The sequence below is a fragment of the Podarcis erhardii genome (assembly GCF_964252035.2).
Source record: "Podarcis erhardii genome assembly, chromosome: 8".
Lineage (NCBI taxonomy): Eukaryota > Metazoa > Chordata > Lepidosauria > Squamata > Lacertidae > Podarcis > Podarcis erhardii.
Window position 1 is genome coordinate 46,978,473 of NC_138499.1, and position 235,147 is coordinate 47,213,619.

The 235,147-nt window shown below is 41.3% G+C and overlaps 3 protein-coding genes across 8 annotated transcripts; 2 read left to right on the forward strand and 1 right to left on the reverse strand.

Moving 5' to 3' along the window:
* The first annotated feature begins 1,500 nt into the window (after positions 1-1,500).
* Positions 1,501-16,328, forward strand: ABHD3 (abhydrolase domain containing 3, phospholipase). The gene is made up of 9 exons (XM_081874946.1): positions 1,501-2,467; positions 3,738-3,901; positions 6,411-6,593; positions 7,760-7,805; positions 12,127-12,239; positions 14,176-14,349; positions 14,529-14,577; positions 14,666-14,831; positions 15,504-16,328. The coding sequence occupies exons 1-9, from the start codon at positions 2,321-2,323 to the stop codon at positions 15,680-15,682; spliced, it is 1,221 nt and encodes a 406-aa protein (XP_081731072.1). The 5' UTR covers positions 1,501-2,320; the 3' UTR covers positions 15,683-16,328.
* A 2,495-nt stretch (positions 16,329-18,823) lies between these two features.
* ESCO1 (establishment of sister chromatid cohesion N-acetyltransferase 1) lies at positions 18,824-38,915 on the forward strand. Of its 5 annotated transcripts, none has more exons than XM_081873567.1 (12): positions 18,824-18,901; positions 19,916-20,121; positions 22,848-22,952; positions 23,056-25,088; positions 25,732-25,843; positions 27,987-28,053; positions 30,279-30,393; positions 30,979-31,110; positions 33,724-33,813; positions 35,749-35,889; positions 36,722-36,909; positions 38,073-38,915. In XM_081873567.1, exons 4-12 carry the CDS (start codon positions 23,058-23,060, stop codon positions 38,218-38,220), a joined length of 3,024 nt encoding a protein of 1,007 aa, XP_081729693.1. In that variant the 5' UTR covers positions 18,824-18,901; positions 19,916-20,121; positions 22,848-22,952; positions 23,056-23,057; the 3' UTR covers positions 38,221-38,915. The 5 variants fall into 5 exon arrangements, 4 of the variants coding, with proteins under 4 accessions (XP_081729693.1, XP_081729694.1, XP_081729692.1 ...); XM_081873566.1 differs by lacking the exon at positions 18,824-18,901 and adding an exon at positions 18,913-18,928; XM_081873568.1 differs by lacking the exons at positions 18,824-18,901; positions 19,916-20,121 and adding an exon at positions 18,909-18,928.
* Positions 38,916-39,256: 341 nt separating this feature from the next.
* Positions 39,257-208,730, reverse strand: GREB1L (GREB1 like retinoic acid receptor coactivator). 2 transcript variants are annotated; one of them, XM_081873563.1, is made up of 35 exons: positions 208,594-208,730; positions 190,442-190,522; positions 133,631-133,730; positions 122,582-122,738; positions 122,235-122,432; positions 107,013-107,189; positions 103,838-104,014; positions 101,841-101,975; positions 95,246-95,377; positions 92,894-93,031; positions 91,536-91,679; positions 89,285-89,422; positions 85,277-85,462; positions 82,452-82,775; positions 79,761-79,889; positions 77,650-77,784; positions 75,591-75,788; positions 74,407-74,587; positions 73,197-73,389; positions 65,746-65,879; positions 64,659-64,998; positions 60,247-60,362; positions 58,487-58,731; positions 56,122-56,675; positions 55,197-55,299; positions 54,359-54,514; positions 54,073-54,212; positions 52,253-52,414; positions 50,514-50,718; positions 49,447-49,612; positions 48,749-48,976; positions 47,207-47,348; positions 44,768-44,968; positions 44,170-44,308; positions 39,257-43,261 (listed from the first exon to the last, which is right to left on the reverse strand). In XM_081873563.1, exons 4-35 carry the CDS (start codon positions 122,733-122,735, stop codon positions 43,098-43,100), a joined length of 5,934 nt encoding a protein of 1,977 aa, XP_081729689.1. In that variant the 5' UTR covers positions 122,736-122,738; positions 133,631-133,730; positions 190,442-190,522; positions 208,594-208,730; the 3' UTR covers positions 39,257-43,097. The 2 variants fall into 2 exon arrangements, with proteins under 2 accessions (XP_081729689.1, XP_081729690.1); XM_081873564.1 differs by lacking the exon at positions 101,841-101,975 and having other exon boundaries at positions 65,746-65,882; positions 122,570-122,738.
* Positions 208,731-235,147: the final 26,417 nt, after the last annotated feature.

Here is a 235,147-nt window from a genome sequence, read left to right on the forward strand (position 1 = left end):
TACAAAATGTCCCAGGTGCAATCTCCAGTTTAAAAAGATATCTAATAGCAAGTGGTGGTAAAGACCTCTGCCTGAGATCTTGGAGAGATCCTGCCAGTCTGTAGACCAGGGGTAGCCAAAATCAGCCCTCCAAATGTGGAAGAACTCCCCATAAGTTCCAGGCAGCACAGAAAATAATTGTGATGAGAGATGTAGTCTGGAAGACACCAGATTAGCTGTCTCTGCTGTAGAACATACTGGTCTGGGTAAACAAATAGCCTGACCTGGTATTTTTATTTTTTCTATTTATTTCATAAAATTTATATACTGCTTGATTGAAAAAAAAATAGCAAACAAACTTCCAAGTGGTTTATTGTCTCCAGCAGGGGGAGCTAACATGATTACAATGGTACCTCAGGTTAAGTACTTAATTCGTTCCGGAGGTCCGTACTTAACCTGAAACTGTTCCTGAAGCACCACTTTAGCTAATGGGGCCTCCTGCTGCTGCCACGCCGCCGGAGCACGATTTCTGTTCTCATCCTGAAGCAAAGTCCTTAACCCGAAGCACTATTTCTGGGTTAGCGGAGTCTGTAACCTGAAGCGTATGTAAACTGAAGCGTATGTAACCCGAGGCACCAATGTACTGTATTTCCCATTCTGTCTGGAATTGATGGGTGTTGAGCCACAATGTGTGGAGGACCCCATGTTGACAGCCCTACCCACTTGAGAGTTGGCCACAGTTGGCTCTGGCCACTTGGCCCTGTGGACAATACCCAGCCAGATGGACCATACCTACAGTGGATGCCTACGGAGTTAAATTTGACTCTATATAAGGCATTTTCCTTGTTCCTACGTGCTTGGGGGATCATAGGCGCCGACTCCATGGGGCCTGAGGGGGCCCGAGCCCCCTCAAAAATTCGTTTGGGGGGCTCTGCCCCCCCAATAATTTAAGAAAATTATTAGTTATATTATGCTTTGTAAAATCACTCCTGAGGGAGAGTTACTTAGCGGTTCTGAGGAGCCGCTGTTGTTTCGGCAGGGGAAAAACCGCCGCCCGCGAACCGCCAAGCTCCCTCTCTCTCTCTCTCTCTCTCTCTCTCTCTCTCTCTCTCTCTCTCGCTATGGCCAAGGAGGAGGAGAAGCCCTTCAGCCAGTCTATGGCCGGAGGTTCATCTACAACCGCCAACAGCGGCGAGTTCCTGGGGCGAACGGCCAAGAGCTGGGGTGAGGAGGGCGGGCAGGCGAGCGAGCGAGCGAGCAGGGAAGGGAGGGGAGGGGGCGGCCGGCACGAGGGGCGGTGGGAGGCGCGGCGCGGCGGGCACTTGCCTTGCCCACCACGCATCTCTCTCCTTCTCGGTCTCTCTCCCTCCCTCAGCTGGCGAGGGGGCCACGAGGCGGGCGGCAGCAGCAGCAACGGGCCGGGAGCGGCTCTTAGAAAACTTCCCGGGGCAGGACCCCGGTATGGGCCACCCCAATATTTTTTATAAGTCGGCGCCCCTGAAGTCGACGCCCCTGTGGGGGATTCCTGCAGCCATCTGGTTTGCTTCTGTAAAAATCTGAGTCCTGGACTAAATGGATAATTGAGGCATTAAACTGTTAGGCATATGGTACTTTCAGTGAGACTGCCAAAAATCCTGATAGCTGAAAGGCACGGACAGTACTGAAAATGGGATTTGAAAATCATTAATCCGTGAAGAGATCAGCCACGCAACCCTGCAACTTCTTGCAGACACGTCGATTTCAATGTCCAGAATAACCAAAAGCATCAAAGCTAATATTTGGACAGAGGTCTTTCCAGTAGCTGCCAATGTTGTTTTTTTAGCGCGTGTGGCCTCCGCAACAAAGGCCGATCGAGCCACGTCCCCAGGAAACGGATAGTGTCCGGATAACCAGCGTCACGGCCTGGTTGCCACGAGCAGCTTACCCCCAATTCAGCTTCGACGTTTGCAATCGGGATAAAGGTCGGTCTGCACAGAGAGGAAGGAGGGCCAATCAATGCCCGCGTCCTGCCGATTGCCAGAAGGCCGGCTCCAGCCTCAATGCCCACCCATCCTCCCCAGGGAGAGAAGGGGGAGCGAGGGCGGAGCAGCGTGTCCCGCTATGCCCTGTGGCGAAGCAGCGACGGAGGCGGAGAGCTTCTTGCTGCTGCTGGTGCTGCTGCAGCCGCTGCAGGTGGCTGCTTTTCTCGGATCCTTCCGGAGGGGGCGCTATCCTGCTTGGGCTCAGCCTCGACGGCAGCAGCAGCAGCAGCAAGACCACCAGCATCCTAGGCGTGCCGCGCGCTTCCCCGGGGCTGTGATGTAAGCTGCGGCCGCGCAGCTCGGCGGCGACTTCTGGAGAGATGAACCTGCAAGGGCTGACCCGCGGGGTGTCCTTCTATCTGGAGAGCCGCGTCCGGGAGGGGCTGCTGGCTTCCGGCGTCGGGTGGTCCCTGGTGCTGTGCTTCGGGGCCGCTTACGCCTGCTATTACCTCAGCAGCATCGCCAAGGTAGGGGGGGGGGGGGCTTCTCGCGTCCCTGGGGAAGCGGGGCCGACCCCGGCCAATGGAGGAGGGAGCCGCAGGAAGCGGAAAAGGCCAGCCGAGGTCAGCGCCAGGCTAAGCCCATCTTTGAAATAAGCAGGGCTATTGTCCTTGGCTCGCCTCGCGTGCAGAGGCAGCGGAGGGAGCCTTTGCAGCGCGCGGCGCCCTATTGCAGGTCGATGGCTGCTGGACTAGTTTGAGGGGCGGGGGGGGGGCGTCCCTTTTCGTTTTCACTGGGAAGGAGTGAAATGCAGGTCAGTTTGACTTTGAGTTCCCCGCTGGCTGGGCAACCTGGTGCTTCGGAATTGCGCAGCGCATATTCCAGGTGAAAAGCAAGGTGGAAGGGGGGGAAAGTGAAATGTCAAACCTGGGGTAAAACATGTAGAATTATATACACTGTTTTATACAAACAATCACACTTTACATGAGGAGTTGAGGTCTCCTTCAGGATGTGTATAGTTTTACTTTTGCCTCCTAAGAAGAACCCAGCTGGAGCAGAGAGACCAGAGGTCTAGCTAGTTAGGGACCTTGTTTTGCCAACCCAGTGCCTCAGGGAACCTCCATTCTCAGGGCAGGAAGGCAGTAGCTCCTCTCCTCTTCTTGTTCCTCGGCAAGGAATACTCAGTTGAACCTGTGGGTTGCATCTGTATGCTTCATGACTAGTAGACATTGATAGACCTATCCTTTCACAACACCTCAAATAGTTTGTGTAAAAGTACATTCCGTGGTGACAAACTCATGAGTCGTACAGGCGTTTTTCAGGATTCACAATTCAGCTGAGTGCAGCAAAAGGCTGTCAGTGTAGAAAACTACACTGGCAGAAAATGGCAAGTGGGCTATTTGAACTCATACGGGCAGTGTGTTTCCAGGCTGAAGCCCCAGAAAAAATATTCTCTCTCTCATTGCCACATTCTAGATCAGAGCCCCAAACTGTGGCTTGAGCTTTACCCAGGTGGCCCACAACATGTCTGTAATAATACAATTGGTGGTATGGGTTTCTGTATAATTAGGAAGTGATGAAGGGACATGTAAAGTGAGGCTGTAGTAAATTAGGAAGAACGTTCTGTGAAAATAAGTTTTTAGGAAGAACCTGAAGAAGGGGAATAGCTTGAGCAAAGAATGGATCTTGCTCCACCAAAGCCATGAATAAATGTAAGACTGCAGTATGATGTTCACTTACCCAGGAGCAAGTCACATTGAACACAGTGCCAACACACTTGCCTTTTTCTCGCTTTAGAAACCTCAGCTGGTGACTGGCAGCAAAGGCTTATCCTGTTTCCTACAGGACCATTGCCCTGTGGTGACAGAAACATACTATCCCACTGTGTGGTGCTGGGAGGGCCGTATTCAGACTCTCCTTCGCCCTTTCATCACATCTCGACCATCTGTGCAATACCGGAAGTAAGTGCCTCTGTCCTTCGAAACCTTTCTTCTGTGAATTATTTACGAAGGTTCAATCATATTCTTTATAGATTGGTTCTGTACTGTTACCTCTAACATAAGATCTTAGTGTGGTGTACTGTGCTACGTTAGGCCCCTTCAGGAGTTGCCTTCCACATGTGTTGGGTGGAAGTTCAGCTTGAAGGGGAAAACCTATGCACATTTAGCTGAATGTGCACAGTCAGGATTCACAATCGCACAGGTTCCACATTGCATAGACAAGCCTGTATGCATTCAGCCAAAATGCCCATGGGGGTGCATGGAAGTCTGAGGGCAGAGCTGGTACAAGTGGAGTCATTGGGATGGGGACGGCACATATTGCCCTGCCCCACCCCTCTTCACACCATTATGGAACATGTGGAAGGTAACTTCTGAAGGAGTAAGTGTATTCATACATATATGAGAACTGGCCACACTTCTGAGCATCATATGTTATTGTAGCTAGTGTCTTTGAGGCACTTCCAGTATCCTGAAGAGCTAGTCTGTATGCACATGACAAACCTCTGGGCTCGGAAAAGGCATCAGACTGGTGGAAGGCCGTCTATTTTCTAAGGATCCCTGAGAATTTGCTGTAATTCCAGTTAAGTGGGAAGTTTTACTTTCTATTTAAGGGGTCTCTGATATTTATTTAGCATGGGAATAAATGGCTCTTCCATTGTTAACGGGGATGTGGGTGCAAAAGAGCTATGTAACAAGAGCCCACTTGGCAACAGAAGTTTTTCCCACACATTTAGTTCATACAGTATTCTGTTGGAGAAAGCAGACCTAAAACTGGCTACTAGGTTTCCTTTTCAGAGCTTTTGCACTTAAGCAAAGTGGTCAGATGTTTGCTCCTCAGTAGTGGTACACAGCAGCTGCTAGACAGAAGCAGCACAGATGTTTTTATTTTGGCATCTTAGTCATGTGTTTGCTCACACTGTTCTGCTTATGCAGCAGTAAGTTTTTAGAACTGACTTAATAGTTTCACCTTGGTTGCCCTTTTTTGCTACTGTACATTAAATTAATGCATATAGAAAGATGTTCAATCATTTTTTAAAGAATTGCAGACAGAGAAGCAAAGCAGATTTTTTTTTACCTCCCTCTCCATCCCTATATGTGCTTACTCACCTTAGTCTAACCAAGGAGTCCACTTGATGGACCTTGACCTGCATGCGTGAATGTCAGGGAACTGACATCAGAGCGAGAGGTGGAGGCAAGGCTCCAAAACGATGCAGGAGAGGGAACCAGCAGGGGGGAAGGAATTCAGCGTAACACCAGTAGAGAAGAGAAGGAGATGGAGGATTTGGAGACAGGGCTCCAAGACCCTTCACCAGAGACTAGTGGGGAGAGCGCTGACACGCCTCTGCCTTCCCCTTACTTGTGCAGACGAGTTCCGCGCAGGGAAAGTAGGAGGAGACTTGGCGTCAAACAGCTCTTATGCTGGAAGAGGTTCAAGAAACGCCCACTGACGGATTCTGCAAGTGACTGACCGGCCACGGAGTGTGGGCTGTCAGCCAAGGCACGGTGAGCCAGGCAATCTAACCGAAGTTGAAGACAACTTACGCACAAGTAACCCTTTACAACCATTACAGTGAACTAGATGCACAGCCACATGCATGCCTGAATGCAGATGCTCTCTGTCTGCACTTCATGGTTTTCAGCTGAATGTGCATTTGGATTCATGTTCTGGAGAGGGAAGCATGTTTGAAAGTGTATCTGAACGCATCTTCCACAAAAAGCAGTGTTATCCAGTTAGAGCACATCTGATTTAGACCTACTGTTCTTGATCTAGCCAATGAACTATGCATGGAAACCTGTTTCCTTGTGTGGATTTGATCAGGTTGGCTGACTCCATGAGACCAGTTCTAATGACAGCACATGCAGTTTCAGGAAACCAGGAAGCACCTGCTGCTCTAACAACTGCCACTGATCCTCCTCACAACTTGAGAAGAAGAGCTTCAGCAGGTTTCCTGTGGAGACTGGGCTGTGAGATTGTGCACCTTAGGGCATGGGTTGAGGCTAACACCTGACTTGAGCCATTATTGACATTGCAAGGGGCATTCCATCCCACAGTTTAAAGGATCTGGGAAAGATAATTGGGCTCTCAGCTGCATATTATCCCGGACCAGTTCATTCCCCATTTTAAGACCCAAGCTGAAGGAAACAAGTAGCCAGCTGTGCCTTGTCTTCCAGCCAGCTGGTTGAGGCCTCATGCCTGCCTGCTATTTTCTGCTGCCAATGTTTGGAGACAGCATGGAAGCAGTGTGAATTACAGCCCTGACCCCCCCCCCCCATTTTTTTAAGCAACAACACAACTTTCTTGCATACCTTGAGGAGTTGTCCTAAGGTGGGGCCTCTTTTTTCTCCCATTCTCCTACTCTCTGTGTCCACCCATGAAACATCTGATTAATGAATGGGAGTGAAGGCGGTAGAGTTATTTTTTTCCCTTTATTGTTGTTTTTGCAAAGCTAATCATTGTTGGTTTTTCCAGTGAGCTTATTACAGCAACCGATGGAGGGCAGATTTCACTGGACTGGTTTGACAATCATGATAGCATTCATTACCCAGATTCCAGCACCAGACCCACTATCCTCTTGCTGCCTGGCCTCACGGGAACTAGCAAGGAATCCTACATTCTCCATATGATTCAGGAGAGCAAAACACTGGGCTACAGGTAAAAGCAGTTTGGCTTGCTAATGTTTCTGTTTTAACCACTCGGATTAAATCTGCACAAGCAGGAAGCCACAATCATATGTAGCGGGTAGAAGAGTAGCACAGACAGCGCTTGGAAACACTTTTTATCCCTTTGTTGGCCCTGACTTTCCATCCACCAGATCTGCCACAGGCTCCTTTGGTAGCTGTCTCTGTGACCTACTTCCAGTCTCCACTACCACTACAGAAGACCATCTCAAAGATGGTTCCTGACGTGTTGGGAAACTTCAATCAGGGATCCATGCAGACTTAGCTTGACTACGGTAAAGAACTGGTGACTACCTTAGCATAGTGGCAAAGAATATGAGCTGTGAAGTCCCTGGCTGAAATCTGACCATCCATGAACTCTGTTAGTGGACCTAGGCAAGTTACTGTTACTTAGCTTCAGTCTGCCAACCTATCGGCACTAAGAGCATCTTAGTAATAATAATGAACTACTTGGCAAGGTTTACTGAGGTTATGTATGTGAAACACTTAAGGAAAGGTCAGTATTAACCAATACCTCTGCTTGTGTAGTTCAGACACCCCAGAAACTAAATGCAGGAGTATGGAAGACAGGGCAGGAGTGTGTGTGTGTGTGTGTGCGCGCGCGCACGCGCATGTATGTGCAGAGGGTGGTGTATTCACGTTGCCCTCAATGGTCCAAGCTATCACCACACAGGCATAAGCTTTTGTGGAAGGAAGGAATTGGTCTCAGAGGATGTAAGCTCTGTGATGCATGTCCACCAAGCCAAATCCATCACAGTGAGAGAAAGGAAAGGGGAGAGGGAGAGAGAAAGGTTTCTTTCATCAGTGAGGGGAACTTGCCCTTCTCCACCTGGGGATGGGAATTGTTTCAAAGGATTGTTTCAGTAGAGGCAGAGACTATTACATCCCAATTCCATACCAACATTCCTTTCAACAGTGAGGAAGCATTGCTGTTTTACTCGCCCTCCCGCCACGTTAACACGCTCCCTGTTTATATGTCATACGTTTGTGCAAAACAATGTGTATGTTGATGTCCCTGTTTTGAATAATTGGCAACTCTATATTTTTAAACTGGAGCAGCTTTGAAATGTACGGATCTTCACATCCAAAGACACACAGGTTAACAGTTCTGGTAAACGGTGCTCTTCTGTTTTTTTAAAGGTGTGTGGTTTTAAACTATCGAGGAATTGCTGGTGAAAATCTCTTGGTAAGAATTGCTCTTAAATTAAGTAAGAACACTGAGCAACCATAATGTTAGCATATAGCATGGGTGCGAATACCTGCAAGCATGCAACACTTCATAAGCAATTTATGGTTAATTCCATCTCTGGGAGGGTTTGTTCCTCATTGACAATTGTGCCTCTTTATCTCATACAATGCAAAGATAAGAAAATAAAACAGTAAGTAAATGTCATATGAATAAGGAATCTACATCATTCATTCATTCATTCATTAAATTAATCAGTAATTTTTCATGTTTTAATTGCGTTTAATTAATCTACTAAATGATTTACCTACATAGAAATTTCTCTAACTTGGAAAACAAAATAAGGACTTCCAGATTTGTAGATTCAATTGAAACATTACTGGAGGTTTGTGCAGCGAACCCCCATAAGGAGGCATGGACAGCTGCCAAAGGAGACACTAGTTCCAGGCTGGCGCTTTGCGATAGTCTTGACAGGAGGAGGAAGTGGAACGTAGAAGCGCTTCTACCTATCACTTACTGCAATAGATGGTGTTGAGTTGTAAGGCCTGGTGGTTGTCATGCTGGGGGCAAGATGAGGCTAGTGTCAAGGTCTGGCATGTTCAGGCAGCTGCCAGGCTTCAGATCTATGCTGAAAAAGGCCCAAAGTTTATCCCTGACCCTGCCACTCTGTGGCCACTCTTCTTGCTCGCTACGCAGAAGGAGAGGATAGAAGCTGCTCCTTGTCACTTTCTCTTGTTGCTTGATTGCTTGCCTAAATGGTGATGGTAGGAAAGAGGAGGAGGAGCTACTGCTGTTGCTTGCTTTCTCTCCTCAAGGCAGCCGTATGGAGGGCCAGTCCGCACATTCTTGCTTCCATCGCTCCTCACTCACACACCCAAAGTGTGCAAGTAGTGATGACAACAGGGAGCAGCTCCTTGGTCACTGTTGGTGACAAATGGGCCAGTGGACCCAATCCCACTTCTGTCCAGAGGGGGAGAGGGCAGGTGGGTGAACAAACAGAGACTGCTGCTCCTCACTATGGCCTACATGTTCACTTACCCATTGGCTCTCTAGACAATCAAGCAGGATGTCAAGAGATGAGATGCTCACTCAAGCGTTAGGAGAAGCTCATCAAAGGCAACTTTTGCAGCACCCCAAAACCTAAACCCAGCTCTGGAAGTAGGTTTGAAGGCAACGTGTGGAGATGCAGAAGCAGCCTTCCCTACTTGTTCGGATCAGTGACCAAACAATTTTAGGGTTTGCGAGGATTTAAGGTACCCTATAAGCCCACACGGTCCTTCTGCCTTCCTTCATTTAATCTGCCTCCCCAGAAGGTGTGGAGATGCACATTCAGTGCATCCTTCCTATCTCTGCAAGCTACAAGGTGCTGTGGGCTGAGGTTGTAGAGGGGGATGATAAAAGGGTCAAGCTCACGTACCATTGCTGCTCCATATACTTTTTGAAAGACGTATCTTTTACTACCACTTCAGATTTATGTATTTTTGTGTTTTCATACAATAAACCCACAACTTATGTGGGGGTTATGTTCTGGGGATCGCGCCTAAAGCCAAAATTGTGTCTAGTCCAAACCCATTGGGTTCAATGGTGGGTGAGATTGCCAAAGTCATTCCCCCCAGAACTCCTTTTCCATCCCTTTTTTGCCACGTGTGTAAAGCTGAATGTGCACAAGTTAAATACACTTAAGATGCGGGCTTAATATACTGTAAACAGCCCTGTGATTCTCAGATGAAGAGTGGTATAGCAATTTAATAAATAAAGTGAAATAAATTAATTTATCTTTTCCCCAGTAGCAACTAAGAAGATGGAGGAGTTCCCCCCCCCCAAAATGAGGAGTCAGTGAGAAGTTATATAAATGATTAAGGTCTTGCTAGCCTCTGGAGAGGATTTTTGCATGTGAAACACAGTGTACAGTTTTACACATTTAACATGCTGGTTTCAAAGTATGAATAATACATTCTCATAATGAAAAATGTGAGAATCCATTTTTAGCATACTTCTGGAGATGAATGTACAAAGCAGTTTTGTGGCACACCAAGCCCTTTTTGATTATATTTCAGATGAAGTGAAAAGATCTTTTGTTTAGCTGTACTTTGTGAAATGCCGTGTAATCGGCTTTGCCTGTTTAAGCAATAAAAGGCTGTTTTCCTCTATAAACAGCTGCAGTTGTAACTCGTCCAGTGTAGAATTTTTAGCATAATGATATAAAATCCAGTCATAATGGTTCTGAAGCGGTAAACAAGAAATGAGTTATGACAAGCACAGGCACATGCAAGTAAGTTATCTTAATCCTCAGAGCACAAATTTTGACAAACAATGCATTTTTAAAGAACTAAATTGCAAATAAAATACCAGAAGATTAATGGTGCAATGCTACACACGTTTACTCTGTCCAGCGTGGCTTGCTTCTAGTTAAGCATGCAGAGGACTGTGGCTTAAGGCACACTTTCCTAGTGATCAACCCCATTTAACCAAGTGGAAATTCTGGGGTAACATGCTTAGAATTGCACTGCATATTGTCAAGCAAAGTAAGAGATTTTTTTCCCTAATTAAATAATTTAAAGGAAGCTGAAATTTTAATGTTTCTGCTACCTGCGAGTTTAGCTTGTAGAAGAAAACAGCAGTGCAATCATATACATGTGTACTCAGAAGTAAGCCTTGCTGTTTTATTAATGTCATCTGGCGGGCAAAACTCCCATTGAGTTCAGTAAGTGAGTATTAAATTGCAAGTGTAGAGTTCAGCCTAAAACATCTAATGGGGCCAGTCTGAAGAGTCATTGCATTGAAAAATCAAGGTTTCTCCCTTTTACTTAGGAGTCAGAGGCTGTTCTGCGCACCCATCTGCACTGAGCACAGTTCCCTTTTAGATAGATTGTATGTGAACTACCCTTAAAAAGAAAATGCTATGCCGAAGTATTCCAAATTTTGTTGATTTTGTAGCTCATCTTGTAATGGACTGTGATGGATGGAGTCAGAGGGAAAAGAAGGCAGAGCAACGGAGACAACATCAAGTGGCCGTGGTTTTAACCCATCAAATGCCAATTATTAGCTGTAGGTCTTCATTTCAATTTTCAGCTAAGCTGTGGACTCACTGCTTAGGCTTGAGTGTCCCAACCCAGCATTTGCTGAACTAAAGAGGAAGAGGCAGTTAATCAGCCCTGAATCTGCATATTATCCACCTGCATGCCCCTCTCCTATCGGCTTCGCCTCAGCTTGACTCATTTTGTTTGTTTGTTTGTTTCAGACAGAACCCAAAAATTAAACACTTCTGGCATTTATAGGGGAGAATTTGTGAGTGTGAAAGGGGTATCCATGCTCCATTTCCCCCGGATGTTCAAGTGCCTCCTGTAGGGTATGGAAGCCTGTGCTTCCCTCTTAATGTCTAAGCTCTAAATTCTTTTTCATGAAAACACAGCATAATAAACTTGCTTGCCTTTCAGATGCCATAAGATTATTTGTTATTTTAGGATCTAATACCTCTTAAGCTTCACCCCTCCATCTGCATAGTAAGAATAATAATGCTGGCTTGCTTTAAAAGTTTGCTTAGAGAGGACTGTTTGCAATATTTTGAGCTTTAAAGAAAAAAAACACATTGTTTAAATATTAAATCATGTTATATGATCATTATAATAAGTCATCATGGGATACCAAGCAGTAGGCGTCAGCACCCTTACAACTTCATTGTTCCACAGGACAAGTGGGGCAGGTCTATGCTACCTTGCTATGGCAGCAGCAATCCAGCTGAAAGCTTTTATTGGTTTATCCTAGGCTGTGGTACAAAGTGCCTTTAGGAAGTGGTACAGATGAGTTACCCACATTCTCCTTTTCTGTACAATTCCGCACTGTGCAAGAACTTTGTGCACAATGGTTTTAGTGAAGATGGCTCTTGCCAGTGTTGCTATGCTTCTGTACGCTGTTACGGTACTCTCAATCAACTTGGACACCAGTGCAACAGTTATTGCATCTAACTGTGTGCACTGATTTGTAACTGGGCTCCTAAGCCTAATTACAAATATACATCTTTTGTAGAATACATTTCCTTAACATATTGTGAGCTTAGTAGGATTTAATTGCTTTGCAAAAGTTATAGTGTAACGGGAAGAGGGAGTTTGTAAAATTTTAGTAGTGCTGCTATTAATACTAAAAGTGAATGCACTTGAAATCTTACCTCATTGAATATCAAAGCTTCTAAAAATGTCATTGGCGCCTGTGTTAATCTTTTTGTATTATATTGCTGTATCAACCAACCTGGTGCTGTGTTGGCCTTGGCTGAAAGGCAAAACAAGTGTTTATTGTCCTCTTTCCCACTTTTGGTTTCTTACAGACCCCAAGGACTTACTGTGCTGCTAATACAGAGGATTTGGAAACTGTTATTCATTATGTACACAACTTGTACTCCTCAGTTCCGTTGATGGCAGCAGGTGTTTCTATGGGAGGGTAAGTATTTATGCAACATAAATCCCAGTAGTGTAACTCTGTGGTCATTAGAAACCAATTTGCAAAGGCCCTCAATAAAGATTCTGCATACACAGCACAGACTCCATGGGAAATGTACTAAGTCTAATTTTCCATCATGTTTCTACTTCTTCTTGAAAGAAAGTTTTACAGGGGAAGAGTGATTTTTCTCACTGAACCTTCCACATGATATGCTTTTGTTTACCATAATCACTTACAAGTTTATTTGCTGGAACTGATGGTAACTCTCAGAAAACAAGTGACAATAATTGACATACATGACTAGTGGGAGCTATGTTTGAACATTTAAGCAGCATTTTATTTATAAACCTCAGACCTGAATTAAAGGCATCTGCAGGATAGTAATCAGTATTTTATTATTACAGTATATACATCTTGTGTGATTGCAAGGATATGATTAATATAATTAATATAACCAGTCTTCAGAATTGTGGGATGTGACCTACATCTTTTGATACCATTTATTGTTTTGGGCCAGTCACATTCCTTCTTGTTTGGGTTTGATTATGGCAGTTGGCTTACAAGTCATTATCATAGGGTTGTAGTACCATGAGGGAGAGATGCTTTGCTGCTTACCTGAGGCAGTCAGCTCTGTGTAACTGTTTATATTCCTTAGGGATTTGGTTATTGTTAGTAGGAGACTTCTAAGACATAAACACATAATCAGAAACCTTGTACACTAGTCTGTTTGTTTATCAAAGAATTTGTATAAAATTGTATAAAAGATTTGTATAAAAGGGAGGCAGCAAAGAAATGTTTTCTTCCCCTACATTTTTATTTGTTTTATTGTGCATATGAACCATCAGCTGTAAACTGGAACACATTTATCCTTACCCAGACTTTGTCGTTCTTCAAAAGAGCGGCACCAGGCCAGCTAACACTAAAAACTTTTACAAGACCTTTTCAGACATCATAGGGAAGCAAAAATGTTTGCCACATACAGTCTATATTGTATACACAACCTTACACATACAGTAAAATAGCCCCAGAGGAATGACAAAAATTGCTGCTGATGATACTAATATGTTAGTCTCGCAGAAGCAACAAAAAAACAAACCCTGATTGGCTGTGATCTATCTTTTGCCTGTAGAATGGGCTGTCCTTCCCGTTCCTTTACACTGTAACCCCAGTGCCTTTGAAAAATTGATCCTGAGGTGGTGGAGATATTGGGGATAGTGTGGAGTATAGTGTTAAGTTGTGGGTGAACATATCAGACAACACAGCGATTCTTCAAACAGCTCTTCTTTATTCAGAGGCCAGAACAGAACTGAGCTGAAGGGCTCAGTCAGCCTGCTTATATAGAGCTCCAGTACACATAATTGTAACAATTTTCTAAAACTATCCAATCACTGAACGTCACTTTCGATCCTTCATTTGCATAACTATCTACAGTATCCCCCTGCTGGCCCAGGGTAAGAACTTCAGTACATAACATACAGTGTGGCAAACTATGGGAGGAGCAGGAAGTAGGCAGAAATTGCATCTCCATTTGCATGAGTTTTTTTTCCATAGGTCCCTACTTGTGGGAATAATATTGTTGACTACCAAGCAGAATTTGGGCAAGAAATACTGCAGTAATATATCCAAAGCACTCAGGGAAAAACACACATACGCTAATACCCACAACAGCTTTCTTCAGATTGAGTCAGATATCAATCCAGTGAGTTCAGGTAAACTTTTCATTTAGTTGGTTGAAAGTTTCAAGGTTATTATCCTTACCATAAGCCATGATGGAAGCATATTAAAATGTTTGGCCCCACAATGCCATGCACATGATGGCTAGTATTGCCTTGACTAGTTTCAGCGCTTCGTCTCCTACTACAGATGTTTAGGACTGAGGTATTTTCATTTGTGATTTCTTCTTCTTTTTACCTATTTGTTTATCTCTTGTTTGTAGCATGCTCCTTTTAAATTATTTGGGCAAAACTGGCAGAGAAACACCACTGAAGGCAGCTGCAATTTTTTCAGCAGGATGGAATGTTTTTGAATCTGCAGACTCACTGGAAAAGCCAGTGAACTGGCTTCTCTTTAATTACTACTTAACCAGCTGTCTACAATCTTCAATTATTAGGTGAGTCAACCTCACATCTATTGTGAAAGACCATAATATATTAGTATGAAATTCAGGTTCATTGCCAGTCATGTCAAATATGTTATGGTGTGTTAAAGGAAGCAGTACCCAAGCGAAAGCTATCATCTTCGGCTATTTTTGCTCATGTGGTTACTCTCGGATCTCTATTTATTTTACAGACATCGGGAAATGTTTGATAAGCTGTTCAATATGAACCTTGTCATGAAGGTATGAGGGTTAGCCATTTGTATTTCACTTCATGTTTTTATTTTTACTAACACTTACATAAATCCTTTACTTGAATTCTGTACTTCAGGCTAAGACCATTAGGGAATTTGATAAGCAGTTCACCTCAGTCATGTTTGGCTACCCTACAATTGAGGATTACTATGCAGATGCTAGTCCATGCCGTAGACTGAAGAGAATTGGAATTCCAGTGTTGTGCTTAAATGCTATGGATGATGTCTTCTCACCAAATCATGGTAAGTTTTTTCCCCTTTTAAGAAGATGCTGTTGGTTGACCTCAGCGATTGAGTTGTGTCTGAAATAGAATGAGAAGTTAGTACAGAACTGGGTGTGCAGTGTAATTTTCTTATGGTGTTCCACTCAACGCACATGTTGCCAAATATTGCACCAATAAAGGGTATATAATAATAATAATTATGGGCGGCTTACAGAATATCTAAAAACATAATGAAAACATCAAGCCTTAAAAACCTCCCGATACAGGGCTGCCTTCAGGTGTCTTCTAAAAGTTGTATAATTCTTTATCTCCTTGACATCTGAAGGGAGGGCATCACTAGCGAGAAGGTCCTCTGACTTCATAGTCAGAAAAAGAAGCCTTACATAAAGCATGTGTCATAATTCTTGATTTTTTGTTACTGTGTAACATCTCTGGGTGGCTCTATTTTTAATTATGTAAAATGAAAATATAACCTTTAGCAACCCAGAACCCCAGACTTTTGTACGTCATAGCTCAGTTAAAACTTATATTGCCAAAACTGGTCTTCATAAAATTGATCTTTTAAAGCTGCATTCTGCTGACAGCAGAACTGCACTTCACCAAAAACATTCATTGTGTTATAGACTGAATGATAGTTATGAGAGAGAAATGTTGGGATGGGAGCTTATACTTTGTTCCCTTATTTCTTTAGCCATACCAGTAGAAATTGCAAAACAAAATCCTAATGTGGCTTTGATTCTTACTTCTTGTGGAGGCCATATTGGTTTTCTGGAAGGACTGTGGCCAAGAAGATGCACATACATGGACAGAGTCTTCAGACAATTTGTTCAAGCTGTGTTTGAGCACGGAAGCAAAATCCTTAACATATAGCAACTTATCAGAACCATGACTGCAGCACAGCGGCATATTATGATCAGGGTAACGAAGCTTAATGCACACGATTTAGCAAATAAGCCAGCAAATGGATGAAATCCATTATTAGGAGCGAAATATAGTTTGCTTTGATAATTTTGCAATATAGTTACTTTTTTATTTTAACATGCCTTATAAGAATGACCTTAAATAAAAAGAATACTCTGCACACATTAAATTGCACTTAACCAAAACCATGTAAGTAAACCAATAAAAATTACTCAGGTTTTTTATTTATTTAGATAATTTATTTAGGAATCTTGCATACTTGTTCACATGCACATAACATTCAAAACCATGACTCTATTGTAATACATGAAGTGGGCTTGTCTCTAAGGGCACTTATGGAGGAAATGCTTTAGGAAGATTTTAAAAGTAATGCAAATAGGAGTTTAAAAAGCCATCATTAACTTTAGCCATGGGCTACAATAGCATTACAGCACTTTAGACCCTATGGGGATTATATGTACTGCTTTTTCATTTATGTTGATGCCATATATGTCTTACTTTTTAAACATTGTTAATTAACTTAATAACATTTATATTTATACCAGATGTTTTATGTTGAAATGCAGAATGGAAATAAATTACATTTTTAAAGAAACATATTCGTTTAATTTTCTGTGCAATAGCAGGTAAAGTTTGTATGTAAAGTATGTTTCATAGAAGGAAAACTAAGCTTCTCATTAGAAAGATTAGGAAATATTTAATACAAAGTATAATTGCCCCAGGCTGAATAGCATCACTGGATTATTTTCAGTCTCACTCTCCATCCCACTGGGAATAGAAACAGTTTCAGGAATAAATGTAAATATTTTTCAGGAGGTTTTGAATTTGAGACTATGCCCTGGAATGTTTTCTTACTTTGTCCCTCCACTGTTTCCTATGTAGTGGAGTAATATTCAAGAATGATCTCCTCCTGAGTAAATACAGCCCATTTCCCACATTTCCAGATACACAAATTCTTCTATTCGTATCAACAGAATGGAATAGTGAAGCAATACAAGTAAATTTGCTTCCTTCTACACTGCTGTCTAAGGCACAGTTCCACCTCTGGTATTCTGCTGGACAGCCCATACAGAGGACTTAACAGGGAGCTAAAAGTTGTTTGCGGTGGGTGAAGGAGCAGGTGTTGGCCCATCCCTCTGCCCCATCCCTATTATCATGAATTATCATGCATCATCCCTAGTTTCCTTGTAACAGATTCTGAAGCTTTTAAACCTGCTTCTTCTCCGCAGCAGAATGCACTGGTTGCAAAATCAAGCAGCATGTGGCAGAGATATCAATTATTCTCTAAAACAAGTTATTAAATAATCCTCTTACTAAAATAGTCCTCATAAACCAGCAGCTGCTGGAAGTTTTCATTCACTGACTCCCTGAACAGTGCTTTAGAAACAAGACCTCAAAAAAAGAGTCTGAGAATGTATTGTCTTGTTAATATGATGACAATGAAGAATTTAAAGCCAGAAAACATATGCTCAAAAGCCTTTCATATAAGATACTTTGAAACGGAGTCATACTGCTTAATTCTAAAGTTAACTTGATTATTGACAGATTTTGGATGAAGATTTCCATCCTACATCCTACAAGACTTACTTTCAGTTTGAGCCTTGAAACCAATAAAGCAGACTGTTGCTATTCATTTCTATAGAAGCAAAAGTGAAGTAAAAAAGGTAAAGGGACCCCTGACCATTAGGTCCAATTGTGACCGACTCTGGGGTTGCGGTGCTCATCTCGCTTTATTGGCCGAGGGAGACGGCGTACAGCTTCTGGGTCATGTGGCCAGCATGACTAAGCCGCTTCTGGCGAACCAGAGCAGCGCACGGAAATGCTGTTTACCTTCCCGCTGGAAGTCCTATTTATCTACTTGCACTTTTGACGTGCTTTCGAACTGCTAGGTTGGCAGGAGCAGGGACCGAACAATGGGAGCTCACCCCGTCGCGGGGATTGAACCGCCAACCTTCTGACTGACAAGTCTTAGTTTCTGTGGTTTAACCCACAGTGCCACCCACGTCCCTAAAAGTGAAGTACATTGACTTAATTGGGACTTTTCTCCAGGGAAAATCGATTCAATCCTTTCTTGGGTTAGAAGTCTAAGTGAAATTGGTGGGATTATCAACTGTATGGGATTATAACAGAGTTGTGTGTTATGGGGACATTAGCATTGAAATACAGTACAAATTCAGTTATCTTCCCAGTATTGCCAAATCAAGAAATTCAGTAGTTTTCTATTATAAAAAATACTTTCTAAAACCAGAACTGTTCCCAAACTACTTGCTTTGTTTATAAAGTTACTTATGTTTATAATTCTATTCATGTAGTGTTTTCTTAATTCTCAGTATTCAAATACTGCACTACAAACAATCCCCAACCTTTTTTCAGTTCTACCTACTTTGTAGGACTAAGAGCACTGCTATGCCATTCGTTTGACCTGTTCCCCCCCAGGGCACAATAAATTGCTAAGTGATTTTAACACTAACCAGAAAATAAAGATAAATCTTTTCGTATACAGCATTCCTTACACACGTTTTCCTGGAGTAAGCCCCTTTAAACACTACATTTTCTTGACGAGAGCAGTAAGAGGTCGCTGTAGTGCCACAGTCTCTTATCGGTGGATGGAGGGTACAATTCCGTTATATAAAAAGGCTTACAGTATATAATTGCGAATTTAATTCTCTCTAGTGCCTGCCCGTATGAAGCCGAAGCTAGAAAAGAGAAAGGCGTGGGAAGACTCAGGGTTTGCAGACGTGTGTGTATATATATATATATATGAGGTTTGCAGATGTATATACATATACATTATACGTATGTACGCCGGGACCCCAGGCTCCCACAAGGAACAGTCCGAGTGTGCACAGTGCATTTGGAACACCGAGCTTTGGAGGGAGATGAAAAGGAACGAACAGCCACCCGAACAAGACAACTGCCTTCAACTGCTCATGCGCAGGTGCTTCTTAGAAAGCTCGTCGCCGGATATCCGGCCCAGACGCTACGAGGCTTTTCGGGCAGCAGTAAGCGTGACTGTCAGGTGTCAGCTGGCAGCGCTTTGGGGGCGGGACTAAAACGGTGTCTTCGCAAAGGGAGGCTAAAGCAACAAGACTTTCCCGCCGCCATCATACTTCTGGTTTCTCAACGCAGTCTTTCGACTCCTTCGGCAGTAGGCGGGGCTGGATTTAGGTTTGACGAGGCCCTAAGCTACTGAAGGTAATGGGACCCTTTATATGTCCAGTTGCCTTTTGTCAACAACAAATTGTCGTTCTATTTTGTGTTGAATATATGCTATATGGTAATTTATGGACCTAATAGGTATCTAAAGCCATTTGCACATGCAGAATGTAGGCCCCCTATATATAGAAATGAGCAAACCAGTGATATTTTAGGAAGCAGGCTAGCAGGCAGGGGCCATTACTTACTACACAACACAAAACACTGTTGCTGTATGTAGGTTTTATTTTTTACCTTATATTTTGGAAATGTACCTCCAGGGTTTTTTTCCTTTACATTTTTTGGGGGCCTCCAAGTGAGTGGGGCCCTAAGCTATAGCTTGTTTAGCTTATACCTAAATCTGGCACTGGTTAGGGTAAGAATGATGGAGGTACACTGGGCAGCGGATGGTTGTGCTCAGGCGGCCATAACCCACTCCTCCACAACAAACAATACTTTTTCTTGATTGGTTACTCGAACAGAACTCTGGGGTTTGGAAATAGAACTGACTCTTGTCGGGTGCAGTAGAAGGCAGATAAATGGTTTTTGCATTAATGCAGCTGGGTGGTTATTTCAAAAGAAATAAACATTTTCCTTTTTTTCAAAAAAACAAAAACACTCAGTGCGCCTGGTTCTTGTGAGGCAGTTGGCGGAAATCAGTGGAACACTTTCGCCCGGCCTTCCTCTAAGCCGTTGCTCTTCAGTTGTTGCTTTTTGGCAAGGATATAATCATTTCCCGGAGTCAAAGACAGAATTATTTCAAAGCAGTGCAGCGAAAGGAGGGCTCGTAACCTTTCACTCTTGAATGGGTTTTTCATAAGTAAATAGAAGTTTCGCTTCCTTGCCCCGCACATGGAGGATTGTGAGCGCTGTAATCGGGAACCGGAGATCCTCCTGGAAAGCCATTCTACGAGTGCCCTTGGGCTGGCGTGATACCCGGATATGAGGAGGCGTTCTAGTCGCTTCCCTTTTCTCTCTCTCGCTCAGTGTTATTCGGCGCCGGCCGGGTGACATGAGGAACCTGCGCGGGTGACACCGACGCGGCCTCGAGCGGAGCCCTCCCCCTCCCCGCGCCACTTTGTTCGCGCGCGCCGCCGCCTCGCCTGCCCACCTGGCGCCACGGCCCCAAAGCGCCTCGTCCTGGGAGGGGGCAACTCGGCCGCCCGCCGCCGCCGCCTCCTCCTCCTCAAGAGGTAAATGACAATCCTCCTGCCCTTCCTCAAGCAGCCGGTGGGGAGGGGCGGGGATAAAACCAGAAAGAAATATACGGAGGCTGTGGCCTTTCCCCGCCTGAGTCTCCCTCTCCCTCCCCCCTCCCCCCCCGAACCCCAGTTCGGCTATCGGGACCCCGAGAGAGAAGGAAACCGACGGGGGTGCGCCCGTTTCTCGACTATGGGAATTTTGGCTTTGTTGGAAGCGCCTTGGGGAAGAGGAGCAACGCCTCCCCCCACTTATCCCCCCCCCACGCCTCAAAACACTCCTTACATTCTTTGTATTTGCCAGCTCGACTCCCCTTTCTTTTTCCCATGGAGCCCCGAAGCGGTGCATAGCGGATTAGGGATTTCTGGTGTCAATAGGCAACATGGGCTTGGGCTGCAGTCTTTTAACTACGGACTTAGAAGGGAGCCCCATTCAGTTCAGTGGGGTTCGCTCGCAGGTAACATGGCCTCCCTCCAGCTCCCCGCTTCTCTCCTTCTCACGGGCAAATCTGGCTATTGTTCTGCTAGGTACTAGCCAGGGGAGGGGAGGGGGAGAAGGGAAGTGGCACAAAGCCACTTCTTTGGATGTGTTAAACTTCTTTGGATGTGCTAAATCGTACCCATTGCGTTGATAAAGGAACTGGTTTGGCAAGCTCCTCTTTAAGACAGCACAACCCAAGATTTTGTAGGAGTTCAGGATATCACCTGAACTGACCACAAACAGTATCCGATGTTGTGTAAGTGGCACTTACTTCACACAACAAGATTTTGCCTTCCTCTTCTCGCAGCCCCCTCCCCCTATCCCTCTGGATCAGATTTTAAGGGTTTGTGGGGAGATGAGGGAGAAATCATAGAATTGTAGAGTTGAAAGGGACCACAAGGTTCATCTAGTCCAACCCCCTGCAGTGCAGGCTTCTCTTTGCCCAACATGGGACTCAAACGCACAACTCTGTGATTAAGTGTCTCGTGCTCTACCGAGTGAGGGAAGTTACGTTGTACAAGCGGGGTGGCTGTGTTGAATACAAATCAAAGTGTGTGTATGAAAGATACAATATAATGTCCATATGAGGCAATTGATGATGATAATGTTTATAATGGGCATAAATCCATGGCCTTGTGTACAAAACCTGGCCTTTGGTACAAGTCACAGTTGGGGTAGTGTGGGCTTTTGTGATAACAGGTAAAGGTAAAGGGACCCCTGACCATTAGGTCTGGTCGTGGCTGACTCTGGGATTGCGGCGCTCATCTCGCTTTATTGGCCGAGGGAGCTTCCGGGTCATGTGGCCAGCATGACAAAGCTGCTTCTGGCAAACCAGAGCAGTGCACGGAAACGCCGTTTACCTTCCTGCCAGAGTGGTACCTATTTATCTACTTGTACTTTGACGTGCTTTCGAACTGCTAGGTTGGCAAGAGCAGGGACCGAGCAACGGGAGCTCACCCCGTCGTGGGGATTCGAACCGCTGACCTTCTGATCGGCAAGTCCTAGGCTCTGTGGTTTAACCCACAGCGCCACCCACGTCCCTGTAGCCATAGGCAATATTGGAATCGCTAATGCTCCAGAGATAGCTTGATCCAGGATTTGAGAAGGAAGCTTTATGTGACTTACTTTTCAGTTCAATCTGAGATATGCTAGCTACAGATTTAATTACACAACACAAACATTACTTCTTCTTCTTCTTGTTGCTCCCACCACATACCTGTTTGCCATTGCTCTGTGCACTTACAGGAACTATTTGTTTCAACTATCAAATAAATACTTGCTATGAGAAAAAACCAGATACATATTGTTATCTGTCTATCTTGATCCACCATGCTGCCAGATAGCTAAAGTAGCTCTAAAGATATTAGAGATAACCAATTAGGTTTCCCCTCAGTAGTACATATACCTCTCACACATCCTTTTTTTAAATAAAAAAAAGTTTAAGGAAGTTTGTACTTGTTCTCATTTCTTGCTATTGTAATTAAGAGAAACTTACACAGGAGACAAATTATCAATTTTTCCTCTTAAATATGGTGACACTAATAGTTTGAGTCTATAGATTTGTTCCTGATCAATCAGTGGTAAGAAAAACATAGGTTTCAAAAGGAGACTTGATAACACACAGTATTTCCCCCCCCCCCAAAGCATGTGAAATGGCAAAAATAATAGAAATTTCAAAATAACTTGTGCACGGTAAAATGGCATTATTAGAATCTGAAGTAGAATAAGGCCTGGAGGAGTCTGAGATGGTTAGAAGGAATGCTTATTCTTAAATGTTGATGCTCTTCAAGACAAATCCTGTTAAAATTTCATTTACTTTAGAATAATTAGAATCAAATCAAGAGTGCAACATACAGAGCAGCTTGAAGCTGAGTCAGGCAAGGGAAGGAACCTGTGATCTCCAACTCCCATCAGCCTCAGCCAGCATGACCAGTGGGTCAGGGATGTTGGAACTGTAGTTTAACAACAGCTGGAAGGACAACAGCTCACCATCCCTGGAATAATTTTGTGCCCTATTTAATTTGCATAAAATGTGTATATTATTTATTACCTGAAACTCTTGCTTATTTGATATATGGTTCACAAAATATCTGCAGCTTCCCATAGAATTAGAAAACTAGTTGAAAATTTGAACGCATGTTCTTGGAAATAAGTTTCACTACTGTAATGAAATACGACTGAGGGATAACTGTAAAACACTGTCATTTCCAATAATATTTTGTTGTTTCTGTGTTTATAGGAGATATGTAATGCTCTCCTTGGATGCAAATTTATAAGGAATGTGTTTTTCACAGATCAGCACATTTCTTCAGCTGAGACAGAGTTTATTTATAAAGCAGTACCTGTGAGTAAGCCATGTCATCATGTTAAACTTTGCATTTAAGTTCTATTTTTTGCAGAAATAGTTGGAAATACTGTATAAATGACTTAATACTTGTCTTTTTCAGAAATGGCAGCACAGAAAAGAAAATCTGTGCTGGTAGAACCCCCTGCTAAGCGGCAGAAACTGGATAAGAATAGTAAATCAGTATCAACTAGCAAAGGAAAAAAAGTGCTTCATGCCAAATCAAATAAAAATACTGTGTTGAAGAAAGAAATGCACAAAGTCTCTACAAAAACTAACAGGACAGCTGTCAATAACTCCATAAACAGATCCTCTAAACCATCCTCCCAAACTAAACGAGCACAGAAGTATTCCAGACAGACTTCAAATGAATTAAAGAAGAAAAGTTGTAAAGCAGTACGTGTGAAACAAACTTCCCTAAAGCCTATAGGAAAATTATCTTCTACGAAAGCATCCCTAAAATCTTCCAAAATAAACCATGGTAACCATCTGAGCTGTACAAAGCCTTCCTCCAAACGCACTTCTACAGGGAAGGAAAAATCCAGTGCCGTCAAAAGTAAGACTTCTCGTGAAACCAAGAAGAAAAAGAATTCATCTGCAGATATTAAAAAGTGTTCTACTGAAGCTCTGTGTAATAGACGTTCAGCATTGCACAATAGAGCTACTCATAAGAACTTGTCCTCTGAATCAAAATCAAGGGTAGAAAATTCCAAAAAGGGTAGAACTACTAAAGCCACTAAATTCCTTAAAAGTAACAAGGTTAACTTTGAGGTTCAGAATTCCAAAAAATCTTGTGCAAAAAAATCAGCTTCTCAAAGCATTGAACAGATGCGGACTAAAACTTTCAGTGATAAAAAAGCTTGTGAATCTGACAAAGGGAAAAAAATTACAAGGTCAACAGATACTAATTCTAAAAAAAGTACTGTTAGAAATACAGAAGAGCAGTTGCATGTCACAAAAGCTAAAGATGTGTCTTGGAAGGAGACTGTGCAGGATGTTCCTCAGTCACAACCTGCTGTTTCACATGATGAGCATCAAACTCGAAGATCACCAAGATTGCAGCAAGCATCTAATGTGCCTACCATATCTTTGCGCAGCAGAAAAATTGAAGGAGGACGTGCTTCTACTCGAAAGCAATGCACCCAGATGAAAAAACAGGTTCCATGTATTAAAAATGAAAAGCTGGACTCTGTCCAGCCAATAATGGAACAAAAAATCATGAAAAGCGATGAATATAATAATGGAGAAATAGAAATAACAAGTTTTGAGAAAATTGATTCTCTGAAACAGAAAAAACATGAGGTGGGTTCTAAAATCCGTGATTTGACCACATCTGAAGAGAAGGTAAGAGAATCAAGAAATAATCCTGACTCTAGCCTTCAAGAATCTACTAATGGATCTGTCAACACAACTTCCTGCTCTGTGACATCAACATGCAGGGTAATAAGTAAAGAAAAGGAATCCGTGCACAGAAATGGAAAAATCAGTGTAAAAGCAAAGAGAGGTTTTTCAGACTCTCTGAGTCAAAAACCTGCTTATCAACCAGAGGATGTGATGAAGTCAAAAAAGATTAGCATTCTTGAGCTATGTGAGGAAATTGCAGGTGAGATTGAGTCAGACACTGTGGAAGTAAAAAAAGATCATCCTAATGCAGAATATGGAAAAGAGGAAGAGAGAGATACTGTAGTGGAGTTGCCTCAGATTGCAGTATCTACTGAAGAGGAAACTAATCAGAACTCTCAGTGTAAGCGATTTTTCCCCAGCAAAAAAGGAATGTCTGTCAAATGTACTGTGAATGGCAGACATAGTACTGCAAACAAAAACTCTAAATGGACCAAAATAAAATTAGCAAAGGTTAATCATGTGAACCAAAGTCCTTCAAATTCCTCAAGTACTCCAGCGCTTGGTTTGTTAAAGTGCAATATTCCAGAGAAACAACAAGAAGCAGTTGTAGAAATGCACCTTCCAGAAGCCCAGAGGAAACAGGTACACTCAGAGGACAATGGTAACAGAGCACATGAACAGAAGTTAAATATACCTTGCTCTAAAGGAATCCAGGCTAAAGCTAGGGTGGCTATAGAAAATGGTCTCTCTACCCTAAGCCAGCACCATGGCCCTGAGCCAGCCCCAGATGAGGTAATCAGTTTTTAATATTATTGTATGATGATTGCACACATTTTCAGCGTCAGATTAGAAATGTTTTGTGAGGCAGTTTGTGCAGTTACTTTAATATACCATGGTGCAATCTGCTTAAAATGGGTCATTTCATCCCATTACTGCTACTTTTTCTAAATCATGTGAAAAAGCTATTCTGGCCAATTTCACTTTAAGCAGGTGTGCATGGTTGGCTGCCCATAAAATCTTCTAGTACATCCATTGTTGTTTTACAGTACAACAGAAGCTTTCCAAAGCTTCCCTTCAACAGCAAAACCAGGCATCTCTGCAGTGTACCACAGCATAATTGTTTTCTGTGGTCAATAGAATCATGTGCAGGGCAGCACCAAGTGCAAAAAGTGGTCCACAATATTTTTGCCACTAGACTTTTTAAAGCTAATTTGTGTAATTCAGTTACTAAATAACGTGAATGATCGTTGCTTCCCAAGTGCTGTACTTTTTTTGTCAGTATTGGATCTATTGTCAGATTGCTAATATAGTAAATTTATATGGATTTATCTAATATGGTCAATTCATACAGGTTTTTCTAAGTCTGGTTTGGTAAGACACATGACACATAGTGGAATAATTTGTCTAAAATGCTATGTTTCAATATTTTCTTTAGGGCTTCAATTTACATTTGGACTCAAGTCCAGAAAGTACGCCAAGGAAAATAATTACAGCACAGTCACCAGTGAAGGAAGTAAAAAAAGAAAGAGCAGAAATAAAACCTCAAGGTGAATCTTAAAATACAAGTTCCATACATTTTCACAACTTTATAACATCTTATTTGTGTGAATTATCAGTAGCTGAATTACAAGTTGTATTACAGGAAGCTCTTGATGGATTTGTTCATAAAACTGTAGAAGCAGAAATTGGAAAAGGCACCGTGTATCATCCATTCCAGCACTATGCCCTTGACAGGCTAAGCTGAAAGTATCATGGCAGCTGACGACAGCTCATGGGTCTCAGGCTCTCCTTGCACGAATTACATGCAAATTTCCATGTAAATTGCTCCATATGTCCTGCAAGGGAGCCAAGTGCCCCAGATCTTTAGGGCTGGACCATCAACATGATCCAAGCACTGTTTCAGCCTGCAGCTGTGACTTTGTGGTGGTGGTGCAGAGGTGGCAAGGAGCAGCGCATCCGGCCTCAACTAGGAAGGAGAGCTGTAGCAGCACCAGATTATTATTATTATTTATTAAATTTCTATACTGCCCTACACCTGCAGGTCTCAGGGTTGTTTACAGCATAAAATCGCAATATAAAAAAACAAATTAGGTAATAAAATAAAAGCAACCCAATAAGCTCCAGTTGGCTTCACATTTTCAGGGCAGCTGCAGGGCCACAGTGGGTGTTGCAGAGAGAGACCTCTTGGTCAGCAAGACCCTCTGACCTTTTGCTGTTGAAAATAAAGAGGTAGAGTTAATCTAGTCCAGAAAGGAGCTCAGAACTGTGTAGCTAAGTAATAATGACTCGCTTGGAGGCAAAATGAGATTGGTGTCATACCAAATAAACCTTAAGCCATTTATACGTGGAAGAGCAAGCCTAAACACAATCATGTGCTGTGTGCGTGAGAAAATATGAATGTATGTGTGAATGGCCCTACCAACCACTAGTCCAGGCCCTAACCATCACTGGCTTTGGCCATGCTGACTAGCATGTGATTGCCAACTGCGCATCCACAGTTGTCCTTGGGAACGAAAGGGTTGCCCACCCTTCCAAATAATGACATGCAGCAGTTTATCCCATTGTTCTTATTTACCAAGTTCATATTTCTTTGAATGGACTCCCTGGTATGTTCAAAATTTATTCGTATCAGACTGTGCTATTGCTGACTAGACTACTGCTTTACCTTAGTATATCACCTTAAGTATAATGCTGGTCTTAGTACTACATATTAAGCACTAAGCTCTCCTCCCCCATCGTTCTGCCCGGACACTGAGGTCCAGCTCTGAGGGCCTTCTGGCGGTTCCCTCACTGCGAGAGGCCAAGTTACAGGGAACCAGGCAGAGGGCCTTCTCGGTAGTGGCGCCCGCCCTGTGGAACGCCCTCCCATCAGATGTCAAAGCAATAAACAACTACCTGACATTCAGAAGACATCTGAAGGCAGCCCTGTTCAGGGAAGTTTTTAATATGTGACATTTTAGTGTATTTTTCATCTTTGTTGGAAGCCGCCCAGAGTGGCTGGGGAAACCCAGCCAGATGGGCGGGGTACAAATAATAAATTATTATTATTATTATTATTATTATTATTATTATTATTATTTGGCTACATACTATATACTGCAATTCTTGAATCATTATTAGAAGTGCTACTGTGTTGGCAGTTGTTCCTTAATGTTTGAGTCATACAATAGTTCTGACTAGCTTAGTGTTCTCTACTTTCACGGGAGCTATCTTGGTGAAGCTTCGGATTACGTCTTTCTTAGTCATGTTGCCTGGGATTCTTAAGATTGGAGGTGCCAGGGATTGAATTTGGCATCCTCTGCATGAAAGCTCTCCCACTGATTTCTGCCCCCTTCCATTTTTTTTCATATGCAGACCACACATAGCAGCTGTAATGGTTCCTATTGCGTTCAGTGTACAGTTCAAGGGATTGTGTTTGACTGTTCTGAATCCAACATTGCATTTGGTTACAAAAGTTCTTTAGTGGCCAGATATAAACCTTCAATAATATAAAAATGTATGTTGTAAGGCAAAATTACTCAGAAAATTGATTTATTTCAGGTTAATATTTGTATTTTATTTCTGCATGTCTGTCATTCTCTGCCATCAAACAGATAAAATCTCAAATACTGGGTATACATGGGATATTATATATATATATGTATGTGTGTGTGTTTGTGTAAGTAAATTAACACATTCATTCCTTTATAGATGCAGCTCCCAAGCAGTTGGTTCGGACTCTGTTCACAAATAAAACCTCCGAGACAAATGAGAGCAGGTATCAATTAGTTGCATTGCTTGTTGCCTTTGTTCCTGCAGTGAACCTTTTAAAGCTTGTATTAAGTCCTTCTCACCACAACTAATAGAATCATAGAATTGTAGAATAGTAGAGTTGCCGGGGATAACAAGAGTCATCTTGTCCAACCCCCTGCGATGCAGGAATCTTTTTGCCCAGCGTGGGTCTTGGATCCACAACCCTGAGATTAAGATTCTCATGCTCTACTGACAGAAGCTGTTGATGCAAGGATACCTTCCTTTTTGTATTGCGCTTGGTTTTGAAAAAGAAACTTTTAAGTGGCTGCAGATCCTGTATTTTCAGGCCTCTAAACTCATGGGTATGCTTTCCTCCTGGCATGATCAGGCTCTGCCAAAACTAGTACTTCCCCCTGACATTCCTATGAAGACTCTGAAACAAATATTGCTGCTACCCATACTTTTTCTTATGCAAGCCTTGGTTCTTGCCATACGCTATTCTGTATATCAAGTAATTAGAGGTTTCAAATGTTAGAGGTTGCTATCTTTTTATTATTGAAGTATTAAACTTTTATAGACTTAGTTATGGCTTCCAATTAGCTTAGAATCATAGAATCATAGAGTTGGAAGAGATCACAAGGGCCATCGAGTCCAACCCCCTGCCAAGCAGGAAACACCATCAGAGCACTCCTGACATATGGTTGTCAAGCCTCTGCTTAAAGACCTCCAAAGAAGGAGACTCCACCACACTCCTTGGCAGCAAATTCCACTGTCGAACAGCTCTTACTGTCAGGAAGTTCTTCCTAATGTTTAGGTGGAATCTTCTTTCTTGTAGTTTGGATCAATTGCTCCGTGTCCGCTTCTCTGGAGCAGCAGAAAACAACCTTTCTCCCTCCTCTGTGTGACATCCTTTTATATATTTGAACATGGCTATCATATCACCCCTTAACCTCCTCTTCTCCAGGCTAAACATGCCCAGCTCCCTTAGCCGTTCCTCATAAGGCATCGTTTCCAGGCCTTTGACCATTTTGGTTGCCCTCCTCTGGACACGTTCCAGTTTGTCAGTGTCCTTCTTGAACTGTGGTGCCCAGAACTGGACACAGTACTCCAGGTGAGGTCTGACCAGAGCAGAATACAGTGGCACTATTACTTCCCTTGATCTAGATGCTATACTCCTATTGATGCAGCCCAGAATTGCATTGGCTTTTTTAGCTGCCGCATCACACTGTTGGCTCATGTCAAGTTTGTGGTCAACCAAGACTCCTATATCCTTTTCACATGTACTGCTCTCAAGCCAGGTGTCACCCATCTTGTATTTGTGCCTCTCATTTTTTTTGCCCAAGTGCAATACTTTACATTTCTCCCTGTTGAATATTTCTCCCTTGTTAGCTTATTGAATATAAATGCAGTTATTCCTTGTGGGAGTTGTATGCAATTTGTATTGACTGAAGTCCTGAGTGATAATATAATTAAAAGATTGCTATTGAGAATTCAAATGTTCATAACTGTATGCAACCATATTGTTAGGATAAGCAGGACATGCTGAACGGTGCCCTCTCTAAATAGGCTCCACTATACTTCTTCATCATTCATAGTAAGGAAAGCCCCCCCCCCCATTTCCCATAGATATTTCTGATAGTCTGCCATGCAAATGACATATTAAAGAGAAATCATTCCTCCTTGCCTGAGTTTCATCCCAACCCCACCATTTGTCCATGTCTTTTTTCCTAAGGCTACATTTCCACCACCCTTGAGGACAAATGGGAAGCTGCATAGAACAACCTCCATTAATGTTGTACTGCTTGCACAACCCACTGTGAATCATAGCATGGTAGTAACAGACACTAGTGCAGCCTCCCAAACCCAGCAGGCTGGCTTCTCTCACTGAACTTTTAGAAAGCCAGTAAGTTCCTTAAGGCTCAAGGGAGAATCATGATGGGGTTGGTCAGTTGGGTGGTCACCTGGAAGCAATTCTTAGTTGGCCAAGCAAGTGGTTATTTACAATCCTGGTCTATCAAATGAGTGTAGGATTTGCACTTGTAGATTTTGCTTGTTCTTTAATATGAACCATATTTTTTCAACAAAGCATAGCTAAAGAATTTTGAACAATTAAAGATTTTTTTTTGCATTAAAGTAGGTTCCAGTTACTTCGGTTTAATATTTGCATTTTTAGCTGAATTTAAGTTCATATTAAAATATATAGAGAAATAGGCAACATTTTGTTCATTTGAACTATTTTTATACTTAAAGGACATGTTTGCCAAAGATTGCATTAGCATCAAAATGTGGTGGTTTCCTTTCATCTGAAGAACATATTCAAAAACCAAAAGATGTAGCAAAAGATAGCGATAAGCAGCTGATCATTGTAAGTATTTTATGTTCTTCTTGTGCATAATTTTAATCAAAATACATTGCGTCCAACTAAGTTTCACACAGAGTAGACCCATCGAAATTAATGAACCTAAGTCTACTTTGCGTAGGACTAGCGTTGGCTACAACCCACTGACCAAATACCCACCCACCAATGTCATGGATGGCGCCCACTTTTATTCCTCCTAAATACATTGATGGTTATTATTTAATTATATAAGGAAATGTAAAGTGCAAATTTGGGGGTTTGGTCACAGAGAGGAAAATAGTGCCTTGTACTACTGACTCTGGGAGCCCAGATCACTACTGACAGGTATTGTTCCAGGAGTGAACAAAATAGAAACTCACCTCCATACTCTCTCACACATCAGCATTTTGCTGGTTTGTGTATGAAATACAGAATTCAAACAAATCACTTGATTGAGAAAATCTTGTCCTCATACTAATGGAAAGTAGTGTAAATTTGAGCAAGAGTCAGCAGGGGTTCATGTTTTTGTAAACTCCCTTTTGTGTTAAGAAACTTTGTTTAATGTGCGTATTACTGCTCCTGAATGAGCACTATATTTACTTTTTAATATAGGATGCAGGACAAAAGCGATTTGGAGCCATTTCCTGCAACATTTGTGGAATGCTCTATAGTGCTTCAAATCCTGAGGATGAAACTCAACATCTACTCTTCCACAACCAGTTCATAAGTGCTGTAAAATATGTGGTAAGAACATTTCTTTAATATAACATTGTATGCTTTGGAGCTTTTGCTATAGATTAACCAGAACAGCATTTACTGCTGGATATAGACTATTTAATAATTACCCTTAAAAAGTGTAGGCAAGTGTTAGATCCATTTAAATGTGTTTTTGAATGCTAGTCAGTTATCAATGCTAATTCATCATACTTTTTCAATGCTAATTCATCATACTTTTCAAGTGCTTTTTTCTGGTCCTGGTATTTTTTCCTATGCATCAATACAGTATTACAGTATATGACTTAGCACTCAAAAATGGACTAATTTAGTCAGTAGTTTCTCTATTTGCATAAAACTGTAAATATGTGTAAATTAGGTATGGTCATATTTTCAAGTAACTTGGCTAATAGAAAATGCTAAACTTTGCATAGTCTGACTTTTAATTTCAAAAATTGCACACCAAACAAAACTGCTGTTAGTCTAAACATAATATTCCCCTGTAACTTCCATTAAAGTCAGGGAAGTTTGTTTTCTTTATCATACATGTTACCTTCCGTACATTGACATTGATAAGACCTCCAGGACAACTGAACTGAATTCACCAAGCTACTTAATTTATATATGACACAAATTCAATCTTTGGTTCAAATCTAGCTTGGGATATAAGAATCTTTTGTATATCATTATAGTTGTACAATTCGCAGTCATATAATTTTTAAAAGAAGTAATCATCCGCAGATATATCACAACATTTATAGTTAAAAGAGAGGCTATCTGAAAACGATCGGGCCAGTACTTGTTGCCTACACAAGGTAGTTAAGCCATTTTAGCTTTTTAAAAAACTTCTGCTCTCCAGGGCTGCCTTCAAAATGATCACAGCATAGCAATTGATATTACTAATAAGGCTCTTGTTTCTAGACTCTTTGATTGTATGAAAGTACAGGACTAAATTGTTTTTTTTAATGACTGATATAAACTGAAAGCTAAATTAAGGGTGCATGTTAGAGGTTTTTTGACCCAGAAATGGAGCAATAGCCCCTGAAGTTGGCAAAGCACGGGCTTCTGTGCTCATAATACCTGGTCACAGCTAGCCACATTTTGAACTAACTGCAGTTCCCAAACTGTCTTTGGAGGTAGCCCAATATGTGATGCATTCCCTTGTCTAATCTTTTACAAATTCTACCCTCATTTTGTGATGCCCTGTATCGCTATTAGTAAGGGAGAAATAAATCCAAAACTGGAGATGAGAATGCATATTAGTAGACTTTGAGGAAGTTTTTTTGAATATTTCTGGGTTTCTAAAACTGAAACCTACCTTTTGAATAGGGTGGAATAGAAATCTAAATACCTTGATGAAATGAATTCTTACTGCTAGTGCTGAAAAGGATCTTCATCTGGTAGCAGTGGTTAGTTGCTTTAGTACATTATTATTATTATTTGTTTGGAAAAAAGCATGTAGTACTGAAAACAACAGTTCTAGATTATTATTTTTAAGTACCGGTAATGTTTTAAATTTAGAAGACAGCATATCTTCCAGGCAGTTCCCCTTTCTCCCTCCTTCAAAGTGTTTTGTGTCTCAGATATACGTCACTTAGGCTAGAGAAATATACCATAACTTTCTGCATCCTTTCTGAGCAACATAAACTCTAATTTCTGGCTAAGTCCCATCTTAATAGACTTAAGTGGCTTTTTGTTTTGTTTTTCCATGCAGGTACTGCTCATTAATCACCATCAGTGTGGATCTGAAGAAGACTTAATTACCTAATTTTTGAGTATGTTTAACTTCAGATACACACAGCATAGCAACTTATCTCTTTAGGTTCTTAGAAGGTAGTTATTCTTTTTATAGCCTCATTTTTGTGACTATGATCGTTATGACCAGTTACAAAATGAATGATTCCGTATTTGAACCATTGCATGCCACTCAGTTCATGGAAAACCTCCTGGAGGTCTTTTGCATGCCAAGATGTTAAAATGTAATATTTTGTATTTATGGAGGTAACAATGTTTGTTAAAGAAACTCAGTTTTTAAAATCTGCTCATTTCTGCTCACTAGAGACTAGAATGCACCCACCTGCACATATAGTTGCTCTGCTTTGGTGTTTGGGGTATTGGCTCCGATAACCAAGTAGATGTACCAGTTCTCAGCTAATTTGTCTTAGAGTTGTTTGGGGCAACCACAGAAAAAACGAGAAAAATTCTGAAGTATTAAAACACTTTGATGGTGTTAATATGAATAAATTCAACAACAACCCAATTGGGTTTGTTGCCTACTAAACAAGATGCAGATTTTAAGGGTGTGCTTAGCGCTGCGGTAGGGGAAAGTGAAGTCCTGTTGTACAAGCAGAAATCCATTCCTCTTACATATAGATCATTTTGCATAGTGCTACAAGGAATAGTGAATAGTGCTGGTTCGCCAGCTGCAGCTTCGTCACGCTGGCCACGTGACCTGGAAGTGTCTTCGGATGGCGCTGGCTCATGGCCTCTTGAGCGAGATGAGCGCGCAACCCTAGAGTCGGACACGACTGGCCTGTATGGGCAGGGGTACCTTTACCTTTACAAGGAATAATAGTTGCGAACATTGGGTTAAGCAATGTAAAAGTGTCTATTTAGTCAAGTATTTATTATGTGCTTTTTTAGGGCTGGAAAAAAGAGAGAATTTTGGCTGAGTATCCTGATGGCAAGATAATAATGGTACTTCCTGATGATCCAAAATATGCACTAAGAAAGGTAGAACAAACCTTTAAAAAAACCTCTATTCTTTTCTTTGTTTTTTTCACATGAGCAAATAGCTTAGTTAAGCATTTGTATGAACTTGGCTCATAATTTCAGGTACATTTAACAGGTTGGTTCCTGTGTTAACATTAGCTGTCTGTCTCCTAATCAGCACACAAATCATCAACCAGAAATACCTGTTACTAGTAGTGTTATTTTAGTGCTCTCTTTTTGGGTCTATATGTAGATTAGAGAAACTTGAAAATAAAGTGAATGCATAGGGGCTGACTGTTTGTAAACCTTTTCCCGAGATTAAATATCTGTTGCCTTTGACTATCCACATGGACCTGTGGCATGTAAAGGTACAGATATAATAGATATGAATGGTCCAGTTATTTTTGATAACATCATGTTTGCTAAAGTGCCAGGCCAGAGCTTGTTATTGAATAGAAGTAGATAATTATCCTGACAGGCCACTGCTGAGCTCTGGAAGGAAAAAATGTAGGAAAAAATTTCTAGCTTACAAGGCCAAGCTGGAACTTACTGTACTCTACTGTAGAGGCTACTTTTTTGATCAAAGAAAGCAAAAACCTGCAATTGAGGTGTGATGTCTTTCCTCCATGGAAGAAAAACATGTCAGAACTTGCAGAGAAGATCTGAATGAGAAATAGACTCCTGAAATATAACCACTCTTAGTACTGATTCTAAGGAACTAGGTAGGAAAGCATATTAAACAGCCTTGTCATAGGCAATTATTTATTTCCTGAAATTTTTGCAAGCAGGAGGTTTCCTAAAAGATGAAACAATAAAATCACAACCATACTTTAAAACCTACAAAAGTGAAAATACTAAAACAGATTAAAATTGCCTCATAGGAAATATGCAGGGTTTGTGCAAGCACAGTGCCTGAATGTAACAGGATCTCTATTGAGCGTAACTGAACCCTTTCTTCTAAACCAGCCTTTCTCAACCTGGGGGTCCTCAGATGTTGTTGAACTACAACTCCCATCACCCCTAGCTAGCAAAGCCAGAGGTCAGGGATGATGGGAGTTGTAGTCCAACAACATCTGGGGACCCACAGGCTGAATCTAAACCATCTTTCTCACTGGTGTGTGTGAAGTGGTGTACACACAGGAACTGTACCAGGCCATGTCAGGAAATAGAAGGCACATCTGCCATATCCCCATCTAGCCCACCTCATTTGCCAAATCAAGGAAGAGGAAGCATCAATATTGCTTTCCTTGACTGAGCAGATTGGGTGGGAACATGTGTCTAAGTATCCCTGGGCATGCATGCCAAAGAAAGGAGTGGGAAAACAGGGATCCTGTGGCTTATAGCTGACTGACTGTGAAAAGACAGCATTCCTGGTGGAGTACATTGAAGCCATTTCCTTTTTAAATGTTTAGATTCTTCCTAAACCTGTAGTTGAAGTTGTTATGTTTTGGAACTTTTTTCCTAGATGCCGTTATTCACTGTATTAATCAGCTAAAGCTGATTGCTTGACTAGTGTGGCTCATTTTCATTTTGTTAATGGCATTTCATGGCATTTCTGAGTTCAATATAACATATAATCACTTGATAAATATAAGTATGTGGCAGGGCTGAAACTCATATTCCCAGAACAATGAACAGCTTGCTTTGGAGTTCTGTTGAGTTACTGTAACAGGGAACAAGGCAGAATTACTGTTGTTCATATGTCCCAACTGTGGGTGGTTATTTTTAAAATAAAAAGTTTCCAAAGTTCCTTTTAATATTTCAGCAAAGACACATATTGATTTTTTTTTGCTCAGTAACAGAAACAGTCATTGTTCTTTTCCAAGATATTCATTGTTGCACTTACTTTTCTTTATTTCTTTACATATTCTTCAGTAGACCTAGAACTTATTTTTTAAAAATCTTTTTTTACTTCTGAATATACTGGGTATAATTATATTATGCAATTTTTGGCAGGTTGATGAAATCAGAGAGATGGTAGATAATGATCTGGGATTTCAACAAGCTCCTCTTACATGCTCCAGAACTAAGACACTGTTATTTATTTCTAATGATAAAAAAGTAACAGGATGCTTAATCGCCGAACATATCCAATGGGTGAGTAAGGCTGTGTCCAGAACAAGTTTCTTCTTCATTCATTGGGTGGTTTTTTTAAGATCTCTTCATTAATGTAGTATTTTCTGTGGGTAGGCCATACTATAAAGAGCATTATTTGCAAGTGGCTCAGTCTTCTGAGTTATGTTGAAGGCTGGTTTTTGGCTTTTGTTCTGTTTTTAAACTTCCATATGCTTCTTGACATAGATGGCAGTAACCCTTTCTGTAATGGGCAATGTGAACTGTTTGCGGAGGGAAGGAGTAGCATATGGGAACTGTTTTCCTTTATAAAATGGGCTGTTAGCTTTATGCCTGAAGCAATCTGGAATGTCTTCTGTAAGTGGGTTTACTCAGAATTCTGTCTGTCTGTTGCAAGCTCCAAGCTGCCTGAAGACAATGTTCTCTAGTTCTGCTCAGATATCATAAAGAACATAGCTGAGGGGTGTTTTTTTAATGAGGTATTTCCTTCTACCCCCAAAAAACACATCCGAATGAGGGATACTGTCAAGATGAATTACATGCTGGCCCAGCTGGTCAGAGGACAGACACACCCTGGGGGGGGGACTGGTACAGACCATATACCCTAATTAACTTCTAAAGTTCCACATTTTAGGGAGTGACTGTTGACTCTAGCAGACGATTTCTCAGTTTGAAACATGAAAGCTGCCTGCTTTTTGTACTTTTGCTTGTAATAAAAATGGCAACGGTGTGACTGTACAAAATTCTGAAAGGAGGTAGTAATGAAAACATCTATAATAGACAAGTTCACCTTACATTAGCTGTTTTAGTGCACTTTGCATTGGTAAAGTATGCTGAAGCTAGGTTTGTTCTCTAGGGATACAGAGTTATCGAAGAAAAGATACCAGAAGTTAGTTCAGAAAACGAGAAAGTCACCTTTGAAAGGCAAAAGGCTTGGTGCTGCTCAACGTCTCCTGAGCCTGCTATCTGTGGAATTAGTCGCATCTGGGTGTTTAGCATGATGCGTCGGAAGAAAATTGCTTCTCGGATGTTAGAATGTTTGAGGTAAATATTTATTTTGTATTTTAGTATGAAATGTGTTAAGTATAGGACTGGAGTCCCTATCATGGTGCCTGCAGGCACACATACACCATCCCTGATAACCACGAGGGGATCTCAGTCCTTAGAAACAAACAAAAACTAGTTGGTTGAAGGCTTTTTCCACCTCTGCTGTCTGTTAGGAATAGTTCCACTTTCTTTGGCCTCTGTACAGGGTTTTAAAATGCCCTACAATCTTTGCCCTTCCCTTCTCAATTCTAGCCAGAGGTGAGGAGAGAATGTGCTGCGGTGGATGTGTCAATAAAGAACAAAAAGATAGAGTGTTTGTGAAAGGGAAGAGGCAAGGCACATTTTTAGCAGCAATAACCACAGGGGTTCCCCCCGCCCCTTCTGTGGGGAGGGAGTGGGAGCTTTTTGGATCTCCTCCCCCAAAAAAGTCCCATAAGAGAGGGCTGAATGACTGGGGAGCAATTCTGTAGTTCTCTCCATCCAAATAAGCCACAGGCCTCAACAGCACCCCACAGCTGTGGCTTTCCCAGTTGGGTGGACGTATCTTAGAGTGTTGGATAGACTATTTTTACAGAGCAGTTCATGGACCCAAAGCCCAGTTCCTCATGATTTTCACAAGGTACCAGCTGAAAACCAGCATCAAATCACAGATCGCATTGATGTCCTCCAGATTTGTGGAACATGGCAGATGCTGTAAGGGGTAGATTTTGGAGGAGGAAAGGGGGAATCTCATTCCACTCTTGGGCAGGACACAGCTGAATAGTGCCCAAAATATTTAGCATTTTATATAGTCATTTGAATACTCTAATATTCTGATTTGTGAAGCACTTCAATCTAAATAAGCATGCTTGCAAAACATAAGTAAATAGTCAGCCAGTCACATCTTTCACTTTATTTGCTATTATTGGAAGCCTTCTGTTTTATTGTAACTATAAGTCCAGAGAGTAGATAGTCATATTTCAAAAGTTGTGTGAACTGCTATAATTTCTCTTCTTACCCTCTCCTCCGGTCTTTAAAACTGCTTTTTCAAAAACATGGAATAGTGTGGCATTTGATGGTGCCAGTTGTTTCACTTGATTGATGGGGATTATTTGATCAAATAGCATGGTACCCGTATATGTTATGTTAACGCTATTCCTTTTTAAAATATCTTTAAACAGGAGTAACTTTATATATGGCTCATATTTGAGTAAAGAAGAAATCGCATTTTCTGATCCTACCCCTGATGGAAAACTGTTTGCAACACGGTACTTTGGTACTAGTCAGTTCCTGGTATATAACTTTCTCAGTGGACAACAACCTGCTTAGAGTGGAAATTTTATAGCAAAATTATTGCCCAGCTGCAGACAGAGAATGGGGCACTTCCTAGCAGTTAACTCAGGAGTAGTAACAACCAAAATGTGGTTGCTGTATTTTGTTAACTGTAAACAGTACAAAAAGTAGGGTAATTTTTTTTAAAGGCTATTTTTATATAAAGAATGTATTATATCTATAGTAACTTAGTCATGTTTACATGCAGTATATAATTGTTCATAGTGGACTGTCAACTAGTGCAAGAACTGTGGTCGCCTTTAAAGTACATTTTGAAGTTCACAATGAAGTAATATACCAGGGCAGTGACAGCATTTCTTTTCAATAAGAGCCTATACATACATATCATCGCTAAAAGATGTTCTACAGCATGACATTGTTTAGTTTCCGTATACACTTTGAATGGAAAATAATGTTTTAAAAAAGACAGTGTTCAATAGATTAGCCTGAGGAGGAAGCCCTGACTTTTTTCAGCAATAGCATACTTTTTTTGTGGACTTCACTTTGATACTTTATCCAAAATCCCTCCAATTTCAGAGGGTGCATATGTTGAAAAACTGCTGTGGCCTTTCTTGACCTGTATATAATGTAGATTAAAAGTAAAGTATTTGATAATTTTAAAATAATGTACTAATGCTCAGTAAATTTAATCAATGCCTTTGATATGGTTGAATATTAAAAGTTGATTGAAACACTAGTCTGATTATTATATCAACATGATGGGGTGATTACCAACTATGCTAGCTAAAATGTTGAAGACCTAATATATCAGGTTCCTAGTGTCACTATGGAAATTTTCAGTCTAAAATGAGACTGACTGACAAGAGTCTATCTCATTTCCAATAGTAGCTGGTGAACTACTTCTAGGAATCCCTACAACATGTAGGCATCGCAGCTCAAAACACCACTTACCTTTACATTGTTATTGTAACACTGGAAACACAGATTTAAAAAGTGCTACTTTTTCACCAAATAAAAGTTTGATGGCAGGAGATTTTCCACAATTTTAAGAATAAGACAGACTCTTGAATGGTAATGTGATAACATTAATTGAATTTAATGAAAGAACATTATAAACATACTATAGCCACAATTGCAGACAATTTCAATTCAAACAATAAAATGTGAGGTAGACTGGCTAGTGAAGCTAAATTCACCAAGCTTTGGTTAAGAGAATTTTACATCAAGGATTGCTTCAGACCTGATGAACTTCTTACACAGAGAGACTATGTACCCCTACATAGAGAAAAAGCAGGCAGACAATGCAGAGCAACATATATGATGCCTACAACACAGATTTGTTATATATACATATATTGTAACAAATCTGACATGGGATAATCACACTTATGGATTTACAGTTTGCATACCTTTCACCCTAGAAATAATTACCAGTATAGGAAATTGGTCAGGAGTGAAGCAGTCCTAAGAAAAATATTTAAACCCTTTTCAGAGGTAACACAAAACAACTGCATAAATTACAGATATGAGTGATTTGTTTTATAATTACAGATTACATTCAATATTAACCGGTGTCTTAACTACTTATATTTGACAAGTCTACCGGTAAAATAATGCTGGCCTCTTTAATACATTCATGTCACTGCCTTGCTGGCAAGGCTTGTAACCAAAATATTAGATTGTAGCATCTGGTATCTTTTCCTGATGTACTGTCCCGTAAAATCATTTAGAGAGCTTGCATTATTAAAGCATATGGATGTCAGTAATTAATTTCCGAATACATTTCAGCTGGAATTCAACCAAAACACTTATTTCTTTGCCTAAGTGACAATGCTTTGAATGTGCTCTTGTCCAATACAGAAAGAAAATAGATGTAACCATAATCTTTCTACACAAAGCATTCCTCAATATAACAAGAGTAGTTGAGCTTCTTTACTTCCAACAATGATTTAAAATATTTCTGCACGTGTTGGTCAGTGGAGTGCACTAGTAAAAACCCTAACCAAAAACTGCATAAGTGGGGTAGCAATGTGAGGGACAAGAGCTTCAGGCAGTTACTTTGAACTAATACTACTGAAAACCATGTTCAGAAAGCAGTGTATCAAGTAAGGATAAGAATATGCTGTCAAGGAGATAGTACATTTTTCTAGGTAGAGAATATAGTGCTTAGAAACTGATACCCATAAACACAAACTGTTCTGAGATGGTATGTAGACAGTCTGCTACAAATATGGCCAAAAAACCCTGATTGTGTGAAAAGGCGCTTAGCCTCCAAGTTCTCAACTTACACATATTCTTGTACCTCTTTACCAAGGGTCTAATCACTCTCAGCACATGGAATTTTAAGAACTTAGTGCAAACATCATATATACAAAGATTTTTTGAAAGATTTTTTATCTGCAAAGTTTGCATTAAAATGGAAACTTTCATAAATTCACCTTATGCGGGTATTAAGTTCAGCCAACGAAACCAGAACAAGACCCTAAAATGCCAGTAATTCTACATGTGTCTTAATAGGCTACACAGTGAATACACCAGCCTTGTAGTTCCTAACTGCAGTTCTTACATAACCTCCTACCAAATAAAAATTAAGGTACTCATTAAGTATAAGGCAGATTTTTTATGGGCACAAAAAATCCCAAATAACCTACACTAAAGTAAACAATCGTTCATTTGAAACATGCTACATTTACATAAAGCTATAATAAAATGAACAGGTATGAAAACCATTATTTTCCCTTTCAACTTCAATCAATATATTATGCTTTTCATTATTTGTAAACAGCTTTTTCACAAGGTTAAAAAGTTGTACAATTAACACTTTTGTTCTAAATGCAGTTTGGCAGGTGCTTCTTAATCGACTTTTTGTGTTCTTAATTATATTTAGATCATAATAAGTGTAATGCACCGAATGAAATTCTCACTAACAAGATGAAAACGGGCTGCATATAAAATATTGGTGACAAGAAAAAGTGTAAGAATGGCAGTGAAGGAAGAACCACCACAAAGCGTAACTAGGAAAAGCTGGAAAAAGCAGAGTAGGAAAAAGGAAGTGAATTCTATCCATAAATGTTAACTGCATTATGAAGCCCTGATTGTACCGTACTCATTTAAACTCTCAGCATATTTCACAGCACAAAGTGCTGGTATAAAGAAACCCACTCTTAAAACAATTCACAGCCTATTTTAAAATAGTGTTATTTTAACACCTATCTAATTCAAACAAAGCACAGAGCTTGATCCAGTTAAGCACACGCATTCAGTACCTACAGATGAAAGAAGTCTACGGGCCCCAGCTGAGTTCTGCTGTACCTGTTTCCATCAAAACAAGCATGTACTGAGGCATTACAAGGGCACTTGCAGCGACAGGAGATCTGTGCCCACCTCCCGTACCCCCCCCTTCTATTTCTGTGCCTTGTATGCTACTTACGTTTAGGACCAAAAGGAACTTGTATGGTGCAACAGTAAGAATATGGAAAGTGCTCTCAGACTTTCCATTCCTTCCACTGTCTTTTCATGCTACCTGTTTATGCTGTTTATGCCCATGTGCTTGCATTGGGGAGTTGGGAAAACAGCTATATTGAACTCAGTGGAACACAGGTGCTGGAGTTGTGCTCCATTAGATCAAGCCCTAAATAGTTAAAATGACCTGGCCAACTTTTCCAGGTGTGCTTAAGAACTTTATATATTTATTTATTTATTTTTGTGTATGTATGTATGTATATAAACACACAGCTCCTGCTGTTGGTCCCAATTCAGTTAGAAGTTATTTTAATGGACTTTATGGCTCTCAGAACTTGTGGCTCAGCTTGCTTCAGCCATTAAATACTTCACGCTTCTGGTCTATGGTTCGTCTGTTTTTCATGGGTTAGTAAATGCTTTCCATAAAAGCACACATATAGCATTCTCTACCCAACAAACTATAGAGAAAGTTGAAGCAAGCGAGACACCGACTGCAAAAAGAAATAAAGGAACTTCTGCTGTGTGAGAACAAGCTAGGAGGCTGATTTGTCACCTCAAAATGATTTCTGATAGTACTGAGGATTACATCATTTTGGTGGAGTTTAAGCACACCGATGAGACAATATGCATAAGCAGGCTGGTTGTCAAGATTGATCCATGTGCAGAAATAGGTTCCTGCACATGGCTTGGCATGCTACCAGAGAGAAAAGGCTCATCACCTACTGAGTTGAAGATCTTTCCATTCAGACCAATATTTCACCCCAAAAGGTGAAATAACAGCTGCTCTGACAAACCAGCATGTGCACACAATGCCTGCCTTACATTCATCAATTTGTTCAGGCTTATGTAGTAAACTTTAACTTTTGTGGAAATTTTGCCAAAAGTTTCAATACATATAAAATTACAAACCTTAAGCTAACACTGCACAGAAAGTGAACAAAAAATAATCTTTCAAACACACAATTCTAGGTTACTTTTTGTCTTTTCAAACCCCTGAGTTATACCGTACCAAAAGTACAGATATGAAGAGAAATGGACAGCATTCCTCAGCATATTATCTTCAAATAATTCCACATTCTTACTGCGAACCGCATGTAACACATTCAAGCTGACAGATGCCAAAAGTCTGTTTAATTCTCCTCCTTTAGCATAGTATAAAGCGATCAGGAGAACTTGCCATCCACCAAAATGTTATTCTCCACATCATGGGTCATCATGGGTGTGCCATTATGTAACAGTGACCCATGAGGAATCAACTTGAATCAATTCGCTTTTCAGTCATAAAAAATAAAGTCTGGGTTAGAAATTTGGGGGACCTTTAAGAGTAGTGAACATAAATATTGGTTGCACTTTGCTCCACAGTGATTGTACTTTCAAAGAAAGGGGGGAAAAGACACAATCCGACTTCTCAGGTTCTGTTCTTTTCCTTTTCCATTTGTTTCCTCTCAAACTTATATATGGCGCCCAGTCAGAAAATAGAGTGGCTTATCATCGCTACTATTAGCAGTCTGAAATTCATCTCTCAGACGAAACTGCCATTCATCTTCCAGCTCCAGACGGACTATTGTTTGCCGCAAGGAGCTCCTGTCTTGGCAAATGACACACAGGGTTGCACCTTAGGTTAAAAAACAAAGGACAGTTTATACCACCATTTCATTTCCATGTTTGTTTGTTTTGTTAATTTTCTGATATCTCTCCCTCCTACTTGGAAAAATTACATATACACAAGGTATGCACCTTTCCCAGCCTAATTTCACTGTATACAGTACACAGCACTCCTTCAACCCACGTTTTTCAGATTTCCACTATCCCCTTCAGGAAACAGCTTTCAGGTTCTACTTCCTAAGAAAGCCAAAAGCCACCACACTGTTAATCACAAGATTGCCCATAATATGCCACTAGTGATAATGTGATGTTTCTTCAAACACGGTCTGTCATCGTAACCTGTGAAACGATCAAGCTCCAACAAGGTGGAACTGCTTTTCCAGTTGCAACTAATGACAAGTCTTAAATGGGAGTTAAGTAACCATATTATACCTAACATTAAAAGGCCTAACATGCTTTTTTACTAATATTTTACCATATTTGTAAGAAGAATTCCCACTTCACCTTTAACCAGGCGTCAAAAGCAAGTGGAACAATCAAATGTTTTTTCTACCCTTAGAAAAAAGTACAAAAAGGTAGTTACAAGTAACGAAGCAACTCATATTAACTAACTCACAAAAGGGATACTTCCTGAGTTGCCAGGAGATTGTGCTTCCCTGGATGTGTCTGCAATGGATTTGGCTTGCAGAGCCTCGATATTCCCACCAGTCTTTTAGGCTCCTGTCAACTACCATGGTTCCCAGTTCTAAAAGGCCCCAGAGAAAAAGGAAGCAGGCCTGGATGGTGATATCACCTGCCATTACACTGTGACGAGCTTTATAGTTCCTGCATGTAATGACAATGCCATCCCAATCTACTCTGCTAGAAAACCATTAAGCAAGCACTAGACACAAAAGGTCAGAACAGAAATCACATTACCTTTCAGGAACTTGAACCTCTTAAGAAAATCTGCTCCTACAAAGGAGTCGCAAAGATACAGAAGTAGTCCACTGAAAAATACCCCTTCACAGTTGACATTGACAGAGTGCGGCCGTGAACTGACATAGCAAAGAGCTACCTAAATCAGAAATGAGAAAAAATGGTTATATATGTTTGAGTTGTTGTTTTTTCTTTAAAGTTTTATGCTCTAACTTACCAACAGGAACATCACCACAACAGTGGTGGACTAACACTCTGAATAAATTGCAGTTACTACCCCCAACATCTAAACAGTCAACTCAGGAGTAACTGCATAAAATAAAATAAAATAAAATATTGAATGAATCCACAAAAAATGTAAAAGCATCATCCTGCCTACGAAAGGGCAGGAGTAGAAATGTATGAGCAATGTAATGTCAGTTTTCATGGGTCCCCGCTTGTAGCAACTGAATACAACAATATCAGTATATCAGCAACATAAACGGAAGCTAATGGCCTAAGAAAATCACGGCACAGTTGCCTTGCCATCTTCTGTTTTTTAAATGACTGGAATCCCCCCTTCCAAAGTTGATTATTGGTAAGATTCATAGATACATACTTCAGGCCCAATGTTCAGATAGCAGTCAATCGCTAATACAGGGTTTCTGAAGTTATGGATAGCCTTTGGGAAAAGCTTGTATGTGGCGTGTTGAAGAAACTTTTCCAGGAGGAACTGAGCTGGAGCTGCCAAGAGTGTGTGCTCACTGTCTGGAGCACAGACATACTGAAGAGGCATTATGGGAGTCAAGCTCTCAGATACCTGTGAAGGAAATATATATATATATATATATGTAAAAGTGGAATGTAATGAGCAGCATCTCAATCACCAGGCCTGAGGATAATGTGTGCCAATGCCAAACTTGAGAAGAATCATAAGACTTGAAGAACACTTACTCTCAGGAGTTTTAACAAGTTTTTCATTACTTCTAGCTAATACTAGAGGCCTCCATGCAGCTACATTATGCTCCTCAGAAGCATGTACTGACTTGCTATGAACAGGTGCGAAAGCAGCACACAAAATATACACAGCTACAGTATACACTAAATATAACTAGTTGGATATTTTCGCATTTATGTGCCCAATGACTGGCAGCAGAGCAGTGGTTAAGATAGTACTTGGGTGCCAGGGTGGGAAGACTGTGGCCATGTCATTTGAGACCAGGCAAGGTAGAAAAGGCCAGAGTCCATTCTGAAGAGATTTCTTAACTTCTCTTGTTGCCCTGCTGCACAATGGATATTCTGCTACATATGACGACTACACAGATGGGAAGACACCAGTAAGCTGTGTGCTATTGGGGAGTAGTCAGGAAGTGAGTGAGGACAGCCTTGGAGAGCAAAAAAGAGGCTCAAGAAGCAATGGTTTAACAGGCATGGCCAAACTTGGCCTACCAGATGTTTTGGGGCTACAATTTTCATCATCCCGGACCACTGGTCCTGTTAGCTAGGGATGATGGGAGTTGTAGTCCCAAAACATCTGAAGGGCCAAGCTTGGCCATGCCTGGTTTAGGATGTATGGGGAACAGAGGTCTAGTATGCACACATAAAGGTCCTCAAAGGCTCATACCCCCTTGATGTATCCCATCTTTAGTAGCTTAATCCTGTTGACAGGGCCTTTGTTGTCTTTTAAGCCATTTGCTTAGCATTTTTAAATTAACAGACTACAACATAAGAGATGCCTCACTGTTATATTATTCCCAGAGTCCTACTGGGAATGCCACTATTAATTAAAAAGAGAGAAAATACAAAAATGAACAAATTTAGTTTCAGAATGATACATCACAAACTAAGGCCAATGGAAATATGTAAATAAAGGTAAAGAACCCCTGGATGGTTAAGTCCAGTCAAAGGTGACTATGGGGTTGGGGCGCTCATCTCACTTTCAGGCCAAGGGAGCTGGCATTTCTCCACAGGCAGCTTTCCAGGTCATGTGGCCAGCATGACTAAACCACTTCTGGCGCAACAAAACACCGTGATGGAAACCAGAGCGCATGGAAATGTCGTTTACCTTCCTGCCGCAGCGGTACCTACTTATCTACTTGCGCTGGCATGCTTTCAAACTGCTAGGTTGGCAGGAGCTGGAACAGAGCAATGGGAGCTCACCCCGTCGCGGGGATCTGTACCTTCCGATTAGCAAGCCTAAGAGGCTCAGTGGTTTAGACCACAGCACCACCCGTGCCCCTAATATGTAGGAAAGGGGTGAAAAACCTAGGTTCTCCAGATATTGTTTGCCACCCCGATTTAGGGTTATATGGGCTCATGACATGCTATAAAGACACCTCCCCCCCCCCCCCGCCCTACAAAGGTCCTTCCCATTAGCTTCCAGCACCACCAATGTGCTCACAGACAGAGCACAAGCAGTTAGGAATCAGTGTTTGGGAGGACAGAAACATGCTCTTAAAACAATATGCCAACATGAAAGGAAACACCTTGAATCATCAAGTTTCCCCCAAACAGGTGTGTGCCTGCCTTTATCATTCACCTAAAACTGATAAAAAAGGTTATGACTGGAAGCCAGGATTTGTATGCAGACCTGGATTACAGTTTCAAGTATCAAATAGATTAGTATACACAGGAGTCAAATAATGCATTTTAATTCTTGCAAGTTATATTTGCTCCCCTGCAAACCCCTAAGAGTACATTATTAGGAGGCCTTAATAGCCAAGACAGCTTCCCCTTGAGATAGCTAATCACTCAGCTATTAAAAATCTTCCCCCTTCATCAGTGATTTCACCACAAGCAGGTAGTATGCCCCTGAAGGCCAGTTGTTGGGAATCACAAGTGGAGAGAAATCAATGTTGCTGTTGGGTCCTCCTGCTTGCGGGCTTCCCATAGGCATCTGGTTGGCTACTGTGAAAACAGGATACTGACCAAGATGGAGCCTGTGCCTGATCCATCAGAGTTCTTCTTTTCTTCTTATGAGGTAAAATGAAACTGTTGTCACTGAAGAAAGCAAAGACACTGTTTTGTTTTCTTCTTGTTGTTCAATGATGCTACTCACCATGATTTTAGGCTTAATGGCAAAGTCCTTTTGACCTCCAACCTGGATGTGTTTCTTCATGAGGCTGAAGTTGTTAAAGCAACAGATAAGCAGGCCACTACTGTTTGTTCTCAGATTAAAATCTACATCTTCACAGAAATACCTAAAAAATGGATACAGATTTACTTAACCGGTCATGTATTTGTTAAAGTCACCGATTTCTAGTTCATGGTACGCACCTTCTGATTATATTGAGACCAACTCTCCTATAATACTAGATTGCAACAAAAACACTTATCTGCAATTGTTGTTCCTCATGAATGGCCTTTGCAGTCACACATATAGATGGCTCACCTGACTAGTGACCTGGAATTTCTTAAAGGCAACAGCACACACTATATGTATTCCCCTCCCCTACCAGGTGGTAGCCTGAGACAAGAGAGGATTTTTATAGGAGGAAGGAATAACATGCTTTTGTCTCAGGTTACCACCTGGACGCTGCCCAATATGGAAAGTGGGAAGAATGGAGAAAGGGACAGCACCATAGAAGCATGTCTGCAGGAGTTAAATTCACTCTTTTCTTGAAAAAATAGCATTTCTGCACTAATATATTTATATTTAATGTATTACATCTAAAGCCCAATTTTCCTCCAATCAACTCAAGTCTACATACATAGTTCTTTATCCTTCCCTTTTATCTTCAGGCCAAGAGACAGTGACTGGTACTACCTATATGGCTGAGTGGGGATTTGAAAGTGGGCCTCCCCATGGCTCCCCACAGACCATGCTGTGAGCCTGCCATTTACAGGGAAATAGCTTAAATCAAGGCTTTAGAGTAACCATATTTCTGAATGTGTCTGTATGTGTCCAAATCAATAAAAAATCATATTCACAGCAGCCAGAGGCTGCTCTTTCAGTCACCAGTTGTTCTGTCCCTTCAGGTTCTAAATAGGTCAAACAAACATATTAAGACACTTGGCTAATCTGCTTAAGGCACATGTGCAAACTGTCCTTGATATGGTATTTTAAAATGTGATTATCTGTGCTCTTAGAAAACTCCTATTTCAGTGGGGATTGTGCTGGGAAAGGTCTCAAAGACTGTACACTCTGGTCCAACTGGAGTCCCACTAAAATGCCCTAAATGAAAGAAAACAAAACACACACACACACACACACACACACACACACACACACACCCCTCCATTTCTTGTTGGTTTCATATACAAGTGGTGGCCATTTCCGTTCCTGCCTCCTGCTGCCCCAACCCATTCTCCCCTTCCCATCCCTGTTCCGCCTTTGCTTTGACCTCGTTTTGCCTTCTTCCAGGTCCAAAAGGAACCACACATTGCTGATCTCATGTCAATTGGACACACCTAAAATGGTCGACGCCTGTATTATTTTCAATCTATTGTTCAAGCCACCAACTTGTATATGGCAGAACTACAATCTCAGAAATAACTCAGCTTATTTTCTTTATTGGGTTGGCTTCCTTTAAGCCTCACTGACACCAGTACATTCAAAACTAGTATAGCATCTGACAGCAAAAGGGTTGCATTTTCCTACCTGTTTAGATCATATTGCACATTTTGGGTCAGGTCTACGTTGAGTAGTATAAAGTCATGTATGTGGCACCTGGAGAAAGGAGCTTTGGGAGCTCTGAAATTCAGTTTGCTGTTCCATTTCTGAATGCCCAGTATTGCATAATGGACAATTTTTGGTGTGGCTTCAATGTGCTGTAGAACGCTCTTCAGAGACACATTTTTACTCGTTGATCCTTGATCCATGGACTGACTATGAAACGCAAAATATTTTTTATTGTACTGCATCACAACTCCACTCAGAGGAACAAATTATGACCAAGCAATCTGACTCTACTGCAGCTTTGTACCTCACAGGGTTGTTTGGAAATTATTGTGCTTGCTTTAAGAGATACTAGGCTGCATGGAGTAATCAGTCTTATTATACTCTTTGTCTCTTTTTCATGTTGCTCATCTTTCAAAAAACTAGGTCTAGAACGTAGAAATACTAGATATATTAAAAGTATAGAGCAGTATTCCAAATCAAATCAGCAAGAAACACACGTGCTATCCAGTTACACGTGTGAGAAGGGGCAGCTTAGCCATGCTGCTGCTGGTCTTATCTCAACATCACCCAATACTGCTATCCCGTCAAAGCATGGATAATGTGTGAAGGGGCTAATAGTGTAGTGATCCAAGATTCTGCTATAGTTCCTAGTCTCTAATTTTGAGACACTGACTTACCTGAACTGTTCTTGGATGACATGGCTGTTCCATAAGACACAAGAGTCATCCATAACCACAATGAATGGCCAGACACACTGACGCTTGACTCCTAGCTCCTCCAAGCGATTTCTTTCCAGCTCCAAGTTATGGTAAGAAAGCTCTTTAATAAGGAATCTGGCAGCACCTGAAAACATGTAGCATAGAACTTTACCATTTTGGGGGAAACAGAGACCTCAGAGACAGTATGGAGAATGGCTTTTATGAATGCTAAGGGGTAGGAATCAAGTGGAATTATGCTGTATGAAATGGTCCAAAGACAGACTTTGAAGCTAGGACTAATTGGAAACTGGCCGACTGTTCAATGAGTGTTGGCTATGCTAATATATTTAAGCAGTATTCGAATCTCTGAAAATATTCAGTGAAGCTGAATTATGGGATCTTATTCTTCATGGAGTCATGAATGAAACTGGGAGGCCCCAAGATGAACCTAGAAGAGTGGCCGGATTTTACTTCCAGATTTCTGGAATAAGCATTCTGCACAATTTCAGTTCTCCTAATGAAGCTCACAAGCTGAGCTTTAGTCAGCCACTATCTCTCAGCCTAAACTACCTCACAGAATTGTTGTGGGGATAAAATGGAGAAGCTGGGGCGGGAGGAGAAGTACTGTATGTATGCTACCATTATCTGTCTGGAGGAAATGCAGGAAATGTAACCAACAAACAAGAATATTATCAAAACTTCCTAAGTTCCAAAATTCCCCCAACATTTTGCTAACTGCTTGATCACCAACAAACACCAAATACCCAATGTGAGCAAGACCATCTTAGACGTCTCCATTAACATGCCATAGAGAACAGTACATGTAAGTAAAATTGTAGTGGAAATCAAAGAGAATAAAGGGAGGGAGGGAGGGAGAGAAAGTGCCTGCATGTGCATAGATAAGAAAAGAATTATAAACAACAAAGAAATCTCTTCACTACTTACACATTTAATGCTAACTGGATACTGCTCCATATAATTATGTTTCCATATCATTAACTGGTATGTTTAGAATCAAAAAGTTATAGGACTATATAAATGCTTACCAACTCCAGCATTGTTGAACATTCCTGGCAAAACCAGCATGATGTGGTTGGGCCAATATTTGCGGTAAAGTGGCATTTCATATTCCTTCACCACAAGCAGATGGAGGTGGCTGATGCCTTCCATAGCATGATATAGATTCAAGAGACCATGCTCGTGGCGTCCACTTGAAGGAGTGAAAATAGGACTCTTTACTGCATTCATGTTCTGTTAGCAGCACAGGAGAAAAGAAGAGTTCATATATGTTGGGCACAACACATCTCTCTTTGTTTCTGAGGTGATATACCCAACTTTCTTGTAGGGAGAACATGCACACTGGTAGACCAAACTTTGCCAATCAGAGGGTTCTTCATATTTCTCACTTGTCCCATCCTTTTCCTACAGAAATTAATTACTCCAACTGACTTCTATAGGAAACACTGATGGGTCTGCTAAGGCTGGGTGAAAAAAATTAGCCCCTTCCCTAAACTCTGCAGGCCACAACATAACAGAGAGAAATTTGTTTTGCTCTCACTTCGTGCTTTCAGTTAAAACGAAGTAGCTTGCTTCAATGACAACTAAAGAGAACCACAGCATTCTGTAAAGGAATGGCAATCAATAACATTTGAGGCGTGTGTGTGTGTTAAAATAGTCTGTCATACTGATAGGCCTTTGCTAACATTAATAATAGTTTTCACTTGTAGCTGACATCTTACGTCAAAAATAAGTGTTTCTTTACAAAACCCAGTGTTGAACTATGGAAGATGTCATGGTGGCTTTAAAAGGGGATTAGAAAAATAGATGGAGATTAAGGTTGTCAATGACTACTAGTTATGATGAGTATGTTCTACCACCAGTCAGAGGCAGCATGGCACTGACTGCTAGTCACTGAGGAATAACAGCAGGAGAGAGCTATTGCCCTCATATCCTGTTTATGGGTTTCCCACAGGCATCTAGTTGGGCACTGTGGGAAACACATGCTGGACTAGGTAAGGTTCTCAGTGCTCCAAAGCACAGTTTGGAAGCTTAGAAACAGGTGCTGGGCTTGCAAGCTCCCTCATCCATCCTCTTTATCCCTTCTAGACATGGGACTCCTCTTCCCTTTCCTGGTTTGCATCCTCTAGTTTCTCACGATGAGATCCAAATTAGACAAGCTATGCTTAGAGCTAACTGGAATTACTTCCATACCTTGATGATGAAATGTATAGTTTAAAGTGGCTTTGGGGGCAATTTTGTTTACTATTAACCAGAATTTTCCTAATTTGGATGTCACAACAAACTATGGTCATGCAAACTAGAAAATGAAATGGAATCCATGCATGAGAGATTGTAAGAGAATGTCCATGAGCTAAGAGCATATTCCTAATCTTCCAACGCGCAGTTTGGGGCATTGGGAATGTGGCATATGAATTCATCCATGAAGCCAAAGATTGTTAATATATATATAATATACAATTCACGGCAGAACAACAAGCAGAAGATCAGCAAGCTTCTAACAATATGCAGCAAGAGTGAGGGGTGTGGATTCACTTGAGCACCTCTTATAGCTTCCTTGGGTTGTGGTAACTCTACTGATGTGAAGACCTAGTCATCCATGGCCCATAGTAACTCAAGGCTTACTTTATGGCCAGAGAAGCTTGTGATTCTTGAGGGGGAGGAGAAATGTAGAGGGGAACTATCTTCAGACTCTAGATCAGTTTCTCAGAGCTGAGCTATGCTACAACAGGGTGTGTTTTACATAGCTAAGACAGATTTCACCCACCTTATCAGATACAAGAGGAAGCCGCATGCTTTCCAAATGCTTGCCCTGCTTGCTGAAGACAAAATAGCTCTCTTTGGATTTGGGAATGATAAAATGAAGCTGGATCTCTTCTCCTAACATTGAGGATGAGAATGTAAATGCATGTAGGGTGGAGTCAGACATCTGCATGCAAGGAAGAGAAAGAAATTGTAACCTACTAGAGAGGCCACATGCCAATGCATTTCAACAAGTGTGGGCAACATAGTTGTATAAATCTTGCACAGAAAGTAATCTACTAAGTCTACGAACACAGCTACAGTGGCTCAGTTTTCTACAGTTTTATTATTTGCAAGGTTACAGTATAGGGCATTTGTCATTCTCACTTCTTACATCAGGCTGCTTTAAAACTCCTGTTGTTTAGGACAAGTTGGTTACTTTACACATTGTCTTTACTCATTGTTGCATAATAATGGAAAAAGAGAAGCACCACCAAGTTTTCTGAACCGAAGAAGGTTTTTAGTGTGAATGTTGCAGAGTAGAAGGGCAAGGAAGCCAATGGACAAGGTACACCTTACACCTCTTGCACTGCATGGGTGTGGTTATGTGTGCGATGGCAGAATAATACATCTTACAGCTGAACAGATGGATCGGGTCCCAGAACACAATTCAGCAAAACTGCATGCCCTTTAAAGCGCAGATCTACAATGTTATGTCGATTTTAAACCATTATGCATCATAGTTTCTCATAAAGAATTCCACAATTTGGGATTTGGTAAAGCATTAAGGCATTTCTGCTAGATCAGATCTCTTTATCTCGCCCTCTGAACTCTCCCAGAGCTACCCTCCTGAGTCACACCCCTCTTTAGTCCTGCTGGAATGTGCCTGATAATGCTTCTTGCTTACCTGGATGGAGGACAGAGGCAGAAGGTTGAGTGTGATGGAATGTCAAGGGTGCTTCCCAGCCAGAGGAATGTACATGGCAGATAGTTAACTCTTTAGTGTCCAAGAGAACACATACAGTCACTCCTAAAGTTCTAGAACCACCCCCACCCCCAATCTAGCATCTGGGCAGCAATTCCCAGGTTTGTGCTCTATGGAGCAGTTGCAGCAACAGGGGACCACTCCCCCTGAACCAGTTTATGTACCTCCCCCTGATGGGCTGCGTGCATGCAGGCAGAGACACTGCCTGCGTGGCAATGTCCTCTGCTCATCCCTTTTCAATCCCCTCCTGGTTCTGGGAGACAGTGGTGCAGGGGAGGGTGGGGAAGCACCTGGCCCTTCACTTGCCTGACCTGCCTCTTTCTCCTCTTCTTCCGACCCAACCTGTGCTCCACCTTCCAGCTCTGGAGCTTCCCCTGCCTCCGACCCTTGCCTTGTGGCTGGAACAGTTCCCCATAAATCACTGACTCCCTCTTCCGAGTCATACTCCAGCCCTCCTTCAGCCCTGGTGCACACTCGTCCGCGTTCTGTCAGTCCCTGACACAGAACTAGCCTACCAGACGAAGGAAAAATTCACATTTATTGTGCTGCCTACATTTGCCTCTGGTTCTGCCCACCCCTGGAGAATGTGGCCCTTGGGAGGCTGCCTTAGATTGGGGTGTGGCCCTCAGGCTGGAAAAAGGTTCCCCACCCCTTGTACTAGAAGCATTATTGTCTTCTACTCTGAAAGAGTGATCTGGAGCAAAGGTTGGCAGAAGGTAGATCAGAAGGTCCACCAGCAGATCTCTGGGTGCTTTTCAGCAGATCTGTAAAGGTTTCTAACTTGTTCCCAAGATGAAATGAACGATTGTTTATGTGGTTGTGTGACTTGAAGCCCAGGGCTAAATGGAAGCCGTGCGTACCGGAGCTGAAGGGTTTATGTCCATATATTGATGGCACTGTTCACAGTGATGGAAAGTATTGTAAGCTGCATACTTTGTCAACATCATAGACACAGTAGCCCGCTTTCTGTGTTCCTCAGCTTTGGTTTCTTTGCTTGGTTCTGTGGACGGAGACAATGAAGAAACAAAGGCAATGACATTCCTGCTAGTTATTTAAATGTTCACAACAGAACTGAAAGATCAATTGCTTTCTAAAATGTTTCAAATGGCTAGGAAGAAGAAAGCAGCAAAATCAGTTTTCACTTGCCTTGTTTTATTCTCTGTAGCTGGTTTGTATATACCAGACTCATGAGGAAATATTTAGGATCATGCACACTGAGGTCAAAAGGCATTTTGCTGATTATTTCAACATCAGGCCACTGATCATTGCTAGGCTGGACAATTTCTTTGTCCTCTGTATGACCTGAAAAAGGAATTTTATGAATACTGATACCTAATAAAATCTTACTATTTATACAGTACTTTTACACTACCTAAGTTCTCCAGGCACATCAACACACATTTCAGTATGTTGTTGTCACAACTGCTCTGACAACAACTTAAAACTCGCTCCCATTTTTACAGATGAAGGTCTGGTGCTGAGAGGTTGCATGCACATTCCATCTTTACAGCAATTTCAAAGCACATTCTTTCCCTCACAGAGTTATAATCCCCAGCACCCTAAACAAACTAGATAGTAGCTTTCCTAGGAGTAAAACAGGGCCAAGATGTTAGAATAGTTTAAAAACCCCGGAGCTTGGGCAGTTCAACTTAGCAACTTTGAAAGCTAGGCAATTGTGTCTGAAAATATCCTTTATAGTTACATTATGTACATTATTTATGATGGTCAAGGAGAATGTTGGACAAGGAGAATGTTGGACAAGGAGAATGCAAGTCTAACAAACCCATGCATTTCTAGCCCAATTTTCACTCATTTGTACAAATTGCAGAATGCATAAAAAAGTATAAATTTCCTGCAAAAGGTACACAAATCTTTGATAGCAGTATTTTAAAAAATAATAATCCCTCTTCCCAGGGCACTCTGAAAGCTTCACCCCTTACAAAAAACTGGTCATAAGAAATTATAATTGGACCTTAGTACTTACTAGTATTAATATCTTCCTCATCATACACATCCACTTCCAACAACCTGATCAGCATGCGAAAGAGAATTCGTAGGAACTGCAAGTAAGAACCAGTTTTCCCAACCTAAACAAAGAGGGGAGGAAACTCTCAGAAAAATGTATAATCGGAGAAGTATTTTTGTCTGCTATGAACTTTCATTTGAAGATCTGCTAAAGTGGCCCAGCATGGCTCAACAACCATCACCAGTCACTATACAGTTTAAGTCCCCATTTTTGTATTTGTCCTTTTGCAGAGAGAACATTATGTGATCTTATGTCACATAATGCAACATCATCTTATTGTGATGAAAGGGAAAAGAATTAGAATTAGATAGATATCTAATTCAAGAAGGCTGTCCTTCTGCAGCAACGCCGATACAGCAATACTGTGATACAATATTGGCCCAGTTCACAGTAGACCAGTTGGTGGCTTACCATAAAGGAAGCTTACTGGGCTGTTTTGTCTCGCTATCACCTGCTTGAGGAGGAAACAAGCCATGATGCTTGGGGCTTAGCATTACATTTGAACCAGGAATCATAGTTTGTTTCACTCCAACAAACCACTGTAAGTAAATCTAGAGCAAACCTTTGCTGCAATGATCACACTAATAGTTACTTTGCTCAGGAGCAAAGTAAGGTCATATGCTACCGATATCAAGTCAACCCCCAGATTTGCTCTCACTTTCCAAAGTGTTCTATGCAGTGGTTTGCAGGATTATGCAAGCACAGGAATAAGGAAGCATGGAAGAAAAACAGTTGACTTCTCTTACCGGCATGCTTGTGTGTATCCTAACATGCCTTTCTATACCCTAAAGCCCAGCCCTTCTGAGCTGCTAAAACATTTTGACCCACCCCTAATGACCCTGAAATTTGAGAGCTGCCACAACAGTCCCAAAGAGGACATTACCTGCGGAGGTCCCGTTAGAAGCAGCCGCCGTGGGTGAAAGTTCCTGCCGCTGGTGGTATCCCCATGATTATTGTAGTCCACATGGTGCTGCCGAGCTGCAGTCCACTGCCTGTAGTACAAAGACTGCTCTTCACTGGCCATATCCTTGTGTATCAAAGGCCTCAGAGAGCTCACCCAAGACACATCGGCATGAGGCAAGAGAGAAGAGGAGAAGGGATGCTGCCCACTCTTCTGTGCACCAAGAAGGCAGTAGGCGGCTTTGGATAAGATCACAGTCCGGGGCAAGGACACCCGCAAAGCCTTGCCTTCTTTCACAGACTGGCCCGGCCACCGGAATGACTGGCTGACGGAGGAGGTTGCTGCCGACAGTTTAGAAGTGGTGCTGCTTGCTACCTGGTTGCCAAGAGAGTCACATTCTTGTTTCAAGGTCTCCCCGGCAGCAAATCCTTCATCAACTGAACTCTGGGCCACATTCTGGAAGTTCAGGGGTGGCGGTAGCTTCTGAGACTTGTCCGTAGCACTGGAGGAGCTCACACCATTTTCTGCTATAGAACCTGAAAGAAAGAAAGAAACTGAAAAACACTCAGTAAGCTAAAGTACAGAATGTCACACACGTTTTCTGCCTTACAAGATTTATACAGTCACACCTCTGTTTACAGACACTTCAGGTTGCGTTTTTTTCAGGTTATGGACCAGCCAAAACCCGGAAGTACCAGAACGGGTTACTTCCAGGTTTCGGGGGTCATGCCTGCACAGAAGCGCCTAATCACAACCCGCGCGTGCACAGACACACTGCTGCGGGTTGAAAACGTGCATCCCCCACGGATCACGTTTGCAACCCAAGTGTCCACTGTACTGTAAATGACTTCATTCTGTTTATGGACACCACAAAAACGCAGGAGATGAAACGGTTGGTGAGTTAGTGAATTAGATCTAACCAGCCAGATCTTCTTCTGCTACAAATCTGAGAATTCTCATTTAAAAGTCTGATGACTGGCTGAAGTGTTAACGGGTGTGGCTGGCCCTATCACTGTATTCCTGCCTGTCTTGACACAGGCAACAACCTACAGGGTCTAAGGCGGGCCAACTCTGACAGATGAGCAGGACTGACTGATGGCACTTGGGAAGCCTTGAGGCAACATACACTTTTTTTGCCCATGTTGTCTGATTTAAAACCACACAGGTAAAAACAGGCCACCTGGCGTTACTATGCCCCATCCACCTATCCCTCAAACTCATGGAGATTAGAATCCAAGCATGCTGGCTGGCTGTAGCTCCCTACCCCTGTGTTAAACCATGTTTTGGCAATATGTCCGAAGTATCTTTAATCTGCTCCTGATTATGCTTAAAGGGATAGCCCACATTTGTCATTAACTGATCATAGTTAAAGGGTTCAAATGTCTCCATGAGTCCAGAAAGGAGCATCCTACCACACACAGATTCTCCTGTTTTTATATAGCACTATGATGGGAAAAGCCATTACATCAATCCTGGTACAACTGCACTGGCTGCCAATTTGTTTCAAGTCCAAACTGGTTTTGACCTAGTTTTTATATAGCACTATGATGGGAAAAGCCATTACATCAATCCTGGTACAACTGCACTGGCTGCCAATTTGTTTCAAGTCCAAACTGGTTTTGACCTATAAAGCATTAAGCAGTTCAGGACCATAATGCCTCAACAACCACCTCTCTCCATATGAACCTAACCAGACTCTGCGATCATAATCTGAGGCCCTTCTTTGTGTGCCTCCTCCACCAGAGGTCCGTGACATGAGAATGGGCCTTTTCTGCAGTGGCTCCCCACCTGTGGAATACTCTCTCCAGGATGGTTTGGCTGGTGCCTTCATTAAATACCTTTCAGAAGCAAGCAAACATGTTCCTCTTCAACCAGGCCTTGGGCTAATTAACATCCTATGCCCTTTTAAATATGTTTGCAGAAGGGGTTGGGGAGAAGGGGGTTATTATTTTGTGTTGTTTTGTTTCTTCTTGTTTTTATTATGTAGTTTGTGTTTTTAGCTTGTATTTTTAATGTTGTGAACCCCCCTGAGCTCTACAGATGAATGGTGGTATACAAATCAAATCAAATCAAATCAAATCAAATCAATCAATAAATAAAAGTCTGATTTTACATCACTTCCTTTCCACTTCCCCTCTATACCATCTTCCCCTTGCCCTCCTTCCCACTCTGAGATCTATGCCTCATTCCCATTCTTCTATTTTCTCTTGTAAAAACTGAAATTGCTTCTTACATTCCTGCTTGCTTAACTGCTGACTATTCAGCACCTCCACAAAGTCCAATGTCTAAGAAAAAGGACACTCATTCCCAAGCAAGGACCGTATGGAATGGTAAATACACAGCCAACCTGAAGTTCCAGTCACAGCACTGCTGTTACTCTGAGGTCTCTCCAAGTCAATCAGCAGCTCATCCGTATCATTCTCACTGACACTGGCCTTTTCCTGCTCCTTTTCACTAAGGTCTAGAGCTACAATGGGTCCTCGGATTGCTTCCTTTGAAACATAGCAGCATGCCAGGCCCACTTCTTGTTCTAAGGCAGTGCGAGTTAAATAGCTTGAGTCAATCAGCCGAAGATCACAATATTTCAGGGATCTGGAAAATCAATATATAAGGATTTAACAAGGGGTGCATTATTGCATCATCATCATCATCATCATCATTATTATTATTATTATTATTTCAATAAAACATTTTGGGCTGTGGTTTAAGCAATACGCATGCACTCTGAAGCGCATCAATAACCTGTACTGGAAAAAAGGAGATGCAGTTTTTAGTTCACAAGAAAGATACTGCTTTCTCAAGTTACACTAGAAAGCAGATGACTGGAATGCGGGAATCCACAGAACTATGGGATGGAGTCTTCATTTGATCTTTTATATTTGGAAAAAGCTGCTGTTTCGGTCTTTTACTTTCTGATTTGACACAGCAAAATGTTTCCCCCTTTCTTGGTACCAACCCCCCTGGCCTCAAGAGAGCCAGTGTGGTGTAGTGGTTAAGAGCGGTAGACTCGTAATCTGGGGAATCGGGTTTGCATCTCCGCTCCTCCACATGCAGCTGCTGGGTGACCTTGGGCCAGTCACACTTTTCTGAAGTCTCTCAGCCCCACTCACCTCACAGAGTGTTTGTTGTGGGGGAGGAAGGGAAAGGAGAATGTTAGCCGCTTTGAGAGTCCTTCAGGTAGTGATAAAGCGGGATATCAAATCCAAACTCTTCTTCTTCTTCAAGGCCCCAGTGTTGGCCTGAGGAGGACTCCAATTCAGATGGCACCCCAATAGCCCCACTTGAGGAAGAGCCCTTAGCACCCTCCTTCTACACTGCCCCAGCTTGAGGATGTGGCTCTTCCATAATTCCCAAAGTCTGAGAATGATTCCGTTGCAGCTTTTCATGCTCCACAACCACACAAATCGGAATGTAAAAGACCAAAACAGCAGCTTTTTCAAATATAAAAGTATGCAATCATGGTAATCAAACCCTCATATCAAAAGTAGAAAACCAAACTTAATTAACAGGAGCAGAACAACAGTTTGCAAAAATTCAACATAAAGCTTTGGCTACGGAGTCAAAACCTTCATATACATTATAATCTGTGTTTAAAAGCCTGACTGTGTCTATCCATGTATCCTGTGGCCTGCAGAAGAAGTAGCAATGAATAGTGGAGCCTCAGCCAGGCCAGGTGAATCAGGACCCTGGTCTTTTCCCAGGCTGAGAGTTATCTAAAGCCTTAAGGCTAGCATGCCCCTGTTGAATTTTTTTAAACCGTTGTTCTGCTCCTGTTAATCAAGTGTGATTTTCTACTTTTGATATCAGTGTTTTATTACCATGATTGCATACTGCCCTGATAACTCTGCTGAAAAGCAGAATAAATGCTTTTAAATAAAATAATTGTGAAACCATTGAAATGAATAAGCAAATAAATAATTGAAATATTCATTTCAGTCAAGAACATATATTTTCACAATGAGATTGTGCATTTTACAATGAGGGTGTGCAAGAGACTAAAAAAGTGTTACCTTTGCAGATAATCATGTAAAATAAGTGGTTAGAAGTTATGCATATATCTTACGATGCTTTTGAAATAACATTTGCACTGTAGAATTCGGAGCATACCTGGGAAACGTTTCCCCTAGTGGATCCTTGCCAGTTAAAACGACAATGCAAGGCAGACCTTCTAAATCCTGGTAAGTATGAGGAAGCCAATCCTCCCGCTCATTTCCTCTCCAGGCCTGTGAGAAAAGAAGAACAAGAAAGCTTGGGATCCATTGCATACGTATTCAAATTAAGTCATTCTCTGAGGCTAGCTGAATGCTGACGGGTTTGTTGCATCTCTCTGAAGGAACACCAGACTTGCAAAGCTCATTTTTTCTGGGATGACAGCAAGCCAGATTGGACTGTGGCTTTGTGGTGTGTGTTAACCCTTTGCTGCAGTCCCAGCTGGAATGGGGGAGGGGGAAGCTGTGTGTGCTATTCATTTTTTGAATAGCTGGCATGGGTGAGGAGCAATTCCTTTTTTTAAAAAAATTTATTCATTTTTATCTTTAACAATTATCATCACAAATAAATCATAATCATGTATACACAGGATTCTCTGAATAACTGAACTTCCCTCCACCCCTCCATGGTTTCCATCATTATTCTTTTCCAACTGCATCTTATAATGTTCACCATACTTTCTTACTACAGTGGTACCTTGGTTCTCGAACTTAATCCTTTCCAGGAGTCCGTTTGACTCCCGAAACTGTTCAAAAACCAAGGCGCAGCTTCCGAATGGCTGCAGGAGCTTCCTGTACTCAAGCGGAAGCCCCGTCGGACATTCGGCTTCCGAAAAACGCTCACAAACTGGAACATCTTACTTCCAGGTTTGTGGCGTTCGGGAGCTGATATGTTCGAGAGCTAAGCCGTTTGAGTACCAAGGTACCACTGCCTATGAATTAAGCAGTAGACCACTTTCTTTCCTTGCAATTCAATGTGTTTAAAGCTGTATTGTGCTTCGTTACCTGTTCCAAATAACTGGGCAAGTTTTATTTGATATTTTGCTGCAAGAATGTACATTTTTATTTTTTAAATTTCCTGATTAAAACAATCCATATCTGCAATCCATATGCATTTCCTCCTTCTCTGCTTGCTGAAGTATACGTGGCTTTGGAACTGTACAGTATTTTCAAGGAAATAACAAAATGCAGGACTCTCTCTGTCACATACTCTGTCCCAAGACACACCCCTCACCATCCCTAATTTATACCCTTGAGTAGTTTTGCCTGGCTGGAATGTGTCCTTGAATTCTGATAATGCTTCTTACTTGCCTGGATAGAGGATAGAGTAGGATGAGGGATGTGTGCTTGTGAAGGAAACAGGCTACTCTGCAAAGGTAAAATTCAATTCACTTTTACTCCAGGCCCTGCCTGCATATGGTCTCAAGAAGGTTTCTCCAGAAGGTGGCCCTCAAGGTGGAAAAAAGCTTCCCTTCCCCTACTATAATGGCTAACATTTGCAGCTAAAGAATCTAACCATGACCATCTGAATGAAGAGCAGAAGTTGGGGCAAAACTAGGCTTTATTTCACCCAGTTTGGCACCCCCACAACATGCATTTGTGTACACACACACACACACAGGCTTGGAGCCTCAATGGTGTTCCGCTGGAGCATTGACCTGGGGCAAAAAACCTGGCAAGCCCCCCAACCCACTCCGTAGCTACGGTTCTGAGCAGAACATATACTTTCAAATAAGAAGCAGAAACACAGCACAAACCAACAACACCCAGTGGTCATTAAAAATGAGGTGGAGTCTCTTTCAAGGGTGTTTATCTTAAGAAAAGCTGTCTTGAACATGTGTGCACAGTAAGGAAGAAACTTTCTACAACAGCTTCCCCTCTACTATTTGCTGCTCTCTATCCAATGTTTTTTATCTCTTTCTGCCTCCCTCATACATATTCTGCACACCACGAGTATTTTCGTTCGATGCAAAAGAATAGGTCAGAAATTAAACACTTCAGTGGATAAGTGAGTCAATATGGGGCTCGGCTTTTTGGTAGTTTCCACTGTGAAAAGGCCTGTGACTAATTCCTTTCTCTGACCTGGGGCAGAAGCCATTTCTTCTATTAGAGATCTACTTCCTTTCTCCACACAATTCAGCCTCTGGTGCTATGCATAACTGGAAATAATAGTTATGCGCAGCACATAACTGGAAATAATACAAATTGGGCTGTGCCCACTGGGGGAACTCTCAAAGCTCCCTGCTCAAGAGCACATCACAAGCTTCTATTATTCTGCTCCATTGGCTGTGCTCAGATGTATGAACTAAAATACAGTGGTACCTCGGGTTTCAAACTTAATTCGTTCTCGAGGTCCATTCTTAACTCAAAACAGTTCTTAACATGAGGTACCACTTTCGCTAATGGGGCCTCCCACTGCTGCTGCTGCCTCCGCTGTGCAATTTCTGTTCTCATCCTGAGGTAAAGTTCTTAACCAGAGGTACTCCTTCCGGGTTAGCGTAGTCTGTAAGCCGAAGTGTTTGTAACCCGAAGCGTTTGTAACCCAAGGTACCACTGTATAATCATCCTGAAGGGCATGTATGTAACAGCAGATTATCTGTCTCAAGTGCAGGCTGATGCATCACTTGAGACTGAAATGAGAGGGAAAGACATGAATAGGAGTTTTGGCTGCCAAATCACAGACTACATTATCTTCAAACTGGCTTCTTCCCTAGTGATAAATTGATAATCCATCCACTCTTTGTACCTCATTACTTGCGAACACAGCATTTTGTTCTTCAGTGTTTTAAACACTGAATTATTTTGTTTTTAACAGAAAAAAGTAAGTTGCATAATGCTACTTGTTATGAACAGAAAGCTGCATGATGCATCCTGTTCTACTAAGAGTTTGATCCAATGAATGTCTACAAAAAGCCGTTACAGCACCAGCACTCGTACCAATGCAAGCTAGTTAGCAGTCCAGTTTGCACATAGCACTAAGCTAAGTGATGACATAGCACGAACGAGAAGGCTCCCAGTACTGCAGTCACTGCCTTCCTCTCCAGACTTCATTGCTACTGCTCTATTATTATTTATTGACTTTATATACCACCCTATACCCGGAGGTCTCAGCAGTTCACAGAATAAAATCAAAATAATAAAAACCACATAATACATAATCAAAATCAAAATAAAAACAACCCAATAACCCCCCTCCAAAAAACCCCACATTTTAAAAGGGCATAGGATGTCATTCAAATCAACCAAAGGCCTGTTTAAAATGGAATGTGTTTGCCTGGCGCCTAAAGGTGCAAAATGAAGGTGTGGTTTTACCACTGCCTCCTTCCAACAGATATAACACTAAGCCAAACTATGGTTTAGCCCTCAGTAGCACAGCAGCCATAATCTTCAGTCAAGGAACCTACACATATGCTCATTTGCACTCAGCGACTAACCGTCTCAGGAGCCCGGTGTGGCGTGTGCGTCCTGCAGCCAGGGGTGGGGCGCACTGCGTGGAGCCTCTCCACCACCTCCCACTCAGCTGTAGGGCGGCTGAGGGAGAGGCGGTGGGCAGACACAAGCCCCATGTTGCCATTTTAGGCAGCGCGGAGCCTGCAGCGCCCAAGCCACCACGTCACTCCCAGGAGAGTGTGTGACGCGCAGTGCCAGCTGTGTTTTGTTACGTTTGTTGACTGAACTAAAAAGTTTCGTGAGCCCAATTTTATTATTATTTTTTAAAAGTCATATTTTTATCATTTTGTCGCACACACACCCTCAGTGATGCCACCCAGGGCAGCCCACACACCCCTTCCTCTGCCACTGTTTGCACTAAGCCAGACATAGGCAAACTCAGATTTTTGGGATTACAACTCCCATGATCCCTAGCCCAGTGGTCAGGGTCGAGGTTGCCTATGCCTGCACTAAGCTATGGTTTGGCTTAATGTTATGTGCAAATAGGGTCAGTATCCTATTCCCAATACTGTGCCCTATCTGTACAATGGGTCTTCATGTTTGTAAGTTAACATTAGATTTTGTGTCTGCAACTGTGCAAGAGTACACAGCAGTCGAAGATCCTTGACTCTGTCACTATTTGTTGACTCTTGTCCACCATAACCCCTTTCTCCCCATGTTACTTCTCCCAAGACTTTCCATGGTCTCCTTTGCTAGCACAGTTGCACTGGTCTCATTTTGCAAAATCCTGAATGTTTTGATGTCTCAGCAAGTCCATGTATGACATGATAGCTCAAAACACCTGCAACTATGTATTTTTTTTCTTTGCAAGTGGACTGTATGAAATCATTCACCAATGACTTTCATATGAGTTCAATGGTAACGGGTCTGTTTTTGCTTACTCAGAACATTGTAAAGCACGGTACAGTAAGGCAGTATCTGAATGAGTGAGTCCGGTCAAAAGTAGCTTATTACATTGTCTCTTCTCCATGGGAAATTTAAACACACATCAACAAATGACCATGAGTACACTTATTGCATGCAAACCTGTAAGTTCTATGTAATATGTAACAAAAAAGCAAACAAGCCACCTAAGCTAACCTTTAATCGCTTCACAAAGTGCTTGGCAACAGTAAGTTCTGAAGCTGGGTTCCCCAAGATGATCTCAAACCGATACTGCAGGCCTAGTTTATCTCGAGCTTCTTGCAGCCTCTCTTTTGCCAGCATTGCCAGCTGCACAGAGGGAATCCTGATGACAAGCATGTGGCCACGGCCATTCTTATCCTTGCCGGGTGCAGTGATGATGTCATCCATTATGCTGAGAGTCTCAGGTGTGCTGTGGTCCCTGAGGGAGGCCATGGTGGTGAGGGCCATCAATGCTTCCAAATACTGCTGAATAAGCAGATAGCAGCGAATCACCATGCTGTGCAGCCTGGGGTACCTTGAAAAGAGCACAGCTTAGTTTTAATTAGTCAAGTTAGTATGTGCTGGTCTGATGTTGGGTCCAAACATCAGACAAAAGAAAAGGAAGAGGCATAGCCTGGGACTCTTAAAAGTATTCTCATTTTAATTATATGATTAATCGTATAAGTGCTGTGTTTGCATACATTTCTATACTGCTAGAAGAATTATAGACAGACCCTAAACATCACAGTCTAATCCAATCCAATCCAATTCAGAGGTTAAGTCCCACTATGTTCAGTGGAGATTATTCCATAGCATGTATCTGAAGGAGTGTCTCCCCCCTCATCGTTTTACCTGGACACTGAGGTCCAGCACCGAGGGCCTTCTGGCAGTTCCCTCACTGCGAGAAGCCAAGTTCCAGGGAACCAGGCAGAGGGCCTTCTTGGTAGTGGCACCCACCTGTGGAACAACGCCCTCCCACCAGACGTCAAAGAGAATAACAACTACCAGACTTTTAGAGGACATCTGAAGGCAGCCCTCTTTAGGGAAGCTTTTAATGTTTGATGCATTACTGTATTTTAATATTTTGCTGGAAGCCTCCCAGAATAGCTGGGGAAGCCCAGCCAGATGGGCGGGGTATAAATAATAAATTATTGTTATTATTATTATTAAGGACTGAATATCCTTTCCTGCTCACTGCTCATTAGGATGGGGAATTAGACATTCCTCTTTCTAGACACGCATACTCATGGACTTAGCTAAATACTATTCCAAAAGCATTTACCTCTCTAACAGTGTATTCACCATTTTTTCAAAGGTTTCATCACATCTCAGAAGAGGGCTTGTGATTCCCCACTGCAGAGATTTGCTGTATTCATTCAAGCCAAAATACAGCTTCTCATCTTGGCTCAGTTCCTCCTGCTCCAAACAGAGATAATGCAAATAATGTGATTCCTAAGAGTGTATACTTGTCCTGTATACAAAACATGTGTTTTTCGCTTCCCCTTGAAAATTATCATTATGTTCATACATCTTATAAATGGCCTTTTCCCTTCATAAACAAGGTATGAAGCGAACAAGGTATGAAGACTAGACCTGAACACAACAACAATCTCATCTAATACAGATTCTATAAACCGTTTGGTTCAAGAGTCTACGGAAACAAGGAGAATAGCTGAGAGTGCTAGGTCTACTGCTGAAGAAACCAAAGGAAAGTTTGCGCCTATTGCAAAAAAAGTACATGAACATGATACAGCATTAGCCCTACTAGAACTGGAAAGGAAAAGCAAGAACCTGAAATTAAGACTGGTTCCAGAAGAGGAAGAGGACAAGCTTGGGGAATTCCTCACAGATAAATTTCAAGATTTTTGGAATGATGAGTTAGATGGAGAAGAAGATGAATTTGTGATAACCTCAGCCTTTCGGATTGGCAGGAAGCAAGGGAAGAAGCCAAGAGACTGTTTAATTACCTTGGGATCAAAGGAACAAAGAGACAAAATACTGAACCTACATTTCCAGAAGGCCTTGGTCATTAAAAATTCTCAGATCCAGATTTTTAAGGATATTCCTAAATACTTTTTGGAGGTTAGATCTCAATTTAAAGAATTAGTTGATTTACTTAAACAGAATAATATCCCATTTAGGTGGGAATTTCCACAAGGGCTGTCCTTTAACTTTAAAGGGAAGAAAATTAAAATAAAAACAAACCAGGATAAAGAACTCTTTTTGGAAAGAAATCAAGAGGATCTTCAGAAAGGAACTGTTAGTGAGGGGGAAGTACCGGACATTTCAAATCTATCATTTGGACTGAACCGAGCACCGACCGAGGAGGAACAACAACTTGGTGCAGTCGGTGGAAGAGCTACCCAGTAACAAAAATGTCTCTGCAACTCTTCAGCTGGAATTGTAATGGTTTGAACCACCCTCGAAAAAGGGGTCAAGTATTTCATCTATTAAAGAAGGAACATCTAGATGTAATCTGTCTACAAGAAACTCACATTGCCAGGATACATAGAAAACTTTTAACAAATAAGAGATTAGGACAAGAATTTATTTCATCAGATAGAGTTAAGAAAAGAGGAGTTGTGATCTATGTCAAGGAAAAATTTGAACCAAAACTGATCTTTAAAGATGACCAAGGAAGATACCTGGCAGTGGAAATTCAAATTCATGGAGAAAAGATTTTGATTGTTGGAGTTTATGCACCAAATGAGGGGAAGGCTGAATTCTTCAAGAAGTTGCATGAGACTTTAATGGACTTTTTGGATTTTAAAATTATAATGATGGGTGATATGAATGGAGTCGTCTCCACAAACATGGACAAGGCCCAAAGACAAACAATATCTAATGATGGAAGACTACCAAAGACATTTTTCGAACTGACTGACACTATGGACCTGATTGACATTTGGAGAACCAGGAACCCTCTGGAAAGGGAGGGGACCTTCTTCTCTGAAGCAAAAATGACATGGACTAGAATTGATCAAATATGGACTTCTAGTAATCTGGCATCAAAAGTTAAAAAAATAGAAATCTGCCCAAAGACCTGTTCTGACCACAATGCTGTCAAGATGGAAATGAAACTGACAACAGCTGGAACCTTTAGATGGAGAATGAATGACACTCTTTTTGGAGATGAAGAAATTTGTAAAAAGGCCCAAAAGACACTTAAAGACTACTTCGAGATTAACCTGAGATCAGACACTGAAAAAAGAGTTATTTGGGATGCAAGTAAAGCCGTGATGCGTGGCTTCCTAATACAACAGAATTCAATAAAGAGGAAAAAACAGAATGAAAAGAAAGAGAAAATTTGGAATCTAATAAAAGAAGGGGAGAAGAAATTGAGATCTAAGCCTAAATCTCAAGAGATATTAAGAGAAATAAAATTCTATCAAACACAATATATGGAATTGATGAATCAGGAAATAGAATGGAAAATTAAACAAATGAGACAAAAGACTTTTGAGTCCGCAGATAAATGTGGGAAGCTACTGTCTTGGCAATTGAAAAAGAGGCAAAAATTGAATACAGTGATATCACTCGAAGTAGATGGGAAGTCTATTAATAAACCAAATGAGATAAGTAATTGTTTTCAAAGTTTCTTCAAGAAATTATACAAACAAGGGCCAAAAAACGAACAGGAGATAGAAGAATTTATTGGAAAATACGGCTTACCAAAAATCTCTGAAAATAATAGAAGGAGTTTGAATGAGAAAATTACAGATCAAGAAATAGAGAGCGCCATTCAGGATATGCAGCTGGGAAAATCACCAGGACCAGATGGACTAACTGCGAGATACTATAAAGCACTGAAGGATTGGTTAATACAACCATTGAAAGAAGTTTGCAATCAAATTTTGGAAGGGAAAAAGGCTCCCGAATCGTGGAAGGAAGCATTCATCTCACTTATACCGAAGACAGAAACTGAGAAACATCAAGTTAAGAATTACCGCCCTATATCACTCTTGAATGTGGATTATAAAATTTTTGCAGACATTTTAGCAAAAAGATTCAAAAAAGTTTTGTTAGAGGAGATTCACAGGGACCAAACTGGCTTTCTACCAGGCAGGCAATTGTCAGACAATGTGAGGAATATTATAGACATTTTAGAACTTTTGGAAACTGACATAAATAGAAAAGCTGTTTTGATTTTTGTGGACGCAGAGAAAGCCTTTGACAACATTTGTTGGAGCTTTATGAAGAGGAATCTCCAAGGGATGGGGGTAGGCAAAAACTTTGAAAATGGTATAAGTGCAATTTACTCTGAGCAAAAGGCCAAACTAATTGTAAATGGTATGGTTATGGACGAAATTCCAATAGAGAAAGGGACACGACAGGGATGCCCAATTTCCCCTCTATTGTTTATATCGGTACTGGAGGTTTTCCTAAATATGATCAGAAGAGACCAGCTGGTTAAAGGTATACAGGTCGGAACTAAACATTATAAGTTAAGAGCATTCGCAGATGATCTAGTCTTGACATTACAACAGCCAGAAACCAGTACAAAAAGAGTTTTGGAACTTATTGAAATATTTGGTCAGGTAGCAGGTTTTAAATTAAATAAACATAAGACAAAGGTGTTGGAAAAAAATCTTACGGTCGGGGAAAAAGATAGTTTTCAAAGAGAAACTGGTTTGGAAATTACTAAAAAGGTAAAATATCTGGGGGTGAATTTAACATCTAAGAATGTGAACCTATTTAAAGACAATTATGAGAAATGCTGGGCCGAAGTGAAGAAAGATTTCGATATATGGTCAAGATTGAGACTTTCCTTGTTAGGCCGAATTGCTGTTATCAAGATGAATGTATTGCCGAGATTGTTGTTTTTGTTCCAGACATTGCAAATTTTAGATAAGATGGACTGTTTCAAGAAGTGGCAGAAAGATATATCTAAATTTGTCTGGCAGGGCAAAAAACCCAGAATAAAATTTAAGATTTTGACTGATGCAAAGGATAGAGGGGGCTTTGCCCTGCCGGACTTAAAACTTTATTATGAAGCAGCGGCTTTTTGCTGGCTGAAACCATGGCTACTTCTTGAGAATACAGACATTCTGGACCTGGAAGGTTATGATAATAGTTTTGGTTGGCATGCATATTTATGGTATGACAAGGTAAAGGTACATAGAAATTTTAAAAACCATATTGTTAGGAAAGCATTGTATAATGTATGGAATCGATATAAAGATTTGCTTGAAAGTAAAACCCCCAGGTGGTTGTCACCAATGGAAGCCAAGGCGGTAAAAAGACTGAACATGGATACAGAGTGGCCAAAATATTGTGAAATTATAGAATATGATGGTGAAAAGTTGAAACTACAGAGTTTTGAGAAATTGAAACCTAAAGTTCGAGATTGGTTACATTATTTCCAGATCAATGAAACTTTTAAGCAGGACAGAAAACTAGGATTTCAGAAGGAGAGGTCAAAGTTAGAAACAGAATTGCTAGAACCCAATACCAAGAATTTGTCTAGAATGTATAATCTGCTGCTAAAATGGAATACACAGGATGAAACGGTTAAATCGGCTATGATTAAGTGGGCACAGGATATTGGTCATGATATCATGTTTGCTGACTGGGAGCAGTTATGGACCACAGGTATTAAATTTACGGCATGCAGTGCCCTGAAAGAGAACATAATGAAAATGATCTATAGGTGGTACATGACTCCAGTCAAGCTTGCAAAGATATATCATTTGCCCAATAACAATTGTTGGAAGTGCAATGAATGTGAAGGAACTTTTTATCACCTTTGGTGGACCTGCCCAAAGATTAAGGCCTACTGGGAAATGATCTATAATGAAATTAAGAAAATCCTTAAGTGGACATTTGTAAAGAAACCGGAGGCTTTTCTCCTGGGCATGGTCGGCCAATTGGTACCAAAGAAAGATAGGACCTTTTTTATGTATGCAACAACAGCAGCAAGAATCCTTTTGGCGAAGTATTGGAAGACTAAAGAATTACCTACTCTGGAAGAATGGCAGACCAAGGTGACTGAATTTATGGGACTGGCAGAGATGACCGGCAGAATTCGTGACCAGAGGAAAGAGACAGTGGAGGAGGACTGGAAAAAATTTTAAATCTATCTTAAAAATTGTTGTAAAATTTCGGAATGTTAAGATGTCAAGGGATTGGATACAAAGAATTACAGCTATAAATTGAAATTTATAAAATAGAATTTTTTTAAAGAGAATTAAATATAAAAATGGGATGAAGAATTGCTAAAAATTTTTAAAATATGGATGCAGGGAAGGGGAGGTTTGGGGAAGTCGTGTTATGTTTATTTGTTTTTTGTTTATGTTGTAAAATCAATAAAAATTATTTAAAAAAAAAAAAAAAACATAAACAAGGTATGAAATAACATTTGTTCAATACAGCCACCACCATATTGCCCACAGATTCTGTAGCTGAATGAAAAACTATAAATAGTCCCAAATAATGGATTATATAGAACTCCACGGACGCGGGTGGCGCTGTGGGTAAAACCTCAGCGCCTAGGACTTGCCGATCGTATGGTCGGCGGTTCGAATCCCCACGGTGGGGTGAGCTCCCATCGTTCGGTCCCAGCTCCTGCCCACCTAGCAGTTTGAAAGCACCCCTAAGTGCAAGTAGATAAATAGGTACCGCTTTCTAGCGGGAAGGTAAACGGCGTTTCCGTGTGCTGCGCTGGTGCTGGCTCGCCAGAGCAGCTTCGTCACGCTGGCCACATGACCCAGAAGTGTCTCCGGACAGCGCTGGCCCCCGGCCTCTTAAGTGAGATGGGCGCACAACCCTAGAGTCGGACACGACTGGCCCGTACGGGCAGGGGTACCTTTACCTTTATTATAGATCTCCACATCAGTTAGTTTATCCTAAAATCCCTTTATGAGGGAAGTAGTTTAGTGTAGGGATGCCTTCAAAGACAGACCCAAAGCTCAAATGATTTCAGAATGCAGCAAGTGGACTGCTAACATGGACCAGGAGATGGTCTCACATCGCACCTCTTTTGTAACAGCTTCACTGGCTTCCTGTTTGTTTTCTGGCTCAATTCAAAGTGCTGGTGCTTACTTCTAAAGTCTTACATGGCTTAGGACACAGGTATCTGCTGGACCATCTTCTCCTCTTACAATTCACCTGAGATCTAGCTCTGAGGCTCTTTTCTGGGGGCTCCCAACATCAGCAGTAAGGCAGGTGGCAACCAGGGAGAGAGATTTTTTGGAAATGGCACCCTATCTGTGAAGTGAGGCTTTCCCAGTGAGGATTGCTGCTCCCCACTTCATTATCATTTTTGGTGCAAGGCAAATACCTTTCTCTCTCCTCCCCCCTCCCCTGGCTTTTAAACACTGCTAACATTTAAAGTTATTAATTCATTTAAGTTGCTGTGAGCTCTTACTGGCTGGAGGTGGAGTTTTTTCCATCCTACGTATTAAAAAACCCCATTTCTTATTATTCTAATGCAAATATTTAAGTGTCTTATGAATGGTGATATGCTTTGTACTATGGTTGAATGCTTAATTCTGGTAGCTGCAGTTTATTTGTTTGGAGATGCCCTATTCCCCTTCCAGTGTGGTTTAACAATCTCCTCACAGGGCACTCAGAAATGTAGCTCTGTAAGTAGAATAGGGGACCTCCTAACAACTCTCAGCACCTTTAATAAACTACAGTTCCCAAAATTCTTTGGGGGAAGCCATGACTGTTTGAAGTGGTATTTTAGCACTTTAAATGTAAGGTGTGAATGTGGCCAAAGCTGGGAAGGAGGCAAACACCTTTGGCAGCTAGCAGTACTGTACTGGAAGAGAATGTCACTGGTGATCAGAGCCATTAGAAGGGGCTAATCCAATTGGTGTTCTGAGAGTTCTTGGGTAAAATCAAGGGGGTCCTGTGAGGTGGCCACAGAGGCTGTGGACAACAAAGCATAGAAAGCCAGATGAAGCGTCAAATAATTTGTTGGAGGTGGAGTCAGGCAGAGGACAGCTTAAAGGGGAAAGACAGAAGAAGAGACTTAACTGAAGAGACAGAAGCTGCCAGAAGCTAAGGAGTCTGGTAAGCAGCTGAGTGTGAGAGGCTGAAGAAAGTTTAAAATGGGAAGGATCAGAAGTGCAATAAGGGGTGGAAGGTTCCAGAAGAGTTGTGCTTAAGAAAATAGAGAGACTTCAACAAGCAAGCAGCTGGAAAACTAAAGCCAGCCTTCAGGGTGGTGGTCCTGACCAAAGTGAAAGATTCTCTTCAGAAAGAAGTCTGCAATGTGGCTGAAGATCGATCAAGTCCATGAGAAGCAAAGTGAGGGCTGGGCCAGAGAGAAGACTTCAGTCCAGAAACCAACCACTCTGTGAGTACTAGCTGGGGTAAAGAGACAGAGGAATTAGGCTCTTAATTTAAATAGGGCAGTGGTGGGGTGTTTTAGTTGTTCTATAATATTTGTATTTTTTAAGTCTTTTGTAAGCACTCTGTGGATGTCAATTGGCTGTTTAAAGATGGGCTATACATCACAGAAAATAAATGAAGTTGGCACCACTAACAACCAATTTCTGGGATTTACCAAAGCATACGAAGCAACTGGTAGGCGAGACAGCGACCAAGTTGAGCATTATATGAATCCTATCCCTTCTTAGATGCCATCAGAGCTTGACTTTAGACTTGATTAGATCAGCAGACGAAATCAATTCCCACTTTATGATAACAGCAGAGACAAAGACCAAAGATGCTCATAAAAGCACATAAAAGCTTCCTAAAAGCTATTATAACATTTAGACCTCTTACCATGTTGCCTAACTGTATCCAGTGTACTTCATTGGCGGAGCTGATTCTGGATTGCAGAGTTTGAAGAGCGTATGGGAAAGAACTCACTTGGAGGACAAGGAGGTTGAAAGCTTCAAGTACCTCTCTGCAATTTATCATTCTGTCAGCCAGTCCATGACTAGGCTCCCCATGGGATAGAGAACTTGAGATGGCACTAGGAAAAGCAACAAGACATTTCATTTTTAATGTCTGCTTCGTGTTCTGTAGATTAAAACAAAAACAAAAAGATTACAACAGGAGCTACAGAAGTCACTTAGGCCACAAAGAATCAGGAACTACTTAAACATGGGGTTGGTGTATAAATATTGGCTTAATGTCCCTCTACAAATTAAGGTTTCATGTAAATATTTGTGGTGCAGTGCCTGTTTATAAAATTACTAATTGGTGGTACCAGTTATATAAAAAGTGGTTTTGTGTTTTTCAGGAGGTTGGGGAAGAAAAGAAAAAGCTAGTAAGTTTGAAGCAGAGGTGAGCAGCATGCAGGCCCCAAAGTGGGGAATTTAAAGTGTGGGTCATGCCATATCATATGGCCTATTCTGAATCTCTGGTACCCATTGTCAGCATCCTAATGCTATGAACACCATGACTCTGCCCATTTTGCAAAATCTGGTCTTAAGGCAGTCAGTCGCAACAAGACATAGTACAGATAAGGGTAAAGGTACCCCTGCCCGTACGGGCCAGTCGTGTCCGACTCTAGGGTTGTGTGCCCATCTCACTTAAGAGGCCGGGGGCCAGCGCTGTCCGAAGACACTTCCGGGTCACGTGGCCAGCGTGACGAAGCTGCTCTGGCGAGATAGTACAGATAGAACAGAGCATACCACTGTCACTGGGCAGGATTTTTGAAACCCATGGTGGTATAAATGAGGGAGCTGCTATGGAAGTGATCCAATGAACACAAGTGGCTGCCCAATTGCCATTTATCTACAATATTCCATAACACAAGCCTTTCACCATGTAGAGCCACAATCATTTTGGGTATTTTCCTGTGTCTTTAACAGCAGCATGTGGCAGGAAGGTGTCTGACAGATATGGTTCATTCTGTACTGCAGTGACAGGTGCACTTGTTTCAACTTACTAAAAACCTAAGAGCTCATACTTACACCTACAATTTGAATGAAAACCTACAGTATAATATTAACTGTTAATATATGCTTTACTTTGAAGGAATTACCTTGTTAAATCCACATGGGCATTGTCATGCACCAGCACAAAAAGGGTATACGGATTCTGCTTTACCCGTCTCATGAAAACATCAAACTTGGTTTGAATATCATTGTCCAGCCGCACCACGTATTTTTCAGCTCGTTGGTAAGCTGCTCCAGTTTCTTCAAGTCCCAAGTCTACAAGAACACCTGGAGGAAGAAACGGCAGAGACAGGAACTTTGCTTTTGCCCAATAAACAAACAAACAACTTCTGGAGATTCCAAAAACAGGCTACAGAACGGATCAAATGCCAACTCAGCCATGAAACTCAACATATAGGAAAAACTCTGTTAGTGTTCACATGCCATGCATGGTAAGCTAGGATTCCTGGTTTAGCCTGGGTTATTGTGACTAAGTAGCACACTGTCACACAGAGATAATTTTGTCCAAACCTCCCTTCATGTGAGCAAGTAAAACAAACCAGGAAGCAACAATTAACTTGGCTTCCTGTGATGTATACTAGATTATTGCTCCCAAACCAGGATTTGTGATTCAAAATTTGTTTTATGATCCTGCCTTGTTTGGGAGCATGATGCCAGAATGCTGGGTTTGCACATGGCGGGAAGCCAAGCCTAACTGCAGCTTCAGAACAAACTTTCTTCACTAACAATATTATCTATATATCAAATATGTGTAACTTCTGTCAAATGCCCTAGGCTACATTTCATTGCCAGATTTGTTCAATGTCACTGTGTGTATTTTGTAAAACTGTGAATGTCAGAAATTATACTGTGCACAAAATTCAGGAACCTAAAAGTGTTTAGTTCATTTTAAAAAAATCAAATTTATAGTTCCTAAAGGCTGACAAGGAAGACGAAATCTTAAATCCCAAAAGCAGAAGCAAAGAGACAAGCAAAGTTTCCATTAGGGCACTATATCAGTTCCCTAAGAATCCATGTTCCAGCCAGTGAGTGATTAGGTGAAACAGAATTATGAAACAATAAGGAAATGCTTATCAAGACGCCTGATTTGCGTAAGATATATAAGACACGGACATAATCTTTTCTTTGATGCAGAATTCCCAGGAGCACAGCTACAGATTACATCATGATCTTTTGTATTTTGGTTTTATTTCATTAAGAATTCAGTCCAGACATATATAAAACGCTTTGTTGGATTTAATATGCTGCTTTTCTCCTTGCTTTCTTTTACCTGATTGTCGAATCCGTTGAATGGTCTGTTGGACCAGCACCTCTGAACGAGGGACTACAACAATGAAATCTACTTTGCTGAAGTGACCCAGATCCAGGCTTTGGTTGCCACTGTCTGCAATGGCGCATACCTGTGACAAGAGCTTTCTGGCAATTGTGAGTTGTGGCTGATAAATTTGGAATGTTTCAGTGTCCAAGTCTAGGAGAAAAAAGAACTACAATTTAGCTTCTGGGTGCCAGAAAATAGTCCAGAGATGCTCATTAATTATTTTCTGTTTCTGAAGCTAAACAGGCCTGGTCAGTACATGGAAGAGAGCTGAATGGAACTTAGTCTCAGGTGAAGTGTGTAGAAACAGTAGTGATTTGGATCTGGCAGGCAGGCCAGATCCTGGGTTCTGCCACCCTCAGTAGACCACTTTGACAAGGGGGCGTGTCAGTCACCTGGCACTGCCAGGACATCAGGTGACTCAAAGGAAAATCCATGTTGAGTCAAGCATGGCTTGAAGTCACCACCCATAAGTCAGTGCTGACTTTAAGCTCCCTTTTTTTGTAAATTTTGCTACACTATGAAATTCCCTATGGGGAAACTGATAGCAGAGCTGACTCAAGCAAGCTCTCAGCTGATCAGGTGGGACAGCAAATCTGCCTTGCCACTGAACACTCTGGAGTGCACTTTAAGGCTCCTAATTGTGCACTGACAGCCTCACATATGATGTCAGATACAGTGGTGCCTCGCAAGACGAAATTATTCTGTTCCGCGAGTCTCTTCGTCTTGCGGTTTTTTCGTCTTGCGAAGCACGGCTATTAGCGGCTTAGCGGATTAGCACTATTAGCGGTTTAGCGGCTATTAGCGGCTTAGCGGCTATTAGCAGCTTAGCGGCTTAGAAAAAGGGGGGGGAGGGAAAAAACTCGCAAGAACTCGCAAGACGTTTCGTCTTGCGAAGCAAGCCCATAGGGAAATTCGTCTTGCGAAGCACCTCAAAAGAGGGAAAACTCTTTCGTCTAGCGAGTTTTTCGTCTTGCGAGGCATTTGTCTTGCAGGGCACCACTGTACATGACAGGTGGGGTTGGTGTACATGAAAAGGCCTTGCAGGTCAAAATGGGACCCACAAGGTCAAACTGGGGCCCACAAGCAGATGGCTCCTCATGCCTGGTAGATAAGCAGTAGGCTAATTACAAAAATCATTTTTTAAATATTCTGGAAGCAGAAATTCCATTTCTGTGTAGGGACAAGTGTAGCAAAATGGACCTTGTGACCCAGCACTTTTCAATCCAGAAACAGCAGATAAATAAATATTTTAAAATTAGTAATATTACATAGTGACTGTGACTTGTTTAAAAAGCAGCTTCATACAAGTGTTTTGGTTGCTAACGCATAAAACTGCAGTAGATGTGGGCAGTAACACATCCTGAATCACTTTTTAAATACCCTCCGTGGACCCAAAAACCACACATGAAACTTTTTTAACACCCTTCTCGCTTCATTCATACCACACTGGAAACACCTTTCTAAGATTATAATAGGTGGTTACTGTTATAGCATTTTGTTATCAGCAGCCTGCTATGAATTTATTTGCCATACTTGGGCTATTTTATTTTTTGGTGATTCTTTGAAAGAGCTTACAGTTAACAGAAAATAGTTGTTAGCTTTACTCGCTAGGGCCCCAATAATGGGCAGAAGACCTGGTAGTTGTCTGGACCCTCTCAGCATTATTGAGCCCAGTCACACACACACACACACACACACACCATCCTGCAGATTAGTGCAGCCAGCCAACTATTCGCAAATTCAGTATAAACCTGGTAGAAGATACTACAACTGTGGAACTACTGACACCACTTCCCCTTGGTTCCCCCCCCCCCCCCAGAATTAGGATGCAGTGGCAATATTTCTATGCCAAGCAAATACCATGTTTTCTGTGGCTTCATAGTCTGGGCCAGTGTAATGAGAGCAGGGTAGAATCTTAATAGAGCAATCTTTTATATTCTCCAATTCCCAGGTGAAGGCTAACATTTGGTTTCCACATAAAGTGTTTTGTTTTTCATAAGGCAGCCCTTACCTAATTCTTGGGTGGAAACCATGGCAGCTGCTTCTTGAGATGACACACATTCATTGACATCCCCATTGAATGGGATTACGACGTTATCTCCTCGTCTCTGTTGTATTGTCTCTAACAACTTGTCCAGTTCATCGCCTAGTAAAGAACTTTCTTTTAGAACAATAAGGTAGATTAAAAGGTATACCACATCCCTATGAAATCTTTCCAAGAAACGGTGTAAATAAACACCATGCCACTATTGAACACCTATCCAGCATTTCCCATCCAAATACTGCTGAACAAATGAAGATTAACAAAAAGCTTAAAAGGCAACCAGAGCTGTCCAATCTGCTCTTTTAACATCAGTGGTTAGGTCATATAATAAGTAACATTTGCAATGGAATTGATGGAATTGCTTTGTGATGGTTCTGTTTCTTCCTAACAAGCAGGTTCCAGAATTAGTGCTGAGAAGACTGCTCCCACTCTGAGTTATACCCTACATATTTCCACTAGGTTCAAGCTTATATTCTATGCTTTTTAAAATCCCAACAAAACCACTGGGAGAGTTCATCTAGATGGAGGCATCACAAAAATGCAGATTATGCTAAATTCTATTTTCCCTTTTCACTAATGGGCTGAATGATGGTTCAGTCAAGACAAGAGAAAGCTATTTACAGTGGAGGACTTGAGAGAATGGCTAGCTGGTGAAGTCCTTGTGGTAGACTGGCTCATTCTCTCCACTAAGGAAAAGAATCTTCTCTACACTTCTCTAAAGATGTCTGTTCCCACATGAACCTGCTTAAATGCTGAGATCAACTTCAAGAGCACTTCTCCAAGGACTGCCCACCTCTGGAACTGAAGCAAGTGACAGTAGGAGAAAGGGTCTTTTTAGAAATCCTGAAATGAATCAGTTTCTTTTATTTGTATAGGACTTTTAACTTGTTTCAGTGCTGTTTCTTTTTAGGCTTTTAGTTGTACTTGTTTGTAGCTGCTGATTTTTCTATTGGTTTTACTTATAAACTGTGAGTTGTTCTGAAAATGTTAAATATTTTTAAATCAAACAAAACAAATTAAGCAAACTATTGGGCTTGACATTGCTGTAAAGTGTCTCAGTTAGCTTCCATGACCCAGAATGCCTTTTATAAGTTTTGGTTGATTGATGGTTGTGCTAGAAGAGAGAGACCTGGGTATTGGCTTTGGAGACCTGACTAGACTCTATACAGGGCATTCTTTGAAAACTGTCCAGAAACTTCAACCGATGCCCATTTGTTAATAGGTGTGAGCTATTGAGAACTTTTCACGCTAACTCTGAAAAATTTCCATTTGCTACCAGTTTATTTCCAATCACCATTCAAAGTGCTGATTTTGCTCAGTTAAACCCAACATGGCTTGGGGCCTCAGCTATCTCAGGAAATTTAGTTTCCCATATGAAGCCCACAATTTAGCATTTTTAAGAACTGCCAATGAGGCTCTGCTCCAAATGCCTTATTTCCAAGGACTGGGACTTATTTCCACTAAGAGCAATCATTTTTGTTTGTGGCTCCTGAGCTGTAGAATATATTTCCTGGAGAGACCTGTCTATATGTTCTTCCTTGGACTCATTTTGAAACAAAGTGAAAGCGTTTTTTTTCTTCCAGCCACTTGGGATTTCCCTGGAAGTATGCTTTTAATGTTGGCCTCTCCACCCCCACTAAACCATTTTATAATGTTAACATTTCAAATTGCGTTAAAATGGCTCTAATTGCTTTAAAATTTGCCTTGGGGACATACGATGTAGAAATGTGGTAAACAAACGAAACTCAACCCCTCTAATGTTGTGGTTGCTCCAGTCTAGAAAGCGGCAGTGAATGCCAATGATTAATGTTAAATGAAACAGGAGGGGGAGCCCTCACTTCATAAAACAAGCATTAGGAGGCAAGAGATGCTTTTAAGTTGAGGATGGGGAATAATATTATCTGCTCGCTTCCTTGTATGTTGGCCTCCTATATTATACATCTACCTCCTATACTAAACGTTGAGCTTTCCTGACTCAAGAGATCTCAAAAACTCTACTATTATTATCTTATATGAGAGAGAGAAATGGACAGATCTTTAAATCAAAGAAGTAACAACAGGAATTTTAATTCACTCACCTAAAGATGTGTTTTTGAAATGTGATGCCAGATAACTAACTTTTCCCGTAATGAGCTCATAACTGATTTCCTTTAGAAACTCACTGGTAGTAAGCATACTCTCTGCTAGAGCTCTAGACTGATACTGACCTAGAGAACAGAAAGGGAAGAATCACAGGACATTGTTTGATACAATGGTACTGCCTTCATAAAGAACATCGTGTGTCACAGCTCCAGTCTTAATGATCTATAAGCAGTTTTAGCCTAGAACGTTTTAGCCTAGAACCCCAAATGCATGACCTTCAATGACTCCCCTTCATGTATTTAGATCCTTGTGCATCTGTCTGAACTTCTATCCAAGCATTTAAAAAGCCCCTGTACGTAAGGATAAAAACAGTTGTACATCATTTTACTATACAATAAGTGGCCTGGGTAACTCAGTCAGTACAGCATGAGAGTCTTAATCTCACGGTCATGGGTTTGAGTCTCATCCTGGGGAAAAGATTCCTGCATTGCAGAGTGCTGGACTAGATGACCCTTGTGGTCTCCTCCAACTCTATTATTCAATGGCAGGAGCTGATACGCAAAAGGTATCCATCATATCTAATGGTAGTTCATATTCTGAAACAGAAAAAATCTCATTAGTAAGAAATATTTCCTGATGTGCAAATGGTGGTCTCAGTCCCACAACTACTCTCAACTTATTCAGATCTTCTTCTTTGTACTTTTTTGTGCTTTGGAAATGTTATGTACTAAGCTTGGCTCCTAGAACAATAGGCAGGTAGGATCCTAGAATGCAACAACTGATTGGCTTGCAGGAGAAGACCAATCAGGCTCCAGGAGGGAAGCAGAATCAGCCAATCAGACGGGACTCATTGTGTAAATAATGTATATAAAAGCCTGAGGTTTGTGGGGAAATTCAATCACTGTTTTACAAGCTGCAATAAAGAGCATGAAATCACTTCAGGACTCTGAGTATATTTCAGGAAATATTTGTATTTCTGGAGTTGGAGCCATAGAAATGTCTGCAGAAGTGGGTGGGAATAATTTGATTGGCATGAGAGTGCTGAGGAGGACAGAAGCCCTGAAAATTAGACATGGTATTCTACCCCTTCTGCAAGCCCTAAAACACGGAGTCTTTAAAACAGAAAAGAAAAAAGAAAAAAGGCACATAGGGTGTACTTTCCCAATATTGCTGGAATGTGTACATGCAAGAATTAGACTGCAAGTGTTAAGACCACTCACATTAGTATTAGAAAAGTGCATTTCTGAATATCCATGTCTGGAATGCAAATATAGCAACAAGGGCTGGAATATGCAGTCAATTAAAAAATTAGTTCACTCCTACATTAACAGCAATCATACATGCACATATTTAGTGTAAGGGAGGTTCAAAGGTGCATTTAATGCCATGTGAAAAAGGCTGCATGTCTGCCAAAAACAGCATTTTAAGTTCCAGAGATAACAGCACAATATCCCGTCACAAATTTAGTATTGTGTGAGCAAGTGCTTCCCTGCATTGAGAGTAGAAGGAGCAACAAGAGAGCGCATTTTCACATCAATTCAGCACATCATTTGCCTGCTGTTCCTCAAGGTCAGGCTGGCCCCTGAATCCTGTGAGTGCTCTTTTTGTTAAAATAAGTCACACAGAGGAATAACTTGCTCAGAAAGAGCAGAGAAGCCAAGTAAACACAAAAGAATAACTATGTATATAACCGTAATGTCAGACAAAATTGTCTGCATTAAAAAGCTGGGCTTTTTTTAAGGGTACAAATTAATCTCTCTCAAACTGGAATTTCTCTTAAACAAGACATTTATGGAAGATATTTGCCTGGCATTCAGTATTATGCAAGGAAATAAATAAATAACCTTAACCTGTTATCAGAGCTGAGCTGAAACTCTATAACCAGTTTTGGTTTAGATTTTGTTTTGTTTTGTTTTCAAAAAGCACCTCTGATTTTCATCAACATTTTAAATAGATTTTAAAATTGTGTTACATAATTTCCAAGCAAGTATCATTCCTTAAAAAGGTGCCCAATCTTATAATATTTAAAGGCTATTCTGTAGGATGTTCCCAAGTTCTGGAAAATGATACTGTATTCCAGTGGTTGCTGCCACGATACCCACAAAGATTTTCATAGATACCCCAGTCTCTCAGCTTTCATTTTTTAAAAAGGCAAGTCTCTAGCCCTCCTAGAAACAAGGTTATGGGGCAAAATGTGCTGGTACCTTCTCTATTTTTCTAGAAAAAGAGGTGCCAAAACTCACCATTAACACCTCCCTTGTTCTCTTATGATGGCAATGGCGCCCACCTGAGAGGTGCAACATGCTGATGACTTCACTAATACCGTTTTTTGGGTGGCTGTGCACAAATTAATATATACCACAAATGAATTAAAGACAAACTTATCTGGCTCAAAATGGAAGTGGTTACAACCCAAGGGTGAGAAACACCCCAATTCCAAAGATTAAAGAGATATACACTACCAAAAGGGATACTGAAATTGAGAATGCTGGGTAGAAATACTATCAATGAATAAATAAGCCAAACAGTGCATGTTTATCCATGTTAACATTGTGCCTGTGTCTTCACTCTTCAAGAGATCTCCAAGAAATACCTGCATTCTGTTTTGCCAGTGAAATCTGGTTGTTAGCAAGGCACCACCTTACCAAAGTTGTATCTATATTGTTTTATGGGGAAAAGGTACCCACCTAAAACTACCACACAGAATTCGTTCCCTCTGGTCTTTGACGCGCAGATGGCAACAACGTAATCTGGCAGCCTTTGGTGGTGTTTCATTTCACTGAGAGATCGCAGTGTTTCTGAAATGCCTTCGGCCAGGGAATTCTGAGTAACCACTACATGCACCATTTCCTGGGAGACGCTGGCAATTAGCCTGGCAAGCCACGGGAGTTGAGCTGGCAACAAGATGCCCTGAGCACTCGTTTGTTGGGACTGCTCTCTCACAGTAAACTCCTGCATAGCTTTCAGTACGATCTGTTCAAATTCTTCCCTGAGTGGTATTTTATCAGGACCTGTAATTTTTGATAAATTAAACGATCAAAATAGGTCATCAAAAAGTCTCTTCCTGTGGTAGGAGGAGAGGATATATTGTTTTGATATTACCCCTCATCACTCACACTAGTGAGGAAACAGAAGAGCACATTCCCTTTGCAACTTATTGGAAGCAAGTTGATTATTCATTACAATCCTTTAATTAAGCAATCCAGTCTGGCTTGTCCTGTCTAGATTGTTCCTGGTGAGTTTCCCCTTTTATTTCCCTCTTAAAACAATAGCAACACAACACAGTCATCTTTAAAAGTAAGAATAAAGTTTTACTCACATTCAGTTCACAGCAGTAATCTGAAGGCAGGCTTTATCTTGTGGTTACAGTGAAAAGAAGTCTGAGTTACATCTCAGACTTTCTGCTTGTCTGAGAGATTGAGCTATGCACTGGCTAAGAGCCAGGAGAGAGAGAGAATCCAAGAGAGAGATGGTTGCTGGGCCAGCCCTTTTATCTGGTCAGCTTGGGTCACGTCCATCACACACAGAGGTAAGAAGCTCCAGAAGCAGGTATAACAGGAAGTCCTCCCTGTCTGGAGCCACATTCCCCTGTGTGTCCATTCTAGGCAACAGGAAAATGTTGTACTTGACTGCTCTAGTAATCATACATCCCACACTTCCACCAGACTGTCTCATTCAATTACTAGGGAAGTGTGCTGAGATATCTAAAAGCACAGGACTCAAAGCACAAAGTTGGCCACAGCAAACATCTCCAGTTTTGTTTTGTTTTTTTAAAGAACATGGATATAATAAAATAAAAGGCAAAAAGTGGCTGGCAGAGATTATTACCTCACGGAGAGAGAAATTCAGTGGGAAAAAATATGCAGACTTCTCTGCTGCAACCTGTAGCTTGGGCTTTGATTGCAACAGTTTCAAAAGGACCTTTTTATGCAAGCCCCTTTAAGCAGGTGGCACAAAGCAGTTTGGGTTGCAAGGGGTGATAACGACCTCTAATGAGTGCAGAATTGCTTGTTGGATGGTTAGAGCAGAAGGCCTTTCACTTCCTTCAATTTTGTCAACTCTTTGACAATGTTATTTTAGGCACCAGAGACAAGGCAGTTGGAGATCGTGAGGGAAGCAAGCAACTGTTCCACAGGCCTAAAGCATTAGCAGTAATCAGAAGTGGGATTCTGTAGTGCTCACATTTTTGTTGCTGATGCGCTGAAGGATGGAGAAGGAGGCAACCACATTCTCTTTTCATCTCATTCAACATTCACTCAAAAGAAAAGCAAGAGATGTAAGAGGGAAAGACACACTTTCCTCAGCCGATCTGTTTGTCTGTCAGGAGACTTGCCTCATGCTTGACAGTCATACATTACAGCCATTACAGCCTCCATGTGGAACTGGGCAAAACTCATATACAAGTGTGCTTCATGTAGGGGTTGTTTGGCTCATTAGCTTCTTACAGCACTGAGGTCCAGTAAGGTATTAGGGTTGATAGCATTGAAAGCAGAAGGATTAATAGAGTTGTACTCCCCCTGTCTGACAGAGGTGATCCATTAGGGCAGGCATGTCCCAAGTCATGTGCTCCTTCGGGGGGGGGGAGCTGTGCTGCTTTGCTGGCAGCCTCCCCCCTTCCTTGACAGCTCAGGGAAGGCTTGGGAGCGGCAGGCAGGCTGCAGGCCATTGTCCTACGCTCTCAGGCTGCTTGTGGGGGGGAGCCACAGCGCTTTGCTGGCAGCCTCCCCCCCTTCCCCTTTTGTTTTGACAGCTCAGGGAGGTTTGGGAGTCTTGTGGGGAGGGGGGACAGCAAGCCATTGTCCTGTACCCCCGATGGTTCTCCTGGGCAGCTGTTTCAGCAGCAATACCGTAAGGTTCCAAATATAAGCCGCACTTTAACTTTTCACAATCGGAATTTGGGGGGAAAGTGTGGCTTATATTTGGGGCAACATGGTAGTAAGCAGCTGTATTGGATTCTTACCTTACAAATTCTGAACATTTCATAAGGACAGTAAGTTGCACTGACACAGGAGAAGCATGTGCTTGTCTTAGTCCATCCTGTTTTCCTACCTTCCCTCTCTCCAAAATCCCTATGTGACTACATAGGAATGGCAGAAGTAATGGAACTGCTGCCTAGCACAAGGGAGATAGAGAAGATTCTTAATCTTCCCATAGTTAATTGTGCGTTGCTTACTATTTACACAATAGGTGTTGCTTTCACATAAACGGTTGCTTGCTGTTCCTAAAACAATAGCTACAAACTACAGCTATAAGCCTTTCTGAATGAAAAGGATTTGCTGTAACTGAAGGTTTAACCAAAGCAAATGTGAGATTTTAATAACAGGATAAAAAAGGGAGGTACTCTGAAAAGGGTAGCAGAGTGGCCAACTTCTAAAGATCCAGCAATTTTAAATTTACTTTTTGGAGCACTGAGCATAGAAGTCTTTTTACATACAGAAACAAGGAGCAGAAGGTTTATCACTAGCAAAAACAGTGATTTGTTACACACACACAGACACTTGTAATGACTTACCTAGTCGGACAAGATACTGTATTGTTAAAATAATCATGTTTTCCACACTTAGTAACTGACTCCCAGTCAAACCAAAAAGTTCCAAATCTTTGCTTTCCAGCTGAGGCATCTTGTAGCAATTCACTAGCAAGGGGCTTACTACAATATCTCCAACATTCCCATAGAAATAAGGTAAAGTGCCATAACCTTCAAAAAAAAAAAAAAGACAAAAACTCTAATCAAGTTGTTTCAAAACAATTTTGCAATAACGGAAATTTATTCAAAGCAATATTATTATAACTAATAATAGAAGGGGTGATGGCCTAGTGGCCCTCTGGATCCCTCCAATGTGGCGTAGAGGCTTTAAACTTGGTGAGAAAAGTCTTTGAATCCTTGCATCTCAGGGCCAAACTCCACATTTTTTAAAGTAAGATAAGCCATAAAGTGTGGGAGGTTTTTGGGTTTTTTAAACACAACTTGCCAGTGTGGGAGTTAGGGGCTTTTTACGTCTGTGGTTAGCATGGGGGGGGGGAGCGCTTCCATCAAGGTGACTGGGTTCCCTCCCCCCAATGCAAATTTCAGTCATAGGGTCCGATTTGGATTGGGTCTACAGCAAGAAGTAAGGGTTCACTCTTACCCTGCATGTGAAGGTCCCAATTCAGATCAAGGGCCCCATGCTAGCACTTTGTAAAAAACAACAACCCTGTACTTAAAGGCGGAGCTATGTAGCTAATGTAATATGAAGTTTAGCCCTTAGAATATGCAAAATGAATGCAGTGTCCTACTGAATAAGCCAAAGGCCTATTTAATCCACTCCCCCCCCCCCACTGGGCAATCAGATGTCATGGTAACCCAGTAGAGCAACAGCACTCTACTTCTCGCAGGAAGAGAGACAAATATTATTTTGCCCCAAAACAAAATGTGCTTAACCATAGGCGTAGCCAGTATTTTTGTCAGGGAGGGCCAGGATTTTTGTTATAGATGGGGCAGAACTGATGTGATTGGTCAAGTTATTTAAGTATTTCTACTGTTTTACTTGATCTGTGGGGGCAACTGCCCCCCTGCCCACCCTTGACTATGCCCATGTGCTTGACAGTCCTTCTGAAACCACATTTTTAAGCCTTTTAACATGTGCCTAATTCTTCCAGAAGTGTTGTGGGAATGTCGCCAAAAATGCAGTATGGAAAAAAATGAATATATGTAACTAGTGGACAAACTACACCTTATATGCCAGCATATGTGAGGAAGCCCCTCAGTGCAGCTTTGAGAAGGTGCAGTTTAACCTTTTCGCAGCTGTCTCCCACCCCTGCAATATGAGGGAAGGCCTTAAACTCAGACATGTTGGTATCCATCTGTCATGAGAGGCAATGGAATGAATGCGCCTCTGGGGATGAAGTCAAATCACGGCATTAGCAGAACCAAAGCGATCTCCTTGGGGAGCAAGCCTGGGCAGTGTGTCTGGAGGTTCTGGGCTGCCCAGATGACAATAATAATAATAATAATAATAATAATAATAATAAATTTTATTTATATCCCGCCCTCCCCAGCCGAAGCCAGGCTCAGGGCGGCCTTACTGAGACTGGTCAGGCCCAACACAACTGAAGGTTTGCCTCATTTAAAAGGTAAAGGAAAAGGACCCCTGACAGTTAAGTCCAGTCGCAGACGACTCTGGGGTTGCGGTGCTCATCTCACTTTACAGGCCGAGGGAGCCGGCGTTTGTCCACAGACCGTTTTTCCGGATCATGTGGCCAGCATGACTAAGCCGCTTCTGGCAAACCAGAGCAGTGCATGGAAACGCCACTTACCTTCCCACCGGAGCGGTACCTATTTATCTACTTGCACTTTTTGGGGTGCTTTCGAACTGCTAGGTTGGCAGGAGCAGCGACCAAGCAACGGGAGCTCACCCCGTCGCGGGGATTCAAACTGCTGACCTTCTGATCGGCAAGCCCAAGAGGCTCAGTGGTTTAGACCACAGCACCACCCGCATCCCTGCCTCATTTAAAAACATGAGTTAAAATATTCTAACAGCAGTATTGGTACTGTTCTGTTGGTTACTATTTCTATGCCCAAGTCTGGAATCCTAGCTCCATAAACTTCCCATGCTAACAGTAGAGCTCAGTCTAAAGGGTCACGACACACCCAGAAGGCCTCAAGCTCAGTGGTAGAACCCATGATTTCTCTGTACAAGGTCCCAGATTTGATCCCCACCCCCACCCCCCAGATAGATTCAACACTGAGCTAGATGTAATGTGAGACAATTTCCTATACTCCTATGCCACACCTAATTCTTTTTTAGAATATTTTTTTCTTGGTGCAGAGTGTGCTTCTTTGGTCCGTTAATGGCCATAATTTTTGACATAGGGCACGCCTTTATTCCTGTACGCCTGTTGTGACTATTTTGCTCAAGGAAAACACTGCATTGCTCAGCTGAAAGCTGGAATGGCAAGTTTCAGACAAAGTTTAGACAGCCCTCAGGTGCTTACTTATAGCCTCCTCCAGTGTTGGCAAGTTTCTATAGTTCTCTTTGCACTCTACAGGGCCAAGTCAACATCAATGGCTTGCCAATAAGTGTTCCAGCCTAACAGGGGCTGCCCGTGTCTGCCATTTGATGTGTTAAAGTGAAACCCCACAGGCAAGAAGCAAGCAACTGGTTTGTCCACTTGGCTCTTAAAGAAAATAAGTAACTAGAGGAAATTTTTATCTTCACCATCACCCAATTTAGCAATGAAACTGACTAAACACAGAAGCTGCCAGCCAGGTTCTGCTTGCAACCAAGGACCCTAGCCTTGGAAGAGCTCCCGCCACTTCATGGGAGACGTTTGCTTGGGCAATGACCAAGCAATGTTTGCTCAGGCATACTGCCAGGGGAAAATCAGTTATAATGAGGTGCTCCCTCTCTAGCTTGCAAAACCCAGAAGCAGAGCTCTGATCAAGGATATCAGTGGGAATGTGATGCAGGATGCATGCAACAGAATGCCAGAAAAAAACAGTTGGCACGGACACACTTTTAAGATGTTTAACAAGTGAGAAACCTAGACATAATTTTGAACAACCTAATTCACAACTGCAAAAGAGAAAGAAAAAACCACCACCAGAAAGATAACAGGGCCATTAAACTAATCACATTTAAAAGGACTACATTTCCCCTGAAGTAAAGAGGGGAGGGATGCGAGTGAGCCGAAGACACTTTGTAGTTGACATTTCCAAATTAAATAATACAACAAAGTGGGCCCAATAGGGTCACATGCACAATGTATAAAGTACATGGCTTCCACTGAAGAATTCTAGGGAACGTAATTAACCTTACGCATAACTACAATTTACAGCACCCTTAAAAACTGCAGTTCCAAGGATTCTTTGTAGGAAACCATATGCTTTAAATGTATGGCATGAATGTAAAAGGTCTTATACTTAAACTCTTAATGGCAGTCATCTACATTTAACTAGGCAACATCCTATAAGAGGGAGCTGGAATATTTTATACAAGTACACTTTTTAAAAAATATCAATTGTTTCATTCAGTTGTTTTCTATTTTTTCATTTAGCAAATTAAGGTTTGAAGATATAGGCATCAAAAGGAGTTGGGTTTAAGACAGTTCCTCTTTTGATTCTTACGTTGCAGCTTAATTCTGCTTTTCAATGATTAAATTCTCTGCTAATTAAAGCACAGTTCTAATGTCAAGGATAAATTATCTCACAGGCTGCACAAAGAGCTTATTTCCTTTAGTTCCTCACTCAAGAGCCAAATATGACGCACAGATAGCCTCTTTCATGTTAGGCTTTAGCAATGGGTTTCAAATGATAAAACATTCTTCAGTTAACACAGAACATCCCTGGGATGACACATTTGGAATGTTTGGAAATGGTCTGGCTGCTCTCCAGCAAGAAAAAGGAGCGAACTGGATTCTTACTGTGTTTCACAGATGAATAGCTGCAATATTTAGATTTCAAAAGTGTTTTTTTTTAAATAAACAAAAAACAAACCCAAAACATAACATCAGATGGTTTTATTTCATATTCTGAGCTTACCTATCAGTATTACTGGCCTGACTCCTGAGTTATTCAGCAGATTTTCAGGAACTATTACAGTCTCCCCTGCAGGGATGGGCTGAGGCTGTAAAATTCCAGTTAACATTGATTGAGGAACTGGGACTGACAAAAGAGGCTCTATAAAATACAGAAAGGGGAAAGAAAACTCCCATTACTAAAAGACTCATACTGTGATTTGGCCCTACGAACAATTTAAGGGGAAAGAAAACCCCTCCCATTTCCACTGATCATTAATCACAATAAAATTCAAAACACTTCTGCATTTCCTCTAGCAGCTATAACAAATTTAAATAAAGAACCAAATACCCTTCCTTAACTCCACCCCATAAAACAAATGACCTTTTTCTATATATATAAAAAAGGAGTTACTGTATTGTTTGTAGCTAAGGGTGAGGGGGAAAACTAAAGGGGCCAAAGAGGAATATGCATCTTCTTACAAAGCCAGGTGCTGGGCTAGGAGCTGTTCACTGGGGCCACCTTTTACGGCTACCTGTCAGCATAAAGAAAGGATGAGAGTCCATGCTAACCTATGACCGATGACATGCTGATTAGAGAACTAAACACAGTCTGCCAATTGAACATTGGTTTACATGCTTCTGAAATCACAAACATTAAAATTAAGCTTTCATCATGAAGGAGCCACAGTGGTTTTTAAAGTAAAAGAAGACCCCAAATGCATTTTAAGAGCTAGATATAATCCTCATCTTTTATGTAATTGTAAGGCTTCCCTCATGATCTGCAATAATCTCGAAGTTGCTCAAAGGTAAAACAAGGTTGCTGTTTTGAAGCTACACGTATCTTCCTTGATTTATACAAAGGTTTTTAATCAACCAGGAACTGGATTATTTAAAATTGATACCCTCTTAGTATGGACTACTGTTATCCATTAACAACATACTTCAAAGTAATCCCGCAGAAATGAGGGAGTAGCTTGAGCACAAAAGATGCCTTCTCATTTTCTCTGTGTAGCAGAATTTAAATCCCATGTGTGCCCATAAGGTGCATGATACTCAACTAAGTCCTACTCAGAGTAGACCCTTTGCAATTAATGGACCTAAGTTAGCTATGTTGCTTAACTTCACTGGATCCATTCAGAGTACAACTAACACTGATTATCACCCACTATATTTCCAAACCACAAGACATGACTTTGAAAAATACATATGTGATTTTACGTACATGTCAATTATGTGCAATCTGAATTTTAATATTCTAATAAAGAGAAGTTTCATTATAGAAATTCAGACTTTAAAATTACCAGCAAAAAATGGCACAGGGAGCACATTTCATAGATGCACATGCATACTGGTTTTTGGAGCTGCTGAGTTGTGAATGGATTTGTACGTTGCCCCTTAGGAAGAGAAGCATGGAACTTAAACCCATATTTCCATCCAGAATGTGCCTGTAATGTTCTGCTATCAAAAAGGCTCTTGTTAAATCTGACTGTGCTCCAGAATACATATAGGGGTTAATAATTTTAAATATACTGCAGATCAGAAAAACTCAAAAGAAAGGAATGCACAAAGTACTAGTAATAAGTAGTGGCAAATGATGGGTGAATGACTGCACTGTGAACACTGGATGAGTGAACACTGGAAGGCAGGACTATGAGACAGCTGATGTGTGCAAATATGCATGTAATTTTGCATTGGATTCAAATGGAGTATTTGACTGATAAATGCATTTAGCTTTATTGATAGCCCAGTAAAGCAGTAACTACACAGAGAGGAATGCAATTCTAAAGTAATGGGCTACATCCAACTAACAAATTCATGGAATCATAGAGTTGGGAGGGCCGCTGAGGGTTATCTAGTCCAAACCCCTGCAACGCAGGAATCTCAACACACAGTCCCCCATCCAATTTAAAACCATACTGGACCCTGCTTAGCTTTGCAAAGTTTTACTACTGCACTATGGAGCTAAGTTAATTGTGTCCATGGATTTCAGTGGGTCTACTCTGAATGCAAAAGACAACTGAACTTCGCCAATTATGAAGTGTTGACATTTGGGAGTAAAGTTTTCCACGTCATGGAGAAGAGGGCATGCTGACATACAGCTGGACATTGGGGGTACCCAATTATCTCATCTAACTCAATAATGTATTTGTAAATGCATTTGAAAACACTTAGTGATGGGTTTAAGCCAGGTGGGTCACAGTGCTATTAGTTCTTTTGGTTGCAGAGAAGTGAGACAAATTTAGTGTGGACAAAGGCACATCTTAGGATCTTGCCTGATCTCGGAAGAGGTCGAATGGCAGGAACAGGCACAACTAAGCCAGGAGGAGGAGGAGGCGGCGGAGGAGGAGGAGCGGCTGGTGATCCAGGGGACCATCCCCGGTGTCGTTTCTTGGGGGGCCCAGAACTGGACATGGATGCTAGGTTGAAACAATGCACAAACAAAACAAAGAAGAGAGAGAGATGAGAGCTTGCGCTAATTTAAACAGAAACCCAAACAAATGTGCAACGGGAGCTTGACAATAGGTGATTTGTCCAGTAAGGTCCAGTGATCCCTTAACACTTTTAATTGCCTCAGAAATGAGCAAGTGTTCCAGTTACAAGGAACCCACAATCAGGCAAGGAGGAAAAGACAGAGCAATCCTAATTCTCACCTGGGTTTGCTCAAAGCAACAGAATCACCGCCATATATGAATGCATTTCTGGTCACGGAAGAAGGAAGTGGAGAGTTTTTGCTCCCTTTTAAAATTTTTGCTGTGTCAGCTGTAGGCTAGCGCAGCAGAGGGACCTCAACTCTTGTTCAGAAAATGAGGTGCCTTAAAAATCCGGCTGATCTTGGACTGACGCACTTTGCTTCTGAAAGGCTCCCATTTCAGGGCCTTTTACTGGTTACCACTAGAAAGAACATTGTTCATGCAAATCAGCTCAAGTCTTCTGCAGGTACAGCAGGGGCTTCCACAGCACCAGTATCCAGAGGAGGGACACTTCCACACCACTCCCTCAGCATTGCAGATCAGGGATTAGGATCACCATTAATTTATTAAATTTACATCCTGCCTTCCCACTCAAAAGCAGCCCCCCATGAAAAACAACCAAAGCATCTACAAACACAAAAACATTTAAGAAGCAATTCCAATACAGGTGCCGACTGGGAATGATCTGAACTTAAAAGGCTTGTTGAAAAAGGAAGGCCCTAAGTAGGCACCAAAAGGAAAAGCAGAGACGATGCCTGCCTATTATTTAGCAGGAGGGAATTCCAAAGGGCAGTTGCCACTTCCTGTATTGTGCTGAATGACTTCCTGATCAGGTACCATCTGGAGGCCCACTCCTGCAGAGTGCAGTGATCAGCTGGGCTTATAAGGAAAGCAACCCTCTTTTTGGATCATGCAAGGCTGGGAGGTGTGGCCACTGTAAGTGGGAGCATTGAGGGGCAGCCCAGAACATTATTACAGGCACTAAATGTCTGAAATGCCTCTTGTTTCATCCAAACAGTGTTTCTTTTGCACTCCATTCCAATATGGTGCAGCACTCTTATTCATTCAAAACTCTTATTATTTGAATGTTAACCGCAGACCCACTGAGGCTATATTGAAATAATTACAAATTCAGAGGGTTTTGTGTTGTTGCTGTTTACCTGGCTCCCCAGCCGCATTGCTAGGGCCAGGAGACATCGAGTGAGGCACAGGTCGGGAGACTGTAGAGCTTATCACATTAGTCCTTCCTCCATGGTTGTTTCCACTAGCAACATCAGTGGCACGCAGAGACAGGGGAGCTGAATGTAACAAAATACAGAGTACCCATTAGGTGACTGCTGGCAAATGAACATGCATATTGAAGAACCTAGAAAGGCTACAATAAGCTGATAAAAGCAATGTGTGCACAAATTGCGCCCTATGCATTGAACCGTTGTGTAGAGCTTCTATATTTTCTAGCATAAACTATAAAGTTAAGAACAAAGTGGGATCAGCACAATCCTATGCAAGTCTACCCAAAAGTTAAATCCCACTCGGTTCAGTGGAGCTTACTCTCAGGTAAATCTGTTGGCAGTCCTAGTAAAAAGGCATCTGATCATTTTAGTTTGCCTTGACTAGATCCCCCAAGAATTGTTAGTTTTTTTAAGTGTTTTAGACTCATTTTATGAAACACAACTATATTTAGAGCCTTAATGACTGAAACACTATTTTCCCAGAAGGTACATTAAGTACCTGGACAAAATGCTCAGATATGAATTTGGATACACAAAAGAAATCTATGTACTAGGAAGGGGTGAAATTCATCAAGCACAGTTCTATACAGTCTTTGTTCATGTCAGAGTGCCCTGAGCAGCTAGATGCAAAAGAGGACAACGCTCCTGTACCTTTCATAGTTGCCTAGGAGGAGGAATTTTCACAAGCCCTACGTGAGATTATTTATATCCATCATTTTTATCATGGGAGGGGGGGTATGTCAAAGGGCAAACAGCATGGGCGTAGCCAAAGCAGCTGCCGCCCTCCCCTAGATCAAGTAAAACAATATAAGTACTTAACTGACCAATCACATTGGTTCTGCTTCCACAACAAAAATCCTGGCTACACCCATGGTAGCCTTGCATGTTTCTAGTAGGAGTAGGGCTTGATGGAGGGAGTCTGATCTCCCCACTCCTCTTTGGGATGACAGCAGTTGTTAGATGTGAAACTACGGCTTCACCTTAAATCAGAAGGTTTTCCAACCACTGAACATTTTGGAAAGAGGGGCAATCCCGACGTGCTAATAATATTCTTCCAGTCATAGGATTCTGGAAGGGTCCCCTATTACAAGAATTAGCAAGCCTGATTACCAACTAAAGGTAAAGGTACCCCTGCCCGTACAGGCCAGTCGTGTCCGACTCTAGGGTTGTGCGCCCATCTCACTTAAGAGGCCGGGGGCCAGCGCTGTCCGGAGACACTTCCAGGTCACGTGGCCAGCATGACGAAGCTGCTCTGGCGAGCCAGCAGCAGAACAGCACACGGAAATGCCGTTTACCTTCCCGTTATAAAGCGGTACCTATTTATCTATTTGCACTTAGGGATGCTTTCGAACTGCTAGGTGGGCAGGAGCTGGGACCGAAAGACGGGAGCTCACCCCACCGCGGGGATTCGAACCGCCGACCATACGAGCGGCAAGTCCTAGGCACTGAGGTTTTACCCACAGCGCCACCCGCGTCCCTGATTACCAACTACTACAAACCAATTATGGAAACTAGATGTTTGGGCAGTGCCCATGCTGCTTTGACTTTGTGTTTTAGTTAATTTATTATTTACTAAATGAATAAATTGGCGCACAGCACTGTTAATCTGTTGATGATGAGAGTCAGATTATCAGGCTAGAACTGGGAAGACCCAGGTTCAAATTCCCACTGTGATATGAAGCTCACTGAGTGGCAATGGGCAATTCACTATGACCTGGTTCGCATGTCATGCTAAACCACATTTTGATTATCTGATTCTGGTTCAGCAGCTTAGCCATGGTGTATTAACCATGAACAAACCATGTTTTTAAGTCACAATATGTTGTTAGTTTCTAAACATTGGCTAATGTTAACCATGGCTTAGTGTTATGTGCAAACCCGGCCACTATCTCAGCCCAACCTACATCATAGGACATGAAGATAAAAAGGGGATATATGACACCTTCATCTCCTTGGAGGAAATGTAAATCACTGTGATCTGTATGCAGTATATAACTATTTTTGTAAACAAATACATAAACAGAATAAATAAAGGTCTCACACACATCAGTATGATTATTATGAAAATAATGTGTGGATAACAGCAACCTTTTAGAGAGATATCAAACATTTGATTGTTGTGGCATCTTGTTTCAGAAAGAAAATTGCATAGCTAATAGATCTATGTTTTGAGAAAATTAACATACAACTTTATAAATTTAGGTGAATGCAAGCTGACTCCTTTTCCTCACACAGATAACTTTATATCAGCCCTCCTGAACTCAGGGGAAGACATGTTACCTGTTGCAAATGTGTTTCCTACAAGTTGTACCGGCAAAGCAAGTGGTTTCACTATGTTCTTATTCCGAGACAAATCTTGAATTCCACTTAAATTAGCAGACGAAGAGGGTGCTGGACTGAACACTGAGGAGTCTGTCAAAGAGATTGTTGAAACTACTTTACAAAATCTACATTATCTTTGAATTTTCCTAAGATGTCACTTACATGAGCTCATTGCAAATACTGATTATTTACAAACATATCATATACTTACCGCTTATAGCACATTCAAGGCATTTATATTTTTTAATACTTACTATGAAAGTGGTTTAAATCCTGGAACAAGTTACTAATACATACTCTCATGTATTCAACTAAGGTTACTTCCAAGTAAGCAGTTTCATCTTTTACGAGACTTACATACAAGTCTGTATATTTCTACTCGAAAATAAGTCCCATTGCGTTAAATGGAGTTTACTCCTAGGTAAGTGGATACAAGCCTGTAAATTAAACTCATAGAGCTTGCAAGTAGGTACACTTTCCATTTAGATATGCAAAGCAGATATGCAAAGCAGAAATAAATCACGAATGGCCCAATTAAATAAAGCCAAGATCAGAACTGAGTGACTCATGATCCTATAGATTTGTTGTTGTACTTGACCATAGCATACACTAACCATCTGAAAGAAAAAAATAGCTTCCAGAAACCAGAGAATTTCAGAAATAACTACTGGTATTTGCCAAAAATTACACTGGACACAGGTGTCAGATATGGTATGATATAGAGAAGGAGCACTGCCCAGGGAATGGGTGCTTATCCCACATACTTTATTCTTCAGTAGTATAGATGTTGGTGGTGTTTCAAAAGCCTCTTTGACCAGACTAGGGTAGAAGGAAAAGTTTATACAATGCTCAAAGCTACCAGAATTCAACAACTGCTGCATAAGCACAGAAAATCAACTATGAAAGCTGAACAGAAGATAAAGAGAACCTGATTCAGGAGAGTACGCAAGATTTTTATTAGTATTTGCTAGGGCCATTAGCTTAGCTCACCCAAGTTATTTCACCAGGTTTTGGGGACATGTGCATTCCATCGAGTTCTGAACGTCAATTTAATCCCAGGATAAGATCCTTTTAGCTTCTCTTCCCTGCTGCCAGCTACGGTTGCCATATGTCTTCTTTCCCCAGGACATGTCCTCTTTTGCATGGGTATGTAAAATGAGAGTCTGCATAGCGATTCATAGTTAAAAGTAGAAGTCGGCAAATGTGTCCTCTTTTTTGCTCTTCGAAATATGGCAACCCTATCACGCACACACCAGATTACTAGTGGTTGCTGCTGCCTCACTTGCCGTAGGGGATGTCTTAGGTCATCAAGCTCAGAATCACAAAGTTGGTTCTGGGGGACTGGGAAAGCTCCAAGTTAGAGTCCACAATTATGCTGGCCATGGAGAGGGGTCTACCACCTTCTGGCAGATATGATAAACACACCCTTGCTTTCAACCTAGGAACTTAGGAGGGATCTTCCCAGGGTTGCACTAGATTTGGAGGCACTTGGGAAGCCGAAGTTGCAGCACAACAGTGTGAGGATGATTTCACCCCTAGGCAGGCTTCATTTCCAAGGCGTAGTGTCCCTGCAAGAACAGTCTCGAACCCAGAGAGCCACCCCTGACTTCATGATCAATTTTAGAGGTGTATTAGTTGATACCAGGACTCTTTCACTGGTGAGATATCCTGGTGTCCACTACTGTTTTGCTGGCTACCATAGGCACCCAAAGTGTAGGAACCCCCTGCACCAAGCAGTTTCACACTGCCCCATGTGTATATAAAGCACCTCAGGCAATATCCTGTTGCCCCATTTTCTCCTTTTAAAGTAAGTGATGAGCTCAATAATGCCTAGTTATCATTCAGAAGGGTGCCCCATTAACAGCAGGTAAACTGAGACATGCTCCCATTTCACGGTGATAGCCCATAATTCTTCTCCAGTCCTCTGAGTCCTCGTCAGACTCATAAGCCATCAGCAACAGAATGATTCAGTCTAATCATGATTTCCACATGGAAAGCCCTGGATAATTACGACCATCGCCTCCCCATAATTAACAGAAGCAAAACAGATTACGCAACATGCATTTAATTGGAGTGGACTTTTCCCTGAAAACAATGCATGCTGGATTTCACTGTGCAGATGAAGGAAAGTAAACAGGGCCTGTTTGTTTCAGCCTACATCAGCCCCAGTGAAAATAACCACTGAGAAAAAGCAGAAGGCAGAAATTAAATACCCCAGAGATAACACAACACTCTGAGAACAACCAGTGCAGTGCTGGGGAGGGGAAGAGAGGTAGAAGGGGGCTGTTCGCCAGCTGGAATAATGACGGTGAGGAATAGACACAGGAATTTAATATCATTTGCCAAAAGTCTGACTGCGCTATAAAACACTGATGCTTTTTGAGAACGATCAGTGCAGGGAAGCATGGCAAAGAAATCTGGAAGAGCACCCTCTTGCACTACCATATCTTCCAGAGTCACTCAATTGTGGGCTAATATGGGGTGGATATATCCCATTCTGCTTGGAAAAACTAACAGCAGCATGACAAAGATCTACATATCATGGTTCCAGTCACCAAGGTAGCTAGAAACTGCAATATAAGGCAGACCAGTGGTCATATTTTTTCATATACTGTACAGACTTATATAGTGAAAGTGACTAAAACGACAACATAATCTCTGCGGGTTAGTTATATTCAGGCAACAGTCTTAACTCTGTAGCTACAAAGAAACACAACAGGAATTATGTGTAAATATAAAGCCCAATACGAAGCATTTCTAGAACAGAAGCTCTCGACTTATTTTCCACTTCCCTGCCCTGCCCTATTTCCTTTTCTGCTATGCGTTTTAGAGTGCAAGCCTTTGGGCAGAGGCCGCCTTGTTCTCAATTTCCGCATTTAGTAAATTTTAGGAGCGTTAACGTATAAGTGATAAAATTAAATAAATAAGAACTAAAATGTTAAAAATATACAATGCTTAGAAGTTTGTTAGAAAAACAACCCTAACACACACAATGATAGATAGGTAGCCGTGTTGGTCTGCCATGGTCAAAACAAAATAAAAAAATTCCTTCCAGTAGCACCTTAAAGACCAACTGAGTTAGTTCTAGGTATGAGCTTTCGTGTGCATGCACACTTCTTCAGATACGCACAATGATGCACAAGCACTGGGTGTGAGGACCCCAAAAGAAAATGGCGGTTTGCATTTGAAAACATGAGTAAGGTATCCAGATTCAGGGACCGGATGTTTTCATAGGACTCCTGTGCATTTTATAGTTATGTAGAAGAGGCAACAGGAACAGTTTTCTTATCCCTGCATGACAAGTTGCACCTCTAGAAATCCCCAACTGTTGGAGGAACAGGAGCCTTGTCATCTTGTACATCCTACCTATAGAATCATTTGCCAACCTGGTTTCCTTCAGATGTTTTGGACAACAATTCCCATCAGCCAGCTATATATCACTGTCAAAAATGAAAGTTGCAAAGTGGTATTCTGTGTACTCCAGTTCCTCCTCCTTCCTAACAGACTCATCTTGTGTATTTCCTAATCCCATTGGCCTTGTCTACAATGAGCATAGTAAAATGCACCTGAAAAAGGGAATCAATTTCAACACATGGAATTTATGAACTAGTCACCCTCCAAGCGACCTTTTTTGTTTCTGCACTCCATTTTTTTGAATGACAAGGAATTGGCCTGAGACATTGTTAAATTCTCTTTTAGGCACCAGGCAAAGACAACTCAAACATTTGTCACTTAACTTTCTTATTCTTCTGGTCTGCTTTTGGTGAAGCTTTGATCTGACTGGCATGCTGGTAAAAGTGGGCTGAATTGTTTTTAAATGTGCTGTAGCTTGTTTATTTCCAGTTTTGTACTGTGAGATAACATTTTTCTGTCTGTTTCCTTCAGTTTAATTTCTGCGATTGATTTAATGGTATTTTAACGAGTTATTGTTAGCTGCCTTCCGTGACTTACTGGGGAGAAAATCAGCATACAAATGTTCTAAATAAACAATATAAATCTCATATCCTATCAAAAGCCATGGCTCCTCAGGATTGGTGTATGTAATAAAACTTGAATTTTTATTATATTAGGTGGCATTTGTATTTACTGATGAAGGTAACGTGATAAGTGTCTTCATTGAAAGATTATAAGTCTAGCAGGAGGTAAAAAGGGTTTGACAGCTATGACCTGACAAACAAACAGTGATGTGGAAGAACAAACCAAATGAAAATCATGATGAGCTGATAAGGCAAAAGGAGAGCATAGAAGGTACGCTTATTGACTTGGCAGGTGTAATAAGATTACTCATTATTCTAGGTCAGGCACGTCCAACAGGTAGATCGTATCTACTGGTAGATCACTGGACATCTGTGGTAGATCACTGGTAGATCACTGGCTCCCTCCCCAAAGAAGCTCAACAAGTTTGACCTGAATCCCTAAAAAATGGGTTTTCCTCCTCCCCCCAAAATTTTTACCAACTTCGACCTGAACCGCTAGAAAACGGGGCTTTCCTCCTCCCTAAAAAAAGCTGAACAACTTTGACCTGAACCCCCCAAAAAAGGGGTAGATCACTGCCAGTTGTTAACTCTGTGAGTAGATCGCAGTCTCTTGGGAGTTGGCCACCTCTGTTCTAGGTAGAATAGCTTCTCCTATGACTACATGTTTCTATGCCAAGAAGCCTCAAAGCCAATATTTCTCTCTCCCTACCCCCTGCTCTCTCTTCTCTCACACACAAAACACAGAGAAAACGTTCTTTGCATTGGGTTTGGGGCTTCTTACAGTAGAGTCACCCAGAAATAATTCCCACTGAAATCAATGGGTCTTGTTCCCAGAAAAGTGTGGACAGGGCTGTAGCCTTAATAATCTGGTCTAGAAGTTTCAAACGCAATGTAATAATGATTTACATTGCTTCAAGTGTGTCGAAATACAGACTCTTGAAACCCAGTATTTTTTTATTGTTGACATCACTGGAGAACAAATAAAGTACAGTCGTACCTCGGAAGTTGAATGGAATCCGTTCTGGAAGTCCGTTCGACTTCCAAAATGTTTGAAAACCAAATCGCGGCTTCTGATTGGCTGCAGGAAGTTCCTGCAGCCAATCAGAAGCTGTGGAAGCCCGTCAGATGTTCGGCTTCCAAAAATAGTTCGCAAACTGGAACAGTCACTTCCAGGCTTGTGACATTCGGAAGCCAAAATGTTCAGGAACTAAGCTGTTTGAAAACCAAGTCTTGGTTTCTGATCTTTTTCTTAGATACAGGCACAGTTACAATGTAAACCTTTATGGCCAGAGTTGTCATTGGCACAAACCAGTCTTCCCAGGTCAGCAGGCTGGGACTGATGGGAGTTGTAGTACCAAACATCTGGAGGGAACCAGGATGGTTTCCTGCCATGTGATCCCAGAACTCCTATTTGGCCAAGACATATGGTGTAGTAGGAGAAAACAAACTTTCCGGTGATTAAAAAAACCAAACCCTTTTCATCAGGATTCTGGCCAATGAAGAATTCAATTTACCTTGAGAGCTTATATAAATTCTACATAGACTTCAGACAATTCAATAGAATGTGCCAACTCTGTTCTACCACTTAATGTTGCACTAAAGGTACAAAAAAAAATACATTTATATTTATTTATTGAAGCATGCCATTTGAAAATATGAGCCTGTGCAAAAGAACTCTTAACCATGGCTAACAGTTGCTGTCACTTAAATACCATTAAAGCAGGTGGGTAAAATTTGAGCTCAATAATAGAGAGGGGGAATGACGTGTGTGATCGCTTGGCCTGCTCTCAGTCTTTTAACCAAAGTTAAATGAATTATCTGCATTGGCTATATGTGGTCTTTTTAGGATAACTGAGGCTACATATACTATTTTTTATGACACTGGACTCAGACACACCTTCTTCGCCCTGTCTCTTTTGCCCCACACTGCATGTCAACTTTGGTGCAAAGATTCTGGCTTTTATTAAACTAGAGATTAATACAACCAGAGGCTTAATATTAGAGGCTGAATGCTGGTTAACCAGCACATGAGAGGTGCAAGGAGAGACAGGCCGGGAGGGTAAGTGCTCAACTCCAATGCTCATTCGTAGCATCATAAAATAGTTTATGAAGCATCAGATTGTCATCCAAACACAGCCTGCAACTTACTTCCTTTAAGACACCAGTGGCAATTTAAAGGAGCCTAAGAATTTATTAAACACAACATAACCAAAAATAAAACAAGAGTTTTCATCCAAACAGCTGTTCATTGAGATCCTAACTGAAGTGTTACCTAAACGATGGACCATTTAAATACTGGAAAAACATTTCTTCCCAGTTGATCTGTCTTTGGCATGAGAAACACATAAGCTGGAATCTCCCAAGCACAACCTTGATTCATTTCAGGGGGGCTTTAGAAGGTCTTCTGCACAAGCCACAGTGAGATGCATTGGGTGCTGAAGACTCCTCACACTTGGATGGCTCGTGCCTTTGGCTTCCGGCCAACCCCAAGCCATACGATGTGAGTCATAACAGACAGCACAGTCACTGCTTCATCAAGTGTCAGCTCTAGGATACAATTAACTCATAGTGTTTACCTGTCTGAGTGAACCCTGGCTTGTATCCATTAGCTGTTCCACTCTCAGGGGTCACAGATGGAGACGCTGAAGAACTAGGTTTAGCAGAATGGCTAGCAGAAGATGGCCTGCTTCTACATTCTGCAAGTGAAGTAGCTACAATACATATTAAGGCAGCCAGGTTTCACAATTCAGCAAAAAAAGGAAGTTTGAAAACATCAACAAATCTTTTTAAACATTTTTTAAATGCTAGATATAAAAATTCATTCAAAAGGAACACTTGGAATTTTGTCAGAAAAGGGCTGTTTTCAGCTAAGAAAGCTGTTAAATTCCGTGCAGCAAATATGAGCCTTCTGCTTTGTTAGGGAATCTCAAGGGTGATTTAAGAGAGAGAACATCTTCACACAAAGAGAGCTCAATATCAATCCAAATAACACCACCATTCCGTGGTATATTATGCAAGTCAAAAGTAATTTTTTAAAAATGTATAGCAACAAAAGAAAGGGCTTCTACATAACTGCAAAACCAGTGCTTCTGCACTTGTGTGCACCTAGGATGTTGCACCGGGGAAGCAATGGAATAAAGCACAGAGTTATAGACTCAAGGCTTTTTGAAAGCCACATGTGGGGACAGGACAGAGCAGGAAGGTGAGGGAGTAGCAACACTAAGTGCAATTGCACACGACCAGGAATATTATGACAACTAGGAAATTCCACTGCATGGCTGGCTAATTGAAAGCCTTTTGTAAACATCCAGAGGACTGGCTAACATTTGCCCAGGGTGCTTGTTCTCTCTGATCTCATCTCTCAGGCAACCACAAAGCAAAATGAAAAAGTTTAAATTCTGGCATAGGTCCATCTATGCCCATCACTGTCAAATGTTCTTGAAACACATTATTTGACTTCAGGCTCTTTGTGCTGAAGCTGATCTTTCTATTAACATTGACCAAATTTTTTATTTCCGCAGTTTTCACAAAGCTCTTAGTGTTCGTTTAGTGAAGGCCAGTGTGTGTTGTTGAAAAGAGTGTTAAACAGCAAATGGGGAGGGCCTGGGTCTTAAAACCTAACTATAGTCAGCTATGAAGTACAAGGAATGGTCTCAGGCATACACCAACTCTGTTGCACATGACACTAAAACATGGTTTGGCATAACACAAATGAGCAAGAATGAGTCCAGGTTCCTTCTCTCCTCCCACACAGCTCAGAGGAGGACATTGGTAGCATCTAATTTCAGCTTCCTTTAATCTCAATCAGTTTATTGTCTCTATCAGACTGCGGTTTATCACTAACTCTTGTCTACACACACACACACACACACACACACACACACACACACAGAGATTAAAGGAAACTGAGAGCATATGCTGCAAAAGTCCTCGTCCTCGCGTGGAGTATGTGAGCCCAGGGAGAACATTGTTCCAGCATGTGCACATCACAATAAACCATGTCAATGTGGCTACTCTCTCTCAGCCTAACCTACCACACAGGGTTGTTGTGAGAATAAAGAAACGAAACTATGTTAGCTGCTTTGAATGCTTTGTTGGAAGGGTGAGATAAAAACATAATAAATATTTATGAACAGGTATCAGAAAAGGTGTTGTTGTTGTTAACATGATGCTCTACTTCCTTTAAACTGAGCTCTAAACTCTAACCTGAGCTGAAGTTGTAGCTCAGTCTTCCTCAACTTGGTGTCCCTCATATGTTCTGGCCAATAGATCCCCATCGACCATGCTGGCTGGGAGAGATAGAAATTGCATTCCAAAACATCTGGATCATTCCAGGTTAGGAAATATTGAACTAGTCTATCCAATACTTTCTCTTACTACATTGTCATCAATTGTTCTGAATATTTCTGCAGCAGTTGTTCATGGACGTATGCAAACAATCATGCAGGGATAGCGAACTTTCAGGGCATCTTATTATGTTTCTGGGTCTTCAGCAACTTACTATTTAGTCAAGCTACATTTAAAGTTCTCTAAACCAAAATAAAGGGTATGTATCTAACAGGATGCTTTTTACCTTTCCAGCATATTAAAGGTCCCTTTGACAGCACACCTTGGGAGCTCCTTACTAGGTAGTACTTTAAGTGCTTCTGCTTCTTTGGCTGAGTGGTGAGCTTCAAGTTAATGTGGTTGGAAAATTCAGTGAAATATCGAAATCCTCTTTCTCCACAGCCTATACAGTTCCCAGAAAAACCTGAGGAGCGGTGGGGAAAGAAAATACAGATCAAATCCTTCACAAAATATTCTGTGAAGTAAAACAATTCAATCCCAACTCTTCATTTTGCTTCTTATACTAATTGTATGCACCAGATTCCTGCTTGGAAACAAATATATTCCCAGTTGCACACAAATAGCTTGAAGAACAAACAAAAGATAAGAGAGACATCTAGCTTCATCATTACTTCCCAGGTATCACCAGCCTTGATTCCACCTGTTCTTGTACATTCTAGAAGATCAACACTACAGTATTAGTAGGAGCAGATAGTTCTATTAAGATCCTCAGTATCCTTCCACAAAACAATATTTCTTTGCCAGCTTTAGAATGCAAAGATCGTATTTTCTACCCAGAACCCAATGTTCATCTTAAGTTTTCTGTTAATGCTGCCTTGGTTTCCCTTGGATTTATTTTATGTGGAAAAAGGATTTAAAGAAGTTACAGTGGATGGGAGAGAGAAATCAATATTCTCTAGTCCACAGAATTCCCTGATGTAAGAAGTAATGTTTTCACAGCAGACTTTTCCCTTTTACAGGGGGTTCTGACAGGACATAAATAAGTAAATATTTGAGGCAAGGCACTTAGTACCATTGAAACAGAAGTTGAAAGCTCAGCACTCCAAAGAGTACTGTAATCTCTTCTAAACATAAAAGACTTGGGAAGAAAGGTCATAAGGTCAAACTAGTTTCGCAAGGTGGCCTAAATTACATCTTTAATTGGGCTCTACTGGATAAAGTTAGGGCTATATATTATCCTTGACCCATTGTAGATTTCCTACTGATTTCAAAGAGGACTTTGCATGACGACAGAAGGCAAATGACAATCGGCCAGTGAGGTGTAACAAAACCATCTCCTAAACATTGTCCCCTGGTGATTATAATCTGCGTTTAGACAACGTGTTCAACAGCAGGACCCACACAACACATGAGCCATGAGCTAGGGACTCAGCGAGGGTTGTTTTAGCTGCCTAATCAACAGTTCATTTTTTATTTCTTGAATCTGACAGAAGGCAAGCTACAATGACCACAACTAATGTATTCAGCAGCATTATTATTTGAAAATATTACATTATTATGCTCCCAGATGTAGAAAAATTTGGTTCAGAACTTGAAATCGTGAACCACATTTGTGTGGAGATACTCTTTCATCCTTGCTTGCACCCACTCCTTGGGAATTTGTACCACCACCATGTCAAACCTAATTCTTCTGTAATGACTAGAAATTCACTTTTTGTTGAATTAAGCAGAAAATTTATGAGGTTTCTAAAACCCCACAGCCCAATCAGAAGGGTCTGATGAATTGCTCAGCCCTGTTATCTATAAGCTATTCAAGAAGTAATATTTATTATTTATGTAAGGATACTTGGAAAACATTGCCAAAGCAGCTCACACATTCATTGTGGGTTTCAATATAGAAAATTGAAGCTTGGTGCATATGAAATGTAAGAAAACTCTGGAAACAGCCAATTTCTTTCCTCAATTCCTCAAAATGATTGGACATGGAGTGCCTTATAAGAACAGCCAGCACTCCAGCTCAGAGCAAGCCAAGGCACAGATAGGATGGAATTTAGGGCTGTAGGATTTCCAAACCACCCCCAGACAAGCTGATGTAGGGGGAACCAAGAATGTAGTTCTGAAAATGGGACAGGCCACACATGTGGAATTTGTCTTTACATGTTTTAATAAAACCTCAAGATGCTGGTGAGGGGAGAAACTCAAGTGACAGCTTAAAATGCATGTAGGATGCAAAGGGTATGTGCAAATCTCTTCATTTGTGGAAGGCAAACTGAGTATGCAAACAAGTATTTGTATTCAGGTGGTAGCCGTGCTGGTCTGACACAGTCCAAGTCTCCTTCTCCACTGCAGCTTTGTGGAGGCTTCTGATTTCCACTAAACTCAGTCTAGCATGTTATCTGAACCCCGATCTGTGGTTAATATTTGTATGGTTTATGTAAACAAAGCAGCCTCATGAACCATGGTTTGAAGTAGGCACCTTGTGGGGAGCTACAGACCAACAATATCTGGAGAGATATTTCCTCACCCCTGGTGTAAGAAATTAAAAGCTGGTGGTTTCTGAGTCAGCAAAAAGTAGGAACCACCACCACCCAGATTCCAACAACATGCAATTCTTCTCTGTATAACTGATGTCCCAGTCTGAGCAACATGTCATGAAGACCTGGAGCTCCTATGTTATGATCCAGGCATCATCTTTCCCAGGGGTCAAAATACTTGTCCAGCGTGTTCCAGACTCCAGAGCCCTTATCTTCCCTCTGTGTCCAGCAAACCAAATTCCTGCCTCTGGCCTTGGACTATCTCAGATTCTACATTCCTGTCACAAATAGGCTCTACTGAATCACGCCTATCCTCACTTGATAAACCTGATCCTAGCCTAGAGAAACTCCACCCAAGAGCTGAAACACTCATCTGGGGCAATTGCTTGCTGCCCCTATTAAGCAGAAAGTGGTTATTTAAACCTCTGGTCAACAATGGGCTGCACATAATGGGGCATGGACTTCTATGGCAAGTATGAGAAACAATCAGGGCAATCTTTTACATGTGTCCTCAAAAGTCAGTCCCACTGATTTCCATGGGCTTAAAACCAGGTTAAGTAGGTACAGGACTGCAGGATATTTTGAGGATTTGGGAAATCTTACACAAGTGTAAGAAACCTCTTATCTTCCAGATGTTGGTGGACTACAACTCTCATCATACCTGACCATTGGCCATGCTGGCTAGGGCTGATGGGAGTTGGTCTAATGACATCTGGATAGTTAGAGGCTCCCCACCCTTGCTTTAATGATATTAAAATTGAAAAACTGGATTCATGCTTTGTTTATAAAAAGCTTTAAAAACAAATGTCTGCATATTCCGGTGTGAAATCCATGTACTGAATTGGCCTAGCCTACCATTAACCCAAAGCTTTGGTCAATTATACATTTATCATAAAACATGAAGAATAATTAATGAAAACCTTTTACCTAAAAGTGCATTTTTTCCATGGTCATCTGGCAAAAACCTCTTGTCAACAGCACAGACTAGAATGTGCTCGGGAAGGTTTGGAGACTTGGCTCCTACTAACAGGAATCCTGCTGGGATATCGATCTGTTCCATACACAGCGAAACTAACCTCAAATCTTTGCCTGCTTGACAAAAACCTGAAAAGAAATAATACATCATGAAATATCTACAAGTGATTTACTGTTGTCTTGATCCACTTACTCAGAGCAACTAAGGAGAACAACTACGCCTAATACTGCTGAGGCATCTAATCATAAGCCTGCATGTTTATCAAAGCTTCTATATATTTCAATCAAGGCTTGTATTTAAAAATGAGCTTAAAAAAAAAGGATTTTCAAATGTTTCATGCCAGGCAAAAGACCAGCTGCCTAAAAGAACCTTGGCAAGATGTTTTTCCTCCTAAGACAAGAAGGGCCCCATTGATTTATAGTAGAAAAACAATTCTCAAAGTCATAAAAAGGGAGAATTACATATGCTGCCCCAAGGCTGAGAAAACACCATTAGGAATGGGGAAGATAATACCAATGTGCCTCCCAGTAAAATGAGCCAGATCTTCTTTCTAAGGTTAAAAGGCCAGGAGCAATGGGGAGAAACATTTAGCTGGAAAGAGAACATTTTTTGGGGAAGTCTCTTCTAAAGCTGTTTCTTAAACTAAGAGAGTTAAAAAAGGTTAAAATGTGTTAAATGTTGGAAAGGCAACTGGCTTGGCAGAAGAAGCAGCTTCTTCCTATTTTATTTTGAGGCTGGAGAGGAGGGGGAAAGGGGGAGGTGCAAACTGAAGAGGCTTCTTTTAAAAGCTGTGTTTTATTGAGTTCCTTCCTTTTCACTTTGAGAAGCTTTATTCTTTTAAGAGGCTACCTATGATAAATGTATGAAATATATTAGCTTAAATATATTGGCTTAAATGTAATTATGCAAAGGATTTAAGGAATGCTAGATTCTTATTTCATATGGTTGTAAGAGTTGTATTTATCCTGAAATTAAGTCAGCCACCAGCCTAGCCCCCCTGCCAGACAGAAGACGCCATCCGGGCAGTCTTGATATATGGTTGTCAGGCATTTGTTTAGAAACATTAAATGAAGGAAATCTTTCAATGTTTATGTGAAACTCAAGATCCTTGACATCTGTTGAACATAAAATGTAAGATTAAACCATTTGTTTTAGAAGGCAATAGGGCAAGAAGGGCAAGAGGTGAGCTGGTAATTAAGATTCCATGTAAGATATATTATTACTTATTTGTCATTTATATATAGCTCTTTGTCTCCCTTATAAGGGCAAGGAAGTGGGTGTATCTCTTGTGGGTGTATCTTTTGTGATTGGCTCTAGCAAACAGCCAATAGGAATTTCAACCAGGCTGATTGGACAGAGGCAGCCACAGGAGGAGCAAAGGGGGCTGGATTAAGGGAATATAAGTGCTGGCCAGAATGGCAGGAGGCCAGGCCAGAGCTTGGTAACCACGTACCACTGAGCCTCTTATTTATTTGTCTGACAAATAAATTACTATTTTAATTTCTCTATTGCTGCGTTGAATATTTCATTCCAGCTAAGCGTTAACCACAAGCAGGGTGCTACATTTTATGGTGCCCTGTGACTCGGATAAGTGGTCTGCTGGAACGCAGCCCCTTCGCCCTACTGGGCAGGGTACAAGAGAGAGGACAACTGCTTACCCAAAGCGCGCACTGGTAATTTTTTCCAGGGGGAACGCAGAAGACTCGTCTGTCTGATACCCTGCTCACTGGCGGCGACGGACCGGGGGAAACAGGGAACCAACCAAGGGTAAGTGCACAAAGGGATTTTTGGCCCTCCAATTAATTGGGAGGAAGAGAAGTCTTGATCAAACTTCTGCGTCTCAGTAAGGGGAAACTGAGTACGCTAGGTGGTTGGGTACATCAGATGGTGATCTGGTGTAGGGAAAGGGAAGGATTGGGAGGTAGAGTGTGGTGAAGTATCCAGCGCATTGTATGTGTGAGAAAGTACAGAGCAATCTGTAGCTGACCTGAGTGTGGAGTGGGCAGTACTTCGGTTCCTAGTAAGGCCGACTTCACTAGGCAAGGAAACCCACGAAGCGCGTCTGTGAGTGACTGAGTGGATACTTCACAGGGCCATACAATGGGAGTTGGGGGTTCAAAGGGGGAAAATACACCTCTTGAGTGTATGTTAAATAATTTTAAGAAAGCCTTCTCAGGGGCATATGGAGTCAAAATGACGCCAGAGCGCTTGAGAACGTTATGTGAACTAGAATGGCCAAAACAAATTACTGGATGGCCATCTCAGGGAACCTTTGATATAAATTTAGTAAGCAAACTTTGGACTGATATCGCCAAAGAAACTGGAGGGTGCCCAGAACAATTTCCATATATAGATTCCTGGCTGAGCACATTAAATAAAAATCCTCCATGGATAAGGGAATGCAAAGTCAAACGATGCAAATTATTGGCTGTAAAAGCCGAAGCTAGGAAAGGAATCTTGCCAAATAAACTCAAACCCATTTTTGAGGGGCCAGAGGAAGAGGTGCTTCCACCTCCACCCTATGCTCCACATCGAAGGGAGCTTAATCCAAACACTCCACCAGTTGTAACCCCAAGGCAAGAAACTGGAATGAATAATGGGAGTGGAGTCACAGAGCTTGATTCCTTGATAGATTATGATAAATATCTTCAGGAGGCATTGGAGTTCTATAATAAAGCCCAAGCAGAAGTGGTTATTCCACCTGTGACTCCTAATAGACCTCCATCTACAGTCTCCTTTAGTGGAACAACTGATTGCCCACCCCAAACCCCTGTACATCCAAGTCCCAGAGAAATGTTACAGAAGTTACAGGGAGACCTTGCTCGGTCAGCAAGCAATACAGCCAGGCGTATAAAGCTGCTAAAAGAACGCCTTGCGACAGATACCATCCCCTATGATTTGAGGCCCCTAGAGCAAAGTGAAGAGAAAGATCACGTAGTAGCCCCTCTTAGAAGAGTATTTGATGCACTTGAGGAGCCTGCGCTGGTTAATGGGCAACCCGGACCACGGCCACCTCGAACTTCGACCCTGCAATATATTCCATTCACAACTACAGATCTGATGAATTGGAAAACACACACCCCATCTTTTGCAGAAAAACCTCAGGCTATGATGGACTTGGTGACTTCAATAATAAATACTCATAGCCCTACTTGGACAGATTGTCGCCAGCTCCTAAATACTCTGTTCACCACTGAGGAAAGGAGAGACATAATTGAAAAGGCACAGATATATTTGCGTGAGCAGGCCAGAGCGGGAAATATTTATAATATTGACCGTCATCTCCAAGATAACTTTCCCTTGGAAGATCCTAATTGGGATCCAAACAATGCAATTCACCTGGCCAGACTTACCACCTACCGCCAGACACTTGTGCAAGGTATCCGCAGGGCATGCCAGAAGCCCACTAATATGTCTAAAGTCTCAGAAGGGTAGATGTGTTACCCATAACACTGTTTCGTGTTCGGTGTGCACCCACAAAAAGACTTAAGTTGTCACCTTTTGAGCTCCTGTATGGGAGACCGCCCTCCTTTGTTCAGGATATTCCAGCTGACCTTAAACAAATAGGAGACCATGTGACACAGGGACAAGTGCAATCTCTCTCCCGTGTTTTTGTTTCTCTTAACAGGTGGGCCCTCGAGCGCACGCCGTGCAGCATTGCCGAGCTGATTCATCAGTTCCAGGCTGGCGATAGCGTATGGGTGAAAGAGTGGAAACGCGATCCACTTGCACCTAAGTGGCGTGGACCTTACACCGTCTTGCTCTCTACTCCAACAGCGGTGAAGGTAGCTGAGGTGACCCCCTGGATTCATCACTCTCGTTTGAAGAAGTCTGAAGGCAGTTGGACGTGCAAAGGTGACCCCTCTAATCCTTTAAAACTAACTCTCTCCAAAAACCCCTGTATCTAGCCCTACCGGGAACGGGCTAGGTCACGGGCAACATTTGACGACCGGCCTGCTGCAGCCACAACCTGGAAGCTGGCTGACCTGCGCACGCCTGAAGCTTGAGGAGCGTCTGAACCAGCGACTGTGAACGGAAAGATTCTCTAATACAATTGATTGACTGCCCCCCTTGTGGAACAATTATCAGAAATATTACTCATTGGGGATCCTCGGGATATATGTTTTGGTCTTGGTGGTTCCCCATTTCTGTCACTGGGGGAATTATATTGGGGCTAATAATTATTTGCTATCACAATAAGGTAATCTTTTGTGGAAGGAATGCATATACTAGACATCAACATGATTTTATTAATCCTGATCCCTTGGGAAGGGGAAGGGTCCTTGAATCTGACCAAATTGGCTAAATATGGATTCAGCCATGACCACAATATGTGGGTAGGTTTAGCTGAAATGGTAGCTAATGTTGCAAATAGGACCAATTGCCTTGTTTGCTCTCTTGGGCCAGATGATTCAGAGGGAGGTATGCCGTTATTACCGATACCATTAGATGCTATTGGTATGGTAAGCGAAATGCCACACCAAACTGAAATACAGAATTTCCCCGGATGGAACTCAACTAAACCATTACGAGTTATACCTGTACAAGGGGAATTCTGTGTACATAAATCATCAGATGCAGCTGATTCTCCCATGATAGGCTCTTCTCATTGTCACTATACTTGGGATTATAAGAAGAATAGTCATACCTGGGCACACGGTACTACCTATCGAACTCGGAATGCCTTGCCCTGTGCACCTCCTTTTATTCATGCATGGAAAGTGGTGTGGAACATAACTGTGACAGAAAAAGGCAATCTAACATACTGCACTGTGAACTCTCTACCCCTTTTGGTATTTCGCCTTCTGTATTCCCCGTACCAAAAACCTCAGACCCGATGGTTGTGGTGGATATGTGGAGAATGGGCATACAAGAAACTCCCTTCCAAATGGAGTGGGACTTGTTTCTTGGGTTGGGTATTACCACCAATGTGGATTATGCCCACTAGTTCGGCCAGGCGAACACGAAGGAATGCTGATATTTCTCATATAGCAGGAGGAAGTACCCAAAGTTGGAGCGGTACTGATGATTGGCCGCCAGAGCGCATTATAGCCTATTATGATCCTGCCTCCTGGAATCCTGGTGAGCTCATACAAGGGGCACGGGATCCTATTTATAATCTAAACAGAATAATTCGATTGCAAGCAGTAGTGGAACTTGTAACCAATGCAACGGCCCAGAGTTTGAGACTTATTGCACAACAGTTGGATGAAAGTAGAGCCGCCATTTTGCAGCTGAAAATGGGAATGGATTATGTACTTGCCAGGCAGGGAGGCCTATGTGGAGTCTTGAACTTGACAGGGAATGCCTGTTGCTTTAACATTTCTGATAATGGTGAGGCAATCCGTGTGTTGGCCACAAAGATGGAGAATATAGCACATGTCCCAGTACAAACATGGGAAGGATGGGATATGGGATGGCTCACCAATTGGTTACCTAATGTCACAGGACTCAAAGGGATACTATTGTCTTGCTTGTTTTTCTTGACAGTAGTAGTATTGGTTTTATGTATGATGCCATGTATCATTTCATGTTTTAGAAGTACAATTAGCAAGATGGTTTCAAATGAAACTCTACCTCATATCATGGCCCTATACAGAGCTTTACCTCAGGAATATGATGAAGGTCAAGCTATCAAGGACACTTGGGATGAAGGTCCTTGAGCTTGAAAGGGGGGAATGAGGCATCTAATCATAAGCCTGCATGTTTATCAAAGCTTCTATATATTTCAATCAAGGCTTGTATTTAAAAATGAGCTTAAAAAAAAAGGATTTTCAAATGTTTCATGCCAGGCAAAAGACCAGCTGCCTAAAAGAACCTTGGCAAGATGTTTTTCCTCCTAAGACAAGAAGGGCCCCATTGATTTATAGTAGAAAAACAATTCTCAAAGTCATAAAAAGGGAGAATTACATATGCTGCCCCAAGGCTGAGAAAACACCATTAGGAATGGGGAAGATAATACCAATGTGCCTCCCAGTAAAATGAGCCAGATCTTCTTTCTAAGGTTAAAAGGCCAGGAGCAATGGGGAGAAACATTTAGCTGGAAAGAGAACATTTTTTGGGGAAGTCTCTTCTAAAGCTGTTTCTTAAACTAAGAGAGTTAAAAAAGGTTAAAATGTGTTAAATGTTGGAAAGGCAACTGGCTTGGCAGAAGAAGCAGCTTCTTCCTATTTTATTTTGAGGCTGGAGAGGAGGGGGAAAGGGGGAGGTGCAAACTGAAGAGGCTTCTTTTAAAAGCTGTGTTTTATTGAGTTCCTTCCTTTTCACTTTGAGAAGCTTTATTCTTTTAAGAGGCTACCTATGATAAATGTATGAAATATATTAGCTTAAATATATTGGCTTAAATGTAATTATGCAAAGGATTTAAGGAATGCTAGATTCTTATTTCATATGGTTGTAAGAGTTGTATTTATCCTGAAATTAAGTCAGCCACCAGCCTAGCCCCCCTGCCAGACAGAAGACGCCATCCGGGCAGTCTTGATATATGGTTGTCAGGCATTTGTTTAGAAACATTAAATGAAGGAAATCTTTCAATGTTTATGTGAAACTCAAGATCCTTGACATCTGTTGAACATAAAATGTAAGATTAAACCATTTGTTTTAGAAGGCAATAGGGCAAGAAGGGCAAGAGGTGAGCTGGTAATTAAGATTCCATGTAAGATATATTATTACTTATTTGTCATTTATATATAGCTCTTTGTCTCCCTTATAAGGGCAAGGAAGTGGGTGTATCTCTTGTGGGTGTATCTTTTGTGATTGGCTCTAGCAAACAGCCAATAGGAATTTCAACCAGGCTGATTGGACAGAGGCAGCCACAGGAGGAGCAAAGGGGGCTGGATTAAGGGAATATAAGTGCTGGCCAGAATGGCAGGAGGCCAGGCCAGAGCTTGGTAACCACGTACCACTGAGCCTCTTATTTATTTGTCTGACAAATAAATTACTATTTTAATTTCTCTATTGCTGCGTTGAATATTTCATTCCAGCTAAGCGTTAACCACAAGCAGGGTGCTACACTGCCACGCCCTCCATGCAAAAGATCTCATGAAACAATTGCCTGCCCTGCTTCAATATTTCACCAAGCCCTCTAAAGTCTATGGACAAAGGGCACTAGACAAAGTAGTAATTTATGAAACAAATGTAGACCTATGACAGAAGATAGCAGTTTGTGTGTTAAGCAACTACCATGAAATACAGTAATATTTGTGCGATTAATTTTTATTCCACATTTTTTGTGGAAAAACCTGTTGATAAATTAACAGTGAGGTTTTCTCAGTGTATCTCAGAGGCAGGCAAGGCAGGCGCAAAGAAAGAGTACAGGCCCCTTTCTCTCTCCCTTTACAATTCAGTCTGACCCACTGAATTGTAGGGTGATAGCTACTGGCAATGAAGCAGACTTGTTTTGCCTTTTAAACCAATATTTCTACTGGAAATTTTAGCGACATTGAAATATTTCCCCAGGTTTTTATTTCCCATAAATTGGGGTTACAATCCTGAATCTTTATTATTTGCAACTATCATCTTTCCGAAGGACACAATTTCTTTAAATTCATTTTTCCGGAGGAGGGAATCAAACTGACTATAGTGTTGTTTATATTTAATTCTCTTATGTTTTTATATATTGTAAGTTGCCTCAAAGTTTTGCGATGAGTTGGGATATAAATATCTCAAGTTAAATAAAGTTATGCACACATTCAGAGTTATCTTTGACAGCTGTTATTGAAGATACTGTCTCAGAGTTCTTGCTGGGACTTACAGTAGTGATTACTGCTGTGTTATATAAAGAGCATTGCCATGGCCAGAATTACCCAGAGATGACTGATAAGGGAAACAAATACCACAAGTGATAAGCAAGCAGCTTTGATGTCTTATTTGCTATCATCATTATTCCACGGTATGTGGGTGTGCCTGAATGAGTATTAACTCTTGAAAGTTCAAATACTGTATTGCATTTGACATTACTAAAGCCATCTGGTTTGAGTGAATTTTAAGCATAGTATGTGAACAAAGTCTCCCTGAACCTGTCTGCAAGAAGCTTTTATCAGCACAAAAGACTCTCTGCTATTATGATCAGCAGTAGGGGTGAGGAGCCGCACGGCTCTTAGAAGTTCAGGGTTGTATATGACCAAGGCCCTAACCTGTGGAATACCTCCCCTCCCCACGGATGTGCATCTGGCACCTTCATTATGCACTTTTTGGCCTATGCTGAAGATGTTCCCTCTTTACCCTGGGACTTTGTCTCCTGAGGTTTATTTTTTAGGATATACACTATTCTGTTGATTGTGGTTTTACCTGATTTTATTATTGTACTCTTAAATTGTTGTAGCCTATTCTGGATGAAGAGTAGGTAAGTAGGTAAGAAATAACAAGAACCACCATCACCACCACCACCTGATTTTAAAATGTTGATTCTATTCTATTAAATCTACAACAGTTAAGTATTGTTAATTTTGTGGTTTAAAAACCCCCAAAAACTCATCCTTGCCAACAATTTCTTCTCCATTTAGGAAAGAATAGTAATACATGTTTACTTGTGTAAGCTCTACTAATACTAGATTTTCATTGCAACTCTCAGCAGCTCCAATCAGAAAAGCTAATGGTCAGGGATTATGGGTGATGTAGTCCAGTAACAGCTAAAGGGTAGCTTTTTGCTACCCCATTAGAAGGTAGAAGCAGATGAAAAACAGCTTCTGGTCTTCCTGGTCAGAAGAAGCTGTAAATTTATCCCCATTGGTAGATTTACTTTATCTAAGGGCAGATTAAAACTTTCACATGAAGAATCAGCAAAGAGAATAGCGCAGGACTTAAAACAGTTGACAATACACCATGGGCGTAGCCAGGATTTATGACAGGCATAGGCAAACTCAGCCCTCCAGATGTTTTGTGACTACAATTCCCATCATCTCTAGCTAACAGGACCAGTGGTCAGGGATGATGGGAGTTGTAGTCACAAAACATCTGGAGGGCCAGACGCAACTCTTTACAATGGATAGATATCCCTTCCTACTTGGGGCGCCGGAATCGTGGAAGGAAGCCTTCATCACATTGATACCAAAATCGGAAACTGAAAAGACACAACTCAAGAACTATCGTCCCATCTCCCTTTTAAATGTGGATTACAAAATATTTGCAGATGTTTTGGCAAGTAGATTTAAAAGAGTTCTAAATGAAGTAATTCATAAAGACCAGGCAGGCTTTCTCCCAGGTAGACACATGTTTGCTAATACAAGGAACATTATTGACATCTTGGAACTTTTGCAAACAGACATAAACACAAAAGCAGTGTTAATCTTCATAGATGCGGAGAAGGCCTTTGATAATATCTCTTGGAAATTTATGAAGGGAAATCTAAAAGAAATGGGAGTGGGACGGGGTTTTGAGAATGGGATTGATGCAATATACTCAGAACAAAAGGCTAAATTGATAGTTAACAATGTGGTTACAGAAGAGTTCAAAATTGAAAAAGGAACACGACAAGGCTGCCCGATTTCCCCTTTGTTATTTATTTCGGTTCTGGAGGTGCTCTTGAATATGATCAGAGGGGACCGGTTGGTGGAAGGGATTCAGGTCGGAGCGAAACAATATAAACTTAAAGCCTTTGCAGATGACCTAGTTTTGACTCTGCAGGAGCCAGAATCTAGCACAAAAAGAGTATTACAACTGATTCAAGACTTTGGTCGGGTGGCGGGATTTAAATTAAATAAACAGAAAACTAAGGTGTTGGGAAAAAATTTGACAGATACAGAGTCAGAACGGTTTCAGAGAGAGACAGAACTAACTGTGGTTAAAAAAGTAAAGTACCTAGGGGTAAACATAACAGCAAAAAATCTGAGTCTATTTAAGGATAACTATGAAAAATGTTGGTCTGAAATTAAGAGAGACTTGGACAGTTGGACAAAATTGAAGCTTTCTTTGCTAGGCCAAATTGCTGCTATTAAGATGAATGTATTGCCAAAAATGTTTTTGTTTCAAACATTACAGATTGTGGACAAGACGGAGTGCTTCCGGAAGTGGCAGAGAGATATCTCTAAATTTGTCTGGCAGGGCAAAAAGCCCAGAATTAAGTTTAAGATATTAACTGATGCGAAAGAAAGAGGGGGCTTTGCCCTGCCAGACCTAAAGCTGTACTATGAAGCCGCAGCTTTCTGCTGGCTAAAAGACTGGCTACTTCTCGAAAACACCGACGTACTGGACCTGGAAGGTTTTAACAATGCTTTTGGTTGGCATGCATACTTATGGTATGATAAGGTTAAGATCAATAAGGCCTTTAAGAATCATATTGTCAGGAAAGCAGTGTTTAATGTCTGAACAAAATACAAAGACTTATTGGAAAACAAAACTCCAAGGTGGCTTTCACCTCTGGAAGCTAAGGCCCGAAAAAGACCTAATATGGAGGCCAAATGGCCAAAATATTGGGAAATATTAGAAAAAGATGGAGACAATTGGAAATTGCAGAGTTTGGAGAAAATGAAGGATAAAGTGTGAGACTGGTTACATTATGCTCAGATTAAAGAAGTTTTTAAAAACGACAAAAAGTTAGGGTTCCAGGTGGAGAAATCGAAGTTGGAAACAGAATTGCTAGAACCAAAGACTAAGGTACTTTCAAGAATGTATAACTTGCTGTTAAAATGGAATACACAAGATGAAATGGTTAAATCAGCTATGATAAAGTGGGCACAGGACATTGGGTATAATATCATGTTTGAGGACTGGGAAAGGTTGTGGACCACTGGGTTGAACTTCACTGCATGTAATGCTTTGAAGGAAAATGTAATGAAAATGATATATAGATGGTACATGACCCCAGTCAAACTTGCCAAGATATACCATTTGTCTGATAATAAATGTTGGAAATGTAAAGAAAATGAAGGAACATTCTTTCACCTCTGGTGGACTTGCCCTAGGGTGAAGGCCTTCTGGGAAATGATATATAATGAGCTGAAAAAGGTATTTAAGTATACCTTCACCAAGAAACCAGAGGCCTTCCTTTTGGGCATTGTCGGCCAGAAGGTGTTAAAGAAGGACCGAACATTTTTCATGTACGCAACAACGGCAGCAAGGATACTCATCGCTAAGAATTGGAAAACTCAAGATCTACCCACACTGGAAGAGTGGCAGATGCAACTGATGGACTATATGGAACTAGCCGAGATGACTGGCAGAATCCGAGACCTGGGAGAAGAGAGGGTCGAAGAAGATTGGAAGAAATTCAAGATTTATTTAAAAAAACACTGTAATTTGGTTGAATGTTAAGAAAGGATGCTAGATCATAAATAATTGTGCACCACTAAACTAGATGGAATTAAGATGATAAGTAAGTTTGAGGAAAAATTATAAACCTATTGGAGAATTAATAGATTATAATTAAATGAATCTGACACAAGAGTCTAAATAAGATGATAAATTGCGGGCAAGAATTGACAATGATGCAAATGGGAGCGGGAGGTGCGAGGGAGTCCAAAGATGTTAAGAAAGTATGTTATGATATATGTTATACTGTTTTTTATCTTTGCATTTATGTTTAAAAATCCTAATAAAATATATATATTTTTTTAAAAAAAGATATCCCTTCCTACTTGGGACATTTTAGGTAAGAGGGAGGGGAAATATGGAATAGAGAGAAAAATAAGCATGTTCAAATTAAATGCATCATTCCAAGAGAAAATACACCAAATATATTTATTACTTTACTCAAAGCATTCTTACTCTGCTCTGCGGTCAATAAAAAGCTCCCAGACAAGCTCACATATATTTATATAACTAGAAATTAAAGATTAAATATATGTGAGCTGCTGTTTATTTTGTATCTACAGCTGAAGCTTAAACCTGGCCTCTGAACTCCCAAGAATGTAAGAGTTACAGCATTTAATGATATTCTTAACATTTGAAAAGTTCTGAAGCTAGGCAGCCTGTTCCATTTTAGCTGACACAAACCATTAGTGGTTGTTGTTTTAACGCAGAGTTCATTGTTATTTTCCTTAAGTACTCAAGAGTTTGTTTGCACTTCTGGTATTGTCTCAGCAAAGACAACAGCATTTTGGACCAGGAATGTCAGTGTTAGCTCAAAGCAAGAAATCATTAAGGAATGCAAATCTACTTCTCTGAAGTAAAAAAAATCTTACATTTTCTTCTAAAGAAATGCAGATGGGGTTGCCCCAAGAGCAACTGAATCAACATAACCCACAGTTTAACAAGAGTAATCTCAAATTGTGTGTAAAACTATGGCCAGGCTATCTATCTTTATTAGGCCTGAACATGGATTTTTTTCCTTATGGATCAACACAACCAACTTTCCTTTCTGTTTCACAAATTATTTAATCTAAGACATCTGAAGGCAGCCCTGTTTAGGGAAGTTTTTAATGTTTAATGCTGTATTGTTTTTGGCACTCGATTGGGAGCCACCCAGAGTGGCTGCGGAAGCTCAGCCAGATGGGCGGGGTATAAATAATAAATTATTATTATTATAAATTATTATCTGAAAAAATTCCCCCTCCCCCTTTCCCCCAAATGCAAGATATCTATGACAACAATGTATCTCACTAAATGCAACTGAACTTTGAAAAAGACAATGAATTGAAAATGGAGAGTGTAGATGCACTTTTCTCTGTTTACCTGTTTGTTTTGCAACACAAAAAAGTTTAATAAAAACTATATTAAAACATGTATCTTTAAAAAAAATTCTTGCTTAAAACCTATTGAAGTTGATGGCACATAGTTTGATTCGAATCCCAGTGGCCTGAGTACTATGCTATTGGAGTGAACTTTTGCTAGATCGCAAACAATGTAACCGACAGCAGGTGTTTATTACCTATTTTGTCTAATATAACTGACTGATGGCAACATGCTTACATTCACAAGGGGCATACACATTTATACTATCCATGGTTACATTGAATGCATTTACACCATCTAGACCAGTGGTTCCAAAATGGTTGTCCCTGGACCCCTGGAAGTCTGCATAACCTTCCCAGGGGGTCTGAACCACCATTCACATAAGAAAAACTACAATAGAGATATCAAAATTTTCAAAAGTAGGGGGTCCATGGCTTGACTTTTGAAAAACAGGGGGGGTCGCAGTACTTAGCTAATTGTGACCCAGTGAACTAGATCAATCATGATATCCAGAATGTAAGGTTAAGGGCTCTAAGGTCCTCGCTGTCTTTAACAAACATCTTTTGAAAAGACAAGCATTGGTTCTTGAATGTTTACATTTGTTGGTCGACTTTAAAGGCATGGAATATAGAATTTAAAATGAACTTGTAAGCAGCTGAATAATTAAACTTCCACATGGTTACAGTTACCATTATATAGCCATGTCCATTGTCAAATACCTTGAATTTTACTACTGGTATCTATATTGATTTTATTATTTTTTCTTGTTTTAAAGGATTCCTCCACCTTTTGCGATATTGCTTTGCCATCGCTAACGTAAAACAACTAATAAATTCTATAATAAATGTATTCAAATGGGAATTATTATTATTTTAAATACTTTACAATACACAATGTACTTGAACTTTGCCACTTATTTCATGGGGACTTGATACACACACAAAAATCTGTGGAGGGATGATGAAGTGAAGTAGCACCTTATGTAAATTTCAAGGGGTCACCATTCAATGTATGAATCTTTGCCTCCAGTGTGGAGCACTGAAATACTAAATCCCTCAGTGCATTCTGCAAACATGACTGTTACTTCTCCAGGCCTTGCAAAAACACACTGGAAAAGTTTGCTGAACACTTCAATAATGCAAAGCAACATGTTAATGATAAAGCAAAACGATAAAGACATTAAGTATGAACAAATTGCTAAAATATTTCTGTCTTTCCAAAAAAGTTCAGTGACTGTTTTTTTAGCCAATGAGAGACTGCATTCTACAATCACCTCATCTAAAATAAAATAAAAACCTCACAGAACTCATATGCTAAAAGGAAAGGAGTTTGGCCAACACAGCTGTGAAAATAAAACAAAAGCACTGCTGCTGTGTAAAGCAAAGATTGCATCCCTTTCTCCACTCCCCACTCCTCTTTTCTTAACACTAACAATTAACATCCCCTCTGTGGGGTACAGACCTGTTATTGTGCTGCTTTAAGATAAGGCATAAGAAATTACCCACCAAGATCTGCATAAGAATTGCAATTCACAGTCTCTTCCACTTTCAACTTCACAGCAGCTGATCAGGTATTAAATACCTGGCTACCTAATTGGTGCTGAAATTAAGGTGTCAGCTCTCACACAGTGCAGAAAAATGGCAGTTTACAACCAAACAACTTGACTGGTATTATTTGTGCTTGACACATATCCTGGATGCTCTGTTAAGGACACTAATCATGAAACCAGCAGCTATTAAGGTGATGGGAAACTGAACAAAGGTGTGTGGGTAAGGAAAAACAACAACATTTGCCCACATCTTATTGCAGCACTCCAGAAAATCACAAACTAAGGCAGCCTTGTTTATAAAGAAGCTGTCCCTAGATATTAATTTCATTTATAATTTTATAGGAATATTACAAATGCTCACTGTAGCCTATTAAAGTCTTCTTGTTAAAGCATTTCCCAGCTTTAATATAAATTTTTGGATTTAAATAGCAATACGTTCCTTGGAAACTGATTTGCTCCACCTGCAGATCCTGCCACCTCACCTTGCCTCATAGGCCGGCTGGCCCTGCTACTATGGGCACTAAAATATCCTCAAGCAATACAACGTTAACTGTCACAATTATTGCTTGCAATTCAAAGTCGTATGAATTACAAAAAGATCAAAACATTTTGCATCTACTTTACATACAACAAAAGCTAATTCAGACTGAATGGAAAGCCGTGGACATGTAACTGAGCACAGAATCACAGCTGCATACATTAAATTAATGCAATTCAGAGTTTTGTGGCAACTTGAAGACTAAGAAAATTGTTATGCAAGATGGAACTCCTATATCTATTTACTCAGGAGTAAGCCTGTTGAACTTAGTAGAACTTTGAAGTAGACATTTACATAATTGCATTGCTAACTCCAAGATGACACACAACTCTGTTGCTTTTGCTGTAACAGACTAATATGGCTATCCTTCGGGAAAATGCTATACATTAATGCTATCATAACTGCCTATGTGTAGCCTTTTGCAAAAGAAACATTCTAATTCAAGTTAAGTCTTAGATAAGTAAGGCTTAAACCAACCATCAGTAGTGCAAGACCCTTCTGGGGCAGGTTTTTGTGAATATGGGATTGGTGGACTATTGGAATCAGACATGTCTTCATCCTCCTCATCTTCTTCCATTTCATTAATTATTTGGCTAGTAGAAAAATCCAAAATTCCATTCTGGGTGTAACGTTGCATCAATTCTTTGTCCAGCTCTTCCACTTTTGGTTTAACGTCTAGAAAGCATTATTTAAAAAAAGACAAGAGGCCTGCATTTAAGTGACGGTAGGAGAAGATATTTAGGCAGTTATTTTCAACGAAAAATATGCAACGTTTTATCCAGGATAAGAAGGGCAACTAAAACATGCCATACTTGCTTGGTTACCTTCCGGCAAAATAGGCTGCTCAGGGTCAAGATACAGCTGAGAGAAGATGGGGCGAGGAACCACACTATTGCATCTTAGAGAGGCCTCTATCGAGTTGTGCAGGGCTTCTTCAAAACGGGCAGATTTCAGTTGCCCTGCATACGAATTCCCCATGTTCTGAAAAACAAATTTAAAGGGTTGGTAAGAGAGATTTAGGGTTAAATATGCAGACACACATCCCAGAATTACAGGAAACAAGAAGTGATGAATGAACAAATGTTTTGCATAGTGCACACATGAAGGATAAAATATTAGCAGTGGCAAAGAAAACCATAAAAACAACATAATGGAAAGCACGGACTGTTCTTGTTTTTCTTCAAGCCAGCCAATCTGCCTTTCACTGATAGAGTTCTTCCTGTCACTGAAAAGTGCTGCAATATATCGGCTTGTACATCAGTCTCCATGTAAAAAAAGAAAGAAAAGAAAACTGCCATTTCCAATTTCACCTGGGGTAGAGGGAGTGTTCAGCAAAAGATCAAGGCCAGCTTTATCTTATTTATTTATTTAATTTATTTATTTATATCCCGCCCTTCTCTCAAACTGGGATTCAACCTTTAAAAACATAATTATAGAATACAAAGTAACAAAAACCAAATAAGTTAACAACAACAGTTAAAATGCAACGACACACACATTTAAAACCAGCATCCAAACACAGTTTGCCCTGATAGCAGCTCAGTTGTAAACAACACCTGCCCCTTCGTTTCCAAAGGCCTGTCTGAATAGGAAGCTTATACAGTAGATATATTCAAGGTTAAATAGTGAAAACAATGTATTTCGGGAACACTTCTTGTTTTATTATTTTCTATCCTTCCATAGCCTAACAAAACTTGATTAGAATTCTGTTTTGACAGGAATGGCTTGCTATGCAAAAGGAAGCGCGGCAGAAATATCTATGAGAGAGAGGTTAAGCAGGTGATGTGTCTGGCAAAGTGCAAGCTATAGGTTCTGTTTAATTCTCCATCCTCACTTATGTGCCCAAGTAGGAGGTGCTCTTGCCTCCCTCCTTATGAAGTAGAAAGAAATGCGAAAGAGAAAGAAATGAGCGGAGGAAGGTGAAGATGTCAAATAAGCCAGGAACCATGAAGCACGTCCCTAGGATAGATTGTCAGACAACTCTCAGTGCAGAGCCAATTTCTAGTGCCAATATCTTAACCCAGAGATCTGTATTTTTTGAAGTTCCTCCCCATTAATATTACCTGATCGACTTTGAAAATATGCATTAAGGGTAGGCTCAATGTGATGCAAAGTGAGCTAAATCAGGTCTAAGCACAGAAGCCAGCAAAATTGTGCTTGCAGGGTTCTTACTGTTTTGAAGCAGAGGCAATCAGTGAATTAGAATGAAATACATAGATAGTGGCCTAAAACTGATTCCTGCACTGCTCTAATTATCATCTAAACTTAGGAAAATTGGTGTTAAGGCATTGGCTTGCTAGTAATTCTGGATATGATCATGATAATTTAGTTTATTTTAACAGAAGTGCTACAAGCACCTGCTTAACTTGAAAATTTTAAAATAACTTAGTTTAGGCTGGCTTTTCTGCCCAAATTGCCATTATTAAACATTCAGCAACTTTGGAACAGGAATGCTTCTGCTGTTTTTCAAAGATCTAAGTGGAATGCAAACTGTTAATGTTTTGGCTACAACTGTATCAGGTTGATAAGAAAAAACTAAATTTAAACCCAAGGAATTTTTTTTAACTATACATATCATACTTTCATGGTACTAAGGAAACAACATGAATTATGGATTTCGATGTGTGTACAGTATATACACACATAAAGGATTTATGTAACAATTTATGCAGTAACTTGTACCTTTAGCCTTCCACTAATGAAGGCTTCGCCTTTACAAAACAACTTGCTTTGAATTTCTAAATAGCCAACTTTGAAGATAGGATCTACTGCACCTCCTGTGATAATTAATAGGTAAAGCCTAGTAAGTCTTCACAATGTTACTAGAGATGACAGCATACTGAAAATAATTTATTAGTATCTGATTCATCTACTGAAATATACTATACGTATTCCAGCAAAATACTGTAACTGTAAACCTCAGGCAGGTTTTTTCCCCAAGTGCTCTGCCAGACTGCCATGGCAAGACCCATTTGTTTTAATCAGACACAGGATTATTAGATAACATGGGTGGGTCATTTTTTCACTCCCAGCAAATTTACAGTAGGTTGGTTACAGTAGGTTGGTTGGTCTTCAATATAACAGAAAGTACAGTTTTTATCATGGACAACAATAATCTTGTATCCAGCTTAATGCAACTGTGATCAGAATTTACGAGGATTTTCTATGCCTTGTGAAAACCAACAAACCTTACAGATCCACCTGCCTGGCATCTACACCTGAAGAATTAGTTCTTCCCCAGCTTCCCAGATCCTAAATCCTCAATATGATTCCCACATGCTTCTCCCACACCATTTAAGCTCTAACTTGAGGCTCATTCCTTCCATTTGGCAAACTGAGGCCCAAGCTTCAGGCTGTGTGAGTGTCTGGAATGCCCTGTTCTGAGGGAAACACACACACACACAGTGTCCTCACCATCAACACTGCAACATAATGGCCACATTCACAGAAAACACTAAAAGCTCTATGATGCTACTTTAAACAGTACAGTGGTACCTCGGGTTACGTACGCTTCAGGTTACATACGCTTCAGGTTACACACTCTACTAAGCCAGAAATAGTGCTTCAGGTTAAGAACTTTGCTCCAGGATAAGAACAGAAATCGGGCTTCGGCAGTGTGCTGGCAGCAGGAGGCCCCATTAGCTAAAGTGGTGCTTTAGGTTAAGAACAGTTTCAGGTTACGTACGAACCTCTGGAACGAATTAAGTACTTAACCCGAGGTACCACTGTATTGGCTTCCCCCAAAGAATTCTGGGAGCTGTAGTTTGTTAAGGGTCTGAGAGTTGTTAGGAGGCCCCTATTCCCTTCACAAAGCTACAATTTTTAAGAGTTCCCCGTCATGAAGGATTAATTGTTAAAATATTACGGGAGGGTAGCTCTGGAAGGGGAATAGGGGTCTCCTAACAACTCTCAGCACCCTGAAACTACTATTCACCTAATTCTTTGGGGAAAGCTATCACTGTTAAAGTGGTATCACTATGCTTTAAAAGTACAGTATGAATGTGGACAGTGCAAGCTGGGTTCTGCCTGCTTTTGAAGCAGCAGCAAAGGAAACAACAAGCTAAAATGTAAGCCAAGGAAGAAAAAGAGGAGTGCCGCAACTGCTACCACCACAGCAGTAATTCTGAGGAGGGGAAACAGAGTTCGGGGCAATAAAAAGCAGTGGGGGGTGGCAGCAGATTGGACAGCAGTTCAGGGGGAGCAATGTATTGCAGTCATCCTGAATGTATGCAACTGAGCTTGCATCACACAGAGATCCACAACCTTTCAGAAACCCCAGTGAACCCTACTTTGCAGAGAGTATGAAAACTTTACCAATAAAAACAAAAGAACCATTTTACTGACTCACATCATAGGTCCCACTAGCCCAGATATCCATCTCCAGCATTATCCAGACAGAAGGCTCTGGGGAGTTCTCTAGCAGGCCATAATCATATTAGTCTTGCTTGTTCTCAGGGGCTGATACTCAGAGGGATAGCGACTCTCAACATAAATGTTCAATTTTTTTTTAGATTACATGCTGATAACTCAATAACGCTCTCCACCATGCTTCTGTCTAACCACTTTATTAAAAAAAACCCTGTAATGTGCCAGTTTCTGGTAACAAATGTTGAAAATTACTTTTTCAATTTAATGATTTAGAAGATTTACAAACTGCATTTAAGAGCAACTGTCCTCATGGAGTAAGCTTTAATACGGTATTAATATATATACACATTAAAATTAGACACATTAAAATACCATCCTACAGTACAAGAAAAATAAATGATAAAATGAGCCATAGTAAAAGACCTAATCAAACCAGCATAATATAATTTTAAAACAGCTAACACTTAAAAGGGCTTACTCTTGATAGTTCCACAACCTTCAGAAGAGTGGGGAATAGCAGCCAAGAGAGGGCATTCTCTGTGACAGTCCCTAAGTTGTGGAACTCCTTCCCCAGATGTCTGGCATCTGCACTGCACAGCTTTCACCATATGCTGAAGTCGCCCCTCCTTACCCTGGGCCTTTGTTTTAGGACAGTGGTGTCCAAACCTTTTTCAAAAAGGGCCAGATTTGATGAAGTGAACATGCGTGAGGGCCAACCATTTTGCCTGATGTTCTTTGAACCATTAAAATTAAATGCAAGTTAAATGCAAATTAAATTAAGATGGGGAGAAAATCCAGGAAGCTGAAATATGTCAGGAACATTGTAAAGTACATTACATATTAGTGGTAATAAAGGTTGTCTGTCAACCTTTAAGTTCAAAAAATATGAACAGGAACATAACACCAAGTTGGCACAAACCTCTTGATGAGGGTAGTAAACAAACCAGCAAAAAAAGGTTAAAGGAAGTGTTTGTGTGTATGTGTTTGTCTCCCCCTTTTTCTTCCCTCTCTCCACTGCTGGGGGAAAGACAGTATATATGTGTCTGTATGTGCATGTTATAGTTTGCAACACACTGTATTAAGCTCAGTTAGGGTAGCCCTGTCCTAGACACATTAGGAGCCAATTATGCAGAAGGTTCATTGACCTGAAACCTGCTTTGCTACAATACACTGTGAATGTGGGCTCAACTCGCATCTACAACCATGGATAAAAGGCAGTTCTTCTTTTAATTAAAAAGCTTTATACTGAAACTTCATGTTTGTTGTGGCATAGATGGGTGCGTGGCCACCCCAGTTAGTGCTTCTCAGGGCACAAGGCTCTATACTGGCACAGAGCCTTTTTAATTTGCATACTAATGATCTAGTGCCAGCTCTTGTAGTAGTTGCTCCTCCTAAAATCTAAACATGCTCATCATGCAGTCTTGCTCTCAAGGACGTGGCTTGGCCTGAAAAGGCTATTGCAAGACATTTCAACTTCTTGCATTAGCAAACAGTGTTTCAACAACTATGATAAAACTAAAAAAAATGAACTCCTCCAAAAGGAATTTGGTTTATAAATAGGTTTTTAAATAAAACGAGATCAAGCAAATTAAAATTGTTAAAAGCCACAGGTTTTACTTCCACAGGCTCCAGCATGTCGTAAATATGTTTTAGTTTGCGGAGAGGAATGTCGTGCTATGCCGGGCTACTCTGGAGTCACCCCTTGCCCACCTCCCTCCATCCGTGGCTGTTCACCATGGGCCTGGGCTGGTCCCACTGCTGTCTGGGGAGCACAGCACGCTGAGCAAGGAGCAAGCACTGGCCTGGTGGCCATTCAGCGAGGGGGCAGGGATCAGTGCAGCCTGGCCTGGAGACTAAAGGGCGGCCTGGCCTCAGGAATGTACCCTTGAGAGTACAAGGAAGGCAGACCAAGCCCTCTGCCCAGCCTGCATGGAGCCTCTGTGGTCGCTGACCTCTGCTGGGGTCGTAGCCATGGCAGGAAGGCCAGGCCAGGCTCTGGGTCCAAAGACGCCCAGTGGCAGGCAGGCAAGGGCCGAGATGGGGGCTGCCAGGACACGCCTGTGTGGCGATGGGAGCAGCCTCCTGACAGGCTGTTCTGCCACCTCCACCAGGGCAGAGCAGGGGTCCCTGGGGGAGTGAGCACCTGCATAGGGGTGCTTGGTTGCGCCCCCTTGGAATTTTTGCCCAGGGCCATGGCTCCCCTGCCCTCCACGCTACACCACTTAGTAGATGAGAAACTTACTTCACAAAGAGAATAAAGCAGGCAATTCAATGGCTATTCCCTAAGACCAGGAATGGGATGCTTCAGGCCTTCAGACGTTGGGCCATGTTGGCCAGAGTTTATGGAAGTTATAGTCCAACAACATCTGGAGAGCCACATGTTCCCCCATCCTTGCTCTAGATGATGGGAAATGATTATTTTCCTTAGACTCACACATACCCTTGCACTATACAAAACTGTAGCCAATTTATTATAATAAACTGATCATGTAACTGCACGTGCATAGTGATTAATTACCCCATAGGCTGCTCTATCAATTATGTAACTATTTTTGCAAACATATCCTCCTTACATGTACAAACATGTAGCACTCATAACCTAGTTTTCCATTAGTCTAGAATGAAGTCTAGAATGAGATCGTCCTTCTACAACATTTGATAATTATTTGTTGCACAGAAATTTTAAAGTCGTGGAAGTCATGCTTAATTTAATTCATGTAATCTACTTCTTATTTACCTCAGTTATGGAAAACTCTTAGTTATTCACAGAAGTCACAGGCAAATCAGTGCTGCTCTATCATCAACATAGGGATTTCTGGCTTACATGCTGTAGCCGTTTTGTAATGTAATAAAGACGGGCGCAGGTGGCACTGAGGTCTAAACAACAGAGCCTAGGGCTTGCCGAACAGAAGGTCAGCGGTTCGAATCCCCGCAACGGGGTGAGCTTCCGTTGTTCGGTCCCTGCTCCTGCCTACCTAGCAGTTCAAAGGCACGTTCAAAAGCAAAGTGCAAGTAGATAAATAGGAACCGCTCCAGGGGGAAGGTAAACGGCGTTTCCGTGTGCTGCTCTGGTTTGCCAGAAGCGGCTTAGTCATGCTGGCCACATGACCCGGAAGCTGTACGCCGGCTCCCTCAGCCAATAAAGCGGGATGAGTGCCGCAACCCCAGAGTCGTCCGTGACTGGTCCTAACGGCCAGGGGTCCCTTTACCTTTAAAGACTGACCATTTGCATCGAGCAGTGCCTTACTCTTGCATGTCAAATAATGAAGTCAACTTACCATACTTTAACTTACTAATTGAGCTTATTGGGGCTTTACCACAAATGCCCTAGTAAACAGAGGGCTAGGAAAAGTCCTAGGCCCATTTCAAAATGAATTTTCACTGGGGGGTAGGGGAACTCAAAAGGACATTTTAAAATCATGCAAAAAAAAGAAGAAGGCATTTTTAATCTTCAATTAAAAATAATGAAACACATATTTATACAGGATTGCAGCCTGAATTGGTTAAAGGTGCTAACAAGGGACCTCATAAATTTCCAGGCGTATGAGAAAAGTTTATCCCATTCTCCTAGGCTTGACAAGATCAGAGGAGCCGCAGGAGGTTTCCCAGTTTCTCTCCATATGCTCAAGTAGAACAAAGGAAAGAATGGAACAACTCTATATCTTAGGTTAAAGGGAGATACGAAACAGAGGAAGGATGTTCCCTCTTATTTATCTTATTCAAATATTTATAGGCTGTCTTTCACATAAAATAATAAGTGGTTTGCAACATAACATCAATATAAGTGACAAAAGATTACTAAAAATATATGAATAACAAAAATACCATGGCTAGCCAAAATTCCTAATAGAGGCAGCACTAAAAATCAGTGTTCCAGAGTTCCGTTGTCAAAACTTCTTTAGATAACCATGTTTTGTAACCAAATGTATGTATCTCTTAATTTTCTCTCATCTGCCTCCAGCACCAAAATAAAACCCACCAGAAACTGCTGGTTTTAAAACCACCACTCTCTTATTTTCTAAATGTTAATATTTTCCAATGCAACTGAGCACTTGTGCAAAACGACAAGCAAGGCACAGGACTTATTTGGCTGCTATAGGTGGTGAACATGTCAGGCAAATAGTTTGATTCCAGATAAAGCTATCGTTCTCATTGATGAGCACATTTCGACATTTTGGGGCAAATGTCAATAACTTAACTCCCTTGCCTTCCTCTTGGTCTTAGCACTCTCCGCTTATATACTGTACATACAAAAGCTTAGTTGTAAATTGAATAAAAAATGGCTATTTGGCGGTCCAAACGCAGCACTCTGAGGAAAAGAGCATTTTCCTTTTAGAAATGCAAGCTCTTCCTTTCAACATCTTCTCAATGAGCACAATCTAGCCATAGCCAGTTCCATTCATTTCAACTGAGAGAAGCAAGCATATTCTCAACTCTCCCATTGAACTCAATTGAGTTTAAAGTGCTTAATTAATCTGGACTGCAGAGTGTCCCAAGTCATTATGAGAAGGAGGGAAAAACCAACTTGAAAGTAAAACTTTAGGAAGTGAAAGTGAATGTCCTTCAATTCTGTAATCATGCTTTCCATTCCTACATCGACTGCACTACCACAGCTGCAAACATTTGGGAAGGATTATCCTTTAATTTAGACAAAAGCAAGCATTCCTTAGGTAAATCAGCACTTCTTCCTTTCCACCATCAGACCCATAAAACCTTTTCACGACACAGATTTCAAGAGAACCCTTTAAGGTTTTAGGATGTCTCCCCTTTTACTAAGTAACAAAATACACCCCATGGTGTCTCATTGACCCCACTCAGCTGTCCTTTGACCTCTTCAATTGTTGTAACCTAACTTCAGGGGCCACAGAACTTGCCTCCCATATCCAAAAAGGCTAATGTTGCTTCCTCCTAGCACCTGGTGAAACAAAATGCAGGGAGCCTTTCTCCCCACCCCCCCACCCCACACTACAGCTACTATGCTCCAGATGTTCGCTTCTAAAATCTTTCTCAGAGTTGGCTTGCTGTCTGTGTGGTAACCAAGAAGCAACAATTAAGACCTGGACTATGGCAATGACCCTCTTGTTCATTTGGGCCTGAATACTCTGCTGGGCCTCCTGCCCCTAAGGATACAACAGGTCATAAAACAGGAATAGATCTTTGGCCTCTTGGAAATACTAGGGTATTTAAGTACAACAAGAGACAATAGGAGTCCAATGTTCCATATAAACGAAATCAAGCCTCTTCAACTGACCCGTAGCAAGGAAGAGGTCAGTGGATTCCTCTTTATTTTCCTTCCACATATTAAAATATCAATCACATACTTTCCCTTCCGCTTCTTTTACCCAGCTCCCCATATCTTTACATATTTTATATTTCTGAGAGAGCAGAACATAAATCTTGTTTTCATTAAACATTGGGCTGAAAGAACCCACAGCTTATGGATTATAGCATGAATTTCTAGATAGAAGGAACAAGCGGTGATCTCTATCACAGAATCTCCCATCCTCTTAATACACTAAAAAAAGCCTACCAATGTAGCATTTGCAGTTGAAAGAATATATCTGATTTCAATTTGCAAAAATGCACAGTTACAATTTTCAAATACCATGCCAACTGTTTTTAATTCTTTTCTCGTAGTGTAACAGACTAGACATAAGTAAACAAAATGGAACTTAAACTAGACAGGAGAGCAGTGCTTCTAGTCAGAAAGCTTGCTGACTCAGGCTCAGCCCATTCTGGTGTTGGATGCTAAGGGAGTGGTAGTGTTTTTGTCCCGCTTCAGCTGATGTGCCAACTATGCCCATTACTGGGGAAGGCAGACCCAGCCATGGTCTTACAAGACCTGGTTGCAGCAAGATTGGATTACCGGAATGTGTTTTACATAGGGTTGCCTCTGAAAACTGTAGGTGGTACAAAAGATGGTGGCTGAACTGTTGATGGAGACTATTTTTTCGGAGCAAATCAAGTGCACTGGCTGTCAGTTTGTTCCCAGGCCTGGTTCAAAGGACTGGAACATATATCTTATTTTATTCCTGTAAATCAATTTGGGGCACCTCTGGATGCATGAAGAGATCTATAAATACAATGGGTTGTACAACTAAGTTTTACTCAGAGTAGGTGCACTGAAATTAATCAACCTAACTTAGTCATGTTTATTAATTTCAATGAGACTACTCTGAACTCAGCTTGACACTTTTAAACAAATACCTTTGGACTTGTATAGAAGAGCAGGCCTGTATGTTCCTGCCCAGATTCTGAGAGCATCAGGATATGCCCTCTTAGCTGCCCAGCTCCCATCTGAAGCACAGGGGGGCATTCTCAAGGGCAGCACTCAAATTGTAGAACTCGATTTTACTCTAATACTCCCTCATTTATGGCACCTCTCTCCGCTGAAAACATTTTGAGTTTGGCAGGACTTTTTTTGAATGCTAGTTCTCCATTTTGTTACTATTTTCTTAGTTTGCTTCTGTAATGATGGTTTGGGGTTTTTTATATATGTATGTGTGGTAATAGTTCCCCTTTTGCACTAGGAAGGCAGTATATAAATGTTTATACAAAATAACTGAACCAATATTAAGATAAAGACTAATAATATACCTCTAGTTGTGGACTTAATCCATTTCGGGGTGCCATTCACACTCCGAAAAGTCCACAACTAGAGCGCCTCTTCTGCGCATGTGCGCAGCGCAATTAAGCACTTCTGCGCGTAGCATGCAGATGGCGTCTGCGCATGTGCGGGCAACGAACCCGGAAGTAAACATTTCCGGGGTTGCCGTGTTCATAAGCTGAAAGTCCGTAACAAGAGCGGAACACAACACAAGGTATGACTGTATATTGTGTGATATCCAACATTACTCATACGCAGAATACTCACCAGAGACCCACTGAAATCAATGGCCTTAGGTCCTTAAATCCATTCATTTGTGTGGGTCTGCTTTATAACTAACAATGGATACGAACTGTATCTTGCTTAGTATTGGTATTACACATGATTAAAAATATACAAAGCCCATGTTTACTGTCTTTTGTCTAGTAGTTTTGAAATATAAAATGAAAGTTTTGTGTGCCAGACAAAAAAAACCTTTTAGTTTGACATTTCAGCAAAAATATTTATGCTTTTTTAAAAAAAACCCCAGCATATTCAAAGTTTCAAGACATTTATTGCAACAAATAAGTAACTTGATTCAATGACTAATGGTTTTTCCCAGAGTGTAAAGCAACTAGGAATAATACAAGGTTCCACAAGGTCATAAATCGTGATGTTTATGCTCATGTTACAATAACATCACAGAGGCACACACTAACCTAAGAGGTATGAATTCGTGTGCAAATTAAAACTTTGAAATTGATAATGTAATTGAATGCTTCTGAGGAAAATGTCTATGTTAGAAGGCTGAGGAAAAATACATCTTTGTACTTCTCTCGCTGCTATTGAAGATGATGAAGTCACCAATGATAAATGCATAATTATACAAGCTGCATTCTGAATGTGAAAATAACACTACCTTTTTGTATTCCTTTCAACCTTTTCTAAATGTATTCATGATGGACGATTGTTCAAAGGTATTCTGCCACTTGATCCAGATTGGCGAAAGTTTTAAAGATCTGTAAAATAAAATAAAAATAGTTTAAAATCATTGAAAATGGCAGAGAACCAATAATATTATTTGTAGCAACAAACAAGCCTGAAAACAAAATTCTCATATGGCAAACCCACTTAGTAGTTGCTCCATTTTTTGCTATAGATCTAATTATAGTATAGATCAAACACATTTCCGAGAAACAGCAAAACTCCAGAAACTGCTGCTATAATAAAATATTGCAATCTCTCATGTTTGAAAACTACTGAAAACTACTGAAAACCAAATATCAAATAAACCACTTCATATAGTAACACAATGGATCATCAAGCAGTCTCCAGGCAGTTTGTATTTCAATTGAATACAATATGGATACTCCCTTGTGTCAATTTGGCCTAACACAGGGGTGAGTGGTTCTAAATCAAAAGTTAAGAAATATGAAATGTCTGTTTTCTTTTGGAATCAAATAAAAAGTTTTCATTCTTCAGATTTGCTATAGTGAAGACATTTGCTTAAAACATTTTCTAACACTGATGAGCAGGAGAACAGTTTTAATATTTGAGGAGTTACTTTGCTTTCTAATACACATTTGTAGTTATAATTCCATTTGCTACAGCAAAATCTGTTACTTGAAATAAAACCACCTAATTTTACTCATAGAACTAAAGTTCTGTGCCACTAGCAGAGATGCCTGGGTTAAGGTGCATATTATATGCATATTAGGATGATTAAGAGCAGAGTGAAATTTTATAAATATTTTAACTTTAGTACACTCAAAAGATTTGTCAGGCAACATTTCCCCTTCATAAAAATACCCAAATTTTGGGAGCATAGGCCCAGATTCGGCACCATCTGTCCACCAGTGCAAGGGCTGTTGCACTAGCATAAGGGCAAAAATTAAGGTTGCAACAATATCAAATACAGCACCACAGTTGTAGTACCAGAAGCTTGTTGAGCAACAGAAAGGACTGGAACTACAGCAACAATCTGTTATGGAACCAGAGCAAGAACCATAGAGGTGGCTTCCTGAGGCTTCTCTAGGGCAGTGTTTCCCAACCTTGGGTTTCCAGCTGTTTTTGGACTATATTTCCCATCATCCCTGACCACTGGTCTTGATATCTAGGGATGAGGGGAGTTGTAGTCCAAAAACAGCTGGAGACCCAAGGTTGGGAAACACTGCTCTAGGGCAACTAGTATACTGCTAAGTGACCTTAGTGTGACATCCATTTTCTCCCATAGTTTTACAGAAAGAATATTGTTATTTGTGATAAAAAGGCAACCACTAATTTAAACAATGTCAAAAAACACAACATTCAAGACCTGTATACAGCTGTCATACTGATGCCACTGTTGTACTGTTTTCACATGCCATGAGTAGAAACTTTGCGTAAGAGAAGCTTTTCATTTAAGAGAGAATACTAGAACCTGGAAATCAAATGCTGAACACCAGTGACAAGTTCTAAGAAGTGTGCCACAGAGTGAAACTTGCTTTGGAAAAGCCAGTGTGGTGTAGGGGTTAAAGTGTCAAGACCTGGGAGACCAGAGTTCAAATCCCTACTCAGCTATGAAGCTCATTGGGTGACCTTCAACCAGTCACTCTTTCTCTGTCTAATCAACCCCACAGTGTTATTGAGAGAATGAAATGGAAAGGAGGTGAGTCAATGCTACTCCTTGTGCTTCTTGGAGAAAAGGTTGGATGAAAACTCAGTAATGAAAGAAAAAAAATAGAAGTCCATCACTAATCTGCATTCATAGACTGCCGACACAAGCGTAGGCATACTTGCATTAAAATGATTCTGATTAAATCCTTGGGAGTGGAATATCACATAACCATCTATCATGTGGTAACATAGAAACTCCCTGCGTGGATGGTTTTAACCACATGGAGAACCAATTGTCTGTAGAAATCAGCTACACTCTCTGCAAAGCTTTGCCAAGATTTCTGAGTGGTTGCAGAAGTGTGGGAAAACCCAGCTTAAAAGTGTGGCCAGACTACATGGTTCAAGCCATTAAACAATCCATTTTTTAAGTCACCATCACCATGTGGTCATGTAATTTCCCCCTCCTTTCCATGAAGCATGGCATATTGGGAACATTATTATTATTATTATTATTATTATTATTATTATTAAAATTTGTATACTGCCCTTCATCCAAAGATCACAGGGTGTTTCACAACATAAAAATACAAAATGAGAATACAAAATACATAATAAAACAAACACCAACCAATAACACCCTCCCACAAACACTATTTATTATCTAATCGAGCAACGTACAGCTGTCTCCAAGAGTCCAAACACATTTCCTTTTGTCTTTCAAAGTAGTTGCTGACAATGGAACATGACCTTGAGATGCAGTTCCATTAATTATATCTTATTGGGTAGGTTTTCTATAATTATTATTTTTGGGTGGACTGTGTCCTATAAGCAGAACAACTTGATTTTCAAGCAGCACACAATTTAAAAATCATGCCAATAGTATAGTGCTGAGGAACTGGAAGCAGAATACTGTAAAAACAGAGACTTTAACTGCTTTCCACAGCTTCCCAAAAAGTATGGTGCTAAGAATAATTTAAGACTCTAGCTTCCCAGTAGAGTAGGAGACAGGTCTGCCACTATCACACAAAAGAGCCTGGGATCAAGTCAGTCACACTAAACTCTTTATTTGCCCCATTTCCCATTTGCAGCGCTTTCTCTCTCTTGCTCTCTCTTTCTCTTTCTAAGGTGCACCAACTTTCCACACTGCCAGTTTTTAAAACTACTGCAAACGCGAGACGGACATCGAAGTCAAGCTACATGGTTTTTGACCAAACTGCAGAACCCTGCAAAGACTTTACTTATTATTATTTACTATTTTTGAAGTTCACAATACAGTTCCTTCAGGGCAGAAATCACTATTTTTGGGGCCACGTGCTGAACATTTCACCTGCTAGTAATGACATCTTTGTATTTTCTTCTAATTACACTCAAAGCTAAGACCTTTGGCCCTGGGCCACAGACCTCTATTCAAGCTGCACACATTCTCTTAAGCACCCTGATCCTTTGTTGTCATTCTCAGTCTTTCATCTATTATTTACATCCATTGAGAAGGGAGCTACTCTACCATTTGTGAAGCTTTAAAGCTTCTAATCATCTTAATTTCTTTGCCTTTTCTACCCCTGCTTCCCCCACCCCACAACACTGCAAGCAATTTGACAGAGTCGTTTATTCAAGCCAACAGTTTTGACACCTCTGAAAGCTTGTCAAAAGTAGAAGAGCACTCTCATCTGTATAAGTCTGCTCTTATGAGACAGCTTCAGCATCAGCAGTTAAAAAAATAAAATAAAATCATTTTCATTCCGTAAGACATATCAAACACAATTAAGCTTCACTAAGAAATCATGGAGCTAGCTTTTGAATTGAAACAACGGGGAGTAATTCCAAATGTTTACAATTTAAATGCTTTCATTCTTCTGAAAGCACGAGTGCTAATGATATAATCAGGCAAAACTTCCTATTAAACTAAGCAACTAACAAAACCCGATCGCTTTTTTCACGAGGAAGGAAGAAAATCAGGCAACAACAGTTTGAACCACGAAGTAGAGCTGTCTGGGCTCTTTCTTTCCTTTTTTTTTTTTTTTTTTTTTTTTTGGAAAGGGCTTGAAGAGTATGGCCTAATGCATATCACACATGAACAAAACACAACATTAAAAAATACCATGCTGTTTCAGTGCTACAGAATAAAGAGGCTATTTTCCTATACAGAGAGACAATCACCGTTCTGACTCTCCTGCTGATGGCAAAATACAAATAAAAAAGCTGATGAGATGTTTTTTACCATGATTTTGATGACCAGCTCTGATTCTTACACCTACTAAAAAGTCTTGATGACAACATATGATCCATCTTGGTGCTTTCTTTTGGTACTGCCTTCCTTCCTAACTGTGCTTCCTTGTTGCCTGCCTGCTCTGAAAGCCTCCAGCCCCTTTGTCTTTTCTTATTTTCACCATTTGCTTCAACTAGCAGTCCACTTGAGACTCATCCATCTTATACATCCTCAAGTGACAGATGCTCTTAGAAATGACCATACTGCTGCACGAACAAAAGATAACATCACCTCTAGGAACTCAAGGGAGAAATACAACAGCAACCTTAACACTGCGTTCTTCTGAGGGTTGCCACATCGTAAACCTCTCAGATGTGAAACAAGAAAAGCAGTTACAGAGAAAACAATTTAGTAATAATTTGAATGACACTTTCGAAATTTGCATTTTTTAAAAAAATAATATTTATTAACGAACTTTGCATTTTTCATACACTTATGTTGTGCAGTTTATAAGCTAAAGGCTGAGACCCATGCAATTCATCCACTCTGTGAACTGCACTTTTAAAAAGAGGACAACCTCAATAGGAACCCAAATACACATTTTCAGGTAATCACTTTGTTTCAGTGCAAGAAGTAATGGAGAATGATGTGTATTTACTAATATGCACACAAAGTATGGAGATTAATAGTAAAAAACCCAAACTTTAAAATAAAATTTATTTTTATTTAAGAGCTAGAACTCTTAAATACATTTGCAGTATGGTTCAGCTGACATTTTAGAGCAGATTTGTTTGTTTGTTTGTTTGAAATTAAAGGGACAACAGCAGACCCAGAACATAATCATACCATGTACATTCACTCTAGTCTTTAAACGTTTACTCATAAGTGCAATTAGTCATTACACAATGTGTAGCTTGGGATGCAAAAAAGAAAGATAAAAGAAAGAAAAGGATGCTGTGAATAGCTATAAATCACTTCTCTAACAAAGGAAGGTCATATTAAGATCTCCCAGCAACAAACTAATGAGACGCCACATATGAAAACAGTCATTCCTCTCTACTAAGGGAAAACTATGGACTGAAAGTACTCATTTCTTTCTAGGGAAAGGGTAAATTTTATTTCCTCCCAATCAAATTATAAGTGCAGAACAACCTTTGCTAGATAACAGGGTTACTTACTCCTCAAAACAACAAAGGGAAAAAAATCAATATTGATTATAATGAGGAAACAAGGGGAAAACAGTATTGTTGAAAGGAATGGATCAATTGGTCCAACATTTTTAATGAATTATACATTTGTGTGATTCCAACATACCATTTGGCACCATATGCATTAGTTAAGTCCCTAATGAGTTACAAACAGAAAGCAAAGTAAGAGCCCTAAACACATGGTCAAATATTAGCCTTCTTCAGACATAAAGCTAAACCATAGGCTTGTTAACTCTTCCTCCCCTGCCAGTGCTCCTATGAGGGAGTTTGGAAGTCTCCTCCCCCCAACATAGATTAGCTGCACGTAGTTTATCATGACATCCAGAGCTCAACAAAATGCAGTGTGTTCAAGTAAGCAAATTTCAAAGTATTAGTTATGAAGCTGTCTTGTCTCAACAAACTATAGTTAAGATTAACCATAGTTTAGGGTCCAGATGATATGATAAACTGTGGTTAATCTAAAAGAGAAACAGAAACTTCCAGTCTCCTCCTTGCATCCTGAAGAGGGAAGGGTGGCTTGCATTAATCTGAGGCACACTTGATGCTAATTTTTATTACATCTCAATGCAGCCACTAAATTTAAAGATTTCTTTCATTCCAAGCCTTATAAAGAACAAGTATAACAGCAAATGTTTTGGGGATCAAAAACATCTGCAACTTAAGGGAATTGCAAAGTAAAGTAGGAGTGGAGGGTATTATGAAAACTGTAATTTTTAAATGAATTTTTATTAAACTTTCCAAAAGAGAGAGAAAATAATATCAGCAAAAAAAACCAAGGAAGCATATATCAGTAACATATGCTAACATATACAACTACTTAATTGAGTCATTGAACACTGAACACTAAGGAATTGGACCAACCAGGTAAGGACTAAATAAGCAAAGAAAGACATGCAAGACATGATCTCCATATTTCATCTTTTAGCCTGGCAGCACCTACACTTTGCAGTTCCCTGCCTATTGATATCAGGAAGGGGCCCCTGCTTCAATCAAGGCTTCAAGCAATACTAGGGAGTTAAATATCACTAAGTATTTTGAGCGAGTTCCCCTCCCCTTATATATGCACCAACAGAGGAATTAGCAAATTATGTCCAATTATGTGCTATATAGACCTTTGTAGGCCTGCTTCCCATGCAGAGATAGCATGGCATCCTTCAAAAGCAGAGGTAGAAGAACTTGTTCTCTTAACAGATAGGTAGCTCATACCAAGAACTGACTTAGTTGGTCTTTTAAGGTGCTACTGGAAGGAATTTGTTTTGTTCCCTTAAAATAAACAAGGCAGCCTTTGGTTGACAGAGTGCAAATATCCAAACATTTTAGATTAATCCAGAGAAATTGTAGAAACTAAGTGGTCACTGGCCAGTTACTGACATGTTCAGATTAGACTGCCATGCAGAGCAAGTTTACTCAGAAGTAAGTATGAGGTTCAATGAGATTTTTCCCCTAGTAAATGTGATTAGGTTGAAGCTGAAGTTTGCCAGTAATTATATGGGTAAGTAGAGAGACTGGTTCAGCTTCCTTCTGAAAGTAGTCACAGCAGATTAGCACTTCTTGGTCTAAAAAGTCCACCTTTTATGTATTATCATGATCCAACATAGGTAGAAAACTTTAGGGTTGTTTCATGACAACAGAGGCATAGTAAACACTCAGTATCAGTAGCAAGAGACCCAGGCTAAATTAAGTTTCTCCAGGCAAGTGAGAAGCCTTTAAATTAACTTTCCCAGGCAACAAATATTTAATTAGACACTCTTTGAAACAGGAGAGGTTCTGAAACAGAACCCCCCCCCCAAAAAAAACCCCTCTGACCAGCTATGGTGGTTTAATATTTTAAAACAGATTTAAAACCGTACACTGTACAACATAATCCTATGCACATTTGCATGGAAGTAGCTTCCCCTATGTGCCCTATTAGTGTGCACAGAATTCTTCAAAACATAAATTATGTTATTTGCATTTTAGTCGGCAGTTACCATTGCTTTCCAGTTAAGTCATACACTACTATCTCTGCAGGCGGGGGGGGGGGGGGAGAGAAGAAATTTGACTCAGTTCACATTTCACACTGTTTGAAAGAATATTTGAACTGAAACACAGCCAGTCTTGGAAATTCACATTTCTCTGAACTTTGCAATGCAGCTTTCCAGCCATGTAATGTGTACAAAAAGCAACGTCCAGGGTGAAGTGTGCATACAAATGTGTATGTTAGTGAAAACAACATACATTAACTTATTGCTTTAAAAAATGCATATTAGTCAAAACTGCATATAAAATGTGCAGATTTTTGCACATGTTTACGGATAAATTTGTACTAAAATGTTGATGGATTTTCATGATGATTTTTAAAAAAACAAATAAATTCCACCTTGTTGCAAAATTTAAGACTGAAAAATGAGCAACTTCGAGAACTGAAAAGGGACACATTTGTTCATTCCTCCTGGGGGACTTTGGTGTGCACATGATGCTCTATGGAAAGCTGAGACTTCCTCATTTCCTTTGATATCAAGGAATACTCTGCAGACTATACAGGACTTAGTAATCATTGACATTGAAGAGAATGGGTCAGCCGTTTCTTGCACATAGTTCAGGGTGCACCTTTGAAGTCCCACATTAAGGATAATGTTAACTTACGAACCTTTAAGAAATTATGTACTACTCTATCCGCAAGTGCCTTTTCCTCAATATCACAGAAGTCTACAATTAACATGGGTATCTTTTTTTTAAAAAAAGAAAGATGTTAGTATCTATTTTGTTATAAGGTCAACAATGGCGTGATATTTTACTATGCTATTCTAACAAACAACTCGGCTTAAAGTTAGTTTTGTCCTGATTAAAGTTTCCCATTTCTTTGGTGCCCACTGTATCATCCTGTTTCTGGTGTTCATAGTATTTTATTGCATTTGCAACAGCTTCTCCACATATATTCAAAACATGGATATTGATTAATTATCCCCACAGCCAAAGAAGGCACAATCAGCAGGCTGATCCAAACTCATTTCTTTATTCTACAGGAACCTTTTATTCAAAAAAGAAGTTGCCAGAACTGGAACATGACCTTGAAACGACAACTTCTATTAACCGATGTCTTATTTGGTGGGTTTTTTTAAAAAAAAACCACACACACCCAACAACAGCCCATTAAATTAACTACTTTTAAACACAATAGGATCAATATGAATGCAGAAAAAGTACACCCCATGGCAAGTTCTTATTGCATGGTTGATCAAAAACAAAATAAAAACACCCTGTAGCTTTCCAGATCACAGTCAGTGCCAAAAAATCCACCCAGGAAAAAAATCCATCAAAATGAAACTCTGAAAGGGCTTTCCCTTCACCAACCTATTTGCACTTCAAAAACTCCTTAAGTCCCTTCAGCTAAACCCCAGGGTTTAAAACATTGCAAAAATACAAGAGGGTTTGGTGTCATTTATCTTCCTTTTGGCCTCTGGTCAGAGCTGTAAAGTCTGCCAACTTTGGAAAAGAAAAAAAAGAGAGAGAGAGAGAGAGAGAAACAGTCTTTGTATATAACCCATTTTGTTTCAAAGAAAAGTTCCAGACTAGAGTCTTGCACAATTTGTCTCTTTAAATCTAATCTACAATTAAGAGCTATTTGTAAACCAGAATGTTCCTAATTAAGCACTGGAAACCCATGGAATTAAAATTGTGTAACATTTGTATACGTGAGAACAGATTCTTTCCATGTCCTACATATTATGTTGTTCTTGTTTAGTCATTTAGTCGTGTCCGACTCTTCGTGACCCCCAGTGCTTTTGGGGTATGCATACCCCTAAACATTTTGTGAATCTAAGTTTGGCCTCATTGAGGGGCAGTATTTCAATATGAGTAGGAAAATGAGAGTACCCCTAAACATTTCTTTAAGAAAAAAAGCACTAATTATACCCTAGAATGAATCTGATTTTTAGTACATACAAAGTCACTTAAACTAACAACATGCCCTATACTAGGCAATGCACAGAATGCATTTCAAATTTTTGCTAAGATGCACATACAATTTCAAGGGAAATGGAAATTTTATGCACCGCAGGCATCTTCTTAAACAGCTGTCAGGGCACAACAACTCTATTTATATGTCTTACCCATATTATCAGATACCTACTGTAACTGCATTCTTTAGAGTGATTTTCAAAGCAAAGCACTGTGGTTTGACCAAAATCTAGCTCTAGTGATTAATGATGATGCCCAGTAAATACAGTGAATATCAAAGTTACATTCTTTCCAATTTGAGAATTAAAACAAGCAACAGCAAACCTTAACGTTTATTTTCACTGAAGCCACCACTTTGCTGTAATTACCCCCCCCCCCAACTCTTGAACCACCTTAACCTGGAAGTAAGACCCACTGATTTCAATAGAATTTGCTTTCAAGTAAACACAGTTTGAATCAGTTTTGCATTAGACAAAAGTAATTCCTAGTGTGTTCAGTGGTCTTACTCCTTAGTACACAGGATTGCAGCTTCAGTATGTGATCCAAAGGTCACAAGAGTCAAATTCAAAGTTTGCCACTGCTAAAAACACCAAACTGGCATCAATAAAAAGAGTAAAATGATTCATTTTATCAATTTTGCTGTAAAAGTGCTTTGAATGGCTGATTATTCTCAAGATTATTTTCAAACTGGATTGCTACATTCGCCTTCTTTTAAAAAGACCACATTTCACAACCAATGTCCCTTATTTCAGCAAGCCACAGCCTGACAAGGGTCCTAATTTTTGAAAGGGAAAAAATCCTATTGATTGCGAATGTGCAGTGTAATTACATATAAAACAAGATTGTCAAAACAATGACAAATCTCTATACAGGAAAAGTGCCCCAACTTGTAGGAACAATAGCTCAGAGTCAGAACCACATAAACTCTGGTGCTGTGGAAATTTCCTCAATTTTAGAGGGATGCCTTTTGGCTAATAAATTCTAAAGAGTTGAGAATCAAACACAATGAGAAGGAACACACAACGTTTAAGTTCATGTTTTTCAAAATGAAGGTAGCAAAGAAAAGAAAACACACAAAAAGCTATCCTGCAGATTCACCAGCGACTAGGGTGGCAGGCCCTGGTCTAATTCCCTAATAAAAGCTCATGACAACCTGCAGAGCCCAGGAGCACAAATCACATTAGTGGGAGATACCAGATGACCAAAGAAAAGCACTGGGGGCCTGGTAAAACTAGTAAACAAAAGGCAACATTCCAGATAAATACCATTGCTAGAATTAGCATTGTGAGATCCCTGAATCTGATAATACAAAAACAGATTAGGTGCTGGCAACAAAAGAATAAAATTGGGAACAAAGGGGTCATTCTGACACATCAAGAAATGATCTTCATTAACCCAGCGCACATTTACTGTGCAGCATTAGAAGCAATGAAACTGTGATGACACCAAGACTCATGAGACATTACTGGAGGTAACACTTTCTTTACTGCATCCAATTTACCAGGCAATTTGGTCCCTTTCCCCTTTAAACTTTGTGACAATTTAAAGACCTGTAATGATTTTAAGATTTGCTGTCCAGCTCATTGCAATTTACTGTCTGATACTCAACTGTGCAGTTCCAGAATGAGGTGATTTACAAGTCTCACAAATAAACCTTTTGCCGTCTTACAGTATAAGTTAATAACACTGGTTGTTGTTATATAAGCAGATTATCCTTCTACCATTCATGGGGCATTTATGTTTGACTCCTACAGAAATCAAGCATGCTTAACCAAGCCTTCTTCTTTGGTGATCCCTCGCAGCCGAGTAAGATTGTCTTCCATAAACACGGTTTTAACAATGAGTCTGTAAGTGACTGTGGAGGCCAGTTCTGGATCCACACGTCCTTCCACGGTGGGGACATTGGTTTCCAGGTGGAAGTTTAGCACAGTGTGGATTTGTCAAGCGTGCCTTAGCACATTTCTCCCTTGTGTCCTGAGTTCAAGTGTCTTCAAAGCCCATGACACATTTGGTAAAGGCTGTTCTCCAACTGGAGCGCTCACAGCCAGTGTTTCCCAGTTGTCAGTGTTTATACTACTAGATAGATAGATAGATAGATAGATAGATGATTGATAGATAGATAGATAGATATAGATATAGATGATAGATGATAGATAGATGATAGATAGATAGATAGATTTGCCTTGAGACAGTCTTTAAACCTCTTTTGTTGACCACAAGCATTACGCTTTCCATTTTTAAGTTTGAAATAGAGTAGTTGCTTTGGAAGATGATCATGCATCCGCACAACATGACCAGTCCAACGAAGTTGATGTTGAAGAATCATTGCTTCAACAGTGGTGATCTTTGCTTCTTCCAGTACAGTGGCTCCCAGCCTTTTTGACATAACCAAAATGGCTTGTTGTGGTGTGACCCATAAGAGTTATTGTCGCTAGAAATGCAGACCTTAGGTCTTTGGCTGCCATCAGTTCCATACATTTTAATGGCAAACATTTGCTCCAGACCACTATTCATGTGGACCTCTTCATCGTTTTGCTGATGGTAATGCAAGAACACCAACTGTCTGTTTTCAGAATATTACTTTATAAGCGATAAAATATATTATAAAACATATTGTAAAAACGTATGGTGACACAAGTGTGTAGTTTGTGAAAGGTTCGTAGAGTTGTTAGGAGAGCCCTATTTCCCCTCACAGAGCTACAATTCCCAGAGGGGTTTAACAACCTCTCTTCCCAGGGAACTCTGGGAATTGTAGCTCTGTGAGAAGAAATAGGGCTCTCCTAACAAGGGACGCGGGTGGCGCTGTGGGTTAAACCACAGAGCCTAGGACTTGCCAATCAGAAGGTCGGCAGTTCGAATCCCCACAACGGGGTGAGCTCCTGTTGTTCAGTCCCTGCTCCTGCCAACCTAGCAGTTCGAAAGCACGTCAAAGTGCAAGTAAATAAATAGGTACCGCTCCGGCGGGAAGGTAAATGGCATTTCCATGCGCTGCTCTGGTTTGCCAGAAGTGGCTTAGTCATGCTGGCCACATGACCCGGAAGCTGTACGCCGGCTCCCTTGGCCAATAAAGCAAGATGAGCGCCGCAACCCCAGAGTCGGTCACGACTGGACCTAATGGCCAGGGGTCCCTTTACCTTTACCTTTAACAAGCATTATAGCACGCCTACAAAAGCTGTCAGAGGTATTCACCATACCAGTTAAGGACTAAAAGTTATAATTATTTTGGGTTTACTTATAAAGCCAATGACCCACTTGAACAGGCTTCACAACTCATTTGTGGGTCACGGCACACAGGTTGGAAAACACTGCCTTAGGGTGTAGTAATAATTTATGTAGCAATCAGGGCCAACCTACCCATGAAGTGGAAGTGGGGTGAAGCAGGTGCCTCTGGTGGTGGAAGCCCATAAGGCCCACAAGCCCCACCTGCCCTTCTGCTCCTGCTGCCAGAAGCAGGGTTGGCACCAATTTCCAGAGCTATCTTGCTCAAATCTTGTGAGAGGTCATGCAGCACGAGAGATCTTGCAAGATTTTGGCAAATTCACTCACATTAGGAATTAATGTTTTAGAAGTCAGCAATATTTGCAATAGAATGTATAATTTTGCATTTCACCCCCAGGGAAACTTGAGATAGATTTTGTTTTGGGCTTTAAAAAATTGCCACAAGGACATAAATCACCTATTCCTGTTAAACTAATTAAAAGCAATTAAACTCTAACAGTGTGTTCCTAAAGAAGTAACTTGAGGAAGCAGCCATAACTCAATGGTAGAACACATGCTTGGCATGCAAGCAGGGCCAGTCAAAGACAGTTTCTGCCCAAGGTGAAACATAAAATGACACTCCCCTTCCAGGGAAGATGGGGTGACTGAAGATCTATATCAGGAATGAGGTAGAACTAAAGATCTACACGGGGAACAAGGGTGGGAAGAGACCAGCAATGCCTCCTATCCGCTGAAAGGCTGCTGTAAAGGCAGCAGCAGCAGCAGGCAATGCATTCCTCAGAGAACAGCTCTGCTGCCCCTATGAATCCTGCCACCCGAGACAGGTGCCTCATCTTGCCTCATGTGTGAGCCGGCCCTACATTCAACTCCAAGGAAAATCCCTGATATCTACAGATAAGGTTATTGGCAATCAGCATAGAGCCTTCTGCAGACAATACTGAGCTAGATGAACCAGGGGTCTGATTCAGTATAAAGGCAGCTTCCTGGATCTCTTGTGTTATTCCTTGCGTAAGTACCAATCAGTTCAATGATGTCTACTCTTAGGTAAATTATTTTAAGCATATAGAAATCTTTTTCTTAAAAAGTTAGTTCAGGATTTCTTAATATAGAATTGGATTTTTCTAAATAGCTAAACCAAAATCAATACATAGGACTACAACAGCTGAACTCAACTGCTAACATCCTTAGAGGAAGGTGGATCTGCTTTTAATTTAATTTGCGGGATAAAAATAGACAAGCATAAATATTTTGCATCTATATGCCCATACTATATATCCAACCCACATTTCTTACAATATGAAATACAAGCTGTCCTAATATTCAGAGATACAACTGGTTGTGGGGCAGAAATGGACGCCAAGACAATATAATTGTTTATGCTGTTAGCACCAGCAACCTTCCCTTTCAGATGTTTGCTGGCAATGTTTGCTGGTGCTCACCTTAGCTTGGAAGCAATTGTTCCAAAAGTAATATCAACCTTAACTGCAGAACCACCCACTGTGTTGAGAGTGCCATTTTTGCTGGGCTGGTGGCGGGGGAACGGCAGGTAGTGAAGAAAAAATACTGTATTCCATATCTAAAGCAAGGAAGAGAAACTTCCTTCAATTCAAAGTCAAACTTTTCAAGTTGGTGACACACTTTTTGGACGTGCATCATTTCACGATACAGTAATTCAGTTTTGCATCATTTAGCGACACAGTAATTCAGCTTTACTAGCAAACCAGAAGTTAACCTAACCCTTTCCAGCCCCAGGAAGAGTGTGGGGAACGTTCGTCCGACACATCTTCACACTGCAGCCGACACACTAACGTGTCACAACAGACAATTTGGAAAGCTCTTGCTGTAGCCTGATCTAACTTGACAACCATGTATGGCCTCTAAGAATCTGTTATTGCTTAGTCCGGGTACCTTAGTGCCTTGTTACAGCTACTGAAATATCAATAAGGTTCAAAACAATTCATTCTCCTCTCAGACAGCAAATGGCTTTTGACATTATTTTGTTGTAAAATTGTTGCATTCTGTGGCCTGGTAAACACATCATGGTAAGCTAAACTATGGCTTACTGGGCCTGTGTAAAGGGGCCATTTCCCCAGATAGGAGCTCTTACCCACTTTGCGCCTCCCTGGTTCATTATGCATGGCAGCTAAACCAAGGTTTGCCTAAGCATGTTGTCTGAACCAGATCATCATCATTTTTCACCATCATCATTTTATTTGTATATCGCCTTTCCATATTTAAAACAATGCTCAGGGCAGCTTACAACATTACAAGATTTACATAATTATCAACATAACAAAAGTCATAAGCGATAACTAAAACACATCAAAAAGTACACAACCAAATGGAAAACAATTTCCACATACGTAAATCATAAAATCTAAAACTAAGAATACAGCATTAATATCAATCACAATTTAAAATGACATAGATAAAAAAACAAAAGCAATTAAAAAAACAACAACGAGCCCTCTCTGCCCAGCAGCAGCAGCAGCAGTCGCAGTCCTTTATGGAGCCTGTGAGGCCCCGCCACAAGCCAAATGGAGAGAAGCAGGGCCTTCAGGCTCCCAGCAGGTCAGTCCTCTACTCTGTAACCCAAGGTTCATCCTATGGTTTCAGATCTTGCTTAAGAATGTAAGATCTTTAACCACAATCTCAGGTTTGGACAACAGCAGCCAATTGTTATGCTTTCTATAACCATCCAGTGTTTACCGACTCTCTAGACTTGCACAGCTGGCTCTGGCCTTAGCTGTTGACACAGTAAAGCAGGCAGTGCTCAGGAGAGAGCTGGCACTCAGGAACTGCCAAAGGTCTATCAACGGAGTAAGTGGGTGCAGCCAAGTGCTATCCCGGTTGCCTCAGGCTTGATTTATGAAACAGGGCTGCCTCCAGAGCCAATTGCTGCTGCTGCTGCCTTCCTGTGGCTCACAGTGCTTCTCAACCATCAGTTTGTGTAAACATGACCTAACATGCCTGCTTTGACACACATTAATATTTTAATTGCACCACTGAAGTTTATAAGCCCTAAGCTCTCCTTAGGTATCCTGTTCAAAAGGTATCAGCTACTGGAAGCTACAATAAAACACAATTTTACACATGACTGGTTTGTTGGTTTGTTTGTTTGTTTATATAATGCATCATTAAAATATATCAATATTTTTAAATAAGTAAAACAAAATGTAAAGCAATACAATAAAATGCAATAAAATACAAACATGCTATGAAAACCGTAAAAGGTTTAAAATAGGCATCAATTAACCATTGTGGAAGGATGTACTCATACTTGCCTGTGTAGACCTGTTGGAATAGAAAAGTTTTCAGCAGGCATTTAAAAGTTGGCACAGAAGGCACCTGCTGAATCTATTCCACAGGACTGGGCCAATGACAGTAAAGGTTCAGTTTTTGCTGTTGTCAAATGAGCCTCACCAACTCAGGTGACCAATGACACTCCTGCATATGATCTCAGGGATCAAGCTGGAATATAAGGAATCAGGAGGCTCCAGAAGTACCCTGGACCTAAGTTGTTCGGGGCTTTAGAAATTTAATACAAGAACCTTCAACCTGGGTCTGTATTATTAGGCAGCCAGCACAGCTGTTTTTAACAATGGTGTCACATGTTCTTGACCAGAAGCTGCCATCAGCAGTCTGACTGCCTCATTTTGCACCAGCTGGAGCTTCTGAAACAGACTCAATGGCAGCCATAGAGGCCAGAGCTCAATATAGTAATCTAGCTTCCATGTGACCAATGCGTGGACTACAGTGGTCAGGATATCCCCATCTAGGAATGGCCGTAAATAGAGAGCCAGATGAAGCTCATTAAAGGCACTCCTAGCCACAGAGGACACTTGGACTTCTAGTAACAAAGAAGTCAAGCCAAGCACCTGCTCCTTCAGAAGAAATACAAATTCAGCAAATGATAAAACAAAAATCATTACTACACTAGCAAAAGAGTGAAAATTCTCTCCCTCTTAACTCAATGGACACCAAAACTGTTCTAACTCTTTATCTCCACCATGGAGTATAGCCTTCTTACTAACTTTGCAGACAGTCACAGCACACCTGCAGCATGATGGAGAAAGGGCACGTTGCACAAAAAAGGCCTCAGAACAAATATAAGAGCAGCACATAGTTTAACCCTTGCCTTCTCAGAAAGCTTGCAAGCACCATTCTATACAATTAATTATTAACGTAACTCCAGCCAAACTGAAAGCTACCCAAAGCAGCATTTAATTTTTTCACGCACTACCTCAAAAAAGCTACATACCCACACTAAAGTGAGGGCATTTACAGTTACCAATATCTTCATTTTTTTCTGCTTTAAAATGTAAACAATGCAAGGCAAACTTATGCTATGAAGTTGTTACGTCTGAATATATATACACAAGTGTTCTGATAAAAATGTTTCCCCTATAAAGCTTTGAACTTGTGGCTGGGGAAACTCAGCCAGATGGGTGGGGTATAAATAATAAATTATATTATTATTATTATTATTATTGAAATATAAATACAGTATTTAAACCCCATTATGTTTGCTTTTTTGGTGCTCCCCCCCAATAAATATTTTCGTTCAAGTACTCTTCACGATAAGACAAACCTTGAAAGGTATTTTTAAAATAAATAATAATAATAATAATAATAGTGTACCTCTTCTTTTTTTAGCTTTTGTTGACTGAACATAAGCTTAATAAATGTGCTAAATCGGGTCACAATCTCATCAATTTTTTCTTAATTCAACATTCCTGAAAACACACACCACTGCTTATAGGCGCCCCAACGGAGAACATGAACCCCACTACACAATGGGAAATCCCAGGCTGTTGCAAATCCAACTCTCATGTTCTCTTCCTGAGCCACTTCAGTACTAAAAGTTCTGGGAGGACCACAGGGTTACCCAGTCAATGAATCCAGATGCAGCTGCTTGGGGCGGGGGCCCTTATGCCAAAGTCTTTCACTGGCAGCACACACAAAAATTGGGGGGCAAGAGGATTAGTGAAATAAAATAATAATAATAAAATTGAAAGTGGAGGGAGATTTTAAAAATGCTATTTGTGTGTCCTTTGGTGAGTACAGCTCCCTCTTCTCTCTTTTTCTGCTCAATTTGTCCCTGGTACAACTGACACCCATTTTTTAAAGTGAAAAAGTAGAAAGCAGGAAGGCAATGGTAGGAGGCCCCTGCCAAAGAGAGCACTCCTGGATATTGCACGCTGCAGTGTGGTTTGGAAAAATGCCAGTGCGCGACTGACTACATTTCTACCACAGTTAGTTTAACCTTTGAAACATGTCAGTCAGTGGACAGACCTCTAGGTAAGGTCAACACAACCTTGCCCATGCCAGCATTCTCTCTGTATTTGCTTGGGAAACAGTAGTGTGTTCAGTAACCTGTTCTCCATGAATTCAGAATGCAGTCAGCAGATCACAGTCAATCACCATTCTCCCTGTAGGAAGCAGCCACAAATGATTTTTTTCAAAGATGCATATGCATTAAAACTCTAGCCCATTTTTAAGATGACTCCCCTTTATTCAGTGACACCATTGATATTCAGGCCAAGATTTATTGAAATAGCAGGTTTTTATTTACTGTTTGCTTATTACCATATTTTTCGCTCTATAAGATGCACCAGACCACAAGACGCACCTAGTTTTTGGAGGAGAAAAACAAGAAAAAAAATATTCTGAATCTCAGAAGCCAGAACAGCAAAAGGGATCGCTGCACAGTGAAAGCAGCAATCCCTCTTGCTGTTTTGGCTTCTGTAATAGCTGCGCAGCCTGCATTCACTCCATAAGACGCACACACATTTCCCCTTAGTTTTTAGGAGGGAAAAAGTGAGTCTTATGGAGCAAAAAATACGGTAATACATTTCTTAGTTGCTTTTCAGCCTCGGTGCTCGGAGTGGTGTACAGTACTTCATGATGCAAGAAATACAACACATACCATACACCAACAAGAACAAATTGTAGCAGCAACAGCAGCAGCTGAAGTCCAAAACAACATTTTTAAGACAACAGGAAATAACTTTCCACCTATTTTTTAATTTCTCATATCCGAATGTTTTTTGTTTGCTTTAAAGCACATACAAATAAACTTCTGCATAGCACACAATCCCTCTGCCTAAATAATTCTGAGATAGCAACAGCCCTGCACAGAATCCACAGCAACTGCAGCTTTCAGGAAGGAAATGTGGGACTTGGGGAGCACTAATTTTCTGGGGCTCAACCCCTGCCACATGAGGCAATTGCCCCAGTTTGCCTTTCGGAAGGTCGGGCCCTGTTGAGACAGCTCTGTACACAAGCAAGCTAAACCAAAAGTTGGTTTATATACAACACTGATCAGGGAAAGTTTATTCACACATTTATCTCAGCTTTCTGTCCATGACAGGCAATCCTGGTAGCTCACAATCTGAATATAAAAGCACATAGTGGACACACTAGCCAACAACAGTAGTCAATAAAAACAGCAGCACCTGAGAACAAAACAGCAGCAATAAACTGGAATAAGAATAAAAGAGCCAGAACTTTCAGCCACCACTCAGGTCAGCAGACTCACTTAAAAACAACAACATCTTAACCTGGTGCCTAAAAAGAAACAAGCAGATTTTATATCTCAAATATATAAAATCCACACCAGGGCACTTCTGTGGAAGAGACCCTTCCTTGTGTCCAGCAAACTTGAGATATGGAAGAAGGGTTCACTTAGGGATCTTGTAGGTGGAAACTCCATATCCTCTTCTTGCATTGCACAAAAAGCCCGACTGACTGCATCCTGAGCCAGCAGTCCAGGAGAGGACCATATAAAGGAGGCTCTGAGGCTAAGATACAGTGAGGTCACCCCACCCCCGGTGCTACGGCTCAATACTCATTTTTACATTGCTGTAAACACAGTGGGGGATATATTCACCCAATCTGTATGATGTGTTTGTTTTCCTGCCCCTGCAACCCTCAAACCCCAATTCAATGAAGCTGTCAGCTGTGCATGTGCTATGGCTCTCTGAAATGTCTACACTTCAGCTTAACTGTGCCTTCTGTTTTCAAATGGGATAACACAGCTGGTTTAGTGGGGAAATGTATCAAACAAGATACTACAGGATAGATATGGATTGCGGATATCGTCATGTGTGCATGACTTCACATGCCAGTTGGTGGGAGCCCACTCAAGCCAGAGTAAACAGCAATGTGTACATAGCCTTAGTCTCCTCTGGACCTTCACTGGGTTAGTGAGCTCCAAAGGGAACTGTTAATCTCCAGCTCTTTCTGCTTCAGCTCTAGCTCTGTTTCTGGCTCCAGATTCCACATGCCAGATGTGGGCCGAAAACAAGTGCATTTCCCCTACATCCCAGGTTCCAGATTTATGTTTGTTATGGAAACAGGGTCTAGAACCTGGGGCAGAGAAAGAGAAGCAACAGAAAAAAGAAGCAGTTGTTACAGTAATGATGTAATCACCTTCTACCTTTAGACATCTAGACAGAAAGTCAGCTGATAGATGAACCCAGAAACTGGGGGATCTGTATGTCTGCTCATTCAGTTACTATGTTTCTGTGTCTAAGCCCAAAAACAAGACTCGAAACTAGAATTTTTAAATCAATATAATTAGTTGTTGATGGATAAGATAGAAGAGAAAAACTGGGGAAAAAATACGGTATAGTTTTATTCTTCACAGGACAAAATTTGTATCTGAAGCTTTCAGACAAGTTGGTCAAGCCAATATACTTCAAATGCAATTAAGGGCCTACCAAAGTGAACCTACTCGCATGGCATTTAGTGCTTGCCTATCGAAGTTGAAAGGTGGAGAAAATCAAGCGCAGCAAGATCATGCTACCCTTTCCTATTTCCATAATGCATATACAGTACTTTTTAAAAGTTTAATTGTTAAAGAAAACAGCGCTTATTTAAAATGTGCTACTTTCAAATGTTTTTGATTCAACAGGTACATTTCCATGATTTCAGGCTCCTCACTAATATAAAGCAAACCTGCTTTTTATAGAGTAAATGTTGAGAATAAGAGAGTGTTAGGGAAAGATTCCAAGTGGCCTGCAGCAACACAAGATTCAACAACAAAGTTATCAATGTTCTTTTTGTATATATCTGAAGAGCGTACACTGAACACATCCTAGAGATTGTTCTCATTAAATTGGGAAGTGTGCAATTGAAAACAGAAACAGTGTACTTGGGATGAAGAGTGCAGGAGTACTGTATGTGTTTCAGAACTAGCAGGAGGTGAATGGGAGGTCAGCTCAACAGAAGCAATTTCTTGTGGTTTTCCGAGAAGAATCTGCACTTTAGCTAAGCTCTACCTCTGATGAGAAAAAAATCTAAATATTACTTTTTTAAAAAATTCTCAGTTTTAATTTATTTTACAGCTATATCAAACCTTCCTATACTTACTCCAGGTCATACAATTGCAACCTGGGTAACTTGAACTCAGCTCCATAACTGATTTTGCTTTGGTGTTGTTTCCTCCCTGTTCTTTGGTCAGCCACAGCCAAATGCTGATAAGGGGGGAAATTTGAATTTACCTGGAGCACAATACTGTTTTACAAGAAAAGCCGTCCATATTTCAGGATCATAATCACACACTCCAAAGAGTAATGTTTTCTGCTTTTCAAGAAGTAAAGAACTCAGTGCTTCTAAAGAAGCCTCGAACAGCAAGTGCTCAGGAATGCTCCTTGGAATCAGGTCCATGGGGCAACAACTTTGAGCAGCCACTGCTTGACCTAGGGGTATACTCCAAAGCTTGCACTGAAGGCAGCAAGGTAATGACAGTAAAGCCTTTTAAGGTCCCCCCCCCCCTTGCAAAGTCTGTCCTGCCGCAGATCAGAAGGAAGACATCCTAGTCCATCAAAGTGGAGGAAATGCTGCTGTGTGCCATGAACACAATTCATCTTTGGCACCCTTGACAAAGAAGTTCCTTGAGAGAGGAGTTTTTCTTATTTCCTCGGGGGCAGGACAGAAGATTGTTTTGATCCATCATTCCCACTTCCTTATCTCTTTTCGCCAACTATCAACATCAGCAGAACTGCCTATCAGTAGAGACAGCAGGAGGGGAACACCTAAATGATGGATGGGGGCACCAGTCCTCTTCCACTGCTATTTAAGTGTAAGAATCTATTGTTAGGAACTTACTTTACAGCAGTTAAACAAATATAATGGTTACCAGATCAACCATTGTGTTGCTAGAGTTAACCTAAAAGCACCACGAAGAAGTTAGCTAATTACACTAAACCGGATCTTAAACGCAGATGAGTTTTATTGACAAGGGACTTTGAATATACACATGTTGAAAGGGGATTTTATATTTTAGATATACACACAAAAGAAACTTAAGCAAATAGCCAGTGATCTCCTGTTTCCACTTGAGTAGCATACCCAGCACTAATTCATACACAACACTCTTTAAAACTCCACTAAGTTTTGCTTAAAAACAAACACGCCCACCACCACATAGCAAATTTGTGGACCAGCAGTGGACAGATTATTAAAGCAGAAACAGAGGCAGGGAAACCAACATATGTATATGTTTGTCTTCCACATATTCTTTGCTCTGTTGGCTTTCTTTAACTCAGGCAACTCCCCATGAAAGGGAATGGTAGATAAATTCAACATGACTTGCTCTGCTAGAGAGTGGTGCCACTTCTTAGACATCACCTGTTTCTTAACAGAATATGCTTCCATAGACAACAGCCTACTGAACTTCAACTACATCTGGAAGCACATGCCATAACAAGTCGATAGAGCTGTGAGGAGGGGAGGGGATTTCTGGCCAACAGGTCAAATTTAGCCTAGAATGGGTCTCAGTTGGGCTCATGAGGGAGTTTGCCCTGAGCCATGCCCAAATGCCCCACTTCTGGCATCATATATGACATGTGTGGTGCTGGTAGAGGTGTAACTGGATCTGCCATGCAGCCAAGTTTCCTGTGGGGAACACAATTGTGTAGCCGATCCCTGCAGAAGCAGGGATGAACACAATGCCCAACTGTTAGAGAGTTCACCCTGCCCTTCACATCTTCCTTTCTTTTTTGAGGCTGTTCTGCCAGTGGCGTAGCATGGGTTGATAGTGTCCGGAGCCGTATAGAGGGGGACGGAGGGAAACAGAGTATGCATGTGAATTCAATTGCCTAATAGCATCCTCATTACCCAAGAGATTGCAGCCACATTGATAAGAAAATAAAGAGATTTGTTCTGTTGTCTGGAGAGGTCACTTCCTGGAGAAGACATTTTCAATGGAAGTGCTGTATTCAGGCAACACCAGGTATTGAAATGTTGTGCTCCTGACAATTTTGTGCCTGCAACAACCACCCCTATGCCACTCCCACTATGGTCTGCACATTTTGTGTTGCTAGAATATTTCTTTGTGTGTCACAGATGTATTTGCTAGAACACACATTATACCAGAGCTAACAAAATAGACTTCACCACCACTGACACTGGTGCTTCCATCACCTACTCAGTGCAATGCTTGCATTGCCTTTTTGTAACAATCCTGGAAATATAATTAATGGGTAGTACAAAAATATCGTAAGTCTATAAAAGAAAATGTTCTGCAGTCTGTAGAACAGTTTTTAAGTGCTAAAGGATGGACATTTCTGCAAGAATGTGGAAATTGCAAAGCTGGAAAGCATAGTGATGCCAAGGGCCATTGGTACCAATGTGTTCACCGGCAAGGGGGGGAAGAGAAAAGTAGATATTCACTTACAACATAAATGTTTTAAGTATCAGGAGGAGTTACTACCACCCATTCTGTATAATTGCATACAATATATCTTGCTTAGTTGACAGAAATGAGCCAAAGGATGAGAATAAGGCAAGAATGCCAGAAGGTGAACTAAGCTACGAAACAGGAGAAATACAATGCAGTTAAAAATTACCAGGTGTCTGTTGTGTGTACAATGAAGAATATGCCAGAGCCATAAAAACCTTACTGAGCAGTAAATAAGATCTGAGCAGTTGTTCAGGTCCTGGAAGCTGTAAATCCTGCCTTATACAGTGGTACCTCAGGTTAAGTACTTACTTCGTTCTGGAGGTCCGTTCTTAACCTGAAACTGTTCTTAACCTGAAGCACCACTTTAGCTAATGGGGCATCCTGCTGCTGCCGAGCCGCCAGAGTACAATTTCTGTTTTTATCCTGAAGCAAAGTTCTTAATCTGAAGCACTATTTCTGGGTTAGCGGATTCTGTAACCTGAAGTGTATGTAACCTGAAGCGTATGTAACCCGAGGTACCACTGTATTACAATTATCTCTAGATAATTACCTTGATGAGCAACATCTCATTTTTGTTTGGAAATAGTACAGGCCCTTCAGCAATATTAAAATTGCTCAAGTTCAAGTGCTTTCAGCAGCCTTTGCCAGCATGGTGCTATCCAGATGTTTTGAATTAAAATTCACAGCCAGCTAATGGGAGCCTCAGCCAACTAATGGGATTTGTAGTCTGAAACATTTGGAGGGCACCAGGTTGGCAAAGGCATTTACAGGAATGGAAAGACTGTCAAAATTGTCATTTTACATCATGAAGTATTCAAAACTATAGTACTTTGTTCAGTTGAAGCTGTATGGTAGGCAGTTTTCAAATACAAATGAAGCACTACCCTGGTATTAAGTGAAAAGAGTTTTGAGGCACATTTTATAAAAATGAAAATAACCGTTTTCATCTTAAATGAGATAGAATGTGGCTTTCACTGATCTATGAATATGAATCTATGGAATTAGGCTGACTGTCTTGTTCTTCTTGACAGTGACTGGCTATTTGGATAGAAAAGGTTGTGAATTCTGCCTTGAGTGATGAGGTGAACTTTGTAGGTTACTTCTTCAGGCTGTGATGAGATAGTTCCTTAAAACTTCCTTAAAATTACCGGTATATTTGTTTAACTTGTTCATAAACTATCTAGAGTTAGGGGTTAGGAGTGAGCAGTCAGGTTTGCGGATGATACCTAATTGCTCAGTGTGGTTGAAACAAAAATGGATTGCAAATAGCTGCAAAAGGATATGTCTAAACAGGGTGGATGGGGGGGGGAATGGCACATGCGATTCAATATAAGTAAGTGTAAAAGAGAAAAAAACTAGCAGTTACTGAACAGAAATGAACTTGATGAAAACATTGACCTGACCCATAGTGTGGCAGTTGATAAAAAGGTTAATTCCAAGTTAGGGATAATTAGGAATGGGCTTGAAAATAAAAATGCCTGCATACAAATCTATGGTGTGATTGCACTTGGAAAACTGTTCACAGTTCTGGCTGCCTCACCTCAAAAGGGATATTGGAAAGGTGGGTAAGATTAAAAAAAATGTCAAACAAAATGATCACGAGGCTGGAGAAATTCCTCTATGAGGAAGGGTTGCAACCTTTGGACTTCTTAGTTTAGAGAAAAAGGGAGTAAGGAGGATCCCTGATAGAGGTACATAAGATTTTGTACAGGGTGGAGAAAGTAGATATGAGTACTCCAAATCCACTGGCTACAGACAATTATTTCTAATAAATAAAAATATGTTGCAACACTTTAATACTATAAAACATCACTCATTCTAGTCATGCTGACTGGTGAGGCATTGCATGCATGTTCAATTAGGATGACTGCTATTACACATATGCAAATTGACAAGATATATAGAGATAGAGATAGAGATAGAGATAGAGATAGATGATATAGAGATAGATGATATAGATATATGCTTCTATGTTCCCCCCGTTCTTTGGTATACTCAATGTACAAGCAGGGAAAGAAACAGAACTCGTGTGGATTTCTTATTTACATCAATTATTTCTTCCTGAACCAAATCACCAAAATCAGAGCAGGACAGAGGCTGCTAGGAACAGGGAGGGCAGGATGAACATCTTTCACTTCTCTTAGTGACCTTTGTTTCACTTCTCTTGGTGACCTGCTTGTGGAGGAAGCTAGACTAGAGCCTTTAGAGAGCTGTACCAGAACAGCAAAAGGTTATGGCATCCTGTACACCCTTTTGTTGAGACTGCCAAGAAAAGCAGCCGCACACAAGATACGAGAACTCAGCGAACTTTTCAAGTTTATCTGTACTGCTATAACCTTGACTGTTTGGTTCTGGGCTTGCATCATAGAAATATTTGTTTGCACTGTCTGCTGTAGAATGTTCTAAAGATTAGCCTTCTCCAAGAACTAGAAAAAAGCAGGCTAATGAAACCCCATAAAAAGCAGAACTAAGCAGTTTATCTACCAATTTTCCTGAAAAGTTTCAACTGTCCTTATCAAACGTCCCATGGTTAACGTGCTCTGCTTTCTTTCCTAAGCAGAGCTAGAGCGTAGAAAACCAAGAGTACATCCCTAGGGATCCTGAATGATTGCAGAGCGCTCAGTTTGCAAAGGGAGCCAGCACTTCAGCAAGTGGGGCAGAAGCCTCGGCTAATGCATATCTTCTAGAGGCGTGACCGATGCTCCTTGAATTGTGCCACATCTGCATTCAGACTTTCCTGTCTAATTGCATTTAGAAATTATGGTTGGACTTATTCCCAACCCTCTGGGGCAAGACAGGAAAGCAACCAAAGCCCTCTTCAGCTGTTCTTTATGTGTGTGAAGGGGGAGACTCGTTTTAGAAGGGTTAATTAAAAAAAGAGTTTGCCAGGGCCCAGGATGGTACACTTTGGCAACCGCTGCATTTAAAAGAATCAAAATATTAAACGCTGCAGCATATTTATGTGATGACACACAGTTAACATTTAAGGCTCTGGGGATAACAAAGGGCATAAAGCAGTCATACTGCTCACTTGATGTCCCTTCTGATGTTACTTTAGCAGCCTGGAAACAACTTCAATACAGTCGTACCTTGGTTCTTGAATGCCTTGCAACTCGAATTATTTGGCACCCAAACGCCGCTAACCAGAAAGTGAGTGTTCTGGTTTGCGAATGTTTTTTGGAAGCCAAACATCTGATGGGGCTTCCGCGGCTTCCGATTGAGTGCAGGAAGCTCCTGCAGCGAATTGGAAGCCACGCCTTGGTTTTCGAATGTTTTCAGAAGTCGCACGGACTTCCGGAACGGATTCCATTCAAGAACCAAGGTACGACTGTATCTCTTCTTCCTCTATGGCACTGCTCTGGGTAATGATGGGGAAACTAGGCCGTGTGGAATGACCTGATGATGTGATTCCTTTTCTCATAGCACCATCACCCCTCCCAAGGCAGTTCTCACTGTGCAAAGCCAGAACTGAAGTATCCATGCTATGGGATCCTTCCACATGATCCCAAGTGTGGGAAACCTGCATCCCACCAGAAGTTGCTGGACTACAACTTCCTGACTACGGGCCACAGGTTTGGGCTAATGGGAGCTGGGAGTGCAACAACATCTGCTGGGAGCAGGGGTCTCCCAACTCTAGTTTAGTGCTTTCAGCACTATCAGTACTTGGTGGCTACCACACCACTAATGTAAATCAAACTGTGTGTATGTTTAAATAGCAGCTGTGGACAGAGGTAGATCAGGACTACAGGTGCAGGAGGGTTAATCATTTCATATTTGCCTCAAAAGGTGCTACATTCACATTTATGTTAAATGCAGAACATATGCTTTGGCCCTTTGCATATGCTTCTTCACTCTAGAGAAGAGGTGATGAAAACATTTTGGAAAACACATGACCCGGTACTACTATACAAGGATTTCTTTCTGAAATCTTAGTGAACTTTTGAACATATGTGATGATGCAATAGGTAACACAGGCAAAAAAAAGGGGGGGGGAAAGGCTTGCATAACCTTATGAAGCAACAATTAATGTAAGCAACTTAAAATCGAATGAGTTGATTACTCAACTCAAACCCTCCCTCACATACTTGAACACAGACCCAAACTTCTGAAATGTCCATTCTCCCCAGATGACTGACACACTTGTTCCTCATTGCCCAACACATTCTAATTCCATGCCTCCTTTTTTTAAAGACTACAGACAATAGGATTTCATGTCTACATCACACCAGCTGCACGGCACCCCCTGCAAAATTCATGATAGTCCACAGGGAAGACCATGGGAAACTGTGGAGTCAGAACAATGGCAGAATTTATACAACTGAAAGATATGCAAATTCCATGCAATGAATACCTGTTTCATCTTGGTATATAATCCTATACACTAAAAATCAGTCAGAACAAAAGACGGCCACCAAGTAGACATGCCCTAATGAAAACTAAAGCTTTTGCCACAAGATTTTAAGAACCAAACTTACATATTACTGAAGATTGTTTTAAAAGAGAGAGAAAAATTAATAACAGAACCTCTTTGCTGCACTTCCTATCAGGAGCCCCCTTAAGAAGGCCTGAGACGGACAACCTGCAGCCCTTCAGATGTTGTTGGCCTACAACTTGACCTCTGGAAATGCTGGCTGGGACTAAAGGGACTCCAGAATCCAACCACATCTGAAGGGTCAAAATTCCTTAATCCCTTTTGGGATTAGAAATTGTGTCCGGTGAAGTAGGTGGTAAAGTGTAAGAGAGAGGACTGCCATTGGAACTAGTCCCCCACCCCCATTTATTATTATTATTATTATTATTATTATTATTATTATTATTATTCCTGGTTTTTCCCCAGCCACCCTGGGCAGCTTTCAAGAGAACATTAAAAACAGAATAAAACTTCAAACATTAAAAACTTCCCTAAACAGGGCTGCTTTCAGATGTCTGATTGTTGTTTATTTCCTTGACATCTCATGGGGGGTGCGTTCCACAGGGCAGGAAGGCCCTCTGCCTGGTTCCCTGTAACTTCACATCTCGCAGTTAGGGAACCACCAGAAGTCCCTCAGCGCTGGACCTCCGTGTCCGGGCTGAACGATGAAGGTAGAGACGCTCCTTCAGGTATACTGGGCCAAGGCCATTTAGGGCTTTAAAGGTCAGCACCAACACTTTGAATTGTGCTCAGAAACCTACTGGGAGCCAATGTAGGTCTTTCAGGATCAGTGTTATATGGTCTCGGCGGCCACTCCCAGTCACCAGTCTAGCTGCCGCATTCTGAATTAGTTGCAGTTTCCGGGTCACCTTCAAAGGTAGCCCCATGTAGAGTGCATTGCAGTAATCTAAGCAGGAGATAACCAGAGCATGCACCACTCTGGAGAGACAGTCTGCGGGCAGGTAGGGTCTCAGCCTGCATACCAGATGAAGCTGGTAGACAGCTGCCCTGGACACAGAATTGACCTGCGCCGCCATGGACAGCTGTGCATACAGAACCATTACGGTAAGCGCCTGGCCTTTCAGATACAGTCCTACCATTAGACAGCGTGAGGTTTGCAGTATCTTGAAAAGGCAGAACATTTTTAGTTCTTAGATTGCAGTCCTATGCACTCTTACCTGGAGTAAATCCATCTGAACTCTGAGAGACTTACTACAGTACTGAGAAGATATGTATAGGATTGAACTGTTTAATTTATTACTACTATTTTTACTCCCAGGGAGGCGGGTGAGGTCCTTCTGGAATTTTCTTGCTCTGGTGGAAAAACATAAAACCCTGGACCAGCTTTGCCCCAGACTGGCACCTTGACTGGGGAAGGGGAACAGAAGCATTGTTTTGTGGCACACAAACGTTATTCAGCTGGCCCCCAGGACAAAGAACACATCTATAGACAAAAGGGTTCCCTTTCCATCTGGAACAAGGGCTGAGGGGAAAGCAGCAGGCAGAAGAGGGGTTAAGTGTCCTTCTCCTGTTCTCTCCCAGAAACAGTGCTCCCCTGGCCCTAAAGGAGAGGGCAACCGAAGGACAATGGAGGCATGTGAAAGAAAACTAAAATGCAATGAAGCACTGTCATATCTACAGTATAAATCACAGCCACTGAAGTTCATGGCTATTCTACACTGCTGGTTCACAGCAAAAGTATGTCTCTAAAACAAAGTACTATCAACGCAAAAGACTCTTAGACTAACTGCAACAACTCTTCAAAGATAAAAAATAGAACTCCAATTTAACTGCACATTAGCAACACAGATTTTTAAAGTATTTGTATTCTCCAAAATACTTCTTACAGTAGTGACATTCTTTTGGAGTGAAGACATCTCACATAATTTCCCAGCATTAGAGGGTCCTTAACTTGAGGAGCACTCCATTCAGGGTTATATAGCTCTTTATTAAAATAAATCATTACTAGTGGCCAATTAAAGTGCTGTTTTCCTATTATTGCAATTCAGCATATTTTCCACATCCCACAAAATCATTTCCGTTTATGTGCGTGTTATAAAGATAAACAAAAAAAGAATGGAGCTTCAACCACCCCTTATTACGTGAGGGGAAAGGAAGGAGGAATCCATATTGAGGAGGAAAGTTCCATCCTGCCAAAAATTCCATTTAACAGCTTTGATTTGCTTAAATTAATTTATATATACCCATGTACATGTCATTTGTTTAAGAAACATATTAAAAAGCAAATAAAAATAAAAATGGAGTGCTCTCCCTAGAGCCCACATTTTGGCACCAGGTAAAGGCTTTTCTCCACCAACCCACCCTGCTTTTCAGCAGTTTTCCAGTAATAATAATAATAATAATAATAATAATAATAATAATAATAATAATATAATATTTATTTATACCCCACCCATCTGGCTGGGCTTCCACAGCCACTCTGGGCAGCTTCCAAAAAAATATTAAAATACTGTAATACATCAAACATTAAAAGCTTCCCTAAACAGGGCTGCCTTCAGATGTCTTCTAAAGTAGTAGTTCCAGTAGTTTGGTAGCATTTATGGTAGCAACACTTTTACCATTTTAAGAGTTTTTACATATTTTCTCAGCTGGTGGCTTAATATGGTTTATTGAGGTTGTTTCTTGAACAGGGATTCTGTTGTTACACTTTTACAGTCGGGTTTTGTGGTTGGTATTGGTTTTATGATGTTTACACATCTGAATTTGTGGCATTCCATGTTTAGAATTTTAATTGTAAGTTGCCTGGAGACATTTTGAATGAATGCTATTTAGAAACACACATCTTACTACTGTACACTAATTTCAAAATGGTATGCCAGGAGACTAATGTCCTGTGAAAATTAAAGATCCTGCGAGCCTAAAATGCCCACAGAGAAGACTGAATCTTTCATGTCTCCATCTCACTGTTCTGGATTTTCTTCCTTCCAATTACGTACATGGTACACTTGGAAACACTGGGAGTCCACGAGAATCAGGGTTCTTCTGTGGAGGGTAGACAGTTCTTACTCTTGCACTTCAAAGGGAAACGTTTTTGATTCAAAGATGGGACTGGGTCTTCAATTTTTAAATTTGGGGAGGGAGAAGAGAATTGTGCCTACCGTATCTAGATACTTGCCTTCTTTTATACTTGTCTTGAGGTCCTGTCTCTCTTATTTCACAAAGGTCTAAGACTCTAATCTTGACAAAGTGTTTCGTATATGTGAAAAACAAAACACACACTTTTTATGATCTACTTTCTACTCTTTCCTACTCACCCATAGCTGAAGTTTTGCCTCCATTTTGTAAGGTTGGCTCAAACAAAAGCCTCATCCAACCTTTGTGGTTGCTGCCAATATTCCTGTAAAGTTTGGACTTGTCTCTCAAATATGTTAACTGGTATCATCTGGAAAACTGAGTGTATGGGTAGCTCTTTTTAAAAATATATTTGCTTTAGCCTGCAATCCTGCACCTACTTACCCAGGGACTAAGTCCAGATGTACTCAATGGAACTTACTCCCAAGTACAGTGGTACCTCGGGTTAAGTACTTAATTCATTCTGGAGGTCTGTACTTAACCTGAAACTGTTCTTAACCTGAAGCACCACTTTAGCTAATGGGGCCTCCTGCTGCTGCCGCGCCACAGGAGCACGCTTTCTGGGTCATCCTGAAGCAAAGTTCTTAACCTGAAGCACTATTTCTGGGTTAGGGGAGTCTGTAACCTGAAGCGTATGTAACCCGAGGTACCACTGTATACATTTTGGAATTGCTGCTATGGATTATCTGCCCCCCTTCTTCCACCCACCAAGCAGCTGAAACAGGAAGTATTTCCGTTCTCCCACCCACCACGATCTTAACAGGTTGATCTGCTTTTCAAGCTGCCATGATTTCCAACCTGGCAGACTGGATCAGGTTGCACATAGCAACAGAATCAGCACCAGCACCTAGAAAATCTGGTCCAGGGTGTTTGGAGACCCTCTATAACCATGTGGGAGGTGGAAAAGGGGCTGTTGGAAAGGGCAGAGTGAAAATTGTCTTCCCTGTCCATTTGCAGCAGGCCTCCTCCACTGGATGAAACCTCTTTCCATGGACAGAAGGGGCCCTTCTGCAAAACACAAGTTATCTCAGGATCAATCCTAGAAAATATTCCCTCCCATAATTTTTTTTTACAGATATAGTACAGTGGTACCTCGGGTTACATACGCTTCAGGTTACATTCGCTTCAGGTTACACTAACCCAGAAATATTACCTCAGGTTAAGAAATATTAACCTAACCCAGAAATATTACCTCAGGTTAAGAACTTTGCTTCAGGATGAGAACAGAAATCGGGCTCTGGCGGCGTGGCAGCAGCAGGAAGTCCCATTAGCTAAAGTGGTGCTTCAGGTTAAGAACAGTTTCAGGTTAAGAACGGACCTCCGGAACGAATTAAGTACTTAACCTGAGGTACCACTGTAGATATGTAAATAATACTTGTATATATAACACATATACAAATGCAAAAGACTTCAATCTGATAATGATTAAAATACATCTGAATAACTTTTCTTCAGTGCATGCTGTTCTCACCAACATAGACATTTACAACAATTCTTATCTTCAAGGGGTACATTTTGTTCAGTGTTGTTCCACCATGTACTCCAAATCATAAATTACAAATAAATGCCAATATACTGAAAAGATTTGTGGACATTTTTATGCAGATTCACTTTAGTAGTGGAAGTCTGTTTCTACGTATTTATCTTCTTTCATATCGAACATAATCATTTATTATTTACTTTCTGAGTATCTTGGTTCCCTTATTACTTACAGTGCTTAATAAACTTCATAACACATTTCTTAATGCATAACAGAGTGTGAGACCATTTTATTTATTGACAGCACCTCAATATGTAAATCATTTTACTCTACTACAGGAATAACCCATGTAGTACCCTTCAGATTGCAGGCGAGCTCAGAGGTGTTTGGACCCTGGGTAAGAGCCAGGAGGTTGAGAGGGAAGGTGTGTCCAAAGGTGAAAGAAATGATACTGGTTTATATTTATTATTAATTTTGTCCAATGTAACATTTTTATATGATATCTGCATATTTCTGTAACATCTGTTGTTTAAGTTGTCTGATGTTGCTTGAGTTTTCTATACATCACTTAGAGATTATATATATATAGAAATGTTGTAAATAAAATGCTGCTGGACAGATCATAACTCCCATCAGCCACAGCCACCATGGCCAAGGAATTATGGGAGTTATAATCCAGAAACATCTGGGATGACACCACAGTGGCTACCCTTGTTCTATAGCATTACTCATTATGCACAATAGCCTGGGAGTGAAAAATAGCATCTTGATTATAGCACAGAACAATTTTAAGAGGACTACAGTTTTTCCTTCCACTGTTGATCTAAACCGTGGCTATCCAGGTTCTCTGGTGCCATTTTATGTTTTAGAAAGGCCAGACACAGTGTCCAGAGTCATACTGAATGTGTGTCTCAATACTGGTGCCATTTTTTAAGTCTATAAGCATTAATATTATTTATTAAATTTAATCTTGGAATTGTGATTAGCTGTGTTGACGTTTGCATGTTTGCCAAAATTCCAATTCAAGTGCACAATGAGTAAGATACCTACTTAAAAGGCTTGTTTGAAGAGGAAAGTCTGCAGTAGGTGCTGAAAAGACAACTGGACAGTATCTGTTTCTTGCCTAAAGGGGGGGGGGATTCCAAAGGGTAGGTGCTTCAACACTAAAGGTCTGATTCCTATATTGCGGTAGAATGGACCTCCTGTAAGATGGTATCTGCAGGAGGCCCTCAAGAGTGAGATGGTCTTTCAGGTATCCTTCAGCTAGTACCCCTCTGGTGATGGTGCACCATCCTCCTGCCACTGTGGCCTGTCTGCTGCTCATCCAGCTACACAGTTTTCAGTGCTCATCTGCCATACTCCTGTGCAGCTGCTGCCACGGATTACCTGCCACATGCTGGCCACCGCTACCACAGATGCTAGAAGGCAAAGAAGTGAGTCCATGCCAGCCCATCAGCACAGCACCTTCAGAGAGGCACCCACATTGCAGATGTTTGTCTGGAAAGCAATCTGCATGAACTGAAAAGTGTGCTGCATGCTCACATGAATTGCCAGCACATTGTGGCTCCTATGGCTGAAGATGCTCTGGGCCAGATTTACTTTCCCCATGCGACTAAGTCTTCAGGCCACTCAATGTGGAGAGATTTTTCAAGTCTGATCTGTTCCACAGAAATGAAAAGCGAATGCAGAATTTGATTACACGAATCTTCAAAAGAAGAGGAAGAATGACAAGAGATATCAAAACTTTATAGACTTGTAGGTCTGAAGGATTTATACTTGTGTTCATTACCATACGGTTTTAAAACAAGGAATCCTTTTAAGTATATAACAATTAAACAGGAAATAGCAAAGTCATAATCAGCAAGCTTAGATCTTTTTGAAGTGCAAAGAAGCGGAGTGACAGCCTACTGAGTAAAACAACATCACACCTTTACAGAAGTGACTGATGAGAGAAAAATCATTAAACAGTCATGCTAAAGTACAGTGAGAACTTAGAAACCAATTACACTTAAGTGAGTAGAATCAAACAGACTTACTCTACCATTTATTTTACCATGCATTTCACTTGCATTTGGAAACTTGAGCTGCAGGACAGGAACTTCAACGGAGAAACTGAAAGATTTTTCAGTAACTCTGCTCCACCAGAATCCAATATCTAGATTATTTAAACCCAGTAAGCATGTTAATATGTTAACACTATGCACAGCATTGTCAAAAAGTGTTAAATGACCTGCTATGTAGAATCAGATGTGACCCCAGATTTTTTGGAGGGGAGGGGTCATAGGAGATTTAAAAGTAGCATTTGAAATGATGAAAGAATATGTAAATTCACACCGTGAATTTCATCAGTTCCTTGATTATTGCAATAAGATTGTAGAGGTTAATGTGGAGAAATATGAAACAGGGTATGATGTGATTATTGTAACATCCTCAAATGTCTCCTGCTGTCCAAAACATCAATAGAGTAACAAATAAAGGATCACAATGAAAGGTTTCATTGCAGAACAAAGTGAAACCGTTTGAAATAAAAGAACGGGGCGGGAGGTTGGAAATCAAAGATGGTGTAGCATCTTTGGTGTAGCACACAGCCAAGAAAACAAACTAAGGTATAAAGAAGATGACCTATAATCTTTACCTCTGCTCTAGCAAACACATGATAAACATAAATTCACAGCTTACAAAAATTATGTCAACTTCAAAATCAACTCCATGTTTATCTTTGGTTCTTCTACCCACTTTTTCTGGTGTGAAAGAAGAGGAAATCAGATGAGGAAACATCACTCAAAGTGAACCATTTATTGTGCACCCGAAAGGGTAAGTGCCTCATAAACCGCAGTGATCCATTTCCAATTACCATCACACAACAGAAGGCAACATCATTTGCATTAACAATTTTTATAGCCTCCATAGGTAAAAAGGGCAAGTTTAGGAAATGACTTATTTCTTTTTGCTGCTATAAAATGTCTTGGGACAGGATTTTGAGGCTCCTGTCATTGGGTGTGGAAACCACATTACCCCCTTGCCGTTTTAAGATATTGAAATGAGCAACAAAGTACAGTATTTTAAAATTATAGCAACGCCTTAAAAGACAAGCATCATCACCTATTTTTAAAAAATAACTGGGTTTGCAACAACAACAAAAATCCACAAGGAAGAAAGGAATGTATAGTATTCAGGAAAATTCAAAGTGCAGACACAAAAGAAAAAAAACTCTGAAGCTCATAAAAATTATATAGCACCCCACCATATTACACAGAAATAGCACAATTTCATGTACAGTGGTACCTCGGGTTAAGAACTTAATTCGTTCTGGAGGTCCGTTCTTAACCTGAAACTGTTCTTAACATGAGGTACCACTTTAGCTAATGGGGCCGCCTGCTGCTGCCGCACGATTTCTGTTCTCATCCTGAAGCAAAGTTCTTAACCCGAGGTAATATTTCTGGGTTAGTGGAGTCTGTAACCTGAAGCGCCTGTAACCTGAAGTGTCTGTAACCCGAAGTACCACTGTGGTTACTGTAAAGCAGAGGAAGAGAAAGCCCTGGACTTTCCTTCTTCTGGTATTATATTTTACTACATATATCCTGAAAAAGAATTGCAGGGAAGGGACCAAGAAATAGCTGCAGATCTGTCTCTCTAACTGAAGAGGAGCACAAGATGGCAGAAAAGGGTGCTGGAGGCAACTTAAGAAGAGCCTGCTGGATCAGGCCAATGGCCTGTGTAGTCCAGAATCCTGTTCTCATAGTGGCCGACCAGATGCCCGTGGGAATCCTGCAAGCACAACAGTACTTTGCCCATCTGTGATTCCCAGCAACTGGTCAGAGGCATAATGCCTCCAACAGTGAAGAAGAAAATAGTCATTATGGCTAATAGTTGTTGCTAGCTTTATCTCTCAAAATGGCACAAAATTACAAAATAAAAATAAAAATGCATGCCTATGGCCATTTTCTATCTGCTCCCTTTACATGTTTTAAGCATCTGACATAGAAAACATATTGTTGAAAGCAGTCCCAAAGCTAACATTAATTGGATGCAAAGGAGAACAGGTCTCCCATCACAGATTGTTATGCTGTGGTGACAATGTAGGATGTTCCCTTCAGCCAAGTCAAAACATTAATCCATCCAGCTGAGTCTTATCTGCAACAATGGAAGAGAACCTCAAGCCCAGGAGCCCAAAGCAGCCTGCCAGGCCTCTCTAGGCCTTGGAACTCTCCATAGCAACGCCTCCAATTCTTTTGCCTCGCTAGAATACGTCCTTGAATGGCAACAATGCGTCATGCTTGCCTAGATGGAGAGAGATACGCATAGGAAAAACAGACCTTGAGTGTGGCTTAACTGTAGCCTGATGTACAAAGATAAGAGCCACATCCACTGCCCCACCTGCCACTGGCATATGGTCCCAAGGATGCTGACTGCAAGGAAATGCAGTCCTTAGGCTGTAAAAGGTTCGCTGGCTGTTGTCTACAATGACTAGCAATAGCTTTTAGTGGTCTGAGACAGAGCCTTTTCTGAGATGCCAGGGACTGAACCCGGGACTTTTTGCTAGCAGCGCATGTGCTTCTGCTGAAAGCTCTCTTCTACACAACGAGTAAGAGTTGGCACTCATGAAACATGGGGTGGGATGTTTTCTGCTATGTCCAAACAAAGAAACTGGATTAGCAATTTCCTCTCCCTCCCATGTGACATAAGCAGTAGAAGGATCACTAATGGGATCCAAGGACCCCCTTTGGCTAAAATGTTGTCCTGGCAATTGCTCGGAAAAGGTGTGCTGTGGCTGCCACTGTTATCTTGTGATATGCACTCAGCTTCTTGGCCTGTATTTTTCTGGGGAGGGGGGAGTGGGAGAGATTTTTGACAAATCCTCCTGAGAAATACAAGACCAAACACTTCACAATTTCACACAACAAAGGATCAGTCACTTTGACACAAGTGGTGTTCCCCACACCCCCGCAAAAAATAAAGCCTTTATAAAACACACAGTAAACCTGGATACAGAATCAGAAAAGTGGCAGCTTCCCGTTATGCCTACTGGCAGTTTCCCCAATATACCTGTATTAAAATGTACAGGGACAAAAACACTTCAAACAACATAGGATCATTGTTCTGCATTAAAGGACTAGCAGGGCAAAAGACTTTCAATGTGAATGGGATAGCTAATTTCCACACCCGTAAGGACAGGTAGTCCCTGCAGCAAAATTTATGCTTATGGATTTGCAAACCAAGAGTTTAGCAAAGTGTCAAGTTTCTGAAATATGTGCAAACACAATGGAGGAGCCACACAGAAATCGTCAATAAAGCTTAGCTGTGGACATTTTAAAAATGAGAGAGTACGTTTGGTTTCCTCTGCAAAGAATCCATCGGCAACCACAAAACCGAATTAGCAGACCTGCTTGCCTAAGCCACAGCTAGTTTTGTTAGATGCCAGTAAAATTTAATAAAATTCAGCGGCCATGACCCATGCATTTCTACAACCACAGGCCATAATCATGAATTAGACTCTTTGCCCTCACAATTCACATGTTCCTAGTAATCACAAAGAGCACAGCATGTTGCAGCCGTAATCCAAGTAAACAGATGGAAAAACTCCTGTACTGCACACTGCTTAGAGGAAGACAGACTCTCAAAACCATACCTAATCTGCAACAACGATTGAATTACATTAATTCCCCAGTGGGAATGCTATTGAATCTTATACATTCTATTATGAGAAATCAAATGTACTTATGAGAAGTCAAATGTATCAATGGCAAAGAGTTTTTCCCTGACCAAAAATAAATAAATGAATAAATCTTGATTTGTTCCACAAAGAGGTTCTCTTACCTTCCACAGAGTATCTCTACACAAGGACTTTTTTATGGCTTCATAAATTATAGAAAGTGCAGCAAAAGAACCATGTCAAAGGAGCACCAAGCACTGGGAGTGCCAACTTCTTAGGGAAAATGCAATCATGCCAAAGGCCCAACTTTAAATTATGCCAAGATGTTAGCATGATTCTTGAGTGCTCTAGAGGTGCTGACAGCTCTAGTGCCTAGGCCCTTCTTTGCCAACTGCAGGGCCATTCTATCCTATCCTCATTTACGAGGCTCTGATGGAAAGCTCATATGTATTTTCCCCACATATACAATTTTTTCCAATTCACCTGTTACAAAGGAAATGGTTGATAAGCGTGTCCTGAAGTTCCTAAACACCTCATTCTCTTCCAGAAGTAGCAAACTGGGCAGCTGATAAGAGCTAAAGTCTACAAATTTAGGAAACTGTATTTTTGCAGTGCTATGCTCACAGCCTGGAACACAAGGAAAGTGCATTGTGTTGATTCACATTATTGTGTACACTCATTACTGTGTACACTGACTTTCAGAAAGGGGACATTTCCAGCCCAACCTGGAGAAGGGCAAAAATGGAACCTGGGACTTTCTGCGTGTAAAGCAAATGCTCTACTACTGAGCTACAGCCCTTCCCTTCAGCTGTATCTGTTTACATATTTGTTAAAATAACACGTGTATGGTATCCTACTAGTACGTACTCTAGATCTTACATGTTCACACTAATTATAAAGCCGTATATTATGCAAAGCTAATTTTTAGTCTCAAGTACAACCCCTGTAAAGGTAGAAACCAGTGGTGTGCAGTGAAATTTTTCATAGGGGAACAGTTAGGGCCAGAGACATGAGTATGCAAAGGCGATTCCAGCGGGGGGGGGGGGGACGGGACGTCCCAATGTCCTGTGCATGAGCATCGCCCTTCCTCCCAAAGCCAGGCAGAAGCTTCCTGGGCTTTGGAAAGGAGGCATCGGGCTTTAAATACTTTAATACTCTAATTTACCAGGAACATTTAGGGGACTAGCCTAGTCTCCTTAGTCCACTGACCACAAACCACTGGTAGGAACTAAGGTACACCATTAGACATTCTCATTTATGTTCAAGGTGACAACAACATGAATAAATCTAAAAACATCTAACTCATACGGTTTATCCACATTTACCTTTTGCCCTGCTCCTTTCAGACAGCAGAGGTCCACACTTTAATGCTCCAAGTGTGTTTTTTGTGTGTGTGTTTTTGCCCCAAACTTTCCTTGTGAAAACCTGCTCTTTAAAGATGAATTGGAGCAAATGTCAATTCGGGATTTCCATGGGTTTTAAAGACAGAGTTTTCACAAGGAAAGCTCCAGAGCAACAGCAACAGAAGGGGCACTTGGACACGAAGCTTTAAATCACGGACCATGCCTAAAAAGAGTGGAGGAAAGGTAAGTGTGGATAAGCCCTAAATGGAACAAAAGTTAATAGGGAAACGAACATCCAGAATTTGAAATGGGCCTTCTCAGCATGAAATAGGTGGTGTTGCAAAACCAGATGTGATTACACAGAGTGTTTTACTGCCAAAAGTTAAATACCAGGAGAATACGCTTATAACATTTAAAAATTATTACACACTGAAAACTTTCCGAATGAACAAGCAATAGATTAACCATTTTTTATAAGGCAGCCAGATTTATTTATTTTCTAAGTTAATGGAATAATCCATCCCAAATACAGTGGTACCTCGGGTTGCAGACGCTTCAGGTTACAGACGCTTCAGGTTACAGACTCCACTAACCCAGAAATAATACCTTGGGTTAAGAACTTTGCTTCAGGATGAGAACAGAAATTGTGCAGTGCAGCGGCAGCTGGAGGCCCCATTAGCTAAAGTGGTGCTTCAGGTTAAGAATAGTTTCCAGTTAAGAACGGACCTCCAGAACAAATTAAGTTCTTAACCTGAGGTACCACTGCACTGCTATCAATTAATTTCAATGTTTCTCACAAGCTGAAGTTTCAGAGAAGAGAATCATTCCTGATTCTGAATTCTGTTCCTACAAACTATGGTCTGAAGTGAGAAGAATATAGCTCTCACCAACAATTGGAAGTGCATGTAAAATGATTTCTAGAATACTACAGACAACATGCATATATCCTCACTGCAAATTTACCACCTTGGCAAGAATTCAGGAACCAATATCAGATCAGCACTTAAGACCACAAGACCACCCTGATTAATTCTGCAAGATGATATGCAGACAAACACAGGCAGAAAGAACAATACAGCTGAAGGAAATAAACATCACCTCTGTGGCGGGCAACATATGGCAATGTGTCAGATGCTGTCTGCCTTTCACGCAACCCCCCAGCACAATCTGTGCAACACTACTGAGTGCAAACACACATTGTTAGCATCCCACACAGCTTGTGCTATTTGGGCCCAGTGGTGTCATCCTGTCTCACAAACTAGTTAGAGCTGATTGCCAAAAGTGGGAAATGCCAAGACAAGCTAAAAATGAATAAATAAATGTGTCAGAGCTGTATGGAGGAGAGTTGAAAGTCAGTACTGTCTTCTGAAGGGGTTGCTCATTACTTGGAATTTAAGCTAAACTTTGAAAGAGAACATTTGCACAGATAGAAGTCGCCTCTATGAACTGTTTCAGTGGTAAGGGATGATGGGAGCTGTAGTCCAAAAAGAACTGAAGGGCTGTAGCCTTTCCACCCCAACTTAACCGTGGTTTAGCCTAGGAGTGGGAAACTTCCTCCATCCCATTTCCTCATGGACCATCTTCTGGGAGTTGCTTGCCAGTGATGGGTAGGGTCAGAAAGAAAAGTGGGCAGGGCAATGCATGTTACTCTTACCTTTCTACAGTTACATTTTGACCACATAAAAGTCAGAGGATTCTATACACACCTCTTTATCCTCCATCCACCCATCCAAGAAAGAGGCATTATCATAGTTCAACAGATTCCAACCACACAAAAGCACCTGATGGGTGTGTGGCTGAGGGATGTGGCATGGGACTAGTTCTGAGGGCTGGATGGAGAGGACTGCATTCAGCCCTTGGGCCTGAGGTTCCCCACTCCTGATTTAGGAAATCACAAAAAAGCCCTGCACAAACATTGGCTCATCACTCTTCTCTTTAAGTAAAAAGGAGGATGAATCTTCCCATCCCTTCCACATTGATCATTATGTCTGCTGCAAATTTGATAGGATGATAGCATTACTAGTAGTCTTCTACACAGCATTTAAGAAATTTTAAGAAACCAAAAAACCAGTGCCATTTGAAAGATTCAGTCTGCCACTTTGATTCAGATTGGCATCCAATTGTACCCAAACACATATGAAAACCTGCTGCTTGATCTCCTTGATATCATGCAAAATTTGGTTGCAATAGCTTAAGAAGTGTCCAAATGCATAGCAAACAGACAACATAATAGATTAACTGTGTTTTCTTCCCAATACAGAAGCCACTTCTTTGTTTCCAGAATTTGGATGTTTAGTATATCCCAATGGAAAAGCTTTGAAGATGACATTAACACATTTAAAAGTTTCTAAAATTACAAAGTAATAAAGGCAGTTATAACAACATTGTTGTTAGAAGTTACATAACTGAAAGTAAACAGGGAAACAATATAATTTTATCACAGAACTGTGTTCAACTTGACTACCATAAGCATTGACAATTTTGGTACCTAATGCTGAGCTTCAAGGATGCTCACTCTGATGAGTCCTTGGAAACAAGCTGGCACAGTTGCAAGATGCATCTGTCTCAAATGTCAGCTTATGTGAGGTAGTAAGGCCATTCCCAATTGCAAGGTTTTTAAAACAATATCACATGAAAAAAGCTGGAAGAGTTTTTTCTTACCAAAAAAAGATCTAGAAATGACTCTCAAGTAAATACGATGAAAAATGTAAGGGCATTACTTAAGAAGACAGATTAAGTCAGAAGAGCAATCAGAATTCCATATCTATTCCACTTCTATCCACTGCACAAAGACCACCTTCTTTCAGCTTAGATTTGGATCTTTGTGTGGGCAATCTTGATCTATCTGAAGTGCCTGCTACCAGAAACGAACTCAAGTGCAGCAGGAGCATAAGTATTCATACCAAGATACTGGAAACCAATTGTCTTTCTGCCCCCTTCTACTTTGAGCAGGAGTGCCCATTATGAAATAGTCTACCGTCTCTTGCTTGATCACTATTTGCCACATAAAGGGGCACAATCCAAAAGATAACCCTCCACTGACCACAGAAATCAGCAGGCTGACCTCTTAATCTACACAGAACTCGTGCTGGCTCCATGTTTTGAAAGGCCTGATGGCAAGACACCCTCCATAGGCCCCTGAGTCTACATCTTCATTGCAGCAGCCATGTTGCTCACCAGCTCAAGACTGTTTGCACATATAACATCAATCCTGAACTACCTGCCAGTCAGTTTCCGGGCCCAAATCAAAGTGCTGGTTTTGACCTATAAAACCTGCTCAGGGCCACAATATCTCAAGGACCACCTCCTCCCATATGAACCGACCCAGATCCTGTGACTGTCATCTGAGGCACTTCTTTGTGTGCCTCCTCCATGAGAGATTCAGAGAGTGACAACACAAGAAAGAGGTCTTTTTTGCAGTGATGCCCCATTTGTGGAACGCTCTCCCCAAGGTGGCTCACCTGGCACCTTCATTACATATCTATAGGCACCAGGCAAAAATGTTTCTCCATACATCCAGGCCTTTGGCTGATTAAACAACGTATGGCCTTTTAATTGCGTTTGTGGGAGGAAGGGTGTTATTGATTTGCTATTGGTTTTCTTGTTATGTATTTTGTGTTCTCCTTTTGATTTTTATGTTGTGAATCGCCCTGTGATCTTTAGATGAAGGGTGGTATATAAATATATATATATTAAAAAAATAATAATTAAGAAATCATGATCATAAATGATCCCTGTCCCTTCCAAGGTATGGTCTCAATCTGCTCCCTTTACTATAGGTAAAGGTAAAAGGACCCCTGACCATTAGGTCCAGTCGTGACCGACTCTGGGGTTGCAGCGCTCATTTCGCTCTATTGGCCGAGGGAGCCGGCGTTTGTCCGCAGACAGCTTCCGGGTCATGTGGCCAGCATGACTAAGCCGCTTCTGGCGAACCAGAGCAGAGCACGGAAACACCGTTTACCTTCCTGCCCAAGCGGTACCTATTTATCTACTTGCACTTTGACGTGCTTTAGAACTGCTAGGTTGGCAGGAGCCCTTTACTATACTAAAGGGGAAGAGGTGTTAATAGTCAGATCTTGGGCACAATCATTTTAGCTACCAATAAAAAATATCTCCTAACAACTAACAGACAAGTTTTAGCAGCCACCTCTCTCCCTAAGTAAAATAAACTTTGTAAGAGATAAAAACAAACTTTTATCAAATTTCCATGTGAAAAAAGTGTATGGGCCATTTACAAATTACCGTATTTTTCGCTCTATAACACGCACCCGACCATAACACGCACATAGTTTTTAGAGGAGGAAAATCCGTAGGCATGCCACCCGTAGGCATTTCCTCCATAACACGCACAGACATTTCCCCTTACTTTCTAGGAGGAAAAAAGTGAGTGTTATGGTGCAAAAAGTACGGTAATTTCATGCGAGCATGAAAAGCTTCAAGTGACATGCACTGGTTCCACTTTCATAAACCATGATACTTTTCCAGTAGTGCGGGTGTGCGTGTTAGAAGAACAAATGTTTACTTTCAGGATGAAAGTTATAGGACATTGATGGGTGGGGGGAGGCCTAACATAGCAATGATCAGAGCTTTCAGTTTATAAACCTACGTTACAGTCTTTGTATTGGTCAGAGAAGGGTTCAGGTTTGGTATCAACCTGTAAACTGGAACTGGAACTTTACAAGCTCATAAACAAGCCATGCATTTATAAAATGCAGCCCAGATTATTATTTGGTTGCAGTTACAAAGAAGTTTAATAACTTTTTTATTTGCTGAAGGTGGTGGCATCTTGTTTGGAATTTAAGAACTGAGTCAAAAGCTCTCAAATGAGAAGTTCCGGCTCAACTTTCAGGAGGGAAAGGGTAGTGGCTCATAAAGTCCTTCAATAAATTTGATAAATGAACTAATAACCCAAGTGAAAAGTTCAGAGGAAGAAATTTACCAGTGACCACTCTTCCTTTAGTAGTTGCTCTTATTCTGCTGCCATCTCTGTGGTAGCAGGACTCCGTCCTAGAATCTATCAACCAGTCCTCCAAATTTCTGAAATTGCCTCCTAAGATGTGAGAGAGAGAGAGAGAAGTGAGAGGAGTGTGTGTGCGTATGAGAGAGAAGAGGTATGTTGCCACTAGGAAGAGAGAATAATTCTGTTTTAGATGGGTTTATGAAAAGATTATGTTTGTGACCCCATCACACCAGACTGCCTCTTGCACCACGTGCCCTCTCATGTCAGAGTTGTTGTTGCAATCTTTTTCTTTAAGCCCAACTAATTATATGAAATATATATTTGCCTGTTATACATTTAATATGTATAAAAAGGTTAAGCCCCATGAGGTAATGTTTCTGCAGCATAGTTTTGTAAGTATATTTATACAGTTATGTGCAGTTTTATACAATTTTACACAGTTATATATTTGCTGCTTGTATCTGTTTAAGCTCTGGTTACTTTAGGAAGCTTATATTTGCAAATAATAATGCACATATAATAATGAAAGAATTGTTCACATTTTAGCAGAACTGGAGGGAGGAAAATTGCTTCTTGTCAAGATTAAGGAGTGAGATAGGAATTAGAAAAAAAACAATTGTGTGTGAATAAGCTTGACATCAAGATTTGCAGAAAATTCCATCCCTATTTGTCACAGCCCTGGTTTATATTACGAAGGGCAAACTAGCAGCCCAAAGACCAGATCCAGACCCTGAGGCAACTTTAGCTGGCAGCCTGCCAAATTTTAAATCAAGGTGTGGTAAAATGTTCCCTCACAGTGTCATTTGTAAGGGAAAGTAATAAGAAACCTCTGTGTGTATTTCATATAAATGCCATTGTCTACTACATACTGTGAAAAGGAGTTTGTCCATTTGTCCATGCGCTGTCTCTCAAGGCAGACGGTTGCCAACAACAGAAATGCCCATGTGTTCTCTATAGGTTCAACCACCTCTCGAGATATAACCTCCAAATTTGGCACAAGGGCTCCCAAAGTGAGAGTGAAAGTCTTCATTGTTGTTTGGGTACCCAGCAGCCATTCTGAATCAAGATGGTGGAGTGAAAAGTGATTTTGACTTGACTTTATCCAATTTGGTGCAGGATGGACACCTCTGAAAATATTGCCACCTCATCTGACAGGACTTTATCAAATTTGGTGGGATGGTGCCAACCTAAGCCAATTTGGACAGCTCTGAATGTTCAGGGCGGGGCAGAGGCGGAATGCGATGTGCTTTTTCTTTTCTTTTTTTTTATTGTAGGGGAAAGCGCGAACGCAGTCCCCCACTACCACAAATTATGCAGTCGAGTTTCCCACATTTGGGGAAATCGCAGGGGTCAGCACACCTGCAGTGCAATGGATGAGCCTCACCCTGGGAAAGCCTCCTTCATGATCAAGGTGTCTCCCTTGCCAGGTAAGTATTGTTTACAGGCTTTTTCGATGGTATATCAAATATTTGCAATTTCACTTACCGTATTTTTCCTTGTATAAGACTAGGTTTCCCCCCCTAAAAAGTAATGACAAATATTAGGGGATGTCTTATGTATGGATATATCTCCCCCCATTTTCTTAAATCTGAATCCCCCCAAATAGGGGGCGTCTTATAGGCGGAAAAATACGGTAAATACACATTGCCTTGGAATGTAACCCCCACGTAAATTCAGGGTGAGTGCGTTGCCTGTACTGTAATTCAATCAATTCTTCTTCCCAGGGAACTATGGCAATTGTATCTCTTTGAGGGGAATAAGGGGCCTCCTAACAACTCTCACCACCCCTAACAAACTACATTCCCCAGGATACTTTAGGGGAAGCTAAGACTGTTTAAAGTGGTATAATGCTGTTCCAAATACCTGGTGTGGCTGTGACCTAAGTCAGACCATTACAGTATTGTCTATAGCAGTGGTGGAGAAACCTTGCACCCTGGGACCAAATGCAGCCTTCCAAACCCTCAGAATTTTGCCTCAGAAGTTGACTCCATTAATATTTTTGTGGGAATACAGTACCTTATTCCACAATTCATAGGACAACTCTGTAGTTGGTGAGAATCCCAATAATTTAGATGGCATGTATAGCTCACTGCTAATGCAATGGGGCTTCCACTATTCCTCCCTTTTCTTACGTTCCCCTAATCCGCTCCAGAGGTTTCACCAATCCTCTGGAGCATATTTTTCAGGAGCATAGAGGGCTGAAGGGGAAGATCAGACTCTGTTAGATTTCACCCAGTTTGAGCAGGGGTTACCAAATTATGTCTAGCTCAGGATCTCTCACTGATAAATATTGTGGGCTGGATCCAGACATATCATACTTCACATATAGACCCATTGAAATCAATAAAATGTAAATGAATCACAACTAACTTCAGCCCCATTAAATGTCAGTGGGTCTGTTCTAACACAATGTATAAATCCTGGATCAAACTCAATTTTAAAATTCATACTATAGTAACTGTAACACTTATGCCAGTAAGCTTTATTTATTATGCCTGTCTCTTCACGGAATATCTGAGCTCAGGAGAGCACAAACCATACCAACATAGGTTAAGACAGAGTCAATAATTTTTCAGCTTCTTTTAAAAATGCTTAATGTGAAGTATCCACCTCCCAATCTGCAATTATCAATAGGTATATCAGAGGATTGAGTTATTAGCTAGCACACACTATTGCAGCATACACGTTTCAAAAGTAATTACTACTCCATCCTGATTGCCTCCTGTAGGAAAAAAGACAAGGAAGACAAAGGGCTTCTTTTTTTTTTTTTTTACCTTTTTCTACAAAAAGTACTATAGTTGATAAAAAGAGAAAGAGAATGCAACTGATTCATTACATCAATTAACATTTGATTCCCCTTTTTGTTCTCATTCAAAAAAAGCATTGTTCAAATTGCCCTAATTTGAAAACAGTAACAGTAAGAGTAGGAAATACTTGACAATGAAGATGTGAAACCTCTAAAAACCAGTTACCTTAGTAACCATTAGAATGTAGAAGAATAAGAATACACCAACAGTCAGGACTTCATTTCAGATTCTACGGGGTTTAGGCTGGAATACAGTCAGCTTTCATTAGCTTTTTGTTTTTCTCAGCAGGTCCTTGGACTTTGAAAGGAAACCTGAATGACAGCTAAGAGCAATTCCAGCCTTACTCTTGATTACCCATGCCAAATAGGACTGCTTTCTCCAGTGTAAACTTCCCAAGCAAACCACAGTGAGCTAGCCCTGATTGGTATTGTGAGTTATAGTCCTGAACCCCAAATCATAATCCATGTAGTTTAGTGCTCTCTCATGTGTGGAATAAAATGGCATACTTCTGTAGGTATACCAAGTTAACCTTTAACCAACAAAGGGTAAAAAACCTTTTTTAAAACCCCACAAAACCTCTCTCTCTCTCTCTCCACCCTTATAAATGGTGGAGGGGAACATGAAGCTTCACAACTATAAGCAACTACAGTGGTACCTCAGGTTCATACGCTCCAGGTTACATACGCTTCAGGTTACAGACTCTGCTAACCCAGAAATAGTACTTCAGGTTAAGTAAGAACTTTGCTTCAGGATGAGAACAGAAATTGTGTTCCAGTGGTGAGGCAGCAGCAGGAGGCCCCATTAGCTAAAGTGGTGCTTCAGGTTAAGAACAGTTTCAGGTTAAGAACGGACCTCCAGAACGAATTTAAGTTCTTAACCTGAGGTACCACTGTATGTTTATTACTATTTTAGAGACTGGGAAATAAAGACTAGAAGTAGAGACTCAGAAAGCTTAAAGAAACCTGCCAATGCCACTCGTGATCTGTGTCAGAAGCAGAAATAAAGTATGTTATAGATCATGGTACTGTAATGTGGGAAAGTAGTGGCCAATTTTATTCTGTTTTGGGTATACTACTATTTTTGGCAGAATGTTTTTTTAAAAAAACAAAAACAAAACCTTATCTATGAGTTGCCACTTGATCCTAAATATTTCTTCTTTGTCTTTTAAACTGAGCAGTAGGGAAAGTAAACTTTCCAACAGTAAAGTTTGGAAATCTAGTGCTTCCTTCTTCTTTATGAAGAACATAGTAACACAAAGTATCTGGTTAGGATACAAGTAGGATAGGAAATGAAATATTTTTGTCAATTCTCACAAATATATACATTATCAGAGGAATTGTTTTGGTAGGCTAGAGACAATACAAAATGTTACTTGAAATGTTAGTTTGAACCGGAAGTATTATGATGCTCAAGAGCATAACTTATTTGTTCTGCTTACATGAAGCAGAAAAACTTGTCAACATAAGAAGAAGAAAAAAACCTTGAATATGCTGCTATCTACCATTAAAAAATAATAAAAAGAAAATTATGCTTATGAACAGCTCTACTTGTTTAATGCTTAAAAATGTGCGCCTTCAAATAAGTATTGTGTTTTAGCAGGGATCTCTCAGTTTCTTTTCTTAGCAGAAATTAGGTGGTTCAGTCTCTGAAGCTAATGAGATCTAGCCCTAGTCAGTACTGGGATATCTTATGAACATTGTTTAAGATTGTCCTGAACCACACCATCTATGACTGCGGTGGACAACTGAATTTATTGAAGAGTTGAAAAATATAGTGACAACCACTTAAATATTGATGACTAGGCCACGCATGCAGTAGTACATTCAACATGCCTCAATGCTGAAATAGAATGTAGATGCCCATTTACTCATTCAGAGTGCTTGTACCTACAGATAAACTTGAATCAAGGCCAGAGCACAGATAAATTCAGGACCATTTTCAATCTCTAGCTTGTCACTTTTAAAGAAGTATAAAACAGCTAGCCTTATATAAATTATTTAAATCCACTTCTGAAACCAAATGTTGGAAATGCCAATGCATTCTACTTGTATTGTTTTGAAAATACTGTATACAAACTAAAATGATAATAAGTGTTTTGGTTTTTTTAAACAGAGAACACCAATTGGCTCCCCTGCTCTTTTTTAAAAAAAACACACAAAGGCATCAGCGCTTAAAGCTTTAGCACAATTATTCAATCAGTGATATTACCTCCTGTAATTCCAGAGTGTCTGTTATTACTATCAGTTAAACTACAGTGTTAAAATACAGCTATCCAGTGTTTACAAATGACGGGATTCAGGAGGGAAGAGATGCCACCAGTGGTATTTGGGATTGTATATGGGCCCTAAAGAGAACCAATTGTTTGAGAGAGACAAAAGCTAATTCAATAGGAAGCCAACCATCTCAGGACAGATGGTCACTGATTCAGGTTTCATCCCTCCCCACAACAAAAATAAGCTTAGGAGGTATTTTCTGTTACTAAGCAACAAGCTGAAGAAGGCATAAGTCTTTTACTACATGTTATTTCCCCTGCTCATTTCTGATTTAATGTAAGAAAACAATGTCGTTCTCCAAAATGGTGAGTTTTAAAGAGGGGCTGAAATCAGCTCAGCTGTGAATGTTTCCGCTAAAGCTGGCATTTTAAACCTTGAAAGCACATGATTAAAGTGGTTAAAGTTACTAGCTTTAAAAAAATCACGCTTTCCAGGCTTTGATCACTTAGCTCTTTAAAAATAATCTAGATCTCTCAGAGAGGGATCCTAACTCCCCCATTTCTTTTTTAAAAAGAAAGCAAAAGCAGCAATGCAACTCTCCTTTGCCACATAAGGAAATGATTAGATTCACATGTGCCTGGAACCTGCCAGAGTTCAAGGCTTTCTGCCTTATTTTTCCTAAGTACTTCAGCCCCAGACCGCAAACCTGACATACACTGCCTTAAAAAAAAAAACCAGCAACATAAAACCATGACAATGTAAAGCTGCAACCATAGGGTCTGTTTTTATCTGTGTGGTATCCATGCACATAAGTAGAACTATATGCATAGCAAGAGACCTTGGGGAGGGGGGAGGGAGAATTACAGACTTTGACATAGGGAATTAACAGTAATAAACGTCACAAGAAAGCTTCCAACCTCACCTAGCAAGTTTACTTTTTTGCAAGGATTGCAAAGATTACAACACAGCCATCTAAACCAGCCTGCAAAACACTAGAAGATACTGCTAGATTATTTACACAGTAGTAAAGGCAACTCAGTTAATGAAGGTATCTTGATTAAAGGGGGGGGGGTGATTCTCCCACACCCTTTACCAGTATAATTGTATTATATTTGTGTTTAAGCTCCAGAACAAACAAACAAACAAACAAACAAAAGATTAGTATTCCTTTGCATCCTTCACATTTCTACTTTATTTGAGTAAAGCCTAAATGGCTCCAAAATGTCTGCAAGTTTCACCAATCAAGAATAAACACTGGAAAGGGGGGGGTGCAAGGAGTAGAGAGAGAGAAGATCTAACAGGGATTCCAAAATGCTATCAACATTTGTATCCCAGAGGGAAATCTGGTGAAGGACTGTCCGGGCTGTGGAGAAGGGGAAGAAAGAATGAAGGATGAGACAAGTACAGGGAGGAGAGGGAAGGAGCCCTTTGGCTCAATTCAGATTAGGATCAAGAAAGAACAAACACGTTTGTTTGACCCCATTTCATGCAAGTGGGTTACCAGAGGCCTAGCTACAAAGAGACAGAGTTAAAATTATCCACACGAGTGACCTGCAATAAAACAAGATTTACAGTTATGATCTTCTTTACCCCAAAAAATGTGATGGAAAGATACTAACTTCTCAAGACAGTAGCTGATCATCTGTTTAAAGTAGGGGGCCCCTTGATCTGTTACTAACACATTCTTAAGCTGTTTTCACAAGGGATGCCAAATAGGTTTTGCACGTCCTGTTTCACCAACTCAATGCAGTACCTACAGTGTGTGCTTGAATTCAGTCCACACAGTGTACATACACTTAAAAACAAAACAAAAAAGTAAAGAAGAAAAGGCCACCTTCTGCCTCCTAACTCACATTAACAACATTTACACATTCCAGACGAAAAGGCGTCAGCAGCACTAGGTGGAAAAAAAACCCTGTAGACTACAAAACATATGGTCAAATAAAAAAAGGAAGAGGGGTAAAGCTGTCCACAGCATGTGGTCTGCAAATGCTTTAGCTTGTGTGTCCATTACTGACTGTGCTGTGCCTTTCCCAAAAAGGACTCATCTGTTTGACTCCTAAGCTTTGGGACACACAGCCCCATAGACTCCCTGATATGCCAAACTCAGCTAACAACCTTGACTAAAGAGTCCATTTCCACCAAGCCTCACCTCCAAAGAAAACCAATACCAATTGGGAAAGCAGCCAGGTCCTGGTCGTCTTATTCTGCAATGATGTTGTCACTTAAAGCGTTGCTACATTTGTCCCCTGCGCTTATAATCAAATAGGCATGATGCAAGAAGCAAATTGGATGGGGGGAGAGCACAGGAAAACAAATACAGGCACTACAATGGGCAATAACTGAGGAAAAGGAGGAGCAAAATGGCAGCAGGCAGTGCTTTTTTCTGGGGGGGGTGCAGGGGTGCGCATGCCCCTAAACATTTTGTGAATCTAAGTTTGGCCTCATTGAGGGGCAGTATTTCGACATGAGTAGGAAAATGAGAGTACCCCTAAACTTTTTTTTTTAGGAAAAAAGCACCGGCAGCGGGCACCAGTAGAACCAAGTGTGCGTAGACCATGCTTGTCTCATTTCTCCCTGTGATACTAACCACAATATAAAGCCGTATCAGAGGCCAGAATGGGTGTAGTCAGACAACAAGGTTTAGTCTCACTTTATTCTTGACTAGCCAGTACTGAAAATCATAGAATTGTAGATTTGGAAGGGACCTTGAGGATCATCTAGTCCAACTCCCTGCAATGCAGGAATATGCAGCTGTCCCATATGGGGATTGAACCTACGACCTTGCTGTTGCCAGCACCACACTCTAACCAACTATTCTTCCAGAAAAAATGGAAGACATTTTTGTTTCAACAAGCATTCCCCTCTGGATGAAAACACCTCTGCCAAACAATTTTGCATTGTTTTAAATATATCTTTTATCTATTTTTAAGGTATGTCTGTAAATTGCCTTAAGACCTGGGTCACAACCACACCATACATTTAAAGCACATGGCTTTCCAAGAAGAATGCAGGGAACTATAGTTTACCCCTCACAGAGCTACTATTCCCAGCACAAATAATAAACAAAAGTTCCCAGGCTTCTTTGAGGGGAGCCATGCACTTAAAATGTGTTTTAAATGTATGGTGTTGATGTCACACATACACACACACAAAGAGAGAGGGAGAGAGATTCAGAACAATAGTCAGACCTCATCTGCACTACATACAGTGCTGGGCACTCTGCTTTGAGGAGAAAGTACATTTGGGGTGGGGGGAGAACCTCAGGCCCAGGAGCAAAATGAAGCCTCCTCATGGCTATCTATAGCCCTCAGGACTGTCTCTAGGCCAAGCCCCTTCCCCTTCCTCAGGCCCCACCCTTCACTGCCCCTGATCTGTTCCCACCTTGAGTGCTTTTTCCTAGTTGGAATGTGTTCTTGAACTGTGATTATGCCTCTTGCTTGGCTGGGTGGATGATATATAGGGTGTGGGGGTGTATAAACCTCCGAGTTTCACATGTCTGGAATGTAGTCTTGCAAAGGTAAGTGTTGCATCCTTTGCTCTGTCCACCTTTTGCCTCTGGCTACCACTCTCCTTTGGAATCCAACCACAAGGGATTGCAGCCCTCTAGCTCAAAGGGGCTCTCTACCCCAGAGGATGACAAATTGGAAAGGGTTCCGGGAAGGGCAATGACGATGGTCAAAGGTATGGCAAACAAGGAAAGGTTGAAATATTATGGGTATGTTTCAGCTAGAAAACAGAATTTGTGAGAGGTCTTTAGAGTCTTTAGAGCACTCTACTTCAAAACATTTGACAGGCCATGTATTCTCTGCTGCCCCAAAGGTAAGGACTACAACTAGGAAGAAAGTTACAGGAATGAAGATGTTGACTGACTAGTAGGAGAAATGCCTTGATGCTAGGGCAGTTCAGTAATTGAACTACGGTGGTACCTCGGGTTACAGATGCTTCAGGTTACAGACGCTTCAGGTTGCAGACTCCGCTAACCCAGAAATAGTACCTCAGGTTAAGAACTTTGTTTCAGGATGAGAACAGAAATCGCACGGCAGCGGTGCGGCAGCAGCAGGAGGCCCCATTAGCTAAAGTGGTACCTCAGGTTAAGAACAGTTTCAGGTTAAGAACAGACCTCCAGAACGGATTAAGTTCTTAACCTGAGGTACCACTGTATTTACCTAGAGGGGTAGTGGGCCAACCCTCACTAGAGGTCTTTAAGCAGATGTTGAATACCCATCTTTTAGGGACTCTCTAGCACTAGATTTCAGTCATCAACTATAGGGCTGGACTAGAAAGACTGCCCCCGACTCTAGGATTCTATAATCAGTCTCATTTCAGCCCAGAAATTTATTTTTGATATTTATATCCTGCCTTTCAATGTCAAAGATATCTAGGATAAAATGCAACAAAACAAGCTAAAATGCAATTCTAATAAATGATGAAAGAAATCCACAGCTTGACCATCGAGCCCTTCTGCGCCTTTACTAATTGAAGTTTGTATAGTTCCAAGCAGACAAAGGGCAGGACAAGTCAAGCACAGGTGGTAACGGTACTTTCGCTGTACTGGGTGTGGCAACAAGTCACTGTTTCTGGTGCATATATTCTAGGGTTCCAGAAATGGGACAAAACCTCTGTCTCTCGTTGTGTGTGCGCGTGCATGCACACACACATACATGTAGATTCACAGAGCTGAAGTGGCAAATACTACATGTACACATTGTTCACTACTGTACTCTACCCAAGGTTCATCCCCCACCATGAATGCTAAATGAAACCTCCAGGTATAGTGTAGCATAACTCTGCATGTCAGCTCCTGGGAGGAAACAACAGAGCATAGCTATCATCCTCCTATCCCAGCTGTGAATTTCCTGCAGGTCTGACTGGCCCCTGGTAGAAACACACAATGCAGAACTAGATGGACCTTAGTCTGATCAAACAATAAAGTTCTCACTGAGGGTATTAGATAACTATTAAGAGAGACCACTCTTCTCATCAGTTGTCTGCAGTCAATGTGCACTGCTTTGCAATCTGATTTTTCCACATCGTTACACACCCACTTTTGCACACAGCAGCTGCAGCAACGTACTTTGGCAAGTGCCAGTGAAATGAAGACGCTAAGCAAGCAACTCCTAACAGTTTATTGTCAAATAATAAAGCATTTTATGCAAAGCAAACCACTCTACTTCTTAAATAAACTATCTAAATAAACCCACGGTTATTTCTAAACAGCCAAATCCCAGATAAGAACAGCATGAGGAAAAAGCCTCAAATATGACAACATAGCCTAAGTAACGATGTGTTCAAACGCTATGACTGGGTTCCTATACATGCCATATTTGGAACTAAATTCCTCCAAGCACAGTGAGGCTTGCTATTGAGTACACATGACCAAAGGTATAGTTTGGGGGGTACGGGGCGCACTGGGTGCCACATCGCGGGGGGCAGCACTTACCGCAGGGCCTGCAGCTTGCCCGAGCCACGCATCTCTTCTGGGACTGACATGGTGGCTCGGGTGCCTGCATGCTCTGCCCGAAACAGCAGTGTGGGGCTTGTGTCTGCCCATTGCCTCCCCCTCAACCGCCCTACAGCTGAGGGGGAGTCTCTGCATTGCGCCCTGCCCAGGTCACCCCACCCCATGGGCAGCTTGCTCTGCCCCCGGGCACAGGGCGCACACATCGCCCCAGGCGGCTGGCTATGCCGCTGCACACGCCTAGGTTCAGGCTGCATAAAATTAATAAGTGAGCTTTGCTTCACAAGCATTGACTGTCTTATGCAGTTGGTAAGGCAACCTGCAGATCAGCCTCCCCCAGTCTGGTGCCCTCTGGTGTTTTGGAGTACAACTCCCATCAGTCACAGCCAGCACTGTAGTCCAAAACATCAGGAGGGCACCAGGTTGGGGGAGGCTGCTGTAGACCCACACAGGAGTATCCACATGTTTCTTTGTGATGTGTAAGCGGCATTACCACAGTACCCCACTAAGGATGGGCTAGCCACGGTACACTTGTGGATTCCCGTATTCACATTTTATCTGTTTTTATCTAAACTGTTGTTCATTTGGGAGGGGTTGGTCCCCCTCCTTAGTTAACCAGCTACAACTATGTCCGAGAGTGGGAGGTAATTCTGCACTAAAAGAGAATACTCAGATTGTTTCATTCTGTGTTCTGAGTAGTACAGTGGTACTTTGGTTTACGAACTTAATCCGTTCAGGAAGTCCGTTCTTAAACCAAAGCATTCTTAAACCAAGGTGTGCTTTCCCATAGCAGCGGAGGACTCAATTTACAAATGGAACACACTCAACAGAAAGCGGAACATGTTCTGCTTCCAAGGCAAAGTTCACAAACCAAAACACCTACTTCCGGGTTTGCAGCGTTCTTAATCCAAGTTGTTCATAAACTAAGCTGTTCTTAAACTAAGGTACCACTGTAGTAGAAACAGACTCTTTCCTGTTGGCTCTCCCAGTAACTGTACAGAAGGGAACTTTCACAATAAGACTATTTTCCTTTTCTTTCTATATGTTACTCCAGCCCACTTCCTGACTTCCTGTGTTTGATGATGCTGCGAGCAGCATGAGATGCCTTCTCACCACATTTGAATAGTTTCCAAGCCTCATGTCAACTTAAACGGGTGATTTCCCAAAACAACTCCAAGCACATACTCCTCCGCCAACTTTGATCTGTAGCAGCTGTGCAAATTGCAATTCAGCAAGTGGCAGAGGAAATTTCAGTGAAGAATTACGTTTAAAACGAGCTATAATCTTGACTCCACAGAAATATTATAGGGAATATGTAATCTAACCACTGGTTCACATTGCCTCCCACACATTGCAGCAGCACCAGATACAGCTGGAGGGGGGAAGGGGGCAGGGAGAAGCTGTCACACATTCAAAACCACTATATAAGAAAGTAACTATGAAACAATCAGTTTGACAAGGCTTTTATATCATCATATAATGCAACTTCTTTCACATCCCAAAAATGGGACCTTCAAAGTACCGGGCAATCATAAAAGACACCCAACAAAGCAATATAAAAAAATAAATAAAACACAGCTAAAAACAAAGCAGGAGCAATTATCACTCCAATCAACAAAGAGAGCATAGAAGTCATTAAATTTAAACTAATTCCTTAGAAGGCTCTACATTTAGAAACAAACAATGAACCAATACCCACATGGACAGCAGCATCTTCACTTCCCATTGAAAGGCAAAAAGGAGATTAGTTGCCTCTGCAGGGATTTCCAAAGCCATGGTATCAGCACTGAAAAGGTCCTCTTGTATGCCCACTCACTGTGCCCCAGCTGGGGATGGGAGGGTCTTTGCTGCCAATTGAAGCATTTGGGCGAGTTCATATGACAAGAGACAGTGTTTTAAACAGCCTGGGCTCAACTCTTTTAGGGCTTCTTAAAGGTAAAGGACCCCTGACAGATAAGTCCAGTTGTGAACGACTCTGGGGTTGCGGCGCTCATCTCGCTTTACTAGCCGAGGGAGCCAACGTTTGTCCGCAGACAGTTTTTCTGGTTCATGTGGCTAGCCCCCTTTTTTAAGGTGACAAACAGAAACAAAAGGCAAAGCAAACAAACTATGAACGGTAAATATGCTATCGTGTCAACCAATTTATAGACTAAACCTGGTGGCTATAATGCCTACGAGTGTTTATGGAATACAAACAATTCAAAAAAGTTGAACCGTATAATGAAAAAAAATAAAAAGGATACAATTAAAAAAAACAACTAAGGATGTACAACTTTTAAACAAAAGCTATAGGAAACAGAAATTTCAGATTGCTAAAAAGATGAACTGTAAAAATATAATAATAATGTAATCACAGCATGTGCAAAAAACATATAATGACAGGACTAAGACGGAAAAACTCAGCATAGCTTGTTAATTTTCTCAATATTCTTCAATGATGTTTGTTGAATACCTGGAATGCCAGATGTGTTTCAGCTTGGTCTGCTTCTCTCAGGGCATGTATTCCTGTGCAGCAGTGCCTTATGCATAAGTTCTACATACAAAAATAAATAAATAGTTGTATTAAAAAATATAATGAACAAATTGAACATTTATCTTCACAATACTTAAAACTTAAAATAATAACGTGCTCACCGTTTATCTCAAGATAGCCAGTGTCTTCAGCTTGCAATAATTTACAGAATCACCAGTTAATAAAAGTATATTAAAATCATATTTAAAAGAATCATTTTTTGTATACACACATATTCGCAACACACTCAGCAATGTACAAACATGGAATTTGATAGGTCCTGTAAGATCATGCAAAGGTTCTGCTGAGGTTATTATACCTAACACAACATGCATACCTGATTTCACAATTGTAATCAGGTGTACAATTGCACTGCTTAGCCATTCCATGGCTTCTGAAAAAACTTACATTAACTTGTATTCTGTGAACATATGTATTAATACAGCATAAAATCAACAATGGCAAGACATTTACTAACATTATTCTCAATGAGCATACGTTTTCAGTTTCCTACATAACAAACGTCCATTCTAATTTTTTCATTAAATCCATTTAGAACTACTGCATTTAATTTATAGACCCACCTGACTTACTTCCTTTTTAATTGTGTAATGGTTTCCCTGAACCACATGCTTTCTCAACACAGGTTCTCCAGTTATAAATGTGTATTGCAATTGTGATATGGCCCTGATTGCATACATATCAAGGAAAGAAACTGCACTCAAACTGATACAGACATCTGAACCTAAGAAATATTATTTTCTTAAAACACTTACTCACTCACGAGGAATATTTTTTTGCTACAACTCTCTTCCTCCTTTCTTGTTCCTAAAAGGCACAACAAGCTCATTATTCAAGCTTGTCAAACCCACATTCTGGCCTATGAGGCAGGGAACTGTCTATTTATTTATTCATTCATTCATTAAAAGTATTTGCATACTGCTTTTAATTTAAAAATATATAAACAGTTTGCAACAACCATACACATATACAATAGAAAGCATGTAAAATTTAAAATCTGAGATCAGCTAGCCATTACAGTAATTTCTTAACTGAGTGCAGAAGCTAGGTGGCATACAAATGTTTTCTGCAGACATTTAAAGCCCAAAACAGGAAGCGACTGCTGAATCTCTACTGGCACAGCATTCCCCAGGACCAGGCCTACGACATTAAAGGCTTGGTTTCCTGCTGCAGTCAGATGACCCTCGCCAACTCAAGGTTTCCTATGCACCATGTAGCCAGTCTTTGGGAAATCCAAAATTTGGCATCCTACATGAATTTCCAAGTTAATGACCCAAATCACCAGTGTATCTTCTTATTTCATTTGGAAAAGAGCTGGTGCCTAAGAGCTTCATGATGCAAAACTTACCGTACTCTATATGTTTCTTCTACTTTGCTCCTAAACCACAGTAAGAAAATGTTCTGCTGTTCTCATTAAATGTATCGTTACTTATTCTTTTTTGTCTCTGTGTCTTGAGAAGTCATGCCACCTCCAATTTCTTTCACCAAGTTACTTGTTTTCCTGTTAAATGGGTTCCCTCAACGAAAAAGGGTTGAAAACCACTGATTTCAACAACGGAAAGTAACCTGTTGAGACAGGTTTGTCTGCAGCAATCTGCCTGCTGCTGAAAACTATAAACTAGGGTCAAGTTTGCCTCTCTCTTGAAGAAAATGATCAAGCAAACAGTACAAGTAAACCTCGTATTGAATGGATTTTCTAGACTCAGTCCAGTCAGGGTTTAGAACTGAGCTAAAGTGAGAAGCCACATTGTTTTGTCCCTATTCACAAACTGGTGTGTGTGTGTGTGTGTGAGAGAGAGAGAGGGGGGGGGGGAGGGAGAGAAGAGACAGACGGAGACAGAAACAGAGGGAAAGAAACTGTTCACTCTTCTGGATCTTTCAGTGGCTTCTGATGAAATTGATCATCAAATTCTTCAGGAGTATATGGCACTGTCTGGCACTCCATCTGTTCCAAATTGCTGGACTGCTACCAAAAGAGAGCACTTTAGGATGGCAGCTCCACCTCACTAGTCTTTGTCTTGTGTGGCACAGCAAGGGTTTGACCTTATCTCCTGGGCTTTTCAATACCAACACCTGCTCTTAAAAAACAATCTTTTTCAGTTTACTTGTGAAGTTTTATTGCTTGCTGAAAGTGGGTTTTTTCCAATTATTGTTGCAGCTTTCATATTTTGAGCAGCACTTGGATTTTCCTTTGAAAACTGCAGATAAATGGTACAGAAATGCTAAATAAACAAAATAAGCATTCTTGCTTATAAAGACTCTTTGGATCCCATCCAATGCGTCCTTAGATGTTGTCATTTAATTGCCACAGCAGTAATTCACTCACCATTACCATTTGTACTGTAACAGTTACAACCTGGATGGGGAATTAGAAGTCTTTTATATATATTTCCCCAAATCTCATCAGCAAACTACACTAATTTTCCCTCCATATGCTCTTTTTTATGTCATTAATGGCTGAAGGCAACCTCCCACTCACTTATTTCAATGTCGCACATGTAATCCAATTCTCCTGATAAGCAGCTGTTCTCTTTCCTGACATTATACAGAGTTACTCAGAACTCACAATTTGCACTCGGAAATGGTGAAGGTCAGTCTCAGAACTGAGGATAGGGAGCAAGACAGTCAGCTAAGGCTGCAGTCTTAAGGATGCTTACTTGGAGATAAGTGCGGCTGACATCAAAAGGGCTGGCCTCCGCACAAAAACCTTCAGAATCAGCTTGTAAAACTGAACATATATTCATGTTTTGGATGCAGTTCACAGTAAGCAGATAAGAATTAACCACGCACAGAACCAAGAACCGTGGAAGGAGAGAGTATGGAGCATCTGGAAATCCCTTCACTGCCGTAGCAATTTGGCAACTATCCTGCTTTAAAGACAACTGCAGATCTGTGTGGAGACTGCGGTAAGCAGAACATGCCCCAACTATGCAGCCGACTCCTCCTTCTCAAGAAACATATGCAGATAATAAAAAGAGGCCTTGTTTCATTAATAAAAAGAGGTCACTACTATTGTCAAACACTAGAATATTTTCAGTACAGTGGTACCTCTGGTTACGTACTTAATTTGTTCCGGAGGTCCGTTCTTAACCTGAAACTGTTCTTAACCTGAAGCAGCACTTTAGCTAATGGGGCCTCCCGCTGCTGCCGCGTCACCGCGTGATTTCTGTTCTCATCCTGAAGCAAAGTTCTTAACCCGAGATACTATTTCTGGGTTAGCGGAGTCTGTAACCTGAAGTGTATGTAACCTGAAGCGTATGTAACCTGAGGTACCACTGTACTAGAGAATAGGGAATTCAGTATGAGAATAGGGAAAACAAAAATAGATGAGTGCTGATGAAACGTACATACAGTGGTACCTTGGGTTAAGTATTTAACTCGTTTTGGAGGTCCGTTCTTAACCTGAAACTGTTCTTAACCTGAAGCACCACTTTAGCTAATGGGGCCTTCTTCTGCTGCTGCATGATTTCTGTTCTCATCCTGAAGCAAAGTTCTTAACCCGAGGTACTATTTCTGGGTTAGCGGAGTCTGTAACCTGAAGCATATGTAACCTGAAGCGTATGTAACCCAATGTACCACTGTACTAGAGAATAGGGAATTCAGTATGAGAATAGGGAAAACATAAAATAGATGAGTGCTGATGAAACGTACAAACTGTATTGCATTTTTTTTCTCCATTGCAACCCACACCTGGAATTATCATCCAGGTCCTCTAGGTCATCTCCCCCCAGTCTGGTGTCCTCAAGTTATGGACTTCAACTCCCAGTTTTCCAAGCTGGCTGGAGCTGATGGGAGTACAAAACACATCAAGGACACAATGTTGAGGCATATGGATTTTTGTACTCTTTACTTGGCTGGAGAACTGCATTGCTAAATTCAGAGAAGTGCAAATTTAGAAGAATGCCTGTGTTTCAGACTGCGTATTTGTTTCAGAAAGTGCAGATTAGGTAGGTTCACCTTTAAATGTGAATTGTATTCGATTTCTCCCCCAACCCTAGCTTCTGTTAAAGGAAGAGGCCCAGCAACAAAGCTGGCAAACCCTAGATCTCTGGAATATACAGAACTTACACCCAGTCTGAATAAATGGAAAATTCACAACAGGGAAACATCATCACTGGGACTAACCAAAGCATAACAAAATAGCTTTCAAGTTTTTGTAACATTTTGGTCGGTCCCAATATATTACCGTATTGTGGGTTACTTCTGTCACTTGATATGGTTATCTATGGGTTTCGGGGTTTTTTGCATGAATTATGATGAGACTAGATATTATTTTTCTTTAGCAAGCATAATACTGGTGCAAATAACTTAAGGTTACCAGACGTCCCCGTTTCCCGGGGACAGTCCCTGGATTTACAAATCAGTCCTCATACAAAATCCATTGAACTTGAAAAGTGTCCCCGGATTCACTGAAAAAAATCTGGTAACCTTAAAATAACTCACCTTATATAAGGCAGAGCTCAACCTGACACTAAACACAGGTCCTAACACTGAGCTGTTGCAATAGCTATTACTTACTATGCACCCTGGGATTGCTGCTTTTTCCCTGGTGGAGCCACTGTGATTTTAACACATGTGGAACAGGCAGATATTCAATAGGTGCAGATTTATCCATAAAAGTGAGTCAAAGTTATTTCCTAACTTTGGGCTATGCTTCTCACAAATGCCTAGTTCAAGTTATTAAGCCCTTTACTGACATGTATTTATATATCGCTTGATTGTAAAAAAACAAAACAAAAACCTCAAAGCAATTTACAAAAAGATAAATACAAAATTACGGTACCTATGTCCGTCAATTTTTTTTAATCACACAGCTGTTGTTTAAAAAGGGTCTCTATTGGAAAAAAAGAGAGAGAACACTTTAAATTGGTCCCAGGCATTGCCTCTCATGGGTGTAATCTAAGCAAGCACTTAGATTAACACCAGTAATCAAGAAAATCTCCATGAAACTGCTGGATGATCTTGGTGGTGACTGGTTGTGGTGGAAGGACCATCCTCTTTATCAAAGCCTTCTATATTTTAGAAATTGCACCTTTTCTTTGTGTGAGGAGTACAACGTGCACCTTTCTCTTTGCAAGGAATATAATGGATACCAGATCTCAGTCTGATGGCAGAATACAGGGCACAAAAGGGCAACATCACAGCTATGCCCAATCCTGAACCCAACAATCCTGTGCCCAACAATAAAAAGCTGAGTGCCAAAGCAGCTGCTAGTCTCAGAACCAGGAAATGAGGGTGAAACTTACCGTATTGGCCCGAATATAAGCCTCACTTTTTTTCCAAATTCCAACCGTGAAAAGTTAAAGTGTGGCTTAAATTCGCAACCTTACAGAAACTGGTTTTTATGATATTGCTGCTGAAACAGACACACGGTAAAACGGAACGGGTGTGAGTGCCTGAGGAATTTTAAGGGAACGGCTTATATTCAGGTATTGTCTTTTTTTCTTTTTTTCCACTTGAATTTTAAAGGTGCGGCTTCTATTCGGGCAAATGAAGGGGGCGGGAGTATGAGATCCCTTAAAATAATTCTTCTTCTTTTCCTTTCCAATCCTTTCATGCATGCCTACTGATGATATATGTAGTGGGGACCTTCATACATAGGTAGTGGTAGGTATCTTGTTTTCTACTAGCTCCCTGCCAGCAGGTACCAACAGAAAGAAAGAAAGGGGAGTTTCAGTGACCAAACTTACACAATAATAGCGTTACAAAACAGCTCCTAGGACCACAGCATTAAAGCCACATTTGTTCCTCATCACAAGGGGCTATTAGTACCAAAAAGTGTTTGGCGGGTGTGGCTAATACTGACTAATGCTGTGCATGCATTCTGTTTCGTTTTATATTGTGAATTTTTGGGTTTAGTACATGTATGTATTCTCTGCCCTGGGACCATCAGGTGAAGGTGCACATAATAAATAAAAATTTCTGCTGCTATTTTTATCTACAATGCTGCTTTTAGACTGCATGGTTTTAAGTTTGCATTTTCTTTTATATAGATTGTATTTGTTATATGCTACTCCCTGAGCAGAAGACTGGGTAACAGGACCACTTCACTACACATGAATCAGGAGGACAGCTGCTTCTTACCATCTTCTGATAAAGTGGAGCTGTGGGTGGGAGTTTCCATCCCAACAGGAGTGTTGCAGACAGTAGTGTAGAGGCAAATGCAAAGTTCAGGGTCCCTTCATGACTGTCACACCCATTCTAAGATTATACAATCATCTGATAATTATACAATAACAATTAGGGATGCATCACTGTGATCAATGTTGCCTTTCAGCAATATCTACTATTTTCTGTGCACATACAAGGGCAAATTCCTTGAAGTGCTCCAATAACATATTTCAGAGTGACTTAAGTTGTGTTTTCCATGAAGTTCCATTGTACATAACAGAACCCGCACGCAGACGCATGCCTAGGATCCCTTGCACCCTTGGCAAGGAGCTGCATTGGTTCCTCCAAAGCTTGGAGAGACCATGGACCAGAAATTCCAAAACTTTGTGCTATGGCACCTTTCCTCTGCAGCCATCGGGGTCATGTCTGCTATGCTCCGCCTCTCCTTCCCCTTCTCCTCCTCCTCCTCCTCCATTGATCCTTCTGCCCGGGTGAGTGGGCAGGCTCAAAGCAACTCTGAGCCAGAGTGGAGAGGTGAGATTTTTGCACCCCCCTGGGCTTGCACCCTTGGCAGGGGCCAACCTAGCCAACCCCTAGGTACACTGCTGCCTTCATGCTATTCTCTTGAAACTCAAGTGCCTTGTGTTTTCATTTTTCTTACAATCTTTCGAGCATACTGTGGCTAAAAAGCTCCCCTTTCATGCTAATTAGGCAGCTCTAGAATGCTGGAGACAGGACTCTGCTACAGAAATAATAGCAGGTCTTTGACCCCTCCAAACCCCAAACCACCAGAGGTACCAGAATCCCAGCAATGCATGACCTCCTCCCCAGTAACTCTTCCATGTCCTCAAGGGTCTCCTTAACCCCCGTGAAGATTGAGTGCCTATCCTTTTACATGAATGAAATATTTATTCCAAACTCAGAAATTAAGTTCATTGTGTAGCCCATCATCACCCTGAGGCAAGTTGTAAATACCATTCGCTAGACATTCCAGGAGAACAGCTGGCTCGCAAGTTGCTTTATCCTTTCACCCCTTACCTTTATTCCCAGAGTCGGCCCCCTCCCCTTATCCCCATTTGGCATCAGTGGCAGTAGCAACACTACAGCTAGTTGCGAATCACACTGAGGTTATGAACACAGACTTATCAGCTAGTGTGCAAGACAGTGTTTGTAAGGGAGACAGGAGCCATCTGTGAATTTGGATCTCTTCAGGATGGGGTGAGGTGACAAATTAAATAAACAAGGAAACCTTTACAGGCAGGCTGCTCTTGTCTTCTAGCTTGCAAAAGTTCACTAGGAAGAAGAATAAGAGTGGCTAAGAATACATTAAGATCTGTATTAGAGGTGTTTTTTTCCAGGTGATTCCACCTGCAGAAGGGAAGAGACCCTAGTGATAACCTTTATTTAAAATTTCTTAGATCCCAATTGCTCTATGTAGATTATGTATTAAATGCAAGGTATTGTACTAAATTTCAGCAAAGCCTGCCTTTTGTTGCTGTGCCGCATAGATTAAACAGATTCCAGACTCAAAAGCAAAACAAAGCCCAAGCCAGATAATGCTATTTCAATCAGCTCTCTCGGTTGTCCTTAACATTGGGGGTGGGGAATTGTTAAAGAGTCACGATCAATCACAGAGAACTTTCGGGTAGGGTGGGGAGGGGAAACTGAAACAAAATTCCTGAATTGCACTCAGAAACCAATGTTCTGGTTTTCAAAGAACTGGTAGAATGTGTTCCTGGTCACAAGCTGTGCCAAGTAGACAGACAGCTGGATTCTGTTCCAAGACACAAAACGTTCTATTCAAAGTGTATGCAGCTAGAATAACCAGCCATCAAAATGACTTTGGTAACAGCTTTCTCCACTATCAGTCTCAGGCGGGGGTGGTGGGAGGGAATTATTTCACAGCAGTGGACTGATCACTTAATGTGAAAGAATTTGGGGTGTTTTTTTTTCAAAAAAAAAAGATCAAATGGATGTACAATGCATATCAAAGAAAGACTCAACGAATTATCACCAGGTAAGTACACAGTTCGCTCCACAACTGGAGTAGCATGCAATCTTCATGGCACTGAAGCAAACCCATTCCAGAGTTGGAAAGATGCCTTCTTTCGCTACTGTGCTTTAAAATTATACCTATGTGAGATCTGCTACCAAATGTTGCAATGTCTACTTGTCCCCTAGCAGGAGTAGTCCTTACTGGGGTTCCAGCTGGCCATGGCCTCCCCCAGGAGACCATTCCATGCCCCTCCCTTCATTTTATATTTTTATTCTTTCTTTTCTCTTTTCCACTGTTACGACACTGAACCATCTGTGGCCATTAAGTCTGCTCAGTACTCAATGGGCTTTTCCCTTTTAGTTGTAATTCTCCTCTTAGGTTTTGGGGGTTCCTAAAACCATTTTTGTGCTTCTGCAAACCCTGTAGTTCCCCTGGACATACTGATATCACCCTTCTTATTTCCCAGTTTTCCTGTTTTGGCTCCACTTCCATCAGCAGTCAACACTCGAGTTTGTTATTAGAGAGACTGATTGATAGCATCATTTTGCAATCTAGCTAGTACATCGTCTCCAATGGGGAAAAGTTACATGCCATACTTCTCATGCAGCTCCAGCAGTTGGTACAAGTATCTCATAAAGCTGTAAACAGACAGTCAAGGGCACAGTCCTAAAAACATTAACTAGGGAACTCAGTGGGAATGACAACAGGAAAAAAATGGAGAATTGGAGAAAGCAAGATCCCATGTAACAAGGGAAGGAGTGCCAATTCCAGCTTGTGGGTGGTATCCCCAGGCAAGACCCATCAGTTCCCGCCACCTTGAATGGACCCACCTTGCCTCTATCTCAATTGCCTATTCTCTTGGACTCTTCTTCTGGGTCCAATATGCAGAGCATTCCAAAGGAAGAGGATAATGTAAGCAGAAGCTCCTCCTGGTGCTGCTGCTGCTGTCATGGCTCCCTCACTTACAGAGCACAGATAAACAGGCTTTTGAGAGCAATTGAGGGTCAAGGGGTTCTCTGCTGAGACACAGGCCTTGGCAGGTCTCCAGCAATGTTCATCCCTGATGCTTGTTGTGATGGAGAGAGACAACAGCTACCCAAGTTAAAAACAACAACTGTGTGGACGTTTTTAGTATGCATTTTGACTGGGGCCAACAACATTTGGTTGGTATTACCTAGGCAACTGATTTATACCAAGTCAGATCATTTGTCCACGTTAGCTCAGGATTGTATACATTGGCTGGGTGCAGCTCCAGGGTTTTAAACAAGGATCTTTCTCTCCTCTACCAGGGGAGACTGGGAATTGAATCTGGTACCTTTAAAGGCAAGTGCTTTAAGATGAAGCTATGACCCCCGTCTTTCTTTTTAATCTTCACCATACGGTTTGTTTGTTTTTAATGGCTCCAATTAATCAGGCACTACAATGCCTGGTAACCAGGCAAAAAGTAGAGACGTTCAATTAAACCATGCTGTATTATGGAGATGTGCTGTTCCTAGTTCATTTCAGCCAGTCAAAATGGGGGGGAAATCATTGCGGTGCAGGGCTTAGCACAGGCATAGGCAAACTTGGCCCTTCAGATGTTTTGGGACTACAATTCCCATCATCCCTGATCACTGGTCCTGTTAGCTAGGGATCATGGGAGTCTGGAGGGATGAGTTTGGGGGTGCCTGGCTTAACGTAACACTGCCTTCGCACCAAGGCAAACTCTACGACAGGCAGCCTTCTAATTTCTTCCTCATGGAAGAAGCTCCTCAAGGGAAGGAGAGGAAGCCCTAGTTAGGGCAGTGAGGGAGAAGAGTAGTGGGCCAGGAATGGGCAAGCCCTTCTTGCAGAAGCTTTGAAGTATGCACATCATGTAGGGAGCAGAATCTGTTGCCTCTTTTCACCAACATCTAGAAGCAGTTCCAAAGGTTCAGAAGGGAAGGATCCCTGAATAAGCAAAAGCATGGACTCGGCAAATATGCGAACACCATCTGACTGCACTCTGCTTTCTACTTGAGAACGAAAGGAAAGCCTACTGAATCAAGCCAATGACCCATCCAGTCCAGCATCTTCACAGTGGCTAGCAAGATGCCTGTGGGAAGTCTGAAAGAAGAGCTTGAGTGCAACAGTACTCTGCCCACTCTTTCTGTCTTTTTTTAAGGCAATGGCTTGTTTAGGTAGGCTAAAAGGAAGAAAACAGGAAGTATGTTCTATTTCCATCAGAATCTTTGGTTTTAGGTAAAGGTAAAGGGACCCCCGACCATTAGGTCAAGTCGTGACCGACTCTGGGGTTGTGGCACTCATCTCGTTTTATTGGCCGAGGGAGCTGGCGCACAGCCAGCAAGACTAAGCCGCTTCTGGCGAACGAGAGCAGTGCATGGAAACGCCGTTTACCTTCCCGCCGGAGCGGTACCTATTTATCTACTTGCACTTTGACATGCTTTCGAACTGCTAGGTTGGCAGGAGCAGGGACCGAGCAACGGGAGCTCACCCTGTCGCAGGGATTCGAAATGGCACTCCTAGTTTGGGGTTTTTAAAAGTTAAAATATGGTTTGACATTTAAAGCATTGCTTTAAAGAAAACATTGAAAGGAAAATATAGGGTCTCATTGCAGGGTCTCTGCTGTAACCCAGAGGACTTTTATTCACTGAAGTCAGTGGGACTTACACTTGAATAAATATGCCTACAATTGCATTGTTACAGTTTTCACACAACACCTTCTATAGCTAAACTCAGTTGAGATTTATTCATGGAACCACTATGACAGATGTCTTGGGAAGCAGCACACTCAGTCTGCATACTGGCTGTAGCTGGATGTTTTCCAGATTTACCAACTGCTTGCAGTGGCGGAGAGCAGGCAGGGGCGGGGCAGGGCATGCCGTCTGCAGGGGTGTGGCACCCAGTGAGGGCGGGGGGCAGCCGCGATGGCACCCTACCGGGATCACGCTGCCGGTAGCCGTGTGCTCCCCCCGCACTCCTCTTCCTCCGCTAACGACTGCTTGCCAAGCTTTCCTTTCAGAAACATTAAGTCAGTGTACCTAAGCATCACCAGCTGTGGCCCACCAATACTCTGAGGGTCACAGGTTTCCTACCCATCATTATATATGACACTGAGCAAAATGACATGGATTGGGGACAATGCATGAAGCCGCATAGATGGGAAGATTCCACTAGGTACTTTTTTCCTTTCACTACGATTCCATGATGAGAAAAGTGGTAAAATTAACTCTACACATTGAACCAAACAGCCTAAACTATAAACAAATCGGCCACCAGCAGTCCATAGAAACACACAGACTTTACCTGACATCTAAAAGATAACAGATGAGGCAGATATAAGTTTGACTGTGTTCAAAGTGCCATAACACTTACTTGAAAAGCTTTTGTTGTAGAATACATTGATTTCTAATGTTGCTGTTTTTTTATACTTCAGTTCAGTGTTTTTTAATAAAAAATATTTCATTTATTAATACTGTCATGAAGGTGTGACAGTGGTCGACAAGATTTTAAGCAACTGATCATCATTTGCTCCAGGATTTATGTTAGGGGGCAGGACTAGGTTTTCGGGGGGGGGGGAGAGAACTGAGCTATCTGTGACCTTGTTGGTTGGTTGGTTAGTTAGTTAAGTATTTTTATTTATTTACTTGATTTAGGTGGGCAGCTGCCCCCCCCCTGCACCCTCTGGCTATGCCTATGCATTTGATGCACATAGATATAAAAAAGCAAGGCACCATAATGTGGTTGGGCAACCCTAGTGGGCAAGGATTAGATCCAAAAGGGTGACACCAAAGGGGATAATTCCTTTTGGGTTTTCACTTTGGGGTTGTCATAAGAGCAAGGGCGCTACCCTCTTCTGTGTTGTTCTTAGAGTATTATTATTCTTGAAGGGAGTTTGTTTTTATATTTATGTGACAGGGATGCCCCCTGCAAGGTGGTAAGCATTAGGTGTGCTAGTGGCTGTGCCAGACTCCCTGCAGGGAGAGAGTCTGTTTATGGGGAAGGTCCTTAACTCCCTAGGTGAAAAGAGGGGCATTTCCTTGGTGAGAAACTGGGTGGAAACGGTGCCTGGAAAGTTCACTCCAAAAAGGAAGCAGTTTGAGTTCAAGTTCATCCTGTCTAAAAGGAGCTGGTTCCAGATTAAGTTTTTCCTTCTACAAAATGAAGTACTGTATTTTTCCGTGTATAAGAAACTCCCATGTATAAGATGCCCCCTATTTTGGGGGGACTCCAAATTAAGAAAACACCCCTCAGCACTACCCATGTATAAGATGAGCCCCAATTTTAAACCTAAAAAACCCCTAGTCTTATACACTGAAATATACGGTAGTTCAGTTCAAGTTTATCCAAATTAACTTTTTAGTTCATAAAAAGTTTGTCTTTCACATTCAGAATGTTACAAGCTGTGTGATGAAGTAAAGGGTCTAAAAGTAAATTGGGACCATAATCATATAATAAAATGTTTGACAGACAGAATATTAACAGGTGATGCTTCCCCTAAAATTGTAATTCCATGCCAGAAAAGGCTAACCCTGTTTAATTTTTGCTTGCCAGACAGCTGTTAATGTCACAAGGCACCATGCACTTGGTTCCTGCACTTTGTGCCAGTATTGGAGGACAGCAAAATTCTTCAGCAAGGAAAATACAGGAAATGCCTCTTGTTCCTTCCTGTTGGTTGCTTAACCATGGTGATTAAGTCGCTAAGCAACCTTAGCAACAGCAGCACCTCCATATCAACCTAATAAGCCTTAGAACATTTCTTCCATAGTTTGCTTTCTAACTTTGTTATATATGTCTGATTGACTTACTTTTTGTTTTAAATGAAATCTAGGACTGGAGGGAGGGAACAAAAAGGAATTGTTCATAATTTTACACCAAAATGAACCTTTCATTCACCCAGCAATTATTGGAACTACTTTCAAGTGTAGTTCAGAGATGTTTGAAGTATGTAGTGAACTTTGTTCAAATAAACTAGTTAATTCCAAGAACTGGATGGAAGTTAGTGGTTTCAGGATGAGGGGTTGTTGTTGTTGCATTTGTTTTTCTGCACCTGCTTATTGGTTAGTTAGTTAGTTATTTTTTAAAAATTGAAGTGAGAATTGTGTGCCTAAAGTGATATGGTGAGTGTAAGGAGAGTGTGATTGTAGTTCGTATTTATTTTACTATGTACTATGTACATTGTTTGAGATACTTATCGTTACTTAATTGTGTTACTTGAAATGTGGGAGTAGTAGTATGTGGAATTATGAATGTGGAATTAGTATTATATTTTATATTTAGATTTATATTTTTTTGTTGTCGTTGGGATATGTAAACCACTTAGAGGTTTCTGTTGAAATATGAAGGAGTATATAAGCTAAATCAATCAACCTTTCAATCCATAAATCCGAAATTCTAGTTGCTAAATTGGCTGGCAAACAATAGCGTGTGCTCCCACTTCTGAACTGAACTAATGACAAAAGTAAAACGCAAGTCACTTATTTGAAGTACATGTACTTAACCATTTTGTCCCACTGACCTCTATGCAATGGGACAGAACTAGATTGTGCAACCTGCAGCTTGAACTACAAAGAATTTCAGGCTGGGTGTTGTTGTTGTTTTTAAAAAACACACACTGTATGAGCTGTTTACCTGCCCTTCACCCCATTAAGATTGCATTACTTTTCACTAGGCTACTTTTAAAGTCAAGTGCAAGATCCCAGTGTCAGTGACGTAGCATAGTTGTTCATCAGATCATCCAAATAAACTACCTACATATTTTCACACATGATTTAGTCTTACCACAATTTAACTAGAGATTATACATTTAAATGCAAGTAAACCCCTTGTTTATGACTAGAGCCTCAAGCTGTGCTCTCGAAGCATACTCGGTTGGCAGTACATTCCACAAAATTCATTGGAACTTAATACTAAAGAAATGTGTTTAGAATTGGAGTACTATGTTGCAGTCCATTATTTGTATTCTGAATTTTACACTTGCCTTAAGGCTCCCAAGAAAACCACATAGAAATAAAACAAATCACATAAAAATAAAATAGTAAAACACTTCTAAAGAAACAAGTAAAGTAGCAGATTAAAATTGACAAGTCAATGAGTTGAAAAAGAAGAATGTTCCATAATTCAGGCACCTCTCTACATTAACCATCCACCTAGCCTCAGAAGGTGGGGAAGTATCAGATAAAAGTATTGGACTAAGACCTTAATTGCTCAAAAAAAGTGAAGCTGGAGGGGCTCTCCAGAAATAACTCCATGACCACCCCACTCAACGAAGCGAGAAAAACTTGCTCCAACCTCCAAAGGTACCTCCCAGACTCCCCCACCTGCTTCCTCTCAGCTACTTTTTGTAAGCCATAATAGGCAAGAGTAGGAGGGATAGGTGAGAGCCAGTACCTCTTCAAGCATGCCTTGTACATCCATAACGTAAATTTGTCCATACAATACTAACCAGCTAGATCTATAGGCTTATTCTTGTAACCGAATAACTGGAGATGGGGCATAAGCAAATGATTTTATCTGAAAAATGTCTACCAAGGGTGCTGCAATTGGTTTTTGAAGATAATCTGCCCGTGGGTCGAGATGGAGAAAATGTCTTATTATTTAGAAAAGTTCCACTAGGCTAAGGAAGCACAGGTGTAATATTAGCAGAGAACAGAAAAGTATTTCTTTTTCCACACTACCTTTACTACCAAGTAGGCCTTCAAATGGCTCTAGCCAGCGTTTCATCAGACTTGTTATCAGCTTCTACTCCATCTGTATCCCAGTTAATCCACCAGCTGATTCCCAAGCTCCCTGGAAAACAAGGGAGCTGATATGGTTCTAACCAATAGGACAGAACACCTAGGAAAGCCTGGGTTGATTACCCAGATTAAGTCCAAATTCCAGAGACTGACCAGGGTATCAGCAAAAATGCAAGCCATGTCAGCAAGAAAATCTCCCAGGGCAGTTTGAAAACCATTGGATCCATCAGATGCCAAAGGTAATCTGAACAAGTCCTTCAGCTCCCAAAACATTAAGGTCATCGATAGCCTAAAAATTACTGCAGAGTGGAGTGACCTATGGCCCTCAAGATGTCCCTGAGTCTAACAACATCTGGAAGGCCCAATGTTCCCCATTCCAGTGTTACCAGATAACCATGACAAGGAAATAGTAAAAAATGTGTGTGTGTGTGTGTGTGTGTGTGTGTGTGCGCACACACACACACACACACACTATACAACTGATCACAACCACTGAGTGTGTGCCCTGCTACATGTGAAAGGGCCCAGATGACTTGTAACAACCCCATGGTTGTCTTGGTGACAATGAAGTCCTGAGCTATATCTATCAGGAGGACCCCAAGTCCATTTCTATCACCTGTGGCAGGGATACTGTTGGGCAGCAGGATAGATGATACACCAAAAAGGGTCCCTAAAAACTGCCATTCTGTCCAGCTAGGTGAGATGGTATCAAAAATAGACTATGGCAATAGCAGTCAATGTGGTACCCTCTAGATGTTGGAAGCCTCCCAGAGTAGCTGGGGCAACCCAGTCAGATGAGTGATGATTATATATATATATATATATATATATATATACACACACACACACACACACACACACACATATATATATATATAAATACACACACACACCGGTATATCTGCAACCCTGATTATTGGCGATGCTGGATGGGGCTGATGACAGTTGGGTTCCAACAGCATCTGAAGAGTGCTGTGTTGACTATCCTAGACAAAAGAGAGAGGTCTCCAATTTCCAGCAAGATCAACAGCCTCATCCAGGCTCAGGTCCTGGGTGGCATTCAAGAACAGCAGCACCAGGCATAAAGGTTTGCTGACAACACAATCTGGGTTTCTTTGGGAGGGAAACAGAACAAATAAGGGGAAAGCTTTTAAATATCTAACCCTTACTCCTTCAACAGACCATCTGTCTTGCACCACAATATATCTCCTTACTCATAATATTGGAATCTGGGTACCTACATCCTATAACCCATGCACAACACATTAAAACACAAATAAAAAGGAAGCACAAACGTGATATTTAAAACATGAATTGACAAACAGTGAGTAAGCAGTAAAAATGGGGTGTTTAAAAATATCAGCTGTTAAATTTAGCAACAGACATAAATTTGATGGCAAAACAAATATAAGACATTTACTAGAAAGTAAATAATCTGAACTCCATGACTTTTTCCATGAGACCGTTTTTATTATGGGGCATTGATGCATGGTTACTGAGAACCATTGGGCTCAAGCAGATTCACTCCTGAATAAGTATGCACAGGATTACAAGCTCTATTTTGCATTTTTCACATCTGTATAAAAAAACCAAAAAAATGATGCAGGCAAATCAGTTCAACTGCAGCTCTCTTCTGGTTTTTATCCTACACTATCAGCATTATGAAGGGATGAGTTCCAGAACAAGGCAGCAGACCTACACAAGTTTTCCTGGAAGCAAGTACCATTAAACCCTGTGGATGGAATTTACTTCCAAGAAAATATGCAAAGTATTGCACTGATTAAGGCATTCTCAGGATAAGTGCTCTCAGCCAGCCATCCTTAATTCAGTCCTAGAGACTGGAACCCCACTACTTGGAATTTTGTCCGACTGAAATCCATGGAGTAAATTTGCATAGAATCTATCTATAGTACTAAATAACAAACAGGGTACTGCATGTATTATTGAGTCCAGTAAAAACTGTGGAGCCCGGGTATGTATTCAGGATAGAAATGTTTCCCTGAGTGTTCTGGAACAATTCCCTAGTTCCGGGCAAGTACAGCACTGTACAGACTTTGGCACTTCTGCAACCGCCTTCCTCCTACTTCAAATTTACACCCGTAAATTTAGGACCCAGCAGCGATATCATGCACAGTTCTGTGTTGTTGTTTTTTGTTTGTTTGTTTATTTTACACTAAATATACTTCTTTCCCCCTCGCATCTGTACTTGGTAGTTCGCAACAGGGGGGAAAGCAACCCAATTGGTACCGTAAAAGCCATCCTCATTCACCCACCCACCCACCAAAGAACCATGAACCCCAAAGAGCGCCAAGAGCAAAAATGTTGCAGGAAGGGGCGGAGGAGGAATACCCTCCTGCCGATTCCTTTTATTTATATTTTAATTCCCCTGCCCGCCTCCCGTCGGAGAGAAGCGCCTGTCACCTCCAACTGTCACCACAGCTGCGGGTCTCCGAAAGGGATCCCAAAACTTTCCAGCGACACGGAAGAAGACTATCCGGGAGCGCGAGGTAAGGCAAGTCCAAAGAAACACGCGCGAGTCACTATCTATTGTTTCCAACCCACTTCCTCCCGCGTGGGTTTAATTCATTCGTCCCCGCTGGATCGATTCGCCCCACGCGGAGCGCGTTGATCAGTCTCTGGCGGCCAGAGGCTCGTCGCTCCGCGCGAAGCCTCCTGTTGGCAGAGGGCTGGCCTAGCAAGTTTGGGGGGAAGCGAAGGGCTCTGTTGGCGAATCTGACACCCACATGCAGCCTTCTTCGGGGGGGGGGGGACGGGACGACCAAGGCTCGGGGCAGGCCACGATCTCCCGCCCGGGTCCTCTCTCCCCCCGCCCCCCGCTTTTGCAATCTCCCTTCTCTCCAACTGGGTCAAAAGTGGACTTTGCTGGGTCTCTCAGCCCAAAGCAGCCCGACCACCCCAGCCCAAGGAGGCGCATTTGGCACCCAAAGTAGTGACGATTACTGGGAATGTAGAACCGACGACCCCCCCCCCGAGCCCTCAACAAGCCCTTCCAAGCGCAGCCCCTTCCTCTCCTGGTGCAGCCCGGCCCGGCCTGCCGTTCCCGGGAGACGAGCGAGCGGCGAACCCCCCCCCCCTCCTTCCCCGCCCCTGCTTCCCTTCCCCGCCCCGGCCGCTTTTTATTAATTATTGTCGCTGTTATTATTGCAACATCCCACCAGAGCAAAGGCAAGCGAAGCGCCCCCCCCCCTCCCCTCCTGCGGGAAGTGGGGTCGCTTGTGTTTCCTTACCGTGCGAGGAGCAGGAAAAGGAGCGCAGGGTCTCGGGGGTCTCGCCGGACCCCCGTCTCTGCCTTCCGTGCCGCCCGCCCCCTCCCGCACAGCTGCTCCGCGAAACTCTCCGAAGGCGATCGGCTTGGCGCTCTCCGGCTGCCTCTCTGGCGCTGGCTCGGAGGAGGAGGAGCGGCCCAGCCGAGGGGCGGAGACAGACAGGGGGCTGGCAGGGCCGGGGCCGCCCCTCTTGGCTCGCCGGGCGGGAGGGGCAGAGACCCAGGGGCGTCCGAGCCGCGCTCTCGGGCTCCGCGTCCATTCGGCCCTTCGAGCTCTTCCGAGGGGGCTCTGACAGGGAGGGAGGGAGCCTCAGGCTGACTGGGGGCGAGGAAAGGGCGTTTTGAGGCTCTCGTGGTCGGAAACGTCCCACTCGCCTCAGTGGGGTTTGGTAGCGCGTCGCCTTTCCGCCTCAGGAAGAGTCCCGGAGAGGGGGAGAAAGAAGTAGGGCAAAGAGTCGTGGCTCTCGCGCGGATTCCGGCCACGTTTGAGGGGTGGCTGTGCGCGCGGGTGGGGTGGGGGCGGGGGGCGCGCGCGGACACGAGCACAATAGCGCAACCTTGTACTCTGGAATACGCTATCGCCACCGGATTCCGCACGGACCACAATCCTAACTTAGATTAGGAGAGGCTTTCTGAAGTGATGTTGAATTTGATGTTGTAAACGGACAGAACAAATACCTTCCTTGCGTTTGTTTGCTTTGCTCTGCACCTAGGAAAATGGGCAGGGGCTTTGCTATGCAGTGCAGTGGGATCCCCTCTGCATATTTACTCAGCAGGAAATGTTGACTTCAGTGGGCTTATTCCCAAATAAACGTACCCAGGATTGCAGCTTTCCCGTGCGATTCTATGGGACGGCACCACCCCTTTTTAGGGTTGCCATATTTCAAAAAGTAAAATTCCTGACACCCGCAAAGCTCAGGGTTTTTGGGTTTTTTTTAAAGAAAACCACCAAAATTGTTAAGCTTTTAGGGGGAAAACATTTTGCCACTTCGGCAAAATTCCCCCCACACCATTTTTGCACCTGAAAACCAGGACATGTCAGTACAGTAGTACCTCGGGTTACATACGCTTCAGGTTACAGATGCTTCAGGTTACAGGATGAGAACAGAAATTGTGCTCCAGCGGCAGCGGGACGCCCCATTAGCTAAAGTGGTGCTTCAGGTTAAGAACAGTTTCAGGTTAAGAACGGACCTCCGGAATGAATTAAGTTCTTAACCCGAGGTACCACTGTAATTTTCCTGGCGTGTGGCAAGCCTACCTTTGCTGAAGCTAAGTAGGCCTCAGTCTGGTCCGGAAACCACACTTCTGCATGCTTTAGGTTGGCATGATGGACAAATGAGAGGATATAGCTGTAACGTTTTCTTGGAAATAGGCCCTACCTTCTTCAGTAGGGATTACTCCCTAGTTAAATTTGTTGAGGGTTTCGCAACAGTGCTAGAAATTGAACCGAGAACGTTGCCAGAGAGTTCCTCTCGGGAATCACAGATAGACTTGGCCTAGAGCTGGGGGGGGGGTCAAAGGACAGGGATGGAGTATAGAAGAAAGCAAAGCAGTGAGAGTCAGAAGAGGCCGCTGTGAAGGCTTATTTGAAGCTGAAGAGGAAGGAAGGAGGGAAAGATGTCAGAGATGGGCTTTTGTTCAGTTGGACCACCCACCTCATACCCATTCCTCCTCCTCCTCCCCCCGCCCTCACCTTCCTGCTTGTCCTTCAGAAGGGGAGCGCCTCTAGCCTTGGAGATTGAGATATCAAGAGCTTAGCCAGAAATGATCCCTTGGCTTGTTTCTCTCCTTGGGGCTGAGAATGACATAAGTAGCTCTTTTTCTTACATGATAGAGCAACAACTTTGCTGGCAGTTGCAGAGTAGGATGCTGGGGAGGCGAGTCAAGAAGAACAAATTAAAACATTCCATTACCTAAAGCAGAGGCATCCTTGCACCCAAAGTTCAGAGGCTGTGCTGGTGTAAACTAAAATAACACGTAATTACAGTCTGGTATGTTTTTGAAAAATCTTGATGCACTTGGTATACTTTATATTATTTGGATTGCAAGCTACAATAGAGTTCATTGTATAAACCCATCTTATCCTGACACTTCCCCCGCCCTCTGAAGTGCTGACCACATTGCAATTTTATCACACCCCAGCCTACAGATGTTGTTGGACTACAACTCTCATCATCCCTGACCATCTCTTCATTCCTGATCGTTGGTTGTGGTGCTTGGGATGATGTAGCCCAACAACAACTGGAAGGGATTAAGTCAATTAAGGCTGTCCTGCACACCAGGGGTCACCAACGTGATGCCTGTGGGTGCACATGTATCCACATAAATCTTCCCAGATGCCCACAGGTTCCTTCTACAGTCACAATTAAGTTCCAGTGTGTTTGATATATCTGAGTATCTTGAAGATTAACAATGGGCTTGCATCAGAGATGCTTGTACACTCACTCTCCCCCACATGCTATAGTTCTGCTCTATTCTGCACAGATGAGACTGCATCTAGAGTACTGGGCTCAGTTCTGGGTTCCACAACTGCATAGGTGTCCACAGTTGGAGGAGACCTAGAGAGGAGGCTTGACCACACCCCCTCCCTGGAATTCTAAGTGTAGTGATGATTTTAATACATGGGAATGAAAGAGCTCTAGTACACTTCACTAAACAGTCAAAGGCCTAGAGAGATCTCGATTCCCAATTGCGAGGCTACCAGACTGTTTGTACTTTTCTGGAGGAGGGCCCAAGCTAGCAGCTCACTGTTCAGATTAATGTGGCTTGTTCATCTCTGCTGATGCTGCTTTCAATTAGCCTTTGCAAATCTTATGTCATCCATTACATTAGCATCAATTCCACCCCCCTCTTATTGCAATAGACTTTATTATAATAGCCTTACGCAGGCTTCCAGGGACCCTAGAGGGGAGGGAGACAGTGATAACTGGGTTCAAACTGGAGCGATTCAGGCAGGAGTGTGGAACATCCTTAACTGAAGACACTGTTCCCATATCAACATACTCCCCTCCCATGATAAAAATGATGGATGTAAATAATCTCATGTTGCTTGTAGAAGTTTTCACAAAAAAAGACCCACTTCATATACATTCACCTGTTCTAGCACTGATCATCACAAGGTCCTTGAAGTGCAAGTAAGCTGTTACATTTGCGCAAAAGGTTGTTGGAAAAACCTAAACCACTTTGGCAGCACAATGCCCCCTTTTCTGCAGAGCCAGTGGTGCTAGTGAAGCTAGAGCAGAAGGTTAAAGCAAAGACAGGGGGGAGGGAAGTATTCCTATCACTCTTTCGTTGATGCAAGATTGAGATACAGAAGTTAGCAGGCTCACTGAAGGTCATGAAGCCTCTGCAGCAAGATCAACAAAAAAAAACCTCTGAATTCTGTTCCTTATGGCTATGTCTGTCTTTTTATCTCATTGTGTCTGAGATGACGGAGGATAATCTGACAGATACACACTTCATAATAGTACTGGAGTGTGCATCAAGTTCTTGGGTTTCATAATTCAAGACCACTGCCACAGAGAAAAGAAGTAGATCCAGGAGATAAGGTTCTCAAGGAGATGAAAGTTGAAAGAAGGTTTCTTACAACCAGTGTTGACATACTTTCTTTATCTTTCCTCCCACTGAGTCACTCTCCCAACAAACCTAAGTTGAGCAACTGGCATGCAACCACTTCTGCAGATAGTTCAAAGGCATACATCTCCTGTGAGGCATTTCAGAGAGAGAGAGAGAGAGAGCGAGAGCAGGTTGCTTATTTAGGACAGCATCACAATTGCTATGAGTACACGTGTTTTCATTAAGAGTGTGGATTTCATATAGCTGTGTGCAAAGATCTTTAAACATCTGAACATATGCATCTGGGAACTCCGTATGGACACAGAAAAACAAACTTGGAAGGAACCCTGTGGCATCTTAGTCACTCTTCACATGGAAATATCAGGATAACCTAAGTGTATACACAACACTTGTGGCTGCTGCTTAATTGCCCCCAACAAAAAGCAAAACAATGGTTTGGATCCAGACTGCATTAGTTTAACTTGGTTCCTTCCCATTGAAACCAATCCCACTGAAATCAACAGTCATGACTTGACAGTTGATGTAAACAGGAACTAAGCTCACCCAACAGTCTGGCTTCAACCTTGCTTGCTTTTCATAGATTGTAATCAAAAGACAGAAATGCTCTGGGAGAACATGATGAAATTCAGCCTTGACATTTACTGAACAGTGAGTTTAATATCTTTGGGCTCCATGGGTTCATAAACAGGAGCAAGCAGCTATCATATTGCCTGCATGCTAGTTTCCACAATCCTTGCTGCACTTTTTTTTAAAATGGCAAATCACAAGCCTCATAAGTCACCAGCCTCATAAAAATCACCAGCCTCATAAGTCACTCCTGGCTCTCAGGATCTAATCATTGTGGCCCAAGGAGGCAGTGAAGACCTTTTCAACAGTACCACAACAGGCCCAGACAGAGGTATTCATTGTGTAAGCTGCATGGCCACAACCCTGACCCCATATTGGAGCGTCACCAGGCCAGGTCCAAGGCAGCAATTGGTTTCTGCCATAAGTGCCCAGCCTTTCCCAACCCACACTCTGAACCTGCAGAGCCTCCATGGTCTTTGGAAGCAGCTGTGTGGAGCACAGGGAACAGGCCATGCACCAAGGGACAGGACAGACCCCTGTCCCCTACATTACACATTTTTTAATTCTCTTCCATCCCACACCTCCTGCAGATGAAGAAAATTGGCCAACTCTACCTGTGCAAGTAGCATCCAACTGCGCTCAGGAATGGTTGAATCTGACCATTTTGGTTTCTCTAATCTTAAGTTTAGGTCTCTGCCTCTCCTGATACCGATGGAACAGAGAGACAGAGATGGGTGCCATCAATACTGTATATTTATGACACTTAGTTCCAAATCCTGAATGATCCCAGTGATTGTATTGTTTATATGTGAGTGTGACCTGTCCTGCAGTCATTTGTGTTAAAGTTTTACATAAATAAAATAAATAAGTATAATATGCAGTTTGGTGCTATTGAAGCATTCAGCCAGAGCAGGATACAATGGTGCCCATCTTTCAGACAAAATTTTCGGTCCAAATAATCCTTCCATTGCATAGCTAACCATTGTATGCTATATTGAAAATGCAGGCCCATGAAAATATTGAGAAAAGTTTGATTTCAGATGAACAGTAATAATGAAGTATAGTTACTAAAATTCGCAATGCATTTTCTATGCAATGCATTTCCCACCCCATTTTCTATACCACCCTGCCATGGGATACCTTAAATGACATTCAATTCATTTTAATAGATGTTGGCCTAAAATACATCCTGAGTTCTGAATTTCTTTACACAGGTTTTTGGTGGTGGTTCTGAAAAGGGCTAATTCAAACAGGCAAATTAAAATGGTGTGTTGCAGCCCCCCCCCCCATAATTTGCACCTTGTTGTACTTAATTAAACAAACTGATCGACAGCTCTAGAAAAACACACACTACAAAATAAACGCAAGGATTGTGACACCTAGTGCCGATGAGCCCACATTGCAGAAAGGCTTAATGCTGGATTTAGCCCAAATGCAGAATGAAGGAAAGTGTCAGAAGAATAAATAAACCAGTGAAAAACAGTAATAATGACAGAAGGGGAAGGCCAGCATGCCTATAACAACATTTCAATAAAACACAGGCTGTTTCAGAGCCACGGTGCAGCAGGGAGTGCTTGGAAATAAAATACATTGATTATGTTCTCTAGAATGGTGATAATTAGGAACAGAAAAGGTCAAATCCCAGCCCTCAGACACCTACCAAGCTCTTATTTGTTAGTTAAGGCAGCCCAGGATGTCTTGGGAGGAGAGGCACTACGAAGACAAGGTTGCCCACTGTCCCCTTAACCATTTTTAAAAATCTTTATTTATTTGATTGTTTTTATTTCTGAGTGTCCTCGTGGATGGAAAGGCACAAAAAAAATTTTAAAAGATAAGGAAAGGAAAATAAAGGAACCCTTAGGCAGAATTCCCAATTTGACAAGCTGCTACTGAGTTCCATGTAACTCATTCATGGCTCAACATTAATTTTATTTTTAAATGAGGAGCCCCATCCTGCCATCCTGGTTACCCTGTCTGCTGGGCAGTATGAAGTCTGTCTGGATTTTATTTCAAATAGACTTATCCTGAAGAATTACAGAATGATTGCCCGCATGAGTTCTCAGTTTACCTTACAGCAATTGACAATAGTGGCACCACATTCCCTGTTAGGCTCCCACCGAGGATAATACAATGGTGCTAGAATCCTATACATGTCTACTCAGAATCATAGAATTGTGAACTGGAAGAGACTCTGAGGGTCATCTAGTCCAGCCCCCTGAAATACAGGAATCTCAACTAAATGATACATGGCAGGTGGCTATCCAAGCTCTGCTTAATAACCTCCAAGCAAGTCCCACCACCTTCTGAGGGAATCTGTTCCACTGCCTAACAGCTACTGTCAGAAAGATCTTCCTGATGTTTAGCTGGAATCTAATTTCTTGTACGGTAATTTGACGCCATTGGTTCAGGTCTTAGCCTCCAGAGCAGAAGAAAGCAAGCTTGCTCCATCCTCCATGTGCCAACTCTAGAGATATTTGAAGATGGCTATCATATCTCCTCTCAGTCTCCTTTTTTCCAGGCTAAACACACCCAGTTTCCTCAAGCGTTCCTTATAAGGCTTGGATTCTAGACTCTTGATAATCTTGGTCATGCTCCTCTGTACATGTTCTAGCTTGTTACTATCCTTCTTAAATTGTGGTGTCCAGAATGGTGTGGTCCAGGTGTGGTTCTGACCAAGGCAGAATAGAGTGGTGCTATTACTTCCCTCGATCAGGACGCTAGACTTCTGTTGATGCAGCCCAGAATAGCATTAGTGTTGTTGTTGTTTTGCTGCTGCATCACACTGTTGACTCTTTGTAAGCTTGTAGTCTACTAAGACCCTAGATTCTTTTCATATGTACTACTGGCAATCTATTGTATGTGTCCCTCATCTTATATTTGTGCAGCTGATTCTTCCTGCCTAAGTGCAGAGCCTTATGTTTGTCTCTATTGAAATTCGTTTTGTTGGTTTGGTCCCTATTCTCCAGTCTGTTGAGGTCATCTTAAATCCTGATTTTGTCTATCCCTCCCAGTTTGGTGTCATCTTCAAATTTGACGAGCATCTTCTCAATACCCTTATTCATGTCGTTTATAAAGCTGTTGAACAACGGCCCGGGAAAATAACCCCGTGGTACTCCACTTGTCACCTTTTTCCAGGATGATGAGGAACGTTAAGTCCCCATATGCTACGATGGCTGCCGGGATATTGCTAGCCCAAAGATGGAAAAAGGAAGCAGTCCCAACCAAAGAAGATTGGCAAACCAAGTTAATGGACTATGCTGAAATGGCAAAATTAACTGGAAAGCTCAGAAACCAAGATGACAAGAAATTTAAAAAAGAATGGGAAATGTTTATTATATATTTACAAAAGTACTGTAAACATCTTAATACATTGGCAGGATTTTAAAAACACTTGTAATTTTAGAGATGGTACAGTAAACTGAGGTTAAAATAGAAATTTGGAGTAGAAATGATATGTAGTTAAAAAATAAATGTAAGGAACCAGGGGAGAGGGGAGGAGGGAAGTAATGGGATTAGGATAATCCCATTTTATGGATATGTTACTGTTTTGAGGCAAGTTACAGATAGGTAGCCGTGTTGGTCTGCCATAGTCAAAACAAAAAAAATTCCTTCCAGTAGCACCTGAAGAAGTATCTGAAGAAGTGTGCATGCATGTACCTGGTATCTGAAGAAGTGTGCATGCATGTACCTGGTATCTGAAGAAGTGCATGTACCTGCATGTACCTGGTATCTGAAGAAGTGTGCATGCATGTACCTGGTATCTGAAGAAGTGTGCATGCATGTACCTGGTATCTGAAGAAGTGTGCATGCACACGAAAGCTCATACCAAGAACCAACTTAGTTGGTCTTTAAGGTGCTACTGGAAGGAATTTTTTTTGTTTTGAGGCAAACCTTTTTTATTTTCTTTTTCTCCTTATTTTTTAGTTTGTTGTTATAGTATTTATTCTCTTTTGTTTATTTGTGATTTTGTTACACTTGCAGAAAACCCAATAAAAATATTCTATTAAAAAAAGGAACCTAAGTCCCATTGGGTTCAGTGGGATTTACTACCAGGTAAGGTATAGAGAAGTATAGTATATTATGGTCACAGACCAATAAATGTTAGTACAAAAATAAAAGATACATTAGAACAATAAAAACATATATAAATATACCGGTACATTTTTTCTTCTGAAGAAGCCAGCAAAAGAATTTCTCCTAATCTGCACTGAGATCAGAAAAAACTTTGGCAATTCTCTCAGTGATAGAGGAGGACACATGCTGTAAATAGAATGCCAAGTTTTCAGAAGATATTCTCAGATCAATTTTTAGCAGAGGGGGAATCAGCCTCTTTCTTGACTCACCATACAGGTTAAATACAGAGGAACATGTTCAAAAGATTGCAATGCTCCCGCTCCACAGAGACACAGCTGTTCATTAACTGAGGATTTATTGAATCATCTACTTAGCAGTGCTGAAGGCAGCATGTTAAAGCGAGCCAGAATAAATGCTCTCCTTTGAAATGGTTAGTGTTTACAAGTATAGAGCTGTGGTGATCTCATATTTTGAAGAGTAATGACGAACAAGAAACATTAGCTGCATTTTCTCGGATACTGCACATCTGAGCCTACTAGGTCTTTCGACAACAATAGTTTGGGTCTTCTTTCTTCATATATACAAAGCCCCTTTTGGAGGATTTGTAGTGCCTCTTCACAATCTTGGTCAGGGTGGGGGAGCAAAGGAGAAGGCAGGTTGCATAACGGTAATGGTCATGGCACTGGAACAAGAAAGGAGAGACACTGAGGAGAAAATGGCAGACATTGGCAGAAGTGGCTGGTATTCAATGCTAGCTGTACTCAGTGCGTAGACCCATGGAAGGTAATTAATATGACTAACTTTGGTTCATTAATTTCAGTGGGTGTACTCTGAGTAGGATTTAGCTGAATATAACCCTTATATAATATATATAAGGAAATCAGCCCTGAGTGCTCACTGGAAGGACAGATCCTGAAGCTGAGGCTCCAATACTTTGGCCACCTCATGAGAAGAGAAGACTCCCTGGAAAAGACCCTGATGTTGGGAAAGATGGAGGACACAAGGAGAAGGGGACGACAGAGGACGAGATGCTTGGATAGTGTTCTCAAAGCTACCAGAATGAATTTGACTAAACTGCGGGAGGCAGTGGAAGACAGGAGTGCCTGGCATGCTCTGGTCCATGGGGTCACAAAGAGTCGGACACGACTAAATGACTAAACAACAGCAACAACAACCCTTTGACTTGGGAGGAGCCATTTGCTACTGCGTCTCAGGCAGCAAAATGCCTGAAGCCAACCCTTAATTGTTTGCATATTGATCATGGCGATTCATGTGCTGTAGCCAGATGAACTCCACTTCAGCAGGATGACAATGACATTACTATACTTCAATATTTACAGTGGAAGCAAGTGACATAGATTTGTTTGACCTGTGTTGATACAGTAAGGATTTGTGAGACCCTGGGGATAAAATGTCCTGCTTGTGAGCATCTCTTAGGCATCTGGTTAGGCACTGTGGGAACTGAATGGGCCTCTAGTCTTATCCGGCAGCATTTTTCTTATGTTCCTTATTTATTTTTTAGTTCCTCATTGATGCCCTCCTCAGAGCCAATCTTGTCCTGGCAAGGTGCAGCTTCAAAAATAAGCTGAATTATTCGTGGAAGGGAATTCTGGTCGACCTTAGGGAAATGTTTTAAGAATAAGTATTGATATTGATGCATAAGTTAGGATGAGAGTTAAGATTGGATAAAGTAAAAGTGGTTTTTAAAATAAACTAAATTACCTAAATGAGAAGATTAAGCAAAAATAAACTGAGGAAATGGATGAAAGAGAGAACGTAAAATAATAACATATTAAAATAAATTATTAAGTTAAAAAAAAATAAGGTGAAAGGACTTGCTGAAATAAAAATTTGAACTTGAATACAGAAATGGGAGGTGTGAGGAGGTCAAGAAAATAAGTAAAGGGAAATTGATTATGTAAGGGATTCAATTTGTTTTTCTTTTTTCTTTTTTAATGATAGTATTTTTCTGTTTTTTTTATTTTTCTTTTCTTGCTTTTTGTGTCGTATTATGCATTGTTTCTTTTTTTTCTGTAATTTTGAAAAGTTTGAATAAATATTATTTAAAAAAAACAAAAGCTGAATTTTGGGATACACTACTAGCTGAGCCTGCAGTAAGTTGCAAAAGCAGATGTAGGGAAGCACAACCGGTGCCATTACACCAGGCGCAGAGCTTCTGGGGCGCCACAGGGGGCGCCACAACTATGCCACCCAACAGAAGGTGAGAGGCAGCGGGGGCACCGGATTTTGGCATCACACAGGGTGCCACTGAAATTTGAGATGCCAGGGTCTGCCACTAAGTTGCACCACCAGATCCTCACTGCTCAATATTTGTGGGAGCTTGCTGTGGTTAATCAGTGGAGAGAGAAGTGTAGTCTTTTCCTTAGTATTACATATCCAATTATCTAGAATTTAAATAGACTCGAGGGCTGAAGGTTGGCTCAGTTATGCCCAACTCAGATTAAGCCATGATTATGGCAATTATTCAAGATAACTGAATGTTCTCCCAAAGTTGTAAACTTAAGGACAATAGGCCGAGTCAAGTAATTAACATTTAAAATGGAGACAGGGATGCACAGAACAGGGAGAAAGCTGTTAATGGCTTTGCAGTTGTTATGTAAAAATAACATAAGATGACAACTTCATGTATATAAAAGTCTGCTAAATCAGTGGCAAAACCTATGTGTTTAGGTAGTTTAGTTTGCACAGACCAATAGGCAGTTTACAGGGAGTTTGGTCTGCAAAGCTGAAAAGATATCACTAAAACCTACAAAGGGACAATGGTTCAGGTTGTCTCCTCCCTCAGCAATGTAGTATATGGCATGCTAGTGCCATCTACTGAATTTTGGAGGGAGTGGCAGGATAAAACTGGAGAATGTGGAGATTTGGCCAAGAGCCAGCGAGAAGGAAAGGGAGGAGAGGCCTCCAACCATACCTCAAAATGGGGATAAAAGTTCAAACCTCAGTGGAGAGCTTTGGAAATTATGATGCAGCTGTATTAACTGGAATAACAGTACCTAGGGCTATCATGAAAGGATCCACAGCAGTGCTGAAACAGTCTCATCTATTCCCAGGGCCATTGTTAAAAAGAGTATAAGGAGTACATAGTGGAAAAAAGTTGCCTCAGACACATTTCCTTTGCACTGAAAGTTGCACGTGTCCTTTGTGGAACTAGCATTCCTTGGTACAATCCCAAGGATTCCATATGCCTATTCCCTAACTGTTCTGCCAGTTTTCTTAGGAGAGATCTTTTATTAGTTGACCTAAGAGCGAACTTTATATGTTAAGCAACTGTCTCCATTATTTAAACCTGGAACTTTCCTGAAGATTAAACAAAACAAAACAAAACAAAACAAAACAAAACCCTACTTGGAAGGGATGAATAAGTGTTGTTATTGTTTGTTTTGCTTTATTTCTGATTTTGCAGTGCCAGCAGTTGACAAGAAGGGATAACCATTAAGGGCCTGCTATTAGCCCCAAAACAAATTAGTTTAAAAATATTAAAGATGCTCTATTTCTCCTCTCTTTTTAAATCCTCATAATTAAAGCACACATACATATAAGCTCTCCTAGCTTTTAAGAAAAAGACATTACTATATTTTTTCCATTTTGGAAAGACATTAAAGATACATGCAATTTTTTTTGTATTTTGTATATGAAATGCTTCTTGGCTAAAGTAGTTTTTATTAAATATTTATAATAGATTTGAATAGCTTTTGTAATAATTACTTTAAAAAAGATGTGAATTTCATACATTCTGTATACAACAGATGCAAATGTAAAATTACTGGAGATATAATCTTATTTCAGACATAATAGGAAATGATGGCTTCTTGTATGCATGAGTCATTGTGACCCTCAGGCTTCTACCTTCCTCTTCATGTGTTTTGCATCTCAGAGGACAATACAGAAATCTTCTGCTTGGTTTTAAACAAACCCTGTGACATCTGAACACAGCAAATTATGCTTTGTTTAAACTCTGGCTTCGGAACTGAAATGTTGATTAGAGCCTACCTTTAATCAATAACCATAATTTAAAGCATTGATAGCAAATGTGGTACCTGCCAGGCATTGTGGGACTATAAATCCCATCATTCCTGACCATTGGCTACCCAAGGCTAACGGGAACCTGTAGTCCAATAACATCTTGAAGCCACCGTGTTGACTACCCCTGGTTTAGATGTCATGGGCAACTGTGGTCACTTTAAAATAAAAACAACAAGACTGATTCTTTCTATATCATCCCCTGAAGTGCACAAATGAGGAGGTGGGAAGTATTTGACACAGAGACTTCTGCAGTAGTAGACAATTTAAGACCACTGAGCAGATTGGAAACCAATCACTACAGACAGGGAAAAGATAGCTTTCTAAATGCCAGAAGAAGTCATCAAGAACATGAGCACAATGTTGGTGACACCAGTATTGCAGCCTGAGTCAATGGCTGCTATCAGCGGTATGTCTTATTTTATCAAAGGCTATACGCGTAGTACCGTATTTCTCTGTGTACGGTATAAGACAATGGTTTTTTTGCTTCAAAAAAGATTGGGGGTCATTTTCAGTATGGTTGGTGAATGCAAAGAAGGGAATTAGCTGGAGCGTCGGAACCACTCTGCCTCCCACGTGCCCAGGATTGGTGATCTCCTAAAAAAAAAAAAAATGCTCAACAACTTTGGGCCATCTCAGGTGTTGGTGGCACACACACACGGCCACCCTGTTTGATGTTTAAAATATTGTTTTCTTAATGCTGGGTTCAAAAAAATAGGGGTCATCTTATACATGGAAAAATATGGTATTCATGCTACCGCTGTCCATGGTACTCATGACATTAGGGAAGCAAGCCAGGGGTCTTGCTACTTACTTGCAGCAGAGGCCCATGATATAAAATTGTCTCTGGATGAAATAAGATGGGTGGTAGCTGGGGTTTCACAAGCACCACACTTTGCAGCATGCCCAGCCACCCTGTAAGGAAAGTGTTTTTGTTTCTGCTCTTTTTTAAAAGCTTAACCAAGGGAGGGACAGGACATCCAGGGCCCGGTAGAGCAGACCCAGGGTTTGGGGCTATGAGGTGACTGGCTTACAATATTATTCGAAGCAAGGACGTTTCTCTCTGAGGCTTCAATTGATTTATTCCACCCAGAAGATCAGGTCAGTGGTAGAGCAGATTATATGCATGCAGAAGGTCCCAGGGAGAAGTGGGGGACATTCCTGTCCCATACTCTGCAGAACTGCTGCCAGTCAGTCTAGCTAGTACTGAACTAGATGGACCAATGACCTGACTCAGTATTAAGCAGTTTTCTATGTTTTTGGATCTCTCCCTTTCTCAATGCGTGTTCCTGAGAGAAGCGTGTGTGGACCTGTAGACGATGCATCCTTTCACTTGATCTATAGTTTATGCAGAGGGAAAACAGGATGCCATCAGGTTTTCATAAGATTTTAACTTCCTCAAAGTTGCTAGTTGTGAAACCCTCAAATATGCTGTAGTGTGTCTTCACCTTTTCACCACTGCTACTCAGAATGTGATTCATACTCCTCTCCCCTTTGGATTTTTGAGGGGATAGGTCCCCTGTCTGGCCATGTTGATTTCATCACCTACATTTCAAAATATAATTTCTCAGGCTGCCCTCCTGTGCACACTTACATGGGTGTAAACTCCATAGCTTCAGCGGGACTTTATTCTGAGTAAGAATGCTTAGGACTGCATTGTCAGAGCCACATTAGCAATACCCTGATGGGGTCAATAGTTTGAGATGCCCCTTGTTCCCTTGGTGAGCCCAAGTAATTGGACCCTGATGGACTTTGTTGTTCATTCATGCCTCATCTCAGAGGTGGTGAATTACCCAGGGCTAGAACAAGTGTGTCAAGGGAGATTCATGAACAGGATCTCCTATGGCTTTTCTTTTGAAGAACAGGAATGTTGTGCTTGGAGAGAGGGTGTTCAGCCCTTGCCTCCCAAGCCTTTTCACCCCTTAGCTCTGGTGGGAGAGAGACAACAATGGCATTTGTACCTGTCTTCTCTTGCGCCGCTTTACCTCAACCCCAGATAATTGGATGATTTACATCAGAGAAAGGGCATGGAAGAAAAGAGTTAAGTACCTCAGAGCACCACTGCCCCAATTTTTATGCAGTCCTATGGAACACTAAGTACCAAAACCAAAGGAGATCCTAGCATTTCACTTGAACTTCATACTCCAATTTCAGATGGATTCTTTGCTTGGTGACTCAACCTCCCTTGCCTCTTTCAACAAGAGGTCTTCCATCTTCCTTTAGCTCCTACTATTCCCAATAAGCACAGTCATCAAGGCGGCACTGAAAGGGGCATGTAATTCCCCTGTCCCTTGGTGTACTTTGACTGGATTCTTTTGCACAACTTTATTTTTGAGCAACCTACCTGCTCTGGTTAAACAATTTGGTAGCAACATAAACAGGACATTGCTAGATTTAAGTTTACAGGGTAGACATTATTCTGCTATATTATTTAGCCTTAAAGTATGGCAATATTAAACTGTTTTTGTTCGTGCTTTCAGACAGTATAAATGAAAAATACGGCACAAATTATTGTGAATATGAAGATAGGTAACAGATGAATCTAATGAGTTTAAATCTCCCTCTTCGAAACAGTTATAATGGGGGAGGCTTAAGCAAATGTTGTTGTTGTTGTTGTTGACACAATTCTGCCAGTAAAGACTGTAAAGGCAAAGGGACCCCTGACCATTAGGTCCTCTCGTGACTGACTCTGGGGTTGTGGCCCTCATCTTGCTTTATTGGCCGAGGGAGCCGGCGTGCAGCTTCCGGGTCATGTGGCCGGCATGACTAAGCCGCTTCTGGCTGACCAGAGCAGCGCACGGAAATGCCGTTTACCTTCCCACCGGAGCGGCACCTATTTATCTATTCGCACTTTGATGTGCTTTCGAACTGCTAGGTTGGCAGGAGCAGGGACTGAGCAATGGGAGCTCACCCCGTCACAGGGATTCAAACCGCCGACCTTCTGATTGGCAAGTCCTAGGCTCTGTGGTTTAGACCACAGCGCCACCCAGGTCCCTAGTAACGACTATATAAGGGCTCAAACACACATCTGCTTGCCTGTGATTTCTAGGCATGGATCCTAGAGGTTTTTCTTTTGTACCTCTGCTTTCCCTGAGAAAGCCCACTGTTTACGGCTGAATCTGAATCTGAACAAACATAAATCTGCAGAAAACCCAGTTGACGTTTCTTCCGATTCAGCCATAAACAGTGGGTTTCCCTGGGGAAAGTGGTGGGACAAAAGAAAAACCACTCTAGGGCCTGTGCCTAGAAATAATGGGACAAACAGAAGTGTGGAAGAGCCCTAATAAGTCCCACGGTTTAAATGGAAGCGTCAACCTGGTTGGATAATCTCTCTTTAAAAAAATAATAAAATCAATAGATCTTAGAAATGCCAAGCTTTGGCTGGATCATGCCTTTAATTCTCTATACTGCCAGAATTATTAACTTCCTATGCCATAGAAGTTTTTAAAAAGCAAATAGGTTACATTTGTCTCTTAAGTTACACAGTTTAAAACTGCTTTTAATACTAATGTGTTCTTACCAAGAAAAGCCCTACGCGGTTAATTTTTGCTGGCTGACCCAATCTGACCTCTTGTTCTTTCTGCTACTTTTGAAATTGCTGCACTCTGTTCAGCCTGGAAACAAACAAAAAAACCCCCCAATCATAGAAAAGCTTGTGCTTCAAGGTTATATTTTTTAAAAGCTAAAGTTCTTATTTTAAAAATAGAAGCACCAGTTTCTCTGTAAGTACGACATCAGTTCAAGTATGTTGATGCAGTTTCCAAAGCAATAAGAAATGCCTTAGGTCACATTTCAGTCAGGTCAGCCAAATCCACCATCAGTGATTAAAAAAATAAAGCAGAGGGAAGGGGGAGGCCCTTTATGGTCCATGTTCTGGAATTATATCTCTCTTCACATTCCTATTTTTGAAAATACTTTTGGTTTTGTTCAGAACTATATTTAACCTTGCTTTGACGAATACGCCATCTGAGCACATCTGAGTGAAAGCATTGGATCATTTACCCAGTATTGTATGCATTGCCTGCAAATGCATTTTTCCGGAATAGCTCTCTCAGTTCTTTATCTGAGATGCTAGAAATGGAATCTAAAACCTTATGCATGTCAAACAGAGACTCCATCACTGAGCTGTGGGCAATCTATGTTTTAGTAAATATAATCAAGTCCTCATAGCCCATTATTTGAAACAACAACAACAACAACAACAACAACAACAACAACAAGAAGAAGAAGAAGAAGAAGAAGAAGAAGAAGAAGAAGAAGAAGAAGAAGAAGAATTTTACCTTCACAACCTTAACCCTAACAAAACATGTTTACCTATTTATGGTTTACAGATGCAGAGTTACTGCTGATATAGTGATGTCCCAAAAAGCAACTAGCAGCCTTCTGTCTCACTAGGGGTTTGAACTCAGCTTCTTAAATTCATATCAGTGCTCTAACATGGTGGGTGTTAGGTGTTACCCGTGGAATCGTGCAGCCATGGGAGCAAGGAAGTTAAATTACTGTGTGCTTTTTGGGTGCCATGTTCTTTCATATCAAACCAAGGTTTGTAATATATTTGAATGGCAAAAAGGCGTATTGAATAGAAATCTGAATTTGTTTCACAATATCATTGAAACAGATGCTTTGAGTATGAACAGCAGTATGAACAGGTAAGGGCAGGTGATTAAATATGTATCTGACCAGTGAAGAAGTAGTTAGAAATGCTATAAGAGTTTTGTTTAACTTGAGAGCTTACAACAACATCTTTGAAATAGTGACTGGCCCAGCAGAAGAGGTCATCTCATAAATCCTGCCATGGTTTCTGGGCACCAGATTATTCTGAATGGTGAAGATGAAACCAGACTATGGAGAGCTTCAATAGGAGTTTTTAAAACTTGGTTAATGGATGACAAAATAGACACAAATTAGCTAAATAATATGATACACACCGGGGTAAATAATCTTGACTTTAGTTATATTGATAGGGATTTGAAGTGGCTGCTGCATCTGAGGTTATGATACAGTGGTACCTCGGGTTACATACACTTCAGGTTACAGACTCTGCTAACCCAGAAATATTACCTCAGGTTAAGAACTTTGCTTCAGGATGAGAACAGAAATCGTGCTCCGGCGGCACAGCAGTAGCAGGAGGCCCCATTAGCTAAAGTGGTGCTTCAGGTTAAGAACAGTTTCAGGCCTACAGAACGAATTAAGTTCTTAACCCGAGGTACCACTGTATTGAATTACAGTTCCTGATTTTTATTTTTATTTTTACTAGAGGAAGAAAGGGGGTTGCAATAATCTCATTAAAATTTGATATGACCTAGACCTGTATGTAGCTCAGTTCTAGTTCTTGCAATGCTTGGCAGTGCAACATGCATCTGTTTGGAAGTACGTAAATCCCACTATGTTAGATGAGGCCTACTCACAGGTAAGTATGCAAGTCTTAAACTTGTTACTGATCAAGCGTTGCATCTCATCCTGCTAACAATCTTGAGATAGAATCTTTATTTCTAGGAAGCAAAGAATATTTTTAGACACATAAAAATGGTCATGTAGCAGCTGTTTAGAAACTGTGTAGAAGTCTGGAATGCAACAAGTGATCTCTGTGGGAATGTAGCTCTGACTACAGGCTCTGATATAATACTCAGTGGATAAGTGCAATTAATCACTGAGTTATCACCACAAAATACATCCTGAGATTATATACCCCACCACAGTTCTCACACGATGAGGGGGTCTGTCCTAAATAAGTGCAAATATCTGCAAACCCACACCAGGATTTTGTGTATTTTTGTGTTTTTGCACTGTCATTCATTCTAGTGTCCTTTTGTCTCTGTGAATTAATGATCCATTCTGGCAAATTCTATTTTCCGAGAGAGATTTAAGCAAATCCTATGGACTTAGCAGAATGATACAGAAAAAGCTGATATATGAGATACAGCCTCCAAATCTCAATCTTTGTATCTCTCATTGTAGGAGAAATTTTTACCTTGTCCCATGAAAGTAAACACTGAACAAACACAGAATACACCATATCGTGTCTACACGATTTTGTACAGTACAGTAGGATTTTATCTCTTCAAGCTTAAAGTAAGGTGGGAATTAATTTAGCTTTGACACAATTAACACAGCAATGCATTGTTTTTTATTTAGAAATTGTTATTCACACCAGGACCGTCTCCCTCCCTTTTTTTAAAAAAAGATAACAGTGTAGTGTGATGTTCAAAATAAAGTGCAAAGATGGTTTGGAAGTAAAGTACAAGTTAACTGCTTTGAGGTTGTTGTTTTGTAACAATCAAGCGGGTGTGTGTGTGTGTGCGCGCGCATGTGCATACACACACACACACACACACACACACCAGTGCTTTTTTTCTAGAAAAATAGGTGCTGGTACTCACCATGAAGTTGTTACAGTAAGTGCCACACTTTTTAACAAAAAGAAGAGAGAGAGAGAGAGAGAGAGAGAGAGAGAGGTGCCAGTATAGTTTCCAGGAAAGCAGAAGTTATTTTTGATGTGTCAAAGGGATCAGGAATTCAGACCCTAACTTATTAAGTTTTTTGGGTTTTTTTTACAGAAAATATGAACCTACTGACTGAAAGCTGCATTCAGCTTCAATTGAGCATTTTATATCACAATCCTATATCTGTCTACTCCCAAGTAATCCTGAGACTGCAACCCAATGCAGATTTAACTGGAAGTATGCTCCAGTTGCTGTTTAGTCGTTTAGTCGTGTCCGACTCTTCGTGACCCCATGGACCAGAGCACGCCAGGAACTCCTGTCTTCCACTGCTTCCCACAGTTTGGTCAAACTCATACTGGTAGCTTCGAGAACACTGTCCAACCATCTCACCCTCTGTCATCCCCTTCTCCTTGTGCCCTCAATCTTTACCAACATCAGTGTCTACCCCTTCATGGATCACTGCCTTGCCGTGGTGAAGGGGCTTGAATAACTCAGAGAAGCTATGAGCTATGCCGTGCAGGGCCACCCAAGATAGACAGGTCATAGTGGAGAGTTTTGACCAAACGTGATCCACCTGGAGCAGGAACCGGCAAGCCACTCCAGTATCCCTGCCAAGAAAACTCCATGGACAAAGACAACAGGCATGATCCAGTAGGCACCTATAAGCTCACACTATTAAAAGACCAATTAAATTTAAATAGAGAGATAGAAATAGAGAGATAGAAATAGAGAGATTTCACCACAAGCTTAAGTGTCCAACTGAAAGTGGGAATTACAAGTCCTTAACTTTCACTAGACTGTGGCTTCTGGCAATGCGTTGGTTTCATAATGAAAATGATGGGGCATCACTTTGGCCCTGTGGTATTTGTCTGGTTTCATCATGAAAATGATGAAATGAACCTAATAGAAGTGAGACGAAAGTACTTAGGGTGCCTTGTGGAGAGGAAGGCCCATTTAACACACTGAGGAAACATGCAGTGGATCAAGCTGTAACACCCATGAGTGTGTGTGTGTGTGTGTGTGTGTGTGTGTGTGTACACACACACACATATGACCACTTTAATTAAAATATATTTGAGAATATAAATTTCCATTTTCATAAAGTCTTGTTGCAAAATATGTTTCAGCTTCAGTCTCATGGTCTTAAAAGTAAAGGTAAAGGGACCCCTGACCATTAGGCCCAGTCACGGATGGCTCTTGGATTGCGGCACTCATCTCGCTTTATTGGCCGAGGGAGGCAGCATACAGCTTCTGGGTCATGTGGCCAGCATGACTAAGCCACTTCTGGAGAACCAGAGCACGGAAACACTGGAGTGGTACCTATTTATCTATTTGCACGGTGTGCTTGTGAACTGCTGGGTTGCAGGTATTCGAACCGCCAACCTTCTGATCGGCAAGCCCTAGGCTCTGTGGTTTAACCCACAGCACCACCCGCATCCCTTTCATGGTCTTAGATACGCCTTATGTTGTTTTCATCGAACCATAGAGTTGGGAGGGACCACATGGATAATTTAGTCCAACTCCCTGCAATGCAGGAATCTTTTACCCAATGTGAGATTTGAAAATATGCTCAATCCCTCAACACAAAATCTTTTAATTCTAAGATTATTTTATATTACTGGTTCAAAGGATGAAGGAAAAACAACTAATGACAAGAGCAAATGTAGCAGAACAAAAGCTACACTCACACATAATTGCTTTTAGACATTTTATTTCAAACATCACATCCTGTACTTGCTGCCAGGTCTTTTTAAGACAAGAAAAAAAACTGTAGCTAGTTATTTAGTAAGAGCCTCCTTTGCCACCCTGTTTTCTCTATCCTTTGACTTCTCTGTGGTCACTCCATGGGCTGAGCCAGGAAACAATTTTGCAAGCACTTATATGGCTATGAGCCACGTATGAGTCAACCATTTTGCATATTAAGAAAGTTCCTCTCCATTTCCTTTCAGCAGTCTAAAACCTTCCTATGTCTACACACTGTGCTGTGCTTCTCTGATTATATATTTGTTAACATAAAAATATTGTGAACCTTTTTAGATCCCACTACAAGAGATCAGGGGGGAGAGAGTGGCTTTTATTTTCAGTCTGCTTAATAAAAAGTAAAATAAAATCCCTTCTCTTACTTGGTGCTTGTCCCTGTGAAAAACATTGATAAGCAGGGAGTCCAAATTATAATAACGTGCAATTTCTGTGAAATTATGCAAATGAAGACTTTTGCATAGATTGTCCCGATATTTTTGTGTGCATCAAGACATCTTGATGCCTGAGGCAAAACAGTCAATGGCTCTTCCTGCAGTCCCCTCACGCCAAGTAGACAGTACTCAAGGCTGGACCTGAGGCAGAAAATCTTACAAGCATCCCTCCCACTCTGAGGCAGTAAATATATATAAAAAAATATATTAAATAACCAACAACTTGCTGCCCTTTTATTAGATCCCAGATCTGCTGCTTTGGGCAGCTGCTTCACCCTACCTAATGGTAACATGCAGCAAACATTAATGCTGCAATCCTTATCTGAGAGGAAGCCCCACTCAGTATACTGGGACTTGCCTCTAGGGTCATGCTATACAATGTATACAGCAATAGAAGAGGGAGTGGAAGAGGGAAGACCTAGGAGATGTATTGCACATGAAATCCAATCCTCTGACCATGAAAGCTCTCCTTTGTTTGCTGACAGAGTTGCAAGCTGCCACGTCTTTAGCAAATAGTATTGCAGTATCTTTTCAGATGTACTCTGCAACCCTACCAGTACAATGAGAGCCGGCCCAAGACGTTTTGAGACCTGAGGCAAATCACAAAATGGTGCCTCACCTCCTTGCCAGGGAACAAGGGGTGGTGGGAATTAAGACCTGCATTGGAATCTGCTGCCCTGTGGATCCTGCCCCCTGAGGTGGTTGCTTCACCTTCCCTGATGGGGGGGGGGGGGAAGAGGGCCCTATGTACAGTCTTATATATTTTTATCATTAAGAAAACTGCACCAGGCCCAGTGATGCTTCCCTTCCTGCGGCGGGAAGATAAACGGTGTTTCTGTGCACTCTGGCCCTAGTCACAGTCCTCCATGGGCCAGTAGCGGTATAGTCATGCTGGCCACATGACTCGGAAAGCTTTCTGAGGACAAATGCTGGCTCTCTCAGCCTGAAGCAAGATGAGTGCCGCACCCCATAGTCACCTTTGGTTGGACTTAACCGTTTACTTTTACTTTTTACTACTTAGTAAAGCGTCTTTAGGATTGGAGCCTAAAGGCTAGAAACTTTCTTATGTTTCTGAACTGAGAATCAAAATGTTTGTGCAACGTGCACCTATTTGCTTTGCAACAAAGGCCACCATTTGATGTTTTAAAGGCTAAGCACAAGGGTCAGGCAATTGAATTTAAAATATCGGAGCCCTTAACGATGGTTCAAGAGAAAGGCTCTTAGAAGACTAAAGACATTAGCACAGTAGATAACTGAGTTGCTGGGAAGATGATAATCGGAATTAATGTTGAGTCAGATTTACTGTCTAACACAGACATGTATGAAGTGCAATCTAGAATAAGTGTGGAGGGGATTCTAAGATGGTATTACCTGATATCATTCTTATATTTCATTTGTTATCAAGACAACCTTCACTGAAGTGTATCAGACTAACAGGTGCTAATGCTGGATTCAATAACTGCTCATGGCAATACAGTGTGTTTCTATATTTCTGGGACCAGGAGCATGGACCATGTTGAACTTAAAACAGTGCTCCCAACGCTCTATCAGCATGTGAAATGTCCCACAAGAGGAGACAAGACACTGGATAAAGTTTATTCGAATGTAAATCACGGCTATAGGGCTTTACAGTTGCCACATTTGGGCCAGTCCGACCATATGTCTCTGTTCCTGGTACCAGCATATATCCCACTCAGGAAACGGGCTCCCACAATATCAAGGACTGTTAAAATCTGGCCTGAAGGTGCTATTCACCAGCTGCAGGACTGTTTTGAGAGAACCAATTGGGATATTTTCGATCGTTCAGACCTGGAGGAGCACACGGCGGCAGTTCTGTGCTATATCAATCACTGCACAGACACTGTCACAGTAAATAAATCCATCCGGTTTTACCCCAATCAGAAACCCTGGATGAATAGAGAGGTCCAGTGCCTGTTGCGGGAAAGAAACAGGGCTTTCAGGTCGGGCGAGGTGCAGCTTTACAGTGTGGCAAGAGCAAACTTGAAGAGGGGTATTCGACGGGCGAAACTGGATTATAGACAGAGGATTGAGGATAATTTAAGGAGCAACAACACAAGACAGATGTGGCAGGGGATTCAGCATATTACCAACTACAAACCTAACCTTGGTGCTGTCGACGGTGACCCTTTGCTGGCGGAGGAGCTTAACCTCTTCTTTGCTCGCTTCGAGAGGGAGCCACCTGAGACGTCGGTATTACAGCCACCAGCCCATAGGGGCCCCTCATTCACTGTAGAGGAGCACGAGGTGAGACAGGTATTGAGGATGGTGAATCCGAGGAAGGCTGCTGGACCTGATGGCATCACTGGAAAGGTGTTGAAGGGCTGTGCGGATCAGCTGGCGAGGGTCTTTACTAAGATCTTCAACAAGTCCTTACACCAGTCTATTGTCCCACCCTGCCTGAAGTCGTCAACTATTGTTCCTCTGCCTAAAAAACCCACTATCAGTAGTTTGAATGACTACAGACCAGTTGCACTGACTCCAATCATCATGAAGTGTTTTGAGAAACTGGTGCGCCGTCACATTATTTCCTGTCTTCCACCAATTTTTGACAACTACCAGTTTGCATACAGGGCAAATAGATCCACAGAAGACGCTATCACCACCACTCTCCATGCTGCTCTGTCCCATCTGGAGCAGCCGGGGAGTTATGTGAGGCTGCTGTTTGTGGATTTTAGCTCTGCTTTTAACACTATCCTCCCCCATAGACTGGTGTCCAAGCTAGAGGCGATTGGACTCTCCAACTCCACCTGTCTCTGGGTTTTGGATTTTTTGTCAGAACGTTCTCAGAGGGTTAGAGTAGGGTCACATATGTCCAAAGCCCTTAGCCTTAACACCGGCTCACCACAGGGTTGTGTGTTGAGTCCCCTGCTCTTTACTCTCTACACGTATGACTGTACAGCCATCTATTCCAGCAACAAAATCATCAAGTTTGCTGATGACACTACGGTGGTGGGGCTCATTTCAGGAGGGGATGAGTCCGCCTATCGGGACGAGGTGGAGCGGCTCTGTGTTTGGTGTGGAGAGAACAATCTGGCTCTTAATACAGCTAAGACCAAGGAATTGGTGGTGGATTACAGGACAAAAAAGGCGGTCATTCAGCCCTTGTATATCAACGGGGAACGGGTGGAGAGGGTGGCGGAATTCAGGTTTTTGGGAGTGACTATCGATCAGGGCATGACTTGGAGCGCAAATACCACTGCTCTGGTGAAGAAGGCTCAGCAGAGAATTTATTTCCTCAGACTTTTAAAGAAGAACAATCTGAGTGAGAAACTGCTGGTGTCCTTCTACCGAGGCTCCATAGAGAGCATTCTCACATACTGTATTTGTGCTTGGTTCTCCAGTTGTACAGCTAGGGAGAAGAAGGTGCTCCAGAAGGTCATAACCACAGCCCAAAGGATTATTGGTCATCCTCTCCCATCTTTGGAAGAACTGTACGGTTCCCGTTGTCTTAGGAAAGCAAACAACATCCTGCAGGATTCATCTCACCCGGGATACAGTCTGTTTGCACTACTGCCTTCTGGCAGGAGATATAGAAACATCAAGTCAAGGACAAATAGACTGAAAAATAGTTTCTATCCAAGAGCTGTGGCCTTTTTGAATGCTGTAACTCGATAGTGTGACCTGGAAGTTTGATGGGTGTGGGTGTGGGTGTGGCTGGAATGTGGTTTGTTTGGTTGTTGTTGCTGTTTTGTTTTTGTTGTTTTTTTAAGGGATGGCATCCAATTTCGTTGCACTGTGCAATGTTGCACTTGTGTAATGACAATAAAGAATCTATCTATCTATCTATCTATCTATGGTCACAGAACTAATAGGATTATAGAGAAAAACTGAGACTAAATTATTGAGTAAATATATTTTCTAAGCAGTTTAACTCTGGAAAACATAATTTTATTATTATGGATATACTTCTCTATATGAACAGCTACAATGGAATAGTTTTCAATTTTTGTCCAGCATCACAAAAATTATGTGCAGTTTGTCCAGACAGCCATTCAAAACTGCATGGCAACATTTGTCCATAGACTGGAGATCTGTTTACTGGGGAGTTATAGAGTCTCATGGAAACTCTGCTATGGTGGTGGAACAGAAGATCTACCATCGTAACACATACACCTAAAATATGCTGGTAGAACACTCTGTAGACAGAGCTGTACTACAGCTGGAGATAGGGCAGTCATGGGTGGTACACAGACAGCACAAGGAAGGAGCAGACTTAAGCCATATCCTAAGCTGTATTGTGGTCGTGTGCAGTGCTTTAAAAAAAAGAAGGGGAAAAAGGTGCTGGTACTCACCATGAAGCTGTTACAGTAAGTGTCACACTTTTACCATGGGGGGGGGGGGTAAGGTGCCACTACTGTATACCCTTGAGCACCCCCGAAAAAAAGCACTGGTTGTATCCCTGTATATACTCCAACTGAGAAGAATTTCCCTCTCATTGGCTTCAGGGGGAAGGGAGAATATACCGGTATTTTAAAAGGTGCCTCTGTGAAAATGAGCACACTGCCCACCTCACCATGACAGAGCGGAGGATGTGGTATAATCAATACACAATCACAGCACACCACCATCAGTAAAGAATAGGCATAGGCAAACTCAGCCCTCCAGATGTTTTGGGACTACAGTTCCCATAATCCCTGACCACTGGTCCTGTTAGCTAGGGATGATGGGAGTTGTAGTCCCAAAACATCTGGAGGGCCAAGTTTGCCTATGCCTGGTATAGAAACTCCACACAGGGCAACCCCAAATAATGTGGCAGAGATGCAACAGGTCACACACTCCTAGGAGCAACACTCTGGAGACGATAAACTACAATGGTACTTTGCAAAAAAACAGCCCGGCCTCAGGGCACAGATCAGGAATTGTGCATATTGGTAGTACTTCTCTTCCTCTCGGACTCAGGACTCCAGATGCAAATACCTATCAGCAAACCCCACTCCACTCCTACTCCTACATAAAGAGAGAGAGAGAGAGACAGAGAGAGAACAGGAGCTATGGGTTGTAATCTTGAACCTGTTGACAGTGACACACTGACTGCTTTGTTTCTTAAGAATTTAACAGTCTATAATGCAGAGCATGAGTTAGAGAGACAGTATGAAAGCGCATACTCAAAAACACCAGCACCACTTTCCTTTGCAGCATCAGCGATTTCTATGAGGAAGAAACATGCAGGATGCTGAGACAGAGAACTTTATTTACTTATTTATAAAACTGATGTATCATCTTTCTCTCATTTTGGCATCCATGATGATGAATGAAATATTAATGAAACATAACGATAACAGTAAATAAAAATCACAAACCTTAATATAGGCAGGTGTTATATTTTTAAAAGACAGCAAAGAAGTATAATTAAAAACACCAGTGCACAGCAAATGAAACATAGCTATCTTTTTCAAGCCCGATAGAAGAAGAGACTTTGCTTGTTGCTAAAAAAATAAGAGTGAAGGTGCTGGGCAGATTGCCTAGCCCAGAGCTTCATAAATGAAGGGCAGCCAGAGAAACGGCCCTCCTTGTTTGATACCTTCCATAGGTGGGGACACTGGTCATCCAAGCTACTTGGGCAGGCTCATAGTGGGGTTAGTGGTCCTTTGGTTAAACA

Bases quoted from the DNA above. Each gene is read 5' to 3' on its own strand.
- ABHD3 (XM_081874946.1), top strand. From the start codon at position 2,321: ATGAACCTGCAAGGGCTGACCCGCGGGGTGTCCTTCTATCTGGAGAGC. The intron at 3,902-6,410 runs GTAAGTGCCTCT...TGGTTTTTCCAG, and splicing joins CCATCTGTGCAATACCGGAA to TGAGCTTATTACAGCAACCG. The intron at 14,350-14,528 runs GTGAGTCAACCT...TTTATTTTACAG, and splicing joins CTACAATCTTCAATTATTAG to ACATCGGGAAATGTTTGATA.
- ESCO1 (XM_081873567.1), top strand. From the start codon at position 23,058: ATGGCAGCACAGAAAAGAAAATCTGTGCTGGTAGAACCCCCTGCTAAG. The intron at 28,054-30,278 runs GTATCAATTAGT...TTATACTTAAAG, and splicing joins TCCGAGACAAATGAGAGCAG to GACATGTTTGCCAAAGATTG. The intron at 30,394-30,978 runs GTAAGTATTTTA...TTTTTAATATAG, and splicing joins GCGATAAGCAGCTGATCATT to GATGCAGGACAAAAGCGATT.
- GREB1L (XM_081873563.1), bottom strand. From the start codon at position 122,735: ATGGGGAATTCGTATGCAGGGCAACTGAAATCTGCCCGTTTTGAAGAA. The intron at 58,732-60,246 runs GTATGCTCCGAA...TTGATTTTCCAG, and splicing joins CTAGGGGAAACGTTTCCCAG to ATCCCTGAAATATTGTGATC. The intron at 44,309-44,767 runs GTATGTATCTAT...TTTCTGATTTAG, and splicing joins ATCTGAACATTGGGCCTGAA to GTAGCTCTTTGCTATGTCAG.